The sequence below is a fragment of the Crotalus tigris genome, unplaced genomic scaffold (assembly GCF_016545835.1).
Source record: "Crotalus tigris isolate CLP2741 ecotype Arizona unplaced genomic scaffold, ASM1654583v1 scf7180000021529.231165, whole genome shotgun sequence".
NCBI classification, from domain to species: Eukaryota; Metazoa; Chordata; class Lepidosauria; order Squamata; family Viperidae; genus Crotalus; species Crotalus tigris.
Window position 1 is genome coordinate 1 of NW_024098551.1, and position 231165 is coordinate 231165.

Here is a 231165-nt window from a genome sequence, read left to right on the forward strand (position 1 = left end):
AAATGGATATCGCCAACAAATTCGGGATACTTGGGTATTGTTAGGAGGGCATTTACTTTTCTAGGTTGCGCTATCTATGTTTCCTGGTAAAATAAATCGGAAAATCCCATTGGAGGAAAATTCCACTTAGGGTTTGGGTTAGGTAAACATGAAGTCGTAGAGGAAAATGGATATCGCCAACAAATTCGGGATACTTGGGTATTGTTAGGAGGGCATTTACTTTTCTAGGTTGCGCTATCTATGTTTCCTGGTAAAATACATGGGAAAATCCCATTGTAGGAAAATTCCACGTAGGGTTAGGGTTAGGTAAACATGAAGTCGTAGAGCAAAATGAATATCACCAGCAAACCCGGAGTGCTTGGATATGGTTAGGAGGGCCCTGACTTTTCTAGCCTGCCCTCTCTATGTTTCCTGGTAAAATACATGGGAAAATCCCATTGGAGGAAAATTCCACTTAAGGTTAGGTTACCATGAACCCGTACAGAAAAATAGACATCACCAACAAACTCGGAGTGCTTGGGTATGGTTAGGAGAGCACTTACTTTTCTAACCTGCCCTATCTATGTTTCCTAGTAAAATACATGGGAAAATCCCATTGGAGGAAAATTCCACTTAGCGTTAGGAGGGTTAGGTTCCACAAGAATTTGTAGAGCAAAATGGACATCACAAACAAACCCGGAGTTCTTGCTATGGTTAGGAGGCATTTACTTTTTCTAGGCTCCTATCTATGTTTCCTGGTAAAATACATGTGAAAATCCCCTTGGAGGAAAATTCCACTTAGGGATAAGTCACCATGACCCGTACGAGAAAATAGACTCCCAACAACCAGAGTGTTTTGCGTCTGGTTCGGAGGAATTGACTTTTTCTAGCTCCTATCTATGTTTCCCTTGTAAAAATACATGGGACAATCCATTGTAGAAAATTCCACTTAGGTTAGGGTTAGGTAAACATGAAGTCGTAGAGCAAAAGGACATCGCCAACAAACTCGGAGTTCTTGGGCCTGGTTAGGAGGGCACTGACTTTTCTAGCCGCCCCTATTTATCTTTCCTGGTAAAATACATGGGAAAATTCCATTGTAGGAAAATTCTACGTAGGGTTAGGGTTAGATCACAATGAACTCGTAGAGCAAAATGGACATCGCCAACGAACTCGGAGTTCTTGGGCATGGTTAGGAGGGTACTGACTTTTCTAGCCGCCCCTATCTATCTGTCCTGGTAAAATACATGGGAAAATCCCATTGTAGGAAAATTCCACTTAGGGTTAGGGTTAGGTCAAAATGAACCCGTAGAGCAAAATGAACATCGCCAACAAACTCAGAGTGCTTGGGTATGGTTAGGAGGGCACTGAGCTTTCTAGCTTGCGCAATCTAGGTTTCCTGGTAAAATACACGGGAAAATCCCATTGGAGGAAAATTCTACGTAGGGTTAGGGTTACATCACAATGAACTCGTAGAGCAAAATGGACATCGCCAACAAACTCTGGATACTTGGGTATGGTTAGGAGGGCATTTACTTTTCTAGGCTGCGCTATCTATGTTTCCAGGCAAAATACATGGGAAAATCCCATTGCAGGAAAATTCCACTTAGGGTTAGGTCACCATTAACCCGTACAAAAAAATAGACATCGCCAACAACCTCGGAGTGCTTGGGTATTGTTAGGATGGAACTGATTTTTCTAACCTGCCCTATCTATGTTTCCTGGTAAAATACATGGGAAAATCCCATTGTAGGAAAATTCCACTTAGGGTTAGGGTTAGGTAAACATGAACTCGTAGAGCAAAATGGACATCGCCAACAAACTCGGGATACTTGGGTATGGTTAGGAGGGCATTTACTTTTCTAGGCTGTGCTATCTATGTTTCCAGGCAAAATACATGGGAAAATCCCATTGTAGGAAAATTCCACTTAGGGTTAGGGTTAGGTAAACATGAAGTCGTTTAGAAAAATGGATATCGCCAACAATCTCGGGATACTTGGGTATGGTTAGGAGGGCATTTACTTTTCTCGGCTGCACTATCTATGTTTCCTGGTAAAATATATGAGAAAATCCCATTGGAGGAAAATTCCACTTAGGGTTAGGTCACCATGAACCCGTACAGAAAAATAGACATCACCAACAAACCCGGAGTGTTTGCGTATGGTTAGGAGGGAATTGACTTTTCTAGGCTGCACTATCTATGTTTCCTTGTAAAATACATGGGAAAATCCCATTGTAGGAAAATTCCACTTAGGGTTAGGTTTAGGTAAACATGAAGTCGTAGAGCAAAATGGACATCGCCAACAAACTCGGAGTTCTTGGGCATGGTTAGGAGGGTACTGACTTTTCTAGCTGCCCCTATCTATCTGTCCTGGTAAAATACATGGGAAAATCCCATTGTAGGAAAATTCCACTTAGGGTTAGGGTTAGGTCAAAATGAACCCGTAGAGCAAAATGAACATCGCCAACAAACTCAGAGTGCTTGGGTATGGTTAGGAGGGCACTGAGCTTTCTAGCTTGCCCAATCTAGGTTTCCTGGTAAAATACACGGGAAAATCCCATTGGAGGAAAATTCCACGTGAGGTTAGGGTTAGATTACCATGAATTCATTGAGCAAAATTGATATTGACAAAAAACACGGGCTACCTGGGTATGGTTAGGAGGGCATTTACTTTTCTAGGCTGTGCTATCTATGTTTCCTGGTAAAATACATCGGAAAATCCCATTGGAGGAAAATTCCACTTAGGGTTTGGGGTTAGGTAAACTTGAAGTCATAGAGCAAAATGGATATCGCCAACAAACCCAGGATACTTGGGTATGGTTAGGAGGGCATTTACCTTTCTAGGCTGCGCTATCTATGTTTCCTGGTAAATACATGGGAAAATCCCATTGCAGGAAAATTCCACTTAGGGTTAGGTCACCATTATCCCGTACAAAAAAATAGACATTGCTAACAAACTCGGAGTGCTTGGGTATGGTTAGGAGGGCATTTACTTTTCTAGGCTGCGCTATCTATGTTTCCAGGAAACATACATAGGAAAATTCCATTGGAGGAAAATTAAACGTAGGTTAGGGTTACGTCACCATGAATTTGTAGAGCAAAATGGACATCACCAATAAGAGCCGAGAGTGGCGCAGCAGTTAGAGTGCAGTACTGCAGGCCACTTTAGCTGACTGTGTTCAGCAGGTCAGCGGTTCAAATCTCACCGGCTCAAGTTTGACTCAGCCTTCCATCCTTCCGAGGTAGGTAAAATGAGGACCCAGATTGTTGCGGGCAATGTAAATATGTATATACATTGCTTAATGGTGTACACCGCTTAGAGAGTGCTTGCACTTAAAGCGGTATATAAGTCTCATAAATAAATAAATAAATAAATAACTGACTTTTCTAACCTTCCCTATCTATGTTTCCTGGTAAAATACATGGGAAAATCCCATTGTAGGAAAATTCCACTTAGGGTTAGGGTTAGGTAAACATGAAGTCGTAGAGCAAAATGGACATCGCCAACAAACTCGGAGTTCTTGGGCCTGGTTAGGAGGGCACTGACTTTTCTAGCCGCCCCTATCTATCTTTCCTGGTAAAATACATGGGAAAATTCCATTGGAGGAAAATTCTACGTAGGGTTAGGTTTAGATCACAATGAACTCGTAGAGCAAAATGGACATCGCCAACAAACTCAGGATACTTGGGTATGGTTCGGAGGGCATTTACTTTTCTAGGCTGTGCTATCTATGTTTCCAGGCAAAATACATGGGAAAATCCCATTGTAGGAAAATTCAATTTAGGGTTAGGGTTAGGTAAACATGAAGTCGTTTAGCAAAATGGATATCGCCAACAATCTCGGGATACTTGGGTATGGTTAGGAGGGCATTTACTTTTCTAGGCTGCACTATCTATGTTTCCTGGTAAAATATATGGGAAAATCCCATTGGAGGAAAATTCCACTTAGGGTTAGGTCACCATGAACCCGTACAGAAAAATAGACATCACCAACAAACCCAGAGTGTTTGCGTATGGTTAGGAGGGAATTGACTTTTCTAGGCTGCACTATCTATGTTTCCTTGTAAAATACATGGGAAAATCCCATTGTAGGAAAATTCCACTTAGGGTTAGGGTTAGGTAAACATGAAGTCGTAGAGCAAAATGGACATCGCCAACAAACTCGGAGTTCTTGGGCCTGGTTAGGAGGGCACTGACTTTTCTAGCCGCCCCTATTTATCTTTCCTGGTAAAATACATGGGAAAATTCCATTGGAGGAAAATTCTACGTAGGGTTAGGGTTAGATCACAATGAACTCGTAGAGCAAAATGGAGATCGCCAACAAACTCGTAATTCTTGGGCATGGTTAGGAGGGTACTGACTTTTCTAGCCGCCCCTATCTATCTGTCCTGGTAAAATACATGGGAAAATCCCATTGTAGGAAAATTCCACTTAGGGTTAGGGTTAGGTCAAAATGAACCCGTAGGGCAAAATGAACATCGCCAACAAACTCAGAGTGCTTGGGTATGGTTAGGAGGGCACTGAGCTTTCTAGCTTGCCCAATCTAGGTTTCCTGGTAAAATACACGGGAAAATCCCATTGTAGGAAAATTCCACGTGAGGTTAGGGTTAGATTACCATGAATTCATCGAGCAAAATTGATATTGACAAAAAACACGGGCTACCTGGGTATGGTTAGGAGGGCATTTACTTTTCTAGGCTGTGCTATCTATTTTTCCTGGTAAAATACATCGGAAAATCCCATTGGAGGAAAATTCCACTTAGGGTTTGGGGTTAGGTAAACTTAAAGTCGTAGAGCAAAATGGATATCGCCAACAAACTCGGGATACTTGGGTATGGTTAGGAGGGCATTTACTTTTCTAGGCTGCGCTATCTATGTTTCCAGGAACCATACATAGGAAAATTCCATTGGAGGAAAATTCCACGTAGGTTAGGGTTAGGTCACCATGATTTTGTAGAGCAAAATGGACATCACCAACAAACCTGGAGTGCTTGGCTATGGTTAGGAGGGCATTTACTTTTTTAGGCTGCACTATCTATGTTTCCTGGTAAAATACATGGGAAAATCCCATTGTAGGAAAATTCCACTTAGGGTTAGGGTTAGGTAAACATGAAGTCGTTTAGCAAAATGGATATCGCCAACAAACTCGGGATACTTGAGTATGGTTAGGAGGGCATTTACTTTTCTAGGCTGCGCTATCTATGTTTCCTGGTAAAATACATGGGAAAATCCGATTGCAGAAAAATTCAACTTAGGGCTAGGTCACCATTAACTCGTACAAAAAAATAGACATCACCAACAAACCCGGAGTGCTTGCGTATGGGTAGGAGGGCATTTACTTTTCTAGGCTGCGCTAACTATGTTTCCTGGTAAAATAAATCGGAAAATCCCATTGGAGGAAAATTCCACTTAGGGTTAGGTCACCATGAACCCGTACAGAAAAATAGACATCACTAACAAACCCGGAGTGCTTGCGTATGGTTAGGAGGGAACTGACTTTTCTAGGATTCACTATCTATGTTTCCTGGTAAAATACATGGGAAAATCCCATTGTAGGAAAATTCCACTTAGGGTTAGGGTTAGTTAACATGAAGTCGTTTAGCAAAATGGATATCGCCAACAAACTCGGGATACTTGAGTATGGTTAGGAGGGCATTTACTTTTCTAGGCTGCGCTATCTATGTTTCCTGGTAAAATACATGGGAAAATCCGATTGCAGAAAAATTCAACTTAGGGCTAGGTCACCATTAACTCGTACAAAAAAATAGACATCACCAACAAACCCGGAGTGCTTGCGTATGGGTAGGAGGGCATTTACTTTTCTAGGCTGCGCTAACTATGTTTCCTGGTAAAATAAATCGGAAAATCCCATTGGAGGAAAATTCCACTTATGGTTTGGGTTAGGTAAACATGAAGTCATAGAGCAAAATGGATATCGCCAACAAAGTCGGGATACTTGGGTATTGTTAGGAGGGCATTTACTTTTCTAGGCTGCGCTATCTATGTTTCCTTGTAAAATACATGGGAAAATCCCATTGTAGGAAAATTCCACTTAGGGTTAGGGTTAGGTAAACATGAAGTCGTAGAGCAAAATCGACATCGCCAACAAACTCGGAGTTCTTGGGCCTGGTTAGGAGGGCACTGACTTTTCTAGCCGCCCCTATCTAGCTTTCCTGGTAAAATACATGGGAAAATTCCATTGGAGGAAAATTCTACGTAGGGTTAGGGTTAGATTACAATGAACCCGTAGAGCAAAATGGACATCGCCAACAAACTCGGAGTTCTTGGGCATGGTTAGGAGGGTACTGACTTTTCTAGCCGCCCCTATGTATCTGTCCTGGAAAAATACATGGGAAAATCCCATTGTAGGAAAATTCCACTTAGGGTTAGGGTTAGGTCAAAATGAACCCGTAGAGCAAAATGAACATCGCCAACAAACTCAGAGTGCTTGGGTATGGTTAGGAGGGCACTGAGCTTTCTAGCTTGCCCAATCTAGGTTTCCTGGTAAAATACACGGGAAAATCCCATTGGAGGAAAATTCCACGTGAGGTTAGGATTAGATTACCATGAATTCATTGAGCAAAATTGATATTGACAAAAAACACGGGCTACCTGGGTATGGTTAGGAGGGCATTTACTTTTCTAGGCTGTGCTATCTATGTTTCCTGGTAAAATACATCGGAAAATCCCATTGGAGGAAAATTCCACTTAGGGTTTGGGGTTAGGTAAACTTGAAGTCGTAGAGCAAAATGGATATCGCCAACAAACCCAGGATACTTGGGTATGGTTAGGAGGCCATTTACCTTTCTAGGCTGCGCTATCTATGTTTCCTGGTAAATACATGGGAAAATCCCATTGCAGGAAAATTCCACTTAGGGTTAGGTCACCATTATCCCGCAGAAAAAAATAGACATTGCTAACAAACTCGGAGTGCTTGGGTATGGTTAGGAGGGCATTTACTTTTCTAGGCTGCGCTATGTTTCCAGGAAACATACATAGGAAAATTCCATTGGAGGAAAATTCCACGTAGGTTAGGGTTACGTCACCATGAATTTGTAGAGCAAAATGGACATCACCAATAAGAGCCGAGAGTGGCGCAGCAGTTAGAGTGCAGTACTGCAGGCCACTTTAGCTGACTGTGTTCAGCAGGTCAGCGGTTCAAATCTCACCGGCTCAAGGTTGACTCAGCCTTCCATCCTTCCGAGGTAGGTAAAATGAGGACCCAGATTGTTGGGGGCAATGTAAATATGTATATACATTGCTTAATGGTGTACACCGCTTAGAGAGTGCTTGCACTTAAAGCGGTATATAAGTCTCATAAATAAATAAATAAATAAATAACTGACTTTTCTAACCTGCCCTATCTATGTTTCCTGGTAAAATACATGGGAAAATCCCATTGTAGGAAAATTCCACTTAGGGTTAGGGTTAGTTAAACATGAAGCCGTAGAGCAAAATGGATATTGCCAACAAACTCGGGATACTTGGGTATGGTTAGGTGGGCATTTACTTTTCTAGGCTGCGCTAACTATGTTTCCTGGTAAAATAAATCGGAAAATCCCATTGGAGGAAAATTCCACTTAGGGTTTGGGTTAGGTAAACATGAAGTCATAGAGCAAAATGGATATCGCCAACAAAGTCGGGATACTTGGGTATTGTTAGGAGGGCATTTACTTTTCTAGTCTGCGCTATCTATGTTTCCTTGTAAAATACATGGGAAAATCCGATTGTAGGAAAATTCCACTTAGGGTTAGGGTTAGGTAAACATGAAGTCGTAGAGCAAAATGGACATTGCCAACAAACTCGGAGTTCTTGGGCCTGGTTAGGAGGGCACTGACTTTTCTAGCCGCCCCTATCTATCTTTCCTGGTAAAATACATGGGAAAATTCCATTGGAGGAAAATTCTACGTAGGGTTAGGGTTAGATCACAATGAACTCGTAGAGCAAAATGGACATCGCCAACAAACTCGGGATACTTGGGTATGGTTAGGAGGGCATTTACTTTTCTAGGCTGCGCTATCTATGTTTCCAGGCAAAATACATGGGAAAATCCGATTGTAGGAAAATTCCACTTAGGGTTAGGGTTAGGTAAACATGAAGTCGTTTAGCAAAATGGATATCGCCAACAAACGCGGGATACTTGGGTACGGTTAGGAGGGCATTTACTTTTCTAGGCTGCACTATCTATGTTTCCTGGTAAAATATATGGTAAAATCCCATTGGAGGAAAATTCCACTTAGGGTTAGGTCACCATGAACCCGTACAGAAAAATAGACATCACCAACAAACCCAGAGTGTTTGCGTATGGTTAGGAGGGAACTGACTTTTCTAGGCTGCACTATCTATGTTTCCTTGTAAAATACATGGGAACTTCTCATTGTAGGAAAATTCCACTTAGGGTTAGGGTTAGGTAAACATGAAGTCGTAGAGCAAAATGGACATCGCCAACAAACTCGGAGTTCTTGGGCCTGGTTAGGAGGGCACTGACTTTTCTAGCCGCCCCTATCTAGCTTTCCTGGTAAAATACATGGGAAAATTCCATTGGAGGAAAATTCTACGTAGGGTTAGGGTTAGATCACAATGAACTCGTAGAGCAAAATGGACATCGCCAACAAACTCGGAGTTCTTGGGCATGGTTAGGAGGGTACTGACTTTTCTAGCCGCCCCTATCTATCTGTCCTGGTAAATACATGGGAAAATCCCATTGTAGGAAAATTCCAGTTAGGGTTAGGTCAAAATGAACCCGTAGAGCAAAATGAACATCGCCAACAAACTCAGAGTGCTTGGGTATGGTTAGGAGGGCACTGAGCTTTCTAGCTTGCCCAATCTAGGTTTCCTGGTAAAATACACGGGAAAATCCCATTGGAGGAAAATTCCACGTGAGGTTAGGGTTAGATTACCATGAATTCATCGAGCAAAATTGATATTGACAAAAAACACGGGCTACCTGGGTATGGTTCGGAGGGCATTTACTTTTCTAGGCTGTGCTATCTGTGTTTCCTTGTAAAATACATCGGAAAAAACCATTGGAGGAAAATTCCACTTAGGGTTTGGTGTTAGGTAAACTTGAAGTCGTAGAGCAAAATGGATATCGCCAACAAACCCGGGATACTTGGGTATGGTTAGGAGGGCATTTACTTTTCTAGGCTGCGCTATCTATGTTTCCTGGTAAAATACATGGGAAAATCCCATTCCAGGAAAATTCCACTTAGGGTTAGGTCACCATTATCCCGTACAAAAAAATAGACATTGCCAACAAACTCGGAGTGCTTGGGTACGGTTAGGAGGGAACTGACTTTTCTAACCTGCCCTATCTATTTTTCCTGGTAAAATACATGGGAAAATCCCATTTTAGGAAAAGTCCACTTAGGGTTAGGGTTAGGTAAACATGAAGCCGTTTAGCAAAATGGATATTGCCAACAAACTCGGGATACTTGGGTATCGTTAGGAGGGCATTTACTTTTCTAGGCTGCGCCATCTATGTTTCCAGGAAACATACATAGGAAAATTCCATTGGAGGAAAATTCCACGTAGGGTTCGGGTTAGGTCACCATGAATTTGTAGAGCAAAATGGACATCACCAACAAACCTGGAGTGCTTGGCTATGGTTAGGAGGGCATTTACTTTTCTAGGCTGCACTATCTATGTTTCCTGGTCAAATACATGGGAAAATCCCATTGGAGGAAAATTCCACGTGATGTTAGGGTTTGATTACCATGAACTCATCTAGCAAAATGGATATTGCCAAAAAACCGCAGTGCTTGGGTATGATTAGGAGGGCATTTACTTTTCTAGGCTGCGTTATCTATGTTTCCTGCTAAAATACATAGGAAAATCCCATTGGAGGAAAATTCCACTTAGGGTTAGGGTTAGGTAAACATGAAGTTCTTGGGCCTGGTTAGGAGGGCCCAATGTATTTTACCAGGTTAGGGTTAGGGTTAGGTAAACATGAAGTCGTAGAGCAAAATGGATATCGCCAACAAACTCGGGATACTTGGGTATGGTTAGGAGGGTGTTTACTTTTCTAGGCTGCGCTATCTATGTTTCCTGGTAAATACATGGGAAAATCCCATTGCAGGAAAATTCCACTTAGGGTTAGGTCACCATTATCCCGCAGAAAAAAATAGACATTGCTAACAAACTCGGAGTGCTTGGGTATGGTTAGGAGGGCATTTACTTTTCTAGGCTGCGCTATGTTTCCAGGAAACATACATAGGAAAATTCCATTGGAGGAAAATTCCACGTAGGTTAGGGTTACGTCACCATGAATTTGTAGAGCAAAATGGACATCACCAATAAGAGCCGAGAGTGGCGCAGCAGTTAGAGTGCAGTACTGCAGGCCACTTTAGCTGACTGTGTTCAGCAGGTCAGCGGTTCAAATCTCACCGGCTCAAGTTTGACTCAGCCTTCCATCCTTCCGAGGTAGGTAAAATGAGGACCCAGATTGTTGCGGGCAATGTAAATATGTATATACATTGCTTAATGGTGTACACCGCTTAGAGAGTGCTTGCACTTAAAGCGGTATATAAGTCTCATAAATAAATAAATAAATAAATAACTGACTTTTCTAACCTTCCCTATCTATGTTTCCTGGTAAAATACATGGGAAAATCCCATTGTAGGAAAATTCCACTTAGGGTTAGGGTTAGTTAAACATGAAGCCGTAGAGCAAAATGGATATTGCCAACAAACTCGGGATACTTGGGTATGGTTAGATGGGCATTTACTTTTCTAGGCTGCGCTAACTATGTTTCCTGGTAAAATAAATCGGAAAATCCCATTGGAGGAAAATTCCACTTAGGGTTTGGGTTAGGTAAACATGAAGTCATAGAGCAAAATGGATATCGCCAACAAAGTCGGGATACTTGGGTATTGTTAGGAGGGCATTTACTTTTCTAGGCTGCGCTATCTATGTTTCCTTGTAAAATACATGGGAAAATCCGATTGTAGGAAAATTCCACTTAGGGTTAGGGTTAGGTAAACATGAAGTCGTTTAGCAAAATGGATATCGCCAACAAACTCGGGATACTTGGGTATGGTTAGGAGGGCATTTACTTTTCTAGGCTGCACTATCTATGTTTCCTGGTAAAATATATGGTAAAATCCCATTGGAGGAAAATTCCACTTAGGGTTAGGTCACCATGAACCCGTACAGAAAAATAGACATCACCAACAAACCCAGAGTGTTTGCGTATGGTTAGGAGGGAACTGACTTTTCTAGGCTGCACTATCTATGTTTCCTTGTAAAATACATGGGAAAATCGCATTGTAGGAAAATTCCACTTAGGGTTAGGGTTAGGTAAACATGAAGTCGTAGAGCAAAATGGACATCGCCAACAAACTCGGAGTTCTTGGGCCTGGTTAGGAGGGCACTGACTTTTCTAGCCGCCCCTATCTAGCTTTCCTGGTAAAATACATGGTAAAATTCCATTGGAGGAAAATTCTACGTAGGGTTAGGGTTAGATCACAATGAACCCGTAGAGCAAAATGGACATCGCCAACAAACTCGGAGTTCTTGGGCATGGTTAGGAGGGTACTGACTTTTCTAGCCGCCCCTATCTATCTGTCCTGGTAAAATACATGGGAAAATCCCATTGTAGGAAAATTCCACTTAGGGTTAGGGTTAGGTCAAAATGAACCCGTAGGGCAAAATGAACATCGCCAACAAACTCAGAGTGCTTGGGTATGGTTAGGAGGGCACTGAGCTTTCTAGCTTGCCCAATCTAGGTTTCCTGGTAAAATACACGGGAAAATCCCATTGTAGGAAAATTCCACGTGAGGTTAGGGTTAGATTACCATGAATTCATCGAGCAAAATTGATATTGACAAAAAACACGGGCTACCTGGGTATGGTTCGGAGGGCATTTACTTTTCTAGGCTGCACTATCTATGTTTCCTGGTCAAATACATGGGAAAATCCCATTGGAGGAAAATTCCACGTGATGTTAGGGTTTGATTACCATGAACTCATCTAGCAAAATGGATATTGCCAAAAAACCGCAGTGCTTGGGTATGATTAGGAGGGCATTTACTTTTCTAGGCTGCGTTATCTATGTTTCCTGCTAAAATACATAGGAAAATCCCATTGGAGGAAAATTCCACTTAGGGTTAGGGTTAGGTCAACATGAACTTGTAGAGCAAAATGGACATTGCCAAAAAACCCGGAGTGCTTGGGTATGGTTTGGAGGGCATTTACTTTTCTAGGCTGCGGTATCTATGTTTCCTGGTAAAATACATGGGAAAATCCCATTGGAGGAAAATTCCACTTAGGGTTAGGGTTAGGTAAACATGAAGTTCTTGGGCCTGGTTAGGAGGGCCCAATGTATTTTACCAGGTTAGGGTTAGGGTTAGGTAAACATGAAGTCGTAGAGCAAAATGGATATCGCCAACAAACTCGGGATACTTGGGTATGGTTAGGAGGGTGTTTACTTTTCTAGGCTGCGCTATCTATGTTTCCTGGTAAAATACATGGGAAAATTCCATTGGAGGAAAATTCCACGTGAGGTTAGGGTTAGGTTACCATGAACCCGTAGTGAAAAGTGGATATTGCCAAAAAACTCGCAGTGCTTGGGTATGGTCAGGAAGGCACTGACCTTTCTAGTTAGACCTATCTCTGTTTCCTAGTAAAATACGTGGGAAAATCCCATTGGAGGAAAATTCCACTTAGGTTTAGGGTTAGGTCACCATGAACTCAGAGAGCAAAATGGATATTGCCAAAAAACTCGCAGTGCTTGCGTATGGTTAGGAGGGCACTGAGCTTTCTAGCTTGCCCAATCTATATTTCCTGGTCAAATACATGGGAAAATCCCATTGGAGGAAAATTCCACGTGAGGTTAGGGTTAGATTACCATGAACTCATCTAGCAAAATGGATATTGCCAAAAAACCGCAGTGCTTGGGTATGGTTAGGAAGGCATTTACTTTTCTAGGCTGTGTTATCTATGTTTCCTGCTAAAATACATGGGAAAATCCCATTGGAGGAAAATTCCACTTAGGGTTAGGGTTAGGTCAACATGAACTTGTAGAGCAAAATGGACATTGCCAAAAAACTCGGGATACTTGGGTATGGTTAGGAGGGCATTTACCGTTCTAGGCTGCACTATCTATATTTCCTGGTAAAATACATGGGAAAATTCCATTGGAGGAAAATTCTACGTAGGGTTAGGGTTAGATCACCATGAACTCGTATAGCAAAATGGACATCTCCAACAAACGCAGAGTTCTTGGGCATGTTTAGGAGGGCACTGACTTTTCTAGCCACCCCTATCTATCTTTCCTGGTAAAATACATAGGAAAATCCCATTGTAGGAAAATTCCACTTAGGGTTAGGGTTAGGTCAAAATGAACCCGTAGAGCAAAATGAACATCGCCAACAAACTCAGAGTGCTCGGGTATGGTTAGGAGGGCACTGAGCTTTCTAGCTTGTTCAATCTATGTTTCCTTGTAAAATACATGGGAAAATCCCATTGCAGGAAAATTCCACTTAGGGTTAGGTCACCATTAACTCGTACAAAAAAATAGACATCACCAACAAACCCGGAGTGCTTGCGTATGGTTAGGAGGGAACTGACTTTTCTAGGCTGCACTATCTATGTTTCCTGGTAAAATACATGGGAAAATCCCATTGTAGGAAAATTCCATTTAGGGTTAGGGTTAGGTAAACATGAAGTCGTAGAGCAAAATGGATATCGCCAACAAACTCGGGATACTTGGGTATGGTTAGGAGGGCATTTACTTTTCTAGGCTACGCTATCTACGTTTCCTGGTAAAATACATGGGAAAATCCCATTGCAGGAAAATTCCACTTAGGGTTAGGGTTAGGTCACCATTAACCCGTAGAAAAAAATAGACATCGCCAACAAACTCGGAGTGCTTGGGTATGGTTAGGAGGGCACTTACTTTTCTAACCTGCCCTACGTATGTTTCCTGGTAAAATAAATCGAAAAATGCCATTGGAGGAAAATTCCACTTAGGGTTTGGGTTAGGTAAACATGAAGTCGTAGAGCAAAATGGATATCGCCAACAAAGTCGGGATACTTGGGTATTGTTAGTAGGGCATTTAATTTTCCAGGCTGCGCTATCTATGTTTCCTGGTAAAATACATGGGAAAATCCCATTGTAGGAAAATTCCTCGTAGGGTTAGGGTTAGGTAAACATGAAGTCGTAGAGCAAAATGGATATCGCCAACAAACCCGGGATACTTGGGTATGGTTAGTAGGGCATTTAGTTTTCTAGGCTGCGCTATCTATGTTTCCTGGTAAAATACATGGGAAAATCCCATTCCAGGAAAATTCCACTTAGGGTTAGGTCACCATTAACCCGTACAAAAAAATAGACATCGCCAACAAACTCGGACTGCTTGGGTATGTTTAGGAGGGCCCTTACTTTTCTAACATGCCCTATCTATGTTTCCTGGTAAAATACATGGGAAAATCCCATTGGAGGAAAATTCCACTTAGGGTTAGGGTTAGGTCACCATGAATTTGTAGAGCAAAATGGACATCACCAACAAACCCGGAGTGCTTGGCTATGGTTAGGAGGGCATTTACTTTTCTCGGCGGCACTATCTATGTTTCCTGATAAAATACATGGGAAAATCCCATTGGAGGAAAATTCCACTTAGGGCTAGGTCACCATGAACCCGAACAGAAAAATAGACATCACCAACAAACTCGGAGTGCTTGCGTATGGTTAGGAGGGAACTGACTTTTCTAGGCTGCACTATCTATGTTTCCTGGTAAAATACATGGGAAAATCCCATTGTAGGAAAATTCCACTTAGGGTTAGGGTTAGGTAAACATGAAGCCGTTTAGCAAAATGGATATTGCCAACAAACTCGGGATACTTGGGTATGGTTAGGAGGGCATTTACTTTTCTAGGCTACGCTATCTACGTTTCCTGGTAAAATACATGGGAAAATCCCATTGCAGGAAAATTCCACTTAGGGTTAGGGTTGGGTCACCATTAACCCGTAGAAAAAAATAGACATCGCCAACAAACTCGGAGTGCTTGGGTATGGTTAGGAGGGCACTTACTTTTCTAACCTGCCCTACGTATGTTTCCTGGTAAAATAAATCGAAAAATGCCATTGGAGGAAAATTCCACTTAGGGTTTGGGTTAGGTAAACATGAAGTCGTAGAGCAAAATGGATATCGCCAACAAAGTCAGGATACTTGGGTATTGTTAGTAGGGCATTTAATTTTCCAGGCTGCGCTATCTATGTTTCCTGGTAAAATACATGGGAAAATCCCATTGTAGGAAAATTCCTCGTAGGGTTAGGGTTAGGTAAACATGAAGTCGTAGAGCAAAATGGATATCGCCAACAAACCCGGGATACTTGGGTATGGTTAGTAGGGCATTTAGTTTTCTAGGCTGCGCTATCTATGTTTCCTGGTAAAATACATGGGAAAATCCCATTCCAGGAAAATTCCACTTAGGGTTAGGTCACCATTAACCCGTACAAAAAAATAGACATCGCCAACAAACTCGGACTGCTTGGGTATGTTTAGGAGGGCCCTTACTTTTCTAACATGCCCTATCTATGTTTCCTGGTAAAATACATGGGAAAATCCCATTGGAGGAAAATTCCACTTAGGGTTAGGGTTAGGTCACCATGAATTTGTAGAGCAAAATGGACATCACCAACAAACCCGGAGTGCTTGGCTATGGTTAGGAGGGCATTTACTTTTCTCGGCGGCACTATCTATGTTTCCTGATAAAATACATGGGAAAATCCCATTGGAGGAAAATTCCACTTAGGGCTAGGTCACCATGAACCCGAACAGAAAAATAGACATCACCAACAAACTCGGAGTGCTTGCGTATGGTTAGGAGGGAACTGACTTTTCTAGGCTGCACTATCTATGTTTCCTGGTAAAATACATGGGAAAATCCCATTGTAGGAAAATTCCATTTAGGGTTAGGGTTAGGTAAACATGAAGTCATAGAGCAAAATGGATATCGCCAACAAACTCGGGATACTTGGGTATGGTTAGGAGGGTGTTTATTTTTCTAGGCTGCGCTATCTATGTTTCCTGGTAAAATACATGGGAAAATTCCATTGGAGGAAAATTGAACGTGAGGTTAGGGTTAGATTACCATGAACCCGTAGTGCAAAATGGATATTGCCAAAAAACCCGCAGTGCTTGCGTATGGTTAGGAGGGCACTGAGCTTTCTAGCTTGCCCAATCGATGTTTCCTGGTCAAATACATTGGAAAATCCCATTGGAGGAAAATTCCACGTGAGGTTAGGGTTAGATTACCATGAGCTCATCTAGCAAAATGGATATTGCCAAAAAACCGCAGTGCTTGGGTATGGTTAGGAGGGCATTTACTTTTCTAGGCTGCGTTATCTATGTTTCCTGCTAAAATACATGGGAAAATCCCAATGGAGGAAAATTCCACGTAGGGTTAGGGTTAGGTAAACATGAAGTCGTAGAGCAAAATGGATATCGCCAACAAACCCGGGATGCTTGGGTATGGTTAGGAGGGCAATTAATTTTCTAGGCTGCGCTATCTATGTTTCCTGGTAAAATACATGGGAAAATCCCATTGCAGGAAAATTCCACTTAGGGTTAGGTCACCATTAACCCGTACAAAAAAATAGACATCGCCAACAAACTCGGAGTGCTTGGGTATTGTTAGAATGCAACTGATTTTTCTAACCTGCCCTATCTATGTTTCCTGGTAAAATACATGGGAAAATCCCATTGTAGGAAAATTCCACTTAGGGTTAGGGTTAGGTCAAAATGAACCCGTAGAGCAAAATGAACATCGCCAACAAACTCAGAGTGCTTGGGTATGGTTAGGAGGGCACTGAGCTTTCTAGCCGCCCCTATCTATCTTTCCTGGTAAAATATATGGGATAATTACATTGGAGGAAAATTCTACGTAGGGTTAGGGTTACATCACAATGAACTCGTAGAGCAAAATGGACATCGCCAACAAACTCGGGATACTTGGGTATGGTTAGGAGGGCATTTACTTTTCTAGGCTGTACTATCTATGTTTCCTGGTAAAATATATGGGAAAATCCCATTGGAGGAAAATTCCACTTAGAGTTAGGTCACCATGAACCCGTACAGAAAAATAGACATCATCAACAAACCCGGAGTGTTTGCGTATGGTTAGAAGGGAACTGACTTTTCTAGGCTGCACTATCTATGTTTCCTTGTAAAATACATGGGAAAATCCCATTGTAGGAAAATTCCACTTAGGGTTAGGGTTAGGTAAACATGAAGTCGTAGAGCAAAATGGACATCGCCAACAAACTCGGAGTTCTTGGGCCTGGTTAGGAGGGCACTGACTTTTCTAGCCGCCCCTATCTCTTCTTTCCTGGTAAAATACATGGGAAAATTCCATTGGAGGAAAATTCTACGTTGGGTTAGGGTTAGATCACAATGAACTCGTAGAGCAAAATGGACATCGCCAACAAACTCGTAATTCTTGGGCCTGGTTAGGAGGGCACTGACTTTTCTAGCCGCCCCTATCTATCTTTCCTGGTAAAATACATGGGAAAATCCCATTGTAGGAAAATTCCACTTAGGGTTAGGGTTAGGTCAAAATGAACCCGTAGAGCCAAATGAACATCGCCAACAAACTCAGAGTGCTTGGGTATGGTTAGGAGGGCACTGAACTTTCTAGCTTGCCCAATCTAGGTTTCCTGGTAAAATACACGGGAAAATCCCATTGGAGGAAAATTCCACGTGAGGTTAGGGTTAGATTACCATGAACTCATCATGCAAAATGGATATTGACAAAAAACCCGGGCTACTTGGGTATGGTTAGGAGGGCACTGACTTTTCCACCCTGCCCTATCTATGTTTCCTGGTAAAATACATGGGTATTTTACAGGTTCATGGTGACCTAACCCTAACCCTAAATGGAATTTTCCTTCAATGGGATTTTCACATGTATTTTACCAGGAAACATAGGGTAGGCTAGAAAAGTCAGTGCCCTCCTAACCGTACCCAAGCACTCCGGACTTATTGGCGATGTCTATTTTGCTCTACAGGTTCATGGTGACCTAACCCTAACCCTAAGTAGAATTTTCCTACAATGGGATTTTCCCATGCATTCAACCAGGAAACATAGAGAGGGGGGGCTAGAAAAGTCAGTGCCCTCCTAACCATACCCATGCATTTCGTGTTTGTTGGCGATATTCATTTTGTTCTACGCGTTCATCTTAACCAAACCCTAACCCTAAGTGGAATTTTCCTATAATGGGATTTTCCCATTTATTTCACCAGGAAACATAGATAGCACAGCCTAGAAAAGTAAATACCCTCCTAACCGTACCAAGCACTCCGAGTTTGTTGGCAATGTCCATTTTCCTCTACAAGTTCATGGTGACCTAAACCTAAGCCTAAGTGGAATTTTCTTCCAATGGGATTTTCACATGTATTTTACCAGAAAACATAGATAGCGCCGCTTAGAAAAATAACTACCCTCCTAACCGTACCCAAGCACTCCGGACTTATTGGTGATGTCCATTTTGCTCTACAGGTTCATGGTGACCTAACCCTAACCCTAAATGAAATTTTCCTACAATGGGTTTTTCCCATGTATTTTATCAGGAAACATAGGGCAGGCTAGAAAAATCAGTGCCCTCCTAACCATACCCAAGCACTCCGGGCTTGTTGGCGATGTCCATTTTGCTCTACACGTTCATGGTGACCTAACCCTAACCCTAAGTGGAATTTTACTATAATGGGATTTTCATCGTTATTTTTCCAGGAAACATAGATAGCGCAGCCTAGAAAAATAAATACCCTCCTAACCATACCCAAGAACTCCGTGTTTGTTGGGGATGTCCATTTTTCTCTCCGAGTTCATGGTGACCTAACCCTAACCATAAGTGGAATTTTTCTCCAATGGGATTTCCCCATGTATTTTACCAGAAAACAGAGAGGCCAGCCTAGAAACGTCAGTGTCCTCCTAGTCATACCCAAGCACTCGAGGCTTATTGGCGATGTCCATTTTGCTCTACAAGTTCATGGTGACCTAACCCAAACCCTAAATGGAATTTTCCTCCAATGGGATTTTCCCATGTATTTAACCAGGAATCATAGAGAGGGCAGGCTAGAAAAGTCAGTGCCCTCCTAACCATATCCAAGCACTCCGGGTTTGTTGGTGATATTCATTTTGCTCTACGAGTTCATGGTAACCTAACACTAACCCTAAGTGGAATTTTCCTATAATGGGATTTTCCCCTTTATTTTACCAGGAAACATAGATAGCGCAGCCTAGAAAAATCAATACCCTCCTAACCGTACCCAAGCACTCTGGGTTTGTTGGCGATATTAATTTTGCTCTATGAGTTCATGGTTTCCTAACCCTAACCCTAAGTGGAATTTTCCTACAATGGGATTTTCCCATGTATTTAATCAGGAAACCGATAGGACAGGATAGAAAAGTCAGTGCCCCCCTAACCATATAGAAACACTCCGAGATTGTTGGTGATGTCCTTTTTGCTGTACGGGTTCATGGTGACCTAACCCTAATCCTAAGTGGAATTTTCCTCCAGTGGGATTTTCACATGTATTTTACCAGGAAATATAGATAGTGCAGCCTAGAAAAGTAAATGCCCTCCTAACCATACCCAAGCACTCCGTGTTTGTTGGCGATGTCCATTTTGCTCTACACGTTCATGGTGACCTAACCCTAACCATAAGTGGAATTTTCCTCCAATGGGATTTTCACATGTATTTTACCAGAAAACATAGATAGGGCAGGCTAGAGAAGTCAGTGCCCTCCTAACCATACCCAAGCACTCCGGGCTTGTTGGCGATGTCCATTTTGCTCTACACGTTCATGGTGACCTAACCCTAACCCTAAGTGGAATTTTCCTATAATGGGATTTTCCCATGTATTTTACCAGGAAACATAGAGAGGGCAGGTTGGAAAAATCAGTGCCCTCCTAACCATACCCAATCATTTCGTGTTTGTTGGCAATATTCATTTTGTTCTACGATATCATCTTAACCTAACCCTAACCCTAAGTGGAATTTGCCTATAGTGGGATTTTCATATGTATTTTACCAGAAAACATAGATAGCGCAGCCTGGAAAATTAACTACCCTCCTAACCGTACCCAAGCACTCCGGGTTTCTTGGCGATATTCATTTTGCTCTACGAGTTCATGGTAACCTAACCCTAACCCTAAGTGGAATTTTCCTATAATGGGATTTTCCCTGTTATTTTTCCAGGAAACAGATAGCGCAGCCTAGAAAAGTAAATGCCCTCCTAACCATACCTAAGCACTCTGAGTTTTTTGGCGAGGTCCACTTTGCTCTACAAGTTCATGGTGACCTAAATTTAACTCTAAGTGGAATTTTCCTCCAATGGGATTTTCACATGTATTTTACCAGGAAAAATAAGAGGGCATCTAGAAAAGTCAGTGCCCTCTTAACCATATCCAAGCACTCCGGGTTTGTTGGTGATATTCATTTTGCTCTAAGAGTTCATTGTAACCTAACCCTAACCCTAAGTTGAATTTTCCTATAATGGGATTTTCTCCTTTATTTTACCAGGAAACATAGATAGCGCAGCCTAGAAAAATAAATACCCTCCTAACCGTACCCAAGAACTCCGTGTTTGTTGGCGATGTCCATTTTGCTCTACGAGTTCATGGTGACCTAACCCTAACCATAATTGCAATTTTCCTCCAATGGGATTTTCCCATGTATTTTACCAGGAAACAGAGAGGCCAGCCTAGAAAGGTCAGTGCCCTCCTAATCTTACCCAAGCACTCCGGTTTTTTTGGCGATATTAATTTTGCTCTATGAGTTCATGGTTACCTAACCTTAACCCTAAGTGGAATTTTCCTACAATCGGATTTTCACATGTATTTTACGAGGAACATAGAGAGGGCAGGCTAGAAAAGTCAGTGCCCTCCTAACCATACCCAAGCACTCCGAGTTTGTTGGCAATGTCAATTTTGCTCTACAGGTTCATGGTAACCTAACTTTAACTCTAAGTGGAATTTTCCTCCAATGGGATTTTCACATGTATTTTACCAGGAAACATAGAGAGGGCAGGCTAGAAAAGTCAGGGCCCTCCTAACCATATCCAAGCACTCTGGGTTTGTTGGCGATATTAATTTTGCTCTATGAGTTCATGGTTTCCTAACCCTAACCCTAAGTGGAATTTTCCTACAATGGGATTTTCCCATGTATTTAATCAGGAAACCGATAGGACAGGATAGAAAAGTCAGTGCCCCCCTAACCATATAGAAACACTCCGAGATTGTTGGTGATGTCCTTTTTGCTGTACGGGTTCATGGTGACCTAACCCTAATCCTAAGTGGAATTTTCCTCCAGTGGGATTTTCACATGTATTTTACCAGGAAATATAGATAGTGCAGCCTAGAAAAGTAAATGCCCTCCTAACCATACCCAAGCACTCCGTGTTTGTTGGCGATGTCCATTTTGCTCTACACGTTCATGGTGACCTAACCCTAACCCTAAGTGCAATTTTCCTCCAATGGGATTTTCACATGTATTTTACCAGAAAACATAGATAGGGCAGGCTAGAGAAGTCAGTGCCCTCCTAACCATACCCAAGCACTCCGGGCTTGTTGGCGATGTCCATTTTGCTCTACACGTTCATGGTGACCTAACCCTAACCCTAAGTGGAATTTTCCTATAATGGGATTTTCCCATGTATTTTACCAGGAAACATAGATAGCGCAGACTAGAGAAGTAAATGCCCTCCTAACCATACCTAAGCACTCTGAGTTTTTTGGCGATAGGTGGCACCATGCTCAATAGTAGTAACTGTGAGAGGGACCTCGGAGTCCTAGTAAACAATCACTTAAATATGAGCCAGCAGTGTGCGGCAGCTGCCAAAAAGGCCAACACAGTGCTAGGCTGCATTAACAGAGGGATAGAATCAATATCACGTGAAGTATTAATACCACTCTTCAATGCCTTGGTAAGGCCACACTTGGAATACTGCATCCAGTTTTGGTCACCACGATGTAAAAAAGATGTTGAGACTCTAGAAAGAGTACAGAGAAGAGCAACAAAGATGATTAGGGGACTGGAGGCTAAAACATATAAGGAACGGTTGCTAGAATTGGGTATGTCTAGTTTAACGAAGAGAAGGACAAGGGGGGACATGATAGCAGTATTCCAATATCTCAGGGGCTGCCATAAAGAAGAGGGAATTAAGCTATTTTCCAAAGCACCTGAAGGCAGGACAAGAAGCAACGGGTGGAAACTAATCAAGGAGAGAAGCAACCTAGAACTAAGGAGAAACTTCCTGACAGTGAGAACAATTAATCAGTGGAACAGCTTGCCTCCAGAAGCAGTAAATGCTCCAACACTGGAAGTTTTTAAGAAGAGACTGGACAGCCATTGTCCGAAATGGTGTAGGGTTTCCTGCCCGAGCAGGGGGTTGGACTAGATGACCTCCAAGGTCCCTTCCAACTTTACTACTATTATTATTATTATGTCCACTTTGCTCTACAAGTTCATGGTGATCTAACACTAACCCTAAGTGGAATTTTCCTACAATGGGATTTTCACATGTATTTTACGAGGAAACATAGAGAGGGCAGGCTAGAAAAGTCAGTGCCCTCTTAACCATACCCAAGCACTCCAAGTTTGTTGGCGATGTCCATTTTGCTCTACAAGTTCATGGTGACCTAACTTTAACTCTAAGTGGAATTTTCATACAATGGGATTTTCACATGTATTTTACCAGGAAACATAGAGGGCAGCCTAGAAAACTAAATGCCCTCCTAACCATACCCATGTATCCCGAGTTTGTTGGCGATATCCATTTTGCTCTACGACTTCATGTTTACCTAACCCTAACCCTAAGTGGAATTTTCCTACAATGGGATTTTCCCATGTATTTTACCAGGAAACATAAAAAGTGCAGCCTAGAAAAGTCAGTTCCCTCCTAACCATACGCAAGCACTCCGGGTTTGTTGGTGATGTCTATTTTTCTGTACGGGTTCATGTTGACCTAACCCTAAGTGGAATTTTCCTCCAATGCAATTTTCCCATGTATTTTACCAGGAAACATAGATAGTGCAGCCTAGAAAAGTAAATGCCCTCCTAACCATAGCCAAGCACTCCGGGTTTGTTGGTGATGTCCATTTTGCTCTACAGGTTCATGGTGATCTAACACTAACCCTAATTGGAATTTTCCTACAATGGGATTTTCACATGTATTTTACGAGGAAACATAGAGAGGGCAGGCTAGAATAGTCAGTGCCCTCTTAACCATACCCAAGCACTCCAAGTTTGTTGGCTATGTCCATTTTGCTCTACAAGTTCATGGTGACCTAACTTTAACTCTAAGTGGAATTTTCCTCCAATGGGATTTTCACATGTATTTTACCAGGAAACATAGAGAGGGCAGGCTAGAAAAGTCAGTGCCCTCCTAACCATGTCCAAGCACTCCGGGTTTGTTGGTGATGTCCATTTTGCTCTACAGGTTCATGGTGATCTAACACTAACCCTAAGTGGAATTTTCAAACAATGGGATTTTCACATGTATTTTACGAGGAAACATAGAGAGGGCAGGCTAGAAAAGTCAGTGCCCTCTTAACCATACCCAAGCACTCTGAGTTTGTTGGCGATGTCCATTTTGCTCTACAAGTTCATGGTGACCTAACTTTAACTCTAAGTGGAATTTTCCTCCAATGGGATTTTCACATGTATTTTACCAGGAAACATAGAGAGGGCAGGCTAGAAAAGTCAGTGCCCTCCTAACCATATCCAAGCACTCCGGGTTTGCTGGTGATATTCATTTTGCTGTATGAGTTCATGGTTTCCTAACCCTAACCCTAAGTGGAATTTTCCTACAATGGCATTTTCCCATGTATTTAACCAGGAAAAAGATTGGGAAGGATAGAAAATCAGTGCCCCCCTATCGATACAGGAACACTCCGAGTTTGTTGGTGATGTCCTTTTTGCTGTAGGGGTTCATGATGACCTAACACTAACCTTAAGTGGAATTTTCCTCCAATGGGATTTTCCCATGTATTTTACCAGGAAACATAGATAGCGCAGCCTAGAAAAGTAAATGCCCTCCTAACCATAGCCAAGCACTCCGGGTTTGTTGGCGATGTCCATTTTGCTCTACAAGTTCATGGTGACCTAACCCTAACCCTAAGTCGAATTTTCCTATAATGGGATTTTCCCACGTATTTTACCAGGAAACATAGATAGCGCAGCATAGAAAAGTCAGTGCCCTCCTAACCATACCCAATCACTCGGGGTTTGCTGGCGATATTCATTTTGCTCTACAAGTTCATGGTTACCTAACCCTAACCCTAAGTCGAATTTTCCTACAATGGGATTTTCCCATGTATTTAACCAGGAAACAAAGAGAGGGCAGGCTAGAAAGGTCAGTGCCCTCCTAACCATATCCAAGCACTCTGGATTTGTTGGCGATATTCATTTTGCTCTACGAGTTCATGGTAACCTAACCCTAACCCTAAGTGGAATTTTCCTATAATGGGATTTTCCCCTTTATTTTACCAGGATACATAGATAGCGCAGCCTAGAAAAATAAATACCCTCCTAACCGTACCCAAGCACTCCGTGTTTGTTGGCGATGTCCATTTTGCTCTACGAGTTCATGGTGAGCTAACCCTAACCCTAAGTGGAATTTTCCTATAATGGGATTTTCCCATGTATTTAACCAGGAAACAGATAGGACAGGATAGAAAAGTCAGTGCCCCCCTAACCATATAGAAACACTCCGAATTTGTTGGTGATGTCCTTTTTGCTGTAGGGGTTCATGGTGACCTAACACTAACCTTAAGTGGAATTTTCCTCCAATGGGATTTTCCCATGTATTTTACCAGGAAACATAGATAGCGCAGCCTAGAAAAGTAAATGCCCTCCTAACCATAGACAAGCACTCCGGGCTTGTTGGCGATTTCCATTTTGCTCTACACGTTCATGGTGACCTAACCCTAACCCTAAGTGGAATTTTCCTATAATGGGATTTTCCCATGTATTTTACCAGGAAATATAGATAGCGCAGCATAGAAAAGTAAATGCCCTCCTAACCGTACCCAAGCACTCTGAGTTTTTTGGCGATTTCCACTTTGCTCTACAAGTTCATGGTGACCTAACTTTAACTCTAAGTGGAATTTTCCTCCAATGGGATTTTCACATGTATTTTACCAGGAAACATAGATAGCGCAGCCTAGAAAAGTAAATGCCCTCCTAACCATACCCAAGCACCAGGAAAACTAATCAAGGAGAGAAGCAACCTAGAACTAAGGGGAAACTTCCTGACAGTGAGAACAATTAATCAGTGGAACAGCTTGCCTCCAGAAGCAGTAAATGCTCCAACACTGGAAATTTTTAAGAAGAGACTGGACAGCCATTTGTCCGAAATGGTGTAGGGTTTCCTGCCCGAGCAGGGGGTTGGACTAGATGACCTCCAAGGTCCCTTCCAACTTTACTACTATTATTATTATTATGTCCACTTTGCTCTAAAAGTTCATGGTGATCTAACACTAACCCTAAGTGGAATTTTCCTACAATGGGATTTTCACATGTATTTTACGAGGAAACATAGAGAGGGCAGGCTAGAAAAGTCAGTGCCCTCTTAACCATACCCAAGCACTCCAAGTTTGTTGGCGATGTCCATTTTGCTCTACAAGTTCATGGTGACCTAACTTTAACTAACTCTAAGTGGAATTTTCCTCCAATGGGATTTTCACATGTATTTTACCAGGAAACATAGAGAGGGCAGGCTAGAAAAGTCAGTGCCCTCCTAACCATATCCAAGCACTCCGGGTTTGCTGGTGATATTCATTTTGCTGTATGAGTTCATGGTTTCCTAACCCTAACCCTAAGTGGAATTTTCCTACAATGGCATTTTCCCATGTATTTAACCAGGAAAAAGATTGGGAAGGATAGAAAATCAGTGCCCCCCTATCGATACAGAAACACTCCGAGTTTGTTGGCGATGTCCATTTTGCTGTACGGGTTCATGGTGACCGAACCCTAACCCTAAGTGGAATATTCCTCCAATGGGATTTTCACATGTATTTTACGAGGAAACATAGATAGCACAGCCTAGAAAAGTAAATGCCTTCCTAACCATACCCAAGCGCTCTGGGTTTGTTGGCAATGTCCATTTGGCTCTACAAGTTCATGGTGACCTAACCCTAACCCTAAGTGGAATTTTCCTCCAATGGGATTTTCACATGTATTTTACAAGGAAACGTAGAGAGGGCAGGCTAGAATAGTCAGTGCCCTCTTAACCATATCCAAGCACTCCGGGTTTGTTGGTGATATTCATTTTGCTCTAAGAGTTCATTGTAACCTAACCCTAACCCTAAGTTGAATTTTCCTATAATGGGATTTTCTCCTTTATTTTACCAGGAAACATAGATAGCGCAGCCTAGAAAAATAAATACCCTCCTAACCGTACCCAAGAACTCCGTGTTTTTTTGGCGATGTCCATTTTGCTCTACAAGTTCATGGTGACCTAAATTTAACTCTAAGTGGAATTTTCCTCCAATGGGATTTTCACATGTATTTTACCAGGAAACATGGAGAGGGCAGGCTAGAAAAGTCAGTGCCCTCCTAACCATATCCAAGCACTCCGGGTTTGTTGGTGATATTCATTTTGCTCTAAGAGTTCATTGTAACCTAACCCTAACCCTAAGTTGAATTTTCCTATAATGGGATTTTCTCCTTTATTTTACCAGGAAACATCGATAGCGCAGCCTAGAAAAATAAATACCCTCCTAACCGTACCCAAGAACTCCGTGTTTTTTTGGCGATGTCCATTTTGCTCTACGAGTTCATGGTGACCTAACCCTAACCATAATTGCAATTTTCCTCCAATGGGATTTTCCCATGTATTTTACCAGGAAACAGAGAGGCCAGCCTAGAAAGGTCAGTGCCCTCCTAATCTTACCCAAGCACTCCGGTTTTTTTGGCGATATTAATTTTGCTCTATGAGTTCATGGTTACCTAACCTTAACCCTAAGTGGAATTTTCCTACAATCGGATTTTCACATGTATTTTACGAGGAAACATAGAGAGGGCAGGCTAGAAAAGTCAGTGCCCTCCTAACCATACCCAAGCACTCCGAGTTTGTTGGCAATGTCAATTTTGCTCTACAGGTACATGGTAACCTAACTTTAACTCTAAGTGGAATTTTCCTACAATGGGATTTTCACATGTATTTTACCAGGAAACATAGAGAGGGCAGGCTAGAAAAGTCAGTGCCCTCCTAACCATATCCAAGCACTCTGGGTTTGTTGGCGATATTAATTTTGCTCTATGAGTTCATGGTTTCCTAACCCTAACCCTAAGTGGAATTTTCCTACAATGGGATTTTCCCATGTATTTAATCAGGAAACCGATAGGACAGGATAGAAAAGTCAGTGCCCCCCTAACCATATAGAAACACTCCGAGATTGTTGGTGATGTAATAGTAATAGTAGTAAAGTTGGAAGGGACCTTGGAGGTCATCTAGTCCAACCCCCTGCTCGGGCAGGAAACCCTACACCATTTCGGACAAATGGCTGTCCAGTCTCTTCTTAAAAACTTCCAGTGTTGGAGCATTTACTGCTTCTGGAGGCAAGCTGTTCCACTGATTAATTGTTCTCACTGTCAGGAAGTTTCTCCTTAGTTCTAGGTTGCTTCTCTCCTTGATTAGTTTCCACCCGTTGCTTCTTGTCCTGCCTTCAGGTGCTTTGGAAAATAGCTTAATTCCCTCTTCTTTATGGCAGCCCCTGAGATATTGGAATACTGCTATCATGTCCCCCCTTGTCCTTCTCTTCGTTAAACTAGACATACCCAATTCTCGCAACCGTTCCTTATATGTTTTAGCCTCCAGTCCCCTAATCATCTTTGTTGCTCTTCTCTGTACTCTTTCTAGAGTCTCAACATCTTTTTTACATCGTGGTGACCAAAACTGGATGCAGTATTCCAAGTGTGGCCTTACCAAGGCATTGAAGAGTGGTATTAATACTTCACGTGATCTTGATTCTATCCCTCTGTTAATGCAGCCTAGCACTGTGTTGGCCTTTTTGGCAGCTGCAGCACACTGCTGGCTCATATTTAAGTGATTGTCTACTAGGACTCCGAGGTCCCTCTCACAGTTACTACTATTGAGCATGGTGCCACCTATGCTGTACTTGTGCATTTGGTTTTTCTTGCCTAAATGTACGGGTTCATGGTGACCTAACCCTAATCCTAAGTGGAATTTTCCTCCAGTGGGATTTTCACATGTATTTTACCAGGAAATATAGATAGGGCAGGCTAGAGAAGTCAGTGCCCTCCTAACCATACCCAAGCACTCCGGGCTTGTTGGCGATGTCCATTTTGCTCTACACGTTCATGGTGACCTAACCCTAACCCTAAGTGCAATTTTCCTCCAATGGGATTTTCACATGTATTTTACCAGAAAACATAGATAGGGCAGGCTAGAGAAGTCAGTGCCCTCCTAACCATACCCAAGCACTCCGGGCTTGTTGGCGATGTCCATTTTGCTCTACACGTTCATGGTGACCTAACCCTAACCCTAAGTGGAATTTTCCTATAATGGGATTTTCCCATGTATTTTACCAGGAAACATAGATAGCGCAGACTAGAGAAGTAAATGCCCTCCTAACCATACCTAAGCACTCTGAGTTTTTTGGCGATAGGTGGCACCATGCTCAATAGTAGTAACTGTGAGAGGGACCTCGGAGTCCTAGTAAACAATCACTTAAATATGAGCCAGCAGTGTGCGGCAGCTGCCAAAAAGGCCAACACAGTGCTAGGCTGCATTAACAGAGGGATAGAATCAATATCACGTGAAGTATTAATACCACTCTTCAATGCCTTGGTAAGGCCACACTTGGAATACTGCATCCAGTTTTGGTCACCACGATGTAAAAAAGATGTTGAGACTCTAGAAAGAGTACAGAGAAGAGCAACAAAGATGATTAGGGGACTGGAGGCTAAAACATATAAGGAACGGTTGCGAGAATTGGGTATGTCTAGTTTAACGAAGAGAAGGACAAGGGGGGACATGATAGCAGTATTCCAATATCTCAGGGGCTGCCATAAAGAAGAGGGAATTAAGCTATTTTCCAAAGCACCTGAAGGCAGGACAAGAAGCAACGGGTGGAAACTAATCAAGGAGAGAAGCAACCTAGAACTAAGGAGAAACTTCCTGACAGTGAGAACAATTAATCAGTGGAACAGCTTGCCTCCAGAAGCAGTAAATGCTCCAACACTGGAAGTTTTTAAGAAGAGACTGGACAGCCATTTGTCCGAAATGGTGTAGGGTTTCCTGCCCGAGCAGGGGGTTGGACTAGATGACCTCCAAGGTCCCTTCCAACTTTACTACTATTATTATTATTATGTCCACTTTGCTCTACAAGTTCATGGTGATCTAACACTAACCCTAAGTGGAATTTTCCTACAATGGGATTTTCACATGTATTTTACGAGGAAACATAGAGAGGGCAGGCTAGAAAAGTCAGTGCCCTCTTAACCATACCCAAGCACTCCAAGTTTGTTGGCGATGTCCATTTTGCTCTACAAGTTCATGGTGACCTAACTTTAACTCTAAGTGGAATTTTCCTACAATGGGATTTTCACATGTATTTTACCAGGAAACATAGAGGGCAGCCTAGAAAACTAAATGCCCTCCTAACCATACCCATGTATCCCGCGTTTGTTGGCGATATCCATTTTGCTCTACGACTTCATGTTTACCTAACCCTAACCCTAAGTGGAATTTTCCTACAATGGGATTTTCCCATGTATTTTACCAGGAAACATAAAAAGTGCAGCCTAGAAAAGTCAGTTCCCTCCTAACCATACGCAAGCACTCCGGGTTTGTTGGTGATGTCTATTTTTCTGTACGGGTTCATGTTGACCTAACCCTAAGTGGAATTTTCCTCCAATGCAATTTTCCCATGTATTTTACCAGGAAACATAGATAGTGCAGCCTAGAAAAGTAAATGCCCTCCTAACCATAGCCAAGCACTCCGGGTTTGTTGGTGATGTCCATTTTGCTCTACAGGTTCATGGTGATCTAACACTAACCCTAATTGGAATTTTCCTACAATGGGATTTTCACATGTATTTTACGAGGAAACATAGAGAGGGCAGGCTAGAATAGTCAGTGCCCTCTTAACCATACCCAAGCACTCCAAGTTTGTTGGCTATGTCCATTTTGCTCTACAAGTTCATGGTGACCTAACTTTAACTCTAAGTGGAATTTTCCTCCAATGGGATTTTCACATGTATTTTACCAGGAAACATAGAGAGGGCAGGCTAGAAAAGTCAGTGCCCTCCTAACCATGTCCAAGCACTCCGGGTTTGTTGGCGATATTAATTTTGCTCTACGAGTTCATGGTTAGCTAACCCTAACCCTAAGTGGAATTTTCATACAATGGGATTTTCACATGTATTTTACGAGGAAACATAGAGAGGGCAGGCTAGAAAAGTCAGTGCCCTCTTAACCATACCCAAGCACTCTGAGTTTGTTGGCGATGTCCATTTTGCTCTACAAGTTCATGGTGACCTAACTTTAACTCTAAGTGGAATTTTCCTCCAATGGGATTTTCACATGTATTTTACCAGGAAACATAGAGAGGGCAGGCTAGAAAAGTCAGTGCCCTCCTAACCATATCCAAGCACTCCGGGTTTGCTGGTGATATTCACTTTGCTGTATGAGTTCATGGTTTCCTAACCCTAACCCTAAGTGGAATTTTCCTACAATGGCATTTTCCCATGTATTTAACCAGGAAAAAGATTGGGAAGGATAGAAAATCAGTGCCCCCCTATCGATACAGGAAAACTCCGAGTTTGTTGGTGATGTCCTTTTTGCTGTAGGGGTTCATGGTGACCTAACACTAACCTTAAGTGGAATTTTCCTCCAATGGGATTTTCCCATGTATTTTACCAGGAAACATAGATAGCGCAGCCTAGAAAAGTAAATGCCCTCCTAACCATAGCCAAGCACTCCGGGTTTGTTGGCGATGTCCATTTTGCTCTACAAGTTCATGGTGACATAACCCTAACCCTAAGTCGAATTTTCCTATAATGGGATTTTCCCACGTATTTTACCAGGAAACATAGATAGCGCAGCATAGAAAAGTCAGTGCCCTCCTAACCATACCCAATCACTCGGGGTTTGCTGGCGATATTCATTTTGCTCTACAAGTTCATGGTTACCTAACCCTAACCCTAAGTCGAATTTTCCTACAATGGGATTTTCCCATGTATTTAACCAGGAAACAAAGAGAGGGCAGGCTAGAAAGGTCAGTGCCCTCCTAACCATATCCAAGCACTCTGGATTTGTTGGCGATATTCATTTTGCTCTACGAGTTCATGGTAACCTAACCCTAACCCTAAGTGGAATTTTCCTATAATGGGATTTTCCCCTTTATTTTACCAGGATACATAGATAGCGCAGCCTAGAAAAATAAATACCCTCCTAACCGTACCCAAGCACTCCGTGTTTGTTGGCGATGTCCATTTTGCTCTACGAGTTCATGGTGAGCTAACCCTAACCCTAAGTGGAATTTTCCTATAATGGGATTTTCCCATGTATTTAACCAGGAAAAAGATAGGACAGGATAGAAAAGTCAGTGCCCCCCTATCGATACAGAAACACTCCGAGTTTGTTGGTGATGTCCTTTTTGCTGTAGGGGTTCATGATGACCTAACACTAACCTTAAGTGGAATTTTCCTCCAATGGGATTTTCCCATGTATTTTACCAGGAAACATAGATAGCGCAGCCTAGAAAAGTAAATGCCCTCCTAACCATAGCCAAGCACTCCGGGTTTGTTGGCGATGTCCATTTTGCTCTACAAGTTCATGGTGACATAACCCTAACCCTAAGTCGAATTTTCCTATAATGGGATTTTCCCACGTATTTTACCAGGAAACATAGATAGCGCAGCATAGAAAAGTCAGTGCCCTCCTAACCATACCCAATCACTCGGGGTTTGCTGGCGATATTCATTTTGCTCTACAAGTTCATGGTTACCTAACCCTAACCCTAAGTCGAATTTTCCTACAATGGGATTTTCCCATGTATTTAACCAGGAAACAAAGAGAGGGCAGGCTAGAAAGGTCAGTGCCCTCCTAACCATATCCAAGCACTCTGGATTTGTTGGCGATATTCATTTTGCTCTACGAGTTCATGGTAACCTAACCCTAACCCTAAGTGGAATTTTCCTATAATGGGATTTTCCCCTTTATTTTACCAGGAAACATAGATAGCGCAGCCTAGAAAAATAAATACCCTCCTAACCGTACCCAAGCACTCCGTGTTTGTTGGCGATGTCCATTTTGCTCTACGAGTTCATGGTGAGCTAACCCTAACCCTAAGTGGAATTTTCCTATAATGGGATTTTCCCATGTATTTAACCAGGAAACAGATAGGACAGGATAGAAAAGTCAGTGCCCCCCTAACCATATAGAAACACTCCGAATTTGTTGGTGATGTCCTTTTTGCTGTAGGGGTTCATGGTGACCTAACACTAACCTTAAGTGGAATTTTCCTCCAATGGGATTTTCCCATGTATTTTACCAGGAAACATAGATAGCGCAGCCTAGAAAAGTAAATGCCCTCCTAACCATAGACAAGCACTCCGGGCTTGTTGGCGATTTCCATTTTGCTCTACACGTTCATGGTGACCTAACCCTAACCCTAAGTGGAATTTTCCTATAATGGGATTTTCCCATGTATTTTACCAGGAAATATAGATAGCGCAGCATAGAAAAGTAAATGCCCTCCTAACCGTACCCAAGCACTCTGAGTTTTTTGGCGATTTCCACTTTGCTCTACAAGTTCATGGTGACCTAACTTTAACTCTAAGTGGAATTTTCCTCCAATGGGATTTTCACATGTATTTTACCAGGAAACATAGATAGCGCAGCCTAGAAAAGTAAATGCCCTCCTAACCATACCCAAGCACCAGGAAAACTAATCAAGGAGAGAAGCAACCTAGAACTAAGGAGAAACTTCCTGACAGTGAGAACAATTAATCAGTGGAACAGCTTGCCTCCAGAAGCAGTAAATGCTCCAACACTGGAAATTTTTAAGAAGAGACTGGACAGCCATTTGTCCGAAATGGTGTAGGGTTTCCTGCCCGAGCAGGGGGTTGGACTAGATGACCTCCAAGGTCCCTTCCAACTTTACTACTATTATTATTATTATGTCCACTTTGCTCTACAAGTTCATGGTGATCTAACACTAACCCTAAGTGGAATTTTCCTACAATGGGATTTTCACATGTATTTTACGAGGAAACATAGAGAGGGCAGGCTAGAAAAGTCAGTGCCCTCTTAACCATACCCAAGCACTCCAAGTTTGTTGGCGATGTCCATTTTGCTCTACAAGTTCATGGTGACCTAACTTTAACTCTAAGTGGAATTTTCCTCCAATGGGATTTTCACATGTATTTTACCAGGAAACATAGAGAGGGCAGGCTAGAAAAGTCAGTGCCCTCCTAACCATATCCAAGCACTCCGGGTTTGCTGGTGATATTCACTTTGCTGTATGAGTTCATGGTTTCCTAACCCTAACCCTAAGTGGAATTTTCCTACAATGGCATTTTCCCATGTATTTAACCAGGAAAAAGATTGGGAAGGATAGAAAATCAGTGCCCCCCTATCGATACAGAAACACTCCGAGTTTGTTGGCGATGTCCATTTTGCTGTACGGGTTCATGGTGACCTAACCCTAACCCTAAGTGGAATATTCCTCCAATGGGATTTTCCCATTTATTTTACCAGGAAACATAGATAGCACAGCCTAGAAAAGTAAATGCCTTCCTAACCATACCCAAGCGCTCTGGGTTTGTTGGCAATGTCCATTTGGCTCTACAAGTTCATGGTGACCTAACCCTAACCCTAAGTGGAATTTTCCTCCAATGGGATTTTCACATGTATTTTACAAGGAAACGTAGAGAGGGCAGGCTAGAAAAGTCAGTGCCCTCCTAACCATACCCAAGCCCTCCGGGTTTGTTGGCGATATTCATTTTGCTCTACGAGTTCATGGTAACCTAACCTTAACCCTAAGTGGAATTTTCCTATAATGGGATTTTCCCACGTTTTTACCAGGAAACATAGATAGCGCAGCATAGAAAAGTCAGTGCCCTCCTAACCATACCCAATCACTCGGGGTTTGCTGGCGATATTCATTTTGCTCTACAAGTTCATGGTTACCTAACCCTAACCCTAAGTGGAATTTTCCTATAATGGGATTTTCCCACGTATTTACCAGGAAACATAGATAGCGCAGCATAGAAAAGTCAGTGCCCTCCTAACCATATCCAAGCACTCTGGATTTGTTGGCGATATTCATTTTGCTCTACGAGTTCATGGTAACCTAACCCTAACCCTAAGTGGAATTTTCCTATAATGGGATATTCCCCTTTATTTTACCAGGAAACATAGATAGCGCAGCCTAGAAAAATAAATACCCTCCTAACCGTACCCAAGCACTCCGTGTTTGTTGGCGATGTCCATTTTGCTCTACGAGTTCATGGTGAGCTAACCCTAACCCTAAGTGGAATTTTCCTCCAATGGGATTTTCCCATGTATTTAACCAGGAAACAGATAGGACAGGATAGAAAAGTCAGTGCCCCCCTAACCATATAGAAACACTCCGAATTTGTTGGTGATGTCCTTTTTGCTGTACGGGTTCATCGTGACCTAACCCTAACCTTAAGTGGAATTTTCCTCCAATGGGATTTTCCCATGTATTTTACCAGGAAACATAGATAGCGCAGCCTAGAAAAGTAAATGCCCTCCTAACCATACCCAAGCACTCCGTGTTTGTTGGCGATGTCCATTTTGCTCTACACGTTCATGGTGACCTAACCCTAACCCTAAGTGGAATTTTCCCCCAATGGGATTTTCCCATGTATTTTACTAGGAAACATAAAGAGGGCAGGCTAGAAAAGTCAGTGCCCTCCTAACCATACCCAAGCACTCCGGGTTTGTTGGCGATATTCATTTTGCTCTACGAGTTCATGGTAACCTAACCCTAACCCTAAATGGAATTTTCCTCCAATGGGATTTTCCCATGTATTTTACCAGGAAACATAGAGAGGGCAGGCTAGAAAAGTCAGTGCCCTCCTAACCATGTCCAAGCACTCCGGGTTTGCTGGTGATATTCATTTTGCTCTATGAGTTCATGGTTTCCTAACCCTAACCCTAAGTGGAATTTTCCTACAATGGCATTTTCCCATGTATTTAACCAGGAAAAAGATTGGCAAGGATAGAAAATCAGTGCCCCCCTATCCATACAGAAACACTCCGAGTTTGTTGGCGATGTCCATTTTGCTGTACGGGTTCATGGTGACCTAACCCTAACCCTAAGTGGAATATTCCTCCAATGGGATTTTCCCATGTATTTTACCAGAAAACATAGATAGGGCAGGCTAGCAAAGTCAGTGCCCTCCAAACCATACCCAAGCACTCTGGGCTTGTTGGCGATGTCCATTTTGCTCTACACGTTCATGGTGACCTAACCCTAACCCTAGGTGGAATTTTCCTCCAATGGGATTTTCACATGTATTTTACAAGGAAAGATAGAGAGGGCAGGCTAGAAAAGTCAGTGCCCTCCTAACCATACCCAAGCACTCCGGGTTTGTTGGCGATATTCATTTTGCTCTACGAGTTCATGGTAACCTAACCATAACCCTAAGTGGAATTTTTCTATAATGGGATTTTCCCATTTATTTTACCAGGAAACATAGATAGCGCAGCCTAGAAAAGTAAATGCCCTCCTAACCATAACCAAGCACTCCGGGTTTTTTGGCGATGTCCATTTTGCTCTACAGGTTCATGGTGACCTAACCCTAATCCTAAGTGGAATATTCCTCCAATGGGATTTTCCCATGTATTTTACCAGGAAACATAGATAGCGCAGCCTAGAAAAGTCAGTTCCCTCCTAACCATACGCAAGCACTCCGGGTTTGTTGGTGATGTCTATTTTTCTGTACGGGTTCATGGTGACCTAACCCTAAGTGTAATTTTCCTCCAATGGGATTTTCCCATGTATTTTACCAGGAAACATAGATAGTGCAGCCTAGAAAAGTAAATGCCCTGCTAACCATAGCCATGCACTCTGGGTTTGTTGGTGATGTCCATTTTGCTCTACAAGTTCATGGTGACCTAACCCTAACCCTAAGTGGAATTTTCCTCCAATGGGATTTTCACATGTATTTTACAAGGAAACATAGAGAGAGCAGGCTAGAAAAGTCAGTGCCCTCCTAAGCATACCCAAGCACTCCGGGTTTGTTGGCAATATTCATTTTGCTCTATGAGTTCATGGTAACCTAACCCTAACCCTAAGTGGAATTTTACTATAATGGGATTTTCCTATGTATTTTACCAGGAAACATAGCGAGGGCAGGCTAGAAAAGTCAGTGCTCTCCTAACCATACCCTAGCTCTCCAAGTTTGTTGGCGATGTCCATTTTGCTCTACAAGGTCATGGTGACCTAACCCTAACCCTAAGTGGAATTTTCCTGTGTTCGCCAGTTTCTGAGCCAGAGAAGCCTTCGTGCTGAAATGTCTGCTGTGATGGTCCGGGCAGTGTATCTGGCCGTGTGTAAGGAGGCATCGGCTGGATACTGGGACGTGGCCACCAACTTACCCAGATTCTGGTGGGCTCTGAGCTGGTCCGGAGGGATCATGTCCTGGAGCTCCCGTAACCACAGGACCGAAGCCCTGGCAAAGAAGGCCATGGAGGTTGCTGCCCTCGTTGCCCAGGCTGATGCCTGGTGGGCTCTGCGTAGGGCGGACTCGATCTTCTTGTCCTCTGCCCTTAGTGCCTCATTTATGTCCCCAGGGATGTTGGACTTGGGAAACAATGAGTTCAAGGGCTCATCAATCTCAGGAATCTCCAAAAGGGAGGTCAGGGAAGTAGCAACATTGAACAATGTTCTCTCTACTGCACCAGGGCTCAAGGGGGATCCTAGGTTCTCCCATTGTTTCTGGACTATATTTAGAAAAAGGGGAGGGCAGGGAATATGATTCTGTGATACAGAGGGCTCAGTGTATATGGCATGGGGACCCTGGGATGTTGGTGTGGTCTCCTGTTCTTGGGCGAGGTTTGCAGTAGTGCAGGCCTTAAGTAGCAGGGAATTGAAGAAGGAATGGTCAAAGAGGCCGACAGGAGGGGTGGGTTCGGATGGGGCGATGCCCTCGTCATCAGACAAAATCAGGCCAGGTTGTTCAGCTCCTGTAGATTCCAGATCCGATGCGGGATCATCCATCCAGTCCGGAGATTGTGAATGATGTGTGGTCTGGGGGGTGGCTGTGGGGTGTTGGAGGCCATAAATTGAGCCACAGCCTGGGCTATCATGGACTGGAGGAAGTTCGGGTTCAGGGCCTGGTTCTCAGGAGGGTGAAGCCCTGTTACAGTGGGGGTGAATGTGGCCTGGGGCCCTGAGGTGTCCTGACCAGTTATATCCCTCCCTGAAGCCACTGTTAGGTTTGAATCTGACTCGGGAATTCCCCTGGGGGAGACTAAGCCCCTGGGGCTGAGGCACTATGTGAAGAAAGGGGCTCAAAAATAGACCTTCCCATCGTGCCTGCCAGATCTGGGGAGACCGCTCTCAGTCTTTGGCACCCTTCCTCCCTCTGTGGCTCCCTGCTTGGCCGGGCTCGCTTGGTGGTGCTCTTTCCACTTGCCTCTGATTGGCGACTCCTCTTGGCCGGCTCGCTGCTTCTCTCTGCCATGATGAGTTGCTCTGGTCTCAACCTTGGCAAAACGCCCCCCCTCGGCGCTGTACATCACCAAGGGAGTCTACAGAGATAATTCAGCCCAAGAGGGGGGAGGGCGGGGAATTGATGGGCACCCCGATCACTTGAGATCGATCAGGCCCTCCCTGGTCGAAACTGCTCTCTCGAAGAGCTGGCCACTGATGATCGAATACTGCCTTCAGGAGAAAGTTCCAGGCAGTCTGGGCCCCAGCCACACACAAAATGGTCACCGAGGGCTTTAGCCACACACAAAAAGGGCCTCCGAGGGCTTCAGCCACACACAAAATGGCTGCCGATGATTTCAGTCACAAACAAAATGGCTGCTGAGGCTTCAGCCCCACTCAAAATGGCCGCTGAGGCTTCAGCCCCACTCAAAATGGCCACCGAGGGCCTCAGCCACAAACAAAATGGCCACCGAGGCTTCAGCCTCACACAAAATGGCCGCCAGTGACTTCCGCCACTCACAAAATGGCCGCCGAGGGCCTCAACCACATACAAAATGGCCGCCAGGGGCTTCAGCCACACCCAAAATGGCCACCGGAAGGCAATTCAAAATGGCGGCCGCCAATTTGGCGCCCTAAAAAACGGCCGTTGGAAGAAGGCCTTGAGGCCTAGGGTCTAAGCTGCAACGAGCCCTCGTTCGGGTGAATCGCCTGGGCTCCTAAAGCAGCTGGTGGCATGTGATTAGGCCGGCTGGAAAAAGCTGTCGTCCAAGGCCTGACAGGCCCTCCCGGCTCCGAAAATTGGGCCGCGCCCAAATTCTCACCTGCTGCTGTCTGCTGGGGCCGAGGGACCTGGGAAGGCTCCCTGCTGGCCTGACGAGGCTCCTTAAATCGAAGGTTTGATCTTGCTGTCCCTGAGGGAAAACAAACAAGGGAAAGTTTCCCCCCCCCAGAGGGAGAGGGTTGTGAGTCTGTCAGCCTGAATAGGCTTCAGACTGGGATAATTGATCTTTCTTCTAGATATAATCGATTCTGAATCAATAATAAAATAACAAATAATAATAGCCTGAGCTAAGTAATTAAATAGAATTAAACAGTCTTCTGCTCCAGGAGCGAAGACAAAACGCGTCTTAGAGCAAAATGACTAAGTCTAAAACTGGGGGCGTTACCAATTTCAGACTTAGTCCAATTGGAGCAGATAGATTAAGACAACCCATCCGTGGGTTCTCCATCCAATCATGCTGGAGAAAGAGTTTTTCAAATGTTTTCAGGTGATAGAAATGGTTAACTTAAAAAGATATTCACAGAATTACTGCTGTCTGTCTCTCAAACCCACCGGATAACCCCATGGTCTGGCGCTTTTCAATGTCAGCCGACAAGCCCCACCTATTCCACTGCGCCTTAGGAAAATTGCTAAGATCATCTCTTGTTGCATCTTAGTTATTTTGTTTTCCCTGCCCTTAGCTTCTCATGGAACCTCATTAAATTATTTATTATATATAATGATCTTTGTAAAGCCCGGAGGGGAATCCAGTATGGATAGTCCTTGACATACAATTGGAACTGAGCCTAAACTTTCTGTTGTTAAGCAAGACAGTTGTTAAGTGGGTTTTGCTCCATTTTATGACCTTTCTTGCCATAAGTTGTTAATGTTAATTTAACAACAGAATCACTGCTGTTGTTAAATTAGTAACACCGTTGCTAAGTGAATTTGGTTTCCCCACTAACTTTGCTTGTCAGAAAGTTGCAAAAGGTGATCATGAGTCCAGGACACTACAACAGTCCTAAATACATGCCAGTTGCCAAGCATCCAAATTTTCATCACCTGACCATAGGGATGCTAGTCATGCGAAAAATGGTCTTAAGTCACCTTTGTCAATGCCATTTTAAGTTTGAACAATCACTAAACAAATGGTTTTAAGTCAAGGATGAACTATAGATCAGAAAGAGTGAATAAAGTCCCCTTGAAGTGCTTAAATAATTTTGTAAGCTTCACTTAAAAATGCCTTCCAATTTGGGTGCTTTTCTGAGCATCAATAGTTTGGTTTCGGTGAAACAGATATTGTCTTTTGCTTTGTGGGGACTAATGTATAATTGAGAATTTTGAGCTCAAGCACCATGTCATGTTTAGTTTCTTGTGAACTCAATATTGTGGCCAAAGACAGTTTGGCCCACTGAACTTCTATTTATGTTTTTGTTTTTTAATATTCAGAAATTTGCTTTTGTGATTGACCTTGCTGTAATGGCAGTGGAGATGGAAAGTTTGCATTGGTGAGAAGCTGAGATGTGCCCACCAACCCAAAATGATTGGGAATATTTTGTTTATCTATTGAGTGCTTGAATTTTTAAATATTTACTAGATATCTGACAAGGGAAGCTATAAAAACTCTTTGTTTGGTTCTTGCAGCTAAATATGCAGGATTGAACATTGTCGGGTGTGAATGTTTGAAGATTTCTCCCTTCACTGCATTATGTTTTTTCTTTGTTTTGAAAAAAAACAGGCAGTAAACATGCATCTGGAGAATTAGAGTCTTCACCCTTTTAAATTCATGGGCATTCTGCCATTTATTTACACAGAGCTAGGATTTCATTCATCAGTAATAATTGGAAGACACTATTCCTTAAATAATTTATCTACTATGAATTGCAAGTATAGCTTCTCTGTAGCTTGTGGCATCAAGTAATAATATAGCGGTTCAAATCATACTTTAAGGTTGACTAAATTAACGTGATAAAAGTGTTGAAAAAGAGAAATTTGAAACAACTGTTGGTACATAAATGTGCAAAGAATGGAAAACAGGCAGAACTATATTCTTTGGTAGAGTTGTCGCAACCACAGAAAAGCAGTGCATTTAATGAATTGAAAGCAGATGGTTGAAGCATAGCAGCTATGCCAGCTGCTGAGAACAGAAATAAAAACCCAATCTAATTGGATTTATATGGAGGGGAAAGAGCAATTGCTACAAGAAATATGTTCTATCTTTTGAACTATTCAGAATTCGAAGCATAAGGACCTCAGGGATCAGCTGCATTGGTCACCTCACTCTTCTATATCGATACAAATTAATTCCCCCCCCCCCTTATCTAAGTGTATATGTAATCATCCAGACTAAGTGGAAAGAGTTTCCTTCATCTGATTTACAACATTGAAACAAATATATTAGGGACCAATGCAGCTGTTCCCTAGCATAAATATGGAGGTCAATCAACTGTAGTATCCATGGGGCAGTCTCAATGCTTCTTACATTCGGCAGAATTTTATAGGTTAAACTCAATAAGACATATGACCCAACACTATGCTTCATCTATAGTCAGTATTTATAAGACATAACTACTTGTTCTACACCTGCAGTTTTTCTGATGATCATTTTTCCTTGAACCAGAGATGTTTGAATACAGTACTCCATTTCTAATCACCCTGGAAAGATGGGAATGAGACTGACCATAGGGTGAAATTTTAATCTTAAGTAGTGCAATCACCATCACAAATTGATTTTGCCGGATAAAAGGAATTCTGGGGAAGAATGACGAATTGACGATGGATAACCATAAGAAAATGAAGAGTTGTTGATTAGACCAGTTCTTCATCATTCTTCTCTGAACAAGGAGAGGACTTTAGAATCATCCACAAAGGCTCCAGACATTTGCTCTGCATGAGGAGACTGCAAGACAGCAGTCTTGTGCAGATCTGAAATTCTGGAAGACACGGGCAGTAGTCATCTTGCTCAAACTGCAGTCTGTGCCTTAATGGACATAAGGCTCACATGCTTCCTTTACTAACTACTTTTGGAAATTGTTTTTTAACAGCTTTTCAGATATTTGGAACCTTTGGATTAGCAGGTTTTATGGCATTGGGTGAGTTTCCTTCAATTTTTAAAAGAAGACGTTTTAAATATGAGTTGAAAAACTTAAAAAATTTATTTGGATTAATCAGGAAAAAGATGTTTAGAATATTGATTTTGGAAAGTTGCAAATGAATTAAGGGTCCAGGTATATTTGAAGTAAGTTTTTGAAATTAATTATAAGAAAATTTCTCATGGGAGGATGTTTTTTATTCTTAAAAAATGATAACATGGGACTAGGGATAGGACAGTAAGGTTGGACATTAGAAGGTACCAGAAGGAACTAAAGATTGCAATTAAAAAAGAGAAAAAAACTTAAATTCAACTTACTAATACAGAACAGTACTTTAATATTGGACACATTGAAGGATATTTGTGAACAGTAGACTCTGAAGAGTAAATAAATACTATGTTTAGGATAAGATGCTATAAACATGCTAGCACACTATCTTTTCACCATCAGCATGGAGTGGATACTCATTTAGTGACCACAACTGGGCCTGGCAGCTCTGACATTAAGGAAGATGTCAACAAGTAGCAAATCGTTTAATGACGACTGTGCTTTCTTCTCCACTCCCCCCACCCTTCGGAAGGTTCACCTGGCCCACCTGCTCAAAACTGATTAGACAAATAAGGTATACCTTCTGCTTTTGTTTGCCTCCTAATCACCTTGGAAAGCTCATCCTGGCTCTGGATAATTAACAAGAAGGAATTTAATGTTTGTATTTGCATTCATTGAAGAGGAGAGTAAGCAGGCATGCAATGAAGTGTTGAAAGAAAAATCTTCATCAGGGTCCAGTCCAAGCGGGGAATAAACAAAATGGAGACTGCTTTAGAAAGAAGGTTGGAGTTTATTGAAAAGCAGAGCCAGACAGAAATGAGGTTCTGGGAAAGCTGACCACATGTTTCTAGGAATGGTGGGTTTTTATACCTTCTTGTTTCTTGTTCCTGTTTGAGGCTTTGTTTTCCTGTGTCATGTACTTTGACCTGAATCTGAGTGTGCCCTTTTGGTATTGGTGGGTTAATCCTATTATGTTTCCTGTCCTTAGAGTTTGGGTGGGGAATGTAGATTTTAGGGATCTTTGTCTTCCTAATCTCATCAGCTTCTAGCTTCCTGGCACCAACCTTTCTGAAAGGATTATCACATCTGCATTTCTAAAAGCTGGCCTCTGCCTAGTTTCTGCTTGGGGAAGAGGGGCTGGGGCTGGTTTCTATCTTTTTTTTAAAGATCTTCTCCATTATTCCTTTGGGGAAATATATTCTGACTTTTCAATATTCCCCAAAATATTTCTTTCTCTGGATTCTTCTCACAGAAGAATACAAATCAAAAGGAAAGCTCTGTGCTGGCAGGTATGAGCATGCTACACAAATAACCCAAGGGATTGTCTATCGTGTGCCTGCTTCGTTTCATGTTATTGCTGCTTCTTCAGTGTCTCTACCCTGTAAGATCAGGAGCAGGGCAACATGTACTGATTGTGAAACTGGAAACTACAGAAGTTGTGATTGTGGTCATTGGTCATAAGGTTTTTTTTTTCAGCACCATTGTAACTTTGAATGGTCACTGAACAAGGCAGTCAGTAGCCAAGGATTACCTCTATTTAAATTCAACAGATGGTCTATTTACAACCAGGAACATTAATAATAATTACTTCTTTCCTTGCAAAATGAAACAATAAACTTGCTGAAAATATGGGTGGGTTGCTAACATTTTATTGTCTCCTATGATAAAAGGGGAGATGAAAATACGCACTATTTTATTTATGGCTAAAAAGTCCAAAAGCAAATTACAAACATAATCTAAACTTGACAGTGGATAAAACAATTTAACAGGTACAATATTGAATGAATATAATAGCCTTAAAGCCCAGCTCATTGAATTGTTATTAAAAATCTTGTTTTTATATCCATAGTTGAAAATCTGACTGTGGCCATAGTAATTTTAGTATTTTCACCTGCAAGTAAAATTTTTACATACTCAGAAATATATCTTCCTGATTGGGATTTTAGAATTGGCCAGATAACTTCTTGCTGAAACCTGAAAACTCTTGGTATAATGGTGAATAAGACAAACAATACTTTGGCAATTAATTCCTGTACTGAATTATCCCACAGTCTTTGCTTGAAAAAATTAATTGCTTGTGACATACCTCTGGAGAATAACAATCAAGACCAATGCCAATCTGATTAAACTTTTGAATCACGTGTTTAAACCACGTATCTACAAAGGATTCATCTGGGATTTCCCGAAACAATATTTCCTTGTTTCTCTCCCCTCTGTCCACCTCTTTGTCTCTGTCTGTCTGTCTGTCTCTCTAAACTTAACGATGCTTAACCAAGTCTTTGTTATCAAAGAGTACTGCTGGGTTTCCAGGAGAATAACAAAACACAGTTAGGGACAATTTAAAAAGGTCTTTAAAATGTCATCAGTTCATATGTTGTTATTAGCAAGTGTGATCCAACCTGGAGCTCCATATAAAATTTGAGGTGCAATTTTGGCATTAAAATGTATATTTTTGCAGGAACAAATCTTCTTCCTTTTCTGTTTCTTTGAAAAACAGTTTTTGCTACTTTTAGAGATTTTAAAGTGGCTTTTGACTCTGTTAACAGAACCAAACTTTGGGCTAAATTGGAGAATTTGGTTCCCGACAGGCATCTTACATAACTAAATCAGGCACTATTTCAAGATAATATAAATTATATGCAGCAGAAAAAATTCACTTACAGTGTTCTTCTAGTCTTTCAGTGATGCCCCCATTGCTTCTGTAATTGAGTCTACCTACCTTGTTGCTGGCCATTCTCTTTTTTCCTTTCACCTTTCCCAGCATTAGTGCCTTCTGTAGGTAGCTAGGTTTTCCTATAATGTGTCTGAAGTAAGATAATTAGAGCTTGGTCATGTATGCCTTGAATAAGGCCTTTTGGTTGATTTCTTCAGTGTTCTATTTGTATGTTTTCTTGGTTGTCTGTCATATTCTCAGGAATCTTCTCTTAACACTAAAGTTCAAAAAAGTCAGTAATCTTCCTATCCTACTTCTTCAAAGTTTAACTTTCTCTTCCATTGAGTGCAACAGGGAAGAACGCTGCTCGCACTTGATTGTTGTAGGTGTAGACACCTCATAGCACCTGGATATCTAGTCTGCATCATATTTCTTGACTGCTTGTTTCTTTACTGTTGGTAGTTGATGCTGGAAAATAAAAGCTATCCACCACTTCAATACCTTCTCTGCCAATTCTAAGGCTGTTTTTTCTGTCTGTTGACCTTAGCTTGGTCTTCTTTTAAGTTTGCAGATAGTCTTCAACTTATAAACACAATTCAGCCTGGAATTATGGTGGTTAAGTCGTAATGATCATTAAGCGAGGCAAGCACATGATCACCTCACTTAACGATCATTCCATCTCTCCCCATTGTGGTCATTAAATGGAGCATGGAGTGCCTCCGGGGCAAGCCACATTGCAGCTCACATGTAGCCTCTGGTAGCCTCCTCCAACTCCCAAGGAACCTTCCTGTTCTGTTGGGTCCCACACCCCTGGGCCCCCTTCACCCCATCATCCCTCACTCCACTTATCTTTTCCGAAGGTTGTCTTTCTCAAGGAGAAGCAGCCAATCCAGGTGCCATTTTGGAAGTGGTCACTATTCTTGCATCCTGTGACTTTGTGAATTGTGGCCACTCACATAGTGATGCCTCTTTTTCAGGATGGCATCATATGGCCTCTGTATGGGAAGGGTGTGCGGCAGATCGTCTGCTTCTCTTTCCAAAAGAAGAGAAATCACCTTTTGGAAAGAAAGGTTGCTTTGTGTTGTGTTGTGTTGCCCTAAAGTGTGCAACATTTTGGGGGTGGCCATAATTCTTGAATCTGGGGTAGGCAGATGTCTGATTTTGCATACTTGCAGTAGATAAACACCTTTTCTTCCAGTAACCTTGCAGCCCTGGTTGCTCAGCCAACAGTCCTGAGTTTGGTCACCCATTTGCACCAGATGTCCAGGAACTCCCAACAGCTAGCAAGACCTTTACTGATCTGGACAATGACCAATCTGTAATTTTCTAAATTACATCTCATCATATTGTTCATGGGAGAGACACTTTTTGTCTGGTTCCTCTGATGAGACCTGCATTATGTTATTGCTGTGGTTCTGTTAAAAAAAAGGTTAGTGAGAAAGTAGGATTTTTTTATTCTAATAACTTTTTTTTGAGTTTGATGTAGAGGAAAGTTTATAATTACACTAACTTTATTTTTCTTTTAACCCTTTAAGATTCATTGACACAACTCCTAAATACTTCTACTACCAGAGTGAATTTGGTGTTTGTGTATGTCTGTGTATGTAACAATAGAAATTAGTAGGCAGGATATATTGGTCTGTGAATGTTAAATCTACTCTCTATCCAAAAAGAAAGTTATGATTTGAGGCTTTGAATATATAAACCATCTCTTACTTTCCTAAGCTGATTCCTGCAAATAAACCAATCTTGTGGACAGAAAAGAGGTTTGAAGACATAGAATTGCTCTAGATCAGGGGTAGGCAACCCAAAACACTCAAAGAGCCACTTGGACCCGTTTCACACCAAAAACAAAACACCGGGAGCCGCAAAATCCTTTTGATATCTAAAATGAAGATAACACTGCATATATCCTTTTTTACCTTTATTATAGGAGTGTGTGTGTTTGTGTGTGTGTGTTTGTGTGTGTGTATATATGTGTGTGTGTGTGTATATGTATACACACACACACACACACACACACACACACACACACACATATATATATATATATATATATATATACACGTACATACACATACAGGTAAAAAAAGGATATATGCAGTGTTATCTTCATTTTAGATGTCAAAAGGGTCTCTCTCTCTCTGTGTCTCTCTCCCTCCCTCCCTCTCTGCCCTTGGTCTGCCACTCCTCTTCCCCCACTCTCTTTCTTTCTCTCTCTTTCCTCTCTCTCTCCCCCTCCCTCTCTCTCTCTCTTTCTCTCTCTCTCTTCCCCCCCCATCTGCTGCTCACCTGGCAAGCTTCAAGTTGTTCTCCAACAATCTCCGGGGTAGGCAACCTCGTCTCTTTTATGACTCATGGACTTCAACTCCCAGAATTCCTGAGTCAGCCTAGCTGGGCTAGCTAGCTCTCTCCTGCCCTTCCTGCTTCCTGCAGAGAGCAGCAAAGGGAGGAGCTCCGCCCAGAAAGCTTTTCAGCTCCTCGGAGAACACTGTGAGTGCAATCTTTTTTTTTTTACACACACACATACACACACACACACAAAGAGAGAGAGAGAGAGAGCACACACACACACACACACAGAGAGAGAGAGAGAGAGAGAGAGAGAAGCAGGGAAGCGCAATTGCCTCTCTCTGTCTCTGTCTCTCTCTGCAAAGGCAGAGGAGGCTGGGAGCCACAGGGGAAGGCTCAAAGAGCCGCATGCGGCTCCGGAGCCGCAGGTTGCCGACCTGTGCTCTAGATAAATTCTTGAGTGTTATCCCCCACAGGCCTGCTAGTGCTGCTTTTGCTGTAAGATTACATAATATAAGTAACCAATATCTACTATAGCCCATGCATTAGCAGCTGTGCTTTATTAACAAATGGCAAAGAACAGGCATCACCCATTTCCAACTTCTTTTTATTTCCCAGACCTTCACAAACATTTAATTGAGGCTTCAGTTAGGGTAGTCTGGGAAAAATACCCATTTAAATAAGTAATCAAAGGGTTTGGAGATTATTGGTATTCACAACTACAGTGGCCACTGAGCTCCCAGCCAAAAGAATGAAAACACCTATATGAGTTGTAGCACATGCGGATCCTTAAATTCCTAACACTGAAAGTTGATTGCAATCCACCACTCATTTAGATTTTGAATTACAAGATTGGCAAATACAGTAGCAGAACAATGTGACAACTCTGATGTAGCAGTGTGTAAGCCACCTACTCAATGTATTTAATGAAAGATTGCGTTCAAGTAGTTTCACAATAGCTTCATTATAATAAATCTGAAGTAATCACATACCATCAAAAACATGAAAACACCAGAACTTTTATTGTGGATGAAACTTATAGCAAGATCTTTTATAATAATGGCATAGCGTCAACCAAAGACTTGTAAAAATATAATGCTAAAAATCAAATCAATAAAAAAATCAATCAAAATCAATCTGTTTTATAACCATTTTGAGTAACTAGTAGAACTGTAAATATTTCTATTGGGTCAGACAAAAATATCACAGAACTCAAATTGATGTTGACTTAGAAAAGATTTGCATAAGTCTCCAATGTATACATTAGCCAACCTCTTCTAGCATCTGCTAGGAATGTACAAACCAAAAGGGGAAATCATGTTAACTGGGTCAAAACTGGGTCAAAAGAAGAAAACCAACATCTATACTTTTATTTGTGACTTAGGCCTGGAAATCAGTCCAGTAAAAAAATGAGTCACTATAGAATATTGTACTATAAAAGTTCAGATTTTAGAAGGCAAGTTGTGTAATATATTGTTTAGCTGAAACTGCACTTTTGATTATTCTTATGTAATTTAAAATTTAACAATTCTAAAGCTTCAAACACAAAGCCACAAACTGAATTGCTGATAAATATAAACCATAATAGTTTGAACAATTTTGAGAGGCCCAGTTTTGTATAGATCTTTATTTTGCCAATAATAGATAATAAATGTTCAAATCAAAGGTTAACTTAATTACAAAGAGAAACAGGCAGAGGACACGTCCTAATTTTCAAGGGAGGAGGCACCATTACAGAGTTGTCTTGATAGCTAACAAATGATAGCCTGATTCTTCTGATTACTTTTTTTAAAATGCTATGTTGGATATAGGTGTGACCATCTGAATATACATACTGATGTGTGGCGCCCACAACTAATTCTCATGAGAAATTCATACCTTGAGCAAGATCTTTAGAATCTGATATTGTTTGAAACAACTGTAGTTGTGCCCCAATATTTGGTTTCACCAGCATATTATCATATCATTTCTTGGTTGTTTATAGGATTACTTAAGGATCAGTCAAACCAATGATCTCCCATGCAAGTTCTGTTCCATTCAAGGCTACACTTCCAACACCATTCAAATTTACACTGAGATTGAGGACATTTCATATGCATACATCCACCTAGAAGAAAGTCAATAACGTGTATAAGAAAATCATACAGGACAAGCAACCATTAGTAGAAATGTAAACATAAGCTGATAATAAGCTGGCATGTCTCTGGGTATTACAGTAATTACCTATGGGTTTCGTTTGAGATCCTACAATTAATTTATGTGTGGAGCTTTTTTAATTTTGCAAACTCTTTATTGAGGACAGCTGCCCAGGGTCTCCTAGATGCCATGGGTAGTATAGAAATGTAATGAATAAATAAATAAAATAAACAGCCGTTGGTTGATTAATTTCATTGAACTATATTTTCAAGAATCATTAATCAGAGGGAGGGGAGAATGTAGTTTATGAAATGTTGCATTTATCCATTCTAAATTCCTTTTCAATTCATGAAATCCTGATTCTGAAGTGAGCCCAAAGAAGACACTCAATGTGAAATGCAATTCTTCTGCATTTATAGTTTCTCTAAAGTCCAGAATGTTGTTTGGGTATCCTTGAATCTGTAATGTTCATATACTGTATTTATGAGAGAGTTATTAGTAGTTGAGGATTAAAGTAGACTCAACAGGAATAGAAATGTCAGAATGTAGTGATTGAGAATTAGATTAGATTCAACAGGATTAGAAATTTACAGGTACAAGCTAAATTTTTGGTTGCCCAGGCCCAGAATGGACTTCCGGAAGCGGCATTCACACAGAGAACCGGTGGTTCACATATCTGAATCCCACCACTGGACACAACTCTGACACGGTAGTAATCACAAGTAACCCTAATATAATTATCATTCCCATCTAACAGCAACCTGAATTAGAGCATCATGGGAAAGCAAAGCAGTGTGGCACCTAAATCCAAATCGGACCAAATTATATTCTACTGAGTAGGAATTATAGACATTGAAATCCAATACATATGCAGGGTATCAAGTTTAGTAAATTCAAAAGTAAATTATCCTGTGAGTTCAGCCTTCTTCTCTTTTCACACACTAATCTTTTGCAGTTTTTGGTTCCGTATGTTTTACTTTTCAATTAAGAATTTCTGAAGGACAACTTTGTATGTTCATTTCCTACAGTGACTAAAAAGTGTTATCTGGTTTCATGATTTTGATATGGTATTTTTGCTCATAGTGAATGATCAGAACTTATCTTCTAGAAAGTTGATAGTTTTATTCATGTCCCAATGGTGCTTTTTCAAGAGGCAATTGAACTTTGATTTTCTTGGACGACGTTTCGCTTCTCATCCAAGAAACTTCATTAGCTCTTCAGATGAAGCTTCTTGGATGAGAAGCGAAACGTCTTCGAAGAAAAACAAGGAAGTCCAGTTGCCTCTTGGAAAAGCATCTTTGGGATAATCATGACCTGGATGACTGAGAACCTCCATAAACAGTTGAATTCATAGTTTTGAAAGTTAAATCACAAAACAGTGAGTTTGCAATCAATTCTAAAAAAGTAAAAATGGTAACCATGCTAGGTTACACTTGGTATATCGGAGTGCTTTGCAATGTTGTTTTAAAATCTGCCTATTGGGAGTGTGAAATATCCTTCAGGAAACTCACCATCTTTTTCTACTGGAACATGGCATTTAGGGCACGGCTTTGTTGTTCTTTTTATTGTTTCTTTGGATGCACCTTCCCATCGAGCTTGCACAGCTGCATGCTCATCAATTTCAAATCCCTGCAAAGAGAGAAAAACCATGAACTCTGGATAAGTTACACAAATCATGACACATGTGGCCACTTTCTCTAGATTGTACTTTTTTTTTTTGCATGCATAGGATAATTGGAGTAGTTGTATTATACCAACAGCTGAAAGTTTATTATTAATAGATGAAGATAGTCCTTGACTTACAAACATTTAGGGACTGTTCAAAGTTAGAAGGGCACTGAAAAAAGTGACTTATGACTGTTTTTCACACTTACAACCACTGGAGTATCCCCGTGGTTATGTGTTCAAAATTCAGATGTTTGCAACATTGGTTGCAGTGTCCTGGGGTTGTGTGATCACCTTTTATAACCTTTTGACAAATAAAGTCAATGGGGAAGTCAGTTTCTCCTAATAACTGTGTTAGTAGCTTTAACAAGTGCAGTGATTCACTTAACAACTGTGGCAAGAAAGGTCGTAAAATGGAGCAAAACTCATTTAGCAAATGTCTTACTTAGCAACGGAAATTTTGGGCTCAATTGTGGTCGTAAGTTGAAGACTACCTGTATTAAAATATTGACCAATGCCCAGAGTTTATTACAATGGTACGTATATGGGAAAGATCTTGGGAGATGGGGGTCAAGGGATACTGGCAAGAAAACTATCAGGTAAGAGACAGCATAGCCTGCAGTTTGATAGTGGGCAGGGAAGAGGCTCAGAAGGGACCCCCCCCTAGTCTCTCAGGCTGTAAAGGAGACTGGGAGGAGGACTGTAGTTTCAGAATTGCAATGATGCTTTGCCATAAGGTAAAATTAGTTAATCTGTTTGTGATTCCTATCCGGTTTGCCCTGCAAGGCCAACAATTATATTAATTTGTATTAATACACAAATACATGACCCAGCTTCTTTTTCTTGGAGCATGCATTTTGCTGCATGTAACTCTGTAATTCCATTTTAATGAAATGTTTCTAAAGCATAATTTTATAAATTAATAATCATAAATTAATTGCTTGGAAAGCTCACCATTTCTTGATTACCCTAAGAATATAAAAGGACATTACATAAAAAGATTTGGGCTAATTTCCTTCTTTTGAGTTGTTGCAATTTGATACTTCATTCTGTTTTGTCTAGACAATTAATTCATTTTATTATTATAAAGATAGAAGTAAAGTTTCCCCTGTCCAGTTGTGTCTGATTCTAGGGGGCGGTATTCTTAGCTGAGGGAGCCAGCATTATATGAAGATGCCTTCGTGGTCATGTGGCCAGTATGACGAATCACACAAAACACCGTTACCTTCTCACCAAAGTGGTGTGTGTGTGTGTGTGTGTGTGTGTGTGTGTGTATGTGTGTGTGTCTGTCTGTCTGTATATATATATATATACACACACACACACACACACACACACACACTTTTGAGAGCGGGCCTCAGAATTTTATTTTTAATGTGTGCCAGTATTTTCACAGAAAAAGTGACAATAAGGGTTATCTTCCTTGCTTTTGTTCATGGTACCTGTTTATCTACTCGCATTTGCATGCTTTCAAACGCTACGTGTGTGAGACCTGTGGCAAGAGCCCGTCGCTTAGCACAGGAATCTCAAACCCAGGCTGTCAGCTTCGCAGCTGACGAGCTCAGTGTCTTTAACCCCTAAGCCATCGCACCCATTCACAAAAAGAGGAAGCAGTCAGAAACCATTAGCTTTATTTCTGCACATTGAACAGCCTTTATTTTTGGATTTTGAAGCTGAAATTATTTGTGGTTGTGCAATATTATTTTATCAAAGCCAAGTTTTTAATGAATAGGTAAACTCGTGTTGCTGGTATCTCTACTCGCTTGTTTTGGGAAAGAGATCACAAAATCCCATATTAAAGCCAAATTCTGACATTGTTGCTACCAGCTACACAAAGTCATATCATAGTAGAAAATAGCTACTAGGCAAAAAGGAACCAGATTTCAAGAGACATAAACAGTTGTTCTCAACCTGCATGAAGCAAAGGATTATTCATAATTTTCTCACCATCTTCTGGGGAAGACAGGTATTGCAGGTCTAAAGTTAGGAATCTGCCAGTGTTTTGTGCATACACTGCTCTATGCATGGAAAACTGTGTTTGGGAACTCTGTGGCCAAACTGAAACATGTCTCAAGATATGTTAACCCCTATGCAGAATGAAAGAGGGATATTTTGTCCCAGATGGTAACCAAAGTGCATTTATTCTGGGCAGAAGTAATGTGAGTGTGGGGAGAAAAGCAGGAAAAAGAACATTATTAGATGTGGTATGCAGTTGGGGGAATTTTCCAAAATCGTGCAATGCTCTTCTGGATTTGAGAAAGAGCAGCCCTTGCCATATGCAATAGTGTGCTGGAGGGCTTATCAATTTTCCACAGAAAATTTTCTGTGGATTTTGAAATTTGCAAAGGTAAGAGGGCAGGTTGCCATCCTATGGGCATTTACCTAAATATACATTTCACGAAATGGAATAAGACTTTCTTTTGATAGGCATGCAGTAAATTGCACTGTAATTTGATAACTGACTTTAGGAGTTTAACCAGCTTCACCATTTCTATTTTCAGTTTGTTCTACTCATCTGCTAAGAAACTCTGCTCAGAATAACTTCAGCTCTTCTCAAATGGAAGTTTATCATAGGGGAACATTATGAATTCTCCCAGGAATGACCACAAATGAGAAGAAACTCTAGGAATGTGGTTTCTTCCTTAAGAGGTTTTATTTTTGGTTGCCTTCTCCCCCTTGATTGTTTATCTGGTGCTGTTTCTTGCTTATCTCGGTTTTGATTGCTAAGGAGGATGTGCTTTGTGCTGTTTGCTTTCTTCCTGTGGTTTTGGTTATGCCATTTGAATGGCAGGTGGGTAGAGATTTATCTCTAGGTATCTGTTGATGGCTGAGCTGTCAAAACATCAAAATGCTAGGTCTTTTAATATAATATTTGAAATGGTAAATTTTATAAATAAATTATGTTGATAGTTTAGTTTGTGTTTAACTGTGTGCACTGCCCAGAGGTCACACGCAAGAGAGATGGGCTGCTATATAAATTCAGTACCTACCTACCTATCTACTTACATACATACATGCGTACCTTGAAAACAATATGATAATATGTCCTTGAGAAGCAATTTTGCATTGTTTATGTGGTTACCTTTTTAAAGACAACTATGGGTTTGCGTGATGCACAAAATTAGCTATTTCTTTAAACTCCTATTGATAAATAGAAAGCTCCCCCCCACCCCTGCCAAGTCATACAGGTGATTAACGTGTAATCTTGTACTTTGTAAAATATTCTGGATTAATTCACAGATTATAAGAAAATCACTGGCCGATTTCGAAAAGGGTTCCCAGCACTTTTCTTCAGTAGCAGAGTGCCACCAGGTGCAAAATACGAAGGCTGCATGAAGTGAAAGAAAGGGCTTAATAAAGTCACTGGAAATTGGAGGACAGAGAAGGTTACTGAACGGCTGCGTTGGCATGTTCCTGTTCTTGGTCATAGGAAAGATGGTCATGCAGATACAGTATGTAAACTCAAGGCAATTGTTGGATGAGGAAATGTATTTTTTTTCTCCATCCCAAATAGCTCTGAGTTTGATTTGGATCTTATACAGTAGAATTTGATTTGAATCCAAGTACCTGTCAGCTATCATGGCAGTAGATGACATGAAAGTGAAAGGTGGGTGGCCTCATTAAGCCTTCCTAGTACTGGCCTAGTGCAGGGGTAGGCAACCTTGGCTCTTTTATGACTCGTGGACTTCAACTCCCAGAATTCCTGAGCCAGCCAACTGGTCATAAGTCACATTTTTCAGTGCCACTGTCACACTGAGCGGTCCCTAAATGTACTGTTGTAAGTCAAGGACTACCTGTACTTCCAGAACTCTGAGGCGGGATGTTTGAACCATGTTAGTGGTTAACCAGGTTAATCACCAATTTTTTTTGCCAATCTCTTAGTTTATACAACAAAACCACAGCTCCTTGATCTGCTTTCTCAAAAAAGTATGTGCAGAGACAAGCTTAATATTAAAACAACTTTTTTTTTTTACATCAAGATAGTTGGGGGAATGGTGCTTGTAAAAATAGGATTCTGTTTGGGCAGTTTACTTAGATGGAGCTGTGCTCTAGTCTAGGGATCCATATTTATATCTAAATTATAATATTGAACAAAGCATCACTGAAGCTTCTGGATGCATTTCAATGGGATTCACTTAAATGATGATCCAGATCTAGCTAAAAAATGTTATGTGATTATTTCCTGTCAATATATTGGGAAATATCAATATACAAATTGTCTTTTTTATTACTCTTTGAAAACCTGCACTGTCCCAAGACACCTCTTTACCTCCCAAATTGTGAATTTCAAGAGGTTTGGGCACATGTGCTGGGGTTGCTTTATTAGGTGGTTTCAGACAGATGGTTAATTAGATCCCAGAAGGACACTCTCTCTGTGACTTACCCATAAAATTCCTCTCATCCTGTGAAGAAGCAATAGGAGTTATATAATATATTGAGCAGTTCAGCTATTGGCCCATCCTACCACCCTGTGGGAGACATAGGTACCCGCTTAATGTCAGGTTGGATTTGCCAATGTATGCCTGGGAGGTAACCAGCTTTTCCACCTCCCCTGAGGCTTTATGGCTGCCTGGCATTCGTTTTTAAAAAATCTCTCCTGAAGCAGATCAATAAGCATTGGCTCCCTTATTATCTTTTTAATAAAAAAATGACTCTGGGCCCCATTAAGCCCCCTTTGGCACCAGGAACTGATAGATAACAAGAGAGTAACAGAAATGACAATGGTATACTTTTATGATAAAAAAGACACTTTGTTTGTCAGTGACCAAAAAAAAAGACAAACAAAAAGATATAAAAAGGATATACTGAAGGTCTTATATTTGGGGAAATACGGTACTAAATGCATCCATCTGGCTGGCGATCTTATCTGGGGCTTATTTTTGGGGTGGGGTTTATATTACGAGCATCCTGAAAAATCATGCTAGGACTTATTTTCCAGTTGGGTTTTATTTTCGGGGAAAGACAGCAGCTACATAAATTATATATTACCATATATGCCGGCGTACAAGGCGACCCGGTGTATAAGACGACCCCCGTCTTTATCGCTGGGCCGCATTCCTAGAACGTCGTCTTATACGCCAGAAACTACCAGTATTTCCGGCGTATAAGATGACTCGGCGTATAAGACAACCCCAGTCTTTGGTGCCGATTTCAGCGCTCGCGGAAGTCGCCTTATACGCCGGCATTTACGGTATATATAGCTATGGGTAGTATAAAACAGCTATACTTCCATCTCTCAAAATCAGCCATGTCTCAGAAATGCCCCTCAGGTCTTCATCTGTTTCCCCCAGAACTGATTATAGCCGTGGTGGCGAACCTATGGCACATGTGCCACAGGTGACACGCAGAGCCCTCTCTGTGGGCACATGCGCCCTCACCCCAGTCCTAGGCCTTCAGCTGGGTTTTATAAAACCTTTTTGCTTTAGGCCTCCACCGCCGTGTTAAAAAAAAGGTTCAATCAATCAATTTCAACTTCTCGCGGGAAAAAAAAAGATCTCGCAAAGTTGGAACTGATTGATTGAACTTTTTAGTCCTACACAGTCTGCCATTACCACCATAGCCATGCCCACCCAATGAGCCATGTCCACCCAATTGGCCACACCCAGCTAATGGGCCACGCCCACCCGGCACCCGACGATACATAAGTGGTTTTGGATTGCAGTTTGGGAACTCGGTCTCTAAAAGATTTGCCATCACTGGACTATAGCTAAAACATCAGCATCCAAGGACACTTGGATACTGGTCGGCTTAATGAATAATGTGGTTTAGTTTGGATCCTGGCATTCTCTAAGAATCTAGCAATTATGTGCAGCCCCATGTGAAAGTCCAAAAATTAACTTGATAAGGAGTAGTGTTCTCAACTTAATTATTTCTTCATTTCAGCATGACTGTTACAAGAAATAAAAGAAAATTTCGCAGTATGAAACATAAAAGTACACATTAGGACCTCCTCTTTGCTTAAGTTTGAAAGATAAATTGGTTGGCTGGTTGGCTTTTAAAATAATCCTTACACTATCTTGACCCAAATTAAAATAAATTTGCCCAGTCTGGCACTTCTCTTTATGGAGTGAACAGAATTCAGAATTATTGTGACTATTAGAGATAATGATCAGTTCATTCCTTGTTTAAATCTAAAAGCATCCCTTTTTAAATCCCCAAACATTAAAATATTCCTAGCAGTGAGTTGATTGAATGTTGATGAACAACAGCAAATTGGGGAAAAAAGCCCATCTATAAGATAATAGTATTAAATAGACCCAAAAGCCAGTTAAAGAGATTTATTCTGCACCACAAAATTTGTTCAATTTTCTCCCCTTTTTTATAATTTATCTCAATCTGTGCAGTGTTTTGCAAATGTGTGCATTTTTGTTTGCATGTGTTGACTGAATGACTGCATTGCATTATTTCAAGAAATGAAAAAAAAAATGAAAAACTTTCCAGTTTGCTTATTTGTTCAGAAATAACACTGTGCAACTCTTTGGATTCAGTTCCAAAAAATAATTTAGACTATAGATACAGTTTTAAACAGTAGTTAATGGGTGTTATAGTTGTCCCTCTGCATGTTCCAAAGTATGTTTTTGAAATCTAATCTGAAGCATTGCACAGCTCTATTAGAAAGTACAAATTTAAATACTTTAAAATAAAAATCAAATTACTTTCTCCCCATCAGTTTTTATAATCTTCATAATATAGATTACATTTGTGCTTGCTGCTCACAGTGCTGATTTATGCATTAGTACTGTAAGCTGAAGAACTGACATTGGGCTGTAAAGAGGAAGAACGTGGAAGGAAGCATATCAAGCATAAACTTCCATGCTTCTTTATAACAAAAGTTTATGGAAGTCGCATCAATCATTCTCTCCAAAAATCTGAATACCATCATGGTGAAGATAAAATAAGCCTCATTTTCTGAGCAGATGTCTGTCTGTATATGTGTTGGAAATCATGACTTTCATGACTTTATTAAAGTTTTAATAACTACTTCTGTTCCACCTATGGTATGTATAGCAATAGCACTTAGACTTATATACTGTTTCATAGTATTTTACACTCCTAAGTGGTTTACAGAGTCATCATATTGCCCTCAACAATCTGGGTCCTCATTTTAGCAAATTTGGAAGGCTGGAAGTCAACTTGAGCTGGTCGCAATCGAACTCCGGGCAGTCAGCAGAATTAGCCTGCAATCTGCATTCTCACCACTGTGCCACCAGGGCTCTGGTTAAGAGCTAATAACTGTAATACTAGGACTTCTGAAAGGGAAACAGATGTTTACTGCAGGATCTTCTCCCTTTCTGCCCACATGATGTTTCCCACCAAGGCCCTTGTTGTCTCTGTTCTTGATTAGCACCCTCTCCCCCCATGATTCTCTAGTTAATTTTCTGAGATACTATGGAAGTGGAGATATGTACCATTTGAGCTGTGGCTCCTGGACATTTGGAGAAGCTATGGCATTCACCTTCATGGTATTCTTCTTTACATTCACGGCAGAACACAAACTAGAAAAAGAAAAAAATAAACAAACATTAGGAATCAAGGGAGATATGACAGCTGTAGTGTTTTCAGATGATCCAGCACTCTTCTCATCCCATTAAATTCTCATAATTTCTTATTTAGCATCCATCTAATCACATAGCCTGCTCATTAATACATCTGACATGTATACTTTTCTCCAATAAAAAAGCTTCTATTACAAGAAAAAGACTTCTTCTTTTCATTTTATACATGGAAGCACTGAGGTTTATAACAAAAACAGCTTATAAACTTTTGGGGGGAGAGAAGAAGTGGTGGAAAAGCCAGAACTATCATCAGTCTGTTTCCTTGGGCGAGTTTCTGAGATAATATCATTAGAAAATTGGGACAGGGGGCAAACTTTATCTTGGGTTCCTTAGTTGCAAACAAAAATTTTCCCAAAATATTTCCATAACTATTTGATCTTAGAATTTTGGAAACACTGGAACACAGGAGGGACTGCATTTCACATAGAAGATTCTTTTATAGCCATGGCTCAAGAGTGTCTGCCAATAAGTGTTGCATTTTCTTAATAATGAGAAATAGATGAGGTTCCAGCAATTCAGGATTCCTAGAACAATTCTCTAAATTAATCAGTGACTCACTCAGGACAAACATATCCACATTGCTATGTTTAATTCATGTCAAGCACCAGGGAAATCAGACGATCCAGGCAGTTTGTTTATAAAATTGATGGGCCGCCCATCTCACCATAGGGCAGTGGTTGTCAACCTGTGGGTCGGGACCCCATTTGGGGTCGAATGACCATTTCACGGGGGTCGCCAAACAAGGCTGTCTGCCATTTTTTCCCCCTTTTCTTTGGCCACGCCCCTGGCACCCAGTGATGTATAAGTGGTTGGGGGTCACTACAACATGGGGAACTGTATTATGGGGTCGCGGCATTAGAAAGGTTGAGAACCACTGCCATAGGGTAACTCTGGGCAGTCTACAGTTACATACACAATTAAAACATAAAAATTAAAATCAGACATTAAAACCTAAGGACACATGGAGAGGGTTGGGGCCTATGGAGGGGGGCAAGATGTTCCAGAGGGCAGGAGCAACAGCAGAGAAGGCCCTCCTCCTGGACCCCGCCAGTCGGAATAATCAGGTTAACAGGACCGCAACCTGCCTTCTCTGCCAGCATCAGTTAGGGAGGGCCAATCCCAGTAGGGTGAGATGGTCCCTGAGTTAACCTGGACCCATGCCATGAAGGGCTTTAAAGGTGATCAAATGGAAGCCCTGAGCTTAAGATCTCTACAAGAATCTGAACTATCAATGGTAGATAAAAGTAAAAGGAATTCAAGATGAGCTGGACTTAGATCTTTTGTGGATGTGAAAGGATTCATGACTGATGATGCATTTGATCCCTCCCCTCCCCCAGGCTCAGCCTGATCATCTCCTAGAATTCAATTAGGATTCCTCATTTGTTACCTGTCCCATTTTCTAATGTCTGTGAACAGCAGCAATGCGTTGTCAAAGACGGAGAGCCAGCTTATTTTTTCCTCTGTCAGTCGGCAACTTTCATATTAAAACCACTTAGTAAAATCACAGATGATAGCTCTGAATAAACAAAACAATCTAAAAATTACCCTCATGCGTGTATTGCCTACTTCTTTATAAGGCAGAAATCTTGACATGGATCTATGATCCCTACATTGTCATTTCCTAATTACTATTCTTGTGTCTAGAGAAAATAAAAAAAACAAATAAAGTGAAATATCAATTAAAGTATACTTCTGGCCATTCTGAAGTACACTATCTTGACCCATCACTAGAATACCGAAAGATTTCTTTTTTAGCTCCTTGCTACACTGACAAGCCAAGCTGATGGAATACGTCTGATGTTTCGATACAGTGTTGGCTCTTGCATATAATGAATAGACATATCAGCACAACTTGACACTAAAATGTTTATCTGCCTCATGTCACATCTTTGCAGCTCCATTTTGCACTCTGTCATGCTCCTGTTGTCACTTTAAGTGCCGTATGAAATCACAATTCATTGCAGTGCTGCAAAATGTTGCTTATGCAAAATGAAACAGGACAACCTGCTGAGCTATTCTAGAACAAGCTTTGCCTGCAGTGGCTGAAAGGCTGAGGTCCAACTACTTAAGTGCAATGAATTTTTGCAATGATGTTCCCTTTGGAAAGATTTCAGTGGTACATTTTCCAGTACAGACATTACTCTAGTTAAGAACTTTTGAGTTGCAAGTTTTTGCCGAGATGAACGAACCTGCCCACAACTCCATCCTAGAAGAACCTGGAAGTTGGGAGAAAGCAGGAAAGGGTGAATTTCAGGCATGCCACTTATGTAAGGAGCCCTGGTAGTGCAGTATTGCAGGCTCACTGTGCCCACAGCCTGGAGTTCGATCCTGATGGGGCTCAAGGTTGACTCAGTCTTCCATCCTTCTGAGGTTGGTAAAAATCCAGATTGTTGGGAGCAATATGTAGATAATGCTTCTGCACTGTAAACTGCCCAGAGAGTGCTGTAAAGCACTATGGGGCAGTATATAAGCTTAAATGTTGAATGCTATTGCTAACCCTTTCCCATCTTCTCACGACTTCCACTTGCATACTTTTTTCAGATTCACTTGCGGACTTTAAGGGACTGTACTGTGCACAGGTTTTTCTTTGCTGATTGGAATTACGAACAAAATCAATTGATGAACAGTCTTTTGGAATGTAAGCCGAACGTTGGTAAGTAGAGCTCTCTCTGTAGAGGTGGCATGTCATCTTTCCTATTTAAATTAATAGCTGTTAAGCCAGGTGTGCAAAAAGGAGAGTCCCCCAGCATTCCTTTTACACACCATAATCCATCTCTGGAGAAGCTGAGGTTGACTTTTATAGATTTTATTTTTGAAAATTGATGAGATAAGGAGAAAAGCAATGACGCAATGCCTGAAACTCCTTTTGCCTCCTGATTTTTAATAGTAAACTTGGACTTCTGTCGCACAGCCTTAATTACTACACACCTTTGCTTTTATACTTCTCCTAACTCACCAATTCTCATAGGACAGCCCAGTGATGTTGGCCTTCATTGACCCTTCTTTTTATTTTAGAACATGCCACTTTTCTTCTTTCTCTAACCGGACAGATTAATCCATAAGAAAAGGTTTAGTATTTTGGGGTCTCTGAGCTGCAAATATTTTTTCCTATTGGTTTTAGTATGTACTGTTTCTTTGCTTATTATGGTTTATGGTTTTTTTTTGCCACTGCATAGTTAAAAGCATACAAGTAGTCCTCAACTTATCACCACAATTTAGCCCAACATTTTTGTTGTTAAGTGAGACATTTGTTAAGTGAGTTTTGCCCCATTTTATGATCTTTCTTGCCATAGTTGCTAAATGAATCACTGCAGTTAAGTTAATAACATGGTCGTTAAATGAATCCATTGATTTTGCTTGTCAAAAAGTTACAAAAAGTGATCAAATGAGCTTGGGCCACAGCAATAGTCCTAAGTATGAACCAGTTGTCAAGCATCTGAATTTTGATCAAAGGTTCATGGGGCTGGTACAAATGTTGTTAAGTGTCAAAAAATGGTAATAAGTCACTTTTTTTCAATCCCGCTGTAACTTTGAACAGTCACTAAATGAACTGTTGTAAGTTGAGGACTGTCTGTACTGACATTTAGGCTATCTAGAAGGTTATTAGGTCACCTCCCTATGCAAAATTGAACAAACATCAAGTATTAAGAAAACACACTTAAAGGAGAAGCTGTGGTAAACAAATGTAAGGTTTACGCAACTTTTCCATTCTGCAAATGTGGTAGCTATGGTACAACCTCTGAGGTAAAACATTTAGTTTTGGTAAGCAGATCTAAAGACAATATATATAATTTACCACAAATGACGTGGGTCTACTTCCAGTATTATATTATGCTGGAGGGTAGTCATTGCACTACCTTTATTCTGCACCAGGTTGAACTTCCTCTACACAACTCCTCCGCTGCACAACAGAAACTGCAGTGATAATGCAGTTTTCCAGATATGGGGTGATATAAGAGAACACCGTTCCATTAGCAGATATCATTCCATGAAGCGTATTTGAAATATCACCAATATTACTTTATCCTTCTCTACCCAGAGTCATGTACGTGAAACGGGCAGCTATATAAATTGATTGGTTGAAATAAATAAGCCACTTACAAAGCTAAGTGAGCATTATGAAAAGAATCCACTTATGATGAGACTTAGGATCAAAATTTCCAGCGTTAGGCAAGGCATTTGCGTAAGCCACATCTGATTTTATGACCTTTTTTTTTTTGCCATGGTTGTGAAGTGAATCAGTGCAGCGAACCTCACGGTTCTTAAGTGAATCTGGCTTCCCCTCATTAATTTTGCTTATTGGAAGTTGGCTGAGAAGGTTTCCATGGTGATTATATGACATCAGGATGCTATAACCCTCATCACTACACGCTGGTGGTCAAGCACCCAAATTCTGATCATGTGACCATGGGGATGCTGCCACAATTGTAAGCGAGAGGACAGGTTTTAAGTCGCTTTTTCAGTGCCACTGTAATTTTGAACGGTCATTAAGTGAGTGTTTTGTAAGTCAGGGACTACCTGTATAGAGAGAATGAATGTCGAACTGCAAAATAAATGCAGGTAGGCCTTGACTTACATCCATTCATTTAGTGACCATTCAAAGCTACAATGGCACTGAAAACAGTGACTTATGACTGTTTTTCACACTTATGACCATCGCAGCATCCCCCAGGGCCACGTGATCAAAATTCAGAGGCTTGGCAACTGACTCATATTTATGACTGCTGTGGTGTGCCGGAGGGTGTGTGTGTCAAGTGATCACCTTGTGCGACCTGCTGACAAGTCAAGTCGATGGGGAAACCGGTTTCACTTAACAATCATGCTACTAACTTACCAACTGCAGTGATTCACTTAACAAATGTGGCAAGAAAAGTTGAAAATGGGACCAAACCCACTTAACAAATGTCTTACTTAGCAACGGAAATTTTGGGCTCAGTTGTGGGTCGTAAGTTGAGGACTACCTGTATATAAAGAGAAAAGTGGAGAGGGAAGAGGAAATGAAATACTGAAGAAGTTACGGTTAGTTGGAGTTTATAAAAATCTTAAGAAAAGAGAGCTGGATGTTTCTTTGCCAAATGCCAAGGAATGAAGTGATAAATGGATTGGATGGATGATTTGCCAAGAGGATAAAAATAAAAAATGTATGCAGAGGTACAGTGAATGGCATTGGTCTAAATGAAATTAGCTATAATTTATTTTCTCATCTGCTGCCTTTAATTCTTTGTGTTTTATTTGTTTGTTTGTTTGTTTGTTTGACTTGTATGCTGCCCATTTTGCCCAGGGTTACGAGGTATATAACTCAAAAGAGACTGGCAAGATGATGTTTAACTCAAAAGAGACTGGCAAGATGATTATGTTTGTAGAAATGCTGGCAACTTATAAAAGCTTCTAACTTCCTGTTATCATTTGAACTTTTGAGTTCCATACATTTCCATTATTTCTGGTTGCAAAATACTGAAAAACAAGCACATATCACCAAAGACGCAATATTCCTTCTAGATGAAAGTTATTCTACCTCACCAACGTACTGTGAACATACCTGACATCAGGAAAGAACATGCATGTATCCCTAATATGGGGCCCTTCTTTGACAGCTAAGCTTCTTTTTCATTAATTGTTCACCTGCTGCCAGTCAAAACATTTCTTAACTAAGCTGTAGTCTGAGACATCATCAAGTTTAAGTGCCCCCTGCCAATGCCTAGCATTGCATCACTACTCTTCATTGAAGCTGTCTAATTTACAAACCTTTCTGTCTTCCAAATGCATTTCCTCACTTCTGGCTATGGGCCATTAAGTCCTTTACCAACACTCTTGTTTTTAGCAGTTTTGTTAGGCTGCAAAAGTAAAAGCTTGGAGTCCCTGGTAAAGCCCATTAGTTTGAGAACAAGCCTGCGGTTTGGAGAGCATCGAAATAGGGTAGGAGCAACTAGAGTTTTCCTTTGCAAGCTTCTGTATTAGGTCAGTGGGTATGTATATAGGCTAGTTTGATTTGGGAGTTATTCTTCGAGATATTGAAGCTTTCTGGATGATGTCACGGCACTCCTTTCAGTGGAAATAAGGCTGATCTCAGGGCAAGATAGAAAACTGTTTTCACATCTTATTAGATAATGGATGAGATGTAAAATCAGTTCCATGGTAGAAGAACAACCTGGAGGTTGATAGGTTGGTCAGAATAAATAGGCTTTGCTTGGCAGAAATGCATTAAGCATTTCTGTGTTGCAGCACAGCATGAATTATGTAAGAAACAAGTGACAGATAAAGGAAAGATAGGTGGGTTAGCAGTACATCTTTTTTTCATTAGAAGCCTCAGCCCCACAAAGCTCCCTTGGTCCTTTGGGGTTAAATTACCATTTGAATTACTTGTATCATTTACAAATAGTGCCACAGATTTCTCCCTTCTCATGATCCTTCTTTTAGGCATGAGAGTTGGATGGGAACATTTTTTTGTAGAGAGAAAACCACTTCTGAATTCCAGCTGCACAGGCAGGAAGCAAGAAGATCTTTGGGCTTAAGGCTAGAGTAAACCTTAGCTAACTGGGGGAAGGAAAAAGCTGTCATTGGCATTTTCTTATTCGTTGGACTTTTAACAATATGTTAAACATATAAGGCACAGATGGGTGAAAGAAATTTTTTGTACCCCAAATTGTATACAACGACTTACCCTACCACTGTTGGTGGAGTCATGGTTTTCTCTTCTGCCATTCCTTATTTAAGGTATTGTTTTCTGCTTGATTGTTTATCTAGCATTAATCCCTGCTTATCTTCCAACAGAATGGATACACACGCAACTTTATCAAAAAGTGCCACTCAACCCACTACAGCACAACCAACACAAGCTATAAAAAGGATAATACTGCCTTACATCAAAAAATATCTCAGAAACAACTAACAGACTGTTACAACCAAATGTATCGCTGTGGCATAAAAACCAAACAAAGCCTTCCAAAACAACTTACGTAAACTAACAGTTTCTGTAGGCCAAGAAGAAGAAAAATAGGACCCATCTGCAATCTACAGTGTAAGGATTGTAACAGACACTGTGTAGGAAAGATAAGTAGATAATTAGCAGAGCATATCCATGAACACCAACTAATTCTTAATCTCACAACACATGGATTCAGTCATAGTTTCAACTGGGAAACTGTGAGCATCCTGTACCAAGCTAAATTCAGACATGCTTAGGGAATTCCCAAAAGCTTGGCATTCAGACAAATCACCCATCAATAGACACATAGAAATAAAACATATTTACACACCGTTACAAAAAAACCCTTAAGAATGCAGAAGAAGAAAAAACAAAAAGATACAGAATTTAAAAGAAAGATACAGAATAAACAATATAGAAAAAAGAAGAAAATAAAAAGACTATAACACATCCTCTCCAGCAGCCAACACCCAGATAAACAGGGACAACCAAGCAGAAAGCAATTACCCCAACCAAAAAGATAATCTGGAACTAGTGAGAAGAAAACCAAAGTCTCATAAACATTGGCAGGGTAAACTACTATATATAAACAGGGAGCAAATCCCACACTCCTAACACTGATGATATTACCTAGTCAGGTAATGAAACATGTGCAAACAAACAGCCAAGCTCAGAGTGCATGAAGAACCCCAAAGTCCACATACCGTACTACCCACTAATAAGTCATTTTTATAAAAAGCTTATGTATCACCAGAGTATGAGATGATAAACTAATTTTGTTTTGAGCTTGGAACAAAATAGTCTGACTTTAATTATTTGGTTAATTCAAGTAGGAAAGTTTATTAGAAATACAGTCCAACACAAAAATAAAAAAGATGCCTATCCCTGCAAGCTTAACAGAGCAGAATTCTGACAAGTTGCTTTAAATTAAGAACCCTGAACAGGATTCACAGCCATTCATGTTTAACAACTTCTGAGAACATCGTCCCCCAGTCTCTTGATACTTCTTGCCTCAGTCAAGTTTTATCTACTGCCATTACAAGGCTGCTTCTACTGTTTCTTTCCCATAGTTTCTCTACCTATCCAGTGCAAACAATGGACTTTTATGTTCCATAGTAACATTTTGTTTTAGTCAAGGTATCAGCCATAGAATATGGGCAACACAATCTCTTTACTGTTTCATTTTCTATCACAAAATCATTGGAGTAGGTTAGGGACTTCTATTTGCTGACTGCTACCAAATAGACAACTTGCAGAAAAACAAAAGCTATCAACCGGATTTATTTATTTATTTATTTATATTTGTGGGAAGGTATTTGAAAATCCCCTAAAGATTTAGCTAAATCAGCAACTGAATCAGTCCCCTGGCTTTCAGCAGATATTTTGTTGTTGTTGTTTGAATAAAATCAGAGAGGCACTCAGCCAGCACAGTAACGCAGGACCAAGTTGACTAATCTCTCTCATCAGTGTTATTTCAATTAGCACATACTTAACAGAATGATTTAACAACAGCAAGAACAGCATCCTCCTTCCTGGGAAAACATGGAAAAACAGTCAAATTTTACTCTTTGCTATGTTTTCTCATTTTAAATTCTATTTGTGCAACAGCTGCTTAAAATTCTTCCATTAATGAATATAACTTTTCAAAACATAATATGGCAACAGCCCTTCCCAGGATTGCAAGCAAATTGCAGTTTGAAAAACACCCAAGTCAAAATAAGAAATTTGCACAAACTGGGTGAACAAAAATTAAATGGCAGAAATGCAGGGTAACACAGGGAAAAAGGACAGCTCAATCACCAGCATTTCCAAAGTAACATGAAGAGTAAAGGCACTCTGGAAAGTCAACCAGGCACAAGTGCATGTGTAGAGTATACTCTCTGGAGAGTAATGAAACAGTTCAAATAAATGCAGAAATTTTCCTTTTACAAATGCATTATGAAACTCAGTATCAAAAGGATATGAGACTATGCATCCAGGACATATGTGGGCAAAGGGTCAACAAATACACTATATCAAAATAGGACTAGTATTCTTTACATCGATGTAACATGAGTTGAATGTTGCTAATGTAACAGCATTAGCAACATAGGCTGGAAAATGTGTGTAGAAATTTCCTTGCTCTACTCCCACATCTCGCCACCCAGACTAAGCACTTAGTACAGGAGGTGACTGGTCCATTCTGCTGTTTCATTGATTAAGTTGTAAAATTTTGAGGCAACTACACCAATCAAAACCCCCAAAGCTACCCAATCACAGCACTTAGAACAATCAGAAACAAGATTGCTTCAAATCACTAAATGTTTTTCTAAAATCCCAACAAAACAACATTTTAAAGTTGTTGGGAGGGGAGGTTGTAGGTCCCCCCCTTTGCAGGTTGTAAGTTTCAATTTTTTTAAGTTGCAAGGGGGGAGAGTGTTAGGTCCAAACAAAACAACCTACAACCCCCCCCCCCGCGCAACTTAAAAATGTTGATCTAATCTTATATCACTCAAAATAATTAGGATTTATCCATTCCTAAACAATGTATTCTTTTTCAACTCTAAACTCCTATATCAGATACAAATACTTGAACAAGACTTGAGGAAGAAGGAAAAGATGAGACAAGTGCTTAAATATTACCACAATTTCTCAGTTTACTTTGAACAGAAAAGAAGGAACAATAGATGCACTGTATAATGAAATTGCCCTGCATTTTGGAGATAAGCACAGTGAAATTTTGGCTCAGCAGCCCCTGTTTTCTCCTCACTTGCCATCCAGTCTGGTTGCCTTTAGGAGCAAAATGAATGCCCTGGCATGTGCCATGTTCACAATCCACAGATAAAGAGAGTAAGGTGGGGAGTGAATAGCATGTCTGAACACCTCATTGGCTACAGAAATGCTTCACTGTGAGGCCTCTTCTGAGTCAGGCATTTAGACAGGCCCTTTGCTTAACCACCTGAAAATTACTATGTTGACCTTGGGCCAGTCAATTATTACTGGAACCCTAAGTCCCTTAGTTGTAAAGCATGATCAACGACATTGGTAACTTGTGAGAGATAATGCTGGTGCAGTATTTTATATATCTGTCTAGTTGTGGAGTCTGTACTTATTTCACTAATATTACCACCTATATCAAAGTCATCTGCCTGCCTGCATATTTAATTCCTGCTTTTCTACTTGTGGCACATTTGACTCGACTATATTAACTGGATTTGCTCCAGGGCCTAGAAATGTAGACATATATGCTTGTATTTTAATTTGTGAAATGCTATGAGATGTGGAACAGGAAGCCACATCTAATATAATACAAATTAAACTAAGTTTAATCTTAGTTATAGTCATCTCAGTTCTACAAGATCAGTTACAGATGGGGAACCGAGGCTAACAATGATTTCCCATGACCTCTCAATCTAGCCTTTTTATATATGCTGCCGACATTATTACAGGAACCATTTATCAGCTTCTGTGTGTGATCCTTGTAAAGCATAAGTTTAATATTCTCTAAGTTTTACTTATAAGGCTACTTACAAGAAAAAGTAGCTGGCACTATAAGCATCTTACTATTTACTGATTGTTCCATATTTTGTATCACACTGAACCTTAACAAATCAGTTACTTAAACTTTCGTGTTCTAGAGTTAACTTGGTTAGAGGAGATTAGCTATCCCATTAATATGACATATATTAAACTTAAAGTAGCATAAAGCTCCGGTTAGCAAAATATATTGTCACGAATGAAGGCAAATACATATGTCTCAGGATAATGTTGCAGGATCCAAACAGATTGGATCCTGCAAAATGGCATAAAGCTTTTGTTGCCAAACGCTGAGGATGAATAGAGCCCTCTGTAGTTTTCCATCTAATATTGCTTATCTAGGAACTCTGCACTTAGATTGCTATTAGATAGCTCAGTTTTATTCTTTTTTTTTTTTTTTTCATTTAAAAACACTTAGATTTCTATAGGTATAGCACTGGGCACATCCCAGTGGAAAAATTGCATTGTTGAAGTGTATTGACCAGAAGATGGCAACAGTGATCCATAAATCAGCTGTTATACAAAAGCTCAGCTGAGCTGAACAAAAGTCAGGACTCTCTCCAGGATAACTGAAAGCTAATACACTGAAAAGGGATTCTGACAACCCCATCTCATAAAGAAAAATGGTACTGATACACACCGGAACATATGAAAAGTCTGCTGGCTATTTCAAGGACACCGTGACTTCTGAAGCAGGGTGAGGAGTGTCAGCTGAGAGGTAATCCAGAGAATAAGGTTTGCAATAATGAATCTTAACAAAATGAGATGCTGTGAAAAATCTCTTTCCTTGATGACAGATTTCATTTACCTGAGATCATCCAAAACATAGGAAGTTTTGGAGTTCTGTCTCTGGCAAGCAACTACATTACTATATTAGCTTTAGCTATCACCCAAGTATTTACCTGCCAGAGACAGAGTTGCATTTTTAAGATTGTGACAGTCAGTGGCAGTAGTGGTCTAATGTACTAAAGCAGCACCACAGACAGCAAAAGACAACATGATCAAATCAGTATCACTCAACCTTTGGAGGAGGCAAGGACTGTACTTGACCTTTATGTGGTATGTTTTGCTGGGGCCAAGCCCCCTCCCTCCCATCCATGCGGAAGCGCCGGGGGAAAGATGTAGGCAGAAGCAGGACAAAAATGAAATTGGACTGAATTTAGTCAATCCATATTTATCTATGGAATGGATGTCCTCTCTGCCCTCTATGTGTTTATTTAATGTTAAATTAAAATACTTTTCAGTGGGGCTGGGGGAACCATTAGTCTAAGGGCTGGCATCATGACAATATCCTTCATTGCCATTCTGTTGTCATTGGATCATTAGCTGTCCTCCTATGCAGCGAAGTAATTAAAGGATCTTATAAAAGAAAAAAAGATCCTAAAATCATCACTTGCTACTTTAATCACACCTTGACACAAAGCTTTTCACTCCTACTTGTGTCTCTGGTTTCTGGTTGGCACGAATCACTCCTTCGTTGTTGCTATTGCGGCTGTTACTACTATTATTTTTAAAATAATTAAGGTGGGAAAAAGACAACTCTATCCATAGAGAATATGTTCATGAAATAATTTAGAAAATTGTAATTTAGAAGATATTCTAAATTGTTTCTAGTAATTATTTTTAGAATGTAAATTTTAATAAGTAAATTCCAGCATCTTTTTTAAAAATTTCATCCAATGATCTCTATTGAAATAATGAATGGCTTTTTAGATCATTAATTCAATGTTATGATTTGTCTTTCTGAAGTTGGGTGTAGTTGGTTGTTCGGGAGGGTATTTGCCATTTCCCAGTTTCAGACATTCTTTCATAGCTTAAAGTTACCCTGAACTGAAAAACTTTGCAGTTATATTTTATAGTAACATGCAATAATTCTGTTAGGAGTGCAAATGATTTGGGCTGTAATAACACATGCTTCCCAACAATAAACGAATCCCTAGAAATCTATCAAAGTGAATTTAATACTTTTCTGCTTTCCCAACTTTATTTTGGATTTCTAAAAATGCTTAAAAATCACCCAGCTCTGTGCTATCTTTCTGTTTGACATAATAGTTTATTATTCGTTAATGGTTGCAAGCCATTAGCCTAGATACAAGAGGGCAAAACCACTTTTCCTGATCTCATGTCTGACTTCTTCCAGGGGTTATCAAGTTGCATTCTAACCTCCCTCTTTGGCTATTTCCTGTAACCTTTACATCATCAGAGGTAGAAATGATTGCCCATTTTAGACAACTATGAAGCAAAATGATGTAGAAATAATTTAAAAAAAAACACACACAGAAGTAGAGTTTGAAAGGTTGTTTTGGCTATCAAGTCCTGAATAAGAATCCAAATTAAATCAATTCAGATAAATGGTCCATCCTTTTTTAGGTCATTGGTTCCATTTTCAACCTGCTCTTATGTTATGATGCTATGTGAATGTGCGTTTTAACATTTAATCAAAATCTCCCTTTTTGTAATTTATATTCAATATTTTGTCTCCTGCACTCTGGAAAGTCTTTCTTCTATGTCACATCCTTTCAAATATTTAAGGAATGCCCATCAATCACTCTTTCTCAAGGCTTCCAAGCTCTTTTCATTTATCTTCATACAATTAAGTTTCTAACTCCCTGATCAAACTCACTATCCTTCTTTGAATACATCCTAAACTAGTATATGTCCATATTCACTTTGCAATCAACAATTATTCCAAGATATTTGAATTATTTTTTTTAAATCCAAGCTATGTATTTTATATAGTGTTTCAGTTTCTCTAAAAATCAAGAACTGCAGCCATTACATGGTCACTGTCCACAACGTTTCTACTACAGGACTCCCACTTTCTCAACTCAGTCTTTCCTCCTGATGTCTGCCTTCACCCTCAGAAGGTGAGAGTTTTCAGCACATGAGTCAGGAATTTTCTGGACTGACCACCCTAGGCAATGTTTGTGTCCTAATAGATGCCAGGGTAATTAAAATCTGTCATCACTATAATATGGTTCTTTGAAATATTGGCAATTAGCCTTTGCTACTGTGTTTCCTCAAAAATAAGACCGGGTCTTCCTTTTTTTTTCCTCCAAAAGAGGCACCAGGTCTTATTTTCGGGGGATGTCTTTTATACTCACCTCCGGCACCGACAGCCCTGCCCAGCAGATCCACTCCTTCTATGGCTAAAGGAGCAGCTTCATTCTGCTTTCCAGAAGGCCTCTGCAGCCGAGTACCAAGCTATAGATTGAATCCATAGCTCAGTCTCGGCTGCAGAACTGAGCTATGGATTGAATCCTTAGCTCAGTTCTCAGCCTGCAGTGGCTTTCCAGAAAGGACTGAGAAATGCAGGCCTGGTTACAGAAGATGCTGCAGAAGAAGTGGGCTGGCGAAGAGAGGCTTGGCTGCAAGGTAAGTGGGTGCAGGGCATGTGGGGTAGCTCCACCCCTACCCCCACTCTAGCTTGATTTTTAGCTAGGGCTTATTTTTGGGGTAGGCCTTAGTTTGGGGGAAACACAGTAAGTATCATCCACATCTTCTCCTGGATTAGGCAGGCAACAGTAGACACCAACAATAGTATTCCTTTTATGTGTTAATCTGCTCATTTTAACCCAGTTGTTCTCTGCAGTAGTGCTTGGTTTCTTCATTTTATTTTTACAGGAATGTTTTTTTAATGTAAAATGCACATCTCCTTTTCTTTTGCTTCTTTCTGTTTTAACAAACGATATCTTTAATTGTTTATTCGAGTCCAGATTGATCCCGCCATGCTTCCACTGTATCTATTAAAACGCACATTTGCTTTTCTGAACTAAGTGCTGAAATTCATCTTACTTATTTTCCAGTCTCTGAGCATTAGTATATAAAAAATGAAAAGCCTTGCACAAAAGCACAAACTATGCACAAATGTTCTTTTGTTTGTATGTGTGTGGTTGAAGTCCAATTCCAGCAACAACTATTTTCCATAGGCAATAAACTTGACTTTTCTACAGTTTCCCTTTCCTGTCCCCATCTGATTCAGCTTGCCATGTTCTAGCCAAATATATTTTAGTCTTTGTAAAGTGCAACCCAGCAGTCTTGGAGATGGATTGGGTGATGGTCCCTGAAAACTAAATCTTTCCTCTTTACACCATTTGCAGACCTAATGTGACTTATATTTTTCTTCTTTTCCTTTCTAATGGTCTTACACGGAATGATGGATGAGAATACCAGAATCTTGAGCTTATTTCTAATGTTTTCAAACTGCGGGTTGATATGTTTGCAGTTGTGCCTGTTTGTTATGACTTATCTCTTTATATGTATCAGGAGGCAGGGCTGATTTCAAGATTTAAAAGCCTTGGAACTTGTTCTCTGATATCCCTGAATCACACTTCTGGCAAACAATGCATGATTTTATATGTCTGGTGAGCATATGTTTGTTCCAGCTATTTGGAGATGTGTGATACCAACTATTATGGTTCTTTTACTTATCATCTTATAAGATACTGTTGAATCCTTTCCTTTATGAATGCACTGTCTTCTCTTCTGTCATGCAGTATCTTTTTTTCCTTCCCAAACGCCCAAAGCCTATTTTATTTGCAAGGATCTGAAAACAGCTTCTTGAGTGCAGCACTATAGAACAGTGTTTCCCAAACTTGACAATTTTAAGGCATGTGGACTTCAACTCCCAGAATTCCACAGCCAGCGTGGAGTTGAAGTCCACATGCCTTAAAATTGTCAAGTTTGGGAAACACTGCTATAGAACATCTCCTGTATCTCCTACTTCTGATTGTCATGCTGGTCTGCTGATGGGTTTGATCATCTGTTTCTTATTTAATATTTTGTTTGACTGCCTCTTAGGGAGAGTTCCTTCCATTGTCAGTTTGTCGTAGGTCCTCCTTTTTTTTTTAACTGATCAATCCTCATCCTTTCTCAACAGCTGAAGCATAAGACACCTGCTGTCCCTGTCTTCATTTTTTTTCCCCTTCAAAGTACTGCAACAAACTTGCACTTGTGCAAATATGACAGTTGTTTTCAGGCAGGAAGACAAATTAGTCATAAACATTGCAGGTCATAGTTGCAAATTCCATTGCTCTTCACTCTATTTTTTTTTGCTGGACACCAGCAGTAGAAATATATAGGCTAGGCAAGTACAAACTCTTAGACAAATACGCTTAATTCCTCTTGTTCCCTGCTCAGGATCTCAGGTTAGGCAAGTACAAACTCTTTACTTAGAGGAAAACATGGTTAGAGAATTCTTATTTAATATTTTGTATCTACTTCTTCTAATAACTGCCTGAATGCAATTCTTGCTAGTCCAATCAGTGAGTTTGCTCCTTGGAATCTGGCTGCTTTATATTTCTTGTATTATTTTTGTTTCATCAGCAAGAAGCAGTCATCACCTTACTGTGGTATTGGCAGTTCTCAGGATTATAATAATCACCACAGGGTTAAAGCGGTGGAGATGGCGGCTACTTTGTAGCCGTCCTCCTGAGATGGTGTCAGATCCGCGGAGCACAGCGTTCATCAGCTGGCCCGCGGCTCGCAATCCCCTTCCCGGGCGAAGGGAAGGGGTAGAGATCGCATGAATAGAGGTAGAACCTCTTAACCCTCCCTGGATTTTTATTTTAGGGGGGTAGAAAGAGTGCTCCCTCGGAGTTCATTGCCTTCTCCGCCTCTCAGCTGTCTTTGTTTCTTCGGAAACAAAGCGAAACGCCGCTACCATCTCCGTATTTAAAGTAACCGTGAGTAATCTTAAACCGGACAGAACTGTTTAAAGGATTTTATTTATAGTTTAGTTTTATTTTATTTTTTTTTTAGTTTATTTAGTTTATTTAGCATGTGTTGATTTTTTCTTATTTTTTGAGCTTTCTCTTTTTTTTCCGGGCGGAAAAGTGAGAGTGAAAGTAAAATGGCGTTTTGAAAGGTTTTTTTTTTCTTTTGAAAGACGGACTGGCTAAACTGTTGTTTAATACTGCTTTCCTTTTTAAGTTTTTTTTTATCTTTTGGGAGCTTTTAAATTGATTCCATTTTATCCTATTTTACCTTATTTTTAACTTTTGGACTATTTATTTTTTATTGGTATTTTTACGAAGAAAGAAAGATAAATTGAAATGGCTTCAAAACGACAACCAGCTACTACAGCTCCTAAGGTAACTTCTTCTCCTGCCACCTCTACTGTGCAACAACAACTTAAAATAATACCCTCAGTGCAGCAACCTAAAACTACTCCACCCTCACCTCCCCCATCTGGCACATCAGCACAAGACATTAAAGAAATAATGGTAAGTGCTGTGTCACAGTTTAGGGAGGAAATGAAGCAACTTTTGGAACAGAATAAATCTGAAAGCAAGGAAGAAATGAAGAAAGAGATGAAGGAGCTTTTAGAACAGAATAATACTATATTGAGGGATGATATACTTCTAGCTTTATCTGGAGTGGCCTCAGTGGTTGTGAAGCTGGACTCTAGAGTGGAGGAAATTGAAGAAACAGTAGAACTTTTGGACTATAAATTCCAAGATATGGAGAAAAAAGTGGAAACTTCACAAGATGATATTCTTATGTTCCAGTATAGACAGATGGAATATGCTTTGAGAATAAGGGGCCTGAAAGAAGATAAAACTCAAGATCTGATGGAAATGGTGATTAATGACTTGGCTGTTATTTTGAATATAGACAAAGATGAGTTACGTGGGGAAGTGGAAAGAATTTATAGAGTTAATTCTTGGATTGCAAAACAGAGGAATCTGCCTAGAGATGTGGTGATATATTTTGCTAAGAAGTCCTTGCGAAATCAGATTCTACAAATTTTTTACAATAAAAGATTCCAGATTGCTGCTCAAGATATTATTATTTTAAAGGAAATTCCACCTAAAATTTTAAGAAGCAGAAAAGATTTTTCTTTTCTAGCAAATGAACTTAAAGCAAGACAAATGCCATTTAGATGGGAGATTCCGATGGGCATTGTTTTGAGCCATGCGGGGACACGTTATAGACTTAACACAGTTGCTAAAGCTAAGGAATTTTATAAAACGGTCCTGGGTGCAGGCTCACCTTTGCCCATGATGCACAAAGTTCTGAGTGATAAAGAGATGGAACAGAAATCTGAAGATACAGGTGCGATGACTGCTGGACAGGTGGTATGGATGTCTCAAGTAGAGGTTAAAGAACAGAGAATGACCCGTGCAGCACACAAACGTAAAGAAAAAGAACAACAGAAAAAAGAAAAAGAAATCAAAGAATCTACTCAGCAAATTGTTTCAGTGCCGGTGGGAGGAGCAAGACCCAAAAGCTCTGCAACTTATTCTTCAGTAGCAGAATTTGAGGGGATCTTCTCCAGGCTTAAGGCCAAGGGAGATGGCAAAGCTCCTGACCTGGAATGTTAATGGATTAAATATTCCTCAAAAGAGAAAAAAAATCTACCATTATTTGAAACAACACAACAATGATGTTATCTGTTTGCAAGAAACTCATATTACATCCAAAGACCAAAAATACTTAAACAATCCTCGTTTGGGATCTCATTTTGTATCTCCCGCCCCTGGGAAAAAAGGGGGTGTGGTAATTTATGTTAAACAGAACTTATCTGCTACCCTGTTAGAATCAGATCCTCATGGAAGATATGTTATGCTTGAACTTGGTTTATATGGCAAGAAAATTCTTATTGTGGGGTTGTATGCACCAAACCAGCAACAGGAGCAATTCTATAGGTTGCTACATCAGAAAATAACTTTGTTGGATTATAGATCTGTGATTTTAATGGGAGACTGGAATGGTGTCTTAGACATACAAAAGGACAAAAAAGGCTCTTCTACCTTTTTTAAACAGGCTAAACTACCTAAAGCCTTTTTTGACATGAAAGAAGATTGGGAATTGAGGGACTATTGGCGTGAACGCAACCTAGAAGAAAGGGATTTTACCTTCTTCTCAGATAGACACCAATCTTTTTCAAGAATTGATTTCTTTTTGATTACAACAGACTTATACAACAGGGTGAAGAATGTAAAAATTTTTCCTAGGACATTGTCTGACCATAGTCCAGTATGGATGGAACTGTTTGCTGAGAAAGAAGACAGGAGATCCTGGAGGGTGAATGAGAATTTATTCAAACAAGAAAAAAATGTTCATAAATTAAAGGAATGTTTAAAGGAATATTTTGCTTTAAATATGAATAAGGGAACATCAATGTCAATGGTGTGGGATGCAAGTAAAGCTTTTATGCGTGGTATTTTGATAAAAATGAATAATCTGCATAGACAGAAACAGACTCAGAAACGTAAAGATTTAGAAGAGGAGATTAAATTAAAAGAGAAACTTTTAATTTCAAATCCTTTAGATGAAAAGGTGAAAGGAGCTTTAAAACTGTTAAAAACACAATTTAACATGTTGATGGCTGATCAAGCTGCAACCAATTTATTATTTATGAAACAAAATACATTTTGTAATGCTAATAAACCAGGGAGATGGTTGGCTTATCAGTTAAGAAAGAAACAGAAACAGAGGAATATAGATAAAATAAATTATAATGGTAAATTGGTTTATCAGAAAGAATTGATTAAGAAATCCTTTTTAGAATACTATCAAAAATTATACAAGAGTGCCAATATTCAAACTACAGATATAAACAATTATTTAGGTAAAGTTAACTTTCCTAAATTAACAGAAGATCAGGAAAAAGAGATTAATGGCTTAATTACTAAAGAAGAAATTGTTACAGCTATTAAACAATTGAAATTGGGCAAAGCGCCGGGTACGGATGGGTTGACATCTATCTATTACAAAACTTTAGTAGAAGAGATGACTCAACCATTGTGTGAATTGTTTAATAACTTATTACAGGGTTTAGAGATCCCTCCATCTTGGCGTAATGCATTTATATCATTGATTCCAAAAGATAATCAAGATCTTACATTGCCTAAAAATTATAGGCCTATATCTCTTTTAAACGTGGATTATAAAATCTTTGCAAAAATTTTAGCTAATAGGTTTATGGGGATCTTGCAGCAGTTTATACATAAGGATCAATCGTGTTTTATAACTGGAAGGTATATGAAAAATAATGTTAGACAAATTATTAACTTATTAGAGTATCTAGAAAAGAATAACCAAGTCTCTGCAGGCCTGATATTTTTGGATGCTGAAAAAGCCTTTGACCAAGTGAATTGGCAGTTTATGTTATGTTTAATTAAGGAGATGAATTTTGGACAAAATATATTACAAGTATTATCTAATATATATCAAAAACAGACTGCTCAACTTATTGTAAATGGGGGTTTGTCAGAGGCTTTTGTAATAGAAAAAGGAACAAGACAGGGATGCCCGTTATCTCCGTTATTGTTTGTTTTAACATTGGAAATTTTGTTGATTAAAATTCGGGAGTCTCAAGAAATAAAAGGAATAGAAATTAATAAAAAAGAATATAAATTAAGAGCCTTCGCAGATGACTTGGTTGTTACTTTGTCTCAACCTACCTGTTCGGTGGTAAAATTATTACAATTGATTCAACAATATGGATGTGTTTCTGGTTTTAAAATTAATAATAATAAGACCAAAATATTAGCTAAAAATATGATTAATGGTGATAAACAGGTTTTAGTTAACTTAACAGATTTTGAAATTGTTGATAAGGTAAAATATTTGGGGGTTACATTATCTGCTTCTAATGCAAAACTGTATAAAAATAATTATGAAAAGCTGTGGATGGAGGTACAGAAGGATTTAAAAAACTGGAACAATTTACAGTTATCCCTTATGGGTAGAATTGCAGTTATCAAAATGAATGTCCTGCCAAAGTTTATTTTTTTGTTTCAAATGTTACCTATTTTAAAGAATGAACGTAATTTAGATGAATGGCAAAAAGGTATTAATAAATTTGTTTGGGCAGGGAAAAAACCAAGGGTGAAACTTAAAATAATGCAAGATTTTCGTGAGAGAGGTGGACTCAAGGTACCAAATATGAAATTGTATTATGATGCTGTAGTATTAACATTGATCAGCGACTGGGTGAATTTAACAAATATAGAAATACTTCATTTGGAAGGTTGGGATTTACTTTTTGGATGGCATGCCTATTTAATATTTAATAAAAAAGTGGATTGGGTTTTCAAGTCTCATATTATAAGAATCTCTTTGCTTAGAGTGTGGAGAAAGTATTATAAAAGTGATTTCAAAATACCATTATGGGCTATACCTCGGCATGCCATAGAAGGCATAAGGAAAGGGGTTAATATGGATATGGTCTCTTATGCACAGTTACTTAGATGGGATGGCCAAGATTGGCAGTTAAAATCTTTGGAAGAATTAACGCATGAAAATTTAATTTATTCATGGTTCCAATACAGACAAATAGTGGACAGATGGAAGATGGATTGTAAAATGGGCTGGCTTAGAGAAGATGAAGCTCTTTTAAAACAAGTAAGAGATCAAAGGCCAACCCATATTAAGAGAGTTTATGGGGTTTTAGTGGAATTGGACTCAGAACCTGAATTAGTTAAAGATTGTATGATTAAATGGGCACAGAATATTGGTGAAACGATTTCAATGGATACCTGGGAACTTATTTGGATAAGAAATGTTAAATTCACACAAGCGCAAAATTTAAGAGAGAATTTTTATAAGATGTTTTATAGATGGCACCTTGATCCAAAGAAAATGTCCATTATGTACCCTAATCTGCAGCCGAAATGCTGGAGATGTGGACATTTGGATGCTACTTATTATCATACTTGGTGGACGTGTAAGCATATAAAAGCTTTTTGGATTAAGATATGGTGGAATATCCAAAGAATTTTTAAACGGAGGGTAAAATTTACTCCGCAATTATTTTTACTAGGTATTGTTACTGATTGTGATGCTAAGGAGGTTATATTGATGTTAAATTTGATTACAGCCGCTAGGCTGTTAATAGGGCAATATTGGAAGAAGGAATCCTTGCCTACTTTGCAAGAGTGGTTTCATAAAGTTTCGTATCTGGCAGAAATGGCAAAGATTTCGGCTTTTTTAAAGGAGCAATCTCAAGAGAAATTCTTTGCAGTATGGGAAAAATGGATAAATTTCATACAATATAATTTGGATATGGAAAAATATCATTTAGCTTTTTTATAACTTGTAATGATTGTTTTTTCCTTCTTTCTTTCTTCCTTTTTTCTTTACGTATTATTACTTATATATTTTTTTTATATATATATGTTCTATTTTTCGTCTACTTTTTTCTTTTTTCTCTCTCTCTCTCTTTTCTTTTTCCTTTTTTTTCTCTCTTTTTTAGTACATATTATTCATTTTAAAGCTTATGTTATGCATATTATTATTATACATATTATTATATATATTATTATTATGATCTTTATTATTTTTATTAATTATCTTATAAATTGTAAACGTTATTTTTTAAAATTTGTTAAATAATCCTATATTCAGTTCTGGGAAGTCGGGGGGGGGAGGGTGGGGTGGTTTGGGAGGGGGGGATGTTTATTTGTAAAATTTTTGAAAAATTTCAATAAAAAAAAAAATAAAAAAAAATAATCACCACAAAAGGCAGCTTTATTTGAAAGAGTTTACATCTTGTGATGATACCTTTACCGCCATCAAACAACATCTGCCCATCCCTCATCTTTGCAAAGGATTCTATAGGTGGATAAAAATGCAAAACTCAATCTAAACATCTGGCAGATTGTGTGATAAACCATAATAATAAAGCAAGAAGATCACACAAATGATTATAAACAACATAACACAGTTGCCAAAATGATTCACCGAAACATTGGTAAAAATTATCATGTACCAGTAATGAAAAATTGGTGGGAACATGGAGATGAAAAAATAGTGAAAAATGAGAAGGTTAAAATATAGTGGGATTTCCAAATACAGACAGATAAAGTCTTGGCTCATACTGCAGCAGATATAACTGGGGTTGAAAAGAAGAAAGGGTAGATAATTGATGTGGCAATACTATCAATAGAATAGAAGCCAAAGAATTGGATAAAATCACAATGTGTTAAGATCTGAAAAATCAAAACTTAAAGATTATGGCATAAACTGGCTATGGGGGGGGGGCAGTGGTTACTGGTACCCCAAGTGCCATGCCAAAAAGTCATAGGTGGCACTTATAAACTCTGTGCTTTAAGAAAATTTCCACCTGTTAATTGTAAAAGGCCACTCGGCTTGGATCCTCACATAATACATTGTGATATCCTAGGTTCTTGAGAAGAACTCAGTGCATATGAAGGCCAGCAACACCTAAAGAACTGGCCAGCTGTGGCTTCACATGGTTGTGAATAAAGATTAATAATTTATTTTGTCCCCTTGTGAGGCTGTACCTTGATGTGATTGTGGGGCTTGCATGCTCTGCCTAAACTGGATCCTTGGTGTCACTTGGATCCTTGGGAAGGACTCAACAAGAGTCCTTAGCAAGACCATGTTTCTAACCTGCAGGTCTTGGATCAGGCAGGGTCCACCAGTATTGAGTCCCTGATTATCGAGCCCAAAGAAGGTGGGTAGGACATGTCATCAGAATGAATGACCAGTATCTGCCTTGCCAGTTACTGTATAGCAGGGGTGTCAAACTGCTCACCTGCGGGCTGGATGCGTCATGCTGAAACTGCGCCCACCCCATTGCCGGCAGTGGAAAAAAGTCACGATATGTCGCGTCACGTCACATGACGTTGTAAGTTTGCCACCCCGGCTGTATAGTATACTGGAGTCTGGGAACAGACCTTGAGGTACGAGGGCAATTCGGAAATAAACCTCTGTTTGGTCCTCAATGACAGACAATTGCAGATATAGAACTTTTATTATACACATTAGAAAACTACAACATTACATTACTTTTTGATATAATCAGAGGCACTTGTCATAACGTCTTACAAGGTTTGAAATCCTTGAGTAGTAGACACTTGGTGCAAAATCTGGGCTATGTGGGGGGTGATCAAAAACATCTCAACAGAACTGCTTCAAAAGTTCTTGGGTGTATCTAGCGGTGTGCAGGCGAGCATTATCTTGAACCAACACCACAGCGGAAGTCAGCATGCCCCGATGCTTACTATGGCTTGTTATGGATGGCTTGTCTGAGTTTTCATAGCATTTCACAGTAGACTTCTGAATTGATGGTCGAACCATGCTCCATGAACTTCACTAGCAGTACTCCTTTGGCATCTTCAATTTGGTGGGATTTTCTATGGCACCCCTTCCGGTGTGGTGTTGGTTCACGATAATGCTTGCCCGCACACCACTAGACGCACCGAAGAACTTTTGAAGCAGTTCCATTGGGATGTTTTTGATCACCCCCCCTCCATAGCCCAGATTTGGCGCTGAATGACTACTAAGGAATTTCAAACCTTATAAGACATTATGACAAGTGCCTCAATTTGAATGGTGATTATGTTGAAAAGTAATGTAATGTTGTAGTTTTCTAATGTGTATAATAAAAGTTCTGTATCTGCGAGTGTCTGTCATTGAGAACCAAACAGAGGTTTATTTCCGAATTGCCCTCGTAGATCACACAAGGGCTACAAAGACACTGTGAAACAAACCCCATGCCATTGTGATATCCAGCCAAGGGCACTAAAAGCTACAGATGCTGATAGAACGCACTGGCAAGACCTGTGCTTATAAAGCCTCCACCAGCTTTGAAGTCAAGGCCTGACAAAACCAGATAGAAAATCATGAGCAGCATCACAGAATAACACCCACAGTTACTACAACTTTCAGTACCCCCTTTTATGTTGGACTCTACATTTCCAGACTGGAAACTGCAGAGCAACCACTGTGTCAAAAGATGAAGTGTACTACAGCATGTCTTCTTTGAAAGTGAAGGATTTTCATTGTATATATATAATCTGCTTGGAAATAATGATCACCTAATTTCAAGTGCATTTTGCTTTTAATATTTCATTGCTTAATTTCAACTTTATTAAATAAAGGAGGGAAGGCTTTTCAAGAAATTCATGTTGTTACCCAGCCTACCAATGAACTTGTCCTAATAAATGACATTAGGTAAAAAACTAATTTCAGCTGGAGCTATGTATAACTGAAACCCTTAGGATTTTTGGAGCACGGTAAAAAACAGTGAATTGAAGATTTTATAGAGTTTGTAGAAAATATTTCTAAAGTATTTTCATATCTTTTTAATCATCAGTTCAAAATCCAATAAAGTATTCCTTAACTACTAGTTAAAACAGCTTCACAGTGTAATATTTAATGTATCATTTAATGATACAAAATATGAAATAACCTACAAATTCAGTTCATAATCCACTTGAGAAAATATAGCACTGTAGTTGCTGTTTATTGCTTTGTTTACTGGTTTGTTGAAGCACTGTAGTTGCTGTTTATTGGTTTGTGGGATATCTGTTTATATAACTAACCAGCATTTAGTACAATTATGGCATGATTTGATGTTGTTGTTAATTGCGAAGTTGTGTCCGACCCATCACGACCCCATGGACAACGTTCCTCCAGGTCTTCCTGTCCTCTACCATCTTCTGGAGTCCATTTAAGTTCACACCTACTGCTTCAGTGACTCCATCCAGCCATCTCATTCTCTGTCGTCCCCTTCTTCTATTGCCCTCAATCTTTCCCAGCATTAGGCCCTTCTCCAGTGAGTCCTTCCTTCTCATTAGGTGGCCAAAGTATTTGAGTTTCAACTTCAGGATCTGGCCTTCTAAAGAGCAGTCGGGGTTGATCTCTTCTAGGACTGACCGGTTTGAACGCCTTGCAGTCCAAGGGACTCGCAGGAGTCTTCTCCAGCACCATAGTTCAAAGGCCTCAATTCTTTGGCCCTCAGCCTTTCTTATGGTCCAACTTTCACAGCCATACATTGCAACTGGGAAAACCATGGCCTGGACTATACGCACTTTTGTTGGCAGGGTGATGTCTCTGCTTTTTAGTATGCTGTCTAGATTTGCCATAGCTTTCCTCCCCAGGAGCAAGCGTCTTTTAATTTCTTGGCTGCAGTCCCCATCTGAGGTGATCTTGGAGCCCAGAAAAATAAAAAATTGATGTAGTAGAATATTATAATAGGAGAGGATAAAATGTAGCATTTCACTACTGAAATATAGAAAAGCATGACAGTAACCAATCCTAATCCTAAAGCTTCTGTAATAATTATATCACATTTTATAAAACAGAACAAAGAATTGGTTTGGTATATCCTTGAAGTTAGAGTCAGATCATTTTCAAATAGCGTGACTATTTCATTGATTAATTGTTCTCAAGTTCAAAAAATTTCTCCTTACTTTTAGGTTGTTTCTCTCTTTACCAAGTTTCCACTGATTACTTCTTGTTCTGCCCTCTGGTGCTTTGGACAATACGTTGGTCCCTCTTCTCTGTGACAAGCCTTCAACTACTGAATACACATCTCATGACCCCCCCCTTCACAATCCTTCTCTTCAATAGGCTAGACCAGGGGTGTCAAACTGCCGGCCTGCGGGCTGGTTTCATCATACCGGAGCCACGCCCACCCCATTGCCGGCAATGGCAAAATAGTCCCGATACGTCTCACAATGTCATGTGATGTCGCGAGTTTGACATGTCTGGGCTAGACATACCTAGCTCCCTCAACTGTTTATCATACTATTCAGCCTATAGAATCAGATTTGCATCATATAGCATCTTTGTGTTATATTTTAACAAGATATTAGACACATGATAAAAACTTGATTTAACAGGCCAGCTGGAAGAAGGGGGACATCTTTATTCCTGAATGTCCATTAAATTGCAGATTATGTCATTCATGGTGATCAATGCCATTATGAAAATAACAGCGATTGATACAAATTATGTAGTTTGCAAAAATGATGTCATTACACAAATAAAGTAAGTAGCCCAGATGGACACATTACCATAAAATTGGTGTAAATGTAAAATGCCTCATCTAGACTACTCTAGATGCAACAGAGGATAGACTGGAAATGAATTTAGTCTGTTGCATCCAAGGTCTGCTCAATGGAAAGTTGTTAAATCAAGGTTCCATGACAAAATCTTTTGGGCAACAACTGTTTTTTGTCTTAGGTGATTTAAATATCCTCAAGTTAGCTATTAAGTTCCAGTGAAACAAATGTAAAAAATTTAAGAGAGATTTTTGTTTCACTAATTTCAGTGGTTTTCAAGAGCAAGTAACATAATTTTGCTTAAATAAAGTAACAAATTAAAAGATGGCAAACAAACAAAATTCAACAATACATTTAACCTTAAAGTTGAATTTGAAATGTCACTGAATTTGTCATGATTTAATGTACGGTTTGAATTTATTTTTAATACTTTATGTTATTCACAGTATCTCTTTGAGTTAAATGGCCAAATAGATTTTACTCTTGTATAATACATATAGTTTAAAGCAGACAAGCACTACCTACAAGTACTATTTGCTTTGCCAGAATTCACAAATACATGGAATAAAGACAGTTATGTCCTTATTTCATGTAATTGCACAACATGTATATTCGCCTTCATAAGGACAATTAATTTCTAGTGATTTATTTATTTGATTATTTTAATCCCACCTTTATTATTTTTATAAATAACTCAAGGCTGCAAAATGCTCCTTCTTCCTTCTATTTTCCCATAACAATCCTGTGAAATGGGTTGGGCTAAGAGGGAAAGTCACCTAGTTGGCTTCCATGCCTGGGATGGAACTAAAACTCAGTCTGCTGATTTCTAGCCTGCTGCCTTAACCTCCACAGGTAGTCCTCGAGTTACGACCATAATGGAGTCACATGACTGTGGAGAAGGGAGGCACAACTGTCAGAACTTTGAATCTGGGTCATAAGTGCCTCCAGGGAGGCCTGTCATAATTTTAAATGATCATTAAGTGAAGCAGTATATAAGTCTGTTGCTATTAAATGGCCGTAAATTGAGGATTCAGCTACCAAAACTGCAGCGCTTGCCTTGAAAGAGTAAATAAACACTTAGCAAATTAAGCACTCCAGCCTGTGCAGGGTTTCAGACATTTAAAACCACTGATTTCATATAAGTTCAGGCAAGCCTAGTTTTGCTCAGGTCTGGGAAGTAAATGATACAAATATTTTAAATCTCAACTGTCCACAATTATCTTTTCCTGGGGATTTTCTCTGGATCAGGGGGTTTGTTATGTTTAGTGCTATTCTGAAGATCATTAATGTGTCAAGAAGACCTTGAATTATTCCTATGGAAGGCCAAATCCATTCAACATTCACTTTTTGAAGCAAGTATTGTTCTTTTCCACAAACCCTTTCCGTTACTTTGATCAGGAATTTGGAAAGAGTCTGAACAATTTGGTATTTAAATACGCCTCCTTCAGAATCTACCAAAAGCTTGTCTGTAAAAATAGATACAAGAAGAGTTGACAACACACATGTTTTTCTAAGATAACATATGCCTTGTTTGGGGTGTGAACTGTGAAGTAAAGCTAAATGCCTTTAGTGACCTGCAAGGGTTATCTTATAGTAACACACACCCATGTCTCACCGAAGTTGGAAAATAGCCTCTCACTTTCCAAAATTAAATGCCTTTTATTAATCAACTAAACAAAGGGGCTGAATAATCACCTGGCCAGGAAAGAGCAATACATTCATGAAATGTTTCATTCAAGGATTACTGAAGAGAATAATGGGAAGTCACAGGTGAATGCAATGAAATGTCAGGTATGTTTTTCATGCTTTCCTAGCCCAGCCATTTCCCATATTGTGAAATCATAAAGGAAATACAAGATTGATGTATTAGAAGGATTCATTTGGATTTCACTTGTCATTCTAAATGTTCTTCTAGATACCATCAAATTATGTATACATTCTTTAATTAAATCTACGGATAATCCACAACTTTTCCCTATTCTGATAGAATTCTTAAAGATGATTTAAATGTTAACAGTGCAAGCCAACACTGCCGGTCATACAAGTATAATCTCACATCATTACAAATCCTTGATAATACTGACCTAAACACTGCACTCCAGCTACGGTGAAAGCTGTGTCCTCAGATCTCTTATTAAAACAGAAATCTAGCCATGAACAAAATCCATGTATTACACATAATTTATTCTCTCCTCATGATGTCTATTTTAAAAGCATAGCCACTCCTTCATATACCATTCTGCTCCTCTACATGTAGACTACCTAGAAGTTGCAATTGATACAGCATGCAGCAGTCTCTATTTCATTGGGCAAGGGCTTCCAGACTCTCATAAAACTAGTGTTGCGGGTACTCCATTGTTTGCCAATCAACTTCCAAAAGTTTGTCATCAGCTCTAAAGCCCTTTTCAGTGGAGCCTTCGTACAAGAGATGCTGAAAGCACTTCTGTGGGGCCTAACTGAAGATTCACTTTATATGGTATAATAAGCAAATGAAGAATTGAACTTTGGCTGGCTTAAGCCAAAGTTCAAGTCTTCATTTGCTTATTATACCATATAAAGTGAATCTTGCCAGGCTAAACCTCCACTTTCCTAACCTAATGAATATGCCCTGGGAGGTTCTAGGGAACCTAATCTCTTCCTTCTTCCCATGATCCAGCTCCAGACTGTGTTGTCTTTTATCTCGCTTCTTCTCTTTCTAATGTGCTCCCTCCTTCCTGGGAATCTGCTGTGTTACTCAAGTCTATCACATTACCTCTCCCTTTGTAGACACATTCCATCACATCTCCCTCCCTCATCTAATTCAGGATGAGGGAGCAAATAAGCCCTATTTTTTTGGTATATAGATCATCTCAAATAGTACATTTTACCCCTAGAAATTCAGATGGCATTGCTTTTGGTGGTTCTTAAAGGATGATAAAAAAAAAAGTTGCAGAGAACTTGGGAATTTGTGTCACTCATTTAAATCCCAAGTTGGATAGTCTTACTATCAGACTTAATGTAATTTATACAATTTCTGAATTTTTTGTAAAAAAAAAAAAATTCTGAGTTCACATGGAACCAGAGGCATACAAATGTTAAAACGAACTAATAATTCATATGACAGAGATAAACTAAGCATCTTTGTTTGGCTAAGAATTTAAAGAGTATGTGATAAGGACATTGACCAAGTGGCTTCCATGGGAGACTTGTTCAGTCAAAAAATAAATAGCTGTAATGGTGGGCATGACCAGAGAGGAATTTATTCCCTAACTTGTTCTCTATTATTCAACTAGTGAGTGCCAAAGTTTCATTCAAGTTGCAGCATGGCCATTTTCTCCTTCATTCTATTATACATAGAGAAACATATACAAGTGACAAAAAGCTGGGTTTTTTTAAAGAAAAGAAACCACTTCTTTCTTCAGAACAAATCCAAATCCAGATCAGTTGAAGGAGTGGAGCTTTCCAATGATCAAGCAGGTCAATGATAGCCTTCAAGATCTGAATTGTCAAAATTGCCTAGAGTGGATAAATTATAACCCAGTTTGATCTATACTTCAAAGCATTCCTCAGTTAACCAACCAAGCCATTACTGGAAAATCTCGCATCTTTGATTAAATTGACTGTCAATGTTGGTTTGCTTTCTTATCTAACAAGAGCTTTGAAATTGTGAATTGGCCAGCAGAATATTCGGTTCAGACTTTTGGCTTTGAAGACAAAAGTTTGGCCGGAAATAGAAACAATTGAAGATTTTCAACTTTCCCTTCTTGGTCAAAATATCAGAGGAGGATTTTTTAAATGACCCAGAGGCAGTAATATTCTACATCCCTCTTTAAATATTTCTAAATAATTTAGCTTGTGATTAACTGTATCACTGGAAATCTAGAGTTCGTCCTTGGAAAACTACAGGGCAATTTTTAAGTAGCTGAAGCTAAATTTCTTTGAATGTATAATGTTATCCCTATTGGTTTGAGGTGTAGATTTGAGGAACTTAAGTTTACTTACTTCCCCCCCTTTTTTCCCCAAATGTCCAACTCTGATTTTAAGATGGAATCAATGGGGACTGTGTTAGTTTGAAGGTAAAACTGCATGTTGTATTGATTGCATAATTGCGTTTTTTTCACTCAAAAATTGATAGTGTGAAGGATTGGTACTGGTGGTGATTTCCACACTTTTATCCTTTCTCTCTTCTTGCAGTCCTAATTTGGATCACTCTCCGTTGCTCTTACAGTTTGTATTTGGAAATATAACGAACCAATGAGATGCTCTCCAAATATGTTGAGCTATTCATTTCTGGAAATCCTGGGAATTTGAATTACAACATATGCAGAGAACACCATAATGGGGAAGGCTGCTCTAGTATAAGGAGAGAAAAAAACGCAACATGGGAAAATTTAAGTATTTTCTCTACCGTTCAGCTTAGTTATTTTGTGACTGTTACCTTATTCATGAAATAGTGGTTTTTCAAGGCAAGTAAATGAAATTTAGAATATGGATTTTTGATGTTATGCAACTAGCTTTGTGTAATAATGACATCACCTCCCAAGCTCCATTTCTCATTATTTATTGCTCAAAACAATCTAACATCTGATTTGCTTTCAGCACTGCAGCTGCATTTTAATCCAATTGCTTTAGGGAATTTTCTACAAACAAATCCCAAATCTCTGTACCATTTAATAATCCCTTTTCTAATCTGGCAAATATTATTTTTTGCCTTCTATGTAGCAACATATCTGAATGTAAATAATGGTTTGGTCTGTTTCTGTCTCTTCATAATTTCTACTGATTCATTTGCAATAATACTAGAGGGCATTGTATGTAGCATCATAATTATTTCAAAGTGAATGAATTATGATGTCAGAAACAAACATGATCTCTCCGAGGGAAGTTGTTCAGAAGAAAAACCAGGGGGGAAAAAAAGCAGAAAATGAATAAAGGGCCTTCTCTTATAGCTTCATGTATTTTTCATTTAAAAAAATGGCTCTGCTTTACATTTTTTATAACATAAAAATGAGATTTCAAGACTATCATATATGTCTCAGGTAATGAAATATTAATTTAAGTTACAATGTTTCTTACACTGAAGAACAAATAAAGTAAAGATTTGATATATACATTTTATTCCTAGAGCTTTGGCTAAGGCAAACTATTGGTTGAAACGGCCCAATATAGACATGACTTTCCCAAATCTTTCAGTTTAAACACTAGCTACAAAGCATTTGCTTTATCAATGTGCTATGTCTTTTCTTTCGGTGATGTGGGTTGTGATCATCAAAGTCATGTGTCACAAAGCTTAAACTTTCTCTGCTGGATTCCATCACTATGTATAGCTTTATCAAACAATGGTGATAGAGGTAGAGAAAGTGCAATCCTATACAAGAATAGTTAACTTCTAAAACTTCAGATAAGTGAATAAAGAATAGTATGTTGAACCTTGAAGTAAAAAGGCAAAACTTAATGCTTAATATGTCCCTGAGATGTTATGAATCTTTCTCTGCTTTCTTTGCTTTTTTCTCATTAAGGCAACAAAAGCAAGAATAGATACAGGGAACACATTTTTTAAAGCACCAGTGATGCTTAAAAAGTTTCTGCTTCATCATTATTATTTAGACACTGCAAGATTTCAGTTCGTATCAGCATTACAGACACTAGAATAATACTAATTGTTATGCTAAAACATCACAGAGCCAAGAAAGAATGTGAATGTATGAATTTGCACCTGACAAATTCAAATGGAAGGCATGCACACATATGGAAACATTAGAAATATAGTTTAAGAGTATAAAAATGGCTCTCAAGGGATTGCAGCATAAACGACAAACTTCGTCATAAAGCAAACATCACATATCTGGGAGAGCTGCAAAATAATTCCCCTCCATGCAGCTGCTTTTAGGTGTTACGTCTCTACTTAAATTCCAGATCATATTTTGCCTTTCAAAGGCGAGAGCCCTGCCCAGCCCTAGAAACTGGGGTGTTTGAAAGCTGAAAAGACATCTGTAGAAGTAAATTTGCTTCAGTTTTCCCAGTTAAAAATGATATTTTTCTGTCTAAAATAATATTCCTATGCTAACAATATAAAAATCAAGGAATCTATAAAGAGCCATGATATCTGTTGACAATGCAATTTAATTTGAGGTGACCCAAGGAAGGGAGCAGAAGTTGGATAACAAGATATGAAAATGTCAGGTAAGGTGTAAAAAGGAGGCCATCTTACAATAATTATTAAAGGGAAGGAATATGGATCAGAGTGACAGCAAAACTAAGACCCAGCCTCAAAATTGAAATCTGGGTGATCATTGCTGACATAGAGTTAATTAATCATGACTGATAATTTATATTTTTCTATATAATCCTATGCAAATTTATATCCCATGTTCTGGGTCAGGTTGGCAGGGGAGTCCCGAGATTACTGATTTGCAACATTCAGTAAAGAAACTTTGTTTCAGATATCATTGCTTTGGTTCATCACTCAATGGATCATTTATTTTTCCCATGACATTATATTACCTTCAACGTTCAAGAAAAAACAGCTCTTGGCAGGGGTATGCCTCCTCCTTTTTTTATTACCAGAACTGTTAAGATTTTCTCAGATCAATAGAAGTGCTATATATCTTAATAAATCCTCATAAAGTTGATCCCGTCCTGCATTTTATCAAGCAACTCAGACTTGAAAAGGTATTGGGGGAAAATCTAAAACACGAAAATTACATTATTGTCAGTCATAAATTACCTCCCTTTCCCCCCAAAAGAAAGCAATGATTTATCTTGATGCAAGTTTTGAATAGCTCTTCCTTAATTTGGTAGGTATTTTATTTTCTCTCTTTACCTCTCTCATTTTATCAATCCATTAAGGTGAAATGATTAATAGTAAAAACATCGGTTTGAAAAAGCAAGTTCTCTCTAGATTCCATGTCTTAAATCCCATAGTATTGTGGGAAGTCAGCTCCCCAGAGAAGGAAATATTAAAAGGGCAGAAAAATATATTTCCTCAAAAGGATTTTTAAAAGCAGAAACCAACCCTGCCCCCAAGTCTCTCTGTCCCAAGCAGGAGCCAGCCCTATACAAATGCAGATGTAACCATCAGAAAGGTGGAGCCAGAAATTCAAGAAGACAAAAATCTGCATATCCCACCTGAGATGGGACATAATAGGACTAACCCATCACCATCAAGAATACCAGAGAGTTTTGTATGTGTGCCACCTAAACTCAGGTCAGAATACGTGACACAGGAAATAGCCTCAAAGTTCATGCCGCAGGAACAGGAAACTATTCCAAACAAAAGGCTTTCAGAGGGTATAAAAACCTATTCCACATGTACTCAGCCCTTGATTTCTCTCCTCCTTCCTGCCAGAACCATCTTTCAGTCTGGCTCTTCAATAAACTGCAACCTTCTTCCCAAAGCAGTTGCCATGTTGTTTATTTATCCCCAGCTTGGATGAACCAGGATGAAGACTTTTCTTTCAACAGTATGATCACATGTATTTGTTGTCAGCCAAATTATCATAAACTTATCAATGCAACACAGCAGAGGCCAAGATACTTAAAAAATATTTCAGATCTTTACGTTCATAAACCATGTTAATTCATGACCAATCACATTGCTTTACCTTTACAGTATAGATACTCCTCGACTAACAACAGTTTGTTTAGTGACCATTTGAAGTTACAATGGCACTGAAAAAAGTGACTTGTAACCATTTTTCACACTTTTGACCGTTGCGGCCTCCCCATGGTCACATGATTAAAATTCAGATGCTTGGCAACTGACTCATATTTATGGTGGTGTTCTGGGGTCAACTGATCACCATTTGCAACTTTTTGACAAGCAAAGTCAATGGGAAAGCCAGATTCATTTTACAACTGTGTGATTAACTTAACAACTGCAGTGATTCACTTAATAATTGTGGCAAGAAAGGTCACAAAATGGGGCAAAACTCATTTAACAAAGTCTCACTTAGCAACAGAAATGTTGGGCTCAGTTGTGTCATAAGTCAAGGACTACCTATACATATGTGGGTGGGTATGGGTGTTCAATGTTGTGTATGATGCTATAATATTGGAGATGAAGTAGAATCATGATAAACATTGAAAGGATAGAAGAGGTAACTTGCCCAGTAGAAATGCAACACTGAAGCCCAGAATTACACAATATTCCTCAATTCTTTACCCAGAGCTACAGCTTCAGTGAGTTGGGAGGGTCATTCTTATGGGATGATAATAGAATGGTTATATTCAGTCAGAACATGTTAGAAGTTGAGACATCTTTTGATTCAGCTTCACTGCAGAAATCAATTGGAAACCCTCCTGCATTGTGACACTTTTTGTTTTTTTAAAAAAATGTAGGTTTCCTTTCACTTTTCAACTTTGAAACTCCAGGTGCAGCTATATAATTTTGCTCCCAATATCAGTCTTTTGTTTCTCAAGCTGATCACAAGAAGCAGCTTTTAGCTAACAGCCCGCCTTTGAGCAGCCCCTAGAACTGGGAACTTTTCTGCTCAGAGTCCTATATAGATTGAATGTTATTGGAAGTGTCAGCTATGAGAATACATGGTGCAGTTAATTACTGTATTCATTGACCTTTTGACTTCTCTTAGAAGAATACAGATCAAACCATAAGTTAAATCAGCTCGGATGTTTAAAGGGTTCTTTCATTTCAATACATCTACACCACACTGCAGAAGTACCACATGTTGTCTCAGAACTTTTTCCTTTCTCTCTTTCCCGCCTACCACCCCCAAAATCAAGCAAGCTTTTTTAGATGAAACTCAAGCATGAAATGGCATGAAAGGGAAATTACTCCTTTCATCCACCAGAGGATGGTCTCTGCAGATCAAAACTATTGTCTGAGCACTGTGGTGAAATTCTATATGTAGTTGCCAACGATTACATTATGCCTGGATTGCAAATTAATGGACTTGGCTTTTAAATACTCAGTCACTTATCATTCACAGAAAATTACACTCATTCTAAAAGGGAGTGAGGCATGTGAGATATGCTCTTTTTTTCTGCCTGAGAATATCTGACAGCCTTACTGATTTAATGACACCCTGCCTGTCATTTCCTATAACTACTGTCACTGCTGCAGCTGCTGTTTCACCTGTATCTTACATAATGCACTGATCACATTGTTAATTAAAGCATATGGATGGATTGGCTTCAGGTGACTCATCAATTCTCTGAAAGGTTTATAGTGCCTTCAGAGGCTCTGTTGGCTTTTGCTTCTCTAATTTTGTTAGACCAAAACGGGGGAAAAAACCCCAGAGTATTTGAAGTATGTGTACTTGTGTGCAGGGCATATAAACACAACAAAGCCTTCTATTCCTACAGTGGCCAATCAGGGAAAGGGGAAGCTGTCAAACAGAATAGGAACACAACGGCATGATCTAATGCAGGGGTATCAAACTCGCATCTCATGTGACATGTTGCGACATATTGTGACTTTTTTTCCATTGCCGGCAATGGGGTGGGCACAGTTTCGCTATGATGCATCCGGCCTATGGGCTGGGTGTTTGACACCCCTGATCTAATGGAACCATGAATTTTAAGAGAAATACTAACTTCCCAAAGGCCAACAGATGTTTGGAATTTTTTCAGGCAGGACCAAACAAATTTCTCTTTGTGTGTGTGTGTGTGTGTGTGTGTGTGTGTGTGAGAGAGAGAGAGAGAGAGAGAGAGAGAGAGAGAGAGAGAGAGAGAGAGAGAGAGAGACATTTGAGGTACACATATCAGGCACTGAAAATTTTCAAGATATAAGTGAAACCAGATTACATGCCACCATCAATTTGTTCTTCAGGAAGGAATTAAAAATTCATTAGCATGGCACTGATTAATGCTTCCCCCTAGCTATTTAAGATGGCATGATTCTCCTTATGATTCTCTTCAAACTCAGCATCTTATTAAGTGAAATCTCTGATAGGTATCCTGTTAGCTAAAAACCTTTCATATATATCAAGACCTGTAACATCGCAGGAATGACCTGAAAGAACCTTGCAAACAGAATATTTTCAACTCATAGTTGCTTTGGTAGCTACTTTATCTGAAAAAGTGTTTCCCCAAATCTGAAAGAATTATTTTACAACCTCAATAATTAAAGAGGTTATTTTTTTAAGTTCAAGGTTCAGGACGGAGATAATTTTTTAGATTTGTATTTTTCCCAGTTCTTTAACCTATTTACAGATGGCATACATACAATCTTCCTCCCTCTTTTAACTAAGGAAAAAAAGATCTTGTCCCATTTGCTTTCACTGTACATTTTGACCTGATATTATATTATATAGTTCAAGCCTAAAGCCTCAGTCAAAAATATATTTAAAACATATATTGTATTCTATTATTTAATATGTGTTCAGCCATATTTTGTTTATTTACTCTGTTTAGAAAAAAAAAGCGATATCCATGTAACTTACTCATGAAACAGAATTCAAAATTATTCAGGATGTTTTCCAAATGGATCACCTGATGCTAAATTTTACAGCTATTTTATTTGAAAGACAGAGGCTTGTTCAAGAGGCAAATGGGAGCTGGGTAGCAAGCTTTACATTGCTGACATGTCAAAAGAATTGCAGCTGCAAATACAGAAAGATATATACTTTACTTCAGAAGTGACTACTGGGAGAGCAGCCAGCTTATGATCTGGAAGTTGCTTGGAACTTTATGATCAGGCACTTGGACTCTCAGAATGCCTTTTAAACTAAAAACAAGAACAAGAAAGTGTACAAAAGGAAAACAAATCTCAGTAAGCAGTCATAGTTTTGCATACAAAACAGACTAAAATCAGTACTCTTAAACTGTAATAGGCTAGATCAGTGGTGGTGAACCTATGGCACAGGTGCCAGAGGCAGCACTCAGAGCCCTCTCTGTGAGCACACGTGCTGTCACCCCAGTCCTAGGCCTTCAGCTGGGTTTTATAAAACCTTTTTGCTTTAGGCCTCAGCCGCTGTGTGCAAAAAAAGAAAAAAAAAGGTTCAATCAGTCAATTTCAACTCGCAAAGTTGGAATTGATTGATTGAACTTTTTAGTCCCACCCAGTCTGCCATTACCACTGCAGCCACGCCCACCCAATGGGCCAAACCCACCCAATGGGCCACACTCAGCCAATGGGCCACACCCACCCGGCACCTGATGATGCATAAGTGGGTTTTGGGTTGCAGTTTGGGCACTCGGTCTCTAAAAGGTTCACCATCACTGGACTAGATTGCTTCCTTTGTCCATTAGTTGTTGAGATGGACAGATAAACTGGCTTCATGCCTCTTACTCTGTCCATGTGTTTCTATCAGCTATTTCCAGTTCTTATTTCTCTCCAGCAAAACACTGAGTCTGAGCCAGCCCAGTTCTTGTACTAGTTAAGCCCTCAGTGATCAATCCTAGAAGTTCTTGATATACAGGAAGTCCTTGACTTACAACCATTTGTTTAGTATCAGTGGTACTGCAAACAGTGATTTATGACCGTTTTCCACATTTATATTGCAGAATACCCATAGGCATGTGATCAAAAATTAAGATGCTTTGGAACTGGCATGTATTTATGACTATAGCAGCATCCTGGGATCATGTGATCACCTTTTGTGAGCTTCTGACAAGCAAAATCAGCTTCCAGCTACAGAAATCAAAGCTAATGCAAATAGCAGGATAACATGGGGCAGAGGAGAACTGGGTGAAGGGACAACACATATCCTCTTTATCCTCATTTGCCTTTCCCCATGAATAAAACGTGAAGAAGACCAGTATTGGTATTTGACATCTGACTGTGGGAGAAGACCCAACTGTGCCTTCAGACTAGCGTATAAACGTCTATAGAAACATTGTTCTGAATGCCTTTATTATTAACTAAATGACAATGTTTTAGAAATATTTTGTACAAAAGTAATTATAATTCAAATACATGGTTCAGTAATAGCAGACATACCACCTGCTCCATTTAATTTAAATGACAATATTAGTGAAATATAAGAAATAGGTAAGAAAAATCATTTGGTCCCAAGCCAATAAATTACAGAAAAGGGATTCTGGAAAAAAAAAACATGTGACAAATTAGTTTGATAGAAAGCAATAAACATTTTTTTATTGTACTTAGGACCCTCCTTTCCAAATGATCCTGTTATCAGAGGAAGTCAGAAAGAATGATTGTAAAATGAAAATTGTTGAAGATAAAAATTTTGGGGTTGATTCTTAGATAGACTGACTTTTTGAGTGAAAATTTGTGGAAGATACTGCATGATACTCCAGATACTGGGATTATGGTTTAATTTATGTACATACATTTTACATAAACCTTATTTATGTAACTTATTTATTTATTTATGTACATTCGGTAGCAAGTCATCTGGAGAAACCTGGAAGTTATGTCAGGATGCTTTTCATGGATTATAGTTTGGCTTTTAATACTATTCTGCCGGCTATTCTTATTGAAAAGCTAACTGACTTGAAGTTTCATCCCTCTATCTGTGATTGGATTAATGACTTTCTGAGGGACCAACTACAAACAGTGAGGGTTGGGTCTGTCTTATCCACCCCCCTAAAGCTTGGCACTGGCTTGCCACAGGGCTGCATGCTTAGCCCCTATCTGTATTCATTGTACACATATAATTGTGTATCATCCGACCCATCACTGTGATCATCAAGTTCGCAGATGACACCACCGTGGTGGGTCTCATTACAGGTGGAAATGAGACAGCATACGGGGGGGGGGGAGATACAAAAACTATCCTCATGGTGCCTAGAAAACAACCTGCACCTGAACACTGGCAAGACGAAGGAGATGGTGCTAGACTTCCAGATGAAAAGAGAGGAACCTGCCCCACTTTACATCGGAGGTGACTGTGTAGAGAGATTTTTCCTCCTTCAAATTCCTGGGAGTCTACCTCTGTGAAGATCTTACCTGGAAAACTACTATAGCCCAGGTGGCCAGAAAGGCCCAACAGAGACTCCATTTCCTCAGGGTTTTGTGGAAAAACAGGGTAGAACGACGACTCATGACCTTCTTCTACCAATCTATTATTGAAAGCATTCTCACATATTGTATTGTGGTTTGGCCTGACAGCCGCGGACAGGAAGGTATTGCAGAGGGTGGTGAGCACAGCACAAGACATTGTGGGATGTTCCCTGACTCCATTGGATGACATTGCCACGGCCTGCTGCCTTGGCAGAGTGAGGAAAATTCTCAGGGATGACCCACACCCTGGTTGGTACCTTTTTACTCTCCTACCATCGGGTAGGAGATACAGAAACATAGCCAGCCGTACCAACAGGCTGAAGAACAGCTTTTATCCATGGGCTGTTAGGCTTCTGAATGGGACATAACTTTATAACCTTATGCATGAAAGACTCGTGAGGCCGGAGTGATGTACAATTAGTTCACAGGGTGGAATAAGTTGGGGGTTTGTAGTCACCGTGAGTTTGTGGTGAGGGGGGGCACAGAGGGAGGCTCAACCAATTTCACTATATACATGTTATACTTTGATAATAAAGGGTTTATTTATTTATTTATTCTATCTACCCCTATTTATTTATTTATTCTATCTACCCCTACCTTCTATATTCTACTAAAACTCTCATATAGTATCTGTAACTTTTTAACTAGGTGAAAAGGTGCATCATAGGGAAACCAAGTTACCTCAAAAGGGGTAACTTACAAAATGACGGGACCCATTACTCCCATGGGAATGAAATTTTGGAAAGTTCTTGCTGCTTCGGCACTGCGACGCTGCCATAATTACATGACTCTCTTTCATAGTGTTCTCCCATTCCCCATTGACTTGTGGGAACATGTCAGAGAACACTGTGAAACAGAATCATGTAACTATGGCAGTGTGACAGTGCCGAAGCAGCAAGAAGTTTCCAAAATTTCATTCCCATAGGAGTAATGGGTTCTGGCATTTTGTAAGTTAGCCCATTTGAGGTATCTTAGTTGAAAAGGTTTTGGGTATACAACAACTTGCCATGGCCAATTCATCACAGCCAACTTGCCCCAAGACAACTTGCCGCAGGACAAGAGTTACACTAATATTGAGAAAATAGTGGAATAGAACCATTAAAGAAAGGATGCCAAAGGAAGGACAAAATTAAATGTGAACAACAAAAATTAAAATATTTTAAAAATTATGTTAAATAATTAAATTGAATTGTTAAGTTGTCCCATGGTAAGTTGGCCATGTTGAGTTGTCCCACGGCAAGTTGGCCGTGACATCTTGGCTGTTGTGAGTAGTCCCATTCTGATGGGGAAGCTGGGAAATTTGCAAGGAGAAAGTCAAAGGATATAGTGTGACTGTGGCTGACATTGAGAGCATGAAAGCTAGTTTGGACTTGCGTTCTCTGTGTAAGTATGGAAATATATCTGAGAGGATCACCCAAAGGATAACAGATTGTTCCTACTAAATTCAATTTATTTTTATGCATCTCCTATCACAGCCCATTCTCCGTTCCATGCAATTAAGTGGACAGAAACAAACTTTTACACACAGCATTTTTACTTCTTTCAACACTCGTGCCTTCTTACCATACTGCCTTTTTACCACATCTTAAAAAGATTCAAAAGAAAGACGGACAGACAGACAGACGGAATGTTGCATAAAACCTAGTTGTATAAAACTAAGTTGACTTGCTTTCTAACACTACTAATGTTAAAACCATACCATAAAAAGATGGAACTAAACATCCTGAGTTATACTAATGCTGTCCTCTGATGGTGTAGAAAGTTACAAGCAATTTTGCTGATAACTGCAGCAGAAGTAAAATGTATCATTATGCAGCCATTTATCTGAAGCATCCAAATTTTTTTCCTTATATATTTTCCCTCTCTCTCACCCCAGCCCCCACCCTTCCAACCTCTGTAATTCAGTCTTAGAAGCACTCAGTGTAGTTGGGTTGCAATTCAGGCTCAGACAAACCTCTGTACCTCAGTTTTATGTACACTTTAAATGTAGTTTTAAGATATAGTTCAATATAATTGAGTAGTCTGTTTAATCATCCTTACAAGAATTCAGGGAGACATAGGCCTAAAGGCACCTTTGTCCCCTGACATTTCTCTAACATCCTTCCTTCTAAGCTTTGGATAGTGATGAAAGCTGTCATGTTTGAATGAGCATTCTAATGTTAGTATATTGTGCCAGCAACTATTTTTGTTTGCTATTGTCCTGTTGTTTCTCTATTTTATATTATATGGAAACTCCCAGGAGTCATGATAGAGTTGGCAATATCAAAGTACTATAAATTACCAGCATCTGGGAAAGACAGAATCAAAAGCCTGCTGCTTTGTAAGAGCCCGTGAGAGTCAAACATCAATCAGACTGTTTGCATGTGAAATCTAGTACCTGCAATTTCAACTTGAAGGCTATACATACCAATCAAAAGGTGTCACAATCTGACTAGGAAATCTGTCACTATTCTGGGAATAACTATAATATCATGGAATGTGCATACCTTCTTTGACCATTGAGACAATGACAACAGATGACGTGTAAAACTTATTGAAGCTCTGTTATAATGTCCATCTTCCCTTAAGCTCTCAGTGCAGAGGGATATAGTTGTTTATATTATGTATGCCCCCTGTATATGAGTCATGACACAATGTAACATCTGTATATCTCTCTTTCAATTGCTTAAGGGAAGGTGGAGTGTATACCTCATTCAGATTGAAATTCTATGTATCCGTTCCTGCAATTGCTGAGCCCGAGGACCTGGATCATCCCTAAAACTAATATGTTGTATATGGTTACCTAAAATGCAAAGATCTGTGAGTTCAGTTCCCAGTAGATAGTTGGAACTCCTTAGAACAACATCTGGCTATTCATTCTGAAGAGTCCTGATAAGAATGAAACTGGTTACAAAGAGTATCTTGTGGTTAATATAACTATAAATTTTATTGGTAATCTCCATAATGTCTATGGAGATTCTCAGTTATCCAGGTAATAGAATTGGAGGGAAGAATAAATATGCAGGCTACCAAAAAAATAAGATATTTGGGAATCCAATTGACAGCGAGATGCATCACTCTGAAAGAAGACAATTATGATAAATTAATGGTGCAAATTAGGTCTGATTTGGGAAACTGGGGGAAACTACAGTTATCTTTAGTGGGTAGGATAGCCACCATTAAAATGAATGTTCTTCCGAAAATGTTGTTTCTATTTCAATGCATACCAATTCGGCTTAAAAAGGATTTTTTTACAAATTTGGATAGACTCATTTCAAAATTCATATGGCAAGGGAAACGAACGAGAATTAAATTAAAACTATTACAAGATGCTAGAGAAAGAGGAGGATTTGGCCTACCAGACTGGACAAAGTATTATCAGGCAGCGGCGTTGGTCTGGCTAAGTGAGTGGATGCATCTCAAAAATACAAGATTATTAGCACTAGAAGGTCATGACCTACAGACAGGATGGCATGCTACTTTGTGGGAAGAAAGACATTTAGTCCAGCAACACTTCTGGAAGCATTATATTAGGAGAGCATTATTGGATATCTGGAAGAAAATAAAAAGAATTAATTATATGAAAATCCCCAACTGGGTGTCTACATTAGAAATGTACACACATCCAAATTTGATAAAACGTGGGGGTGCTGTCACCTATAAAGATATTTTGAATAAGAAAGGATAATTAAAAGCAAGAAATACCTTAAAGGAAGAAGGAATTGATCTGGAATGGTGGGCGTATCTTCAAATCCAATCCAAATTTAATAAAGACAAAAAGGAATGGGGCATAAAGCAAGACTCTTCAGAATTAGATAAAATCTTATTTAGTAGGGAAGGCAAGACTAGAAGTAAACTATATCAATATTTATTAGAGCAAGATATAATTGAGGAACAGGTGAAAGTAGTGAAGATAATTTGAGTGTAAATATTTTGGGCACATATTGATTTGGACAATTGGCATAGTTTATGGGAAAAAAAATCTAAAAATTACTTTAGCAACCTCTTATAAGGAAAACCTCTATAAGATGTTTTATAGGTGGCACCTCCCTCCCACAAGATTAGCACAAATGAACAAGGGGAAATCCTCGATATGCTGGAAGTGTAGAGACCGTTGGGAATTACTACCACATGTGGTGGCAATGCCCAAAGGTACAAAAATTTTGGAACTTATTAAAGAAATGGCTGGAAGAAATTTTGCTAATAGATATATAGAGGCCAAACCAGAATTTTTTTTATTGGGAATTATAGAAAGAAAATATAAGAAAGATACAAATTATTTACTACTGCATATAGTAACAGTGGCATGAATAGCCTTCGCTCAAAAATGGAAAGAGAAAGATACTCCAACCGAAGAGGAAATATTACTGAAAATTTTCAATTGAGCTGAAATGGATAGACTTACATGGGAACTCAAGGATAAAAGTGAAAGTAAGTACTACAAAATCTGGGAACAATTTTATGATTGGATAGACAATAAGAGGGTAGCCAAGACAAATGTATAGTGTTAAAATAAAATATAGATTATAGACAAATATATATTTAAAAGATAAATAGATATACAGAAATAAGGGAAAAAGTGTTAATATTATATTATAAATAGTGAGCAAAGCTCAAGAATTTTATGTCTATATGAGTACTGATACTACTGTAAAATGTCAGAAGATGTATGGAACCAGTGACGTCATATCTATGTCCAATGTGTTTTTAATTTTGTATTATTAATAAAAATTTATTTTTTTAAAAAAAAGGAAAACAATAAACGAAGAACACAGTCATTCCACAAGTTGCAGGAATATTGGAAAAGTTCAGGAGAATCTTCAGCCAACACAACATACATGCACACTTCAAACCGAAGAATACACTAAGGCAGTCCACTCCAAGGATAAAACATCCAGACACAAACTGAGCAACATGGCATATGCAGTACAATCAGGGGTGGGATTCAGCCGGTTTGCATCACTTTGGCAGAACCAGTAGCTAATTTTTGTTTGTTGCCCAGGCCCAGAATGGACTTTGGAAGCGGCATCCACACAGAGAACCAGTTGTTCACATATTTGAATCCAACCATGCGTACAATGCAGTGAGCCATGTGCAGATCTGTACATTGGGGAAACAAAACAACCACTTCATAAATGCATGGCACAACATAGGAGAACAAACCCATCAAGACAGGATTCAGCAGTCCATCTGCATTTAAAAGGCAAAGGCCACTCTTTCGAAGACAGCAAAGTCCACATTTTGGACAGAGAGGACTGCTGGTTTGAAAGAGGGGTCAAAAAGGCCATCTATGTCAAAACTGAACAGCCCTATCTCAACAGAGGGGGAGGGATATGACATCATCTATCTCCAGTCTACAACACAGTCCTTTCAAGAGTTCCAAGAAGGCTCCACACCCCTTGCACTATCAGGTAACACAGATAAACCTCCAGGTGGCCTCAACGACTCTCTAAAAGAATGCTTGGGTTATGAACACTTGTTCAATGACCATTCAAAGATACAACAACATTGAACGAGGGGGATTACGAGGGGAGCTCTTGGAGCTCTCACTCACATTGTGTGCCTACAGTCATGTGATCACGATCTGGGCGCTCAGGCGCCCAGCTTGTGATTTTGACATCAGAATGAATCATGGTCAGGTGATTGTAATTTCTGATATTCCTTCTGGCTTCCCACAAAGTCAGTGAGGAAGCTGATGGGAAATCAGAAGTCACTGCCACTCCAGCCACTTTTTTGGTCATTTACCTCCCCCCTCCCCCTGCTTGCCTGGGATTCTAGCCTTTTCCTGCTTAAAGACTGTGCAGACTTGGGATTATGACAGCAATCAGATCTGCTGGGATTTCTATTGCTTAGCAATGGGTTCATGTGATGTTACAGTCTGCAACCACATTGCTTAACAATGGAAATTCCAATCCCAATTGCCATCATAACCTGAGGACTGCCTGTATTATATTTTGCATAATAATATGAATTTATGGAACCTTATCCTCAATTTTGATATATCCTTTCAAATGTGCCAGATTTCCCCATAAGACACTTCACTACAATGACATTTTATTCTATTTTGGAGATATATGTATGCTGCAGTTGAATGATTATAGGCCACTTGTGTTTTTTTAAAATCTGTCTGGAATAACACAGAACTGGATGATGGAGAAACTGTGGTATACCCTGGTTTCTCTTCATATCAAATATATAATTTAAAAAAATGTGGGTACAGAATTTAAATCTCTTGATCTCAAAGACTTTTAGCATCTCATACACCTAAGAAGCTGTGATAAATAGTTAAAGTCTAAAATTTCTGATGTCTAAACTAATCTCACATAAATCCTGATGTTCTAGCAACTTGGGAAACTATATCTAATTCTTAAACACAGTGGTTAAATCTTTTCTCAACTGGCCTGGATGTGGAAAGCAATATTTTTGAAATATGTGGGCCCAATTATATATTATATGGGATTTTATTTTCATTGTCCTAAGCTTCTGGATATTTTGATGTTTGATGTACTCAAGTACACTAAAAGCTAATCAATCACTCAACAATTTTATTTAATAGCATGAAGAGTACCAACAAACCAAATTGTACCCCACCATAAAAATATGAAATCTTGCTTATACAATAAAATATTAGACAGGCTATTTACAGCAGACAAAGTAGTATACATGGAGTTGTAAAATGTAATAAACATCAGTGGAGTGTTATGCTAGCTTCAGCTACCAGGAAGTATCTGTGTCAAGAGTATATTTCAAATTAGCTAGCTATATGTATCTGTATTTTGGTAATACTATATTATGGTAAATCCAATTTTTACAATTCTTATGAAATGGATAAATTTATATATTTCATATTTATAATGATGTATTTAGACTGTATTTAGCTTTTCTGTTCAGCAGTACAGATAGCACTACTAATTGACTACCACAAAACCCAAATCTACTGTGAAAATTCTTGTTGTAGGAAAAGTCTGTTTGTTTGACCCTCTCAAATTGAGAGAATGCAAGCATCTTTCTCACTGCAATACACATCAGAAGGGATCTGAATCAGATCAAACGCCAGCTCCTTTTTATACCCACTTACAAAATAAAATTGACTCATTTTGTACCAAAAATAGAGAAAGAAATCAACATACAGATGGTTCTTTATGGTCTTTCAAGAAATAAACTTTGTAAATTAAACAGGTTCAGTTACAACTGCTCCCACTAAGTCTAGGGAAATGTGCACAAAAAAATGTAATCAAAAGGAGAAAAAAGGAAGAGAAGAATTATACTATAAATAATTCTATTATTTCAGATTAATCTTAATGGCTACTCCCAATATTTCCCCAATACAATTTTATATAACTCCATATTGACAAAAAAGTATAATGCTGCTGCCAGTACAATGTATACTCTGTACCACATTATATGGCTGTAAATTTAAGCTTTTTCCTATAGTTTGAACCTAAAAAAGATCTTATCAGATAGGACCAACTTTTACGGAGAAAAAATTACTTTTGTACAATAACCCATTACAGATAAAAAATGGTACAATCCAACAGTTTTCTTTTCATTATGAGATATATAAGTACAGTTTTCTTTTCATTATGAGACTTTTTGCTTGATAAGAGTTGACAAAAGAGTACTTACAACCAATAAATAATGGGCAATTTTCTAGTTGTAGCAGCACATTTGTAAGAATTTTTATCATCTTGGTATATCAGCCCATTTTCTGAATCTTGCTAATAGTTTTATATATATATTATGCAGCACATTATTTTCTAGGCTGGTAACATTCATTTATTGGTGCACAACCAAGATAATCCATGTTAAAGCTCTTTGTGCTTATTGCTCTTTTCTGGTCTTAGCCTTTCATCCACTTATAAAATGGCAATTGTTGGTATAATGAACCTTGTTAGGTAGTAGAGACAAGAAGCACACCAGAAAAACTATGATGTAAGATTATATTAACAAAATATTGCAAGTCTGAATGTAAATCTCTCCCCTCCCCTGCTTTACAGCCTAAGAAACTAGGGAGGGTGCCTTCTGAGCCCTTCTGTAGCTACCTCTTATCTGGTTGAAGCAAAAATGGCAAAGCCCCTTGTCTCTTGGTTCTCCCACCCTCTGAAGACCACCGACTTACAGTCTCCTAATAAGAAACAACCATAGGGAAGGCAAAGTGGATAATCTCACGTTGTCCATTTTTCCAGAGAAGATGGAAGGAGCTGATCAACTCATTGGCTTCTTTTCTTGGTTGCAATTGTCAGTTCTGCCTTTCACAGAACCATCTTCAGGCTACTATTTTTTCCCCAGAAGTCCAACTAGATATCTCTTGTTGACCTGCTTTCTTCTGCAGTGCACTGCATTCCTACAAAGTGTCAATCACAAGTTAAAGACTAAACTCTGCTGCCTTAATTGTTAATAATGCAGCTGACTGAAATTGATCAGGCCACAATCAATTTCTGTCAAGGATGAAACTGCGTTTCAACTTGCCTTTAGATTAAGGGGAGGGAGGTGTTACTTTCAAGTGGGTTAGATGGAGAAACAAAACTTCTACAATTCAGCTGAAGACTATGAGAACCCGAAATCTTTTCAAGGGCACCAGAACAGGTGTGGATTTGAAGCAGACGGTTCCCATAACAAAGTGAACTTGTTTATATGGACTATGTAAGATGTTGGGGGGGTTGTCTGGGAAAACTATTATTTAAGTCTATCAATTGGTGAGTTGATAGTTAATTTTGCTTTGACAAAACCATGCTGTGTATTCAGTAAGCAGTAAGATTTTCAGAGATGGAATGAACCTGATGTTTTATTTGGATTCTCAAGCTGGATGTTGACAGTTTCACATTGAAGGTTTTTGTTGTCCTAAATGTATGCATGGTCAAAAAATTAATTGTTTATTTATTTATTTATTTCTAAAATTTATATGCCGCCCAATCCCAAGGGACTCAGGGCAGCGTACAAAATTAAAACAATAATCTGACAATAAAACAGTAAAATAAATACATTCATACAGCGTGTCCGATCATATCCCGCCCCCCCCCGGGACATCAGCCCCAGACCTGCCGGAACAGGAGAGTTTTAATGGCTTTCTTAAAGGCCGGCAGGGTGGGAGTAGTTCGAACCTCGGGGGGAAGTTGATTCCACCAGGTCGGAGCCACCACATAAAAGGCCCTTCCCCAAGGGCCCGCCTGCCGACATTGTCTGGCCAACGGGACCTGAAGGAGGCCCAATCTATGGGACCTCACCGGTCTCTGGGAACTGTGCGGCAGTATGCGGTCCTGTAAGTAACCTGGCCCTATGCCATGAAAGGCTTTAAAGGTGATAACCAACACCTTGAATTGCGTCCGGAGACCCACAGGAAGCCAGTGCAGCTCGCGGAGGATAGGTGACACGTGGGCGTACCTTGGCGCGCCCAAAATCGCTCTCGCGGCTGCATTCTGAACCAACTGCAGCCTCCAAACGCTCTTCAAGGGTAGCCCCATGTAGAGCGCGTTACAGTAATCCAGTCTTGAGGTGACAAGGGCATGAGTGACCGTGAGTAAAGCCTCCCGGTCCAAATAAGGCCGCAACTGGTGCACCAGGCGAACCTGGGCAAAGGTCCCCCTGGCCGCAGCCGACAGATGTTGCTACAGCTGTGAGTGAGCTGTAATTGTTTATTGCCACTTACTACCACTGTATTTGCAAATGGTCACTAACTGAGGAGAGTTGCTAAACGAGGACTACCTGTATTAACAAGTAAACTATATGTGTGGTATCAGAGTAATAAAATGTTTCTTATTTTGGAATGGTATTTTCAGAATGGTATCTAAAATAAACAGGATACTATGTAAGAGATATCTACTCAGTTATCTGATGAAACAAAATATTGTAGCAGATAGATGTTCACTCTGAACTGCCCCAGAGTTCCCAAACCATCTGCTCATACTTTGAGAAGTTTTTTTATTGGTCAATTGCTTTCACCTCCTTGTGACCCAAGGGACATCATTTCAGCAAGTTTGTCAATAACCGCTTGAATTCTTGCATGATCATGTAATTTGTGTGTTACTAATAGTAGTATCTAACTATGTATCTTCAGATGGTTTTATTTTTAATTGTCTTTGATTTTTCCAAAGTTCATGGTTTTATGCGACAACTATTGCCTTCGCATATCTAAGCTTTAGCTTCATTCTTTTTGCCTCCAGAGAGCAATCTAGTACTCAATGATTGGTTGATCTTGAGGTCCTAAGTATTCTCAACAATCTTCTCCAGCACCACAATTCAAATACATAAATTCTTCTTTATTATTCTTTATTTTCAATGATCCAACTTGCATATTTATAAGATACAACTGGGAAAACCATACTATGACTATATGTACCTTTGTTGTCAACGTGATTCTCTGTACTTCAATATTTTGCCCAGATTGGTCATAGTTATTTTTCCAAGTAGCAGACTCGTTATTCCATGGCTATTGTCTCCATCTTTTAAGTTAAAGTTGATTACTAATTATTTTTTTCTCCATATCCTTACACTGGGTTGAGTAATGTCTGTTGACATAATCTTACTTATTTGTTTTTAATACTGATTAGCTTGATTAGATTGGCTTTTGCACTTTCCTTCCATCAATGAATGATTCTTTACCTCTTCCAGTGATCAGTGTGAGATGTTAATTTGATTTTTCTTCTGTCAGTTTCACTTTCAGTTTCTATTTCTTCTAGTCTAATTATTTCTCATGATATATTCTTCATATAAACAAAATAAATAAGGTGCATTAAACAAACCTTGTTCATTCTATTCCCTATTCTAAGCCTTCATTTGCTCCATATTCCATTCTTCGTATTGTTTCTTGGCCATCATACAAAATGTTCAATAACAGATGACAGGATCTGGAACATTTACATTTTAAGGGCTAGGTATTAATTGCTATGGTCTGTATGGTCAAAAGCTTTAATATCATCAATCAAGGAAATAGATTTGGAACTGACTTCCCTTTTTTTGTTATCTATGGGATGCTAGCAATGTGCTCTCAAGCACTCCTATCTCTTCTGAATGTAGCTTGTACATCTGGTAGTTTCTTGTTGCAGTCCTGAGCTATGGATTGCAAAATTGTACTAGCCTGTGAAATCAGTTTAACTGTTTGGTAGTATGAACATTATTTAGAATAACTTTTGTTTTTTTCTATTGGAATATAAAAATAAATTGATCTCTTTCAGTCCCTTGGCCACTGCTGTGCTTTCCAAACTGCTTATAAAGCAAACAGTACTTTAACTGCATCGTCTAGCAACATTTTCAACAGTTCTGCTGATACTTAATCAAGTCCTACAGCATTTTTAGCAATATTTTTCTGAGCTCATTTTCTAGAATATCTAATTCTAGTTCACCGATAAACTCTTTGTATTTATCGTCATTTCAGACTTTTTAAAAAAGTTGTTTCATATGTTTGTGCAATCTTTTATTTATACTTTCTTTCTACAATAGATCTTTGTCTTTTTGTGGTATATGGCCTTTCTTTGCAAAGAAAGTTACCCTGATTTCTGTAATTTTTGTAAATAAATCTCTTGTCTTTTAGTTACTATCCTTCTTTGCATTGTTTATTTAGATATAACACCTTTTTGCTCTTTTTTGAAATTCAGTGTTTAGTAGATTTTCTTTTCAATGTTGTTTTTCTTCAGTGGTTTTTGAGTGCAACGATGTCACAAATTTCAGTTCAGATCAATTTATCAGGCATTCTATTTATCAAATCTAGCAGGTTAATCCTATTCTTTATGTTCACCACATAATAATATTGCTGAAATCAAATTTATTGTCTGGATGAGTTTATGTAATTTAGTTTAAGTTGTAATTTTGAAAAGAGGTTGTGATTTGAAGCAGGCCTTGTTTTTGCTAACTCAATAGAACTTTATTTTTTCTTTCAAAGTACACAGGCAATTTGATCTTGGTCTTAGTATGTAGTGACATCCATGTTTTAGATTACTGAAAAAAGGATTTGCTATAGATGTTTATCATCTTGAAAAAATCTATTAGTCTGTTTCCTGCTTTGTTTTCTATTTATACATTATATAGTATATATATGTATATGTTTATATATAAATATGTACTATTATGTATAGTGTTAACTGTACCATATACACTTATATTTGCATTTCAGATGCTATTTTACTTCCAGCTTTATTCTTTCAGTCTCCTAAAACTATTAATATTTTCTTTAGTATTTGGCAAGATACTGCAAGTCACTACTGCATTCTATGATATTTTTTTTGACTATGGCATTCTTCTGATCCATTCTCGATCCATTTGTGGATTTACAGAATGTCAGTGTTGATTTTTAAATGTCTCTGCTCTTACGACATCAAATATGGTTCTGGCATTCCACATATCAAAGGAATAATGTATCTTTGCAGCATTGAACTGTCTCTGGACATAGTAGGGAAACATCCTTTTGACTTTAATCTAATTACATCATAAAGATGTATACTATACTTGTCCTCTGCTTTTTCCCAGTAGCTCATTGGGTATCTTCTGGTACTGGTCTTTCAGTATCACACTGACATTGTGGTTATAAATCTGATTGGTTTTCTTGGCAGGAGATTGGAATAAGTTGCCACTCCCTTCTCAGGAAGAATAAAACAAGTCTGCCCAAGTATATTTTATAATTGGGCATTATATTTATCAGGTATAAGAGATATAAATGGAGGGGGGGAGAGAGGAGATTTGGGTTTCAAATATTTTTATGTATACTCCCTGGTTGAGCCATTAGAGCAGTGGTGGGATTCAGCTGGTTTGTACCACTTCAACAGAAGCGGTAGCTAATTTTTTGTTGCCCAGGCCCAGAATGGACTTCCGGAAGCAGCATCCACACAGAGAACTGTTTGTTCACATATTTGAATCCCACTACTGCATTAGAGTAAATCATATACTGTATGTCACTCAAAAAAAGTTGTTCTTGTTATTACTACTACAGTAACCCAATCCCCACAACACACATGACCCTATCAGCCACAACTTGTCATATATATTTAGCAAAGGTTCTGGCAGCATAAAATCTTGCTAACTGGGTTAATTTTATAGTTATTAGAGATATTGGAATCTTATCCACTTTCTGTTCGAAATGCCTTCCATGAGGTAAGTACCAGCAAGGATAGGTAAAGATATAAAAGATGGGGGGGGGGAGAGAAGGAGAAGACGGAGAGGGACAGACGGGGAGGAGGGGAGAGAGAAAGAGAGGGAGAGAGATTACATTCTGCCTTTCCTCCAAGAGCTAAAGGCCACATACAGAGCATTTTTTCCTTTCAATAGCAACCTGTGAGGTAGATTGAGTTGAAAGAAAGAGTGGTCCAAAATTATCCAGTAAGCTTGGCTCAGATTTGTTTTGGTCCTTCATAGTCCTTCTCTCACATATTAACTTCTCCAGCACACATTTCTTCTCCACTGGTCAGGGAAGCAGCAATATAGCTGTTGCTTGGCCTTTGCAGCTAATCGCTGTTTGGGCAGTGTGCCATGCCTTTCCAGCAGGTTCTGTAGTGGAGAAGCTTCTTTTTCTTAGTTCTTGGAGAACTAAGTATAAGCAAAATAGTTAGCTGATTAGAGTTAACCATTTTCACAACTAATCTGCCTGGCTGAGTCTGTTTTGGACTAGATTTAAGATTAGTTGGCCAATTTAATTAACTCTCTCCTCAGTGTTCTGATAATACCCTAACTTCTCCATCTATTTAAGTGTTCTTGGAGCATCAAATTAAATGTGTTTTTGTAACAGAGCCAATGTGTTCATTTGGGGGTAAAATGTTCTATTTTTGGCAAGGTTTTTTTTTTAATGAAAAGTCTTATGGCTGCAATTTTTAACGGCTAGAAAAGCAGGCAGTTCTTTGGAATATTTAGTGTCAAATCCTTGAGAATAAATTGCTGCTAAATTCCTTACTGGGCTAAAGTAGATATTCAAGAGATATACAGGAGGTAGCTATGCATCTCTGCTCCTCCTTTTATGCATTGTAGAAGCACATGGAGGGCATTTTTTACTTTCTCAGGAAGAAAGCTGGTGGGATGAAAGCTTGATCTTGTTCCTCCTCAATAAAATGGAAACCAAAGTGATTCTCCCCTAATGCTTGGACACAGAGGAGAACATTTTCCATCAATAATAGTCACAAGGAGGTTGCAGAAGCTATGGGTGGGAAGCATGCCCTCCACTTTTACAGTATGCACTGTTAGATGAAGTATTAAAACAACATTTTTAATCTCCTCTAACTACATCACAGAGACTTTGGTGATAAATATTGTTCCGGCCATCGAATAAGCAGGCGCCTCTGTAATGATAACATTGATATACTTTCAATTCTGTGCCAGGCTAAGCCACACAACTTCAGTTTTAATCTATAAAACAATTGAAGAGAGTTTAAGAATCATTGTTCCCTAATAGGGATAGCTGCTGAACACATTCACATAAGAAAAAGATTGAGGAGAATCAAAGTAATTCTCCCTGGGAAGTTGCATCACTGAATGCTTACATGTATCAGCAAATCACTGCAAGGGTTTCCCCTCCTCCCCATTTGAAATAAACTTACAATATTTTCCTAGATGCCAGTATCTATGCTATTCAATATCTTTCTCCATTCCAGAAAAAAATGTGTTTGGACTTTCTTAAAAGTAGAATTAATAATCTATCTAGTTTGATAGAGCAAAACAGAAAAAAAAAGGAATCCTGCTTTTAAAAAAAATAATTTACATTAGGTGCTTTAATATATAGGTCACCTAATAAAACAGCTTAGATGCTGATTTTCTAGATGAATGAGTTCTGAATGTTGTTAGGTGCCAAAGAACATAATCCAAAAGATGACGAATGAGACTTCGTTGAAACGTCGCCAAGACACTTCCAATTTGACGCGGGAGAAAACCTGAATGACCAAAGACCTACATACAAACACCCGCGAAAACCTCAGAATATATATATATATTGGAGGGGAAAACCTCAGAAAACAAATATATATATATATATATATATATATATATATATATATATATTTGTTTTCTGAGGTTTTCCCCTCCAATCCATACATGAAGCAAACTGACACCCTCCATGAAGAGGAGACACGACCACGAACGCAAAGCCAGAAAATAGCAAGGCAGCCCAAAATCTTAAACCCCTCTGCAACTCAGACTAACCTGAGCACAACCAAACAGAACACTCCCCCAGCCAATCAGAGCACAGCCAAGCCCCTAACCATTCAGAACACACCTCCACCCAATCAGAACACAGCCAAGCTCCCACCCAATCAGTTCATACCCCCACTGGCAGTTAAAAGGAAGAAACAGCTAAGACCACACATTGCTGCTCAAAGCACGAAGCTGAAAGCACCAGCCTGAAGATGACGAATGGGACTTCGTCGAAACGTCGCCAAGACACTTCCAATTTTACGTGGGAGAAAACCCGAACAACCAAAGACCTACATATATATATATATATATATATATATATATATATATATATATATATATAGGTCTTTGGTTGTTCGGGTTTTCTCCCGCGTAAAATTGGAAGTGTCTTGGCGACGTTTCGACGAAGTCACATTCGTCATCTTCAGGCTGGTGTTTTTAGCTTCTTGCTTTGAGCAGCAATGTGTGGTTTTAGCTGTTTCTTCCTTTTAACTGCCAGTGAGGGTATGAACTGATTGGATGGGAGCTTGGCTGTGTTCTGATTCCATACATAAAAGGCACCACAGACAGAATCAGTAAGATCCTCCATAAACACAACATCAAAACAGCATTCTGCACAAACAGAAAAATATCCACCATCCTTAGAAACCCCAAAGATAAAATTGAATTAGAAAATCAAGGAGTATACGAAATCCCATGCACCACTTGTCCCACCACATACATCGGACAAACCAACAGAAGAATAAGTGCACGCATTGAAGAACATAAGAACTCAGTCAAAAAAGAGGAACCAACATCTTCCCTGGTCCAACACCTTAAAGCCACAGGACATGAAATTGACTTTAAAAATACCAGAACCATTGCCAAAAGTGAACATTTTAATAACAGAATAATCAGAGAAGCCATCGAGATAGAAAAACGCCCACACAGCATGAACAAGCGAGATGATACCTCCCGCCTACCAGCCATTTGGAAACCTGCCCTTATTGACAAACGACTCCCTAACCCCAAAATCTTAAACCCCTCTGCAACTCAGACTAACCTGAGCACAACCAAACAGAACACTCCCCCAGCCAATCAGAGCACAGCCAAGCCCCTAACCATTCAGAACACACCTCCACCCAATCAGAACACAGCCAAGCTCCCATCCAATCAGTTCATACCCTCACTGGCAGTTAAAAGGAAGAAACAGCTAAAACCACACATTGCTGCTCAAAGCAAGAAGCTAAAAACACCAGCCTGAAGATGACGAATGTGACTTCGTCGAAACGTTGCCAAGACACTTCCAATTTTACGCGGGAGAAAACCCGAACAACCAAAGACCTATATACAAATACCCGCGAAAACCTCAGAAAACATATATACGCGGGAGAAAACCCGAACAACCAAAGACCTATATACAAATACCCGCGAAAACCTCAGAAAATATATATATATATATATATATATATATATATATATATATATATATATATATATATATATATATATATATATGAATTTTAACACAGCAAAAGATTCCACCCACATTCCCCACCTCCATCCTTATTCATTTTAATGTATTGGGCACATATCCTGGTACAGAATTATGAAATTCAGGAGATTTTTGTGAATTTTGGGCAGTAACTATAATTTACTAGAGCAAGATGAAAGCCATGTTTTATTGCTGTTTTTTTTTAAAAAAATATAAAAAAAATGTTTTTGGAAGACTGTTAAGTTGTTCAAAATATTATTGAAGGAACCCCAAAAGCTAGATTTGAATTTGTTGTTGGCATTTTTATTCATTCATTTAGTTGTCTCCAGACATGGGATCACAAATGAAATAGTTATGTGTTTGATTTACTCTTCTTGCTTTTGGAAGTGTTGGATTCTTATGTACATTTTACACTAGTTGCTGTTTCCAAGCAGAGGGCGATGAAGAAAGTTGCTGCTTTAATGAAATTAAATATAGGGATTGGATTATGCATTTGAGGGATGGGTCCATATCACAAAACAGATGAATGTGATCACTGCAAACTAATAAACTTTCACGTGGGTCAGCTGGATGTCTGCATCTGCACTTGTCAGGGCCTGTGCTGAACTGTTCTCAGTACTATTGTACCTTTTCAATCTGCTAAGTCAATAGGAAAGGAAGGAAGGTGTCTACCTTGGATTTAACATATACCAATGTTTTCTATTATTGGGCAGATACATTCTAAACTCAAAAAAATCTATTCTTTTTTCTCTCATTCAAATAAATAAATAAAAATCTTAAAATGTATCAATGGAGTCATCCACTCATTGAATCTAATGTTTTGAATTATTTTTAATTTAATTTATTATGTTATTTGGAAACTTTTATCTCACAATTAAGAGCTGCAATAGAACTGCAATAGAACTGCATCTCATCCTGTATTCAGTAAATGATAGAATGTGTTTCATTTAGTTGTTCATAAAATTCTAAATTAAGACAATTCCCAGGTCAAACATAGACCAGTTAGCATTAAACATCTGTATTTGTATTACGATGGTAATTTATCTTGCCCTTGTTAAAGACCTCGGGGATAGCAACTGCTTCTTTCTGATTAATTCTATGAAAAAAACCAAAATCCAACGGTTATCTGGGTAACAATCCTAAGATGTTCTTGCTGTATATAATTTCTCCTATTAGAAACTCTGTTATAGGAGTCATACCTGAAAAGACTTACAGTATTTGTATATCAAAAAAGGACATATCAGCTGAAGAGACCTGAGTGCTGAAAATATTTGATAAAAAGCTGAAGGCCCTGGGAAAGGTAATTCTAAGCAGCACAACTGTTTAAAATAAAATAAAATAAAATAAAATATAAAATAATAAATAAAATAAAATAAAATAGAGAGGTAATATAAGGCCAATGGAGGTAGATTAAAATCTACATTAGGTAGATTTTAGACAGATAGCACCTTGGTATGTGGAACATACGTGGACCACATATGTGGATAAGCAATGACATCAGTCAGAAATGAGGACATCTTTGTCTTCCTAAAATGCAAATGCTACTTCGTGCTGATTGAAGAAGAAAGCAGAAATATAAAGCACCTCACCTTATACAAGAACAAGGGAAAATGAAATATCTCCAACATGTTCCTTGGTGGAAAATCTTTATCTTACCAGCTCAGAACTGAAACATGCTCCCATCAGTACTTACCCTCTGAATTTGTTTCTTTTCAGTTGAGGATTATTAAAGTGATTGGGATATAGGCTTTTATTAATAAATGCATTTCAGACTTAGTTTTTAATCTTTTTTCTGTCACTGATCAATAATTATTGAGGGTTACATCAACAGCATTTTAAATGAAACCGACAACTTTGAATGAAATCTGAAAGAAACCTCTGCACTGAACCCACACAAATATAGTAGCAAAGGAGTCTCTATCTGGCAATAGTTTGGATGGAAAGTGCAGTTCAGAACAAAAGGATTTCCTATAGTGTACAAAAGGAAGGCATATGTTGCTAAGGTAACAGCCAGTATCTATTTCTGATTCTAAAATGGATGGAAGGTTCATTGGCAAGCTACATATTGGGAGACATGGTGCATTACCTGACAACAAAATATTTTTATGTGCTTCTTTAGCACAGCAAGTCAATCTTTTTTTTGTTTCAGTGACAATATCCAATAGACAAACTTGTTGCTTATGTGGCCACCTAGATTCCTATTTGAATCAAATAATTGGAGGGGACAATTCACAAACTTAATCAAACAATGAGAAAAAAAATTGGTAAAAATAAGAATATGTTAGGGGCAGACAGGGACAGGATGGAAGATGTTGCTTGGAAGGACAGGATAAAAGATGTTTCCAGGACTCTCTTTTTCTACAAATTTTTCCATGGGCAAAATGTAGTGAAACAATTTCTTCCTTTGTTTCAAAATCATATTTGAGTGAAAGGATAGCATGTCAAGCATCTTCCCTGATGCCTCTGTATGTCATGCGGGGGATTCACTGTAGAAAGCAATTATGTTTGGAAGAGTTGATGGTAAAAGGAGATCAGGCCACCAAAGAACATGAGGGCTGGACACCATCAAAACTGCTACCAGCCAGAGCATAGAACAACCCAAAGAAGTAGTGCAACATCAGAAGATGTGGAGAGACCTGGTCCATAGAATCAGCAAGAGTTGGACCCAATTGAATGGATAACATCATCATCATCATCATCATGACCATCATCACCTCTAACCATGGTTGTTTCATAATGACTGGAATTGGGGCACAGGGAAGAGATGTTTTATCTCTATGCAGCAAAGGGGCTGCAAGATCAGGAAGCTGAAGTTTAGAGCCAGGAGAGAAGATCCAGCAGGACTCCCACTGATGAAGAAATAAACCACCCACTAGTTCTGCAGAGCTGTACTGCTGCTTCTGATAAACTAGTGTAGACCAGAAAAAAAAAACTAATTCTTGAATCTCTGGGATATTGTTAAAATCCTGAGGTTTGAAATTGATTCTGAACTTGTGCAAAACCCCACAGATATTCGCAGGAAAAGTTTTAAAGGTAATGCATGAATTATTGGAAGCTTTACTACCAGATGTCTGGCTTCCAGATCCATAGTCCTTACTCATTTTCTCTGATGTAAAATAGCAGCAAGGATCTTCCAAGCCAGTATATGGCATGCCATTTATGCTTCAGGATGCCATTTATTTCCTTTCCAAAGCTTCAAGGCAGTGGGGAGCAGAATCCCTAACTGCTTTCTTAAAATACAGAAGTATATCATGTTGAAATAAAACATTCTTGCAAAAGGCTATGGCAACGATGCCTAATATTGGCATTTAAATCATTGACAAGACCAGATTAATGATCACAGAAGCATCTTAAACAAAGATACAATACGGAGAGATGAGAAGCTGTTTGGATACCTCCCTTGGCTGGGAATCCGATTTCCTATAGCTATGCTCAATGGCCACAGATGATCTCTGCCTCTACATATGGAATTTGAGTGGGAAGACTGCCATGTGAACTCATGTGAGGTGCTAAATTACTTGGCATCTCATGTTTAGCAAAGCTAGCCAAGTGACCATAGCTTTAGACAGGCAGCATATATAATACTGCCAATGTTCGCTTTTCAGTTGAAAATCTGGCCCTTAGTGACAAGGATAAAAAATTAACATTGCCAGCCTTCCTGACTGCATTTGCACCTGTTGGCATTTACGAACTCAAGGACTACACACATAGCAATACATGTTTTATGCCAAGAAAGAAGGCAGCTATTTACATTCCATTAAAACTTTTATGTGAACACATGTGGGAAGATCCAGGGGGCATCAGCAGAGAAATTCAAGAAAGAAATACAGCTCTTTAGGCTGATTCGTACATTTAGCTCCTAATTACTATACCCAGGAAATCTAGTCCTTCTACTGGTACTGAATTCCAATAACAATAAGCCTCAAATTCCCTGGCTTCATTTCCTGGAAAGAGATTTCTCCACTTATTTACTTTTTATTTCTGGCACATATAAAACCCTAAATTTGCATTGCCTGTGTTTCTTGTTTGCTTAGGCAGAAGAACGCAGTGACGAGAGGAAAAGTCCCATCCATCCTTCATTTACCTCCCTCAGCAACTTTCTAAAGGGAAAATGTACATAAAATACAGCTAAGAGTCTCTTCTCACCAAGAGTATATAATTACCGGACTAGTGCTAAAATTGAGGTCTGCCTGAAACTGTCCCTTTGATCTCGAGAAAAGAAAGAACTGTACATACAGAATAAAACACTGTAATCTTCTGAGATCCAAATCCAGTTTACTTTGTAAACCAAAATGAAAATAACGTGTTATCTGTTATGTGTATTTAGATTTGGGATGTAATAAATCCATCATTTAATATACATTCCATCTTTGTCTGTCTGAGAAAATGGTAGCCCCTGATCATTCAACAAGCTAAGCTATGTTTGTCATAGTTAGTACTCAGATGCGACACCATCCGATAGTACCGAGGTAATAGGTTAATGAGAAAGTTGAAAAAAAGCATACAGGTAGTCCTCAACTTTCAACAGTTCATTTAGGGACCGTCCAAAATTACAAAAGCACTGAAAAAGGTGACTTATGACCGTTTTTCACAATTATGACCGTTGTAGCATCCCCTTAGTCATGTGATCAAAATTCAGAAGTTTGGCAACCGACTCATATTTATGATGGCTGCAGTCATGTTTTAAGACCTTCTGACAAGCAAAGTCATTGGGGAAGCCATATGCACTTAACTGTGTTGCTAACTTAACTACTGCAAAGATTCACTTCACAACTGTGGCAAGAAAGATCATAAAATGGGGCAAAACCCACCTAACACAACTCTTGCTTAGTAACAGAAATGTTGGGCTCAGTTTTGGTCATAAGTCAAGGACTACCTATATTCTAAAAGAGGGCAGTTGCAATTTCAGCTCCATGGTCAACAAATCAACACGTTGGCTGAGGAATTCTTGGAGTTGAAATCCACCTATCACAGATGCCAAATTAGAAAACCTTGGTTTTTGATTTTGACACAGTTTCATAATATCTACTACAGATCTTTCTCTTTATCTCCTGGCTTCTTTTATGTGCAATGACCTAGTCCTCCTGTGGCCCACATTAGAAGGTGAGCACTTCAATTTCATTTCTGCCTCATCATCACCTCTCTTTTCCTCTGGTTACCTTTAGTCTTTATACAGAAGGAAGGAAGCATGGTCTGAGAGCAGTGGGCACTTACCTCTATCACTGGAGCCCATGTCCCTCAATATCAGAGGAAAGACCAAGCTGCATGTATTTTGCATGCCCATTAACATCTGCTTCTCCTTTGATATAGTGACTTATGAAGAGGGTGGAGTTGGGGAGAAAAAGCATTTTATAGCTGGATGATTTCTGAAACTATCAAAGGAATGCATACCATGTTTCCACAAAAATAAGATTGGGTCTTATATTAATTTTTGCTCCAAAAGATGTATTAAGGCTTATTTCCTAGTTAGGGTTAATAGTCAGGGAAATACGGTACTAAATGCATCCGTCTGGCTAATGATCTTAACTGGGACTTATTTTTAGCATGGAGCTGGTATTAAGAGAGTCCTGAACAATCATGCTAAGGCTTATTTTCTGGTTGGGTCTTATTTTTGGAAAAACACAGTATACAGCCTTCACGGACCTCTGGAATCATCAATTTTGTAATGTCTTCTACCTATTTTAAATAATGTAATATTGTTCGACCAAGCAAAGTAGACAGAGCTTGTTGGCAATCACTGCCTCATGACTTCACATAAAAAAGTCTTCTGATACCAAAAGCCAATTAAGGCCACATCAAAGTATCCTTTATGCCCAACAAGTTTCTTTACAACAGCGGTTCTCAACCTATGGGTCGCGACCCCATTTGGGGTCTATCGACCATTTTTCGGGGGTCACCAAAGGTGGCGATCCGCCATTTTCTCCCCCCCGGGGCGGCGCCGTGCATGCGCTCTGCGCATGCGGGGCGCCACGCCGCGCATGCACATACCGTTTGTGTGACGGGGGTCGCCGTCACACAAACGTTGAGAACCGCTGCTTTACAACCACAAAAGAGATGCATTTATAGGATAATTCTATACTAGGAATGGGCAGTATATTAGCATTTAGATGTTAATAAATTTCTATCAGTCCTAGCTACTAAGGCTAATCCTGAAAGATGCTTGGAATTGCTATCCAACAACATCTAGAATACTAGTTTTATAATATTCTGAAGTTGCTTGATATTGTTCAATGTCCATAAAGTGTGAGAAAGGTGAAAATAAACTAACACAAAAAGCTAGGGGATATTACATTTTGATCCAGGATTATGATGTAAAAGAGTCAGAATCCAAGATGATGGTTATGACCTAAAAATAGGGTTTGAGACCTGCTTTTAATTTTTTTAAAAAATACATGAGCAGATCCTGATAGCATCTGCCCATTCAACACAAGCAAATGAAGAGCTGAAACTGAAAATCCCACTTAAAGGAAAATCTGGTGGGAAAGGGTTCTGAAGTGGGCATTTCTGTAACAGCCCCCTTCTTATAGAACCATTTCCATTTCCCTCTTATGGAAGCATTTCCATAAGAACCATTTCCAGCAGTGAGAGTGGATCTTTCCTTCATGACTATCAGTCAATTTATAAAACCTGACTGATAAAATGTTGGCATCTGAAAGAAGGAAGGTAGTATAATATATTCTTGTGGAAAAGATGTTATGCCATGCTCACAGTCTTTGTACTGTTACTATGTTTGTAATTAATTTGTGGTTGATCGGATCATTCAATTTTTATAAGCTGCTTGGAGTTGGCCAATTTGAAGTGACATTAGAGTCTCTCTAACAAAATATATGTAAACATTTGAAATTCCAAGGGCATTACAAATAAACATGGCTTATATGTGAGGAATGGCTGAAGAAGGCAATCTTGCTAGCAAACTGATTAAGGACATACTTCTCACTGAAGTAGATGTATTTTTTAAATCCTTTTTAGAACAGTTCTATAGTTGATGTTGATAAAAGATTGAAATAAAATGAATGTTAATATTTTTAACTTATAGATCAAGCAAACGTGTTTGCAGTGAACTAGAGGAAAAAGCCAAGTGTAATCTTTTTTATTAAAAAAAAAACAAATCAACAGAAAGAGACTTATTAGATGAGTCTCTTTTTTAATGAAAACCTGCTAATGTTGAGGAAACAGTGCAGCTATGCAAATTTAAGCTTAAGTAAATAAGTAATTAAATAAGTAGGGAGGGAAGGAAGGAAGGAAGATTGTAGACAAATCCAGAATAGTTTTCTCTAAGAGACAATTAAGTACAGCTATCTACAGCAGCTATAGCAGCTAGTTCTAATGCTATTTAAAAACAATGCAGGTAAAGTCACTAACATTTGCTTATTAATCACATAGAGATATATTTTGGAAATATGAGAAATTCACTGTAATTAGTTCATCTGTTGCCCCTGCTTTTCTTTCTTCCCTTTCCCCCCTCCCCCTTTTTTTGTCACTCTTTCTAACTGGGACAATGAAGTGGAATCCAACCATGCATTAGCTGTGAAGTTATACTGTAGCAGCTACTGGCTTGTTAAAAACTGACCCAGACACCTCTCCATCAAATGTTAAAAGCTAAAGAATCTTTAAAAGTTACGACAAAGAAGACTATTCAGTGAGCTGTGGTATACTTACTAATAGCAAATACTATGTTTGCCTCTAATTAAACGGAAGACCACAAAAAGAAAGACTGGTCAAGGAACAGTCTGCCTGTCCAATAATTAACCTGGATGTAATCAGAAAGAAATCTTACCCAAGAAAAGTGCCAGAAATGCTCAATAAACCAGCATAATTAGTAGGCAAAACAGGTAGACCTAGACTTAACAACAATTTGTTTAGTGACGGTTCAAAATTAAAACAGCATTGAAAAAAGTGACTTACGGCCGTTTTTCACACTTATGCCTATTGTAGTATCCCCATGATCACATGATCAGAATTTGAATGCTTGGCAACTGGTTCATATTTATGACAGCTGCAATGTCCCAGGATTCTGTGAACAGCTTTTAGGACCATCTCACAAGGCCAGTCAATGGGAAAGGTAGATTCACTTACCAACTGTGTTGCTAATTTAACAGCTGCAGTGATTCACTTAGCAACTGGGGCAAGCAAGGTTGTAAAATGGGGCAAAACTCACTTAACAAATGTCTCACTTAGCAACAGAAATTTTGGGCTCTATTATGGTTGTAAGTCAAGGACTACCTGTATCTAATCAGTTGTAACAGCAAACAACGTCAAAGCAGATTATTTATATCCATCTTGAGTTGAAACGCTAGATTAAAGAATTAAAGGGTAAGGATGTAAATCTAACAAATGAAATATGTAATAAGCAAGCAAGGGCACCTAAACATCCCAATGTTGTAAATGAGGACACTTTGCTTTGTTTCCACAACACAAAATGGGTTTGGATCTTGAATGGTGAATGCAAGAAAGAAACATGATTAATTGTTTGAAACAAGCAGAGTGAACAGACACAAATATATCTGCAAATCCATCATTAAATCTTCCCTGCCTGCTTTTTTGACCTGTTCATAAAAGCAGAGTAAATTATCCTAGCACCCCACTCCATCCAAGGAAATAGCATTCATTTTCTGAATATCTAGACCAGTGTTTCTCAATGTTGGCCATTTGAAGATGCTAGCTGGGAAATTCTGGGAATTGAAGTACACACATCTTCAGGTAGCTAAGGTTCAGAAACCCTCGTCTAGAATGCCATTCTAATGGATTCTAATGTACACTCCACAACTCTGGGAAATTAAAATGGCCCTCATGGGAAAGCTAAAGGAAGGGTGTTCTGCTGCAAAAAAAGAAAAAAGAAAAAAAAAAAGAGTGTTCCACTTAGGGCCCTTTTAATTTTGCGTATCGCACCTAGACTCATCTGTAACTGTAACAGCATCTCAAGTAAAATGTTTTCCTGTACCTGTTACCGGAGAACAGTTTTTCTCATTTCCTACTTATGATGCCCACGAGATTAATTTTGTATTTCATGCAAACATAGCAGGAAGGAGTCCCTCAATTATCTGTGAATTTAGCTAATCCTGATAAAGATAACAAGGATTGGAAATGATTAGTTAGCAAGGAGATAGATTATATTGAAAAGTCACAAAGACACCTTGGGAAAAGACAATTGCCATCAAACCATTGTAGGACTGTTGCCAAGAAAACTGCCCCAACCAGAAGCTGAAATCAGATTGAAGGGTGCTTTGCATTAGCATTCATAGCATAGATATTTGCGCATTTATGGAGTATACAAATGCATCTGTGTACAAAGAATCATCCAACTGTTGTGTCATCTGGATGAATAAAATAGAATTATAATATTGACAAAACAATCTCCCTTTTGTATGTTGTTTTAAATATCTAAAAAGTAGCATTTCTATTTCCAGCCTTTTGTGGCTAAACAGGAAATGCTTTTTTGTTATCCAAATGAATTGAGAATACTTTTGTGCTTGAGTAAGAGAACACAAAGGGAGTCAGAGTTCCAGAAAGAAGTACTTCAAGACTCACATTTCCAAAACAAAATTAGAGAAGACCAAATAAAAGTTTTGAGAGAAAAGTGAGCATTTGAGGCCTCAAGGTGAAGGGATATTGCAAAGCATCTGATGTGTTTCTTTAAACACGCTACACATCATTTATGCAAGAGGAAATACACTGGTGCCAAAGACACACATAGATGTGAAAGTAATGACAGTGTTTTCTTAGCCTTTAATAGATAGGAGATCTCTCTCTTTTTTTTTGTTGCCTAAACAAAGAGCTTTTTTTTCTTTTTTAACAAACAAGGAATCTTTTTTCTACAGCAGAAGAATGATTACGATGTGGATATTGCAGATTTGTGGATATTGCAGATTTTGAGTAAACTATTGATGTACTGACCTTTAAATGTTGTTCTCCAAACAATGCAACTGAGAAAGTTTGAAGGACTAGAAAATGAAAGGAGAATATTGTCCTTGAGCAAAGGAAAAGTACTAATATTCTTGCTCTTGCCATTTGCATCACTGTGGGACAAGCAGTGTGAATCTGGAAAGCTAAAAGGGGGAACAGCTAGGAGTCTTTTCTACCATACATCTGCACCAGCAGCCACTGATGCTACTTGCATTGGACTTCATCAGCACTATTTATCCTGCTTGCAATTAGATCCTGGGTATGACAGCTGTCTCCTATCTCTGAATTAAAACCAAATGAAAATTGATTGCAGGAAAAGCTTAGATGCCACATAGTAACTAAGATCCAGGCAGACAAGCGATAAAGATAAAGAATAAAGGGATAAAGAATATTCGAACATTGTAGAAATGTTGTAGCTTTTCACTGGGTTGGAAGGAAAAAGAAATATTAGTATAAGATCCTATTCAGGGGCACTGTACAACAAATTACAGGAGAGAACACAAATCCTACTCAATCTCCAATGCATCGAACATACCAAGATCAACAAGGAAGAAATTATGGTCTCCTTTGACATCATTTCCCTCTTCATCTTGATTGATATCGACCTGGCTAAACAAACCATATACTATTTACTCCCTAAACATCATACCCACAAAGATGATGCCCACAGAAACCATCATGAAACCCCTGGATGTATGCCTCAACACATACTTCAACAGGAGAATGTACAAGGAAGTACAAGGTACCCCAATGGGGTCTCCCATATCAGGTCTTATAGCAGAAACAATTATGCAATGACTTAAATCCATAGCTCTACGCACCATCCAACCAAAATTCTGGACACGCTACATTGATGACACCTTCGTCATCATTAAACACTCTCAAATTGAAGAAACACACCACCTACTTAACAACATATTCCCTGGGATCAAATGAACATGTGAAGAGGAAACAGACAACAGACTCCCATTCCTCGACATTGATATAAGAAGACTGGACAATGGAGAACTGGAAACCCATGTCTACTGCAACTCTTGCACACAGACCAGATCCTCAGCTTTGTAAGCAACCACCCCATTGCACACAAAAGAAGCTGTGTCCAGACCCTCTTTAGAAGGGCCAGGACACACTGTAGCACCACAACATTAAGAAAAGCAGAAGAGAAAAGGCTGCTTGATGTCTTTCTCCATAATGGCTATCCAAAAAACTTCATATTCTGACATACAGCACCCAAACCACAACACATCACACAGTCAACCGTCACGCAAAAACTAACCCTACCATACACAAAAGGGGTGTTGGAAATGACAGCCAGAATTCTCCAACCCCTAGGAATAACGATAGCCCACAAACCCAAAGCCATAGTCCACCAGGAATAATCCAGAACCAAAGACAAGACACAGAAGGATGAAAGAAACAATGGTATCTACAAAACCAACTGTAACGATTGTAACCATTTCTATGTGGAACAAACATCACGTCAATTAAAAACAGGATCCACAAACACCATCTAGCAGTCAAACACCACGATCCCAAATCCTTAATCTGTACCCACACTGACACCAAACAACACCAATTTGATTGGAGCAACACTAAAATAATCGGCCACACTACCACCCACCATTCTCAGGAGTTCATTGAAGCCTGGCACTCCACAAGTAATTCCATCAATAGGCACATTGACCTAAAACTAGCCTACGAACCCCTCAGAATCCAAGTCAACCACACAGCCAACCAGAGACAGCATCAACCCTCAACCAACCTACGCAAGCACCTCCTCTCCCCCACAGCAGTTTACTTTCCATTGACTCTGACCTGATGTAATCTCCCCATCATAAGACCCATCACCAGTCTTCCACTGATGACTCACTCCTGACCCACTGATTATTCACACCCTCCAATGACCTGACCTGAAGTAACTTCCCATCACAAGCCTCTCTATGATGACTCACACCTGACCCATCACAAAACCTTCACTTAACACACCCATATCTGAAGCCCTTATAAACAGAAGAGTACTGACACAGACATCCCCTAAATGCCACTGATGATGTTACCTATTCTGGTAATTAAACGCTTGGAAACCAGTCCACAAGCTCGGAGAACGAACCTTCACCCTCATTCTACTCAATCTGTCACAAACCTGATTTATTTGGGGAACCTGTCAACTGAGGATACTACATATTCAGAGTGCTATTCAAACAGTATTTCTTTCTGCCTTCAGATCTTCTCTCACCCATGGTAGTGTGTCAAAATTGTTAAGTTCTGTTATAATTTGACTAACAGTTGTATGTGAAATGCTGCTCTATTGTCATGGAGAACTGAGAAATCTTTAGTTTTGCAGGCTTAGAACCTGACAGAGAATACTGGGAAAAATGTGAAAATGAGTAACAACTATGCATATGAATACAAACTGCAACTCATTTTCCCTATTGGCAGAATGTATAATGAATTATTTCATTTTTTTTATTTAACGACTCTTATTAGAATTTGCTATAAGGTGTCAAAAAGATGAAGAGAAATACTTTTTATTAGTGCTAATTAACTTGAGGAAGAGGGAAGCTTGGTTTCCACTGAATTTTTTTCTTTTCTGAGACTGTCACACTATGAGATGAACTGATTTTTTCCAATCTTGTATGGAGAATAGTTAAGGTCAAAGTAGACAAAGATACTGAAAATTTGATTTGAAGTTTCAACTCTTTCACTGTCCTTCACTGACAAAACATTTTTAAACCAAAGATTGTGAAAGAGGGAATTATTATTGCTTTTCTTCCCAGTGTTATAGTTGTGATAAAAGGGAAGGGGAACAGGGAGCAGACTGGAATTTAACTGAATATTTTAAAATACAACAAAACAAAAATCTCCAGACAATTGTAACCCATTGATAGTTCTTCTTTTAATAAACAGCATATTTTTTGCTGTTATTTTGTACAATTGCTATAACGATTTATAAGGTGACTGTACAACAATAGCAAACAAAATGAACTAGAGATTGGGATGGATGGTTATTGGATGAGAATTTGGGATATAAACAACATAACTTGTTCTGCTTTTTTTAAAATTCTTATGTTTTTCTCAGATGACAGCCTTCAGGGCAAAGAGAGGATCTGGTATATTCTACTTTGATCAAAAGACTAATCTGAATTTGAGAGTCTAAATGTTATTGGGGCCATAGTGACACTCAGCTTCAAACACTTTTTGAACAGCTTTATACCTTTGAAAAGTGTTTGGAAAATTATAGCTTGTACAAATGATGATGGAAAACCTGAAATTTCCTTCTTGGGTACATAATATAGATTTCTCAGCCAGCAATCTATTTCCAAGCCTGATTTTAAATACTAATTCTTATCTATAAAATTCTGAGCACATTTTATAATTTTCCATATTGTCTTACCGTTATGACTATATTTATTTTGTTTTTTTGGTCTGTTGTTTTTAAACTGTACTTTGTATACCATCGTGCATACCCAGTGAGAGTGGGGAAATGAATATTTATTTATTTATTTATTTATTTATTTATGAGACTTATATACCGCTTTAAGTGCAAGCACTCTCTAAGCGGTGTACACCAGTAAGCAATGTATATATATATTTACATTGCCCCCAACAATCTGGGTCCTCATTTTACCTACCCCGGAAGGATGGAAGGCTGAGTCAACCTTGAGCCGGTGAGATTTGAACCGCTGACCTGCTGAACACAGTCAGCTAAAGTGGCCTGTAGTACTGCACTCTAACTGCTGCACCACCTCGGCAGTACTGCACTCTAACTGCTGCACCACCATACGCCCAATCAATTGGCATGGAATTCCATATGTAAAACACAGGTATTAATTTCTGATAAGTTATAAAAATTCAAATGGAATCTGTCCCTTTCAACTGCAATGATTTTGCAGGGTGGTAAGCTAAACAAGTTTGTTAGATAAAAGGCAGAATATAAATGTAATAAATAAGCACCCTTCTTTCCTAGTTATTTTACGTTATTTTGATAATATGGCCTTTTAGCCACTAACCCTGAATGAGTACCAGGCACAAAATCCAATAGGATGCACCAATGACATTTTTTGTAGTTCAGGATTTATTTGAGGAGAAGAAGTGAGATTAGTGAAAGAGAAAGAATGTTCCTTAGTAGATCTACCAGTTTAGCCTAACTTCCAAAATTAAATCTATAACTGCCGTTTACATCTAGAGAGTCACACTTAATTACTATTGGAATCAAGATTATTTAAGCATTAATTATAGTTTTTCACATTTTCTCAATAAGACACACATGCCACAAACATAAGAGGTAATTCTAAATCTCAGAAAATTTTAAAATCCTGCACTGCGTAAGTGTAACATTTCCCTCTCTTTTTCTTGTTTACACACATATATACACACATGGATATGTATGTTGCTTTTCAAATACAGCTGATTTATTGAATAAAGATACATTTGTAACATTTTCCATACGTCTATAATGCATCTGTCCTGCATTATATAATGCATCACAAAAACAGCTTGGTGTGCAGGAGCTATGGCGGCACAGTAGTTAGAATGCAGTACTGCAGGCTGACTCTGCCCACAGCCAAGAATTTGATCCTGACCGGCTCAAGATTGACCCAGCTTTCCATTCTTCCGAGGTTGGTAATAGATTGTTGAGGGCAATATGCTGACTCTGTAAACTGCTAAGAGAATGCTGTAAAGCACTATGAAACGGCATACAAGTCTAAGTTCTATTGCTATTGCAAATATTGGTGGATAGTTACAGCACAAAAACAAATACATGGACAATTCTTAAAACCTTCTTATTTGACAGAACAGCTAATATTCTTCATGCTCTTCATGTTAGCACAACAGCAATTCTGGACTTGGGTCCCTATGAAAATTTGAAGAAAATCTTCTCAAAAGGGATCGTAGACTAACTCTTCAAGTGCAAGGCAGTGATCGGCTGCTGTTTCTAAAGTAGAATGCATTGCTTTTACAAGGTATCTTCCCATTCAGAAATACAGTATGTCTAACACAGGGATAGGTCAAAATTGGTTGCAAATCCAGTCACAATATTGGGTGATCAAGAGACTACTTCTCCTAATCCCCCCAATATCTCTCTCTCTCCCCAATTCTAACAAAATGGAACTTTTAGCAATGTCAGTTTTTGAACCTATCAACACATATCACCTCAAGTGTTTGATACTGAATGTGATTGCCACATCTCTTGAATCCTCAAAGCAACTTCAGAGAGATGCTGAGAGATGAAACAGCACTCTCTTAGCATATTGAGCTGCAACTAAGAGACCATTTCATTGACCTTCATGAATGCCATCCAGATCAATCATCCTTCCTTTTACTGTTTCTATGGTAAGCCAAGTAGAATTGCCATTGAGGTATATGACTGGATGCCTTTACACTTGGGATGCTGGGGAGATTTTTATTTTTATTTGTTTTATGTTTTCAATTTGCAAGTGAGTCATGAAAAAGTTCAGAAAAATCTTTCCTCTGGATTAAGTAATGGAAGATCACTATCACAAATATTAATCACAGTCTTTATTCATGGGCTAAAAAGAAAGTTTATAGAAAATTGTTTTACTCTTATCTCTGCAATGAAAGGCAAAAAAGCTATAGTATATTTCATAATCAGAATTTATCTGCATTGTGGAATTGATAATGGATCTTGTCACATGCAAGGCCTGGGCTGAAACTTCCTTTAGTTAAATGCTGACATACAACTTCAAAGCCATCTATATCGGGGGTGTCAAACTCAATTTAATTGAGGGCCGCATCAGCATTATGGTTGCCTTCAAAGGGCCAGTTGTTGTCCCCTTCTCTCCCTCAGACTTGCCCCATAGAAGCCTCTCCTATTCTACCCCTTTCTCTCACTCAGGCTTGCCCCACCGACATCTCTCTTTCCTTCCTATTCTCTCCTCCCTCACTTCTTCTCCTTCCCGCCAAAAACCCTTCTTTCATATCCTCTCCTCTCCTCCCCCATATGTTCATCCACTGCCTGGCTGGCCTTTTCACGCAGCTGACTCTTCCCCTGAAGACTACCTCCGAAGGTGCTGGAAGCCCTGATCCGCTGGAGCCATGCGTGCCGATTCTGGGACCTTAGCAGAGCCCCAGCAACACAGCAGCTCCAGCTGACTCTCCCCCAGGCCTCTCTGGTGTTGCTGATGTTTCAGCTCACCCCCCCCCCCTAAATATTCAATCACTCCTCCTACTAGTCTGCTTGCAGGCCAGATCTAAACACATCATGGGCTGGATCTGGCCCCTGGGCTTTGAGTTTAACATGTCTGGTCTATATGAAATGACTCTGTTTTGCTTTACTTACTAAAGGTCAAGGGTTAATGCAAGACATTGCAACTTTATTCAAACTAGATGAAGAAACTCATGATGTCAGGGGAGACGGAACTATTTCCACTGAAGATGGCCAGCAAGTCTAGGAATATATTCTTATAAGGATAAACATGTCAGCTTTAGACTGCCCCAACCATTAAGCATAGACTATGATTCATAGTACATTGGATTTTATCCTAATATCCTACAAAGGGAGTTCAACTTAAAAATTTTTTGATTCAACGGGCACTCTTAGTAATGGAAGCAGAGCAGGAAAAGCAATTGTGGGTGATTCTACATCTCACTTACCATCCCTCTTTTTCAGGAAGTACACTCACAAATCACATCCAGCACTTTTTTTTAATCAGTGGCCAAAGTTTTCTCACCTAGAACTCTGATAGAGTCTTAAAAGAACTATCGCATGTATGAAAAACAATTATCACCATATTTTGAAAAAACAGCCTATGAGGAGTTCCCACCGAGACCACCCACATTTCTTGTTGTTTGAAGTTAATTACTAGCCTAATCTCTGACAAACAATAAAGCAATTTCACTTCAATAGAAGGCAATTTAATAGGCTCATTCATCTCACTCTGACTAAAGAAAAAGGAATCTAGTTATGATCTGCAAATCAGGCTATGAAAAGCTGTGCTTTCATTTGAAAACTAGAGGTGGGAGAAGACCATCATTTCTGAGAGCAAAGAGGTTGCTTGTTTGAGGTGTTCCCTCCAGAGTAACATGGAAGCCTAGTTATGCCTCTTGTTCCTAAAGCAAATTAGCTTAATAGTAAATAAGAAACAACAAATACCTAATTTCACTCTCAGACTTGAGTTCCAAGCATATCTTTTGACAGGGAAGCATCACACATGGTTTACTGAATAAACTACAACTGGCTTGGTTTACACTTGTCGCTATAATCATGGTTTCCAAAGTGTAGAAGATGGGTTCACAAAATCCATTTAAGTTAAAACCATGTAATGCAGCCTGGTGTGATGTGTGAGGCCAGTCAATATATGGAATAATATATATCGGAAGACAATGTTGGAGATATGAATTATGTATCAGCAATTAAAAAGAGCAACAAGTTAAGGTTTATCATTTAGCAAGGGAATATAGGTTTCCCCCCAATAAATCTTTTATTTAAAGCATTATGTGAGCTAGTTTAAGTGTATTCAAGTGGTTTTATGATTTTAATCACATTTTGATGTTCTCTGTCCTGCTAAGAGTGGTCTTTAGTTGATACCTATCCCCTTATTACCACAGCTTTTATCGCCTGTAAAAAATTTACAGGTTGATTGTAGCCTTCCATAACATACCATGTTTTTCTCTACTTCTAATTTTGATGATTAAGTTGCACCAAGCAATGGGAAAAATAGTTCAGTTTCCCCCACTCCTAATAGTAAAAAAAATATGCAACAGCATAAATATGAAGAAAGAGAAAGAAAAGGTTGTATTTTCGTTCAAGATCCAATGGTGACTGTATGCGATTCTCAAGATCAGCACCCAAATCCTCTTCTTGCTCCTCATGAGACCATAAAACATAAGAAATAAATCTGTTAACAATAAGGGCTCACTGTCAGTTCATGTTGAGCTTATAGACCACTCCAATAGCTGACACTGAGAGATGTACGGTATCCTAAAGGCACAATTTGAGTTTAACAAATAAAATAGACGGAGTTTATATAATGCTGTCAAGTAAACAAGTAAACAAGTAAAATAATAAAAAAAACACATCATAATCTTGCGGTTATAACTGTAATGCAACCTTCCAGTTACCAGCATATGCTGCCAACTTGAAAACCATACTTCACTTTTTGTCTTTGTAGCCCAGGGGTAGGCAACCTTGGCTCTTTTATGACTCGTGGACTTCAACTCCCAGAATTCCTGAGCCAGCATGGCTGGCTCAGGAATTCTGGAGTTGAAGTCCACGAGTCATAAAAGAGCCAAGGTTGCCTACCCCTGTCATAGCCGATGACTTCAGTTCTTTCAGTTAGCTTGCCTTCTTTCAGTTAGCATGAATCACAGTGAGATGCCTTAATCAATTCTACCAAATACTATCTTTCCTGAAAACTCCTAACATGTCTTTCTAACTATTTTCTCCTTCAGATTAGAGAAATGAATAGAAGATCAACTGTTCAGGACATTGATACTATTCAATAAAGAAGTCTTAGTTAAAGACCTGGAAACAGTAGAAACAAACTCTATAATGATGAGGTTCTTGAATTTAGGGTAGTTGCGCTTATATATTTGATTCGAAGAAATTGATTCTCTTAAATTGACAGCAATGTTAACTGTGCTAAGCAGTGCTAAGGAGATGTTACAAAGACACCTGCAAATTTGTTCCTGGGGATGGAGGAGCATGGAAAATAGCTGAACAAAATAGTGTTGCTCCACAAAAAAACCTAATAAAGATTTGTAAAGAAACAAACAGAAGATACCCAGGAGATAAAAAGAAGGTAGCTACTAAGAAAGAGTATGCACAGGCAGCTCATATTGTCCAGACTGGATCACACAAGTTAAAACCTGGAATAAGCTGAACTGAAAGAAGCAAAGAATAATATTCATTTTTCACTTTTTCACCCCTAGCAAGAGCTTACATTGTGCTACACTGAACTGCTTTGTAATTAAAAACAAATCCAGACGACCTCAATTCTCATATGTTTATGTTTTGAGTAATCAGTATTAATTTCTCACACGGAAAATTATAATTAGTACAGCAATGCACACAAATCGACTATTAACCTGTTGTTTTTAGCCACATTTTCAGATTTTAATAAGAGTTATTTTAAAACTTGAATCCTTCCTCTTACCACTGATCGATCCTCTTGTACTCAAGCTGAGATATTTTTTATAGCCAGAATGAAAAAAAGAGGAAATACTCAACAGACTGTCTAAAGTTTGTGTGTTGACAGTCCATAAGTCAGGAGATAGTAGATGAACTGCATAAAAAAATAAGCTGTCAGGTTGTGACTACAGAAAACATGGACAGCTTAAAAGGAAAAAAACTGTTACAAGATTTTTTTTAAGTACATTGCTTTTCTTATCATATTACCCCAAATGATTCAGCCTGTGTTTTTTTGAACATGTAAAGATGGTTTCCTTAAAGTTGCATTCTCGCAAGAGATCAGAGGGGTGTGGACAAGAAAGTGGGTCTTCTCTGTAGCAGCCCCCATGTAGGACTGGCTAATACAGGGGTAGTCAACCTTTTTATACCTACCGCCCACTTTTGTATCTCTGTTAGTAGTAAAATTTTCTAACCGCCCATCAGTTCCACAGTAATGGTGATTTATAAAGTAGGGAAGTGACTTTACTTTATAAAATTTATAAAGCAGAGTTATAGCAAGTTAAAGCATATAATAATAATTACTTACCAAATACTTTATGTCGGACTTTTGCTAAGTTTGGCAGAATAAATCTTTATAAAACAACTTACTGTAGTTAAATCTATCTTTTTATTTATACTTTGCATACATAGAAGCATGAAGTCTGATGAAATTACATTTAATTAATTAAATTATTAATGAGATCCCTGAGGCTGAGGCTGTGAAACTAAATACTGGATATCTGGCTCAATTTTTATAAGGAACAAACAAAGGTCTCCTCTTTCAGAAATATTCAGGCAGTTTCTTTCTTTGGTCATAATATGATTAACAGCACTAAAGCCTGATTCCACAAGATATGAGGTAGGGAAAGGTATCAATAAACTGAATATCATTTTCCACATATTTGGATATAAGACAGGCATTTTTTTTACTTTGCTATAGGTTTTCATATCCACCACTATCGAATTTATGTTTACTTTCTTTATCATATCTAATTTCTAACAGTTCTTCTTGGCAAGTTGTATCAGCCTCTTCAATATTTGTGGTAAAAGGATGTTTCATCCAGTCATACACCTTCAATTTCAAAATATCTTCAAATTGTTTTTCTATGTCCAATTTAAGTTCGTTGAGGTGGCTACTGAATCTGTCAATATCCTCTGGAGTTACATCATCTTTTATAGATGATAATTCAGGAAACTGATGCAATTCTCTCTTCAATAGATTATAACAAAGTAGTTCAAGTTTGTCAATAAATAATGACACAATACTTTGGCAACTTATAAGAGTTTTATTAGCTCCTTGAAGCTGCAAATTGACATCATGAAATCTCTTGAAAATATCTGCCAAATAAAAGGCATCATTCTTTATCGTTTTAACTGTTGACACAGATTGGTCTCATTATTACTTTCAAAAAATTGTATGACACTATCATATAATGCTACAAAACGAACCAAAGATGTACCCTTTGACAGCCACTGAACTTCTGTGTGCAAAAGTAACATAATAAAATCTTCATTATTGTCCTGGCAAATTTGTCGAAACATTCTATCATTTTTTGCATTGGATTTGATCTTGTTTATGGCTCGAATTATTATAGTTAATGATGAATGGAGACTTGTACTTAGATGTTTTCCTACAAGATGTTGTCTGTGCACCACACAATGAATACATAAAACATTTGGCACTTCTTCCTTCAAATAAGCAACAAATCCACGATAACGACCTACCATTGATGGTGCTCCATCAGTAGCGCATGCAACAATATTATTCAAAGTAATATTATTTTTTGTAAAGTATGATTTCACAGTACTAAATATAGATAATCCTCTTGTATCTGTAATGAGATTTATTGCAAATAGCATTTCTTCTCGTAATGTATTGTTTTCATCAAAATAACGTACCTATGCTATCAATAAAGCATTATTATCTGCAATGGTAGACTCATCCAATTGCATGGAAAATGAAGAGTTTTGGAGAATACTTATCAGTTTTTTTTCAATATTAACTGCCATTTCTTCAATTCGTCGCTTTACTGTGCTATCGCTTAGGGGCAATGTTTTTAAAATTTCAGGTGTATCCTGATGCATTACCGTTGAGATAAATTCTTTTATAGAGGGTATTATTACAGTTTCTCCAATATTATAGCTTTTACCACTTTTTGCAATTAATTGTGAAATGCGATAAGTGGCAGTTAATCCATCTTCGTTTTCTGCATGTTGTTTCTTAAATGATGCAACGATTGTTGAACGATTTTTAATTCTTTTATATATTTCCTGAAAATATTCAATGGGCTTGTCCTTATCATTCGGATGCTTTGTAGAAAGATGTTCTCGCAATCGACTTGGCTTCATTGCCTCATTGGATAATGTTTTATGACACAGTAAACACATTGGATGTTGTTTATTTACAACAGATTCTATGAAACCCATCTTCAGATACTCTGGCAAATAGCCACGAGCGTATTTCTTTTTTTGAGACATGGACTCACAATATTTTGTTTGAAGCTGTAGGCATGTGCTCACTCTCACAAATCTAACTGCATACTGACCAGTGTGACCGCAAACAAAAGAGCCTGCACTGTGTATCGTCGTCTGCGCATGCCTCTCACGCATCGTGGATTGGGTTTGGGGGGGTGCCGACTATCAGCTCTGCTTGTCTGTTACAGCTGGGTGGTGTGGGGGGAGATGCGCGAGCTATTCTGAGACAAGGCTCTTTTGTGTGCAGTCGCACTATAGAGCCATTTAGTTTCACTTACATAACGTGAACTAAACTTATGCGCGTGCAATACAAATAGTATATTTTCAGAAATTTCAATTGTCACGGGGAATTTTATGAAAACCTAATGAAAATGTTTTTAAATAATGCTATGAAATTTTTTTAAAAAGTCAATTAAATTAAAAAAAGGAAAGTGCTTCAGTATTGGACAAAACCCCTACCGCCCACCACGAAAGCTGGAACGCCCACTAGTGGGCTGTAGGGACCAGGTTGACTACCATTGGGCTAATATTTGGAAGGAGAGGGGTAAAACTCAAAAAAAAAAAAATCTTAGGATAGAATAGTAGACAGGAATAAACAGAATAAAATCTAACAGGGAGAAATGTGAAGTTATACATGAAAAACAAAAGAAATATGTAAAGAATGGGGGGAAATCTGGCTCAAGAGCCACACACATGAGAAGCTCCACATGCCCCATCAGTGTAATGCAACTGCAAAGAAGGCAAATAACATCTTGAGGAACAACAAGAGGAGTGTAGAGTCCAGATCACAGGAAGTAATTGCCCCATTCTACTTGACCTTGGTTAGTCCTCACTTGGGGTATTGCATTCAGTTCTGCACACTCCCATTTAAAAAAGACATGGACAAACTAGAGCAAGTCTAAAGAAGGGCTACCAAGATGGCAAAAAGTGAGGAATAGTTAAAAGATCTAGGAATGTTTAGCTTGTAGAAGAGGGGACATGAGAGCTACATTCAAATATATGAAGGGCAGTGACATTGTAGAAGGTTTGGACTTATTCTCACTTGCTCCAAAGGGTAAGACTACAATTGTTGAGAAGAAACTTCAAGAATATAGATACAGAGTACATATTAGGAAGAAATGTATTACTATTATTCTTCTCATCTTTCCTATTATCTGCTCCTATTGGTATCTTATGACTATCAGTTTGTTGGTTGTATCTTATAATTTATGATTGTATCTTATGATTTATGGTTTTTCACTTTGTACACTGAGAGCTTATGTACCAGAGACAAATTCCTTGTGTGTCCAATCACATTTGGCCAATAAAGACTATTCTGTTCTGTTCTGTTCTGTTTTATTCCATTCCATTCTTGATGGTAAGAGCTGTCAATCAATAGAATAGGTTGCTGCATGGAGTGGTTTCTTCCCCTTCACTGGAAGTTTTCAAAAATAGCTGGATAGTCATCTATCAGGCTTGGGACTATGAATGCACAGGATTGAACTTGATTTCTTAGATCCATTTCAATAGATTCCATGACCTTTAGTTATATTGACTCTATGACTTTTAGCTACATTGTCAGTTTTATGAATAGTTAGCTGGTATACCCAATACTGTAGCCAGCCTGCCAGTCTAAATGCCAAACGATATCTACGTTTGAAAACATGTCTTGTCTCAGATAGGGGGAGTTTTATAGGAAAACAGTGTTTTTCCTCAGCTAATAGGGGAATTGATTCTCTTTGGCCTACTTCTAATAAACAAAATGAAAAATAATATTAAAAATAGCCCCGATAGTCAATATTTCAATCCAAAACGGGGGATCACAAAAATAAGTGAGACAAAGAGTATCCTATTTATAGAGAAATGGCATGTTGAAATGAAATTAAATACATTTGACATGTACTTTTCCTTGCATTTTTGTATGGAAGAACATTTAATGTATACAACCAACATTATTGGTTGTATTGATACAAAATGCTAAGCCTAAAAACCACACTACAAACATTTACAAGTTGTTTTGCAACAGAGGGAAACCTCACTATGGTGTAAGGAATATTTGAACAAAGTTCCTTTGTCCTCTCATTTGTAATATGGTAGGAATTTTTCTAGAAAACCGATAACTTCATAAAGTTAAGAGCAGAAGACAGGCCAGTGGTGGGATTCAGCCACTTCGTACCATTCGGCAGAATCAGTTAGTTAATTTTTTGTTGCTCAGGCCCAGAATGGACTTCCAGAAATGGCATTCACACAGAGAACCAGTTGTTCGCATATTTGAATCCCACCACTGAGACAGGCCATTGCTTACAAAATTAAAAAGTTGTTTCTCTAGCTAGTATTTTTTAAACTAGCAAAAAAGGAAATGTAAAAGAAAATTAACTATATTCGGTATGCCTGAGGTAGCTTCTGCAGTTACATCCGACTAAAAGTGTGGTGTGTTCTCTTAGTTGTAGCTAAAATCCATCTGGTTTCACTTCACATTCAAGAAGTTTCTTCAGTTCTGAAGAAGAAGAAGCAAACAAACAAACCGAAGAAACTTTTTGGATAAGGAGTGAAATGTTTTCAAAGGAAAAAAACAAAGTCCAATTGCCTTTTGGAAAAAGCACCTTTGCAACAACCATGACCTGGATGATTGAGGATCTCCATAGACAATTCTGGTCATCCTTCACCATTTTAAAAAAATAACCCCAATGTCTTCTATGTTTGGGAGGAGAAAAGGTGGCTACATATGCTTTCCAGAAAGTTGATAGAATGCTGAACTCTAAGTACCATATTCTTTTTTGTGTTTGATCTGCCATCCTTGAATTGATTCATTAGATGTAGTCATGAACAGCACAAATGATATTGTAATTTTATTCTTCTGATAATGTTTCCAAGAAAAAAAATGGGATGGGGGAAAGTAACAATAACAATAATAATAAAGTTGGAAGGGACCTTGGAGGTCATCAAGTCTAACCCCCTGCTCAGGCAGGAAACCCTACACCATTTCGGACAAATGGCTGTCCAGTCTCTTCTTAAAAACTTCCAGTGTTGGAGCATTCACCGCTGCTGGAGGTAGGTTGTTCCATTGGTTGATTGTTCTAATTATCAGGAAGTTTCTCCTTCATTCTAGGTTGCTTCTCTCCTTGATTAGTTTCCATCTGTTGCTTCTTGTCCTGTCTTCAGGCGCTTTGGAAAATAGCTTGACTCCCTTTTTTTTGTGGCAGCCCCTGAGATATTGGAATACTGCTATCATGTCCCCCCTCGTCCTTTTCTTCGTTAAACTAGACATACCCAATTCCAGCAACCGTTCCTTGTATGATTTAGCCTCCAGTCCTCTATTAAAAGTGAAATACAAAGCAGCTGGAATTAAAGATGAATAGTGAATCTGAAATGGTTGAGATGAAATGTGTAGGAAGATTTTTTTTTTTTTCAGTGGGGACAAGAGTCCTTAATCCATGAAAATTTGGGAATAAATTGAGTATGATCTCTCTCTCTCTCTCTCTCTCTTTCCCTCTCTCTCTCTTTCTTCTGGTATCCCTGCCCATATAAACACCTAGCCAACATAAGAGATTTTGAAACTGATTTACAGAAGTAGCAAGAAACACAGCTTTTCCACCTTCAGCACCATAGTTTATTTAGGACCTCTAGCTCTAGCCCTCTAGAATGTTTAAAAAAAAAACATTTACTCATCTCTTATAAAAATGAGAATGAGATGAGTAATAAGGAGAAAGCTACTCCTTTGATTTGAAAAACAACAACAGATCTTTATTAATGCGACTATTATAAAAGGGCCCGTTCCTGCAGACCTTTTTTTCTGATAGCTCCTCATGAGGCAAATATATTCAACATATAGAATTTGTATTATAAAAATTAAATCATGCTAAGTAACAAAAGTATGAATTTTCCAGAGTTATGTCCTAAATATTTGTATAAAATAAAATGTTTTCACAAAATGTGTGTGTTTTTTGGATGGTGTGCTTGTATGAAATTCTTCACAATAACCTATCAACAATAATCCATTTATTGCACAATATCATCCAGAAAAGGACCTCTATTTGCCTACTTTTCTCTCATCAGAAATTTTTAAAGTTTGGATAATTTGTAATTATTACTTATGGAAACAAAAACACTTCCTTCAGCTTTTTCTGTAGTTTCACTTTGGCACTCCTCTATGAATTGATTATATTTTAAACTTGGCAAACAAACCACAATACACTAAAGCTGCTGTGCTCTGTTGCCAACATTAGAAAATGACATTGCCTTTCCCTTCATGCCTTTCTCATTTGTCTCTGAAGCTGCTTTTTATATTTCTGGGAAATTCCATCAGAAAAACTGAAGAAATTATATGTTAGTCCAAAAGTGACCAGTGAGACACAAACATTGCCGAATTGTCACTTTGATCTCAGAAGTTAATATCAGAGCATTTCAGAAAAGGGTTTGGATTATTCTGCCTGATTGCAAAATAATATACTTTCTAAAAGTGTGATTAATCGTTCTGGATTATTTCATTAATCTGAATAAGAACATTATTTCTGCATTTGGTGACATCTTTCAGGGGTATCTGCACAGTATTGTCAAGGTGATGATGGTGATTATCAAATTTATTTGCTGCCCATCTCGCAGTTCAAGGTGGTGGTGTCAAGACTGGGATTGAAGCTCTACCTGTTTTTATGGCTGCAGCTGCTACTATTCCTCATATTAAAGTACAAAGCTGTAGTTTCATCAGTTAAAAGAAAAGAAATTCTTATAATGAGATGTATCCAGTGCTGCATTATGTATCACAAACCACGTTGCTATAGGAGCACAGTGCACAAATTATCCTGACATTGATCCAGATGCCAAGAGATGATATGATTCATGCAAGGGTGGAAAAAAACATAGCGCCAAGAAAGGTTATTACAATCTTTATTCTTCATGCTTTTAACTTTAATTTATAGGCTTAATGGATAATAGCTAAATGGCTGGCTTCTCTGAATGCTTTATAAAGGATTAGTTGCCGAAGTATCTGCATATGTAGCTCTACTCCATATTTGCTCCATTTTGTTGTCAATTCTCTCAGTCATTTCCCATTAAAAACAAACAAACAAACAAACAAAAACAACCAGTGGCTATACAGATGAACACTTGCAATTCAGGAATTAGAAAAGAGTATAGATTTTAATACAGACCTGTCAACAAGCTTTTAGCAGAGCTTATTATCTGGCTGTTTTTATGCTCATAGACCAAGATCTGCTTTCCAGTTCAGAGGCCACTTTCCAGTGTCTTCCAATATGAGTTACAAAACTGATGTTTAGTAAAAACATGTGAAAGCTCTGCCATTTCTCTAGGGTATCCCCCATCTCAAATTTCATTAATAGCCCATTTGTCATTGTCAGAGTATCTATTATAGCATTCAGGCTCTGAAGGCTGTCTCGCTACTAGCAAGATATGACAGGACTATGAGAATGGGAGGAGAGGTGACTGACGATGGATACATACTGCACTGGTGACAATCTGAGAGAAGGATGGGGGTAGATCAGTAAAAATTTCCATTAAATCAAGAAAAACATAACTTGCCTCTCACATCACCTCTGATGGTTTCTTGCACCAGCTGTTTTATAGACATCCTACCAGGGAACAAATTGCTTTCCTAGCAGGACATCTGGACATTCCTATATTAACAGATATGGATCCCAGCATGCCAAGTCAAGCAAGAAGGCAATTTAATATGAGCAACATTGTCATCTCAATTTAGGACAAACAGCAAGGATGCCCTACAGGGCATTGCAACAGCTTTTTGAAGAACACAACATAAGACATCCTTGTTGGTTTTTCTAGTAAATAGCCAGACCAAGAGGAATGGAAAAAAGTGAAATGCAAAAAGCTTAGGATTGCCAGGAAACATTACTTTCAGTCTATAGGGTCTGTGCTTCTGCCAGACTACAGCAAAGTTTGGAGAGAAGGTGAATAATAACAGCCAGAGAAACAAGCATAACATAGATGGCAGCCCATTCATACCCAGGTTCACCAAGAATAATTGTCAAGGTGACAACAAAATATTTGGTAGGAGACTCTAATATAATGGTACACGTGGGCTTATAAAGCTTTCAAACACAAGAGATACATAGGTCCTGCAGTAATTCAAAGATGAATTGCATGTTGGGTCTGTGCTATGGCTTGCTTGTTCAGAGATGACTTATTTCAGCGGATAGATAACTGTGGGATATGTCATGACAGTTTTAATTATGCAGAAAAGATGTCTTCTTTAAAATACATGATAGGGCTACGCATGGATGAAAATAATACTTTTTTTTAGCCAGGTACAATACTAACAAGAAAATGCCAGTGTAGTCCTCTTAATCTTTTGCTTCATTTCCAAGTATCTTAATATTGTTTAAGACATTTGTTAATTTTTAAATCTTGTGACTTAACACGAGGCACATTGCGATTTGTAGCCTTCTGATATCAAACAAATACCCTTCTGATACCAGAAGATAAAGTGATAAAGTACAAAGCATGATAAAATACAACATGTTGGGGTTAAACTACATTTGTAATTCATGCATTTGCCTCAGTCAAGTAGAAAGGGAAGATTTGTCTAATTATTATATTAAAACAGTATCAAAGGGGAGGGAGGTTAAATTATTCTCTTTCTTTCCCTTCCTATATTCAATCATTTCAGACCTTTTTTCTTAGGTATCTTAGCTACAATGATAATAGAGAACATCATGGCTGAGACAAAGTGAGTTAAGACAGAGTAATGAGGTGGTCCAACTCCCTAGACCCCAATCACCTTAGGTTTTACAGAATAAATGAGTCAATATCAGAAAACAACTGTTCCATTATGTATAATAGGACCCTTAGCTAGCTCATTTATGTAAAATCAGAAGAAATGTTGCACTATATACTTGAAAACGAGATTAACTTGATAATAATCTTGATTTAGATTGTAGGATCTGCTGCCTCTTAAGTTCCCATAAAAAGCACCTTTTCTCTTTAGTATACAGCTTCAAAGCAAATTTATTCTAGGACAAAAACAACATGTGTGAAATAAGCAGGGAAAAATGTTTCAGTGATAGAGTCCTAATAGCATGTTGTTAAAGTACAATGTGCCCTTTGTATAGGAGTATCACTGCAATGGCCATAAAGCTTCTAGAGCAGTGATGGCAAACCTTTTAGAGACCGAGTGCCCAAAAACCACCCCTGCCCCCCGCTCCACTCCACTCCATCCCCACCCCACCTCCACTTTACCCTTGACCTGCTCCCACCCCGCTCACCTGCAGGGCCATTCACCATCTCCATGGCCCACTGCAGCAGATCGCCCAGGTGACCCAGCAGCGCCATGGCGGCCACACCCTCTGCCCATGCCCCGCAGCATCATCTGAGCCTGACAGGGTGCAAGGGCGGAGTATTGTACCCATTGCCCGGCTGCCATGTCTTTGCTGTGCTGCTCCGCACGGGCCGCATCCAGGGGTGACTCTCCTCTGGGAGGCTGTTGGTGAGGAGGGGATGCAGGGGAAGGTGGGGCTGGGGCTTTGAGTGCCGCCTCTGGCATTTATTTATTAATTTATTTATTTATGAGACTTATATACCGCTTAGGTTATTTATTTATTTATTTATGAGACTTATATACCGCGTAGGTGTGCCATAGGTTCGCCACCACTGTTCTAGAGCAAGAAGCAATACAACTGAAAATATATCATGTTGGTAGAGTTTCAATAAATGAATTTCTTTATATTCTGCAAAAGTTACTCATTGTCTATCATCATTCAAAGAGAATCCATGAAAATGTTAACTTGGAATCAGAAAAAAAAACATCAAATGCACATAGCTCCCTCTTTTGTGAGTCATATAGTTGTAGCAGTTGAGATTAAAATAAGTTCAGTTTGGAAATGAGGCAGACAGAGAAAAGAGGGGGGGGGGAAATATCCCACGAAAGAATAATTTATTCTATCTCTGGGATCTGGAATTGTAGCCACTAATCATTGGCAGTGTTTCTGTGCCAAAATTGGCACAGATAGTAACTACTGTCCTTTACTATTATGAATATAGCAGTCATGAAAACAGAATGTCTCTGTCAAGATGTGGCTCTTTTTTTTAAAATGGTCCAGAATGTAGTTTTTTGTTGTTTTTTTTCTGAAAAACTGATTAACTTCCCATAGTTCACTAATGACAATACTAACAATCAAGCTAACATTCAAAGCAGAGATTCTGGTTTATGTTCCCCTCTCTATTTTATTCTTATTATGACAGAGGGATCATGACTAGTGATCTTTGTCAAGTTTTGAATCTGGTTTGCCTGGTTTACTTTTCTAATCCATATATCGTACTGACTTCAAAACATTTTTTTAAGATGTGGAATTCGCATATTTGCTGCTTGCTACAGTGTTCTAGCCGTCGAATAAAATAATTTTTCAACACTTATCTGAGCATTTCTCAAGTAAATTCCAATTGGTTTTGTTTTAAGAGATGATATCTTGATGACATTTGCTTAAAGGTATCTTGATAGCAGCAGCTTAAAATGATTATGATAGGGAGCAAAAAAAAAGGAGGATATGAATGAGAGACAAATAAGCCGGGGAGCTTTGGGTTACTCTCTTTGCATAAATTTTTATCCTTATCTCAAGACAGAGACATTTATAATTAATCATCCCAAGAGCAGTACGTCATGAAATATATGACATTACACCAGACACATTAGCAAGAAACAAAAGGAAATCTCCTTTAAGTCAAGTTCAATTCATGGGCTCACCCATGCAGTTTTCTTGTCAGCAGTATATTAACGGTTTCACATTATCTTCTGAGACATTTTGCAACATTTTTCCTAATATACAGTATACCCACAATAACCCATTCAAGTATTAAGTAGGCATGAGCTAGCTTAGCTTTCAAGGTAAAACAGGTGCTGCTACCTGTTGAGACATTTTGATAGGATTTTTGTCATTAAAAACTGGCACAGTCCACTTGTATAGAGAAATCCCCTTGATCATTTTCCTATAGTGTGAAAATGCAGAACGTATTGAAATTACACAGATTGCATTTCAATAATCAGGGAACATTTGTAAATGATATGAGGGCAATTTATTTCTGTCATGTGTCAGCCCTTCAGCTGGAACTCTGTCTATGGGTTAAATGTCCTTTAATGCAATTTTCAATAGCTACTGTCACACTGGAAATGAAGATTGAGTTGTTCAGCTTGGTATTGACTGGAAATATGCAAGAGATCATTTATTATCAATTAAATCCAGATCTGGTTGGAACAAACACTAAATGTGTCTTCCGGAACGCAAAACAACACAAGAACATTCGTATATTTGAAAGTATGTAAAGCATTTTTGCACTATTAACTGAGTAAAGCTGGGGCAAAAATCATTCCCTGCCCCATTCACATTCACAGAATGGCCTCTTGAAATGTTGGAAATACTTAAGGAATCCAGAGGACAGGAAAATTCTTCCTTTGAAAAGAAGGCATCCAAAGGGTTTGCTTGCTTTTTGCTGATTCTCAGTATCCAGTAAGCATTACTTGTAGAAAATGCCATGGCTAGTACAACTTACTATTGTTCTGGCTGAGAAATTATAATAAACTGGAGGGTCATATTTCTATGAACTTATTGCATCTATCTATCTATCTATCTATCTATCTATCTATCTATCTATCTATCTATCTATCTATCTATCTATCTATCTATCTATCATCTACCTGCCTGCCTGCCTGTCTGCCTGTCTAGGTGCTGGGCAATGAGTAGGGCAATCCAAGTTCTCATCATCAGTTGGAAGCCAGCTGGCTGACAATTCTAAAACTGGAAATCTAACATTTATCTATGAATTCACATTGGACCTCCACGGTAAATTATGGTTCATAATCTTAAATGAAGAGGCTTTAATCTTGCAGTAGATTAATTCAGGATCACCACCACCACCACCATTTATATCTTGCTGGTGGACAAGATATTGTAAATCTATAAACTGAGATATAACAAAGTGAAAATAAAAAAATAAAAAAATGTATGGCCCTGACTGAGCCTGGTCCTTTTCTGGCATGTTTTAAGTCTTTTAACTGTATATATTTTCCAACTATAAATATGTCCTTCAAATGAATAAAATAGAAATAATTCTGCTAACAGAAAAAATATCTTTATGATACTTGAAAGAAGGCTCCTAAAATCATCCTCAGTTGTACGACCAACTTAACTATGCGTTTTTGTTGGCATTTGATCCATCAGAATACATAGGACAATTTTTTTTTAAAGTTTTCTTGAATCTTTTGGTTTATTTTTTTATTTGCTGAATAGATTATCACTGATCTGCCTGTCGTCTGATTAAACAGAAGAGCCATGGAAAAGCAAAAATAAAACTCATTAGTGGTAGCAATGATTTAATTTAAGAGAAATATATGGATAGAACACAATCAACTGAGATATGATTATCCAAGTATGACTTACTGCTCCTTCTCAAGGACATTTTAAAGCTAATGGGATTTTCCCCCCTTATTCTTTAGGATATTTTTTTATTCCAGGACAGTCTCTGCTTGTGTAGTCCTTTTCATACTCTCTGTGAATTACAGTTGTCCATTGCCCTTGACAACACAATTAGTTCATGTCATTCTCTTCTATGTAAAAGAATCATGTCATGTTTAATTGAATCACTTTGTTTTCTTTTCAAGATCATTTAAGTGTTTATTATATTTCCTTTATTTTTACTGTTGGTAATATAACTTTGATCTCCTTTAATCATCCAATTGTCTAAAATTGCAGAATGGCAAAACATTGAATGGAAACATATATTTTAATTTCACAACAGTCTCAAATGCATTCACAGTCTCTAACTTTCCTGATTTATTGTGATTTGACTTGATGTCACTTCACTCCACTAATTTACAATGCAAATCCATACATTTCTCAATAAGGGATACAGAGATGGCTTTAAACATTATATAGGAGAAGGCATGGAATCTGAATCTGTAAACCGATTCCCATTAAAACTGCAGTTTGAAATAACCATGAATTGTTCTTCAGTGGCTAAAAGTAAAATGTTGTAAGAAACAATGGATTGAAACTACTCAAGAGAGAAGCAACCGAGAGAAACTTCCTAAGATTGAGAACAATTAACCAGTGGAACAGCTTGCCTTCAGAAGTTGTGGGTGCTTCATCACTGGAGGCTTTTAAGGAAAGACTGGACAGCCACTTATTTGGAATGGTATATAAGGTCTCCTCCAATATGCTACTGGGGAAGAGCAGAGGGCTAGTACTAGTAGCGCCAGAAAGAATGAAGCGACTGGGCCAAAGCCGAAAGGACGCTCAGCTGTGGATATATCTGGTGGTGAAAGGAAAGTCCGATGCTGTAAAGATTTTTTCTCCATAGGAACCTGGAATGTAAGATCCATGAATCAAGGCAAGCTAGATGTAGTCAAAAAAGAGATGACAAGAATGAACATCGACATCTTAGGAATCAGCGAACTAAAATGGACAGGAATGGGTGAATTTAACTCAGATGACCATCAGGTATACTACTGTGGGCAAGAATCCCTCAGAAGAAATGGAGTAGCCTTCATAGTCAATAAAAGAATAGGAAAAGCAATACTGGGATACAATCCCCAAAATGACAGAATGATCTCAATTCGAATCCAAGGCAAACCATTCCATATCACAATAATCCAAATCTATGCCCCAACCACTAGTGCTGAAGAGGATGAAATAGACCGGTTCTATGAAGCCCTGCAGCACCTTATAGAATTAACACCAAAAAATGATGTCCTTATCATCATGGGGGATTGGAATGCTAAGGTAGGAAGCCAAAAGATAACCGGAATAACAGGCAAGTTTGGCCTTGGAGTACAAAATGAAGCAGGGCACAGGCTGATAGAATTTTGTCAAGAGAATAGGATGGTCATAACAAACACTCTTTTCCAACAACCCAAGAGATGGCTCTACACATGGACATCACCAGACGGTCAACATAGAAATCAGATTGACTATGTGCTCTGCAGCCAAAGATGGAGAAGCTCTATACAGTCAGTAAAAACAAGACCAGGAGCTGACTGTGGCTCAGATCATGAGCTTCTCGTTGCAAAATTTAGGCTTAAATTGAAAAAAGTAGGGAAAAGCACTAGGCCACTCAGGTATGAACTAAATCATATTCCTGATGAATATACAGTAGAGGTGACAAATAGATTTAAGGAATTAGATCTGATAGACAGAGTGCCTGAAGAACTATGGATGGAAGTTCGCAACATTGTACAAGAGGTAGCAACTAAAACCATCCCAAAGAAAAAGAAATGCAAGAAAGCAAAATGGCTGTCTGAGGAAGCTTTGCAAATAGCTGAGGAAAGAAGGGAAGCGAAAGGCAAAGGAGAAAGAGAAAGATACACCCAATTGAATGCAGAATTCCAGAGAATAGCTAGAAGAGATAAGAATGCCTTCTTAAATGAACAGTGCAAAGAAATAGAAGAAAACAACAGAATAGGGAGGACCAGAGATCTCTTCAAGAAAATTGGAGATATGAAGGGAAAGTTTCATGCAAAGATGGGCATGATAAAGGACCAAAATGGCAGGGACCTAACAGAGGCAGAAGAGATTAAGAAGAGATGGCAAAACTACACAGAAGAACTATACAAGAATGAGCTTAACGTCCCAGATAACCACAATGAGATGGTCACTGACCTCGAACCAGACATCCTAGAATGTGAAGTGAAATGGGCCTTAGAAAATCTGAGCAACAACAAAGCTAGTGGAGGTGACAGTATTCCAGCTGAGCTATTCAAAATCTTAAAAGACGATGCAGTAAAAGTGCTACACTCAATTTGCCAGCAAATTTGGAAAACTCAACAGTGGCCACAGGATTGGAAAAGGTCAGTTTACATTCCAATTTCAAAGAAAGGCAATGCCAAAGAATGTTCAAACTATCGCACCATTGCACTCATTTCACATGCTAGTAAAGTTATGCTTAAAATCCTACAAGCTAGACTCCAGCAGTATGTGGATCGAGAACTACCAGAAGTACAGGCAGGATTTCGAAGAGGCAGAGGAACTAGAGATCAAATTGCCAACATACGCTGGATCATGGAGAAAGCTAGGGAGTTCCAGAAAAACATCTACTTCTGCTTCATTGACTATGCAAAAGCCTTTGATTGTGTGGATCACAACAAATTGTGGCAAGTTCTTAAAGAGATGGGAGTACCAGACCATCTCATTTGTCTCTTGAGAAACCTATATGCAGGTCAAGAAGCAACAGTGAGAACTGGACATGGAACCACTGATTGGTTCAAAATTGGAAAAGGAGTCCGGCAAGGCTGTATACTGTCGCCCTGCCTATTTAACTTATATGCAGAGCACATCATGAGAAAGGCAGGGCTAGATGAATCAAAAGTTGGAATTAAGATTGCCGGGAGAAATATCAACAACCTAAGATATGCAGATGATACCACTCTAATGGCAGAAAGTGAAGAGGAACTAAAGAGCCTCTTGATGCGGGTGAAGAAGGAGAGTGCAAAAGTTGGCTTGAAACTCAACATTAAGAAAACCAAAATCATGGCATCCGGCCCTCTCAATTCCTGGCAAATAGATGGGGAAGAAATGGAGGTAGTGACAGATTTTATTTTTCTGGGCTCCAAGATCACCTCAGATGGGGACTGCAGCCAAGAAATTAAAAGACGCTTGCTCCTGGGGAGGAAAGCTATGGCAAATCTAGACAGCATACTAAAAAGCAGAGACATCACCCTGCCAACAAAAGTGCGTATAGTCCAGGCCATGGTTTTCCCAGTTGCAATGTATGGCTGTGAAAGTTGGACCATAAGAAAGGCTGAGCGCCAAAGAATTGAGGCCTTTGAATTATGGTGCTGGAGAAGACTCCTGCGAGTCCCTTGGACTGCAAGGCGTTCAAACCGGTCAGTCCTAGAAGAGATCAACCCCGACTGCTCTTTAGAAGGCCAGATCCTGAAGTTGAAACTCAAATACTTTGGCCACCTAATGAGAAGGAAGGACTCACTGGAGAAGGGCCTAATGCTGTGAAAGATTGAGGGCAATAGAAGAAGGGGACGACAGAGAATGAGATGGCTGGATGGAGTCACTGAAGCAGTAGGTGTGAACTTAAATGGACTCCAGAAGATGGTAGAGGACAGGAAGACCTGGAGGAACGCTGTTCATGGGGTCGCGATGGGTCGGACATGACTTCGCAATTAACAACAACAACAACAATATTAAGGTCTCCTGCATGAGCAGGGAGTTGGACTAGAAGACCTCCAACGTCCCTTCCATCTCTCTCTCTCTCTCTCGTATTAAATGTACAAAATCTAGATAGTCTTCACAATGAATTATTTCCTGCAGAATCAGCTGTTCTTCTTCTGGATTCCCATTCTGCATACCTGTGTTTAATTCCTGCTTGATCAAGTTTCCCCAACATGGCAGAGGCTGAGAATTCTGGGAGTTGTCTAAGACAACTGAAAGGCATCAAACTAGGGAAAAGAGGCTTAATTAATGCCCACTGAGGACACTGAGCCATTATAATCTTTTACATCTAACTGTGATAAAACTAACTTATTCATCATTTTGAACGATTAAATGACAGCCAAGGACAATATTGTTTGTACTTGCCATATCTAAAGCTTGGGCAAGTAAATCCTAAATTAATAGGCTCCTCCTAATCTTCTCCTTTATCTAACATCTTATCTTTTCTCTATGATTAAACAACTTTCATGCACAGTGTTACAAATAAAAGGAATATAATATCTTTTCAATAGAAGGCCTTTTCTGCAAAACCAACTAGGTAAGCCTAGTTAGAGTTCAGCTCGCTTCTTTTATACTTGTAATCAATATTCATCATTGCAGCGTGTGAATTATTCTTTCTCCAATGTGAACTATTCGTAGATGATTGTTCTGAGAAGGTTGTGCTGTAATTGGGATCCTGTCGTTGGTCTATGTTGCTCTCAGTCAGTCGACAGTCTCGGCTGATTACATTAATGTTTCATCTTTTATGACTCAGTGCTGCTGAACCTTTTTGTTCAAAGCAAAAGCTTGCCATTTCTGTCCTCAATTATGTTAATGTTTAGATTCATCTTGATGTGCCTTATCTGTTTTCAAATGCAGTCAGTTGCAAATTATATACTGTCAGTGGGAGAGTAGCAAAGGCCCCTTTATGCCCTAGAGGATTCTTTGAGATTTTATCTTTTTGTATAGATGTCTTTTTAACTTGCAGCTAATACAGAAAAGGAATGCAGTAAATTTTAGGTTGGGATAATAAGAAACAGAGAGAAGTGGAAATCAACAAAAGCATCCCTAGTAACTACTGACTGCTAATTTTAATGGGTTTTGCAAAAATGAATGCTTTGGGAATTGATTATGCATGTATACAAGTTAAAAAAAATATTCCAAGTTCTTGGTACATTGGGAACTTAAGTTATTTGTAAAAAAAAGAAAAGCATTTACATCAGCATTCCTCAGTCTGGTAGCTGTTAGGATTGAAGTTCTTAAAATTTTCATCCCAAGGGGAATCATCAAATTGGGTAATTGTGTCTAAGTGGCAAATAAATAATTAGATCCTTATATTCATTTCTGGACATCATCTTCTAATTTAAGTATAACTTTCCCATTCTGGTTGAAATATCTACTATAAATCATCATGAATTTTGATACAGTTCAAAGGAACCAGTAAAATCCAATTGTGGGTTCCTTTTCAAACTGATAGGAAATAGCAATAGCACTTAGAGCAGTGGTTCTCAACCTGTGGGTCGGGCCCCCATTTGGGGTCGAACCCCCATTTCATGGGGGTTGCCAAACAAGGCTGTCCGCCATTTTTTTCCCTTTTCTTTGGCCACGCCCCTGGCACCCGGTGATGTATAAGTGGTTGGGGGTCACCACAACATGGGGAACTGTATTATGGGGTCACAGCATTAGAAAGGTTGAGAACCACTGACTTAGAGTTATATACCGCTCTATAGTGCTTTACAGCACTCTGAGCAGTTCAAACATCACAATATTGCCCCCAACAATCTGACTCCTTATTTTACCAACCTCGGAAAGCTGTGTCAACCTTGAGCCGGTGAGGATCGAAGTTCTGCAGTTAGCAGAGTTAGCCTGCAATAATGCATTCTAACCATTGTGCCACCATGGCTACAAAGCTGTATAGTTAAAATACATTCTTTGGAAAATTTAATTTAATTCTTCAAGATAATTATCTTATTAGATATTAATTATTCTAGAGAAAACCTGTTATGTTTCAACAAAGGAGTAATTTGCTTAGAAATTGAAACCAAGTGAGCTGGCAAGATAGAATCCCATTTCAATCTGGTTAGACTGTCCACTCAGTAGAACAAAGATGAACAGATATCCTGCCTTGTGCTTATGGTGTAATGCTAGCAAGTCAGCATTTAGCAATAATGGAGAATGTCTATCTCATTTTCATTTCTCCTGGAGTTAAAAATAAATAAATCCCAATATGATGTCCTAAAACAGCTGTTGTGAGCCAGCTATTAATCTCAGAAATGTTCTCAGTATTACCTTGTCTAGTGCTTTTGGTATTGTTTTAAAGCAGAATATAAATTAAATATGAAAAGCAATTGGAGATTCTAATTATAAGATGGAAGAATGGCCACCTTTATACTTTTTTTGCTAACAGTTCTCTAAATGCTAGGGTTGATTTTCAACAACAACAACAAAAATACATAATGATACACATCTCATTCCATTTTTCTTTCAAAGGTAGTATACAAGGTTCGTGATGCTTCATTTCATTTTTAAAACAATACCAGGAAATAAGATTAATCAAAAGAGAGTGGCTGGAACAAGATCTCTGTGAATAACATTAACTACAGTACAACACTACACTGTCTAGCATTAGGTTAAAAATTGAAATAATGCACTTTCTCCCCCTCCCCTCTCTCTCTCTCACATTCACTAAACTGAAAAAAAACAGTGAAAAGAAGACAGTAGCAAACTACTTCCATATTATTCCCAAGAAAAAGGCATGGTTGCATCCATATAATAATCAAGAACTGAACTTGACTTGAAAGCAGCTTTAGTTTTTTATGAACATGCAAGACAATGCAGTGATGGGAAATACTTAACTATTTTGAAACTAACAAAGAAACAGTACTGCTCTCTGTTAAACTGTCAGTTATCAGCTGTGTCTCATCTCTATAGTCTATGAGATATATGGGAAAGATAGAAATTCATAGTAAAAAAATCTCACAGGAAACAAACATCTGCATTGTTACTTACATATACTGAAAAGGAAATAAAATATATTATTTAGCAGTCTTTGTCATGAACTCTCTTCAGCTTGGTCAAACTGCTAGTCTATTATGGTGCCATATTAAGATCAGCTGAGTTCATGAGTGAAAAATCAAATAAAACTAAAGGGCTCTAATCAACTGACTACAAACAACGGCATGACAAAGTAGCAGCCATGATGTAATGGGATATCTGCAAGAAGTACCATTTGCTTGCAAGCAAGAACTGGTGGGGCCATAAAGTAGAGAACATAATTGAAAATGAAGAAGCTAAGTGCTATGGGGCTTTAGAATTCAAGCAGACAAATACTTGCCACATAGCATCCCAGACTTAACAACTGCCAATAAAAAATAATGAATAGCAGTACCTTAGGATAGCAGAATAGAAGAAGAAAAAAAAAAAACAGAGAAAATCACAAAATTCAAAACCTGAAAATAGAAGTAGAACAACCATGGCAAAACAAAGTAAAGAGAATATCAACAGTAATAGGCACCTTGGGTGCAATCCCAAAATAATTGGAGCACCACTTGAATACCATCGGCAGTGGCAAATTTACCATCAGTCAATTGCAAAAGATGGCTTTACTTGGAACAGCTTACATCCTGCATCACCACACCATCAAACAATAATATCTGCCTACTCCAAATCCATGGGAAAGACTCAATAGGTGGATAAAAATGCTATATACAGTCTAAACATCTGGCTGACTGTGTAACCAACTGTAATACTAATAAAAACAGAGTCACCATGCAGGAAAATCTGTGTTTAAAAAAAACAACCCTCAGAATCAAAGTAATCATAGCAGTCTTAGATAGCTAAATAGGATCCAGGGACATACAAATAAAAAAGGAACCCTGGGATGATGGGAGAATGGTTCTCACTTCTGTCATTTTAAAATGGCAAATAGCCAACTCATTAAGATTGCAGCTTAGATATTGGGTAGGCAGTTCCACAAATAAGTAGGATGGATATTGTTGCAAATTGCTTGGATTCAGCAAATAAATAAACGGAGTTAAAGCAAGACTGAAAAATGGATGAAGAGCTTCAACCGCCTCTCTGGTCACTGCTGCTAGAAATAATGCAGAATAATGTCTCTGACACTTGATACATGCAATCTAAATATGTTTGGATTTTGTTTTATAGTATAGTCGGGGTTGAGGGGATTCCTGAAGGAATTAAGAATCTTATTTAACTATTTACTTAGTTCGCTTTCTTTTGAATACCCAAATAAAAATTAGTACCGGGAATAGAGACAAAAGTGTGAAATGTATCAGTACTTGATAAACATCCATTAGAGTAGTCACACAGCATGCTGTTTCTTGGCACTAGTCCCAAGCTTATCAGAATCCAAGGGACTTCAATTTTGAATAATAAATATATAAGCAATATGTAGCCACTTTCAAGACAAGACAAAAAAAAGCTTTATTTATCGAATCCTTATGTGCCTTGACTATCCAGTTTTTTTTTTTCTAGTAGTCATGCTAGTTGGTACCAAGCGATAACAGAGGCATATTTTCTTGCTGGTTAAACATGTCAGTCTTTTCTGCCTAGTGATGAAAGCAAGAGATTGGCCTTATGAATAGCAATGAAGATGGAACAACTGTGTGCAATGGACTTTGGGAAATCAAATTAATATTTTTATGCATAAAACAATGTAAAAATAGATTCTATAACAGCAAAGTCAGATCTTTAACAGCTTAATGGAACATTCAGAATAGTAAAATATTCTTGCTCATACAAAACTGTGTCAAAATAAACATTGGAGAGGAGCACCAATCTTTATCCCTCTAAATATATATATATAGTGCTGCAGAAAAATCAAAGGGAGCATTATTTAAAGATGAAAGGGTTCCTTATAATATATTAAACTGTGGAAACACCTTTATCTCCGAACAAGACTTCTACATATAATATTTTGATTTGTCTTGAATATGCAGTAGTCACTTTCGTAGCGGTGATTTTTTTTTTACATACATAAGTTATACACAGAATTGCTTCTGTTTTAACATAAACATTACGTAAGCAGCCATTGCTACAGGAGAAGAACAAGTAGAATGATGTCCCACCCAGGAAGCATACTTTCTCTGTTGTAGCACCTGTCCTTCAAAACAGTGGTGTCCAACCTTTTGGGCACCAGGGACCAGTGCTATGGAGAAAGGTTTTTCCACAGACCAGAAAGGATATGGCTTTCAATACTGCTGGCATCTGGAGGATGGAGCTTTGCTTGTTTGTGCAGCCCGCTTGCTGGCATGCTGCGGACTGGTGCTGGTCCACGGACCGGGGTTGGGTACCCTGCTTTAAAATGATGTCCCACTAGAGATTTGTACAGCCATTAAAAATCTGGACATTCTCCTAAGCCTTGGGATAGCATTGTGGAAGGATAGCTGATATTGCTATGTCTGTTGAGTGGCTGAAGGTGTCCTGTTATTCTGGTTGGCCACAACCTTCGTGATTTGTATCTCTACACATTTTTCTTTTTTATTTGCAGGCTGTCCAGAGTTGCTACAGAGTTGGGTGGCCTTTAAATGTGGATTAAATGAATAAAGTAAGTAAATACATCCAGTTTGTTGAGATATCTATTATTATGGCCTTTTGTGTTTGCTATTTTTATATTCTTGCTTTTTATCTATTGTTGTACATCGTCCAGAGTCACCTTGAGTGAGATGGGTGGCTATATAAATTTGATAACTAAATGAGTCTTACATGTATACACAAGAATATTTTCTCATACAAACCATCTATAATGTTATGTTATAATTACAGCTTGTCTCAGCTTTGGGGAACACTATTTTACATGCTCTACTGCTGTGTCAATCCTGCCTAACTTCTAGAAGATTATTGCAATTTATTAGTATAACCAATAATTATTGTTCACATTAACAGTACTAACAGATTCAGAAGTCTGTTATGGTAACAAAAGGATACATAATTTCCTTTCATCCTTTTTTTTGATGAAAGGGATAAAATATCCTAAATATTTAATATTAAACCAGTCATTTAATCTATCACCAGGGAAATTGATCCAATATATGTAGTTTGGCCTTTGACAAGAAAAATATTGCAGCATAATTGTAATATATTTTGGTAATGCATATTATTCCAAATATATTAATATTTATTTCTTTCAGTTTCAGAAAGAGGATAGAAATGAAGAACTGATAAGAACTGATGCTCATACAAAAGCTGTTTATATTGCTAGCAGCTAAAAAACTGAATTAAAGGGAGAAAGCTCTCAGGACTTCTAGGAAATGATCTGGGTGAGATACAATCCATGCCTTTCAAACTGTTTTAGGAACATATTCCTAATCATTTACCATATAAAACTGATTTGTTAAGGCACCAGGCTAGAAAGCAAGAGACCGTGAGTTCAAATCCCATCTCAGCCATGAAAGTCAGCTTGGTGTCTCCAGGCCAGTCACTCTCTCTCTTAGCCCAAACCACCTCACAAAATTGTTGTTGTGGGGAAAATAGGAGAAGGAAGGAGTATTAGGTATGTTCACCACTTTTAAGTTATTTATAAAAAAATAATAAAGGTGAGATAGATAGAAAGAAAGGAAGGAAGGAAGGAAGGAAGGAAGGAAGGAAGGAAGGAAAGAAAGAAAGAAAGAGGGAGGGAGGAAGGAAGGAAGGAAGGAAGGAAGGAAGGAAGGAAGGAAGGAAGGAAGGAAGGAAGGAAGGAAGGAAGGAAGGAAGGAAAGGATGTTTGGTGTTGTGTTGATTTTCCTTGGAACAATAAATTTTGATGTTGCGTTTTATTCGATCTTACAAAATTCTTCCTTTCAACACTTCTGAAGTGTACTTTGCCTGTATTTTTGAAGAACTGTGCTGTTATATTTTTCTAAATGCATTATGAGCACTATGGCTTTAATGAAACATCATTTTCAAGGCCCAGAGGCAGATTTAAAAATGCCACCTGTGTATCCTAAATTTTCTTAATTCTTTCCACGAAGGATATTGTTATCTGACAATACTGTTAGTGACAGAACAAAAATAAGCAGATTCAATCTCTTTGTGTGGCCATTTCATTCCAGTTCTTTTTTGACCCTGGTTACTTAAAAAGAGTGTTCATTCAGCACAGTCGTTTAACCTGCATTAATCTTCATTGATTTACTCAAAACATACAAACCATTTTACTTACGTGACACTTTTTCTATCCCTGCCTCTGCCCTCCCTCCCTTTGAACCTATTTAAAGAGAGTGCTGCTAACAAAATAACAAATCTTTGGCTTTGGATCCTTTAACTTAACATTTTGCTGACTGCTAGGAGTTTTAAAAAGTGTGAATGCTCTTGCCTTGTCATTTGCACAATCCAACTCTTCACTGCAACCACTTAGATCAGCAATTTTGCAAACCAATTCAAGCCAGGCATTCTGGGACAGGTATATTCTCCATGACAAAGTGGTCATTTCTGCACTGCAATCTTAAGTTAAATTTGTTTATTGGGATCTATAGGATTCTCCTCTGTTAAAATTCAGAGTCAGCAATAAGAACGTCAGAATTCCCCCCCCCACACACACCAAATTTCAACTGATTCATGAAGAATTATCTGGAAGATGCATTTTTCTTACCCCACAACCCAGTCCATTTCTTGGCTCACACACTATTTTCCTCATTTCTGATTCAGGAAGCAGGCCAGCTCCACATCCTGGAGTGGGACACAAAACACCACCCATCTGCAGAACGTATTCTTCTGCGCCATAGGATTGATAGCGATTGTACTGAAAGGGAAAAAAAAAACCCAGATTCTAATGAATAAACCTTAGAAATGTAACATCTTTCACTAACGAATTCAATTAATCTGAACAATACCGAAAATGTTATTTCATAGTAAGGTGCCAGGAGTTTTACAGAACAGAATAAAGAGTTGGAAGGAACCTTGCAGGTCTTCTACTCCAATCTATACCATTCTAGACAAGAAGCTGTCCAGTCTCTTCTTAAAAGCCTCCAGCGATGGAGCACCCACACCTTCTGAAGGCAAGCTGTTTCACTGATTATTTTTTCTCGCTGTTAAGGAAATTTCTCTCTAGTTGTTTCTCATTTTGCCTTATAGTGCTTTGGAAAATAGATTGACCCCCCTCTTCTTTGTGGCAGCCCCTTAGATATTGGAACACTGCTGTCATGTCACCCTGAGTCCTTCTTTTCATTAGACTAGACTTACCCAATTCCAGCAACCATTCTTTATATGTTTAAGCCTCCAGCACCCTAATCATCTGTTGTTCTTTTCTGTACTCTTTCCAGATTCTCAACATCGTTTTTATAACATGGTGACCAAAACCGGATGCAGTATTCTAAGTGTGGTTTTACTAAGGCTTTAAAAAGCAGTACTAATATTTCATGTGATCTTGATTCAATCCCTCTTTTAATGCAGCCAAGGATTGAATTGGCTTTTTTGGCTCCTGCTGCACACTGCTGACTTATATTTAAGTGATTGTTCACTAGGACTCCAAGATCCCTCTCACAATTACTGCGACTGAGCCAGGTTTCACCTAATCTGTACCTATACATTTGGTTTTTCTTGTCTAAGTGTAAATCCTTACTTTTCTCTACATTTGCTGAAGAAGCTTCTTGGATGAAAAGCGAAATTCTTCAAAGAAAAACAAGAAAGTCCCGTTGCCTCATGAAAAAGCATCTTTGGTATTTTCTCTACATTGAAATTTATTTTGTTAGATAGGGCCCAATGTTCAAGTCTGTATTCTGGGGTGTTGGTTATTCCTGCCAGTTTAGAGTTGTCTGCAACTTTAATGAGTTTCCCTTCTATTCCCTTACCTAAATCATTTATGAAGAGTACTGGGCCTAAAACAGAACCTTTGGGTATCCCATTGCTTACTTCCCTCCATGTAGATATAGTTCTATTGGAATTGACATATTCTCCTTGTCTTTCCCCCCCCCCCAGTTCTAGCAAACAACAGTTAACCTCTATTTGTAAAAAGTCTATAATGTTCTCTCTATCCACTGGAACCATCTAGGTTTGGAGAATATGACAAATACAAAAACCAAAAAAACATTGGAAAACAAACTACAGATGCGAAATTTAAATATTGCACATTCTGAAGCTTTCATCCAGGCACAATATCTTGAATCAAAAATAAGAATAATACATTAACAGTTATATATCAGTTAGACAAATTATCACTTACTTTCAGTGTAGAAAAAGATCTCATTAGCAATTATGTGTTGTGATGCACTGATTTGTACCAATGGAAGTAGTACCACACCCAGGGGAATAAAGAATTCTATACATTTGGGTTGTACAATCTAATATCTTTCTCATTTATTAAAGTATTGGTCTTGGTTGCCACTGCCTTTTAATGATTGATCATAAATCATAAATCTAAAGTTAATTAGGGCTTGCTTTTTGGGATTATCTTATCCTGGTAAGAGTTGCTATATGCATTTGAAAAACAAATAAACAAACAACTAAATAAATTTGATTCACTGGATTCAATTTGGGAAATAAAATCTGTTTTCACCTTGAAGATTATGTTTACATAGGAACCATACCAAACCATTATACTATACTTTTCCAAAGACAAAACAAGGAGTAGATGAACATAAGAAACAAAATTACGTTATATACATTCACCTAATTCATTATTCAGTCACCAAGTTGTCTTTTGTATTTTAGATCAGTATTTTCAAATGTATCTTTTAATTTCATCTCTCTCTCCATTCACTTCATATAATTCAGTCAAGTCCTACATTTTAACAAAAAGCCATTCAGTTGCAAAATATGCTACTGGTGTACCTATAGAACACATGCTTTTAATCAGATTCCTTGCACTGAAATACCTACCCAGCTTAGGAGCACCCACACATATTGAAGACATTATTTCTGAAAAACTCTAGATTGCAAAAAATCTATCCTGAAGGAACTTAAATGTTTCTTTAAGAAATGAACCCTGTTTCTTCTTCAAGCTCAATAACTCAATATATATCTACATAGTACTGTGTGGACCTGCCAGAGGAGTTATGTTTTGAGTTTCTTCAAAGGATGTGCTGGGGCAACACCTGTCTTCCTGGAATCTCTACTAAACTCAGTTCTGTGAGAAAAATATAACTAACATGGGATTTATTTCCCTGCAACATAAGAAATGACTTGTAAAAGAGTTGTAAAAATTCAGGGAGGCTTCTTTTCCAATGCTATATAATGCTTCTCCTTTGTGGCAGATAATGACAACTTCCCTGGATGAAATGTGAGATCCTAATAGTGGAATTAAGCTATTCTAGGGGCCCTACTCACGGTCACTCATCCCTAGTTATTTCCCAGTTCGATTATTGTAACACACTCTACACGGGGGATGTCCTTGAAGTGTATCTGGAAACTTCAGCTGGTGCCAAGATGTAGCAGTGTGAACAGTTATTGTATTTCTGGTAGAAGCAATGGAACACATCTCTGCTGTGTGAACTACATTGGTTACTAGTTTCTTTTCAGGTCAGATTCAAGGTGCTGGTGTTGATTTTAAAACCCTATATGGCATGGGAACAGGCTATCTGAGGGATTGTCAGATATCTTCTTGTCCCACTAGATCCAACAGAATGTGCATATTACAGATTCTATTTTCTAGGGAATTAAATCCGGCAACCCCTAGGTTGTAGGCCTTTTCAGCTATGACCCCCTAAGTTGTGGAATTTTCTCCCCCAAAGGTGAGGATGCCCTCATCTCTCCCAAGCCACCAAAGGTCCTGCAAGGCCTGGTTATGCCAGGAAACCTGGGGATTCCAGGAGAAAGTGAACTAGTGAGATGGCTCCATTATTATTAACATCGCTTCATCTATTATTCTTTATTTTAACTTTATTCTTAAAGTTTTTAATTTTAAAAAATAATGTAAATTATCATTACATTATTTACTGTTCTAGTTTTGAGTAGCTTAGTGGCCTAGAAGTGAAGACACTTGCTTCACACTCAGGAGCTTGGGAGTTCAATCTTAGGCAGCAACCTATGTTTCTCTATCAGGGCGCAAAGAGAAAATATCTGCTGAGAACTCCATGTAGGCATCAGGAAGGGCATCTGGCCAGCAAACACACAGCTCCGTTCAGTTGCCCAGACTCCACCCTGATTATAAGGGATTGCAGGGTCGTAAAAAGAAAAAAATGTTTTAGTTTTGTTGCATGTCACTGAGAGCCACTTGTTTCTAAGAGGGGCAGCTATACAGATTATATAAATAAATAATGCATGGGGGTAGCTTTTGTTCATTGTCTGCTGTACAGTCTCTAAATAAAGCACCCCCACCCTGACAAACAAATTCCCAAACCCTCAAGTTATGATCTGCTGGAAGCACAGAAAATAACATTTGGAAAGGAAATAGGAATCATCAATTTCAGCTCCCTACCCAATGTATGAATCCATAATAGGATTAATAATCACACAGAAAATAAGATATGGATATACAGTACTTCCTAATATGCTGTCATACTTCTCCCTATATTTCATAAATTCTTATTTATTAATGGCTCAGTTAATAATGAGAAATCACTTATCTGAAGAAAAGAATTAGCACACATGAAGAATAAATCACAGTTTTGGTGCTGTAAAGTTGCACTAAATTCCACAACTGGCAAAATTTCCCTGTTTTAATGTTAGAAATACAGATAGTCCTCTACTTATGATCAAAATTAAACTCCAGATTTCCACTGCTAAGCAAGACAGTTGTTAAGTGACATTTGCCCCATTTTACAACCTTTCTTGCTGTGGTTATTAAGTGAATCACTGCAGTTGATTAATAAGCTAATAAGTGGTTATTAAGTGCATCTTGCTTCCCCATTGACTTTGCTTGTCAGAAGGTCACAAAAGGGGATCATTATGACACTGCAACCATTATAAATACATGCCAGTTGCCAAACATTCGAATTTTGATCACATGAGCTTTGGGATGCTGCGACAGTTGTAACAGTCATAAGAGCACTGTAACTTTGAATGGTCACTAAACAAATGTTTATAAGTTGAAGACTACCTGTACTTTTCTTTAGCTACTATTTTTCTAAAAAGTAAAATATTAGGTGAATGTTGGCTGCGCCTTGGATGAATCAAGCTGGAATAGCTAGAGACGTAAGTCCTGACCCTAATTCCCTCATCCTTAGGACTGTTCTCTAAAATAGATAGTGTATTCCTCAATCCACACAAGTGGAGGAAATTAGGGCTATCAAAAATTTATTTCAAAATCATTTATAAGATAATTTTACTAACAAGGCACATGAGCAACTGTTCTACAGTGTTTTAATTTATATGGCCTATAGTTAAATAGTTAAAAGTACTTCTACAAAAAATTTTGGGAATAGAAACTGTCTTTGCTAATCATGAAAAGGACTTAAAAATTCATTAAGTCAACTAAAGAAAAAGAACAGGATTGATATTCGTGAAATGCCATACCTGGCAAATAAAGGGTATATAGTCCTAAATTATTTCAAAATATTTTGAAACTGAGTTAATTGCATGCCAATGATTGCAATGTTCTATTTCAGGTCCTTCTAAATAACCAAGAGATGTATTAGCATCAAAAAAAATTGTTCCGGGAATTTTCCTATTAATATCAATATTTTTGTTACAATTCTTAATAGATGCATTTTTCAAAAATATTCCCCTAGCATAATAAGTTTGATATGCCCAATACTCCTCATTTCCCATTTTTGTATAGTTGTTTAAAGATGGAAATGCATGGCAAACTTTTTAAAAGTGTGGATTTTGATGCATTTTTCAAAAATATTCCCCTAGCATAATAAGTTTGATATGCCCAATACTCCTCATTTCCCATTTTTGTATAGTTGTTTAAAGATGGAAATGCATGGCAAACTTTTTAAAAGTGTGGATTTTGACATACAGCTGCAATCCAAATTATCTGAGGTCAGGAAATTGCAAATTAAATAATAGAAATGCAAATCATACTAAGTGAGTCCATCAACTCCTAGTCCGTTTGGCTTCATATTCAAAAAAGTAAAAGGTGGGTATGTTATACAAAAGAATAATTAAATCAGTGTTTATTGTGTCCCGAACTGAAACTCTGTAACGATATGATAGGTAGTATTTAAAGATCTTAATCAAATGAATAAAAAGAAAGGATGAAACACCATACATCTAACTCAGGCAGTCTCTATCATCTTATTTGTCCATTTGTAAATTTACTGCCTGTTTTCTACAGGGATCCTGAGTTGAAAAGCTGTGGCAGGTCGTGCATATATATTAATTAATAAAGTACCAATATAGTTACCCAGAATAATGATAAATCAATTGAAAGAAAGGGAGTGAGAGATAAGTCACATATGGGAGTTTCTGCTCCCCCAATATTAGAGCCCTGGGAAAGACATGAGATACCATGCTTCCCTGGAGAGAGAAGAAACTGTCTCATTACTGTCTATGTTCAGGGCACCATGATACCATCATTCAGAGTCAGTATCTTTCAGAGGTTCACTCACCTGCTCCTCTCCAAGAATTCTGAAGTGATGCAGCTCTTTAATCAAGGAGTCTGGACAGCCTGCTGTAATAAAAAAAGTGCAGATGAGAACTGATTCTGACTTGCTCAGAATGATATACTGCAAGAAGATACATAGTTACAGCATCAACGATGGATAACCTGCTTAAACAGCATCATAAAGTACTGTGAACCTAGAAGGGATATATTCCATACTACATTTTAGAACAGTTTAAGAATGCTACCCATGTGAGGTGCTGAGAAATGAGGAAATTAGCAGAAGAGGATTTTCTACACAGCCAGTCTCAGCAGTTTTGTGTTTTTGGGTCAAATACGCCCACACACAGCATATTATACTTTTTATCGTATACTCTTTCATCTCTTTCGCTTTCTCTCTCTCTTTCTCCCTCCCTCCCTCCCTCCCTCCCTCCATCCATCCTCCATCATCCATCCACCAGCCAACCAAACAACTAACTAACCAGCTAACCAACCAACCACCCAGTGGACCACATAGCAGACACACAGTTACATAGGAACCACCAAAGGATAAGATGGATAAGACAAGTCCTGAAGAGTCATATTAATGGGAAGAACAAGATCCATACATCAACATGAATACTCTGCCAAGTCATCATATATCCTGAAGATATAATGAGCTGGCCAAAGCAGGACATGGAAGGTGACGATGTGAAGATTCAGAAGCTCCTTACAATGTACAGAGGTTTCCACCCCAAGCCATACCCTGAGACTGTACAACAGCCAGAAAGAGTCTCATGAGTGCAAAAGCCACTGTCCTGCATGAAACCCAGAACATCCAGGAGTAAGATGGTACCCAAAGATGAGCTGATGAGGGAATGCCTGAGGCAACAGAAGATGTGGGAGAAAGATCAAGCAGACAAAATGCCATGACAAGAAAAAGACTACAGATGTACCATCAACAAATACTGAGATGACAGACATTGGGAAATCCTACCAGTGGCTGGGGAGGGGGCTGGATTAAAAGACACACTAGGGCACAGATCATAGCAACCTAAGAATTGGCATTAAACCTCAGATCCATAGAAACAGAAGTCTACCACATCAGATAGGACCTGAGATCCAGACCACACAGATAGTTCTCAGAGACAATTCAACACATTGTGGCAGGATATAAGATGCAGACAGGAACAACATATACTGAATGGCACAGTAGCTGGCAATGTATACAGGAACATCTGCACACTATATGGGCTAGGTCCTCCCAAGCCCAGATGGGAAAGTCTACTGAAGATCATGGAGAATAGGTGAGCTAAGAACCTGATCCAGACAGATCCAGATCCAGACAAACAGGTATGTACTGGCTGATCAACTAGACATTGTGGTAGTGAACAAGGATCAGAAGGCAGCAATAGTGATAGATGTAGCAGTGCAAAGTGACAACAACATAAGGAAGAAGGACTATGAGAAGCCAGAAAAATACAAGGGCCTGAAGAAAAAACAAGAGAATATGTAGAAAGTAAAGTCCAAACTGGTCCCAGTGGTGGTAGAACTTGAGCTCTCTGTCCAGAAGAGTGCAGTGCTAGGAATAGCTAAGCACCTGTACAGAACCCTCAAACTCCTAAGCCTCTGATAGAAAAGAAATAAATATATATGCATCTTGCATATATGCATCAAGTATATATGCAAGATTGATCCCATCTGAAGGGGTCTGCATTTTTTTTTATTAAAAGTTTTTATTTTCCATTTATTCAGCATACAAAATTCAATTTACAAAATAAGATAAAATCATCATAACCATTGGTGCCGCTTGCTCATTTCCCCCAGGCTGCATCCACCCTCTTTGATACCTTCCCTACTTCCTTCCTCTTTCTCTCCTCCCCTCCTACTCTCTTCCCCTCCCCTTCTCCTCTTACCATCCTACTTCCTCCCTGCACCTTCCTCCCCTCTCATCCCTCTCAAACACAGGAATACAGCATAGGGGAAGTGCCCAAGCAGCACCTCTCTCATAAATTACCATAACTATATAATCCTATTCTACCTACTTACCCACCCACCCACCCTCAACCCCCCCTCACTTCCCAGAGCAGAGTACAGGGTTATTAATAACAAAGTTATACAATAGAAAAAGAAGAAAAAAAAAGAAAAGAAAAAAAAGGAAAAAGAAAAATCATACTTAGCCCTTAACTCCCATTTAAATTACATCGTCATAAACAAATCTCTTATACAACATTTACTATAAAATTTACTCATAAAATAAATGATACTTCATAGTTCCATACTTTTTCTGAATATAGTCTATCCATCTTCTCCATACAATGATATATCTTTCTTGTGTATGATCCTTTAAATAAGCAGAAATTTTTGCCATTTCTGCAAAAGTAGAAACTTTAGATATCCATTCTTCTAAAGTAGGCAACGAATCTTTCTTCCAATATGAACCTACTAGTAACCTTGCTGCGGTTAGTAAATTCAACATCAAAATAGTTTCTTTGTCATTTAAATCCACAAAAATACCCAATAAAAATAATTGAGGAGTAAACTTTAGTAAACTAGGCCTCTGATAGAAAAGAAATAAATATATATGCATCTTGCATATATGCATCAACTATGTATGCAAGATTGATCCCATCTGAAGGGGTCTGCATTTTGTATATGTAGTTTTATTAATCATCTTAATCATGGTTAGAGCAAACATTGACAACTCAATCCCTGTCAGATATTTTGAACCAACTGTATTAATACCTGCCAGCATGACAAAAGACAATGGGAACTACAATCCCAAACTACAATCCCAATGTGGAGTGTACATAAGAAGGCATCTGTGCATAGAATATTGCTCCTTAAGACTGACTTGGGTAGTGTGGATGGAACATGTGATGGAAGTAAGAAAGAAGAGTTAGCCATGAACATTTTTTTTTTGCTATATAGATGCACAAGTTGTACAGATAATGAATGAGAATAGCTAGATTAGGATCTGTGGAAACAGATGATTAAAATACAACAGAATCTTCTAGGGTTTATATACAGAAACCAATATTCCACCCAAATAATATTTTCCTGTTTCCCATATTTATTTATTAGCATATACATTATATAAAATGAAATACAAAGCAACAAATGTAAAGAACCATAATGAGAGCAGAAAATAAGTGTTACTTGACTTATATGGAAAGGCAATGAAACCTTCCAGATTTTCCCTAGAGAATTAATTACATTACACTACCATGAAAGTTCAAGATTCTAAAAACACACATAAATCAAAATTGGTTAAAATGTTAATTTTAACTGAGATTTATATGAACACTAGAAATAAGCTCATTTATAGAAAAATGTTGCTAGGACTTGCACAAAGATCCCAGAATAAAGATTTATAATAGAATCAGCCAAATCTATTGCACTGATGTCATAGTACACTCATAAATGCTGATTCATCCTTCCACTCTTTTTCAAATCTAAAACTGTTGAAAATAATTAAAATGCTGATGTGACGGTAAGACCTTTATCCTTCTCATGTCTAAGCTAGTGTTGAAGAACTGTATCTGTATGACCCCATAATCACTCTTGAGGTGTCAGGCACTAATGCCAAAGGATTTAGTGACCTCATTGCACTAAAATTCACTGCTTTTAGTTAACCTTTTCTCCTTCATATAGTTATTCTCATTAAGAAAAATAAAAAAAGAATTTGGAGTGAAGGTTAATCACAGTTGCCTTATTGATACTAGAGAGCAGAAAACAACATGACTGAAATATATCCGTAAGCAGGCAATGAAAGATTAGGCAGGACAAAGGAAGAGGTATGACAAAACCTCTGGGTGACCGACCCAGATGGGATCCTACCTTATATCTCTTCCTTTGTCCTGTTTAATCTCTCATTGCCTATTTCAGTCAGCCAGACTAGAGAGAAGTCCCTGAAAATGGGCTCCAGCATGAGTCCAAAACCTCGGAAGGTTAAACTCTGGTCCCGGTGACCAACCCAGATTGGGTCCTACAACATTATGCTAGGATACGTATAATTGCTTTCATCTGGCAGAAGTATGAGGATTTGTAATTTTCAAGAAGCAATAAATAAATTATTGTCCTGGCCAGAAACTATTTAAAAATAGTAGGAACGATATTTTGTAGTGAGCAAAAAATAGCAACATGCTGGCTTCGCCTTCTTCAATCTAGCCATCATTCAGATATTTGAACCGATTCCCAAAATTCTCAGTGGGTATGTTGTCTGGTTAACTCTGGAAATTTAAGCTCCTACAGGGGATGTTTAGATTGGAGAAGGCCTGTGCTAGCTTTTCAGTCCTTCTTTTCTAGACCTTTTACTTAAACTTTTAGGATACATTAAGCATGACTCACTTTTTGGATCTTTAAGTTTTTATAAAACACATGAAGACTGTGAACAGAATAGAATAGAAAATACATTCTTCCCATGAATGCAAGTAGCAGCTTTTCTAACTAAAGATAAAGAAGGAATGGTTTTAATAAATTAACTTAACTTTTCTTTTTATTTTAAGCTGCTAATCTAAAAGGCCATTGCTATTTATTTGATTAAAAAAACAAATTAATGTGCCTGATTGACAAGTCGATATAGCAAACTTGCAAAATAAATGCTGTTGCTTTGTATTTTGGGGAGGGATCAATAGAAGAGAATATTTGTAGCTTAGGGTGGAACTGTGGAGTCCTTGGTGCTCTTTGAGCTCGGTTGTTTTCTTGCAGACATATCATTGCCCAAATAAGTAACATGTTCAGTGTTACATTGGAGAAGAAATATTAAAGAGCATAATATGGAATCGTCACTCTCTGCAGCTACACTACGCTGTGCAATCTGAGGTTGCAAAGTACCAAAATCCCCTTTGTTTCATGCCACTTCACCTAGAAGCTTAAGGTGATATATTTGATTTGTTCCCCTTATTTTATCCTCAAAAATCTGGAACTTCTGTTTTAGTACAATGATCCCTACAGCATAATGTCAAAGGACAGGAATTTACATCTTTACACATACAGGTGGTCCTTGACTTAGGACCACAGTTGAACCCAAAATTTCTGTTGCTAAGTGAGACATTTGTTAAGTGAGTTTTGCCTTATTTTAGACCTTTCTTGCCACAGTTGTTAAGTGAATCACAGCAGTTGACAAGTCAGTAACACCGTTGTTAAGTAAATATGGCTTCCCCATTAACATTTCTTGTCAGAAGGTTGCAGAAGGTGATCACATGACTTCGGGATGCTGCAACTGTCAGAAATATGAGTCAGTGGCCAAGTGTCTGACTGTGGGAGTGCTGCAGATGTCATAAGTGTGAAAAGCAGCCAAGGGAATGAGTGACCATGAGCAAGGCCTCTATGTACAGGAAAGGGCACAACTGGGGCCCACGATGAACCTGTGCAAGGGCACCTCTACTTTGGGGCTGCCACCTGTTGTTGTTGTTGTTGATGATGAGCCTTCTAGTACAGAAAGAAACTTACCATCTCAGAGACATTCCCATATGCTTACAATACGATTGCAATATAGCCTGCATTAACTGAAGATACAGATTCATATTGATATTCATTCTGCCAAATCCCTTAGCAAAGACTTCTGGTTCCTTGTTCTATTTCTTCGTCAAATCTACTTGCTTGCACAGAAAATGCTATGCAATTCTTGCCTGAGACTGGAATAGATAAAACAAATGACAGGAAATGCCTTGCTAGCAATAGAGAGAGAGCATATCAGCTGAAACAGGGAAAATTCTGCAAGAGTGATTGTGTGGCACTCTGGCCTCTGCTTGCAGAAGTTCTTCCCTCTTAATAGCTGCTTTAAGGCCAAATTACTCAAAGTAAATGGACCGCTATACCATTTGCTTCAAAGATACCTTCTTGCTAACCTTTATGGCAGATAAAAAAAATATCAACAGGGAAAATGTTTGCATTTCAGAGTGCTTTCTTTTATTATACGAGTACTTAAAGAACTGGGCATTATTTTTTCACTGTCTTCATTTGAATCTCATTTTGGGCTAAATGTTAAATATTCTAACTTTCTAGAGGTTGTTAAATGTGACTTTTTTCTCTCTGTCTTTGCTGTATGGCATCCTAATCAAACAAACCAAAAGAGGGGGTATTTCAGAGCCAAATTTGGAACATATCTTATAAAAGCAGCAGCGAAGAGAGAGGTTAGTGAAGACAATTAACAGATAGTACGCTTAATCATCCTCCACACACTAGTAATGCACTAACATTTCTTACATGTATAAGTAGTAAAATGTAGATGAGATAGTGAATTTTTAAATATTTGTGTACATGCCTGAAGGAATAAAAAGTGGAACTGTTATGATTTTTCATTTTTCTTAAGTTTGAGATTCAAATAAATCCACATTTGATTCATATGAAGAATTATCTAAATAAATTATGTATGCATGCTAGCTTCAGATTCTTGCCCTATACCATGCCTTCTATGGATTAAGCTGATATCTCATGGGGACCTCATATAAAAGGAGGAAAAAACCCATCCTTGGTAGACGTCAGGGGATATTTAAAATAAACTAATACAGCTTTAATGGAGCCAGCAAACCCACTATGATAAAATACTACTAATAAAAATACATAGTGAAACTCAGTTTCAGAAAACCATCAAAAGAAACATCTTATTATATGTTAAGTGGATGAAGTATTTGAAAATAGAATCATAGAATCATAGAGAGCTGGAAGGGACCTTGGAGATTTTATAGTCCAACTCCTTGTCCAAGACAGGAGTCCTTATACCAACCTGGACAAATATTTATCCAGTCTTTTCTTGAAAACCTCTAGTGATAGAGCACCCACAACTCTGGGAGGCAAGCTATTCCACTGATTAATCATTCTCACAGTCAGGAAATGCCTCCTTATTTTCCCAGGTTGAATGTCCCTCAGACAATCTTCCATCCATTGTTTCTTGTCCTGCCCTCAAGTGCTACGGAGAATAAATCAACAATTTACTAACTTAATTTCCGATTTACTAAAATCCAAATTACTAACACTAAATGTAGAAGACACAAATTTGAAACTTATGCTCTGGTTCCACAATGCTCACTGAGCAAAACAAGATGATAGAACTATGTTCTTAAGTTTCCACTAGGAAACCAGAAAGTTTGAGCAGAAGAGCCCTTCTCATTATGAACTTCTCCACTTGTTGAAGCTGCTGGACAGCTCCCTGCTGACACTGGCAGGCAACTTGTCTTGTTTAGCAAGGGACTCCTTTCCCTTCAATACAAGGTGACTTTTTTATTTGGCTTCATTTCAACAGTAGCAATTTTGTCTGCTGCCAGCCATGCTATTTATACTTATTAACTTTGGTTGCCTTGTTATTGTACATATCTTGAGGCTATATGCACAACAGGCCTAGGGAACAAAGCAATATCATTTTTTATTTTGGGTTTCAAAAGTAACTTTCATCTAGAACACATCCCTCCTTTACTAATATTGTATCCATAAATATTATAGTAGAAAGCCTATGACATGAATAGAAGGTGAAAGGTGCGTTGCACTTGTGCCTTTCTTGCTGTTTAGCACAATCAGACCAGTTCATGAAAAGATTTATCTTCTTCATCTTTTATTCAAAGAAAAAGATGGAATCTCCAAAGCAAGCTCTTTTCTTGGATTTCTACTTTAATGCCGGCATGGGTCTTTGAAGATAGTCAGATTTTTTTTTTTTATCCAGACAGCTAGAGAGAGTATGGGAACTTTATCCATACTGTGAAACAATTCTAAGAAGGGAATGGGCTCCGCAGAAAAAGACGAACAATGGCTGAGTAAGTCATCATGGAACAAAAGTAGAATTGCATTATCGAGAACTGGAAGGAGAGTAGGGATGTACATGTGAAAGGCAAAAGATAGGGGTTTTTTTTAAAGGAAATCCTTAAAAAAATTAATAATTGGATTAAAAGAAGAATATCAGAGGGCATCAGGGTAACTGAGTCTTTGGAGTGAAGTAGTGTATAAATCCAGATAGCTAGATACTGATGTTGTGGAATTAAATTTGTCATATGGAATCAAAATTGTCCTTCCATCTTTACCCAACTAAGAAATCAGCAACAGCAATAAATATACAGGTAGTCCTCTACTTATGACCACAATTGAGCCCAAAATTTATGTTGCTAAGTGAATCACTGCAGTTTTTAAGTTAGGAACTTGGTGGTTAAGTGAATCTGGCTTCCCCATTGACTTTGCTTGTCAGAAGGTCACAGAAGGTGATTGCATGACCCTGAGACACTGCAAATGTCATAAATATGAGTCAGTTGCCAAGTGTCTGAATTTTCATTACGTGACCATGGGGTGCTGCAACGGTCGTAAGTGTGAAAAATGGTCGTAAGTACCTTTTTTCAGTGCTGCTGTAACTTTGAACAGTCACTATGCTGCTGTAACTTTGAACAGTCACTTTGAACTGTTGTAGTCACTAAATGAACTGTTTTAAGCTGAGGACTACCTATACTCTGTACAGCAACATTGTAATTAGCACTGAGGCCAAAAAAAGGAAGACAATTTTCTGGAACAATTTGGCAGCATTAAAGAGTATTTCATAATTTGGTTGCACTTCTACGAAAAGGGACTGCTATGAAAAGGGACTGAAAAGCTTTCCGTCTCACAGAATGATCTGAGTTATTGGAATTTTCATTAAGATTGATGCAGGAAGTACTGCCCTAACCGTCAATTTATTACCCGCACCTTTGGTTATGTTGGGTGGCATAATCCCAGGAAGCAGATAAAAGAAGGCCTTGCCAGAAAAAACAAATGTTATGAAGAAAGTAGGAATGGAGGTTGCAGGAAAGATGGTAACTGTGAATGGCAAATAGTGGAAGCAGCTTCAGACTTCCAAAGTACTGTATATGCCGGCGTATTAGGCGACCCGGCGTATAAGACGACCCCTGTCTTTATAGCCGGGCCACATTCCTAGAACGTCGTCTTATACGCCGGAAACTACCAGTATTTCCGGCGTATAAGACGACTCGGCGTATAAGACGACCCCCGTCTTTGGCGCCGATTTCAGCGCTCGTGGAAGTCGTCTTATACGCCGGCATTTACGGTAGTTTCTTGAACTGCTTTGAATCCTAAATCCAGATCGGTCCGAGTCTGTCTTCAGCCCACTTAAAAAGAGCAGTATCACATAGCTTTTAGGGACCCAAAACAGGACTGCATACAGCAGCTTCACTCCTTTTAATGACATACCTCACTTCATCTCCACATATCACATTCTGTTTCTATTAACTGACTTTTCTCAACCTGGTGCCTCCTCCAGATATGTTGAAGCTACAATTTCCAGAACTGTCAACTCACAAATATGTATCCCAAATATATCCAGAGGACAACATACCAGGAGAGATTGCTACAAGCCAAGCCATGCTTCTCTGAATCCATAAGGAGTCCTTCGGTGGGGATTTAAATAAATATTTGAATGCTACATAAATGCCTTAGACTTTAAGTGAAGCAAACGAGCTCTAGGCCAAAACTCAAACATGTACAGTCACATTCAGTCAGTAGAGATTATACTGAAGGCCATTCAAAGAAAGTTACTATGTACATAATTAAATATTGGGATAGGTAATAGCAACTTGTTTGTTTAAGTATCAAAGTCCTCTAGATGATCAGCATTAGTTCCATGCATTTGATACTACCAAAATATATATCCCTGTCACATCTTTACCAATACATATATAATCACATCATCTCCTTTACTGTGCTCTATGATGTCACTTGGCACTGCTTCCCCTTGGCAAGATGAGGACAGTTCTGCATTTCACCTTAATCAGATAAAATTAGGACAGTTGGCAACCCTGCAGGCAACCTAATTATGCAAAATACCAGCACTCAATACACACTGTCACACACTGTCCTTCCACCAAACCCCTGTGCAATGGGAGGTTGTTGTTGTTGTTTTTTAACTGAAATTGAAATGCACTGCAGGGGGAGATTCTGCCCTTATTTATGAACCATATAAATGAAGAATGTCAGCGATATCTTTAAATATATTTGTACAGACTTGATCATAAGTGAATGTAAAAACAGGGTAGAGGATAAAAGATATTAGCCCCGTTCAATGCAAAAAGAATTATATGTGACATACCATTATTCTTATATTGACACCAAGGGATAGAATTCTGCTTTCAGAACTTTTGGCAGGAATAATTTGTAGGAGTCTGCATACTTCAAAAATTATTAGGAAGAGCTGTTTCAAATTTGAAAGGAGCACAACAGTCTTTTGATATTTATTAAAACATCCCAACTTTTTTTTCCAGCTTTCTCCACAAGCCTGAAAAAAAGAGGGTGCCATTTTGAAGAATCCCAATGAAGAGGAGACCTAGGGTTCCCCCAAATTCTGATTTTAGGATGCTGCGCAGAGCAGACCCTTTCAGAGAATATGTACTGTAACGTTGATTCATCATGCCATCCTTGGCATACTGGAATTATGCAAACTTATACCTACTTGCTGTTGTCAGAATGCCAGTTTCATTGAACTAAAAGTCTAAGGAGATCATCCCATTGAGTTCAATGATGCTGACATCCAAGTAAGTGGATATTGATTGCAGCATTAGGGTGTAAATCACGGTCCTATAGACACGAACTGCGGAAACTGCATGGAGCATACAGAATCGGTACCATATATCTTAATGGTTCTCTTGAATTGCACAGCCAATTTAAAGTCTTGTTGAATAGAAGGCTTTCAAAGAGGAAATAGATGAAATAAGCTGCTTCAATATAAATGGGAGAGTGAATGCAAATGCCAATTGCATTATAAAGATAATACACCCAGCTTACTTTAGAATGCTACACACCTCAGGAGGCAGCTCAAGCACTAGAACAGTCAATACTTCACACTAAACTATGGGAAATGAATGCACAATACATCCCCGTGAGCCTATTGTTCAGTGTGTCAGCAATACAGTATCACATTGTAGAAATATATTAAGCTGTACCACTTTGCCTGTTGGACCCAATTTGTAGCAATGTAGGACACCTGTAAAAAGATTTTGTTTTACAGAGCAAAAATTTTGCATAGGAAATAGACACAATTAAAACACGTCCATCTTTCAGGAGTCCCCCTGTGGATTTTACTCTGCTAGTTATTGCTGACTATAGAGAGCAGTGCTCATATACATTTCAAGGCCACTGAGCCAGCATTGTCTGATGACATTTCCGCGGTCATGTGGCCAGCATGATGTCATGGAGTACTGTTACTCTCCCACCAAAGTGGTACCTATTTATCTACTCGCATTTGCATGCCTTTGAAAAACTAGGTTGGCAGGAGATGGGGTGAGGATAGGAGCACATCCCATTGCATGGCATTCAGGTCTGAAACTTGGGCTGCTGGCTATCCAAACAACAAGCCAGCATCTTAACTGTGCTGCCCCAGTCTGTCTTTTAGAAATTTCCTTAAAGCAGGAGTTCTTAAAGAATGTGATACTTTCACCTTTTAAAATGATATATGAATTTACATGACTGCCCTACAAATAAAAGTCATGTTTTCATTGGGGAAGGGTTGGACAAGAAATAAATATACCACTGGAATTAATTATTAACAAAATAAATATAATTAAATAACTAATAGATCATAAAATAAAATGGGTAAAAAAGACAATAAACTTAATTAACACATATACTTCTAGATGCTCCAAAATAAAAAAAAATATAGTATTACGTATCATCCTAGACTAGACTAGGACACTACATATGAACAGGAAAATAGAAATATGTACAATATAAATTTCCAGAGCAATTTTAAAATACCAAGTAGTAAAATACTAAATAAATGTTCCATCCATTTCTCTCTTTTTTTCTTACCACAAACAAGAAATTCAGTAAACAAAGTGAGCATGATTTTAGCATCCTGCTAAATGCATAATATTATGATTAAGCTGGTCTTTTAAGAATATAATTGCATATAAATTCATCCCTTATAAAATCACAATGTCTGGTGTGGGAAAAGTGCGGATGATATTTTTCTCAGAAAATATCTGACTGTAATAAATCCATTATAATTTTTAAGAGTTTTGACTATATACTAAGCTAGATAGAGCAGAATTTAACATACTGAATTGAAAGGTTGTTTTTTTTTTCATCACAGGCAAGTTTTACTTTTTTTCTGCAATGTGGGGATATTCTGAGAGTAGTTTCAACAGGATCTGGAAGTGCAAGTCTTTTGATATTCTTTCTGCATAGAAAGCTGGGAAATCAATTTCTTATTTGTAAACTAATCTTTATAAGATGACTTCTATTGCCCATTCAAATGTAGTTTGTTTTTTAAAGTTGAGCCAAATTTGTGGGAGGACAGGAACAATCCACTAATTTCTACAAAAGTGAGGTAAAAAGGCAGTTGAATCTTTCTTCCCACTTTGTGAGGTGATATTTTGTCCAAGAATATTAGGTCCTATTTTCATGTTTGTTTCTAATCCAGTATAAAGTATAGTTTAAATCGACATTTTGATAACACAGTCTCGACATGACAGAAGGAAAAGTCCTCGAGTTACAACCACAGCTGAACCCAACATTTATGTGCTAAGTGAAGTATTTGTTAAGTGAGTTTTGCCCCATTTTACAATCCTTCCTGCAACAGGTGTAAATGAATCATTGCAATTGTTAAATCAGTAACATGGTTAAGTGACTCTAGCTTTGCCATTGACTTTGTTATAAAGTTACAGTAGCTGATCACATGACCCCAGGATACTGCAACCATCACAAATAGGATCTAATTGCCAAGTGTCTGAATTTTGATCACTTGACCATGGCGATGTTGCAATAGTCCTAAGTGGGAAAAATGGTCATAAGTCACTTTTTTTCAGTGCTGTTGTAACTTGGACGATCACTAAATGAATTGTTGTAAGTTGAGGACTACCTGCATACATTCCAACTCCTCATCACTTGGGACTGCTTTTCTCCCTTATTCTGAATTAGTCAGTGAGGTTTTGTTGATGTTTTGTGCAAAAATCTACAACTACCAGATTATTCTGAAAAGATTAGAAGTACCCTATTTGATCTGCCCCAAAGTACTGTGGCCAGTGGCCAACCAGATAATTATGAGAAGATCACAAGTGGAACTGATTGCAATAATATTAATATTGTATATTCCAATGACTCATTTAGTGGGGGTATATCCAATCCTGTTTGAAATCCTTTAAATGAAGGTTATCCCATATCAAAGCAAAACAAAATAACTGAGTATAAATAACTGATCTGCTGAGTCAATCAAAGAAAATTAGCAACAGAGGTTGAGATCATGAATCCCATGAATGTAGGTTTTAGGATGGTATCTTTAGCCACAGAAATTCTGAATTGCCAATTACATACATGGTCAGTTCAGCATTGACCTCACCATGCAGGATCATTACGAGCAAAGCAAATTATACAAGCAAGCTAAAACTCTGCATGTACTCAATATTGTGCATGTCTATGACCATTTTAAATATATTCCATAAAGTTAGAGTTGCTAACCATGGGCTAAACATACAGCATTAACTTCACATCTGAGGACTGGTGACTTAATCTGACTCCCCTTGAGGCTGCTTCTAAGTCCATGATGCTATGAATCTCTTTTCATCATTTCAGCTGCTGCTGATGAGTGAGATAATAGCCCACTAGAGACTGTTAGTGTTTTATCCTACTGGATCAAGAGATTAAATCAACTCCACAAATGTCTAAACTACAGAATGATTCATTTGTGTTATTTTCATTGATTTCAAAAAGCTGTAGGATAAAAGTAGTCTAATAGCTCTTAAACTTAAACTATTATAACTCTATACAGTTGGGTTTTCCATCATCTTTTCAATCCAGACAACAATTATTCTAGATAGAAAAAAAAAGTCTATTTTTCCCCAGGAAAAGAAGACATGAAGAGTGTTCTTGTATAGTTTTATCCTAGTATGGAAAGAGGCAAGTAGCAAAATATGCCACACAACATTGTGAGGCAAACTCCATCCCTTATCTATTTGCATGCAACCTCAGAAAATAACTATGAAAGGGTAGAACTTGTACTGTGTTGTTAAAAACCATATTTTCTAATGTTGGTGCCACTGTTGCTTGCTGTGGATACATATGGAGAATCATCAGAACACCTTTATATAAGTTTTTTAAGATGTTGTAATTCAGATGGTAATGCCATTTAAGAAGACAATTCACCCTTTTAGTCAGATGAAAAGTGGCAGGGATTAAATTATGCAAGGACATATCTAATAATACAGTTTAACCCCTGATAAATTCTATGATTTCTGAAGTACACGGATCAGATACTTAAGCTGTATCATTTATGCATAAGGATAGTCACTGTATGAGTGGAAAGCAGGAGCCAAAGATACATAATTAAGGGGTATAAAATGGGCATTAAATTTCCTAAGAGGGAATTTCATGTTTGGGAACCTCTCTCTTGCAAATCTTCCTTTTTTTTTTTTAATAAGAACTCAAAGCCATTCTGGTTTGGAAAATTATTCATAGATAAGTTCTGACTTTGCTTCTCAAAAATCCTTGAGTTTTACAAGAATTGCCAAAACTGTACGAGAGGAATAGCACTAGAGACTGGAGGTATAAAAATGTGTGCATAAAAGAGGTGTCATCATGGCCCATCATGAGATTCCCTTAGCAAATAATTAATACCATTATGAATTATTTAACATAAGTTCTCCTTTCAATGAGGCCATGTCAATTTCCACTTGTCTTGATTTATAATCATACTTGGGAAATCATTACTTAGATCCAGTTAGCACTTATTATCTTCCATTTTAAGCTATTAACATTAGGTAGTATAAGGAAGATAAATGGATAAGGTCACATTTAAACAGATCTTAATTTTAACTGGGTTTAGAAATGTCCAAGCTAAATGGAAGTTTATATCTCTTATTAAAGTGAAAAGTTTATATCTCCTATTAAAAGCTTCCATTTTATTTCTTGTCCTTCAGAAAGTTGAATGCTGAATTTGTTAAACTGTATATACTGACATTCATAAAAAATAGGAATTTCTTTTACACAGCCCCAATCAACCTTAGCCAAGGGAACACACGTGTGTGTGAGGAATATTTCTCAGATGTTTGACAAGTAACAGCAGTTGGTGTTCAATACCTATACTTTGATTATTTATTGGTTGTATAAACTCTTGCTTAGAGAAGTCATGTAACCATATTTTCATGCATATACAGGTAGTCCTCACTTACCAACTGCAGTAGGGACTAGCAGTTCTGTCACTAAGCAACACGGTCATGAAATGCAACATCAACTGACCTCGCCAACTTGCAGTATCAGTTCCCACTGTGGCCATTAAATGAATCACTGCAGGTGATTAAGCATAACATCACATGACTGTGACTTCCAACTTCCTGCAGGTATCTCCATTGACTTTGCTTATCAGAAACCAGCTGTGAAGTTTGGCCATCATGTGACTGTGGGGATGCTGAGATTGTTGTAAATGTGAGCCAATTGCTAACAATCTGAATCACAACCATGTGACCATAGAGACACTGCTACAGCTGCAACTTTGAGGATTAGTCTTAAGTCTTATTTTTCAGTGCCACTGTAATTTTGTATGGTTGCTGAAGGAGCAGTCAGTGAGGAGGACTATCAGTAGTGAGTAACTGTACTTTTTCTTTAAAAAAATCCTTAAAAATAATGGTTGCTTAGCCTTAATACCAAAGTCTGATTTTTAGTGTTATTTATTCTTGATGGCATTCAGCAACTAGTAGAATAATGCAAAGACATTTTCAGAAACACAAAAACAGATGCATTTTCTCTTCTGTTTGAGCTTGCTGGGCTGCTGGAGTTCACTTTATTGAAGTAATGGACTGTAGTGCCTTTTACAAAAGAAAACAATTATAACTACTTCTTGTACAGTAAATGTTCTACTGCAGAACAGAAAAAAGGCTAAAAGAAAACTTTCAAAGACCTGTCTAGTGGCAGTGACCTCAACAACGTACAAGTGTCCTTTCAATCTGTTTGCCTGCTGTCTGTCTACCTTTCTCTAATGTATGATAACATTAACTGAAATTGAAATATCTAAGGTTTTGACTGAATGGAAAGTTGAAATCCTAAAGAAGGAACAGCACACCACTTTTACATTGAAAAAGTCCAGGTATACACCCACACACATACATATTAATCCCAGGTAAATTAATATTGGTCTACAACAGTGTTTCTCAACCTTGACAATTTTAAGGCATGTGGACTCCAACTCCCAGAATTCCACAGCTGGCTGTGGAATTCTGGGAGTTGAAGTCCACATGCCTTAAAATTGTCAAGGTTGAGAAACACTGGTCTACAAGTTTAATGTACTTAGGGAAATTATTTATTTATTACATTTGTTTGCCATCCATCGTGCCACAGGGTGATTCTGGGCATCTTACAATATTAAAATGAAACCATAAATATATGAATAAATATATAAACACACACAAAATTACAATAAATTACAAATTATAAATAAAGATAGGGAGGTGGGAGGTAAGGGATGAGGTGGGAGGTGCTAATAGTCAATAGGTCATCCCCAGTGTGATACTTCCCTCTCTGGTCCCCAGGCCAACTGACAGAACCTGACTTGAAGAAGGTCAGGAGGGCGGGACGTAATCTCACCTCAGAGGGCAAGATGTTCCCAAGGGCCAGGGCCATGGTGGAGAAGATTCTTGTCTTGGACCCCATCAGCTGGAGTGGTATTTCAAGGGTTTTATGTAAAGAATTATTTGCTTTTGCAATAAATATTCAAATTTTTATTTTAAAACTGTTTTTTATTTAAAATATATAAAATGATAGATTGGATTCACATACTGCACTAAAACAAAACCACTGCTTTGGGTGACCCCTCTCAGTAGCTTGCATTTTTTTCATAAATAACCAAGCATTTAAAAATAAGTAAATTCTCAAGCAAAATGATACAAAGAGGATTTTCTAATCTGTATCTTTGCTTCTGAAATTACTTACTTGCCTATTTTGAAAATCTAATGGTTATAATCAACAGGAAAAACTTAAGAAAAGCTGACTACTGGAACAATGAAGTAGATTAAAACAAATCCTGCCACCGTTTTCAAGAAATGATAGATCGAGAGTCTTTTAATTGGTTCTAGATTAACATCTAGAAAATGGGATGTTATTATTGCCTGTTGCAATCTGCTCATAAAAAAAGAATCTAAATTATATAGGATTGGAGAGGAAAAGAAAAATACTTGAAAAACTATTTTCATTATCCAATACTGACACTGTACAATATGGATTTTATTTACCTTAATAGTACAAAAATTATAGGCTGGATTCTCAGTTTGTGACTCAGTGTTTGTGGAAACCCAATCATTCTCTTAAAATACCTTAGACTATATTATATTATATATCAGAATTATATTATCTGTATGAATGTATTTATTACACTAATCCATCATATCGTATGTTTTGGCACATTCAAATATATTTTGGTTTATTCATATGGGCATATCCATACACAGTCGCTTTGCAGAGTGAGATTGTTGTTGTTAATTGCGAAGTCGTGTCCGACCCATCGCGACCCCATGGACAACGTTCCTCCAGGTCTTCCTGTCCTCTACCATCTTCTGGAGTCCATTTAAATTCACACCTACTGCTTCAGTGACTCCATCCAGCCATCTCATTCTCTGTCGTCCCCTTCTTCTATTGCCCTCAATCTTTCCCAGCATTAGGCTCTTCTCCAATGAATCCTTCCTTCTCATTAGGTGGCCAAAGTACTTGAGTTTCAACTTCAGGATCTGGCCTTCTAAGGAGCAGTCGGGGTTGATCTCTTCTAGGACTGACCGGTTTGAACGCCTTGCAGTCCAAAGGACTCGCAGGAGTCTTCTCCAGCACCATAGTTCAAAGGCCTCAATTCTTTGGCGCTCAGCCTTTCTTATGGTCCAACTTTCACAGCCATACATTGCAACTGGGAAAACCATGGCCTGGACTATACGCACTTTTGTTGGCAGGGTGATGTCTCTGCTTTTTAGAATGCTGCCTAGATTTGCCATAGCTTTCCTCCCCAGGAGCAAGCGTCTTTTAATTTCTTGGCTGCAGTCCCCATCTGAGGTGATCTTGGAGCCCAGAAAAATAAAATCTGTCACTACCTCCATTTCTTCCCCATCTATTTGCCAGGAATTGAGAGGGCCGGATGCCATGATTTTGGTTTTCTTAATGTTGAGTTTCAAGCCAACTTTTGCACTCTCCTTCTTCACCCGCATCAAGAGGCTCTTTAGTTCCTCTTCACTTTCTGCCATTAGAGTGGTATCATCTGCATATCTTAGGTTGTTGATATTTCTCCCGACAATCTTAATTCCAACTTTTGATTCATCTAGCCCTGCCTTTCTCATGATGTGCTCTGCATATAAGTTAAATAGGCAGGGCGACAGTATACAGCCTTGCCGGACTCCTTTTCCAATTTTGAACCAATCAGTGGTTCCGTGTTCGGTTCTCACTGTTGCTTCTTGACCCACATATAGGTTTCTCAAGAGACAAATGAGATGGTCTGGTACTCCCATCTCTTTAAGGACTTGCCACAATTTGTTGTGATCCACACAATCAAAGGCTTTTGCATAGTCAATGAAGCAGAAGTAGATGTTTTTCTGGAACTCCCTAGCTTTCTCCATGATCCAGCGTATGTTGGCAATTTGATCTCTAGTTCCTCTGCCTCTTCGAAATCCTGCCTGTACTTCTGGTAGTTCTCGATCCACATACTGCTGGAGTCTAGCTTGTAGGATTTTAAGCATAACTTTACTAGCATGTGAAATGAGTGCAATGGTGCGATAGTTTGAACATTCTTTGGCATTGCCTTTCTTTGGAATTGGAATGTAAACTGACCTTTTCCAATCCTGTGGCCACTGTTGAGTTTTCCAAATTTGCTGGCAAATTGAGTGTAGCACTTTTACTGCATCGTCTTTTAAGATTTTGAATAGCTCAGCTGGAATACTGTCACCTCCACTAGCTTTGTTGTTGCTCAGATTTTCTAAGGCCCATTTCACTTCACATTCTAGGATGTCTGGTTCGAGGTCAGTGACCATCTCATTGTGGTTATCTGGGATGTTAAGCTCATTCTTGTATAGTTCTTCTGTGTAGTTTTGCCATCTCTTCTTAATCTCTTCTGCCTCTGTTAGGTCTTTGCCATTTTGGTCCTTTATCATGCCCATCTTTGCATGAAACGTTCCCTTCATATCTCCAATTTTCTTGAAGAGATCTCTGGTCCTCCCTATTCTGTTGTTTTCTTCTATTTCTTTGCACTGTTCATTTAAGAAGGCATTCTTATCTCTTCTAGCTACTCTCTGGAATTCTGCATTCAATTGGGTGTATCTTTCTCTTTCTCCTTTGCCTTTCGCTTCCCTTCTTTCCTCAGCTATTTGCAAAGCTTCCTCAGACAGCCATTTTGCTTTCTTGCATTTCTTTTTCTTTGGGATGGTTTTAGTTGCTACCTCTTGTACAATGTTGCGAACTTCCATCCATAGTTCTTCAGGCACTCTGTCTATCAGATCCAGTTCCTTTCCCAGACAAAATCTATTTGTCACCTCTACTGTATATTCATCAGGAATATGATTTAGTTCATACCTGAGTGGCCTAGTGCTTTTCCCTACTTTTTTCAATTTAAGCCTAAATTTTGCAACGAGAAGCTCATGATCTGAGCCGAGTGAGATAGTAGCATATAAATTTAAGAAAAATAAATACACAAAAAAACCAACCAACCAAACAAACAAATATAATGTTATATGGCCACAGCCATTGTGTTTTGTTAATGCTGGTTTTGGCATGTTCCATGAAACCAATCACTAGGTTAAACATTATATAATAACAATAGCATATGAAATGTGCAATGGTGGAATGCCATCTTAAGCTTAACAATTCAATATCAACTTCCCCTGGGCTGAAAAGGCAAACACTGGAGCCAGATAGAACTGGAGGACAATCAAAAGGTTGTGCTAAATTACTACATCTCTATATTTTAAGGGAACAGTAGGTTAAGCATTGCCGAATACTGAGCTGCCAGTTGTTGGATCGCAGCCAAAAGAACAATATAATTACCCCACTGAATCCTCTTCTGGAAGGTTGAATCCACCAGCCTGAATCGCTCGTACAATCTTCTTCTCCCATTTGAAGCAAAAATCTACTCTGGAGAGCCACACTCTTTTTATTGCCCAAGCCTACATACAAACTATACATCAATACATGCCTAATTGTGCATAAAATCTAAATCCTGTTGCACAGCTACATAAAAATGCAAACGACTTCGGCAGTGGAATAGCTGGTGCTGAGCTCAATCTAATAAGGGTTGCCCCCAAGGCAACTCACACAAATGCAATTATCTCTCGCACACACAAATTGCTTTCCTTCACAACATTATGTTTATTATGCAAATGCATAAATCTAATTGTAATCCTTAGAGCCATCCCGAAGATCAAAGCAGCATTCACAACTTACCTTGACTAAGTGTAATTAAACATATTTTCCAATCTCCACCTTGAAAAATTATTTCAAGCACAAGTTGAAGCCTCATATGTTGTTTTAGAGCAATGGTTCTCAACCTTTTTAATGCCGCGACCCCCAACCGGTCGTAAGTCGAGGACTACTCAACCGGTTGTAAGTCGAGGACTACTCAACTGGTGCAGCACCGTTTGCAGAATGGGATTTTTGGCGGGCTCAGCAGGGCAGAGACAGCCTGGACAATTCCTATTGGCTTTTGAAAGCCAATAGAATTAGACTCTATTCAAGAGAGTCTATTCTATTGGCTTTCAAAAGCCAATAGAATAAAGGGGAGTAGCACAGCTAAGGAAAAGGGGAAAAAATGGCGGACTGCGTTGTTTGGTGACCCCCATGAAATGGTCGTTCAACCCCAAATTGGGTCCCGACCCACAGGTTGAGAACCACTGTTTTATAGGTTAGAGCAGAGGTCCCCAACCTTTTGGGAACCAGGGACCAGTTCCGTGGAGACAGGTTTTTCCACGGACCGGAGGGTGCATGGTTTGGTGTGCTGCTTGCATCCTGTGGATGAGGCTTTGCTTGTTTGTGCGGACCGGTTGCTGGCATGCCACAGCCTGGTACTGGTCCACAGACTGGGGTTGGAGACCCCTGGGTTAGAATACATATAGAAAGAGGGAGAAAAGCCCTACATGGTTGCTGTGCATTCTTTGGGTTAAAAAGTTGGACTGGTTTGCACCTTCTTTCAATCATCAACAAGAAAGTAAGACAATTGCTTATGATTCTAGATCCACTATAGAATATTTCAGAATGATCTCAGGAAGAAACATAAAACTTCTCTTTCTTCTCTTCTAGTTGCAAGCTTCTGGTGATTATTGTTTTAGCATTAGAGCAGGGTCCACAACACCCAGTCCATGGACCGGTACCGGGTCACGGCACGCCATCAACTGGTCCACACAAACAAGCAAAGCCCTATCCATGGGATGCAGGCAGCACATAAAACCACACACTGTCCAGTCCATGGAAAAAAACTTTCTTCATGGCACCCATTCCTGGTGCCCAAAAAGTTGGGGACCTCTGCATTAGAGATTAAAAACGATGGTATAGTAGGCAGGAAGTAAATCTTTTGGATCTTGCTTAATTGCCTGTCTCTAGAGGTCTGGTGGCACAGTGGTTAGAATGCAGTCACTGCTCACTGCCAGGAGTTCAATCCTGACCAGCTCAGGGTTGACTCAGCCTTCTACCCTATTGAGGTGGGTAAAATAAGGACGCAGATTATTGGGGGCAATATGCTGCCTCTGTAAACCACTTGGAGAGGGCTGTAAAGCTCTATGAAGCAGTATACAAGTCTAAGGGCTACTTCTATTCCTGTTGTTTCATAGCTACATGCCTCATGTCTAACGTTTATATCCTGCAATTCAATCAGATACAAATGTGCACCATACTAATACAAGTTTAATTGATACTGATTTTGAATTAATATTATGGAAGCCTCACTAGGCACTGAATTGCATATCTTGAGATATTAGCCCAACATGAATATCTTCCTAAAGAAAAGGAGGAACATCAGACAAACTTCAGTTCTAACAAAGATAGGTCAGCTCAGATTATGTGGTATCCCCAGATTATTTACTTAATGATTGGAGTAATTAGGAGACTCTATTACCAGCAATTTCACTGAAGCAAATCAGCAAAGCACAAATAGATCAAATATTTTTCTTTTTTCAACTTTACAGATACGGAACAATTCTATAACCCAGCCACTGAAAAGTCTATAGTCTGATCACAATGGTTTTTTTTTCAATGTTATACTCAACTTCAGATGAAAAAGCCAAATAATTTTATGCTTATAAAATCACTGACATCCTAAATTGTAATTAATATTGATAGAATGCTCTTCTCTATTTTCAACACTTTAAGTTAACTAAATAATTAATGTCAGTAATCTTCAATTAATATTGTATAAACATCACTGAACTGAAACAAAACAATGTATAACATTTACAACAGCATAATAAAAAGGGAGAAAAAGAAGCTTATTGTCATAGGATCATCTATGTTGATAAGTAAGAGTATTTTAAATACTTTTTTCTCTTTGTTTTTTTAGAGGTGGGATAGGTCAAGTGTTTTGGAATAAGAGTTCCTATACTGTGATTTCTGCATATTCCATCTGGAAATCCTTGTGTTCTTTCCTACCAGAGGTTGGCAATTATTAATGCTATTTGTTCTTTTGATGTTAGGGCATGAAATGAAGACACTGTATTTACTTACATGGTGTACATATAAAATTTAGGTCAGCCACCTTTTTCATTTGACCTATGGAAATAACAATATAAGCATACGTATGTATGCATGTGAAGGGCATGGGGTAAGCATACATATTTTAGTTGATTTTTTTTCCTTTTAATGAGCCTGCAATCCCTTGCTTTGGGGTAGTGTTGGGACAACTGATTGGAGCTGAGCATTTACTGGCTGGATGCCCTTCCTGACGCCTAAGCGGAGTTTGCAGCAGACAATTTACTCATTGGGCCTAGAGAGAGAAGAAATATCTGCTGCTATTTAGAATCAAACTCACAGCCTCCTGATTGTGAGGTGAGAGCTCCAACTTTAGGCCACCATGCCACTCACATGTTTTTTAGTTGACTATCATGTGTCTATTAGTTTTGTGAAATAAAAAAGATCCTAGATATCCATCTCAAAGGTGCATATACTTACACAAATGGATAGCTTAAAATCTGAAGCCATTTTTTAAAAAGAAAGTCATAATATTTTACCATGGAAGAATATTTTATCTAGAGGATGAATCAGTCAAGTTATATATATATATATTAATGGAAATGTAAAATCTGCCAGAGATATAGTAATTTGGGTTTACAAGTACTCCATATTTTAAGCAAACAAAAATTAATCAATTCAAGAGGATCTTTTAATATTGGTGATACATATTTCAATAAACATAGTGCATTGATTAAATATTGTGATCATAATAAAGTTTTTTTCCAGATGTATTATATTGAATTTTGAACATCTTTTAGCTCTGACTGTGGATTGGATAATAATGGCTGAAGATTTTAATCAAGATTTAGTTTGCAATACTGCTCATCTAAATTTAATTTTTATCCATGGAAAGTATTACAAGCTTATACAGGGAAGTCTAATTTGGGGCCTTTTAAATCCTTTGTACAAGTTTTTTCCCCCAGTTCATTGATATGCACTGTTATATTATTGCTTATGCTTCATGGAAAAAAATAAAAAAGTTAAATAAGGAACTTTGGGCGGGAAAGGTAAGGATACATAGGCAAGATCATCTATTCTAAAATTATATAAAGCTTTTACAGTTGCTAAATAGTAACTTAATTTTCTCTAAATATGTAACAGCAGATTCACTGAGTTTTACAAAACAAAGGTACTGACATTGTACATTGCAGCCATTCAAATGACATTTTTCTAATCTTCAGTCAGACTGAAATAACTGTGATTTTGAAAATCGATAAATATCTTGCTGCTTGCGTAAGCTATCATCCAATTTCCTGTTTAAATGTTGATGCCAAAATATTGACCCTCATCCTAGCACTAGATTACTCATCCTGCACAATCTGGTTTTACAAAAGTTTGCCAAGCATTTGATAATATTAAATTGATAATTGACATTGAAACGGAAGATTATGGAATGATAGAATGCAGCGACTGAGCACTGTCTGCTATCCAAGTGATTAGCCAGGCACATAGTTTTTTCTGATACTTCAATAACCTAGCTGAGAAGAAAAAAACCCAAGTCTTTGTAACTATTTTTATGAGGATAGAAACTTTCTCACAGAGAACAGAGAAAGGAAGTAAAAGGGGGCTGAGGTCCTGGCAGGAAGAATTAAAATTTGAAAGTTTTGAGAAGAGATGGATGAGGAACCATATTTGGAACTGTTGAAATCTTGTTTGTTCCATGATGACCTGAAGATCCCAGAAAGATAGAGAGAGGAGAGATAATATGCAGTGAAAGATAGGTCAAAAAGATGAATGATGAAGACAATGTTCTATGAATGAAGGCGAGTATATGTGTCCCAGGATAATGTTGCAGGATCCAATCTGAGTTGGTCATCAGGGTTTATTCTTCCAAGCTTTCGGACTTCTGCTGGAGCACACCCTCAGGGAACTTCTCTGTCTCCAAACTGTGTGCACTGGGCTGTTCTGTGCATAGTGTTTATGTGGTGTTTTGTTGTGTGCTCTTGAGAGATTGTTAAGCCAAGCATCATTAATGCTCTTCAACTCTAAACAAGGATAAAATTTGGAGAAACAGCTACCTAGGTAAGGGTAGACTTCCCAAAGATACTTTGTCAGTGGAGAAATAGATAACTTTGAACCTGCACACAGAAACTACTGTTATGTTCCCATCCCTTTAAGGCCAAAGACAAAACATAAGGAAGAGGAAGGGGAAAAAATTTGCTTAAATGCTAAAACAATATTTATGTTGCTTGACATAAAGTTTTACAGGTGAAAAAATGTTTATCATGCTTCCATTATAACAATCCAAAGCTCTCATTACAGAGGGTTTCCACTGGATAGAAAAGCAGTGTCTGATATCGTACAGTGGAAATTTCAGAAAAAAAGTATTTTTTTGGAAAAAAGATTTTTGCTGTTTTTAGTAATTTTCTAGTAAAAAAATCTCTACTCATCCTACTAAGCTTTATTACAAATAGAATAATACCTTCATCGATTGACATATTACGGAAAAATGTATTTCCTGATTTTTAATTTAATACTGAATCCATTGGCTTCTTTATAAGAGAAATAGTGAACATTTCGAGAATAAGAGCGGTTAGTAATAAAAGTGATCCAGCTGTTTTATAATCATTTTTAAGACTTGACATGAAGATGCTGACCTAATCTCGCCATTGGATTCAGAAGGAAAACATGCGAGTTAATTTGATTTGGCTGGAAAAACAACAGCAACAAATCCAAGTCAAAGACCGAAAATTTTTGTTGTATTATCCATCATATTCTCGCCCATGTGGCAACGTAATTTCTCTTCTTTATGCAATGGAACAACATACTTTGTTCTTACCTCTTATATGCATGTTCTAAAATATGGCATCTATTATTCCTTTAATGTGTCAGCTAGCCATTAGTGCTTTCATAATTAGCAAGATGCAGCCTTAACTAATATGAAAAAAGTCTCTTTGTTCCCAAACTGAAAGAAATGACATTCAGTGTTTATCCTAATATTCCAATTTCGCTTTTAGGTTTTCTTAGGCAAAATTGAGATCATTTCCAGTCGCAAGAGAGATCTTCAGCCAGAAGCAATCATCAGTACATTTATTTCCATCAAACAATCCTTTCTGTTGTGGTTAATTATACTTCTGCTTTCCAATTTTACTACAAACAAAAAATGCCAATCAGAAACCTTGCCAATGCTTTCAATCTTACAGTAGATTTTAAATGGTCCAGAGTGCATCTTATTTTTTTTTCTTTCCACTTGAAGCTATGGTAGACTCTAAAATGTTATTTGCCTGGAGATGGACTTGTTTGTTTGTTTGTTTTGCTTTCAGTAGTAGACAACTGGGGAGAGGTACAGCGGTACATTAGTTACAGTATTTGGTTTGGGGACACCAGCAGGAAAAAACAAAATCCATTATGAGACCAAACTCTACAGCCAACACTAATTAAAAAGAGCTGCAAACTACTTATCAAAATGAATCTTCAATTGTTCATAAGAAATGAAAATACAGAACTTCATCAGAATAACTAAATCAATATTGCTGTTCTGTTCTCCTACTAATACACTAAAGGCAGCAATTTAAATATACTACTAACCAGGCTTAGTATCAGTCAACAAAGATATTCCAAAAGTCAGCCCTTAGTGCCTGAGCGCCACTATGACACTCCTGTTCCTTGCCAGCTCAACAGACATTTCTCCTCTTATAACTTATGTCACACTTGATGCATCACAGAACTCAGATAGTGATCTTGACTTTATTATACTGAGCAGCATCTTCACCCTTCTTAATTTTACTTTTCTCTAAGCTACAGCTTATCAGCTACTGTACACTCCAGTGAAGCTCTTAGCAATTCAAACAAGGGAATGGTATCTTTTGCTTTTGTTCTTATATCACGATGATTATGCACTGCAATGATAGGTCTCGGAGTGGCATTTGGGAGAGCGGAGTTACTTCATTCGGTTAAATTGCCTGCTTTATTTGACTAATATCACATCAAAGTTTGATTGCATGATTTCACATGCAAATGGTAATTGCTCTCTAGTAACTTAGATGCATTCAGAGGGGGACATTAAAGTTTTTTTCTTTCTCTGTGTAAGCCAGCAGAAAAATACGACATTATAAATAGTACTATCTTTATAGATGATCTCTGGTGATTCCCCCAGAATGGAGAGGCATGGATTTGTTCATACTGCTTAATGCAGGAAAAATTGAGGAAAACAATCAAATTCTTTTGATTCCATTTTCTGCAACATTGTACTTTCTTGCCATCTGGAAAAATATCCCCAAGTCTCTTTCATTAATATGGGAGGGATATGGATAAATGTAAACAGAGGTAGAAGAGGAGATGAAAACCCAAAGATAAACAACCAGGAGGTCAGGGATATACTAATGGTTTTCCTAAGACTAATTTTATTTTATTTGGAACTTGAAGTCCATAGGGTACATCAAAGACTACCATAAGGTTTACCCAATCAGAAAACCAGAGGGATCCATTGAAATGTCACCAGCAGTGACAATGACTTGTGAGATGTGTCTTGTAAGAATTGCCAAGGTGGTGTCACAGGACTTGTTCTGTTGGGTGCTGAGAATAAGGACAGAACACTGGTATATAGTCAGGTATTCAGTATTGAGCACAACAATAGCACTTCCCTGATAGCTGAATAGAAGTCTCACAGGTGTTTTCTATTTTCTATTTCTCTGGAATGCAGGACATGGAAAAATGGATTTAAATTACAAGGAAGCTGTTGCCAGTTGAACTCTATGAGGAGATTTTTTTCCTAACAGAACAAATAGTTCAATCACATATAAACTAGAGAATCATCTGCAGGAGATTCTTTAATCTAGATTCCTATACTGATCAAAGGATTGGACTTGATAGCTTCAATAGCATCTTCCAATTTTTTGATTTGAAGGAAATCAATAGAATTAAGATGGTCTGTATGAACAGAATTTAATCATGATATATATAAAGAGGGATCCAATCTGGGTTGGTCACTGGGACCAGAGGTTTAGTCTTCCAGATTCGTGCTGGAGCCCAACCACAGGGAATTTCTCTCTAGAAGAGTGTGTGCTGTGAGCTATTCTCTGTGTGGTATTTATATGGTGCCTGGTTGTGTGTGGCTTTTCAGTTGTTGATTGGGGTGTTGATGGTTGGCTATCATGATGGCTGTCATTTCTTTGTGCTGCCAAGCTCTTGCCTCTTTTATAATCCCTCATAAAGAGGAATCCACATTTGAGAAAATTCTGCAAGCCAAATATCTAGTCCTATAGAAGAACAGAAAAGATTTAATCTGCAGTGGTCATAGGACAGCTTGTTCACATGCTTATCTTCTCTGTCCCATTTCACACTTGTTGAAGATTAGCTACCCAGAAGTGTGTAGAACCGCACCCACCCCAGCTCCAGCAATGGGGAAAAAGTTGCGATATGTTGTGACACATCTCGGACATTGCGAGTTTGACATCCGTCTTAGAGGAAGAAATAGAATACAAAAAAAAAAAAACCATTTGGGGAACTCACCATGCAATGCTACAGCTCTTTATTTTAAAGAAAACAATGCTGACTGCAGTCAAAGGCTTATGTTGGTCTTAAACAAAGATGGACTGGTCTGGGCTTCAGGATAGACCACTATGGTGAAGATTGTACAGCAACCTTGTCTTTGCAAGACAAGATTCCTGTACAAAACAGCCAACCTTTAACATAATTAAAGCATCTACCCAGCCCTTTTCAATATTCACAGATCCCACTTAGTTTAATTCAAGGTCTGTATGAGATAGAAACTGGGAAAAAGTTAAACAAAGTGGCTTTTTTATTGTAAGATATGCTGTGTGGATTCTTGGATATACTTGAAAATTGTCAGGTTTTGCTAATGGCAATCTCTTTTTAAAAAATATCTGGGTTTTCTATTTTTTTTTAACTATCTGATCAGGTTTATAATAATAAAGCTTCATCTTTTACATGCCTTTTCTTGCTGGGTATAATGGAATAGTGGAGTAAAACCATGTGGAAAATTCCAGAGTTGTTAAAAATAATGAAATGTCTTTCTTGATATGGAATTTGGTTAAATATTTCTGTAATTTATCCAGTTGCTAAGTGACTATGATGATACCACTCTAATGGCAGAAAGTGAAGAGGAACTAAAGAGCCTCTTGATGCGGGTGAAGAAGGAGAGTGCAAAAGTTGGCTTGAAACTCAACATTAAGAAAACCAAAATCATGGCATCTGGCCCTCTCAATTCCTGGCAAATAGATGGGAAAGAAATGGAGGTAATGACAGATTTTATTTTTCTGGGCTCCAAGATCACCTCAGATGGGGACTGCAGCCAAGAAATTAAAAGACGCTTGCTCCTGGGGAGGAAAGCTATGGCAAATCTAGACAGCATACTAAAAAGCAGAGACATCACCCTGCCAACAAAAGTGCGTATAGTCCAGGCCATGGTTTTCCCAGTTGCAATGTATGGCTGTGAAAGTTGAACCATAAGAAAGGCTGAGCGCCAAAGAATTGAGGCCTTTGAACTATGGTGCTGGAGAAGACTCCTGCGAGTCCCTTGGACTGCAAGGCGTTCAAACCGGTCAGTCCTAGAAGAGATCAACCCCGACTGCTCTTTAGAAGGCCAGATCCTGAAGTTGAAACTCAAATACTTTGGCCACCTAATGAGAAGGAAGGACTCACTGGAGAAGGGCCTAATGCTGGGAAAGATTGAGGGCAATAGAAGAAGGGGACGACAGAGAATGAGATGGCTGGATGGAGTCACTGAAGCAGTAGGTGTGAATTTAAATGGACTCCAGAAGATGGTAGAGGACAGGAAGACCTGGAGGAACGTTGTCCATGGGGTCGCGATGGGTCGGACACGACTTCGCAATTAACAACAACAACAACAAGTGACTATATTGACAAGTAACAGGATAGGGAGGTGGATGAACAAGAGATAAATCAGTCACAATTGTCTACATAATAAAGCTTACTTAGAATTAAAAGTATTTTCCATAAAAGGAAGCTTTTACGAGACTATTGCAATTCTAGCAATAGTCCCTTTAGCAACATTTCCTGTTGAAAACATCTGGTGAAAATGAGTGTCATTAATGTAATGGGGTAGGTTAGGCAGGTTCTTTCAAAATTAATCAAACAAATGAGCATAATGGACCTTCCTAACAAGGGCTGTTAAGAGCTCATGAGAATGCCACATGGAAGTAACACAGACATTTGGACTTGCTATTGAAAAAAATGGAAGAAAATTTAGAACCTCACAGCTGATAAGGACTGAGATAAATGTAATACAGAATCCTGCTGTTGTAATTATTACATGACCCATGCATAAAGAGTTCATAATTCAAGCCTTTGGACCTGATTTTTACAGCTGTGGACTAGCTTGGCATAAGGATATCTCAGTCAATGGTTACTTCCTCAAATATTTCATTTAGGGATTTTTAAAAGAGTTTTAATTGGCAATGGTATAGCATATTTGTACTGACTACTGTGGTAGGGATGGGATGATTCATATTACAAGGTTGTATTGGACATCCCCCCCATTGTGCTTAGATCCTAAATGTACAATCAAATGACTTCAAAGTAGAAAACAACGAATGGATGCTAGATTCATTATTCTTTATTATTATTTAGTAATATCCAGTTATTAAATTTATACGCACCCATCTCACTGTCAAGAAACTCTGGGCAACTTACAACATCATAAAAGCAAGTACTAAACATTAAACATTAAATATTAAAATAAATAGAGATTGCATTTTGGTTTTTAACTTAAACTGAGAAGTATAAATCAATCCTACTATTTTCTCCAAGGTTCGTATGTTCCAGAACACCAAACAAACAATTTCGATTAAAATTATCAAATGTCTTTTCTATATTTAAGAATATCAATACAGCTTGTTTTATTTATTTATTTTTATTATGGTGTACCAAATCTTTCAGAGTTCAATAAAGATATCGGATAGCAGTTTCTTGTTAAAGTCTAATCTTATCCTGCTTTAGATAATAATATTATATTAGTCTACTTCCATCTATCAAGTTTTTTCCCTTTTGTGAAATAATATTCATTATTTATTGGAAAAGTTATAAGGGCTCATCTTCAAAACATTTACTGTAACAGGCAGGCAAGCCATTTGAACCAGGTGCCTTTCCGGTTTTAATCTTTTTAATAGCTTCCTTATTGTTTTTTTTTTATATACATATTGCTTTTTCTTTTACTTCTTTTTTCTATTTGTTTTATTAATTTTTATCTTCTTATTAAAAGTATCAATAGAATTAAATATATGCAAACATATTTTATTGAAACTTTTATTGAATTTTATTTTATTGAAACTTTTAAGCAAGATATCCCCCCATCTGTCTGTCTGTCTGTCTATCGAGAGAGGATATAAAGAAAAAAAAAACTTTTTACAATGTTCTTTTACTCTGAAGTAAGCAGCCACTTCACTGATAGACCAGCTAGACATTCAAATACAAAATAATAATTTAAAGCAGGGGACAAGGTTCTCCATTCTAATTTTTTAATATTATAATATAGATTGAGATTTTCTACTATTTACACGACATATCCTTGAATATTTGTGTGGTGCTAACTTTTTCTCCATTTGTCCTCTTACATTTGTTGTATGTATTTCTCCAAGAACATTAGCTTCCCTGCTTTCATTGGGAGATTACATAATTCAAGTCAATCACATTACCCTAAATAAATGTCAAAAGAAGTGAAGTGCATTTTTGTGATTAAACTGTCAAGGACAAAGCGTAAAAGAAGAATGATTTTTATTTTATTCCATTTTATTGAAAGAGAAAATGAATAAGAAAAGCAACCAGGTTATGAATTATGATTAAGAAAAATACAAGCCAATAATTTACCTACCTGAAAAAAAAACCCTTGTTCATTCTACCTGATAATAGCTAAGAATTACTGCTTAGAAAACATTTCCTGAATAATGAACCTGAACTCTCTCTTTTCCAGCTGAAATTTATTTATTTCTAACTTGTCTGTACTGCTTCCCTTTAAAAGAAATCTTGAAGCACTTTCTTTTACTTTGTAAAAATAAATCTTTAAGTTTTTACCCCACATTCCTTTCTAAAAAGTGAGAAGTACCAAATATATCCCGTATTTATAAAAAGAGGAAGGAAATTATTAAGGAGAACAATTCACGAACTGCAGAGAAATGCATGTTTTATATGCTATTACACTATTACAAAACATAGTTGAATAGATCTGATGTATTTTGCATATACTGTAAATCCAGGCAGCCAACAAAAATCAACACTGATGTGAAGTGTAAGGCCTTCCCTTGCCCTGTTGTTATCATGGGTAAGTTTGAGAATAGGAGTACACTGCTTCAGCTTGGATGGGTTATTTAATATATATGTGTGAAGATTGCATCACAACCTGGCAGCTGGAAGACTACAACTATTCTTCACTTCCATAAAAGGAAAGGTGGCAAGAGAGAATGCAAATTTACCAAGAAAGTATTTAGTTAAGCAGTTCTGGGAAACATTTCCAAATGAATATCTGGAAAGTATAGTGCTGGCTAGGGATTATGCTGAACAGATGTTTGCTTTTCAGGAGATTATTAAAAAATATGAGTGTAAAAAAAGTTATTGTATATTGGTCGATTGAGAGAGAACATATACATGGACTTGAACATTGATTGCTGAATGTGAAAAGTAGTATATTATGGAAGTACAATATCCACAAAAACAAACATAATGTTTATCAATAGTGATAAACTGTGGGAAAGGATTGAAATGAAAATATCTGCAGTTACCTGAATTGTTTAATGTACTTATGGATAAATATGTAAGAAATGTTTGGGGTACTATTAGAGGGATGTTGGTGAAGAACATGAATATATGTACATTTTTATATGCAGATGATGCCAAGTTGTTGGCTGAGAATCCAAATGATTTGCAACAAGCATTGGAATTGTGAATAATAATCAGTATGGATTTGAAAGTTAATGTTTCAAAGATGTGATATTGTATTTGACACGATTACAAATTATACATAAGTAGAAAAAACCTACAGCAAAGAGGAATTCTGATAGTAAGTTTATTAAAGTTGGGGAAAGGAATGGAGAAATTAATGAAAAATAAAGGAACAATAGAGGAATACAGTTTAATTGGGCATAATGTGAATTAATCTCAAGTAGCTTGTGAGATTCTAGCTTTCTCAGTTATATTTTGTCAGTTGTAATTTTTCAAAAGCATGGTGTATCAGTTATGATAATTCCATAAATGTGTTTATTTTGAAGAGATATTCCTGTCAATGAAACCAGGGCATGTTGAAGCTATAGACAAGATACCTGAAATCAGCAGAATGTTTTCTAACTGTGTAAAAGACTTACAGATATAATTTTAAGTTGTAATCCCCTCAGAGACAAATCCAAAAACTAAAGAGGTCTGAAATGAAATTTCACCATTTCAAAATATCTCAAACCAGTATGGAAACATTTTTGCTCATTTTGCCTATTTAAATAATTTAACTTCGGTACCACATGTCCCTCATTTGTCACTTGTGCTTTTCTCCTATTTGGGGAATTTTATCTTTATAGTAGGCAATTTGGAGAATTATTTTATCTTTAAATTAGGAATTTGGAGTAGAAAAAACATTTTAAAATGCTTAAAATCAGTATAATTTATATGAACAAAACTTTTAGGAATATTATGCTTTTTTTTGCAACAGCTTTAGTTGAGTAAACTATGAATTACATTCTGGGGAGTATAAAATATTATAACAGCATGGGTCAGTTGAGATCTGAATAGGTTTTGAAAGTATGTTTCAAAGATTTTATGGAGCATGTTAATACAGATGCAGCTTGACAAGCCCAACCACAGATGCATTCAGAGCAATAGGGAAGTCATTTGATGCACTGTACAACTCTGAATAAGGAGATGAGATAAATAGGACCAGTGTTTCTTTCTGGACTAAGTGTGCAATAAAGTAGACAGTAATTCTTTCGAGGAGTCTCTTCTCCAACTAAATGTTCATGTGGGAAAACTCTGCTTCAAATTAACCACAAACTTCACCTCTTTTATAATGGCATAGCAGTGTAAGTGTAATTGAGAATATCCAGGAGCTTAGATTTAATTGCTTTGGAAAGCTAACCAGAGAATAAAAACGCTGCTCATGGTTGTAATCTGAATTTCAATAAGATAACTATACCATTTAATCAATAATTTATTTTCATCTATTTTCTCTTTATTGTGGAAATGAAATATCCAAATATCTAGATATTTCAGAGCAGGTCTGTGTAAGATATATTGTTTCTATCATTGTGAGAAAAATACTCTTTCAACAAGTACAGCTGAATTAGTGCTTGTGGAATTAAAATACGATAGATTCATTCACTATTCATTGCTGGAAACATTTAAAATGTTTACTTTATACCTTTCTGTGTGTTTTTACCACATAAAATACTATTATGATGAAGGAGCTTTTGAGAAAGTAGAAACAATAGCTTCTAAACTTACTATTAGGTAGATGACACCTTAAAATAGGGGCATAGTAGGCCACCTACTACCATTTGCCTATTGAAAAATATATATGTTGATCAGGAAGCAACAGTTAAAATAAATGTGAAACGTCAAAATGGCTTACATTTGGAAAAGGAGTGTCAAGCGCAGGAAATTGGGAATCCAGGTAGTTCAAATGAATAGGTTTATTGCGTGCTAATGCTCTCTACAAGAATCTGAATTACTAACAGTCAAAGCAAATTAGCGGTAGATAAGAGTCAACAGAATTCAAGATGGGCTAAAATTGGTTCTCTTGTGGGCACAAAGGGACTCATATCCGGTGCCTGTAATCAGCCACATTTTGGCATCACTACAGGGACGTCGCATCTTTGCCAAGTTAGGTTTGGCTCAAGCCTATCAGCAACTGCCAGTGGATGATGCCATGGCAGAAGGTCAAACATAGTTACCCACAGGAGAGCTTTCAAGGTTAAGCACCTACAATTCAGTATTGCCCCAGGGTTAAGCACCTACAATTCAGTGTTGCCCCAGGGTTCTTCCAGGGAGTGATGGAGTGCACGCTCAAGGGTATTCCAGGTGTGTGCCCATATTTCGATGATGTCCTCATAGCTGGGGAATCAGTCGAGAAATTGGCAGAATGGCTCAAGGCCGTCCTCCAGCGTTTCCGCATAGCGGGGCTGAAGCTGAAGTGGGAAAAATGTAAGATTGGGGTAGCTTCAACCGAGTTCCTCGGTTTTTGCATAGATACCCAAGGCATTCATCCTGCTGAATCCAAGCTCAAAGCAATTCAGCAGGCCCCCAGTCCAAAATCAAAGGGGGAGCTCCAAGCGTTTTTAGGACTGCTCAATTTTTTATCATGCCTTCCTATCTCACAAGGCTGCAGTGGCAGAGCCGTTACACTGGCTCTTGGACAAACATGCACAATGGAAGGGAATCAGCATCCACAATAGGAGCTTTTCAGTAGTCAAATCACTGCTGTCTTCAAACTCAGTTTTGATGCATTTTAACGAAAAGCTGCCTGTCTGCATCACTTGTGATGTGTCACCATATGGGGTTGAGTCATTTAATGGCTGACGGAAGGCAAATTCCAACAGCCTATTACTCAAGGACTTTGTCCTCTGCAGAGTGTAACTATGCCCAAATAGATAAGGAGGCCTTGGCCATAGTGGCAGGGATCAAGAAGTTTCATGACTATTTGTATGGTAGGCTCTTCATGGTCTTCACAGACCACAAGCCACTCCTGGATTTATTCACAACGAACAAACAAACACCTCAGATCATATCTCCTAGGATGTTGAGGTGATCAATATTCCTATCAGCATATAGTTACAGTCTGATTCATAAACCAGGTAGGGAAATGGGCAAGCAGACGGCCTTAGCACACTGCCCTTGCCGCATTTAGAGCCCAACCCCGCTCCAGCCACTCGCATCCTGGCCATCCAGGATCTGCCTGAGTCTCCCCTGAATGCAGGGGACATGCTGCTGAGACAGCTTCAGGCACGACGCTAAGCCACATGTTGAACTGGGTTCTCACAGGATGGCCAGAAACTAGTCCGGGGTCTAACTTCCACAGTTTCAGTAGGAGGAAGGACGAGTAGTCAGCTCACAGGGGGTGCGTCTTAAGGGGTAGTCAGGTTATAGTCCCGAACACACTGAAGGCTAGAGTCTTGGAGTCTCTGCATGAGAGATATCCGGGAATAGTCCGGATGAAGGCACTCACAAAAAGCTACCTTTGGTGGCCTGGGCTGGACAATGATATTGAGGCTCAGGTACACAGCTGCCACATTTGCCAGCAATCTAGACCAGAGATGCCCCACACTCCTGTCCACCGATGGGAAACCACACATGCCCCCTGGTCCAGGATCCACATCGATTTTGCAGGGCCCTTTCAGGGACAACTCTTCCTTATTGTGGTGGACAGTCACTCCAAATGGTTAGAGGTCACACCTGTCCCTACTATGACTACTGCCAGGACCATCCAGGAACTGTGCAGAATCTTTGCCACACACGGGTTACCCGACATGATTGTCTCAGACAATGGGGCTCAATTTATTGCTTCAGAATTTCAGTCCTTTTAAAGGGCTAATGTGATCAGACATGCCACATCAGCCCCTTTTCATCCGTCTTCAAACGGCCAAGCGGAGTGCATGGTCCAAATAATTAAGGAATCCTTAAAGCAGATAGTAACCAGTAACTGGCAACACAGACTGGCAGATTTTCTACTCTGCCAACGCACAACCCCATACACTTCTATGGGCAGAAGCCCAGCAGAATTAAAATGGGTCCAGTGCTTGATCACAAAGCTGGATCGCCTACATCCAGATAGAGTTGCCTCACAAGCAACACAGCCACAGGCACCATGGCACTTGCAAGGGGCACTGTGGGTGGTACCTGTGGTTTGTAAGGTGACTGGGTCACCTTCTTATGAAGTGGTCCTGGAAGACGGTCGCATGTACGCAGGCACATCGACCAACTGCGGCGGAGGGTAGCAAACCAGCCAATAATTCATGACTCTAGTGACAGTCAAACTCAGGAGCAGCACGACTGCAGTAGTGCATCAGATTCTGCCAGCGACGGCAGAACTCTCTGACTAAGGGACGAGACTCAAGCATCTGGTGAGTTAATCCCAACCACTGATACTTCAACCAATGGGCAATGCCAGCAGACGGCTCCATTTTCTGGACTGGTGGACTCTGTTCCACCTGTGGACACTGGCTTGGGTCTATCAGGACAGACCAGTCACAGAGACTCGATTCTACCCGTGACAGACGGGTGCCATAGCCCTGGTCTTCCAAGCCTGGCAGGCGAGCTGACAGACTGGGGGCATCCAGCAGTTCCGAGATGTTTGGAATGGGTGAAAAGGCCACCAATGTATTTAAGGGAATATGTTCAACAATTGTCCTTATGAACTATCTAGGGGGAAGGGGTGTAATGTATTGAGATGAATTACTTGGAAATGTTGAAAAAACAGTGACAAGACTCTGTCAGTTGAGAGCCAGACTTTCTATCTACATGCTAATTAACTTGTGTTAAAACGGGAACTAATACTTGTACCCTATTGGCTGCCACCTAGTTGCTGAGTGTATAAATAGGGGTGGAGCGGCAGTTATCCAGGTTTCTGTTTAAACCTTAAATAAAGAGTTGCTTGTTGTACCTGCTGCCTCGTCAATGCCTCATTGATCTCCAAACATAACAGGCGTGTCCATTAAATCATATTTAAATCCAAGTCAAAGGTGATTCAAAAGGGACTTTATCATCCTGACAAAGAGCCCCATTTTCATAGTGCTTTTAGGTTTCTTAAAGCTGAGTATTTGCTTCCTGCCTTAATACTTTATGCTTCTCAATAAACTGCTATATATAATATTGTGAACAATGTCACATTTTTAGTATATTGTACAGACCAAGAAGAAAATTTGAAATGAGGCCACAAACTCAGTCAGAATAAGAATATACCTATGACTGAAATTCTGGATGATATCTAAATGTACGATAATCTAAAAGTTTTATAAGTGGGCCATATATAGCTGAAGGCAATAGTTAACTCATTACATGGTGAGATAATTAAAATTCTGTATTTCATTGAAAATGAGTTACTTGTCTGTATTAAGGGTCATAGTGACGAAGGGTAATGAGTAACTTGGGACCGAGGAACCATGATGATGGTAAAGTAAAATGGAATATCCACAGATAAACTTACTCAGATTCAGTTACAGGAATTCACATGTAGATTCCTGTCAAAAAAAACTATAGATATTTCCTGAGAAGTAAGTCTGAATGATGTTTATTTCCTACTAGGCACGTTTAGATTACAATGTCAAAAAATAAAGTATGGTCAGGTATGAAAAGAGCTATATAATCATTCTGCTACCTTAGCTTTAGTACAGACACATATATTCCATCCTCAATAGATGCTCGTTCATAAAATATACTTGGCTGCTTATTTCATGCAGAGGTGTTATCAAATTTCAACCAAATAAATCAGTCAATAACCACCTTAGCAATGGATGTTGGGATTTTTAGTTATCATGTCAAATAGTCACTTGGAAGTTCCTTTCCTCTTTTGTCATGTATAAACAGTGAGCTGAATTGGTATTATCAAAAATGTAAATGAAGTTAACAGAAACAATCAGGGACCTACATAGGAATCTAGTCAGAAATATTAATTTATAGAAGCTGCAACTGGGACTGAAAAGATGCAAATGTAGAATAATAACTCACAAAGTAACTTGAAAATCTGACTCAATATTATATGCTTTAAAATGTTTGAACCGCTGATGCAGGCAACTTTTTATAGCTATTAATATTTACAACTATTAACTTCTGCTTCAGAAAATAAGCCATCTTTTATTTGCTGAAATGTTAACGCATTTGGTGAGGAATAGATCTCTTACACCTGATTCCATTTCCTGACAAACTTTCACCACTTTGTGCTTCTGTTATTTAAAGGAAGAATAAATGCAGAAAAATCATGACTTAAGTGAACAATCAAAGCACCAATATTGTTATGCATCTGAAGAATGTAAGTGACTTTGTCACTTGTGGCAATAAAATATGCACCCCATCCACACAAAAGTATTATTGAGCCTTTTATTGTTAAGCTTTTTGGGGGGAATGAAAAAGGATAGCAATTAAACAACTTTTAACTAATTGCACTTTATAACATTTCAACCAAATATTATGCTATATCCCAAACACCACCACTTATGGTGGATCAATGCCTACTTTGAAAAGTGTCAAAGCACATTGTATAATCAGTTATTTTCTCTTTCCTTAATTCATAAATTGTTCATGAATTTGGAAGCTTCAGGAGAAGTTAGGTAAACAGATAATTACAAATTAGTATCTCAGACAAAGTGTACTAGAGAAATACCTGATCCATAGCTCCTCAGTAACAGAATTAGTAAAAAAAGGAGCACGTTGATGTATTTTCTTCCAGTTTTTGTATGAGATAGCAAAATGTACCCAATAAAGTGAAGCAGGGGCAAAGAGCAGAGAAACAAGGTGACACTAACACACACACACACACACACACCCACCCACACACACACACACACATATTTGTAGTGTTGCCCATCTTACACCAAACTTTGGGAGGCCCCCAAACAAGAATTAAAACAATGATTGGGAAAGAAATATAATTACATATACTAAAGAGTCACATGTAAAAAGATACATAACTGCTATACCAAATTTGTAATCAGATCAAATGCCTTTTGAGAGATACATTTCTTTTAGGTTTCTTATTATTCTCATTACGTTTCTTCAGCTTAGATCTCTATTCTGTGTGATAAATTATGCATATCCCCTCACCTGTTTCTACACAGTGAAAAGATTTGTAATCTTAAAATTTCTTGCTGGAAAAGAATTACAAACCTCTCTCTTTTTAAATTATGTATTAAGATTGGCATTCTTAATGAATGGTGAAATGATGTCCTGTTTTATTTATATAAAAATGATTTTGTTTTACTTTTACTTTTAAAGAGGAATAGAACAGTAAACGTTTTGTGCAGACATGCTACATAACCAGAATGCTCTGTTTTGCATTTATACAATGAAATGATTAGAATATGTGAATTTAGTGAAATATTTATCTAGGCTTTCCCCCATAACCAAAAGTGACTTTGCCTTTGGAGAGTTCTTTCCAGTGTTGTCAGTTCATTAATTTACAGAGATTCTTAATTTCTTCCAGTTCTCTCCCTGTCTGCTCTGTATGAATGGAACAGATCTGCTAAGGTGGAAAAAAATACCTGAGTATTTAACAAATTGCAATTGGTAGCCCTTCAAGAAATGTAGCAGCTCATTTGAGGTACTGATTGATAAATACTGTGGCATATTAATTTGCTAAGACCAGGGATGTGAAAATGCCAGCCTGTGGCCCGGTTGCATCATGCGGAGGCCATGCCCACCCCACTTCCATCAATGCAAAAAAAGTCGCGAGACTTCGTAACATGTCATGTGACATGGCAAGTTTGACACCCATGGCTAAGACCATTTTAGAAGTTAACTACATTCTGTTATTATTCACATAAGAATGAGGTAATTAGATGACATAGGTCAGGCACACAATTCCTGTCGATTGACCACTCTCCAGATACTGAAACCAGCAACAAGTTGTAGCTCTTCCAAGAATATTCCACTAACCTTTGATTGCATCCATCCACTTGATTTGTTATCTCCTTCTACTTCCTTTGGAAGTTTTGGCAAACAAAACCTTTTCCTAGCCTACATTTGTTTGATGATCTCACCTCAGAAGAGCCGTTAACTTTATTTGACCCATGATTGATTGATTTTTCTTCCAGAATATACTACTCTCGGTAATTGTTTCCAAATCTATAATGTCTCTTTGTTTTTTCTCCTATTGTAAACTGCATTTTTTTCACCATCATACAATACTATTAGAAAAATCATTGCTTTAATTCTGATTTTCACTGTAATGGAACAATCTTTATCCAAGTTTGCTTCCTTCCCAAGATTGATGTCCTCTTTACTTCTCCAGTACATTATCCATTTTTATATATTCTTAATATCAAGAAGGAAAAATATCTACTATAGTAACTTATTCACTTTCAACTCTAAGTATTGCTATTTTACATTTATCCAGATTGTTCATCTTCCACTTTTAAATGTTTTTAATGATCTTCTAAATTTCTTTTATATTCAGCTAGCAGTGTGGTCTATTATGTACCTAACTCAAAATATCAAAGCTTTGGTCTCTTGTTTTGACCTCAGATGTCAGCTTTTTCAATCCTGTGTCTTGTAACATATTTGCTGTAAAAAATGTAAACAGAAAAGGAGCATTTTTGTCTATGCACCTTTGTTACTCTCCCCTATTCTGAAACACTGTGTTTCCCCAAACTGAGTTGTTATAGTAGCTACTTGTTCATTGTAAAATTACTCTCCCCTATTCTGAAACACTGTGTTTCCCCAAACTGAGTTGTTATAGTAGCTACTTGTTCATTGTAAAATGAACAATCAAATATTGTGGTATATTAGATTTAAGATATTCCACATTCTAACATGGTGTACATAGCTAAAGATCTGATACAATCAGTGAAGCAAAAGTAAACTTTCTCAGGTATTTCCTTGCTCTCTCCATTATCTGTCTTACAATTTACCTTACCTCCATTATCTATCTACCTGTTAACTAAATGAACTCATGTCTCTTCATACTGTGGAATGAAGTGTCTAAATTTACTCATTTAGAATTTCTCTCCTCATGTATGGCACTGTTCCTAAGAAGCTTACTTTGCTTGAATGAAGAAATTGGTAGATGTTTTGATAATTTATGCATTCTCTTGCATTTTCCTTTTCAATATTTTTTCATTTGGAAGTCACACAATCTTATTCCATATTTGTTGACATCAACATGTAACTGAACTGTGTTTAACGGGCATTTTCTCTTTGCCTGGCATTTTCCTATTTGATAGCTGATGTCCTTTTCATCCCTTACTTTCTAGTAGAATTGCTTCCACCCTGTAATACCTTTCTATAAATGTTTCTGTCATCCTATAATCCAGTTCAGTAAGTGTTTCAATATAACTGTTCAAAACATATTTGACATTTACCTCCCATTATTATTTTTGAGCACTATATTAGTTGTAAATTTTCCTATGATTTCTCTGTTCTTTTTAAAGATACCTCTCATTTCCGTTTTGTTGTTATATTCCTTTACTTGTTGACATTCCTGACTGAGATATATTTGCTTGTTCTCTCTTCCCTGAAGTTGAAAGATTGTTCAGTTATTGTATTCTCTTACTGACTTTCATCCTCAGCCTTTCCTTGACTGTCATGCTAGCTTGTTTTTGAAACCTATTTGGACCTTTATCTTTTTGACATTTTGAGTACATTTTTTCCACTTCCATTTCCAGAATGTCTCTTATCTCTTCACTTAGCTCCTAAGGTTTACTACTAAGCCAGTTAAGCTTACTAAATTTATTCCTTATTTTGATTTTATGTTCTGACTGTATGTTCTCCAAGTCATATCCTTGCTGGCGTGCTTATCCTTTTTCTTTTTACTAAATCAAAACTATATATTTATCAACAATAATTCATATTCCATTCCACAGTCAGCACCTGGAAGCGTCCTGGCTGAATGAAATGTCTTTTCTACATCTTCTATTATTATGTAGTCAATTGGATTCCAATGCAATGCTTTTTGTGATAGCTATTTGCTTTATTTTAAGCAGTTTTGGTAAAAAACAAAGAATTATTTTCATAATACATGTATCCTTGACTTAACAACTGTTCAAAGTTACAATGGCACTGAACAAAGTGAATTATGACCATTTTTCACACTAATGACCACTGCAATATCCCCATGGTCATGCGATCAAAATTTGGACGCTTGGCAACTGACTCATATTTATGATGGTTGCAGTGTCCAGGGATCATGTGATTCCTCCTCTGTGATCTTATGACAAGCAAAGTCAGTGGGTAAGCCAGATTCATTTAACAACCAAGTTACTAACATAACAACTGCAGTGATTCATTTAACAACTGTGCAAGGAAGGACATAAAATGGGGCAAAATTCACTTAACACTTGTCTCACTTAACAACAGAAATTTTGGGCTCAGTTCTGGTTGTAAGTTCAGGACTACCTGCACTCTGTTAATCTATCTCTTGGGTTTTTGCGTATTATATACTCAATACAAATCTTCCTGTGCTTGGAAGTTACTTCATTTCTTCACATTTTTTGTATTCTGATTATTCATTAATAGTATGATGTTGTATTTTGATACTGCATTCGGCATCATTTGCAATGACCCATAGAATTCTTCAATGTCTTTTTAAACTGTCTCTGTACTACACTTATAACATTGGTGCTTTACTAATTTCATGCCTCTGGGTTCTCCCAAGCTTCTGGATTTCTCCTTGTGCTATGAATTGTTTAATGTTGAATGCACACACAGGCATGGGTTTTCTCTAGAAATCAAAAACTTTTTCTATGCAAGAAGAATACCATCAATTAGTTGGGAAAGTAGGAGCCCTGATGATGCAGTGGTTAGAATGCGGTATTGCAGGCTAACTCTGCCCACAGTCTGGAGTTCGAACTTGACAAGGCTCAACGTAGATTCAGCCTTCCATCCTTCTGAGGTCAGTAAAATGAGGACCCACATTGTTGGGGGCAATATTCTGATATTGTAAGCTGCTGAGAGAGAACTGTAAGGTACTATGGAGTGGTATATAAGTTTAAGTGCTATTGCTATTTTTTAAAATAAGCTTGTCTCATCATCACTTTGTCCTACTAAGTTCGACATAAAGTTACAGTGATGTTTTGAATCTTCAAACAAAGAAATGAGATTTTCATCAGCATGTCTTTGACTCATGACTTACTACACTCATGGTTTTTATTATTCCTACATATCTCGAATCTCTTTTTGCTATAAAGCCCAATAATAAGCAAGTATCCATTCTGATTTTTTTTTAAGGCACCATGTTCCTGCACAAAAATATGATCCAATTTTTAAGTTTACTAAAACAAAGGAACCAAATAAACAATCCTTCTTCTTGAGAGTTTTAAATCTGAGTAATAAACAGCCCCAAATCAAATCTGCAGCAGATCCATTATAAAATGTATCTTGGTGGTCTCCATCCATCATTTGTTCCTGCCATTTGTCAAGATTCTGCCTTTAGCCTTGAGGTCTAGCTTATGGTCAGAACGGTAAGTGAAGCTCCTCCATTATTTAATTTCCTTTTAATAAATTTCCTATGAACAGCTTTTCTGGTAATTGATTACTGCAAAATTAATCACTCATTTTGGCACCTTTCTGGGCTACAGATCACAGCACTAAAATGCATTTCCCATACTAAACTCTATTTCATTATCCATTTTTGTCACAAATATCAAGGCACAAACTTTCAGGCAAATAATTTTTCACTGAATGAACTGTTCAGTAAATTCATTTATCACCATATTATTTTAATGATAAAACACAGGACCAGGCTAGGAGAGCATCATATATTGAGAAAAAAAAATACCCTAGTAATGTCTCTGTGCTCCTGTTCAGAATAGTTCTTTCTTCTAACTTTTCCAAAACATACACAAAGCTTTGTCAGATTTGTATTCTTATTCCTGATTTATTTTAGTTCCGCAACAGCTGCCCCAGTCTTCTGGAGTTATTTATTAGGTACAGTGAGAAGACTGAGAGTTTCATAACACCCGATTGAAGATTGTCAATCTTCTTCTTGAAACTCCTCATATGGGTGTTTTTTATGAAGACCTGCTAGCACTATCCAAAAATATTTTCAAGACTTTCCATTTTTCATTCCCTAATGATTAAAAAAAGAAAAGAAAAATAACAATGACCCCAATGGCAAAAATAAGGGAAACTTACAAACGGACAGTTCATATCTTAGAAACTCTTGCTTATCTGTTGGTCCAGAGGTCACAAATGATGTACAAACTTTAGATGATCATGAAGGTTTTCAGTTTGTTGAGGACTTATTTGGGCTTTCTGATCCTTAGACTTGAACAAGCATTTAACAGATCTTGGCAAGGAAACAACCCTCTGACACTGTAATATACAAATCTGGTGCTTGCTATAGCCTTTCTCCCATGTGAGACTCTTTCAAAGCTGTTGGAAGGATAGAGCTGTATTGATGTGGCAAAACCCATAGCAGAGGAAGTGGCATTTCAGTCCAATGAGCATTAAGCAGCTGTTCATGGAACTGCTTTTATTTCTTCTCAGTCTCCTATTAATTTTCCTCAACCTCCCAGATATAACACAGTTCTGGAGCAATATAAGAAAATTAAAAAGGCAATGGAGGTCTGTGACCTACCATTTTAAGATCCCACCATGCAGTGCAATGTCCCTCCATACCCATGAAGATAGGAATGGATAATTCATGAAGGATTCACTCAAACCTGGAAATTTACCAGAAGAGAACAATCTATACTGAAGTTGAAATTTTATTTAGATGTCTCACAATTGTATAAATATGAATATCATCTGGAAATGTTTAAACGACATGTGTATGTCTTTTTGTGTATTACATTACCATTCGATACAGATAACGAACTTCATTTGTATAAATAATAAGGATTTTGTTGTAGTATTATAAAAACTTATTATAAACTGATAAAATAGATTGGACATTTCAAATTATATTTTATGGGGATATTTCGTAATTAAAGGGACATTACAATGCTATTGTTTTCCCATATGATTTGAAGTTCTTGAGGAAACTTCAAGCTAATAGTGCAATACTTTCCATACTTCATTCATTCTCACTTGTTAACCTTTTGAGATAGGTCAAGTCAAGAAGCAGACACCACAAGGTTTATAGGAATGTTACATAATGATAAGAATCTTGAAAGCCTGACCAGTTTCTCTGTCCCATATAATATTAATCAAATAAGGTGGAGGGTTATTTTGGTTTCTTTCTTGCATTTGCTTCAATCGCTGGACTGTGAATTTGCTTTTCCAAGTCCCTTATTGTCTCATTCCTTCTTTCCTTCCCCTCTTACTGGTTCTTTCCTACCACTCCCAGGTTCTAAATTCTTTTATATTACTATAGGAAAAAGTATAGTAATGTCTTTAAATTGAAATCAGGAACAATGGGGATAGGGAACAAAGGGAATAATATATTGCTTTCCAAGAAATAGCATTCACCAAAGCTTGAAGAAGAATAGAAACACAAAAATATAAACACAAAGAAAAATCCTGTGCAATGCCTAGTTTTCCAACCTTATCAACTAAAATTGCCAACTCCAGGTGAAGGTGACCATCTTCCTCCTCATCAAAATGTGTGTATGTGACCCTCTTGTATGTGCCTATTCGTATGCACTTATCTCCCTGCAAACAGACTCTTCTCCAAAAGGTCAGAACCAGGACAAATATATTAACTGAATTAATAACTACCATTTAAAATTAATTGCTTGTAAAATAAGTTATTCCATTTACAAAATTGATTCCTATCTGCATATACTAACTCTTCTCTCCTTCACACACAAACACACACATGCACATTCTTTTTCCTTCTTCCAACACAAGAAAGGAAAAGCAGAATATGAGGGAGATGGGGTGAAGAGAAAGGGTAAAGGGAAGGGAAAGAAGATGGAGCAGTCCTGTCTAGCCATTATAAGGGTTACATTCATAAGGCAAATAACTTCTCTCAAAACAGGAGCTGATTCTGAAAGTGATCTTCAGAGGCATCAAGGCTTAGGGCAATGAATTCAGTAGTCATTACGTCTCTTGCTTCGTTTTTCCACAGCTGCTTCTATTCTTCTTAGATACCTCCTTCTTAGGTAGACTTCACACTGCCATGGGACAATTAGGGTAGATTATAGAGCAAAAAAGACCTTCCCAAACAAGTCAATTAGGCTGAGCATCCACTTAATGAGGCAAGGTTGAAACATTGTCTTTTTTTGGGGGGGGGGTTAAAATTAAATTGTACCCCCTCCCCCCAAAAAAGACAAATAACTAGGCCCAGGACAGAGGTACTGAAAACTATGCAGGTATCAAGTGTCTGGGAAATATTTCATGCTCTTAAAGATGTAACTGAATTCTGTTTTACAAAAACTATTTTATATACACCATCACATTCAAAGTGATGGCTCTGCTTAGTCACAACAAGTGAAAAGAACTATAATAAATTTCCTATTTATAAGCAGGTGCCAAAAAGAGCCCTGACAACAAAATGCATGACTGCCATTCCATTAATTGGCATTTCTAGCCAATTACTGTATGTTATAACCTCCCATCTCTTCATATAAGATTATTACGGCTCCAGCCAAGAGACTTAAGCAGGATAACAAAGTTAATAACTGAAAACTAGAAATTATCCTTTCAAAGTTATCCAAGGGAAAAATATGCATTAATAACAAGTGCAGCCTGCACTTAGAAGAAAATATAAAGATCAGGATTGTAAATTATAAGAGCAATGATTTTATTTGTTTTGTAATAGTTTTATTTAATTTTTACATGTCTGGGTCCAATTGACAAAGCCAAAATTATGATACTCACAAGCAGTCTTTATTTGCCAATTTTTTAAGATAGGAATTTGGAAAATTGGATGTTACCTTTCCAAACACACCACTTCTGCAATCATATATTATCATGTAGGAAATGAGGATATGATAAGTCTACGCTTGGCAACATAAATACAACACATGAATGAGGCTGTTGTAGGATAGCCTAAATTCTCTGAGATCCAATTTTGAAGCAAATAATAAAAATGCTGGCATAGCATACAAACATCTTTTTGGGTAGGCAAGCATTTTTGGCTAGTTGATATAATTGGAAATTTCAGATTATGTCATGGATATGGTCAGAAATGGTTTTCACAGAAAGGTTTAATTTTTCATGAAGTGCCTGCCACAGTGAGCATGTCCTTTCTGTCATGAAAAGAAGGACTAGCACTGTTAGCAATATCTGATAACACTATTCCAATATCTAAAGGGCTGCCACTAAGAAGAGGGGATAAATCTATTCTCCAAAGCACCTGAAGGCAGGAGAAAAAGCAATGAATGGAAACTAATCAAAGAGAGAACCAACCTAGAACTAAGGAGAAATTTCCTGACAGTCAGAACAATTAATCAGTGGAACGGCTTGCCTCCAGAAGTTGTGGGTGCTCCAATACTAGAGATTTTTGAGAAGAGATTGGACAACGATTTGTCTGAAATGGTATAGCGTTTTCCACTTGAGCAGAGGGTTGGACTAGATGACCTCCAAGGTCTCTTCCAACTCTATTCATTCAACACCCATTTGTCAAAAAGTCAACCAATGAGGCTGTTCTCAGCTACTCTTCTAGGCTACCCCATAAGTATAAGTTGTTTTTCATTTTTTTTATTATAGCTTAGCACACCAAGAACTTACCTATCATTTTGAATGATTTTGTAATTGTTTATAGTGGCCTAGGCAGGGATTTCTGGAAATCAATATAGTTGTTCATTTGTAGACTGCCAGATTAACTTTAATTTTAACCTGATTTAAATTAATCTAAAAAAAAGTATTAAGTGGCTGAGAAGGATATTGCACTGCATTGACTACACCAGATTTAAAGTGTATTGGGGGGGGTGTTACGACAAAATTGCAGAAAATCTAGTATGAGGAGGAAACTAAAGCCCCTGCTTATCACAAAACATTGGCAAACAATACAATCATACAATAAATCATACAATACAAATTTATAAAGCTATCATAAAAAAATCTATTTGCATTGCCCTTTCCTAATCATAGAGACAGGATGAAATACATTCCAATTAGCTTTTTCCAATGTTTATTGGCATTGGAAAAATTGGAATATGCTGCATTCTCCCCCCAGATCCTTCCTAGCATTCAATTCTGGCAAACAAGGGGAAAACCCATCAACTGTTGATCTCCTGTCACACTTTGTTTATAGGGCTTGCTCTCTTCTACTCTCAAGCATACTCTCTTTGATGCAATAAGGCTTGCTACAATGCTGCACACAATAGTACATCTGGAACCACAGTGAACAGATTCTTTGGTGCATTTGTTAATATAGTTAACAATTTAATAGATTAAAAGGATAAAGGGATGACTGATGAAGTGGAAAGACTATTAAATCCAAGTTGGATTTTATGCACATGTAAACGGCTTGATGCAATGTTATCAATGCAGAAAATAACAAATGGAATTTTACACATATTCAGAAGCTCATGCAGTTTACACAGAAATTATCTACTGCCTCAGAAGTGTGCTAAATAGAGATCCATTACATTAATAATTGTAAACAGATACATGCACACACTGATGCTGTCTAACCCCAAATCAATAGATGATCTTCCCCAGCAACATCATGTAGATGTTAAACAAAAGGGCAAGAACACTGAATTCTGTGGTACCAGAGCTTCAGCTATCTCTCCCACCAATACTGGAACTAGTGGTGGGATTCAGCCAGTTCACACCAGTTCGGCAGAACCGGTAGCTAATTTTTTTGTTGCCCAGAACCAGAATGGACTTCCGGAAGTGGCATCCACACAGAGAACTGGTTGTTCACATATTTGAATCCCACCACTGGAACCAACCATAGAGAAAGGAACCCATTGCAACATAGTGTGCTAATCCTCATAAGTCCAGAAGGATAACACAATCAGCCAGTGATATGTCATGGAGAATTAGGATAGATGCATTACTCCTGTCCTGGCTCTACTAGAAACCATTAACAAGGAACACATATCTTAGTCATCATAATTTTAGATCAATTAAGAACCTATCTTTTGAAAAGCTAATTAAATGAAAGAGAAAAAAATTCAAGGAAAAGCAAAGTGACTCTAGGAAAATTGTGTGTAATAAGACAGGGAAGAAGAGGTGCTGTCGGAGGATTGGCAGCTACTACCAGCAGGCAGGAAAACTTTCATGCAACTGTTAGGACCACAAGTATGGTGAGCAGCCTATTCTGGTGGGAATCTTGCCTGGAATTGGGGCTTAGTAGCAACTAGAAGAGGAACAATCACACTGAAGCAGCATCCTATCTCAGCTAGTGTAAGAATGTCTGGAAAAAGTCAAAGGTTGTATACTACTTTATAGCATATGAAATGTTTGGCTGAACTGAGTATTAAAAGATAGAGAATAAAGAACTGATTATTAAAGACATTTTTATTGGCAACATCACCTTGCAGGTCCTAGAAGGGTGGAGTTGACTCAGAATAATACTCTGTTGTTGGGGAAAGTGTGTGTTGCAATAAAGCACTGTGTATAGTTTTGCTATGTTGTGTTGTGTCCAGTCCTCAGAGAGCAAAAAACCCTCATGCAGTTGGGCCATTGAAGCTGTGCTATTGAAAGTCTTCCTTGGTGCCAATACTCTCCTGTTGCCTTACAGCAGGGGTGTCAAACTCAATTTCATTGAGGGCCACATCGGGGAGGCCAGAGTGTGTGTGGCCAGGGTAGGTGCGGCCTACTGGGTGGGCGTGGCCAGCTCTACATTATTCGTGTCAAGGGTGCCTGTGGAGGCCTGGGCAGGAGTAGGAAAGATCTGAGGGTGTCTGGCAGAAAGGGGAGGGACCAGGGCAGAACCCATCAAGCCGGATATGTAAAGTAGGCGAGGGCCATTTGCTACCCACTTCCAGGCGATGGTGCATTTCTTCATCCCTCACAAAGGTAACACCTCCCCAGCATGCACCCAGGGCGTGGGGCCGACATGGCAGGGGCTGGTTCCTCGCTTTTTCCAGACGGTCTTGTGGAGCTAAGACTGAATGCATTTCAGCATGGATGGCCACCACAAAATTGTACATTGGCTCCCGGCTGGCCTGGGCCAGGGCCAAGGCAGCAGGGGCCGTTGCCTCACTGTTTCCAGGATGGCTTCACGGGCCACATGAAACCACTTCGCGGGCCACATCCAGCCCCTGGGCCTTATGTTTGACATGTCTGCCTTACAGAGAAATGGACAACAATACAATATAGTGAACATAATTTCTGCACAAAAATAAAAAAATCTGCAGCAGAGATATGTCAGGATTTGAGACATATCTATGAAGGGACACTGGACGAGGCTCAGTAATTTATCAGTCTAATTACATTTTCTGTTTAATGAGCACCACTTATAAATCTTCATCAAATTAGATAGGCCCCAATGTCTAGAATATATAAAAGTGCCTGAAGAAGCTAACCATATAGTTCCTAATTAACCTGACTTCATAATTTGGCACTTTAATTCTGCTGGATTGTTTTGATAGTCCAGACTCCAATAATAAGTGCATCTTTTAAAAAGTGATTTTATTAATTTGCAATAATCATCCTAGTAATTTGCAATAGAACTTGAAGTGAATGCAGTTTCCTAGCCCTAGTTTATCTGACGGCATTGGGTTTGCAACCAATTATATATGGTTGTTAGATTGAAGTGTTCAATCAAAATGCTGGGTTTACCTGTAAAATTAGTAATGCTTTCAATTTATTAATTAATAATTGCGGCTCTGTATCACTGCCATTATTGTCACCCTCAAAAGACAGCAATGATTACAGTAGGGAAGCTGTAGTTTTACAAACTACAGTTGCTCAGTTATAGGTTCATAATATATGTTACCCTGTTTGAAAATATTGTAACTTCCTAACATACATATTTGTTACCAATGGTGGGATTCAAATATGTGAACAATTGGTTCTCTGTGTGGATGCTGCTTTCGGAAGTCCATTCTAGGTCCGGGCAGCAAAAAATTAGCTACCAGTTCTTTCAAAGTGGTGCGAACTGGCTGAATCCCACCACTGTTTGTTACTCATAAGCAAAGACCACTTATGAGTAGCTCCAGTTCTTGTTTCCTTGGTGACTAAGCTTACTGTTTAATCATCCCACAAAATGCCTGGCAGGCACTTCAAATACCCTGTGTATAACTTGTAAATGTCTTAAATATTACTTGTTCCAAAAGAAGTGACAGGCTTTCCCACAAAGTAATCTACATTTGGTGACAAATGGTGTAATTAATTCTATATTGCATTGGTAACTAGCCAAAGATATACAACAGCTACTTGCACTGAAAGGTAACTCAAAGACCATGGGGCATAAAAGCCAATAGTTGCAGCACAGCAGAAGCTGCCATTCAGTGGGCTAGCATAAAATCATTGCAAGAAATGTATCTGCAAATGCCCTACTTTTCATTATAAATCAAGAATTCATAAAGGGTTTTCAACCTTTATGGACGTTTTGCTGAAATTGGTTAAAATGACTTAGGTGATTGATGATGAGATAGGTAGGTAGGTAGGTAGGTAGGTAGGTAGGTAGGTAGGTAGATAGATAGATAGACAGACAGACAGACAGACAGATAGATAGACAGATAAATAAAACCCAGTTGCTTTTTGATATTTAACCCGTCATAGTGCCAACTGATCAGTTTCAAAATAGGCAGATGAAGTTCGTGAAGAAGCATTCACAGAGATATGGTGTTAAGTGGTACAATGATTGCTTTCACTTATACTTAATTGGATTGCAGAGTCAAAATAATGTAAACAAAAATTGCAATACAGCATTCCATAGTGGCAAAAAAATTGGTTAAAAGCCATGCTTGATTTTGAAAAAAAGTTCATAGTTGTTATAACAGTTTGTAATTTTTGAATGGACAGCTGATCTGTGAAAATAGTAAACAGAGACAGAAGATTGAGAAGAGGGAAGCTGAAAGCTGAATTATAATTAACTGGTAGTTAGCTATTATAGTGGCTTTTTTGAAATCCAGTGGAAAAATAGAATTTATGCTGTATCTAAATATATCTGAACTTCCCACCTTTCCACTCTGCTTATGTATTAATAAATAAATATTATAGAGGATTTCAAACACCACTTCTAGAAATGCTGTTTCAATTCTTCTGTTCAGTTCATGACAATCTGAAGATATTATATAATATTGTATTTGTGGCCTAAGCATTATGAGTGCTGAAAATGTACAACTCATCTGCCATCCTTAAATTCTTTAATAGATGAGATGGCTACTATATATACTACTTTATATAGATGAGATGGCGACTATTCTTATTTTATCATCATTCTCACATAAATATCCAGGATAAAGAGGAAAATTCTACATTTTCCAGGTGCTTTAGGTTCCAACTTTTGAATAGAGCTGGAAGGGACCTTGGAGGTCTTCTAGTCCAGCCCCCTGCTCAAGCAGGAGAACCTATACCATTTCAGTCAGGTGATTGTCTAGTCTCTTCTTAAAAATCTCCAGTGATGGAGTGCCCACAATTTCTGGGGGTAAGCTGTTTCACTGGTTGATTGTCCTCACTATCAGGAAGTTTCTCCTTAATTCCAGGTTGCTTCTCTCCTGGACGAGTTTCCAACCATTGTTTCTCATCCTTCCCTCTGGTGCTCTGGTGAATAGCCTGATCCCTTCTCCCTTGTGGCAGCCCCTCAGATACTGGAATACTGCTATCATGTTTCCCCTATTTCTTCTTTTCTTTAGACTAGCCAAACCCAAGTCTCGCAGCCATTCTTTATATATTTAGCCTCCAGGCCTTTGATCATCTTAGTTACTCTTCAACCCTGCTACAACAGATATTGCCAAATTCTGTGAAGCAGCACCTAATGAGTTCCTTATACTCTGCAGTTTGATAAACAGATACGGCCTGCTACTACTAACACACACACACAGAGAGAGATAGAGCTCTGTTGGTGCAGGGGTTAGAATGCAGGGGTGCAGGCTACTTCTGCTGACTGCCAGCAGTTTGGCAGTTCGAGTCTTACCAGTTCAAAATTGATTCAGCCTTCCAGCCTTCCAAGGTCAGCAAAATGAGGACCCAGATTGTTGGGGGGCAATATGCTGCCTCTGTAAACCGAGGGCTGTAAAGCACTGTGAAGCGGTATATAAGTCTAGGTGCTATTGCTATATGTATGTACTGTATATATATATGTATGTATCTATGTACTTATGTACTCCCTATTTATGCTGGTCTAGCAAGTCAAATAAAAATTGATTTAATACAAGAAGAGAATACAACACAAAATAAATTTAATTTGAGGACCATTACTGTAATGAGAATAGTAATGATTATGTGAGGGAGATGGATGGAGTAGAAATAGGAACTATAAATAAATTAATAAACAAGCAAAGAAACAGTACAATTTAACCAATTCCTAATTTTTTTCTTGTATATTTTTAGACTACAAACTATAGATTTATTGCATTGCATTGCACATTATCTTGTTTCTTTGACTTTGGAAATGATCTTCCTACTTATTTTGGTTAAGTTGAATATATCCAGTATTCTTTTAGTTAACCTGAATGCCTTTGATAGAAATATATATATATATAAAACTAATTAATGAAGTTATTTGAGAATTTCAGTGAGACAGTAAGCTGTAGGAAATAAGTTTTTAAAAATTATCTCGGGATATAGAGAAAGATATGCCTAGATTATTAATACCCCATGCTATCTAAGGATTTTCCCCTTTTCTTTTAAACAATAGCTATAATGGTACAGTATTTTAAAGAGAAGAAGAGGAAAAATGTATTTGTTTCTGGAAATGTCTATTAATTGGAATCCACAGAGAACATAACTGAATCATATGATAATGTAACAATTTTAGCGTTTTACCTTCTATCTCTGGGATAGTTTAATTAATTTAATAAGTAATCTTCCTTTTTGAAAGTCAGTTTTTCATTTAGCAGTTGACACAGAAAAATATTGCAAAAACTGATCCTCCAGAGGCTAGTCCAGAGTGTCTCAATGAGATGATGTCCTTCACTAATGGGAATAAGGGGATATTTTAATTTATGCAATGAACATGGTGTAGTATGCAACGAAATGGATTAAAATGGCACAGAGTAATTTAGAATCTTAGATAGTAGGCTTTAGATGTGAGTGGAGAGTTTTGTCTTTTTGTCTTTCCAAAGGATATTTCTCATCTAAGAAAAACAAAGGAAGGTTAATGATGATTTGTAAGGTTTTCAACATAGCCCACTGAATTTAAAATGCCGTGTGTATTTACCACAATGAACTGAAAATCAGATCACCTTATGCTTGCAACAGATAGAGAACATTCGTCTGAATTAAATACATTAAGATAATATTAATGCTGAGATAAAATGATTGGATAAATACAATTGCTAGATTCTCATTAAACCTGAAGTAAGCAACATTTGGACTGGTGGACAGATTTTGAATTCTGGGAACTTAGTACCAACTATTTTATCCATTGGGAGTTACTTGGAAACTTTGCATTTTGTAAAATGGCTGCCAGCCCCTAGCAACTATTTTCCCAAAAGACAAACTTACTAAGGTTGCTTACTATGACATTGTCTAGGTCAGCGGCCCCCAACCTTTTGGGCAACAGGGACTGGTTCCATAGAGAAAGATTTTTCTGCAGACTGGAGGATGTGTGGTTTCTGCCTGCAATCCACGGATGGGGCTTCACTTGTTTACATGGCCCAGTTTCTGGCATGCTGCGGCCCGGTGCTGGTCCATGGATTGGGGGTGGGGACCTCTAATCTAGCTTCCTTAGTCCTTTTTCTAGTTCCAAGCAGGAAACTCCCATTCTAACAAAATATTGGTTTGCATTTAGCCACCATTTTTCTATTCCTAACAATGCTTTCTAATGTATATATGAGCCATGGGGGTGCAGTGGTTAGAATGCAGTACTGCAGGCTACTTATGCTGACTGCCGACTGCTGCAGTTTGTCAGTTCAAGTCTCACCAGCTCAAGGTTGACTCATCCTTGAGTTAAGCCTTCCATCCTTCCCAGGTCGGTAAAATGAGGACCCAGATTGTTGGGAGCAATATGCTGACTCGGTAAACCGCTTAGACAGGGCTGTAAAGCACTGTGAAGCAGTATATAAGTCTAAATGTTATTGCTATTGCTATATGAGGCCAAGAGAAAATAAAGATGATGTTAAAGATTGACATTTTTTGCTTTGAAAGTTGCTGCCTTTATTTTAATTGCTTTTCATTAAAAAAGTGTCAGAAAGACTGGTACACACTGAAGAAATTATCCAGGACATCTCCTTGCTAATTTCTAGTTTGGAACAGGGATTTTTCAAGCTGCAGATCCCCAACATCTGATTAAATTAACTATGCTTTTGTAATAACCACAATATGATCTTAAAAAGCTATATAAGTCAAAATGCTAGGACAGCATTTTAAGACACTAGTTCTGTGCCTACTTTCCATCATGTTCCTTTAAGGTTTACAGGGAAGCAAATGATTTATATTTCCTATCAGATGTATGTATAAGAATTGTTCTCATTTTCACAGAAGAATTATCAAAATCTTAGATTAACTGTCATGGTTCCGACTAATAAAACACTTCAAAGAACTTCCAGGTATTGTTTATCCTAAAATCCTTTATTAACAGTGTAACAGATTGACGGCACTTCATGGATGTTAATATAGGATATTATTGCTTTGACATTAACATTGTGTGTAGTGACATCACTGAGCTAAATAATTTCTTTCTGAAATAATGAGGATTCCTGGTCCTAAGGATGAGGCCTCTGAAATTTAAAAATACTATCATGTTAGACTCTATCATCTGTTGCAAACTGACCATTTGAAATTATTGGTTCCTATTCAATTTGATGTAAGATCATTTGCTTTAAAATTTTCATTTAGAAAACAAGAGTATCCTAGGGAAAAAAGTATGGCATTCTTGTACTTGCACAGAGACAAAACAGCTGTGCAAAGAGATGTGTCTTTCATTGTACAATAATCTTTCCAGCAGCGTTCTGAGTTTCCACATCTCAATAAATTCCTAGTGAAGACATAATAAGGGAAAGTCCTCCCGTTGACTTTTTTTTTCAGACTGGGAATATGGGCATCACAAGAAATTTCAAGATAATGGAAGGATGCATTAAAGAAAACAACATGAAAATGAGCTGTTCCCTCTGTCCACTGTCCCCGTCAAGAAGGAGACAAGCTCAAAAACCCTACCCACAAGAATTTGAAATCAATTCTGAAGAACCTTAAGAATAAAACAAAACAACAGAAATTAAAAGTGTATTCTGAAGGGTAAGAAAAAGTTTGAGGAACTGAAATGTAGGATAGATTTTTGGCACAGCATTACTTGAAATTATATCTACACAACAGTTGGCTCCCCACAGTTGGCATCTCCAGAAAGGCAAATGTTTATGTTTGGAAGAAGTTCCCTCTCACAGACGTCACTGAGATAGCTCTGAAAACCTCAAATATTCAACAGGGAGATACTTAACAAAACTATACATCTCCCTCCTATTAGTTTAGTTTTAGCTAAAGTGCTGACTTAAAATGCAAGAAATATTGTTTTTTTTAAAAAAGCTCTAACTTAAGGTTACTTAAATATCTTGAGCAATCTAACCTGCAAGAATAAAACCCATTACCATGTTTTCACCCCACCCAAACCCCTAATGTGAGGCATTTTCAGTGAATGAATGATAAATGAATGTTTACCTAAGCAAAAGGGCCATCTGTCATTTAAACTGCATTCTGTAAACATAGTAAACATCATTGGAAATCGAGATTTGGGCAATGGGAAGCATACAAATTTCAATATAGGCCCAGTGTGCTAATTCAGCTCAAAAATAATACAAGTTATTTCAGTTTGTACTGGAAACGGCTTTTAATCAGCCATTAAGATTTTTGTATAAATAAACATTTGTTTTTTGTATCATGAATCCACCATGGCAGGTGGATTAGAAAGCTCTGTGCAGCTGAAGAATGATTCAGATATTCACTTTGGCAGATTATGCTCCATCCATTTATATGCTACACACCAAAGCTGTAATGTGCTTTTTTGTTTGTTTTGGCATAAAATGATATGCTTTCTTTGTTGTGGTGTCTGCTCTATGGAATAGCATTCTCTCTGCCCCCCCGCCCCAGCCTCTTGGTCTTCCAGAAGGCTTTCAAGAAATTGAAGATTTTATTCCAGGCGTTAGATCGGGATGTTCAATAAGGCCAATACAGATGTGATTTGTGTTGTGCATTTGCTATATAATGCCTCAGTTACTATACTAGATTGTTTTAATTCCGTTTCTTGTTTTGTATGTAAAGCTGTTACTACATTGTTTTCTTCTTGATTGCTGTATTTTGTTGATTGCTATATTGTTGATTGTTGGCCATATAGGTTTTTCTTGAAGCATTGTTAGAGCTTGAAGCATTGTTAGAGACCCCACACACCCACTTCATAGTCTGTTTCTGTTGCTCCCCTCTGGGAGGAGGTTTTGAAGTATTTCTAGCAGGAGTACCAGATTTTGTAACAGCTTTGTTTCCTATGCCATCCATCTGGTAAATTTGCAAGATTAGTTTTTCTCGCCATGTTTACACATCCGAACTAGACAATATTGTTTCTCTGGGCCACATATGTGTGTGTATATAGGTAAATGCATAATTTATTTTATTATTTTTTTTGTCATGTTTATGCAGTGTATATTGGAGATGGTTACACTTTGAGAGCTGTATGCAACGAAATCACATTTTAATGCATGTTGATTTGTGTACATTTAAAGTGACAATAAAGTTGTTATTCTATTCTGTTCTATTCTATTCTATTCTATTCTATTCTATTCTATTCTATTCTATTCTATTCTATTCTATTCTATTCTATTCTATTCTATTCTATTCTATTCCACAAATAAAACCCAGTCAGGATGCATTAATGTCTTGTGTGAACCAGACTTTTACAGTATTCATCAAACTAGTTTTTTGATTTAGCACAACAAAGGAGCCCCACAGCTTCCACAGCATGGAGGGCAGCCGGCCACCGCCGCCCCTCACAGCCCCGCCCGCAGCAGCCCTGCTGCCCCTGCTTCTTGCGCCCACAGCCATTATTGCCCTAGCAGGGCTGAAGATCAAGAGAAAGTTACCAAGGCATCGCCACTCCAGTCTCCTCCAGGTATCTTCAGGACTAACTAGGAGATGGTGTATTTGAGTAGCAGGGAGGGGTGCAAAGTTCCTGCCAATTCGCCTTCACTGTAGACAACTTACATGTGCAAAGTTTGCCGGCCGGGTGTTTTGGCACGCTCAGCAGCAATTCCTATTGGCTTTTGAAAGCCAATAGGGGGAGTAGCACAGCTCATGCAAAAGTTGAAAAAAAAAACCATCAAAAAAAAGTGCTGGAACGCCGTTCTGAGCATTCTGTGAGAAAAAAAAGCCCTGCAGATTAGTCTTCAAATATCGAAAAGGAGGACATGTAGGAGGACACTTTTCGAGTGAGGACAGAACTCACAAAAGGAGGACTGTCCTCCCTAAGGGAGGACGGTTGGTCACTTTAAGGATGGCCCTATCACACGGGCAATGAGTAAGCAGTTAGACCAGCAAGGTGTATAAAAAGAATCTCCTCACCACCTGAGCTTCACTCTGAGGACGCTGGCAGGGGACCAGCGAAAGCCAAATTGTTTCTTTTAACATTGTAAATAGTTGTTTTTGTTGTTTTTAAATATCTTTTTAGCAATAAACAACTGGTTTATACCTCTCCCGGAGATCGAAGGTTGTGTTATCGAACAATATATACTCATTGCCTTCGTGACAGGGCCACTCTTCCTGATTGCCTGTAACTGCCTTAACTGTTCCGCCCTCTCTTTTTTGCACTCTAACATTGTATTTTTCTGCTCTGTCATCCTTGTGCCGTCTCCCCCTCCCTGCGCTGTTATCACCAACACACTCCTCAATCCCTCCTCTCTACCCAATGCAAGGTGCCTCCTCCAATTCGGCACTACACGAGTCCTGTTGGGCTGCTGGTCTGCCTGCCGTTTTTGCATTCCATTGCCAGTTTCTATCTCATCTCCTTCCTCCAACTCCCCTCCTCTCCTAGCCTGCCGATTCATACACCCTTTGTTGTCCATTCCTGTCATCCTCCCCCCCTTCCTTCAACCCTCCCACCTGTTGATTAACATATTGCTCTTGCCTTTCATGCCCAGGATTCGTATTTTTATAACCATTAAGGACATACATACACACATATACAGTATGTGTCTCTCTCTCTCTCTCTCTCTCTCTGTGTGTGTGTATAGGCAGTGTACAATGAAATGTTGATATATACATATATATATATATATTAAAAATTACATTAAAAATTGAAGAATAGCGATTCCTGGGTACATACATTTCAGTAAAAAAGGAAAGCGATCACCAGGAAGTAAAACACCAAGGTTTTAATAAATAAAATCAAGCTTTCGATGGCTAACATCTGCCATCATCGTCAGGATACAAGCCAGTTAGTGAGGAAACCTGCTTATAAGCATAGCCACACCTAAACTCTACACATGGACCTTGTAACAGGTCCAAGCCAACTAATCCTTACTTCACTTACAGCCTTCAGTGATTCTTTCTTTTAGCTCTTACTTACATCCACCTAGCTTTCAATGGCTGCTCAAAGCACGAAGCTGAAAACACCAGCCTGAAGATGACGAATGGGACTTCATCGAAACGCCGCCAAGACACTTCCAATTTTACGCAGGAGAAAACCCGAACAACCAAAGACCTACATACAAATACCCGCGAAAACCTCAGAAAACATATATATATATATATGTATGTATATACTCATCTCCAGAACAAAACGCTTAGCTGACGAACAACACCTAAAACCCGAACTACACACTCTCACCAATGTACTAACATCCAATGGATTCCATAGAAATAAGATTACAAACCTAATCCAAAAAGAAACCCCCACTAAAATCCAAGACAAAGAACAAGAAAACGGCAAAGCCCTCCTCCCATACATAAAAGGCACCACAGACAGAATCAGTAAGATCCTCCATAAACACAACATCAAAACAGCATTCTGCACAAACAGAAAAATATCCACCATCCTTAGAAACCCCAAAGATAAAATTGAATTAGAAAATCAAGGAGTATACGAAATCCCATGCACCACTTGTCCCACCACATACATCGGACAAACCAACAGAAGAATAAGTGCACGCATTGAAGAACATAAGAACTCAGTCAAAAAAGAGGAACCAACATCTTCCCTGGTCCAACACCTTAAAGCCACAGGACATGAAATTGACTTTAAAAATACCAGAACCATTGCCAAAAGTGAACATTTTAATAACAGAATAATCAGAGAAGCCATCGAGATAGAAAAACTCCCACACAGCATGAACAAGCGAGATGATACCTCCCGCCTACCAGCCATTTGGAAACCTGCCCTTATTGACAAACGACTCCCTAACCCCAAAATCTTAAACCCCTCTGCAACTCAGACTAACCTGAGCACAACCAAACAGAACACTCCCCCAGCCAATCAGAGCACAGCCAAGCCCCTAACCATTCAGAACACACCTCCACCCAATCAGAACACAGCCAAGCTCCCATCCAATCAGTTCATACCCTCACTGGCAGTTAAAAGGAAGAAACAGCTAAAACCACACATTGCTGCTCAAAGCAAGAAGCTAAAAACACCAGCCTGAAGATGACGAATGTGACTTCGTCGAAACGTTGCCAAGACACTTCCAATTTTACGCGGGAGAAAACCCGAACAACCAAAGACCTATATACAAATACCCGCGAAAACCTCAGAAAACAAATATCGAACCTCTACGGGGAGGAAATCCACCATCTGACCAGGACCTATGAAAAACTTGAAGTCCAAAGAGCTTCCATTTTATGTGACCTCGCATTCCTACGTAACTGCCGAGATCAAAATCTAATCCCCACATGTTTCCAACTGAAATTCCACTCCAACTCTGCAGCCACCAAACGGATCCTGAAAAGAACAGAATTGGCCCTAATCAGAAATGAACTTCACACAAAAAGATTCCTCCTAGACCGAATTAACAAAGATCTCCTCACACTCCACCTCAAACTCAGCAACAAGATCCACCCCGCACTTTGGGACAAATCCAAACAACTCGCCGTCTGGAGAGCCGAAACACAGACCACCCTCAAGACAGATACACACACCAACAAACTCCGAAGACTACAAGAACGCCAGAAACAAACCCCTCCTCCCTCACAGCCACACATGAAACAAACAGTGCATAACATCTCAGATAGGATCCTCACCAAAGCCGAAACCAATGTCCTTTCCAAAGGATTCAACTTTGCAGTCGCTCCCAAACACATCCCCACTGAAACCATTATATGTGAAGTTGAAACCAGCCTGACCAAAATCAACCCCGATGACGCTAACAAAATCAGACTCAAAATCACCAACATCCTCTGCACCAGCAAGCCACCCAAAAGCAACTTACCCAAAGAGGAACAGACAGCACTACGTAACCTGAAAGAAGACACCAGCATAATAATCCTACCAGCAGACAAGGGCAACGCCACGGTGGTTATGAACACATCTGACTACCAAACCAAATTAACCAACCTACTCCAAGACTCCACATACAAACCCCTAAATACAGATCCCACCACCTACCTGGAAAAAACCACCAGAACCAAGATAAAAGCCTCCCCCATTAGCGAAGAGATCCAGCAAAGAATCATTCCCAGAGAGAAATCATCCAGATGCCCCTAAACTCTATGGTCTCCCCAGATACACAAAGAAGAACCCCACTAGACCTATAGTCAGCTCCATAGGCTCACCTCTACAAAACCTAGCCAAATTTCTCGCCAAACAACTACAGCCCTATGCAGAATCCATCATCTCACATACACGTAAAAAACATCATTCCATTATGAGATCATAAAGAACAAGCTTACACCAAGCGACCGTACAGTGAGCTTCGATGTCATATCCCTTCACCCATGCCTATCAAAGAAGCCTTGACAGCTATTCAAAACAATATAACCCCCCCAACACATCTTAGATCTGACCAACCACTGCCTATCCAACACATACTTCATCTATAACGGACAAAAATACAAACAAACAGAAGGAGCACCCATGGAATCACCCTCTCACCTGTCATTGCAAACCTCTACATGGAACACTTTGAAACCCAAGCTCTAGAAAAATCGGATCACAAACCCAAACTCTGGCTCAGATACGTAGACGACACCTTCATAATCTGGCCACATGGGAAAGAAAAACTGGACAACTTCCTCACCACCTCAACAGCCTACACCCCAAAATACAGTTCACCATGGAAACAGAAGCTAACAACCAACTTCCCTTCCTGGATGTCTTAGTCTACAAGAAATCCAATGGCTCCCTAGGACACACCATCTACCAGAAGAAAACACACACAAACCGCTATCTGCACGCTCTCTCACACCACCACCCAGCACAGATCAACTCTGTAGCCAAGACACTCATCTCCAGAACAAAACGCTTAGCTGACGAACAACACCTAAAACCCGAACTACACACTCTCACCAATGTACTAACATCCAATGGATTCCATAGAAATAAGATTACAAACCTAATCCAAAAAGAAACCCCCACTAAAATCCAAGACAAAGAACAAGAAAACGGCAAAGCCCTCCTCCCATACATAAAAGGCACCACAGACAGAATCAGTAAGATCCTCCATAAACACAACATCAAAACAGCATTCTGCACAAACAGAAAAATATCCACCATCCTTAGAAACCCCAAAGATAAAATTGAATTAGAAAATCAAGGAGTATACGAAATCCCATGCACCACTTGTCCCACCACATACATCGGACAAACCAACAGAAGAATAAGTGCACGCATTGAAGAACATAAGAACTCAGTCAAAAAAGAGGAACCAACATCTTCCCTGGTCCAACACCTTAAAGCCACAGGACATGAAATTGACTTTAAAAATACCAGAACCATTGCCAAAAGTGAACATTTTAATAACAGAATAATCAGAGAAGCCATCGAGATAGAAAAACGCCCACACAGCATGAACAAGCGAGATGATACCTCCCGCCTACCAGCCATTTGGAAACCTGCCCTTATTGACAAACGACTCCCTAACCCCAAAATCTTAAACCCCTCTGCAACTCAGACTAACCTGAGCACAACCAAACAGAACACTCCCCCAGCCAATCAGAGCACAGCCAATCCCCTAACCATTCAGAACACACCTCCACCCAATCAGAACACAGCCAAGCTCCCATCCAATCAGTTCATACCCTCACTGGCAGTTAAAAGGAAGAAACAGCTAAAACCACACATTGCTGCTCAAAGCAAGAAGCTAAAAACCCCAGCCTGAAGATGACGAATGTGACTTCGTCGAAACGTTGCCAAGACACTTCCAATTTTACGCGGGAGAAAACCCGAACAACCAAAGACCTATATACAAATACCCGCGAAAACCTCAGAAAACAAATATCGAACCTCTACGGGGAAGAAATCCACCATCTGACCAGGACCTATGAAAAACTTGAAGTCCAAAGAGCTTCCATTTTATGTGACCTCGCATTCCTACGTAACTGCCGAGATCAAAATCTAATCCCCACATGTTTCCAACTGAAATTCCACTCCAACTCTGCACCCACCAAACGGATCCTGAAAAGAACAGAATTGGCCCTAATCAGAAATGAACTTCACACAAAAAGATTCCTCCTAGACCGAATTAACAAAGATCTCCTCACACTCCACCTCAAACTCAGCAACCAGATCCACCCCGCACTTTGGGACAAATCCAAACAACTTGCCGTCTGGAGAGCCGAAACACAGACCACCCTCAAGACAGATACACACAACAACAAACTCCGAAGACTACAAGAACGCCAGAAACAAACCCCTCCTCCCTCACAGCCACACATGAAGCAGACAGTGCATAACATCTCAGATAGGATCCTCATCCAAAAGCCGAAGAACAAGGTTCCTTTCCAAAGGATTAACTTTGCAGGTCGCTCACCAAACACTCCCCACGGAATGAAACCTTATCTTTAAAGATTCAAACCAGCAACAAGACCAAAATCAACCCCGATGACGCTAACCAAAATCGACCAAAATCACCAACAATCCTCTGCTGGCACCAGCAGCCACCAAAACACTTACCCAAAGAGGAACAGACAGCACTACGTAACCTGAAAGAAGACACCATCATAATAATCCTACCAGCAGACAAGGTCAACGCCACGGTGGTTATGAACACATCTGACTACCAAACCAAATTAACCAACCTACTCCAAGACTCCACATACAAACCCCTAAATACAGATCCCACCACCTACCTGTAAAAAACCACCAGATCCAAAATAAAAGCCTCCCCCATTAGCGAAGAGATCCAGCAAAGAATCATTCCCAGAGAGAAATCATCCAGATGCCCCAAACTCTATGGTCTCCCCAAGATACACAAAGAAGGAACCCCACTCAGACCTATAGTCAGCTCCATATGCTCACCTCTACAAAACCTAGCCAAATTTCTCGCCAAACAATTACAGCCCTATGCAGAATCCATCACCTCACACGTAAAAAACTCATTCCAGTTTATAGAGATCATAAAGAAACAAAACTTACAGCCCAGTGACCTACTAGTGAGCTTCGATGTCATATCCCTCTTCACCCAAGTGCCTATCAAAGAAGCCTTGACAGCTATTCAAAACAACTATAACCCCCCCCAAACACATCTTAGATCTGACCAACCACTGCCTATCCAACACATACTTCATCTATAACGGACAAAAATACAAACAAACAGAAGGAGCACCCATGGGATCACCCCTCTCACCTGTCATTGCCAACATCTACATGGAACACTTTGAAACCCAAGCTCTAGAAAAATCGGATCACAAACCCAAACTCTGGCTCAGATATGTAGACGACACCTTCATAATCTGGCCACATGGGAAAGAAAAACTGGACAACTTCCTCACACACCTCAACAGCCTACACCCCAAAATACAGTTCACCATGGAAACAGAGGCTAACAACCAACTTCCCTTCCTGGATGTCTTAGTCTACAAGAAATCCAATGGCTCCCTAGGACACCCCATCTACCAGAAGAAAACACACACAAACCGCTATCTGCACGCTCTCTCACACCACCACCCAGCACAGATCAACTCTGTAGCCAAGACACTCATCTCCAGAACAAAACGCTTAGCTGACGAACAACACCTAAAACCCGAACTACACACTCTCACCAATGTACGAACATCCAATGGATTCCATAGAAATAAGATTACAAACCTAATCCAAAAAGAAACCCCCACCAAAATCCAAGACAAAGAACAAGAAAACGGCAAAGCCCTCCTCCCATACATAAAAGGCACCACAGCCAGAATCAGTAAGATCCTCCATAAACACAACATCAAAACAGCATTCTGCACAAACAGAAAAATATCCACCATCCTTAGAAACCCCAAAGATAAAATTGAATTGGAAAATCAAGGAGTATACGAAATCCCATGCACCACTTGTCCCACCACATACATCGGACAAACCAACAGAAGAATAAGTGCACGCATTGAAAAACATAAGAACTCAGTCAAAAAAGAGGAACCAACATCTTCCCTGGTCCAACACCTTAAAGCCACACGACATGAAATTGACTTTAAAAATACCAGAACCATTGCCAAAAGTGAACATTTTAATAACAGAATAATCAGAGAAGCCATCGAGATAGAAAAACGCCCACACAGCATGAACAAGCGAGATGATACCTCCCGCCTACCAGCCATTGGGAAACCTGCCCTTATTGACAAACGACTCCCTAACCCCAAAATCTTAAACCCCTCTGCAACTCAGACTAACCTGAGCACAACCAAACATAACACTCCCCCAGCCAATCAGAGCACAGCCAAGCCCCTAACCATTCAGAACACACCTCCACCCAATCAGAACACAGCCAAGCTCCCACCCAATCAGTTCATACCCTCACTGGCAGTTAAAAGGAATAAACAGCTAAAACCACACATTGCTGCTCAAAGCAAGAAGCTAAAAACACCAGCCTGAAGATGACGAATGTGACTTCGTCGAAACGTTGCCAAGACACTTCCAATTTTACGCGGGAGAAAACCCGAACAACCAAAGACCTATAACAAATACCCCGCGAAAAACCATCAGAAAACAATATCGAACCTCTACGGGGAAGAAGGTCCACCAATCTGACCAGGACCTATTAAAAACTTGAAGTCCCAAAGTCATGCTTCCATTTTATGTGCCTCGGCATTCTACGTAACGTGCCGAGATCAAATCTAATCCCCACATGTTTCCGAACTGAAATCCACTTCCAACTCTGCATCCGAGCCAAACGATCCTGAAAAAACAGAATTGGCCCTAATCAAAATGAACTTCACAACAAAAAGATTCCTCCGAGGACCGATTAACAAGATCTCCTCAACACTCCCCTCAACTACACAACAAGATCCACCCCGCACTTGGACAAATCCAAACAACTCGCTCGTCTGGAGAGCCGAAACGCAGCGACCACTCAGACAGATACACACACCAACAAACTCCGAAGACTACAAGAACGCCAGAAACAAACCCCTCCTCCCTCACAGCCACACATGAAAAAAACAGTGCATAACATCTCAGATAGGATCCTCACCAAAGCCGAAACCAATGTCCTTTCCAAAGGATTCAACTTTGCAGTCGCTCCCAAACACATCCCCACTGAAACCATTATATGTGGAGTTGAAACCAGCCTGACCAAAATCAACCCCGATGACGCTAACAAAATCAGACTCAAAATCCCCAACATCCTCTGCACCAGCAAGCCACCCAAAAGCAACTTACCCAAAGAGGAACAGACAGCACTACGTAACCTGAAAGAAGACACCAGCATAATAATCCTACCAGCAGACAAGGGCACCGCCACAGTGGTTATGAACACATCTGACTCCAAACCCACAATGAACCACCTACCTGCAAGACTCCACAATACAAACCCCTAAAAACAGATCCCACCACCTACCTGAAAAAAACCACCAGATCCAAAATAAAAGCCTCCCCCAGTAGCGAAGAGATCCAGCAAAGAAACATTCCCAGAGAGAAATCATCCAGATGCCCCAAACTCTATGGTCTCCCCAAGATACACAAAGAAGGAACCCCACTCAGACCCATAGTCAGCTCCATAGGCTCACCTCTACAAAACTTAGCCAAATTTCTCGCCAAACAACTACAGCCCTATGCAGAATCCATCATCTCACACGTAAAAAACTCATTCCAGTTTATAGAGATCATAAAGAAACAAAGCTTACAGCCCAGCGACCTACTAGTGAGCTTCGATGTCATATCCCTCTTCACCCAAGTGCCTATCAAAGAAGCCTTGACAGCTATTCAAAACAAATATAAACCCCCCAAACACATCTTAGATCTGACCAACCACTGCCTATCCAACACATACTTCATCTATAATGGACAAAAATAAAAACAAACAGAAGGAGCACCCATGGGATCACCCCTCTCACCTGTCATTGCCAACCTCTACATGGAACACTTTGAAACCCAAGCTCTAGAAAAATCGGATCACAAACCCAAACTCTGGCTCAGATATGTATACGACACCTTCATAATCTGGCCACATGGGAAAGAAAAACTGGACAACTTCCTCACACACCTCAACAGCCTACACCCCAAAATACAGTTCACCATGGAAACAGAAGCTAAAAACCAACTTCCCTTCCTGGATGTCTTAGTCTACAAGAAATCCAATGGCTCCCTAGGACACACCATCTACCAGAAGAAAAAACACACAAACCGCTATCTGCATGCTCTCTCACACCACCACCCAGCACAGATCAACTCCGTAGCCAAGACACTCATCTCCAGAACAAAACGCTTAGCTGACGAACAACACCTAAAAACCGAACTACACACTCTCACCAATGTACTAACATCCAATGGATTCCATAGAAATAAAATTACAAACCTAATCCAAAAAGAAACCCCCACTAAAATCCAAGACAAAGAACAAGAAAACGGCAAAGCCCTCCTCCCATACATAAAAGGCACCACAGACAGAATCAGTAAGATCCTTCATAAACACAACATCAAAACAGCATTCTGCACAAACAGGAAAAATATCCACCATCCTTAGAAACCCCAAAGATAAAATTGAATTAGAAAATCAAGGAGTATACGAAATCCCATGCACCACTTGTCCCACCACATACATCGGACAAACCAACAGAAGAATAATTGCACGCATTGAAGAAAATAAGAACTCAGTCAAAAAAGAGGAACCAACATCTTCCCTGGTCCAACACCTTAAAGCCACAGGACATGAAATTGACTTTAAAAATACCAGAACCATTGCCAAAAGTGAACATTTTAATAACAGAATAATCAGAGAAGCCATCGAGATAGAAAAACGCCCACACAGCCTGAACAAGCGAGATGATACCTCCCGCCTACCAGCCATTTGGAAACCCGCCCTCATTGACAA

The 231165-nt window shown here is 38.6% G+C and overlaps 1 protein-coding gene across 1 annotated transcript; it reads right to left on the bottom strand.

Annotated features, from left to right (window-relative positions):
• Positions 1-47489: 47489 nt before the first annotated feature.
• LOC120296792 (E3 ubiquitin-protein ligase parkin-like) lies at positions 47490-179134 on the bottom strand. Its single transcript, XM_039318766.1, has 6 exons — positions 179099-179134; positions 162588-162704; positions 156749-156898; positions 57701-57787; positions 50138-50255; positions 47490-48597 (listed from the first exon to the last, which is right to left on the bottom strand). Exons 1-6 carry the CDS (start codon positions 179132-179134, stop codon positions 48488-48490), a joined length of 618 nt encoding a protein of 205 aa, XP_039174700.1. The 3' UTR covers positions 47490-48487.
• Between the last annotated feature and the right edge of the window lie 52031 nt (positions 179135-231165).

Bases quoted from the DNA above. Each gene is read 5' to 3' on its own strand.
- LOC120296792 (XM_039318766.1), bottom strand. From the start codon at position 179,134: ATGGCCCTGGCCCTTGGGAACATCTTGCCCTCTGAG. The intron at 162,705-179,098 runs GTGAGATTACGT...ATCTTCTTGCAG, and splicing joins GGAACATCTTGCCCTCTGAG to TATATCATTCTGAGCAAGTC. The intron at 50,256-57,700 runs GTACATATCTCC...CTCTCTTTGCAG, and splicing joins CAGGAGCCACAGCTCAAATG to GGATTTGAAATTGATGAGCA.